Source organism: Stenella coeruleoalba, assembly GCF_951394435.1.
Source record: "Stenella coeruleoalba genome assembly, chromosome: 7".
Classification (NCBI taxonomy): domain Eukaryota; kingdom Metazoa; phylum Chordata; class Mammalia; order Artiodactyla; family Delphinidae; genus Stenella; species Stenella coeruleoalba.
In genome coordinates this window covers 108,822,216-109,065,405 of record NC_137153.1, presented here as the reverse complement: position 1 = coordinate 109,065,405, position 243,190 = coordinate 108,822,216, and the positions used below count along the sequence as shown (strand labels likewise).

Genomic DNA, 243,190 nt, shown 5'->3' with positions numbered 1-243,190 from the left:
GGGAGGGACAAATTAGGAGTATGGGATTAACAGATTCAAAGTAAAATACATAAAATAGAGAAGCAAAAAGGATTTACTGTATAGCAGAGGGAATTATACCCAATATCTTGTAATAACCTATAACGGAATATAATCTGCAAAAAAACAAAGCAAAAAACGAATTACTATGTTGTACACCTGAAACTAACCCAATATTGTAAATCAACTATACTTCAAAAAAAGATAAAAACTGGGACTTCCGTGGCAGTCCAGTGGTTAAGACTGTGTGCTTCCACCGCAGGGGGCGTGGATTCCATCCCTGGTCGGGGAACTAAGATCCCACATGCTACGAGGTGAGGCCCTCCCCCCGCCCCCAAAAAAGTTAAAAGACTTAAGTTCCTCATTCCCATAACCACAATTCCAGGGTTCAATAGCCACATGTGGCCAGTGGCTACCCTATTGGACAGTGCTAATTCAGAACACCTCCATCATCCCAGAAAGTTCTTTTGGAGAGCACTGTTCTATACCTTGGCTGTGGTGGTGGTTACATGGGTGTACACATTTGTCAAAACACATCAGAATGTATACTTAAATTGGGTGCATTTTACTGCATATAAATTATATCTCAATAAAACGGATTTAAAATAAAGTCCTGTTCTCAGGGACCCCAGTCTAATAGAGGAGACAGGCAAGTTAATGGACAGTTACAGAGCTGTGTGAGTGCCATAAATAAGACCAGGGTGTTCCGCAAGTTCAGAGGTGGGGCAGCTACGTAGATTGTGGCCCAGGACATTCTCTTAAACTATGGTTGGGGAAACTCTGGGAATTAGGCAGAGAAGAGGAAGGAAAGGTATTCTAGACCCTTAAGAACCACTAGCACAGGGACATCCCTGGTGGTCCAGTGGCTGGGATTCCATGCTCCCAATGCAGGGGGCCCAGGTTCAATCCCTAGTCACAGAACTAGATACCACATGCCACAACTAAAGAGCCCACACATGGCAGCAAAGATCCCGCATGCCGTAACTAAGACCTGGTACAGCCAAATAAATAAATATTAAAAAAAAAAAAAAAAAAGAACCACTAGCACAAAGAGTTCCTTTGGGAGAGTTAGGAAGAGATGCCCCTGCTTTGGTATGGACTCAGCTTGGGAAGCAGAGCCCACAGCCTGGCAAGCAGAGCATGGACTGGATTTCAAGCCTCCGCCCGTCCTTGGCTGGGTGTCCTCAACAGGGCACAACCTGTGCAGTGTACCTGCTGGCTTGCCACACAGAGGGGAAGGCATATGCAAAGGCAAAGAGCCTTTTACATTGATCCCTTTGAGGAAATAGGTGCTGTAGCCACCTCTTTGCGGTCCACCTTCGCTAGGTCCTGGTCTGTTCTTTTATTAGGAATTCACCACATTTAATCACTATTAAGACATCAAGATTCTTTTAACCTGCAAAATGTCCAGACAGTTGATTAGTTCAATTATCCTTCTTTGCCTACAGCTGTTGCTGTTTTACATATTCAAGTGTGCAGCTGGGAAGGGTGCTTGAAAGCTTTCCCTGGTAACTCAGGACAGTTTTCCCAGAAGTCTTTGACTCTCTTACAGCCAAGCCTCTGGGTTTAGCCGCATGGGGATCTGGCCATGGTACTCAGCAAGATCAATTCAGGCAGGGAGATCTCGATTTGGGACACCTTCTGGAAGTTTCCAAAAAAAAAAAAAAAAAATTCAGGAGCCCCACCTTTTGGGAATTAGAAAACTGAGGTCCAAGTTTCTTTCTCTGTCACTAGCTTATTGTGTGACTTTGGGAAAATCAGTTCATGTCTCTTGAGAATCAGTTTCCTTATTCATAAAGGATAACAAACGTCTGAATTATGAGACAGCATCAAAGAAAGTGACATGGGCTTTGTAAATGGCGTTGCATCAAATAGCAATTTTATTTTATTTCTGCTGGCGTTAAAAAGTGAGCAGCTGGGGCCCATATGGCATATACAGGTTTCAACCCTGCTTCTGCAGGGCATAGATCTTGCTTATAAAACACCTTCCCCCAACCTCTCAGTCAGAATGACTCATCTCTTTTCTTTGTGTCCCTAGAATCTTACACTTATTTTTCTTATACTAACAAAGTATTTCAAATGTTTTACTTTGATTTATAATTACTTATCTGCATTTTAACCAGCTGGTGACTGCAGGGATACTAGTAATTCAGTGAAAGGCAAATGGCATAATGATTAAGAGCCTGGGATTCAGAATAAAATTTGGGTTCAGCTCCCAGCTCCAACATTTAGCAGCTGGATGGTCAGGCAAATCCCTCTCCTCTCTAAGCCTCAGTTTTGTCGACTATAAAATTGGAGCATAATCAGTCCGTTTCAAATGGTTACTGTGAGGATTGAATGTAAGGTTTTAACATAGCGCCTGGCACACAGAAAGCACTCAGTACATGGTAACTGGTATCAGTTATTCATGGAATATCAGAGCTGAAGGGAGCCTCCATGTTTTTGTTTAATGTACTGAGTTTACAGGTAAGAAAAGAAGCTGAGAAAGTAGAATTGGCAGGTCTGAGATCATATGGTGTTGATGTGTATTACCCTCTTTAGCCTAATGATCTACATGCTCTTCCCTTGATATGGAGTATTTCTGTTTTCTTCCCATCTTGAGAAGTTAGGACTTGAGTTAATTTGGCAAACTGGCATTGAGCTATGTGCACAGCCTGGGGTTAGATGCTGGTCCTAGAAGGCATCACTGGCTTAGTGACCAAGCACACTATGGGGAAGACAGTGGGTAACAACTGGGAACTGGTCAGGGACTGCTGGTGGTGAGGGTTGGCTGGGAGGAGTTCCTGTGAGCAAGGGGGCAGGTGACAAGCCAGAAATACTGCTGACCTTGGGACCAGACAGACCTGGGTCTGAATCTTGGCACACCTGTGTATTCAAAGGATGACTTGGCCAAAACTAGGACAATTTGGGCAACGAGAGAAATAATGATAGTAATGTATTTTAACTCACAAAATAAAGCAAATATCCACGAGTTCATACTGGTTTAAATAAACAACTGAATAAATGAGGGAGAAGAGAAAGCTCTTCCTTACAGTGGCATTCCAATTAATAAAGATAGAAGGAATGATGAAAGCAGGACATTGTCAGCTGGCAAACAGCCCTGTGATAATTGTTTTGGGTGAGAATTATCAATGGGGGCTTCCCTTGTGGTGCAGTAGTTAAGGATCTGCCTGCCAATGCAAGGGACAGGGGTTTAAGCCCTGGTCTAGGAAGATCCCACGTGCTGGGGAACAACTAAGCCTGTGGGCTACGACTACTGAGCCTGCGCTCTAGAGCCTGCAAGCCACAACTACTGAGCCTGCGTGCCACAACTACTGAAGCCCGTGCGCCTAGAGCCCGTGCTCAGCAACAAGAGAAGCCAACGCAAAGAGAAGCTCGCACACCGCAAGGAAGAGTAGCCCCCGCTCACTGCAACTAGAGAAGGCCTGCACGCAGCAACGAAGACCCAATGCAGCCAAAAAAAAAAAAAAAAAAATCAGTGGATGCTAAAATAAGTAGGTGAAAATTTGATGAAAAACAGGATATTTACATAGTTTCAAATATCAACACAAGATTTTTATTAATTATAAAAATAGTAATTTTACCATGGAGAATCTTGGCAGATACTACCTTACGCAAGAAAACAGAGTTAACAGCACCAATTAATGAGACATATTAACATCACCTGCCTCCTGGTACCTGAGAAAGGCACAGCATCACTTTTGTGGTACTTTTGCCAAAAGTGCACAACCTCAGTTTTATCACGAGGAAACACCACATGAACCCCCAAATAGGAACATTCTGTCAAATAACTGGCAAGAACTTTTCTGAAGTGTCAACATCAAGAAAGGCATGGGCAGAGGAATTGCCACAGATTGGAGGGGGGTGAGGAGACATAACAGCTAAATGCAATGTCAAATCCTGGATTGGATCCTGAGCCAGAAAAATGGCATTAATGGGAAAATTGATTAAATTCTAAAATGTCTGTAGTGAATCGTATCCTTTCAATGTAATTTCTTATTTTTGACAATTGTGCTATGGTTATGTATTGGGTTGGCCAAAAAGTTCATTCGGGTTTTTCTGTAAGCTAGCAGGGAAAAATCCGAACGAACTTTTTGGCCAACCCTAAAATGTTAGTAATTTAGGAAGCTGGGTGAAGGCTATACAAGGAAATCTTTGCACACTTTTGCAACTTTTTTCTAAGCCTGAAATTATTTCTAAACAAAAAGCTAAGGAAGAAAGAGAGAAAGAGAGAGAGAGAGAAAGGAAGGAAGGAAGTGTGGCCTTGGGCAAATCTCTTCCCCTCCCTGAGTCTTGTTTCCTGACCTGAAGCGCAGGGCAGTCATCCCAATCTACTTCACAGTGTTCTAAGGATAAAATGAAATAGTGCAAAGTAGCAGTGTGTATGTATTGATTCTATAAAAAGCTATTCTTGCCGTTAGTAATGGCAGCTTCTGTGTCTTGAGGGTTCTACCCTAATGAGAAACATCTGGCTGCAAGGGACTTCCTCCCAGCCATTCAATATGACCTTGCCCAAGGAAATAATAATGCCAGCTTTGTGGCTGGGTGGCTGTCGTCAGGGAGATGGCGCCAGATAGCCCAAACAGCTGGTGGTAGTGACGTCACCTCCAGGCTTGGCAGAAAGAAAGGCCATGGTGAGACAGAGACAGGGCAAAGGGCTTCATCCCTGACCATGAAAACAGGAAAACAACTTCCCAAATAGCCCATCTTTTGTGCAATTGATTCTATTTTCAGTTTCCTGGTTCACTAAAATGTTTAGCACACAAACCAGGAATATGGCCATTCACCGAATGGGCAATGGATTAATCATAAGGAGAATTCCTCCCCGGCTCTTCCTTCTTTATAGATTCCAAAGTATCTAATGTAACCAAGTGAGCTCAGCGTTGTCTGTCCCATTTTACACAGGAAAAACCAAGGAGGAGCAAGGGGAAGAGACGCCAGGTCCCAGGATAAGTTGGAGGACTTTCCAAAGTCAGAATCCAGGCGCCCAGACTTCCAGTCCTGAAATTATATTGCCCACATTCAGATTCATCTCATGGCCACCTCGAAGCACATGCCCAAGGAGTGGAGTCTGGTGAACACATCCCTGAAATACCGTTGTCTGAGTGTAGACCTTACCTCTTAATCCTAAATTCTAAAGTGGAGAAAAACAAACAAATAGAGAAGACAGGCTTCCTGAAACAATTAGGGTTTTGGGGTTCAGAGGGACCTAGGCTCAAATTCCAGCTCTGCCACTTAGCAGCAGGGAGACCATAAATTATTTTTACCTCTTTCAGCCTCAGTCTTCTCATCTGTAAGAGAAATGGGGATAACAGTAACACCTATGCTGAGGGTGGTTGTGAGGGTTAGATGCGGTGGTGCCTGTGATATACCCGGTACGAGTGTCACGTAAGGAATGTCAAACTGTGCACATCCTCTTCCTTGTGTCCTTTCTCAAGAGCTTTCATCTGCTGGATGGAAAGTTAGTTCCTTCATCTGAGAAGTGATGATTTGTAACTCAGACTCCCTCACCAGAATAGAGCTGGTTGTGCGTTAGTAGCTTTGAAATCAACACAAAGAAATCTGCTCCAGAGCTGTGAGGTCCGGAGACATCCATCCAGTCCCACCCTCTTATTTTACAGCTGCGGAAACTGAGACCCAGAGAAAAGGAGCAGTCTGGCAAAGATCAGAGAGAGTCAGTGGCAGAACCAGGGCAGGAATCCTGACACGCCAGCTTCCCTGCTTTTGGACACACTCATCTCACTGGTTGAACTTAGCATTGGCAAGGACTGTTGGGTCCAGGGATTCAGGGACTGCCCCTTCCCTGTGTGCCAGCTGGTTCCTGCCCACTGTCTTTCAGGCTGTTATTTTATTGCTGATTCTGGGGGTGGTTGAAGATCTGGGAATGGAAGAGGGACAGGTGCAGGACCATGAGCCTTGTAGCCTTCACTAAAGGTAGGTGTGTGTGTGTGTGTGTGTGTGTGTGTGTGTGAGAGAGAGAGAGAGAGAGAGAGAGAGAGAGAGAGAGAGATGGGATTACCATTGACTGAGCTACTAAATGTATCTTAGGTCATCTCTACATTGTCATAAAAACCTTGCAGGATAATATGCAAACTATTATATATAGAATGGATAAACAACAAGGTCCTACTATATAGCACTGGGAACTATATTCAATATTCTGTAATAAACTTATGGAAAAGAATATGAAAAAAATATGTATATACATGTAACTGAATCACTTTGCTGTACAGCAGAAACTAACACAGCATTGTAAATCAATAATTCTTCAATAAAATGGATTAAAAAAAAACCTTGCAGGATAGGTATTAGCCCCATTTTCCAGATTGATTGAATCATTCACTCAACATATATATTTAAACACCTGCTGGGTGGCAGGCACGGTGCTAAGTATTGGGGATACAGCCGTGAACAATTCAGAACACAGTCTTTGCCCTCACCGAGCTTCCAGTCTACTGCAAAAGGGACACAGTTAAAATAATTATATACGGAAGTAAAGAACTGCAAAATGTGGTAAGCGCCACAGAGGAAAAATACAGATTGCTAAGAATACAAGAAAGGGCTTGATGTAGATTAGAGGATTAAAGAAGGCCTCGTTTGGAAAGAACGAGGAAACTGAGGCTGACGGAGGACAGGTACATCTACCCAGTCACTCATCTTTTCAAGTTATTTTCAGGCAGGACTGAGAACAGTCCTGACAGTCTGCAGAGAAAGGGTAGCAACACTGAGTTAAGAGAGGAAGGTCGATTTCACTGGCCAAGCTCTGCTAAATTATCTAGGTGTTTGGTGATTGCTATTTGCTTTAAGAAAGGCAGCCAGGGTTATGGAGAGAGCTCGGATATAGTTGGCAGGAACCACGGGTCTGGCTCCAGTTGACCGACTTATGGTACATGACCTTCGGTGAGGCTTTCGTCTCTCTTGGGCTCAGTTTACTGATCTCAGGTGCATTTGAGCCCTAACGGTAATAAAGGCTCACCAGGTGAGAGATTGGAGAGGGAGAGTCCCTGACCACTAGGCTCATAGGGATGAGCTGCTTCGTTTCAAACTAAGTGTGCAAATTACTGCTTGAGTCAGGATTCTGTAGGTAGGATTTTTCTAAAGCGAGGCAGCACCGGATTACCTGAGTTTCAACTCAAGGTGGAAGATTTTGGGGTGCCCAGACCCTAAGGTTCGGAGTCATTATTCTAGAAAAGTACAAACCTGGTTAGGTACTCTGCGGGTGCCAAGAGGTGCTGGATTCCCATCTCCCGCTTAAATTAACGGCCCAAGGCCGATTCAGCCCTCAACAAAGATGGCACCTGCCCTGGCCTCGGCCCGAGTGCCCTCACTAAAAATGGCATCCTGCCTCTCTTTCCTTAAGTCTTGCTGGCGCAAGTGCAGACCCCCCGCCCCCCTGCCATTAGTTAAGATGGCGCCCGCCCGCGCTGCCCGGCCCGGCCTCGGCTTCACAGCGCGCTCCTCGGTGACCCCGCCTCGTTTCCGTAGGAAGAAGCGCCGGGAAAGATGGCAGCGGCTGCGGTTTGAATTCCAGCGGCGCCGCCGGAGTCCCAACGAGACCTGGGTTGGAGGGGGCGGGGACCTCGGGAGCCGGGCGGGTCGCGACGGGGGGCAGGAGGGGGGGAGAGAAACCAGTGGCGACGCCGCCAGATACCAACGCCGCCACCTCCTCTGTGTCCATGATGGACTCGGTGTTGGAAGAGGACGTCACCCTCCCCGGGATACGCAGCGGCTGCAGGTGCGGCCTGGCCTTCGGGGGTTCGCGGTAACCAGGCCGGGGTTCCCGCTGATGGGAGTTTGCTCCATCCGAGACTTGGGGTTTGCTCTTTGGGTGTTTGAGGGTTCTGAACGTGGGCAGTATGTGGGATGGGTTTCTTGGGGGGGGGGAATCTCTTTGGGGACCCGCCCACTGATACTGAGTGTAGGTTGTTGGGCGGTCCCGACCTGCCCCACGCCCGCCTCTAGCATTTCGGGACATACTTTGAAGAGGCGGTGAGGGACAGGTAAAGGGTTCTCTGAAAGGGTGGGAGATGGGGACCTCTTGGAGTGTGCAGTTAGTGGGGGCTAGTTGAGGGCCGGGGACCTTGAGGGTACTTGATGGTTCATGCTGGTTTGGGGATTTGCTTTCATTATGGGGAGTGCACTTGGTCTGTCCAGGCTTTGCTTATGGGGTCACATAGTGGCCACCAAAACTCGGGCTATGGAGTGCGGCGGTTAGGAACCTTGGCTGGAGTTGAACAGAACTGGATTCAAATCCAGCCCTTTAAACTAACTAGCTGTATGACCTTGATAAAATGGTTTAATCTACTTTCCCATCTGTAAAAGGAGGCTGGCAGTAATATCCACCCAACAGAGTTGGGGCGAGGATCAAAAGAGAAGATGCCCACCCAGCAATTTGCTTGGCAGGAGTAGTGCCTGCCATATAATCAGTGCTTAAAAAATGATTCGGAGGACTTTCCTGGCGGCCCAGTGGTTAAGACTCGACGACACCAATGCAGGGGGTGCGGGTTTGATCCGTGGTGGGAGAGCTAAGATTCCACATGCCACGGGGCGGGGTCAAAAGATGAAAAAAGAGATTCGGTGTTGTCATTATCATCATTATCATCATCAACAGTAATACAAATTGGGGAATAATGTCTGAGAGTGGCCTCCCCACGCACCTGTCCCAAGAGGCAGTTGGAGTCCACATTGCTGGTGCGGCAGGGGTCTCTCCTGGTAGGAAGGCCTGACAGAGCCCTGCACTGCTGCAGGGTTGGGGCCCTTTGGTTGTCCTGGGCTCCTGGTTGGGGAGAGGGTAGAAGGTCTCAGAGGTGATCCCTAACTGAGAATCTGCAGTGTTTATCCAGCTCTGCTAGGGACAGGCTGCTGCTTTTAGTCAACAGATCCTAACTGAAACGGTGACATGTTATTTGTTGTGCAAATCTGGACGGTTTTAAGAGTAAAATGGGCACAGTTAATTTATGCCTGAGCAGCAGGCATAAACAGGTCCTGTCTTGGGCAAACCTTGGACAAATGGTTACTCTGTTTATTGAGGACCTACTAGTTATCAGGCACAGAGCAAGGCCCTTTGCAGCTCCTGCATCATGTCCCTTTCTCTTCATCTTTCTGCCACTGCCCCAGTATATCGCAGTATGACCTCTCATCTGGATTGTCGTGGTTTCCTTCACACCTCTGATAGCCTTTTTTTTTTTTTTTTTTTTTTTTTTTTTTTGCGGTACACGGGCCTCTCACTGCTGTGGCCTCTCCCGCCGCGGAGCACAGGCTCCGGACGCGCAGTCTCAGCGGCCATGGCTCACGGGCCCAGCCGCTCCGCGGCATGTGGGATCTTCCCGGACCGGGGCACGAGCCCGTGTCCCCTGCATCGGCAGGCGGACTCTCAACCACTGCGCCACCAGGGAAGCCCTCTGATAGCCTTTTATACTACAGCTTCAAAGCTCTTTTTAAAATATAAATCTGATTGTCTCAGTCTGCTGCTTTACATGTTTAATGCTTTTCATTGCCGTTAAGGTAAAGTCCATTATTATTCTCTCAGACAGCTTTTCACATCTCAGCACCAGTTGGCCAAGCACTTGGGTTTTGGGACCTAGACCTAACTGGGTTTCAATCCCATTTCTTCCACTTAAGAATCTTGTGACCTTGGGCAAGTCACCCTCTGTGAGCCTCAGTTTTCATTATCTGTAACATGGGTGCGTCTAAAAGGGTTTAGCCTAATGTCTGACCCAGAGTAGCAGCTCAACAGAGCATCAGATATTCTCCTTTCCCTCCTCTCCCTGCCTTTGCTGGTGATCCTGGTGCTGCATACATTCCTGGTAACTAATCTCTTACCCACCTGCTTCATACCCTCCCTGGCTCCTCTCTGCCCTCAAGATGAAGTTCTTTAACATGGCTTCTGAGCTCTTTATACTCTGGCGCATCTACCTCACTAACCTCCTGTGCTCCCTCTTCCTTCCCCGTCTCCTCCCCAAGCCCGTCACTCTTGCTGGCTGCCAGACTGTTATGAATGATCTGCCTTGTTCTTTCTTACAGCTGGGCCTGTGTACTCGCTGTCCCTGCGGCCTGGATTGCCCCCCACCCTTGCCTTATTATTTTTCAGGTCTCAGTTTAGATGGTACTGCCAGGAAGTCTTCACTGATATCCCCCTATCCCCACCTGGGCCCTCTGTTCTCCTCTAGTCCCCCCGTCACTGACCTGTTCACAGCCCTCATTGACCTCACTGAATTTTTTTGGTTTTTTTTGGCCCCACTACGCCGCATGCAGGATCTTAGTTCCCCGACCAGGTATCGAACCCACACCTCCTGCACTGGAAGCTCAGAGTCTTAACCACTGGGATGCCAGGGAAGTCCCATGACTTCACTGAATTTGATTAACTAGTGTGGTCCAGTCAGCATATAATTTGAGCCACGTATGCAATTTAAAACTTTCTAATAATCGCATTAAAAAAGTAAAAAGAGACTGGTGAAATTAATGTTAATAATGTTTTATTTAACCCAGTATTTCCATATATTATCATTCTAACTTGTGAAAAAAATTATTAATGAGATATTTTATCTTCTTTTTGATCTTACTAAGTCTTTGAAGTCCAGTATGTGTTTTACACTTACAGCCCTTCTCAACTTGAGTGAGCCACATTTCAGGTGCTCAGTAGGTCCAGGTGGCTGGTGGCTCCTGTACTGGCCACAGCAGGTATGACTGTTAACTTGTCTGTCTCCCAGATCAGACTCTGACCTATGTGAGAGCAGGGGCTGCATGTTGATCATCTTTGTAACCCGACTTCCTAATGTGGTATCTGGCTCATAGTAGGGGCTCAGTAACCATTTGTTAAATCACTGAATAAACAATGATCTAGTGGGGTGACAGTTTTATCCCCCTTTTACAGGTGAGGACACTGGGGTTCAGAGAGGTGAAATGAACGGTGTGGGGTCCCACAAAAAGTACATGATTGAGCCAGGATTTAAATCCAGGCCTACAGACTCCAAAGCCTGGCTATCAGTACCATGTCTTGCCTTCCAGCCAGTTCTCTGAACCAATTCTGAGGGGATTCTGGGAGGATTTTTTGGAGCTGCTGGTGCTTGAACTGGCCCTCAAAGAGTAGCGGAAACGTCCTGAGAGAGTCAGCTTCTCTGTCAGGTGGTCACAGTGGATGAGAAAAATCCCTGCAGTAAAATCTCTTTTTATGCTAACATGAGTACTCTTCTGCTTGCTAACATCCAAGCCCCAGTTTTAGAGACTAGACCAGAGTCCAGTTTGTCCTTGGACTTCCGTTGAATTAGGTCAGTGTGTGTTATTCTCTCCAAACCTGATCACCTGTGGGTGCCCCAAGAGCTCCGGCCCCTGGAGCCTCACCTGAGCTAAGGCCCTTCGTTAGGGCCTGCCTGATGGTGTCGAAAGAACCTGCACTTTGTACGCAGGATGTCTGCGTCTGCATCCTGCCTCAGCCAGTCACTAGCTGTGCTGCTTGAGTAATTCGCTTCACCCTCCTAATCCTCAGTTTCTCTTCAGTGATAATATCTGTTTTGTTGGGTGACTTTGTGGATGAAGCAAGATTGTATGTATTAAGTACCTAGCACCGACTAGGGAGTACATTAAATGTTGGCTGTTTTCACCGTTACCATGTTGTACTGTTTCCTGGACGAAGTCCTCTGTGCCCACACCCCTGGGTTTACCCGTTTGTTTTCATGCCCAGGATTCTGCCTCTCCCTGTGAGCTTCCTAAGGCCTGGCCCAGGCTTGTACATCTATGGGTTCCTCAAGTACATGGCCATTAAGTGCTTGCTGCCCCGTTAGGGGCAGACCAAAAAGACGTGTTTCTTATAGCTTTGTACACAGTTTGTACTTTCTCAGGCAAAGAGTGCCTTTATGGATTTTGTAGAAGGAGGTTGAGAAAGAGGATGGTGGAATGAAATTTCTGGTGAAGGCTTGAAAGCTTAATCCAAGGCCGACCTTGGACCAGAGGTACCCCTAGGCTGTGAGGTTTGAGGAGGTGTTCTCCGACGCCAGTGTTAGCTCAGTGAGCGCAGGCAGCACGTCTGGCTTCTTCCGCACTGTATCTGCCCTAGAACTGTGTCTGGCACATGGTAGAGGCTCAACAAATATTTGTTGAATGAATCAATTTTGTTCAGTCTCCGTTTAAAAAGATAAATACCATGAATATAGGCTCCATATTTAGTAGTAAAATGCTGCTTTGTAATCACTGTGTGAAAAAGTGCACAACAGAGTGTCAACTGATACAGTCTTCATGGAACACAGTTTGGCGTTAAAAATGTGCCTTGTGGTTTTTTTTTAACAGCTTTTTTAACAGATATAAATCTAATTTATATGCCGTAAATTTCACCCATTTGCAATATACTATTCAATGTGGTTTTTTTTAGTATATTTACAGAGTTGTGCAGTCGTCACCATAATCTTAATTTTAGAACATTTTCATCATCCAAAAAAGAAACCCTGTGCCCATTAACATTCGCTCCCTGTCTTAGCTTGGGCTGCTGTAACAAAAAAACTATAGACTGGGTGACTTATAGACAACAGAAGTTTATTTCTCACAGTTCCAGAGACTGGAAGTCCAGGATCAGGGTGCCAGCATGGTCAGGTTCTAGTGAGGACCCTCTTCCGGGTTGCAGACTACCTATTGGTACGTCTCATTGTATCCTCACATGGTGGAGAGCAGAGAGAGGAAGCAAGAGCTCTGGGAACCCTTAAGGGCACTAATCCCATTCCCAAGGATTCCACCCTCATTACCTCGTCTAGACTTAACTATCTCCCAAAGGCCCACCTCCTAATACCATCACTTGGGGGGGGGGGTGGGTAGGGTTTCATCATATGAATTCTGGGGGGCCACAAACATTTAGTCTATAACATTCCACATTTCTCCTCCTTCCCCTCCCCCCAGCCCTAGGCAAGCACTATCTACTTTTTGTCTATAGATTTGCCTATTCCGGACATTTCATATAAATGGGATTTTACTATATGTGGTCTTTAGTGAGGTTCATCCATGTTGTAGCATGTATTAGTATTTCATTCCTTTCTGTGCCTGAATAGTATTCCATTATATACAGGTATTGATGCCATATTTTGTTTATTCATTCATTGGTTGATGACATTTGGGTTGTTTCTGCTTTTTTGGCTGTTATGAATAATGTTGCTGTAAACACTTATTTGGGTACAAGTGTTTGTGTGGACATAAATTTTTGTTTCTCTGGCAGTAGGGTTGCTGGGTCATATGGTAACTCTGTATGTTTAACATTCTGAGGAACTGCCCAACTCTCTTCCAAGGTGGCTGCACCACCTGACACGCTCACCAGCAGTATATGAGGGTTCTTATTTCTCCATTGCCATGTCAACACTTGTTATTGTTTGTCTTTGCTTATAGCTGTCCTTGGGGATGTGACAGGGTATCTCATTGTGGTATTGATTTGCATTTCCCTACTAATGATGTTGAACATTTTTTCATGTGCTTATTAGCCTTTTGTATATTTTCAAATCCTTTGCCCATTAAAAAAATGTGAATGTGTTTAGATCCAGCAATTCCACTTCTTGCTATCTATCTGACTAGAGAAATCCTCACACATGTGCACAATGAGACCTGTGTAAGGAGATCCAGCATTGTTTGTAAAAGGAACAATTTAGAAACATTGAACTACCATCAGGAGACCTGGTAAATACACATCTTTTCTCAGGTGTCTTTCAGACTGTGACCCATTGGCAACTCATGAAACTGAATGTAGTAGGTTGCAACCAGAATTAAAAAAAAAAATTGAGTAGAACAGAATAGAAAGAATTTCAAGAATGAAGGGTAATATATTTCCTTCTATGGGTTGGGGTCAATAAAATTTGCAGACACTGCTGTACATTGATTGCTTTGTAGGAGTTAAAAACACTGAGGTAGATCTGTACTGTCATGAAAACATCTTTAGGACACATTAGTGAAGAAAAGATGCTGCATATACGATTACATACATAGGGAAAGGTTTGGAATGTCTTGCTGACAAGAGTGGTTAGGAGACCAAGATGGGAGTGAGTAGTCAAGGAGAACTTGAAACTTGTCTATTTTGTATTTATATATATTTTTCTCTCATTAAGAATACATGACATAGAATGAAAAACAAGTTGTTGAAAGACAGACAAGACTGTACTTGGTATAGTTGTTTTCTGAATGTGATGTCCAGTCCGTCCACGGCTCTCATAGCACTTTGTCCGTGAAACGTTCCATCCTTGTTGGACCTTGCGTGGATGGACAGTTGTTGGCTGCCATGTACAGGCTCAGGAGATCGCCCCTTTTGGGTGGCGGTGGAGCGAGCTAGGAGGATGAAGTGGTTGGTGAAGCGCAGGTGAGCGTTCGTTCATTTACCCGACACATAGTGGACAGGAAGCAGCCACACGGCCGTGCGCTGTGCAGACTCTGGAAGGCCCTGCCTCGATTCATGGGGACCTCGCCACAGCCCCTTGAGGAAGGTGCTGGCGGGGGCCAGGCTGGTGTAGAGGCCAAGAGCACGGGCTTCGAAGTCAGGCCAGCTTGGTCTTTCAGCTTATTAACTTTCCTGGGCCTCCCTTTTCCTCATTAAAAAAAATGGCAACATCTAAAAACTACCACCTACCACTGAAGGGCTGTGGTGAGTAGTAGGCGGGAGGCTGCTTGTCGCTGAGCGTGGGGTCTGTTCAGCGCGGTGCCCCTGCAGGGTAGTGGTTACGCTTAGGCTGTGTTTTGCATGCGAGGCAACTGGCCCTGACTATGTGCCCCATTGAGTAGGAGCTTTGGGCAGCCCGGACGCTGGTTAGCGAGTGTCAAGGACACAGAGACACCGGGATTTTGGTCTCAGCTTTACTACCAACCGCTTGTGATCCCCCCCCCCCCCCCCCCTGCCGGTGCGCGGGCCTCTCACTGTTGTGGCCTCTCCCGTTGCGGAGCACAGGCTCCGGATGCGCAGGCTCAGCGGCCATGGCTCACGGGCCCAGCCGCTCCGTGGCATGTGGGATCTTCCCGGACCGGGGCACGAACCTGTGTGCCCTGCATCGGCAGGCGGACTCTCAACCACTGCACCACCAGGGAAGCCCCCACTTGTGATTTTGAGCAAATATGTTCCTTCCCTTTCTGGGCCTTAGTCTCCCCCATCCATACCATGACAAAATCATGTCTAAGCACTTTTCCTTTGCTTGCCTAGTTTTGACTACAGGTGGGGCCCCATGAAGCCCCAACGTTAGTTCTCAGGCCTAGAGTGAATGATCAGAATGGGATACAAAAAGGTGAATTCTTAAAGGTGGAGGTGTGGCTGGAACTGACTGAGACTGCGCATGACAGAGGTTCATGGCATTTAAAAAGTGGGCAGGTAAAGTCCAAACGGAAATTTGGCAGGAACCAGGCCGGAATTGCTGCATTAAATAGTGGTTTCTTCTCAGTTGCGGTGTCAAATGTCATTTTTCAGACATCGCTGGTTGCCTGTTGGAAATTTGCCTAAGACCAAAGTCTCTGGCTTTGTCTGCCACGTGGTCTACAACGGTGATTGACCTTGGCTTGAGTAACTGATGGGCCGTTTCCTCCAATAGTAGTAAATTAATGGCCGTGGTGGAGAGAACCCCAAACTTGGGAATGTAGAGACCAGACTCTAGGCTAAGCTTGACCAGTAACCTGGTTTGTGATCTTGGGCCACTGGGCCACCATCTGCAAAGGGTGGTGATCGAACTTGATTTTAATTTTTACAATTCAGTTTAGAAAATGGAGTTTGTCCTTCATGTGATACTTATTGGAGGAAATTGAGAATTGTAAAATTAAAAAGGAGGAAAATATCTCTCATTTCCCTGCAAATTATGATTTTTAATATTTCGGTTGTCTTGTTATATATATTTAAAGCCCACCTAGTTTCCAAGAAGGATTTGAGGTGTCTTTAGTGTACATGTATTTTGTTTTTCAATAATTGAAGGTGTATTCTACTTAGGTTTTTTTTTTTCCCAGTTATCCTCATAGCAGACACTTTTAATGTAATCATTTTCTTGATGTTGGAATTTTACGACATCCAGTTTTTGGCTTGGTTCTGATCTTGAAGGTTCATTCCAACACCAGAGTTTGGTTATCAGGCAAAATTGTCCTAGGAACAGAATGGAAAGAGCAAACTGCCAAGAAGTCAACCTGCACGTCCATCACCTCTTAGTTTACAGCTTGGGACGGGGAAGCGTTATTGGGGGTTAGACATAAAGGGCTCGGATTCTGGCCTTGGTTCTCTACTTAACTGCCGTGAGACTGAGGAGGCTGCTGAAATTATCTGGGCTTTAGCACCTTCCTTTGAGAAATGCATAGACCCTCAGGGAACTGGGCAATTCTCATGATGGTAAATCTTTTGTAAGTTATAGAGCATTGTATGTTTCAAGGTGACGGGGTGTTTTGCTCCCATTTATGGAATACTCACAATACGCCAGGTACTTGCCGGACACTTGTTGTCTCATTTAATTGCCAGTTGCTCTATCAAGTAGCTGCTGTTCTCCTTTTACAGACGGAGGAAGCGAGGCTGGGAGAGGTATGTGGCAGAGCCTAGAACAGAATCCAGGGAGGTGTGTTTCGTGTTGAACCACACCTCCTGTTATGGTTTAGTTTTCTGTCAGTGTCTCCAGATCCTCACTGAACCTGTTTTTATAATTCAGCCAGTAAAACTTCTTGAATCAGTGAGTTTTGCATTTTTGTTTGATATTCTTAAAGCATCCGAATTGGTGCCTGATTCTTGGAAGCTTAGTTTTTGGTTGTGATAGGCATATTAATAATGATAATAATAGTAATGACAAAAACAACGCTAGATGCCATTTAGCGAGCACTTACTGTGTGCTGAGTGTGTATATATTGATACATTAACTCATTTAATCTTTACAGGTAGAGGGTGGTATCCCCATGTAACGAATTAACAAAGTAAGACTCAGGAACATCAGTAGCTTATATTTGGCATGGTGCCTCTGCACCTAGCCCATCTGTGGCCCACAGAACCCTTGACGTGTGAATGAATGACTGAACTTACTCAGTTGTTAAGTGTTAGAGCCAGACCTCTGCCCCAAAGCCTGAGTTCTTAACCTCTGCACTGCATGCCTCACAGGTAGCTGGCTGGCTGTGACCTGATGACGGACAGTCCGTCTGATAGTCTCTGCTGTTCAAACACTGACTCTTCTTTTATCACACGTGTTCTCTCCTAGTGGCCTTGTTCCCAATTTACCAGATGACCTGGATGGCATCAGCCCCATTGCTGGTTTGGGAAATGGTGGTAAGTACACAAAGTAAGAACAAGGGAAGTAGACGCGAGGCCACGAGGGCCTTCAGGCCTTGAGCCTGGGCCTGAGCTTTGATGGTTCCAGGGCCCAGAGCTAGCCTGGCATGGCTTGGTGCTCCCAGGAGGTACACAGTATTTTGTATACATATTGACCTGCTACTTAGTCCTTTCATAAACACTGGACTAGAGGAATTGATGTCCTTTGGGCCATATTTCATGAGTTTCATTTCTTGCTACCACGCTTATAGGGGTTCAGCCAGTGTTTGCTGAACTGAATGACCAGTGGAGGCTGGACGTTGAATCGGTGACTCGGTCAGGTTCGGAGGATCTGTTGGTCCCTGCTGCCGAGTGGCTGGAGGCCCCTGAGGGCTGCTGTCCAAACTTCAGTGTGCAGAGGCCTTCCTGGCAGGCTGCTGGATTCCAGTTGCCCGCTGAGGCCCAGCATTCCTACACGGGCCTGCCCTTTGGAGACAAATAGTTGGTTAGACCACAGGAGACAGCGCTGAGGAAATAGGCAGTCTGCTGTGTTGAAGCTGGACCATGAGGAGACTTTCTGTTTTGCAGTTTGGGTTTTGCTAAGCGTTCTTCATAATTTTTGTTTCCGAAAAAAGTGGATGCTATCCTAAGTATCTGTGGGAAGTGCTAATAATTTGCCACGTTGAAATATCTTAGAGATATTTTGACTTGTCCCCCTCCCCCCCAAGATGATGAGATTATGTGCAAAAGGAAGAAGGTTTTAGAGCAGACAATGATGTAAGTTTCACAAGGTTTATAACTTACAGGCCACCCTCAGGTTTTCCTTTAGAACCTATTAACTTTTACTTCAAACATACAGTCCCGCAGTTCCGGTTTCTCTTTTTCCTGCCCAGGCAGTTAGGAGCAGAAAATTCATAGGCCGCCTCCTCAATTCAGCCCACGTTATACATCTGCTTCACGCCAGGCTCTGGGCTCAGTGCTGGGATTCCGATCATGGTTCCCATCAAGCCTAGAGGGCAGACAGCTAAAGAATGATCAGGACAGATCACACAGTCAGTGTAAGGAGCGAAGAAGTGAAAGGAGCTGGGAGAGGGGATGAGAAGGAGATTTACCCTCAGATGAAGGAGGGGGGGTGGGCCGGAGTTTCCCAAGAAGCTGAACTGGAGCCAAGACTTGAAGAATGAGTGGGACCTAGGTGGAGACACAGACACAGGTGACAGAGCACAGCCCGTCTGAGAAACAGGAAGGCAACCCGCGTGCCCCCGGTCTGGTGCACGGGGCTCTGCACGGTCCCCCACTGCCCCGCTCCTGAGCCGCTTGTCAGCTGAATGCTGAGCGCCACGCCCGCTCCCTCCTCTGGGCCTTTGTCCTCATCTGCCTGCTGCCTGCCTGAGTCTTTATGACTCAGCTCAAGCCCACCGCCTCCTTGGCTCTCGCTAGGCTGCCTTAGGTGTGCTTTCCTCTCTGAACCGTATGTATTTCACTGCATTTCGTTTCATCTGTTGCCGTTGGCTACTTAACAAGTACCCAGAATCAGACCCCTTCTCACCCTCCCTCCCTGGTCTAAGCCATCAGGACCTCCGGCCTGGATTCTCCCAGTGTTCTCCTAACTGGTCTCCTTGTTTCTCTCAAAGCGCCTTTTAATCTGTTCTCAGCGAGGCAGGCAGAGGGAGCCTGTGGAAACCCAAGTCCCATAACGCTGCTCCTGAGCTCAGAATCCTCGGCATCCTGAGAGGAGCCAGTGAGGCCATACCCAGCCCGTCCGCCAGCACCTGGCTCACCCACCTGGCTCACCCACATATGCCCCTTTATTGCTTTCGCGTCCATCGGCCTCGTGGCTGGTCCTCGGATCCACTGGGCATCTCCCACCCCAGGCCTTTCCCCTGTGCCTTCTCCAAGTTTGCCCAGAGGTCACCTCCGCAGTGAGCCGTTCCTGAATTTAACCACCTTATTCGAAACTGCAAGTCCTCACCCCACCCTTGCTGTTGGTGTTTCCTATCCTTGCCCACTGTATTTTTCTCCGTAGCATTTATCACCTTTGAACATACTCTGTAACTACCTATTGTTTTGTTTATTGTCTGTCTCCTCTTTCTAGACTGTCAGCTCCTTCTGTTTGTTTTGTTTCTAGAATGGTGCCAAGCAGAGAGTAGGCCCTCAGTGCATTCTTGTGGGAAGAGCGAATTCATTCATTCACTCAGCACACATTTCCTCAACGCCTGAAAGGCGCCACGCACTTGTGCAGCGTGGAGCAGTTTGCTTACATCCCCGTCTTGCCCACGGGATCGGGATCCTCTCGGGTGCAGGATCAGTGTCTCTCTCACCGTTGCTTCCCCAGCACCTCGCGTGGTGCTTGGCGCCGAGGAGGGGTGTAATACATGTTTGTTGAATTAAAGAAGCTGCGGAAAGATTTGGGTACTGGCAAAGTCTTGAATCACTCTGAAGCAGGATTTGCCAGTTTCTGACCCACTGCCTGCTTTTGAAAATAAACTTTTATTGGATCACAGCTTCTTTGTTTTTGAACTGTCCATGGCTATTTTTGTGTTGAGTGGTTGGGACAGATTTGAGGCTTTGTGTATGGCCTGCAAAGCCTAAAATGTTTATTGTCTGGCATTGTAAGAAAAAGTTTGCCAACCCCTGCTGTCAAGTCAGTCAGACATGGTTTTAATTGCTGTTTTAATTGCTGACACGTGAAGATGATATCCTGTTCAGCAAAATAATTTTATGCCAAGCAGTAAGGAAGTACATAGCGGGGCAGTTCTCCTTTGTTTGCCCCATGTATTCTTCGGATTCATCTTCTGACATTTACATTGTTACATTGGGGCTAGTTCAAGTAGTTCGTAAATATTTGAAATACAGTGGCTTAGAGCTTTCTGTAGACTCAAATCACAAGACAGAATATATCGTGGAAGCTAGTCATTTTTATTTTTCTTCCCTAAGGGGGATGCTGGGCAGTCTGCATACCGTGACGTTTTCCTGTGTCTGTTTTACCTTTTTATAGCGCTCCCACATGTGTCGGAAGAAATGGTGTCTCCCACCAGAGCCCGGAACATGAAGGACTTTGAAAACGTAAGTGGAGATACCAAATTACCATCCCTCACAAATCACGTCTGCAGCCACTGTCCAGCCAGAGCCAGGAGGGAGCTGTATTTCTTAAGAAGCATCCAGACTGGATAAGGCCAGGGTTGGGAGGAATGCCAGAGCTCGTGGGTGCTCTCTGGGTGACCTTCACATTCCTACACAGACGGCCCTTTGTACACAGGCCAGTTACGGGTTCCAACAGGATCAGTGGTTTCCAGCCTTGGGGAGTTTGGTGTATTTCTGGTGTCCCAGATAAGAGGATGTCACCATGTAGCACAGCTGAGAGGCACTAACATGTATTAAGGGCTTTCCTGTGATGTAAGCCGTGTTATTTATGGTCCCCATTGAATCCTCACTGTGACGGAGGTATTTTATATCATCCGCATTTTACAGGTAAAGAATCTTAAGACTAGGGGAGGCTCGCTTACGGTCACATCATACTTGAGTGACAGAGCTGGGGTTTGAATCCAGGTTTTTAATGACTCCAAAGCCGTTATTCTTTTTGCTGCGCTGTGTGGCCTCCTTGCATTTTGCAGGCTGCATCTTTGTTGCTGTCGAATGAAACATGAGCGGCCTGTTCCCACTGCTGTGTGGTGATCATCTCAGAATGGGTTGCTCAGTGATGGATTTGGCTTCAGTGGTTACTGTCTTCCAGCATTGTGTGTTTCATTTGTTAGTGGACGGGGTTTGTTGTCAAGTAACAGGAAAAGAAGGTTATTTTCCCAATTCCAGTTCTCCTTAACAAGTTACCTGCTCAACGCTCTCATTTGTCATGGGAAGATCTAGACTCTTCTTCATTCGTAACCAAATGAAATCCATACCGTGCAGGACACGGGAGATATTTATCAGAGAGAAGATGGAGGACACAGAGGGAAGGACATACCACCATCATATTTCTCTCTCTCCAGTTGTCTCTCCTGAAAAGAGTGGTACTGTCTCTGGATTTAATTTAGAATACTCATTACTGCTATCAGTTATCTGCAAACCACCAGTGACCAACTGAAGAAATGACTTGTCAGATCTCTAATGGAAACAAGTAATTTCTGAGCTTTGAGTTGTTACAATTTCAACTCTACAACCCGATCTATGCTGTGGGGCCTGGGGCCTGAAACAGATGAGATTTGATTATTCCACATCGTGTATAATTAAAATGTGCTCTACTATTAAATGGTTTTTCCTGTTTTATCATAAGAGTAATAATAGCTACTATTTATTGAGCTCTTGCTCTGAGCTGGGAACTTGAAGCGTTAAGCTCTTCATATATATTACTTTAATATTGAAGCAGCTCTGCAAGATACAGAGTTATTTAAGTTTTGAAGGGCACAGTTTTTTTTTTTGTTTGTTTGTTTTTTGTTTTTTGTTTTTGTTTTTGTTTTGCGGTACGCGGACCTCTCACTGTTGTGGCCTCTCCCGCTGCGGAGCACAGGCTCCGGACGCGCAGGCTCAGCGGCCATGGCTCACGGGCCCAGCCGCTCCGCGGCATGTGGGATCCTCCCGGACCAGGGCACGAACCCGTGTCCCCTGCATCGGCAGGCGGACTCTCAACCACTGTGCCACCAGGGAAGCCCCAAAGGGCACAGTTTTGATTTTTATTTCTAGATGGAAAAATTTAACAGAATCTCAGAATTTTGGCTTCACCTTTTGTTGTCTGCCTTTTGAACTGGGAGAAATCTCTGAACTGAATCCAACCCTCTTTATTATATGTAGGAGAAACAGAGGCTGAGGGATGCAACATGGCAAAGCTGTTTTCAGAGGCAGTCTGTGCTGCCTGAGGACCACGGCCTCTGGAGCCAGACTGTCTGCTCATCCACTTCTGCTGGGTGACCTTGGGCCAGTCACTTAACCTCTCTGTACTTTCTTTGTCTTTAAAATGGACATGTTACAAGTTCCTACTTCATAGGGCTGTTGTGTGGATTCATGAGTAAATATATGTGAAACACATATGCCTAGCACAGAGTTCATTTTGTGTGTTACCTATTTCTCCTTCTTACTGTTCTATTTATCGTTGTTATTTTTGTCTACTCTGCCATGTGATTCACGTTTCCCTTGCTCAGATGTGTTCTTGATGACCCAAATACTGATTTTCTTAAAGGTGAGGGAGAGCCTTCTCTGCCAGTATGTTTTAGGATTTATGTTTTTTCTTCGTGACTGTGGTCCTTCGGCTGCTGTTAGGTTTTTTATGGCATTGATATTTTTTATTGTAGCATTTTCAAGAGCAAATTCTGCAGTTGAAATTGAAATGACCACACTGTTCTCAGTGTCTCGCTTTCAGGTCTTTATAAAACACTGAACGTTTTCCTCTGGCCTGCGCTACTAAATACGTGATCTCTGTTGGGTGCTCATGGGAGATGCTCCTGGTGTCCGCGTGCGTGTTAAAGAGGGGACTAGAATACTTTTGATTTAAAGGGGAAACTCGTGGTTTCTTTTATTCTAGTCTTAGATGACAGATATCTGAACATCAGAGTCTACTAGCAAGGGTCTAGCAAAATACGGGCCTCCTGGTTTTGCTTAGAGTTCATCCATTCATCAGTGAATATTTTCAAATATATGTCCTGTGCCAGGCTGTGCCAGGGGCTAGGGAATTGGCAGTAAATTAAGACCCTGTAAGTCTCCCTGTCAAGAGGCTCGCAGTCTAGTTAGGGAGATGGATAGGAAAATACTGCAGTGCTAGGGGTTAAGTACGGGGTGCTCTGGGGCACAGAGCAGGGGCCCCGAACCTGGCCTAGGGGACTTAGGGCAGCCTCCCTGGAGGAGGGTCATCAGGAAAAGTCGGGATTAGGGTTAGCCAAGGTGAGAGGACTGAGAGAGCACCCCAGGCACAAGGGCTCACGTGTGACGACGTAGAGAGAGGCATGACGGCGTGTGAGGAGGTTGGGAATCTAAGTTCCCTTTGGCTGGAAGGAGGCGGTAGGATGGAGGGCCTGGGAGAAGTGAGGCCACTGAAGCAGGCAGGGGTCAGATTCTGCAGGCTCCTGTATGCTACACTGCTTCTTTTTAGTTTTTTCCTGGAGATGAAGGGGAGCCAGTGGTGGATTTTAATCTGGGGAGGGAAGTGACCGGAATCCTGCTTCAAAAGATCGGCCAGGCTGGTGACTACATGGACGGAGGAGGGAGCGAGGCTGGTGGCGCTGTGATGGGTTGAAAGACTACAGTGAGTCGTGGTCGGGGGGAGGGATGATGCCTGAGCTAAGGGGAGGGGTCCGGAGGTGTTGGGAAGAAAGTCTGCCGGCATTGTCGACTCACCCAGGCCTTACATCTGACACACAGGGACTCAAGCCCAGAGAGGCAGAGGGACTTCTTTGGGTTCTGACCGCAGGCCTCTGGCACAGGAGGTCTTTCTGTTACACTCTGAGGCCTCTTCTGACATGTAAAAGCCACACGCCTTCTTGTGGGCCTTTAAACTGGTGACCCATTGTCTAGTGCCCTCGTCAGCTGAGGTGTAATCACCCGCACGGCAGGCCTTACAGCAGGAGGTTGGCAGATTAGTTAGCAGATTAGTTGGCAGATCAGTTATCAGTCTGGTCTTCAGTGGGAGCCTTTCTAGCTCCCCACTATAGTGGGGAGCTCCCCGGACCAGAGGAGGATTGGCTGAGATGTTTTTGTAAAGGAATGTGCTTACCTGGTGTGATCTGTTTCAGAGACTGCAGTTTCTCTCTCTCTGTCTCTCTCTCCCTTTGTTTCTTTCAAAATGTTTTGAGCAAGTGGGGAGACCCAGAATCTGGTTCATCGTGTCCAGTCCGGGTAGCTATCTTTTTTCTTTTTTTTGCGGTACGCGGGCCTCTCACTGTTGTGGCCTCTCCCGTTGGGGAGCACAGGCTCCGGACGCGCAGGCTCAGCGGCCGTGGCTCACGGGCCCAGCTGCTCCGCGGCATGTGGGATCCTCCCGGACTGGGGCACGAACCCGTGTCCCCTGCATCAGCAGGCGGACTCTCAACCACTGCGCCACCAGGGAAGCCCCGGGTAGCTATCTTTATCCGTATGTAGAAGCGTTTAATTCTGGCTTTTACTGTGACAGAGAGTGACACGTGTAGCTTTCCACGTCTGTTGATACAAGTGGCTAGTATTATTTAATGACTGTCCTAAGTTCATAAAGACTTGTTTTCAAAGGGATGGATTGAACCGTAATTTACGTAATCTCTTCCTGTGCGACGTTCAGATTGTTTCTAATTCTTCACTATTATAAACAAAGCTGTGGTGAATATCCTGGTGCATGTGTCTTTGTACAGTTATGTGGTTATTTCCTGAGGATAGACTCTGCTGCTCTTGTTTCACATCCACCTGCCCTGAGGTGCTGGTGTTCTCGTTTCAAGGCCCTTACTCCTTTTTGTTGAAAAGTCTTGGTCTGAGCCGAGGCAGTTGGTCAAGTTTAATGTTTTATCTGTGGTATGGCCAGGAGATTTGCATCTTCAGATTTGCTCTGTAACCTCCCTGTGGTGGGTTACTTCCTCACGGAGAATAGCCCCCTTCACTCTCCAGCCCCACCCGGTCTGCACGGCCCTTGAAGCTTCAGAAGCACGGTGGTACGGGGACATGACACGCACTTGGAGATGACCAGAATTGGGTTTTAGGTCTTGGCCCTGTCACTAACTGACCTGGGGGCTGTACGGTCTTTCATTCAGAATTGTCATGGGGGTTATATGAGTTCTGGTGTGGAAAGCACCTAGCGTGATGCCTGGCACACAGTGGGTGCCCAGTGCCTGCTGGTGTGCCCCCTGATCTGAGGATCCTATCACAGGCCCCTCGGTTCTGCCCCATCAGTTGTCAGTTTCGGCTGATCCTTCTGGGATGTTTCTTTGGCTTTGGAATGAAATTCCTAACTTCTTGCCACGGTCCCTGACACCCTGCGCTGTGTCATCGGCGGTACGCTTTGTGCTGCAGTACGCAGGCTGCTCTCAGCCCGCAGTTGGGCCTTCCCACGTCTCCTCCCTCTGCTGGGACCGCCCTTTCTCCTCCTCCCGAGGGGCAGGCCCCTTGACCTTCACGTCTCAGCCTTGATGTGACCTTGTTCGAGAGGCCGTCCCTCACCCCCTTCCCCAGCTCGCTCGGGACCCAGCCGGCCCTCGGGGCCCAGTCTTTCCCACCCTGAGTCCCATGACTGTCTGTAATGGTGTATTTTATTGGTGTGGGTGCTTAACACGTGTCTCCTCTGCTTCGTCCCTAGTGCTCAGCACCGAACTGAACAAGATGGTAGTCACTTAATAAATTCTTGTTGATGAGATGAATTTGTGACCTTGTATAAGATACTAAAGCTGTAAACTTTGGTTGCCTTATCTGTGAAATGGGAAAAGTAATGCTTAACTCCTAGGGCCGTGGTGAGGATGAAGTAACATATGCCAGGACAGTGCCTGGTATCCCGGGTCTTAAGCAGATGAGGGTGGCTGCCACGTTCTTGTGAATCAAGTGGCTGGAGCAGTGTAGCAGCAGGGAGGGAGCACGCAGACACCCCAGTCTTAGGAGAGCAGGCAGTGATGAGGGCGAGGGGAGGCTGAGAAGGAGAACAGGGACGCCTTTAGAACCAGGCAGGAGAGCAAGAATCGCATGGGGTGCAGGCCGGTGGACGTGGTTGAGGCCAAGTCTGGAGCTGACAGAGTGGGTGTCGCCGCCACCCTGGGGTGCTGGCTCTGCAGGAGATGGGGCCTGTCAGTGCCTGGGGCCTTGGGAATCAAGTTGGGCTTCTGGCTGTGGGATGTCTGTGCTCCGTGCAGTGGTTCACTTGTGTGGTAGGATGGCCTCCTGTGTGTTGGATCGAATGCTGTGAGTTCTCGGACCTCTGCACGTCCCAGCCATGCCTTCCAAAGACCTGGCCAGATGGCGGGCTGGGCGGTGTAAATTTTTACAAACTTTTTTTTTTTTTTTTTTTTATGAAGCAAAACTCAAATTTTATTTGTAACTTTTTACAAGTAACAAGTTAAAAGATTTGTGGAAATGATCCAAAGTGATGAATTTTGTCTATAAATGTGGTCCAAAAAAATGATGTTGCAATTTTATTGCTATTTCCTAAAATGACATAATGTTCAAAACCCACTATTGTAAAATTATTTTTGTGTGAACGCTTTTTTCTCTTTTGTAATTTTAAGCAAGCTACTATAGGTTTTAAAATTTTCAAACAGTGACATACAACTTAAGCATTACACAATAACAGGAAATCTTTACAATCTTTTTGAAGGCCATTTGAAAAGAGATTTTGATGGTCATACAAATAATATTACTCTTGAGCCCGATAATCCATTTTGGGAAAATTTGTCCTGAGGAGACAACTCAGTGGAAGGAAGAAAGCTCTGGACATGACGGTGTTTGTTGCCACATTGTACGTAATTGGGAAAAATTGGGAACAAGGGAATTATATTTTACGTTTGTTATCTCTTTGGCTTATTGCAACAAGCTTGTGATGAAGGTATTTCACAGGTGAGGAAGTGGAGGTTGGAGAGATTAATGACTTGCCCATGAGTTTAGCGTGATTGAGAAACAAAAAGAAGGCAAAATTGGGACTTCCTTGGTGGTCCAGTGGTTAAGACTCTGGGCTCCCAATGCCGGGGGCCCAGGTTCGATCCCTGATCAGGAAGCTAGATCCCACATGCCCCAACTAAGACCCGGTGCAGCTAAATAAATAAAATAAAACATTTAAAAAAAGAAGGCAAAGTTCAAACCCGGTCGTTCTGGTTGTAAAGCCTGTAGGCTTCTCCTAGAACACACTGGATCCATAAGTGGGCAAGAGAGAAAGGGTTAAGTGATGGACTGTGAATCAATTCAGTGGAAATTAGTGCAGTCATTTTAAGTGATAATTATGTGAATTATGCAGCAACATGAAAATATTTAAGATATGTTAGGGGAAAACAATGGATTATACAAATTCACTTATGTTATAATTTTACAAAAAGATGTGTATTCATGAGCAAAGGCTGAAAAGAACATAAATAGAGTTGCTTTCGTAAGATAGTTGTATTCCAAGTGTTATTTGGGTTTTAAAATTCTGTCATTGCTACAGTATTGTTTGTTAATAAATAGATGTTTGCCTAGTAACAGTTTTCTGGATGATTTGAGGACACCGGGAGAGTACTGGAATCAGAAACTAATTCCAAAGTGTCTTCCTCATTGTACTAACCTCACTTAGTTGCTGCTGGCAGAATTGCCTTACATGCAGTATTGTTTACCAGAGATGAACTCTGGGCAGCAAGATTTCATGGTTTTTTTGTTGTCTAGGTGAATGGTCTAACAGTTTTTGGACTTTCAAAGAGGATAAAAAATTGACAGTGGCCCGAAGATCTGCGTATTGAGGGCTTAGTGAGAACTGGATTCCTTTTGAAAGCTATCCTGTGTTTTCTGCTTGCTCCGTGCCAGGCTCTGCCAGGTACTTTAGCTCATTTAGTTGTCACAACACCCCTGTGAGGTAATTGATTTTTATCCTCATTTTATAGATGAGCCAACAGTGACTCAAAGGTGTTAGTTTTCCCAAGGTTACGCGGCTTACAAGTGACAGCATTGGGAGTTCATCCGTTTCCTATTCTGCTGACCCCAGGGCCCTTGCTCTTATTCCTTGTGCCTTGAATTGAAAGGTGATCTGGTGGGTGAGCTTCAGCTTTGGAGGCCCAGGCTCCTGCAAGCCGTTGAAACTGATTGCCAGAGTTAGGCACCTTGCTGAGAGTTCAGTTGGTTGGAGTCGTCCTGATTCTTTTTTATGTTGTTGGCTTTTGTTTTTCTTCCCTTTTTGATGTGCTGTAGGCTAGGAAGGCCTTTGATAGGGGGTGGGGTTGGAAGTGGGAATGGGAGGAAGCCATAATGACCAACTAGTAGCTCCTTCAGGGTCTGTCCCGCTGCTGAGCTGCGGCTGCTCCAGCTCCTGAAAGCTCCACCCCATGATCAAGTTGGGATGGTTCCCATTTCAGATGTTGCAGCTCCACAGTCACACTTGAGTTGCAGGAGCCGGAATGTGGCAGGTACAGTCTTGTGTTAGCTTACTTTTTTTTTTTTTAAAGTACTATTTTTATTTTTTTAATTTATTATTTTATTTATTTATTTATTTTTGGCTGTGTTGGGTCTTCGTTACTGCACACGGGCTTTCTCTAGTTGCAGGGAGCGGGGGCTACTCTTCGTTGTGGTGCACGGGCTTCTCCTTGTGGTGGCTTCTCTTGTTGTGGAGCATGGGCTCTAGGCATGCAGGCTTCAGTAGTTGTGGCATGCGGGCTCAGTAGTTGTGGCTCACGGGCTCTAGAGCGCAGGCTCAGTAGTTGTGGCGCACGGGCTGAGTTGCTCCGCGGCATGTGGGATCTTCCCGGACCAGGGTTCAAACCCCTGTCTCCTTCATTGGCAGGCGGATTCTTAACCACTGCGCCACCAGGGAAGTCCCTAGCTTACTTTTGAGCATTGAGTTTCTGTCATATTTGGTGGGTTTTATATTTTAAGGTATTTATAACTGCTGTATGGTAAGCTGTTTCCAGTGTTTCCAACTCAATTTTTTTTTTCATTTCTTGAACTTGTTTCAAGTACAGATGAAGAGTACAAATGAAAAGAATATTAATATTTTAAGTTCTTATGCTGTGCCAGGCACAATACTAAACATCCCAATTAATCTCCTTTAATCCTTATAATAGCTCTCTGAAACAGGCATTATTATAATCCCATTTTTATAGATAAAGGAACTGAGGCACACAGAAAAATGAACTTGACTAAGGTCATAAGGCTAGTAAGGTAGTCTGGACTGTATTCATTCATTCATTTGTTCATTCGTTCAACAAATGTTGAATGTCAACAAATTCAACAAATGTCTGCTGTTTTCCAGACGCCGTGCTAAAACCTCAGGGGAAATAGCCATGAGCAGATAGATGATAAGGTCCCTGCCCTCTAGAAGTGGATTATATTCACATGACAAGCATGATAGTAAATAAATAGTATGAATACAGATCGTGACAACCTCTAGCAAGAAGACAAGAGGTCTGTGTTAGAGAGTAACTTGGTGGAGGTGGTGGAGACAGGTCTGCTTTAGAGCAGGTGACTAGGAAGGGCGTCTCTGAGGTGCTGACATTTGAGCTGAGATGGAAAGGCTGAGACTGAGCCACCCCGGGAAGTGCTGCAGGAAGAGCTGTGCAGGCAGACAGGGTGGCTTATGTGAGGACCAGAAGGGAGGCCAGGGAGGCTGGAGCGTTGCGGTGAGGGTGAGGGCTCTACCCGAGGCCGATAGCGGAGCCAGATCACACAACCCTGGGGCCACGGCAGGAAGCTTTATTCCAAGAGTGATAGAAAAAAAGCAATGGAGTGATGTTAACCAGATTTGTCTGACTCTGAAGGCTGTGGGTCTCTCCTTGCCTCACTTTGCCTTCAAGAAATTCTTAAATGTGTCCATTCATCCGGCCATTGGGTATTTAGCGACCATCTCTTATGTTTTAGACTAGAATACACACAAAGATATGGTTCCCCATCTCTTAGAGATGGATTGGGTAGAAAGGCAAATAACCCAACTGGTACCATGCAGTGTGATAGTTGCCATGATAAAGAAATTAGAGGGTGTGTGGCAACATTTAGAAGGACCCCAGTACAGCCTGATGGGGTAGTCAGAGAAAACTTCATTGAGGGCAGTGGTATTAAGCAGAGAAATGAGGCTGACGTTGTTGCAGAAAAGATGTTGCCTGTATTTCATTGTATTCATTTGGGCTTGTCTGGCATTTGCAGTGACCTTCTGAAGGCTTATTTACCTTCCTCTCATTAAAAAAAAAAAAACAACTTCTTTACCTATAAATAGGACAAATATTCTTTCAAGTGTTGCTAAGAATTCTAGCAGTGCGCACAATGTGGGCATTCTAAGCCCACTCCATAAATAATTTATTGGTAGCCGAGTAATAGAATAAGGTTTCTCTTTATAGGAAGCATCTGGCGGGGTAGACTTTTTTGTTTGAATGAATGTTTTATGTGCTGTTTCCTTAAAACATTTAAAAGGAGGCTTTAATGAACCTACCAATTGTTTCTTGCTCTGTTCTTCTTAGCCACAAAATTGAAACCTTAAGTGTTAACAAGGGGCCAGGGGCAGAGAGTTTGAAATATACTTAATGTAGAATATGTTAATCTCTTTCTTTTATCAGTCATAAAAGTATTAAAAAGTTTTTTAGAAAGAGTATTATATACTATTACCAATTATTTTTAAAAATGCTGAAGAAAAATGCCAATGAACGTACGTTTATGGCGATGTATTGGCATTCAAGTATGGCTATTAATATTTTGCTATATTTTATTTTACTTATTTTAAAATCAACTTTATTGAGATATAATTTACATGAAATAAAACTCACCAGTTTAATTTTTTTTATTTTTTATTTATTTTATTATTTTTTTGTGGTACGCGGGCCTCTCACTGTTGTGGCCTCTCCCGTTGCGGAGCACAGGCTCTGGACGTGCAGGCTCAGTGGCCATGGCTCACGGGCCCAGCCGCGGTATGTGGGATCTTCCCGGACCGGGGCACGAACCCGCGTCCCCTGCATCGGCAGGCGGACTCTCAACCACTGCACCACCAGGGAAGCCCTAAGTGTTGGCTGAGTTTTGACATATGTATAGTCCCTTGTAACTTTCGTCATAATCGAAAAAATATATATTTATTTATTTTTGATTTTTTTGGTATAGGTGTATACGGCTTTAGGCTCATGTGACTGTCAACCACAATCAGAATGTTCCGTAATGCCAAAAAATGCCCATGTGTTGCCTCTTTGTGGTCAGACTGTTCACCCCAGACCTCTGGCAGCTAATCCTCTGTTCTTAGTCCCTATAATTTTGCTTTTTCCAGATATGATATAAATGGAAGCATACAGTATGTAATCTTTGAGGCTAGCTTCTTTTCCTCACCATGATATCTTTGAAGTTCATTCATGTTGTCGTTTATCGCTGTAGTTGAATATTTTTCCATCATATGGATGTACACTTTATTCATTCACCCTTTGAAGAACATTCAGGTTCTTTCCATGTTTTGGTGGTTATTAATAAAGCTGCAGTAAACATTCCTGTGTAAGTTTTTTTTGTGTGGACATAGGTTTTTGTTTCTCTAGGGAAAATACCTAGGACTGGGATTGCTGGGTCATATGGTAAGTGTAGTTTTTTTTTTTTTGGTAAGAAACCGCCAAACTGTCCTCCAGAGTGATTGTGCCATTTTGCATTCCCATCAGCAGAGTATGAGAATTCCATTTGTTCCACATCTTTATCAGCATTTGGTATTGTTAATTAAAAAAAATTTTTTAAGTCATTCTAATAGCTGTGTAGTGGTATCTCATTGTAGTTTTAATTTGCTTTTTCCTAATGGCTGAAGATGTTAAAGATCTTTTCTTGTGCTTATTTGTCATCTGTATATCTTCTCCTGTGAAGTTTCTTTTCAAATCTTTTGCCTGTTTTTTGTTTTTCTTTTAATTGAGTTGTTTTCTAACAGTTACATCTTGGGAGTTATTTATGTATTCTAGATGCAGTTCCTGTCTTGGATTTGTGATTTGCAAATATTTTCTCTCTGTGTAGCTTGTCTTTTCATTCTCTTAACACTGTGCTTTTCCAAAGCAAACGTTTTATTTAGATTTTGATGAAGCTCAGTTTATTGATTTTAAAAAAAGTTTTTTATGGATCATATTATAGCTAAGAACTCTGCCTCGCTGTAGGTCCCGAAGATTTTTCCCTGTGTGTTCTTCTGAAAGGTACTGTAAGGTCGAATCTTAACAAACGGCACCACGAAACAGAGGAAAGCTTCAAGTGAGCTTTATTAGGGAGCACTCCCGGGCGAGGTTCACTGGTCTGAGAGAAAGGGGGCCAGAGAAGTTGCACCCGGGCGAGGGTTGGGCAAGATTTTATAGGGGAAGAAGGGAAAGGGGTGTGGTGAATCTGGGAGGGTGCAGGGTATTCCTTATTTGGTGGTCTTTTCGGGTATCCTGGGGGACCGTTAGCCCCGCCCCTCGAAAGGCGGGAAGGCTGGGCTGGGTTCAAAGTCCCCAGGTCAGTTCCTGGAACTGGGTGGTCCGGAATGTCTCCAGGGCAGTTTCTGGAACTGGGTGGTCCGGAGAATTTCGGTCTGATGCAACCTGTGAATCTGATTGTGTTCCCCTGCCTCGGGCCAGTTGGCCTTACAGGTACAATTTTACGTTTTACATTTAGATCTGTGATCTAATTTGACTTAATGCTTGTTTAAAGTATGATAGATCAGGGTTCATTTTTTTGTAAATAGATGTTTGATTGTTCCGATGTCATGTGTTGAAAATGAAAACACTATCCTTTCTCTATTGAATTGTCTTTGCACCTTTGTCAAAAATCAATTGGCCATAGTTGTATGGGTCTATTTCTGTATTCTGTTTCACTGGATTCTTTTTCAAAATTGTTTTCACTCACCTAACTCTTTTACTGTTCCAAATAAATTTCATGATCAGCATGTCTTTATCTATAAGAACTCTTGGGATTTTGATTGGGATTGTGTTAAATCTATAGATCAATTTGGAGAGAATTGACAACTTTATTATATTGAGGTTTCCAATCCATGAATTTGGTAAGTAAGTCTCCTCACTTATTTAGGGTCTTGATTTCATCAGCATTTTGTGCTCTTAAGCATATATAATGTCTTATTAGGTTTATACTTAAAAATTTCACTTTTTGGAGATATTGTAAATGGTATTTAAAAAATTTTCAGTTTCTGATTGTTCATTGCTAGTATATTGAAATATGATTGATATCTGCAAGTTGACTTTGCTAAACTCAATGAATTCTGGGAGCTGTTTTTGTAGATTCCTTGGGATTTTTTAATATGTATGGTCATTATATACAAATAAAGATTGTTTTATTTCTTCCTTTCCAATCTGGATGCCTTTTGTTTTCTTCCCTTGCCTTACTGCGCTGTCTGGGACTTCAAATACAGTGTTGAATAGGAACTGTGAGAACCGATATCCTTTCCTTATTCTTGATGTTAGGGGAATAACATTCAATTCTTCATCTTTAAGTAAATATGTTTTTTGTAGATGTGTGTTTTTTTTGTAGACATCCTTTAGCAGATAAAGGAAGTTTCCTTTAATTCCTAGTTTGCTGAATTTTTATCCTGAGAGGCTGTTGAGTGTCAAATGCTTTTTCCTGCCTCTGTTGATGTGGTCGTATGTATTTTTTCTTCTTTAGTCTTTTAGTTCGGTGGATTACATGGATTGACTTTGGAATATTGAAGTAACCTTACATTCCTGGGATAAATCCCACTCATGATGTGTTAATATGTTTTTCCAACTCGTTAAAATTTAGTTGAGTATTTTGTGTCTATCATTCCTGAAGGATTTAGTCTGTAGTTTTCTTGTAATATTTTGGTCTGATTTTATGAGGGTAACGCTGCCCTGACAAAATGAAGTGGGAAAGTTCCCTCATCTTCTATTTTCTGGAAGAGATTGTGTAAAATTGGTAGAAATTTAGGTATTTGGTGGAAATTGCTACTGAAATCATCTTGATTTGGAATTTTCTTTTTTGGAAGGTTTTTTATTACAAATTTTAAGTTTTTAAGTAGCTATAGGACTATTCAGTTTCTCTTATTTCTTCTTTGGTGAATTTTGATAATTTGTACCTTTGAAGGAATTGTGTTATTTCATCTAAGTTCTCCAATTTCCATGCATAGCTTTGTATGCATTATTTTCATATTATCCTTTTAATTACTGTGGGATCTGTAATGATAACTCCTCTTTCATTCTTGATATTGGTAATTTATGTCTTTTTTTTTTTGCCAGTCTTGCTAGAGGTATGAGTTTCATTGATCATTTGAAAAGAGCTATCTTTTTTTTTTTAACATCTTTACTGGAGTATAATTGCTTTGCAGTGGTGTGTTAGTTTCTGCTTTATAACAAAATGAATCAGCTCTACATATACATATATCCCCATATCTCCTTTTTAAATTGATTTTTCCCTATTGTTTTTCTCTTTTCCATTTCATTGATTTCTGCTCTTATGTTTATTATATCCTTCATTCTTTTTGCTTTGGGTTTATTTTGCTCTCTTCATGGTTTCTTAAAATAGAAGCTTAGATTATTGATTTGAGATATTTCTTCCTTTTTAAAAAAATTTTTATTGGAGTATAGTTGATTTACAATGTTGGGTTAGTTTCCGCTGTACAGCAAAGTGAATCAGTTATACATATACATATATCCACTCTTTTAGATTCTTTTCCCATATAGGAATACAGAGTATTGAGTAGAGTTCCCTGTGCTATACAGTATGTCCTTATTAGTTATCTACTTTATATATAATAGGTATATATTTCTTCTTTTCCAAAGTATTTAATAATATAAATTTCCCTCTAAATATTACTCTAACTGCATCCTACAAATTTTGATTTATTTTCATTTTCATTTATTCAAAATATCTTTTGATTTTTCTCTTTTACCCATGGATTGTTTAGAAATGTGCTATTTAATTTCTAAGTACTTGGGAATTTTCCAGTTTTCTTTGTTATTGATTCCTAGTTTATGTCCATTATGGTAAGGGAATATAGTTTGATTTTAGTTCTTTTAAATTTGTTAAGGTTTGTTTTATGAGCCAGGATATCTTGGGAACTGTTCCACGTTCACTTGAGTTGCTGGGTAGAGTATTTTTATAAATTTATTTATTTTTGGCTGTGTTGGGTCTTTGTTGCTGCGCACGGGCTTTCTCTGGTTGCGGTGAGTGGGGAATACTCTTCGTTGTGGTGTGCGGGCTTCTCATTGTGGTGGCTTCTCGTTGCGGAGCACGGGCTCTAGGCGTGCGGGCTTCAGTAGTTGTGGCACATGGGCTCAGTAGCTGTGGCTCATGCGCTCTGGAGCACAGGCTCAGTAGTTGTGGCGCACGGGCTTAGTTGCTCCGCAGCATGTGGGATCTTCCTGGACCAGGGCTTGAACCTGTGTCCCCTGCATTGGCAGGTGGATTCTCAATCACTGAGCCACCAGGGGAATCCCTAGAGTATTTTATAAGTGTAAATCAGATCTAGTTGGTTGATGGTGTTGCTCAGCATTTTTATATTTTGTTTACTTTTTTGGTCTATTTTTTCTTTGAGAGATGAGTATTGATGTCTCAAACAATAATTGTGGATTTGTTCATTTCTCCTTTCAATTCTATCAGTTTTTGCTTCATGAATTTGAGGCTGTAATGTTAGGTACATACACAATTAGGATTGTTATTTTTCATTATTATGTAATGTCCCTTTTATGCCTGAATACTTTTCTCAGATATGAATAACCATTCCAGCTTTCTTTTAATTAGTGTTTGCATGGTACATCTTTTTCTAACTTTTATTTTTAATCTACCTCTATCATATTTGAAGTGGGTTTCTTGTATACAGCTTTGGGTTTTTTATCTATTCACATAACCTCTGTATTTTAATTGTTGTGTATATCATTTACATTTAACATATATCAATGTATTTTAATTTAGGCCCACCATTTTCTTACTTGTTTTCTGTTGTTTCTTCTGTTTTTTTTTTTTGCGGTACGCGGGCCTCTCCCTGTTGTGGCCTCTCCCGTTGCGGAGCACAGGCTCTGGACGCGCAGGCTCAGCGGCCATGGCTCACGGGGCCAGCCGCTCCGTGGCATGTGGGATCTTCCTGGACCGGGGCACGAACCTGTGTCCCCTGCATCGGCAGGCGGACTCGCAACCACCGCGCCACCAGGGAAGCCCTGTTTCTTCTGTTTTTGATTCTTCTGTTTCCCCTTTTAAATCTTCTTTTGGATTATTAGAATTATTTTACTGTTTCATCTAAATTTATCTATTGAGTTTTTGAACATATCTCTTTGTATAGTTTATTTTAAAACATTAAAGAATTTTTAGTGGTTGCTTTAGAGATTATAGGAACTTTTCATTTCACCATAAGTGAAATGTAAAAACGTTGCCACACCTATCCCCAGTATATTTTATATCCAAAAACATTGAAAATACCACCAGACTATGTTTTAACTTTTGCTTTACTGTCGTAAATGTTTTAAAGAACTTGAGGTGTTTTCATTTCTACTGTTCTTCTAGATAGTTATCTAGATAGTTATCATTTTTTAAAAATTGAAGTATAGTTGATTTACTACCATTTGCTTTTCTCTTCCTTCCTTCTCTCTTCCTCTTCCTTCATTTCTGAAGTTTCCATCTCTCTCTGTAGTATCACTTCCCTTTGGTCTGAAGAACTTCCTTTAGCATTTCTTTTAGAGCAGATCTTCTGGCAGTGGATTCACTTGGTTCTCCTTCATTTGAGAATGTCTTCATTTTACCTTCACTGCTTAAGAATTCTAGCACGACAGTTTCTTTCAGCATTTTAATAATATTGTTCCACTGCCCTCTGGCCTCTATGGTTTTGACTGAGAAATCTGCTGTTATTTGAATCTTTGTTCCTCATAAATGTGTCATTTTTCTCTGGCTGCTTTCAAGAGTTTTTGTTTGTTTTATGTTTTTTGTCTTTATTTTTCAGTGGTTGCTAGGTGTGAATTTCTTTGAACTTATCCTGTTTGGTGTTTGATAAGCCTCTTTAGTCTGTATGTTTTATGCCTTTTTCAAAAGTTGGAAAGTTCTAAGTTGTATTTCTTCAATTTTTTTTTTTATACTACACTCTCCTAATTTTCTCCTATTTTTCTGGGACTCTGATGAAAAAGACCTTTCGGTATTGGCTCAGAGGTCCCTGAGGCTCTCTTAATTTTTTTTTTTCTAAGTTTTTTCCCCCCTGTTTTCATATTGGATAATTTTTGTTGATCTGTCTTCAAGTTCACTGAGTATTCTGTCATCACCATTTGTTGAGCCCATCCAGTCCATTTTTATTTGGTTTTTGTATTTTCCATTTCTAAAATTTTTATTTGGTTCTTTTCTACGTTTTCTGTTTCTCTGCTGAGACTTTATTTTGCCATTCATTTCAAGACAGTGCACCCTATGTCTTGGCATTTTGCCAACACCTTAATCACTTGACTTTAAACCATGTTTATGAGTCTTTTTGTAGTTAGAAGTCTTACATTTTGATATAATCAAATCATATAATTTATTCTTCATTCTTTGTGCCTTTTGTTGACCCTGTCTTAGGCATCCTCTATACAGTATTTTATTTCATTTAGTACTGACAAAAGTGTATTATCTCTATATTATAAGTGAAGAAACTGAGGCTCTGAAAGGTAGCAAATCTAGGGTTACTCTATGAGAAGCGTTAGGATTGAACTTAGTGTTGTCTCCAAAGCCCCTGATCTTTCTGCTTTGCCTTTGAGAACTGAGCTGGAGTAGTGACTTGGAGAATGGAAGGGGAACAACAGATGCATGAGTTATGGCCTGGGCAGACACACTGGGTTTAATACAACATCATCAGCAGTCTCTTCACAGTTCAAATAGTCTTTAAAAAGGATGCCTTCATCTAATATTATTTTTAAGTTATTTTTTGTTAGGAAATTTATACTAAAAAAATTCAAAAGGTTATATAGCATATACTTCCAGATATATACCATTTATATCAAGCAAGTAAGCATATCTTCCCCTTACTTTTTACAATGGTAGCCTGCCACATATAATATTCTATACCATAGTGTTTTTGTTTAACAGTGTGTCTTGATAACTTCCTTTGAGTACACAGAGTGATCTCTTATTCTTTTTAGTGGCTCCATAAGATTCTGTTGAGTGGCCATATCATAATTTACTTATAACCATGGACTGTTGACTTTCAAAAATGTGAAAAATGAACTGTAACATACATGTAGGAGCACGTTTAAATCACGTGAGAACGGTTCAATAAATTATCAAAAAAGTGAACATAGGGCTTCCCTGGTGGCGCAGTGGTTGAGAGTCCACCTGCCGATGCAGGGGATGCAGGTTCGTGCCCCGGTCCAGGAAGGTCCCACATGCCGCGGAGCGGCTGGGCCCGTGAGCCATGGCCGCTGAGCCTGCGCGTCTGGAGCCTGTGCCTCGCAACGGGAGAGGCCACAACAGTGAGAGGCCCGCATGATGCAAAAAAAAAAAAAAGTGAATATATAAGTAGCTTTAGTGTGTATGCTAATTTCTGTTCTTGGAGTTAGGTTAACCTGCTTTAGAAAGCTTGCTGGATGTTACACACAAGTAAATCAGGTGTTTTCTGTAGGCAGTGAGGTTTACTTGACACATCATAGTCACTGGAGCCAGACAGGGCAGGATATGAATCTCAGCTTTTCCACTGGTTATGTGATTTTTGATCATGTGTATAGCGGGGGTAATCTGCTCTCAGAGTTGTTTTAGGGGTGCAGATATTGTATTTAAATTACCTAAGCTCAGTGTCTCTTACATAGCAGGGTCTTGGTAAATACTAGTTTTCTTAATCTGTTTTTTTTTTAATTTCCAACTTTTAATTTTAACAAATCTTAAACTTATGGAAAAGTTGCAAAATAGTACAACAAACAACCATATATTCTTCATCTAGATTTATCAATTAATATTTTGCTACATCTGCTTTATCTCTTTTTTTTCCCTCCCTCCCCACTTATTAGAGAGCTAGTTGCAGGCATGTGACAGCACCCTTAAGTACTTCAGCATGTATCTCTTACATAGGATATTCTCCTACAAAATCATAATACTCTTACCTTATATAAAATTGTTATTCAGATTCCCCCAGTTATCTCCATAGAGCTTAAAAAAATTTCAAGATTCACTATATGATTTCACTGTACGTAGTAGTCAGGCCTCTATTACTTCCACTTATTTAGAAGAGTCCCCCAGCCATTTTTGCCTTAAGATTGTCATTAAAATTTTTGAAGAGTCCAGGCCCGTTGTTTGTAGAATGTCTTTCAATTTGGATTTGTTTGATTGACAACTCTTGATTAGACGCAAGTTAAAGGTTGTAGGCATTTTGGGAGTTCCCTGGCGGTCCAGTGGTTAGGACTCGGTGCTTTCACTGCCGGGCCTGGGTTTGACCCCTGATCGGGGAACTAAGATCCTGCAAATGGTGAGGTGCGAGAAGAAAAAACAAAAAGACTGTAGGTGTTTTAACATTTTAAATGCAATTGCTTACTTTCAGTGATTTAGTTCAGGAGGCACGAGATGTCATTTTGTTCCACCAGGAGGTGGTATTAAATATATTCATTCTCTTGATTAGGGTGGTGTCTAGTAGGTTTCTAAATTGTGAAGATACTCTCCTTTTGTAAATAACAAGCCATCTGTGGGGTGGTATCTTGAGACAGTGGGAAAATCGTGGCTTCCAGTGTTCTTTCACCTGACCCTTTACGCATTGATGATTCCTGCCTGAGTCAGTTATTGCCACAGCAGTTGTATAAGGGTGATTTTCTCTTCCTGTTATTCTTCTACATTTATTAACTGGATTTCTTTTGTAAAGAAGAGCTTCCCCTTTTCCTTTCCTTTTCTTTCTTTACCTGTTTACTCACTGTCAGTGTGGAGTCATGAATCCTCTCTCCACTCAGTCATCATTCATTTCAGTGCTCAGATGGTCCTGAGTTTGGCTCTTACTTCTGGGTTAGTACAGTTATAGCAACGGTAAGCTTTTACTCCATTTGTAGCCTTGGAAGCTATGGGGATTCATGCAGGTATTGTCCCTTGGATCTTACTTCTGATGACCCATCTGTTCTTATTTTCTAGCAAATCACTGAATTGAAGAAAGAAAACTTTAACCTAAAGCTCCGCATCTATTTCCTCGAGGAAAGGATGCAACAGGAATTTGATGGCCCCACTGAACACGTCTACAAAACTGTGAGTGCCCCGCTTCTTGCCGCCATTCCCAGTGTCTTTTCTAACAGTCATTCCAAGCAGAAGTTTGATTAATATTTGTTCTCAGAGTTGGCATGAGTAGAGAGCACTGCTTTCACTTCATTTGAATTGATTACAGGGAGCATGAAGAGATAATAGGATGACCTTAATATTAAGCAAAAGGCGATACAAGATTAATTTTAAGGGAGTCCTTCTCTCTTCTTAAAGTGGGAATTCTGATTTACCATATCTCAATTGCCTTTTTCTCATTATTTATAATTTAGACAAAGACAGTGAAATGGTAGAATGTCTTTGGAATTGAATCCTATTGTTACTCACTAACTTGTGTAACTGTAGGCAAGTCACTTCAGCTCTCTGGGCTTGCTTCCAGAGTTAAGTGATAATCCCTCTGTCTTGGGGTTATTTGTGTGGATTAAAAAGAGTTGACAGATGAAAAGCCTCAGCACCCAGTCAGCGCTTGACAATGATCATCACTGTCTTCTTGGGGCTTCCGTGGGCGGCCCGAAGGTAGGCTTGTCATTTTTCCTGTGATCTGACTCTTCTGTATTCCTGGTGTGCTTGCTTATCACTGTCAGAAGAAAGAGTCTATTCCTATCTCAAGTCTTGACCTGGAGGTCTCTGCGTGAAAACAAACCTTGGTTCTGAAAGTTGAAAAAAGAACTTGGCTTTCTCGAAGAGACATGAGTACAAACAATATTTTAGTGCCCGTTTCTTGACTTTCTCTAGGAGATTAGCCCTTGGCCTGAGAATTCTTCCATTTTTTCTATTCGGAAGTTTGCACCAGTGGAAGCTTTTGAAGGAGGAAAAAGAACTCTCCTTGAGTTTTAGCGGATGGACTTAAATGGGCTTGTCTTGAAGAGGGATTGTACTGTACTTCTGGGCCTTTTCAACCATTGAAAAGCTCCCTTGTCCCTCAAGACGCGATTTCTCTTTCTTTATTGTGGGAGAGAAGGACAGTGAGGGTCTCCCCTATCTCTGGAAGGAAGTAGTGGTGCAATCAGAATTTTAAAGAAAACCCAGTAACCGAAAATATTTTGTATGCAAGTATGATTATCGTGTATCCCAGAACGAATATGGGTGTTAGGACATCAAAGTAAGTTAATTGCCTACTCCTGGTCGGGCACCTGTCCTGGGCATTTGTGCATTCAGCAGCTTGTTTTAATTCTCAAGACAGTCCTGTACAATGGAGGTGGTCCTCACCTTGCAGGAGAGGCAGCTGAAGCTCAGGGAAGATCAGCAGCTTGCTCCCTGTCGTATAGCTGCTGTGTGAGATGGGTTTTGGGCCCGGGTCTGCCTACCTCATTCTACTACACAGTTTCAGCTCTTCTTTTCCACTGTTTGGCTAGATGACTTGATTTAATTACACTTTTATTTAAATTTTAATTTTTTGGATAGGTGTACATGGTTCAAAATCAAAAAGCATAAAAGGTATACACTGGAAAGACTTTCTTCCACCCTTGTCTCCTAGATTCCGTGGATCTAACCAATATCATTCATTCCTCAGGCAGAGAAATTTTATGTGGACACAAGCAAGCACTGTGTGTGTACGTACATGTGTACAGACCCCCTTTTCACATAAATGCGAGCATGTTCGCTTTGCACCTCGCATTTTTCCTTAACAGTATCTTGAATATCTTTCCTTAATAGTGGTTTAAGAGCTTCTTCATTCTTTTTTATAGTGATATTCCATTTTATGCTTATAAGGTGTCTTGATTTTTGGTTTAGACACTATGGTCGCCATGTATATAAGTTTATAACTTGAAGTATTGAGCTTGCAAAAAAAAGTCTAGTGGACCTGTTAGCAGTCCATTCTTTTAAATTTGCTGGGCTGGGGTGCCAATTGGTTCATCAGAAAGCAAAGCACTTAGAACATGATATCAGCTGTTACATAGAAGCCCTCTGCCCTTCAGAGAGCTGGAACAGGAATCTTCTCTTTGAAGGGTGTTTCTGCAGTTTTCACAAAACCACAGTTGAAGACATTGTGCACTGTCACTCAGTGTCCTTTATGCCAAGATCAGTTTCTTCTAGAAAAAGTTCTGCTGCAGAGATGACTTCTTTAGTTCCTGTTGTTTGACAGTGAAAAAAATAACACAGTCTGAGCCTTGTCTCGTAGCCTCTTCTCATTTGTTAGTTCATTCAATCCTCAAATCCACCATGTCAGGTGGGCTTCATGTTTTTCGTGTGACACTTGAGGGATCCGAAAGGAGACACCTGCTCTCTGACCTCCTGGGCTTGTGTTTCTAAGGGCAGTTACAGGCTCGCACTCGCACTTTCATATTGGGTGTGAGCAGGAAGGCAGGGCCTGCGTCTGCCTCGTCTACCGTGGTGGCCTTGGTGCTTAGCCTGTGCTTGGCCTGTCACAGGGGTTGGTGTATGTCTGTGAAGTGAAGGAATGAGTAAATAAACGAGTATCCACTGACTTGCCACGGTTTCCTCCTGGGGAGGAGTGGAGGCAGAATTTGAAGCCAGGTCCTTCTAGTCTCAAGGCTGTGGTCTTTCCATTCTGGCTGACTTCTCAGTCAGGGGTGCTCTTCCCCCCAGGGCTCCTTGGCTAAAAGGAGGTAGACCTGTCCTCGGAGATTGTAAATTTTACCGGAAATGGTATTTTTATTTAAAATAATACACATGTAGTATGGAATAAAATGTAAAGTTGGCATAAATTATTAAAATAAAGCAGGAGCAAGATTAGAGAAATCTTGGATTTACAGCAGTCCCCTGCAGGCTGCGCACTCAGACCTTCCTCTTTACTGCATGAATTCACCTAATATTCCGTCTGGGGTACATCTGTGGACTGGTTTGTGAAGCTGATCTCTCCCCGCTGCCTCATGTTGTGACCCGTGTGCCAAAGAGTCTGTCTTTGGATTCTCACGTGAGTTACAAGCCCAGGACCATGTGTGTCTCCCTTTGTTCCAGTCGCTTACGAGGAAGACGGCTGGGGAACACTGTGGTGTCCCCTCTAGACAGCGGGCCCTCTGTGGTCACGGCTCTTTGGGAAGGGAGCACCCTGAGATCTTACACTGAAATGAGACAGGCAGTGATGTGGCTTCCTGCTCATCCATCCACAGGTTTTATGTTTTTGATGCTGTAACACATTCCCGCCGCTACACCACCACATGCATGATTGCGAACAACCAGAAGTAATTGCCTTGGAATGGTAAAAGCAAGCTGCAGAATTGATTGTAAACTTGCCTGGTGGAGGGCAAACAATTTTTAAATCAGCCTCACTTGTATGACATTTATGCCTGAACGTTTGAATGCTCTGGCTCTTAGAAGCTTGGAAAATTTACATAATTGTTCCAAGCCTTGAGAAATCCAGGGCCTTCTTTGGAGCCCACCAGTGTTCAGTAATTCCCTTTTCCCTGTGCCCAGAGGCTAATTAGGGTTTGAATCTAATATCCGTCTATTATGAGCATCACGGAGCCAGTCCGTGCTGAAAGCAGGTTTCCCACTATAGGCATTCGGATGTCCTGTGCTTCACACTGTTTCTTTTCTTTCCTAATCTTGTCTGGAAGAACATCGAGCTCAAGGTGGAAGTAGAGAGTCTGAAGCTGGAGCTCCAGGAGAGAGAGCGGCTGCTCCTCAAAGCCTCGTGAGTACCTGTCCCCCTGCCGCGAGCTCACAGGTCGCCCAGGGTTCTGGTGGTGGAGGCTGGGTGCGTCGGTACAAGAGAACCTTGTGTTTCTAAGCCAGTTCTTCTCCAGCGGGGCTCTGAGGACCGCGAGGAAATTTACATTTTTATTTAATTATTTTTCAACAAACTTTTAAAATGTAACATACTTACAGGAAGATGAACCGATCGTAAGTGTACATGCAGCATGATGATTTTCACAAAGCAGGCACAGCTGTGGGCCACCTTCCAGCTCAGAAACCGGAACATCACCAGCCCCCCGGGCACTTCCTTTGTGCTCCCAGAACTTACCTTCTCCCTCAAAGATAACCGCTGCTCACCGCTAGCATCCGCATTGCTTAGTTCTGCCTGGTTTTGAACTGTATAGAAAAGGAATCGTACACTGTGCACCCGCCCTTTTGTGTCTGGCCTCTTTGCTTAGCCATGTGTCTGTGAAATCCATCCCTGTTGTCAGTTACATCAGCAGCTCCTTCATCTTCATTGCTGTGAAAGGCTGGGGGGCCTCGGGGACCTGAAGGACTCCTGCGGTGGGTGAGGCAGGGGGGCAGAGGGTGGGGCTTCAGCCGGAGGAACTCGTTCTTGTATGTGTTTTATGTACTAGGGTCCCTTGTAATATTTAGTTTATAAGAGGGGTTCTACTGCTTTAAAAAATTTGAAAACTATTACCTTAGTCAATCAATCAGTTAATTAATTTAAATATTTATTGAACAACAAGCACAGTTCAGAGGATACAGTCTGTGACTCAGTTGGTCATTCATTCATTTGTAAACATTTCTCACGTAAGTGTGCCACACGCTGAGGACTTGAGAAGAGATGTCCCTTCCCTCAGGAGCTCATTGGAGACGGGTGAGCCTGTGAACGGGGTATGCTGGAGGTGCAGTGACAGAGGGCGTTTGTGGGCACGGGGTGAGGCACCAAAGTGTGCTGAGTTTCGCTTGGTGAGAGAGGAGTAAGACTTCCCAGGGTTGACCCACCAAGGACCTGGCTGGAAGCTTACATGGGAACGCTTCATCTGTCCTAGCAGCAGAGCTCCTGCTGGGTACGGCTGCCCAGGGGCATAGGGCCTTTGGCCTAGGGCACAGCTTTGCTGCTCTGGGCCAGGCCACACAATTCCTTTTATTGTCACACAGCCAGCAGCCGGCATGGACTGCTGTGGGCTCTCAGTAGACTAGAGGTTCCCTGGCCCAGGCTTCTCTGAGTTACGCTGACTGTGCACACGTGGTATTTTCTGAGTGAGTGAGTGATGAATGAATGAATGAACAAACTAGATTGACACTTTTTTTTTTTTTTTTTTTGGCCATGCTGCTGGGCTTGCGTGATCTTTGTTCCCCATCAAACCTGGGCTCAAGGCAGTGAAAGCGCCGAGTCCTAACCACTGGACTGCCAGGGAATTCCCTTAGCACGTTGTTTTTGTTGGTTGCCTTTGTTGTTGTTGTTTGGAAGCACATCGTTCTCTGGGCAGGAAGTCAAATTGACTTTACCAAGCCTAGAAGTCAGTAGCAGAATTCTATCTGTTTCCTACTCTGTTCACCCTGCCTGCTGCAGATCTCAGCGAGGACTTGTTTCTAGCTAGGCGTGTGCACATGGAAACCCGGACTCAAAAAGGCCACGTGCATGCCTCAGTACCAGCGCACCGAGCTGAGCGTTTGGGGGCTGGTGCCCGTGTTTGTATGCACAGATTTTCCAGCTGCCCAGACTGGTGTCCAAGGCCCTTTTTGGTCTGACCAGCTTTATTAATTTATTCAGAAAATATTTATCAAGCAGTTGTCGTGTGTGGCACTGGCCTAGGTTCCTGGAAATAGAGCCGTGATCCAAACAGACACATGGGGCTTACATTCTGGAAGGAGTGATCGGGATAGAATACTTGGAGTAATAGATATATAAATACAAGTTGGGAAAAGAGCTGTGAGCGAAAGGGAGGAAGCTAGGAGAGTTAGAGCAGCAGGAATAGGTCCGTAGCTGTAGGTGTGTGGCCGGGAAGGTGGCATTTGAGATGAGATTGGATCTGGCGGTAAGTAGGCCTTGACCAGGGGGAAAGGGTGGAGAAGGTGTTGAAGGAGGAGGGAATGTGCAGGTCTCAGGAGATACGACACGTCTAGGGGGCTCGGTCTTGTCTTGCAGGGTCTTGAGGCCTCACTAGAGATTTTGGTCTTTATCCTGAGATCAGATGGAAAACAGTCATGGGTTTTAAGCAGCTGACACAATCAGGGCTTTGTTTTTTCAAAGGTCACTCTGGTTGCTGAGTGGGGAATGTTTTGTGGAGGGAGCCAGGGTGGAAGCAGGGAGTCGAGTTAGGAGGCTGGGCCAGTAGTTTAGGCAAGAGATTCGTGATGAGCTGCCTGGGGGGACTGGGGAGATGGTTGGGAAGCAAAGTCCACAGGGCTTGGTAATGGTGGGAAGGGTGATGTCAGGATGCCTTCTAGGGCAGGGGTTCTGTTTAAGAAAGTCACTGCTCCAGCTTTCTCTCCACCAACACTTTATCCCAGTAGTGCACAGGTACTGAAAATGTCCTGCCCCTGCTGCTCTAGCTTTGCCTTGGCAGGTCTCTTCTGCTTCCTGTCCCCTCCTGGCCCAGATGCCTTTCCTGTCGCCTCCCCTCCATAAAGGCTTATGCTGAGTCCCGTGGCTGCCCGTGGTCCACACCTCAACCTCTGTACAGACTGCCCTGGCATATAATGGCAATCCCATGTGTATGTAACACTTTACAGTTTATAAAACGCTTTCACATCCATTTATTGATACATTCCATCATTATCCTGGGAGCTAGGCAACTTTCTAGGAAAACCTTTTGTAGCGGGGGGAACTTAGGCCTGGGGACGGGAAGGACCATGACAAAATCACTTAGAAAGATCAGAGCTGGGATTAGAACTCAAGTCCCTGACTTTTAGCCTAACACTAGGTTTCATGTTCTTTATTTTCCTGTATGTGATTCTCACTTCTCCAACATGACTGTACATCTTGTGAGGCCAAGAGCCTGCTCCCCTACTTGAGTGGAGATGGGGCCAGTGGAAGGGGCAGGGGCTCTGGGTTGGCTCTGCCAGTAGGTGGGTCTTTGGCTTCTGAGTCTTGGCTTCTCAGCTGTTCCTACTTCATGGGGCCTTTGTGAGAATTACCTGCCACGGGCTAGGTGCCCTGTCCACCACACGTCTGCTAAAGGTGCCTTTCTTTACCCCGAAATGCCCAGCACCTGTCACAGGAAAAGCCCCTGCTTTTTCTAAAAAACTATAATTAGAATGGAAAGAGTCAAGAGGAAATGTTGAGGGTTAGAAAGGGTAGTGAGGGTGGTGTTTATAGACAGTTCTGTCTTGTATTGGGTGGAAAGCTGGATTAGACCAGTTTCTGTAAACCTTTCCTCTCCTTAGGCCTTGCTGTCTATCTCATCTGTTGCCCCAGATTCTGTAAAGAGAGAAAGGGCAGAAGGAGAGAACGAATGTTTACTGAGATCCTGCTTTGCCCCAAACCCTGCGCCTGGCACTTGACACGCTTTATTGCAGTTGATTTTACAACAGCTGTTTGAGGCAGCCAGTGTTCCCATTTGAGTGGAAAGAAAACTGAGGCTCAGAGGAGTAGGAAGTCTTGCCCAGGTTGGTGACAGAACTGGGACTGGCCTGGTCTGAGCTCGCTCTGCCTTGCTCTGGAGTAAGTATATAGTTTGCCGGCTTTCTATTCTTGTATTTCTCACTTACAGTAAGGGGGCATTAAAAACGAAAGCAGACATATTGTCGGGAGTAAATTTTATCTCTGTGGCTTTAAAACACAAACAAAAACAATAATTCCATCAGTAGGGGAAAATTGCGCCATACTGCTGAGTATAAATTTTATTGCTACAGAGATACAAAGATGATAAATGAAAAGTTGGAACATTTGTTATTGGGAATATATTTTATTGGTGTAACTAAAGTGCAGCCAAACTGAATAATACCAGTACTTGTTAAAAATTGTAGTCAGCCCCTCGACGATGTATATGATTCAGACTGCAAAACAGAAATGTTTGATCTGGGCTGATAGGAGGGAGCCGGTGTATTTGCACGTGCTGGGTGGTGGAGGCGGGGGGAGGGGGAGGCAGTCGAGCGGGCCATTTTCTAGAGAAGTCTCTATGAAGCCCAAGGGCTAAAACATTTCCGGTGGTTAGTGGAAATTTGGGACTGGAAAAATCCTGTGTCCAAGGCTCAGGAGGGAAAAGCTTCTAGTACAGAAATCTTCCAGCCATGTATAATGCCCCTTGAGGAGTGGTGGAAGTGATTGTGAATCATTGTGAATTCCAGACAGTACTGATCAGGAAATGAGCTGAGGGAGTGGCGGCTCAGGACGTTTCATAGCAGTGATCAGGAGGTGACCGTGGTGGTCTTAGTTCTGGCCAGAGAGGATCCATTCTCAGCTCAGATGCCAGCAGAGGCGGTGGAACGAGGCCTCCTACAGCGGCGCAGCAGGGGCCAGTGCTGCGGTGGCCTCGGGGACAACAGGTCAGCAGGCAGCACTCAGATCAGAGAGGAAGGGCACCGCGCTACGGCCACCACATGTGTTAGCACATTAGTTCTAAGAGGTAATCATCTCATTTTTCAAATGAGGAAACTGAGGTGTAAGAGGTAATTTACCCAGAGTCACGCTGAGGACATAATAGAGTCAAAATTTGGAAGCAGATCTGTTCAGCCTCAGAGCCCCTGTTCTTTCTTTCCAATTGTTCACATTGAATTCCATTAAAATGATATCATGACACTGGGGCCTTCTGAAGGCTTATTGGTGAAAGGAAACAAGATATGAATAAAGTCTTTATTTGCAGGCGACTCATGTTCCAGGCAGCAAGGATGGCCCTCTTGACTTTGCATTGTTCTCAGTCAGAAATTCACATGGCCTGTGCATGTGAGTGTCTGATCACGTGGCCCCTGGTTGGAAAATGTTATATACCCTTAACGTAGGGCATGGGAGGCCGGTGGTGAATAGACTTACCCTTTTGCAGCTTTTCTGAAAAGCTAGCTTTAGGTGGAGCCGTCTCCTTCATCATTCTGCCTTCTGGAAACCCGCAGTCATTTTAGAAATCTGATGAGACCTGCCTCTGAGTCTGTGTCTCACAAATTCACATCCGGCGCTGTTTTTCGAGAACCAAAATGAAAGGCGTCTGTGGTCGTAGCGCTGTGTCTGGTGTTGGTGGGCCAGCCCCACCATGCTGGTCAAGCAGAGAGAATGTTCCACGATGCCCGGCGATGTGAAGTCTGCCTGTTATGTTGGAGGTGGTGGAGGGCGGGTAACCTCCTCTCCTCAGGCCCTCAGTTGCCGCTCGTGCTTGCCGAGTGGTCGTGCTGTGTTTGAGATGCTCCTCCCTCCAGTGGCAGAAGACCTTTACCTGCAGGTTTATTTTCGTTGTCTCCAGCTCCTTGCGCACTGGTTTGTCACACCAGCGCCCTGCCTTTCCTGCCGCCGGTGGAGGTGTGCTTTATCGGAAGTTTCGTGGTGGGGAATTCGGCAGTAGCTGTCGAGTGTCTTAAAAACGAGCTTATCCTTTAACCTAGTAATTCCCTTTCTAGGAGTTGACCCTAAGAAGATCACTGGATAGTATGCGAACTATATGTATATATCATATATATGTGTTTTATTTATTTATTTTAAAAAAAAATTTATTTATTTTTGGCTGCATTGGGTCTTCCTTGTGGTGTGCGGGCTTCTCATTGCGGTAGCTCCATCTTGTTGCAGGGCACGGGCTCTAGGCACACGGGCTTCAGTAGTTGTGGCACGCGGGCTCAGCAGTTGTGGCTCGTGGGCTCTAGAGCGCAGGTTCAGTAGTTGTGGCGCATGGGCTTAGCTGCTCTGCGGCACGTGGGATCTTCCCGGACCAGGGCTCGAACCCGTGTCCCTTGCGTTGGCAGGCGGATTCTTAACCACTGCGCCACCAGGGAAGCCCCTATATATGTGTTTTAATTGAGATGTAACTGGCATATAACATTGTGTAAGTTCAAGGTATACTGCACGGTTGACTTGATATATTTATATATTGCATTATCTGTGCTTTTGAATTACAAATCTTAATTTAAAAAAAAAAAAAGCTCAGCACAGGTCTGTGGGAGAAGTGACCAACAAATACTCTTTGTCTCTTTGGAGCGGTTGGAATCACCATCTGACTGTCACTCTTGTGCATTTTATGCCTTTGCCTCTTTTCGCAGCAAAGCAGTTGAGAGCCTCACCGCAGGGGGTGGCTCTGAAATTCAGCGGGTGAAGGAAGATGCTCAGAAGAAGGTGCGGCAGGTCGAAGAGCTCCTAACCAAGAGAATACTCCTTTTAGAAGAGGCAAGTCCGGACTTCCCTGGCCGTCCAGTGGTTAAGACTCTGTGCTTCCACTGCAGGGGGTGTGGGTTTGATCCCTGGTCGGGGAACCAGATCCCGCATGCTGCGTGGTGCAGCCAAAAAAAAAAGAGAGGCAAGTCTGAAAGCCCTGAGGAGAATGTGTTTCCTACAGCGGGTTCGTAACCGAGTGGGCAGAATTTTGTTCCTCTTGTCATAAACTGTCAGGGTTTCAGCAGGGAGAAGAGCCCCCCGTTGCTGAGCACCTCTTGCGCTCCAACCCTGGTCTAGGCACTTTGCGTATGGAATTTATACCCTTATACCCTGCGCGCTGGCCTTTATCGTCTCCATCCTCTAGATGAGGACACGGAAGTACAGAGAGAAATACTAACTAGTCCACGTTTAGTCCCGGATTTAAGTTACAACAGCTGATTTTACAGCCTGTGTCCTGACTGCAACACCACCCTTCTTTTTATCTAGTTTAGTTCCTTTACTTTACAGAAGAGGGAGCTGAGGCCTGAGGCCCAGAGAGGGGAGGCAACCCGCCTAACACAGCTAAGCCTGGAGCCAGGTTTCCTGACTCGTAGGCCATGCGTGGCCACGCAGCCCCTGTCCCCAGAGCCCAGCCTCCATCCCTCCATCCCTCCATCCCACCATCCCACCTGTGCCAACTGCCTGCTTCCTCTCGGGGAGCCGCTGTGTGTAGCTCTTCTTTCCCCCCATTCTCAGCCTGTGGTGGGAATCAGGACGCTCCTTGGCCAAACAACTTTATCTCCTAGATGTTGAAAAGCTTTCCTCCATATTAAGCTCGTCATCGAGTGATACCAGTTCCTTTTAATTCTTGATCTTTGAAGTCTGTTGTTTCTCTACCCAAAACCCTGATTCTTCTTAGCAGATAAGAGGAGAAATGACACCACAAAGCACTTCTAGATACAAAGAGCAGATTCATTTGTACTGTATTTTACAGCTTATAGTGGTCTTTTCCATTTGTCATGTTCACATCGGCCCCCTGGGGGTGTGTAGATCCTAGGTCCAAACTACAGACGAGACCGGCTCAGAGAGCTGCGAAACTTAGTGTTGGTCATAGCAGTAGAGCTGAAACCAAAAGGAGGGTCTGCTGAGCCTGAATTCTGAACTTTAGTTAAAATGTAATTCTGAGACTTCTAAGACACTTAATCTGTTGGTTCAGTCATCTTATTTTTCCCAGTAAGTGCTTCCCCAGGTTTTAGGGTAGCAGCGTGACTGACAGTACCGGGCTGAATCCCTGCTCTATCACTAGCTTGTCACCTTGGAGAAGACATTTGCCTTCTCTGAGCCTCTGCTGCTTCATCTGTGAAATGAGGCCAGTGGTGTCTGCCCTGCAAGGGTAATTGTAGTACCCGCAGTGAACTAACGATTTATGGGGGGCTTACCATGGCTGAGGCACCCTTCTCAGCCTTTTCATACACTGACTTAGTTTATCCCTTCAGTAAACGTATGAGGTAAATGCTTTTACTATCCCTTTTTAAGAACAAAAACAAAAACATGACACAGGCACAGAGTGGCCAAGTCACTTGGCGCAAGGTCACCCAGGTAGTAAATGCCAGGTGGTCTGACTGTAGAGCCTGCATTCTGGGCTGGTCTAGTCTCTCTGTCAGTATGTAACTTTCTAGGATTGAGTGAGGATCAAAGATAGTATAAGTAAAGCTCCTTGCTCAAAGCACCGTGGAGGGAAGGGCAGGGAAGAGGAAGCCAGCGTATTTTGAGCTTCCTGTGACGCAGCAGGCATTTGACAGTCTCCCAGCAACTCTTTGAGACGGTGGTTATCCCTGTTTTATAGGTTGGGAAACGGGCTCAGAGAGGTTAAGGGACTACTCAAGGTCACCCAGCAAGTAAGTGGTGGGAGAGCTGGCTTTTGAATCCAGCTCGATTTGCCTTTCATCTTTGTGATGCAGTCAGAGGCAGTGGCATGAGGGCTTGGAGACTCACATCTGCTATTCGGTCCCTTTCCTGAGCACCAGGACCTTTTTCCCCAACACAGACGCTGCCTGCGTGATTTAGGCAATTTCCTTTTTGGCTTCTCTGAGCTCTCAGGAAGAACATAAGAGTTTTTTACCACCTAAATCACCTTGGAGATACAGAAAATGCACTTTAGAGTTGTGTAGTCATTATCTTAAAAGTAGTGAGGGGGCAGTGGGGTGTGGGAAGAATTTGCGTGGAGATTATGGTGACTCCTAGGAATTTATGTATGTTTAGGTATCGAGAGGCACATTTCTCCTCGTTCTCATTGAAACTGTAAATATTGATCAGAGTTTTCAAAACCCCAAATACGGTTCTTGTAGAGTCTTTTCCATTGGAAATGCCTATTACTCTTCAGGATACAAGAGGGGAAAAGTGGCTGGTGAATGTATTTATTACTGATTCTCCCCATGTGTAGTACAATTCAGAGAGGGGAAATGTGCTGGAGAAGAAGTCATAAATATTTATATTTTAATCCAGTTTCCTTTCAAAGTGTTCCCAATTGTATTGAAAAATTGCATCAAATGCGTTTAATTTAACTCTAGGATGTGAAAGTCGCCCAAGCAGAGCTGGAAAAGGCCTTTGCTGGAACAGAAACAGAGAAGGCTCTTCGGTTAAGCTTGGAAAACAAGCTTTCAGAGATGAAGAAGATGCACGAGGGGGATCTGGAGACGGCTCTGGTCCTGGAAGAGAAGGACAGGTCTGGCTCTTACCCCTGTGATGCTCTGACATCCATTTATCTGGCAGCATGATCCAAAAAAAACGGAAAGAGTTGTTGCCTTCCTACCCTTTCCCCTTCTTTTTCTACTTGTTCCCCATAGTGAGAAAACTAGGGATAAAATCAGGGTGAAAGGGAAAGGAATAGGGTAGTGATATGAGGACAGAGATAGAATTAGTAGACAGAAGTTCATGCTGAAAAGTTCTACTCAGATACTAAATTTAGCATTCAGGTTTTGGCTATAAGCTTCCTGGTAGCCAAAGGAAAAAGGGAAAAACAATTTTGGTGGACATAAGATTCACATTGCTCACAAGACAAAGCAAGCTAGTACCTCAGGAGAAGCCCAGTTTTACTTGTCATTGTCAGAGAGACATTTCTCTTGTAGATTTTCCCAAAGGGAGTAGTAAGTGACTCCATCCCCACAGTAAAATAGTAGTGAATTTTTTGTGACCGTTTTCCATCATGTCTTTTAATGCAGGCTGAGGGCCCAGATTAGTACAGTGCGAGGGACCAAAACAATGTAGACCAAGTACAGAGCTCTTCAATGGTCCAGAAATAAAACATGTGCCGTTTGGTCCAGAGAAGTGCGTGGGCCATACGGCTTTTCAGCAATCTTAAATGCCCTTTATGTCTTGCAACCAAACTTTGAATCAAAACTGGTCAGGAGAGGGTGGAGGTTTTATTCTTTACCGTTTTTGCATTTTGATACTCTTGCCTTGCTTTGGTGGTTACTAAGTGGAAGGTTGAGTTAACTAAACAAAAGTGAGACTTCCGGCTAACCTCTGGCCCATCCATTGAAGAGCCAAACTAGTTTGGAAGTCGACAGAAATTGTTCTAAAGCGTGATCAAGGAACTGGAAGAATACAGCCTGGCCGAGTGTCCTGGTCTGGAACGGGGGCGGGGCGATAGGAGGAGCTGGGGAGAGGGAAGCTGGGGCAGGTCCTGTGGGCCTTTTGGTAGAGTTTGGGTTTTGTCCTCAGGGCATGTGAGGAGCCACTGAAAGGCTAAGGATGGGGGTGGGGGGAATGACAGGATCAGATATAAATTTCGAGCCCTCCCTCTGGCTGCCCCCTGGAGGATGGATTGGCAGGGGGGATGATGCTGAAGTTCAGATAAGAGGACCGAGGTGACAGAGCTCGGGTTGGGGAAGAGCAGGCAGAGACACTGGGAAGGTTGGACTGGCGTGATGGCTCGAAGGGCTTGATGGCTGCTGGACCTGTGGATGAGGGAAGAGGCCGCAGAGGTCCCCCCGACCCAGGTCCTGAGCGTGAGCAACCGTGGGATGGGAGGGCAGTTTGCCGAGTTTGTGGGAAAAGGGGAGAAAGAGGAGATGTTTTGGGGTGGAGGAGATGGGAAGATGAGCTTTCAGTTGGGACACATTGGGTTGAGGGATTGCAGGCACCAAGAGGAGAGTCCAGGAGATGCTGGGCCTGTGGAGTGAGGCCTGAATTAAAGGAGATGCAGGTTCATTCCTTCCCCAGCTGCTGAGCCTAGCCTCGGGCTGGGTGCCAGGAATGCAGAGGTGAACACTGTCTTCCTTATATGGAGCTCCCATGTGGGGGAGGAAACACGCGTTAAAAACAGAAAGTCACGATTGGTGCTGGAGGTAAGTTCCGAGTCTGGGCTGTGACAAAAGCCGGGGAGTGATCAGCTCTGCCTGGGTGTGGGGCAGGGAGAGCTTAGGAGAGGAGAGCTCTGGGCTTGGGGTGAGGCATCCTCAAAGGTGGGACGCGTGGCACCGTTTAGAGCAGCCTCGGTCCCTGTTAGCATACGCTGTAGAAGCTTGGTTGCCCATCGTTTTGGCAGACGGAGCCCTTTTGGGGAAGGGTTAATGCTTGCTGAGTACTGACTGTGGTCCGGGCAGTGGGGTCTCCATGGACGTGGGTGATCAGGTCGGGGCCTCCCTAAGGCTGCCTGCTCCTGGGGTCTCCTACTGGTCCGGCTGGGGAGGCACCGAAACGTGATGTGTCAGTCCTGCAAGTGCACCCGTCTCTCAGGGATAGAGGTGCCTCAGGCACGCTCCCGGCAGCCAGCTCTGGGTTTCTGCCCGCTCGCTTGGGTGTGGCCCTCTGTGGTGGAACTCTTCTGGGCCTAGGATCAGTGTGTTCCGTCCCTGAAGGCAGACGTGCCCCAGGAAGCTAAATTGAGGTCAGAGGTGTGAGTGAATTGGATGGAGCAGGGGCCCTTCGTCACGCCCTGGTGAGCTGGATCCAGGTCTGCCGCGTGACTGACCACCACTGCTGAGCAGGGCCCTCACCAGGACGGACGCTGCCCGTGTCCTGGCCTCCCGCTGCCCTTTTCAAAGGTACATGCTTTAGCTCCTTGATTTCCTTCAACTGGACCTTACAGCTAGTCCGTATCTCTAAGACAGTCAGCCTTGAGGAGCCCTGCAGGTCAGTATGGCCAACAGACATATTTTATTTGACCCAAACAGTACTTTGAAAAGATGGAATTTGTTGCCGATGTTAAAAAAAAACCAAACGCCTAATTTCACGTGAAAGTCTAGATTTCCAGCTTCTCTTGAAAACCTGGAAGGCGTGGCAGGACTGGGCCAGGGTCTTGCTGGACTGAGGCTTCTCTCTTAGGCGGGCTGGTGCACTAGGCTGGCGACAGTCCCCACAGGCCTTCCCTGCTCATTTCCATCCCTATCTAGAACTTGCTTTGAGGTAACTAAAGCAAATCAATTTTATCGAAGTATAAGTTGCACGCAGCACGACACATCCATTTTAAGTGTGTAGTTTGGTGACTTTTTACCTCTCCAGTTGACTGTGTGATGATTTCAAAGTTGAACCCCTAGAGGGCAGTCTTACTCCTCCGAGTTTTGCGGGGCACCGCGCTGGTGCTGCCCGGTTCCCTCTGTACCCAATTATTTTAGTCCTTTTGGGGCGCCATAACAAAATACCACAGATTGGGTAGCTTACAAACAACAGAAGCTTATTTCTTACAGTTCTGGAGGCCGAAAGTCCGAGATCAGGGCGCCAGCATGGTTGGGCGACCGCCCTCTTCCAGGTCGCAGACTTCTTATTGTGTCCCCACCTGGTGGAAGGGTGGGGGTCTTTCTGGAGTTCCATCTGTGCTGCCATTCATGCGAGTTCCACCCTCAAGATCTTATCTCCTCCCGAATGCCCCGCCTCCTAATCCTGTCACCTTTGGGGGTTAGGATTTCAGTACAGGAATTTTGGGTGGACACAAATTTTCAGATACTCAAATACGCATTGCTAGGCGCTTTAACTGCTTTTAGCTCACTCCTCACCTTCGCCCTGGGAGCTCGGGAAGCTCTCTCAGACTTCCAGGCCTTTGCTCTTTCTACCCTACTGAGTTGCTTTCTAGGCTTAGCTGCAGAGACTCTTCTGAGAGTCCTTTGACAAAATGCTAATTGCTCAGTGTTTTAAAAAAAATAATTATAGCCATATAGCCACTGTTATTTGTTGAGTTCTGCCACGTGCCTGGAGTTGTGCAGCGTTTTAAATAGCTTATCTCCATTCCACAGAAGCAAGCTACGGCCACTTTATAGCCGAGGCAGTGCAGGCTCAGAGAGGTTAAATGACTTGGCCGTGGTCAGGGGTAATTCGGTGGCCCGGAGAAGGGTGTGTTCAGCTCTTCCTGAGGAGGGCCTCTGGGGTCTTGAGGGGATGTAACGCCTCACTGGCGGTGGCGGGATGAATGGGTGTTTATCAGGTGGATGCAGGAGCAGAGGTGTGAAGGGCATTCTGGGTAGAGGGCGTGGTGTGCGCAGGGCAGCCCAGCTCCTGGACAGGCGTGGGAGGGAGGCTCTGAGAGCCAATGAAGAGGGTGTCCGTTTCCTGTGAGAGGCGCGACGGACGTCGTCAGCAGCACCTCTGATCTACTAGGCCCTAAAAGACAGGGCCGCGATCGCCTTGCTGAGGAGTTTGGCCTTTATTTTGGAAGCCAGTCTGTTTTAGACTTGGCCCTGGGAAGCCTTGGCAAGACGCTCTCTGGTTTTCACGCTCACTGGAACCATTCTGCTTTACTGGTCATGTTTGTTGAGTCTCACTGACAGATTCCTTAGGGAGAGATTTCTTGCCCCTCCCCACCCCCCGCCCCCCAAATTCATAATCCACTGCTGTCGATGGTGGGGGCCAATGAAAGTCTTTGAGCGGGAGTGTGACTTGATGAGACCGTAGTCTGGCAGCTCAGAGGATGGATTGACCAGGGCCGGGCTGGAGGCGAATTCTGGCCCCAAATCTCCCACCTGCAAAATGTGGTTCCGTTTATGTTCGATCGTTGGACGCGCCTACTTTGAAGATGTCTGGCCCTGTTACCTACCTCCTCCTGCTACACTGAGCTAAGAGAACAGCTTAGAATTAATATTTAAATTTTGTTCTCTTTCAGACTGATTGAGGAGTTGAAGCTGTCTTTGAAGAGCAAAGAAGCTTTAATTCAGTGCCTGAAAGAGGAGAAATCTCGGATGGCATCTGCAGATGAAAACGTGTCATCTGGAGAGCTCCGAGGACTTCCTGCTGCTCTGAGGGGAGATGAGGAGAGAGGGACCGAGGTGAGGTGACGGGACATGGCGGGGGACTTTAATTAGCAGACCTGATCCCCCTGTGGGAAGTGGATGCACATTCAGTCCCCAGGGTTCGCACACAGTGGCCTTCAAAATATTAGCTCCCTGTTGTCTGCTGAGGAATTACCAGAAAGCTCCTTTGTCAGGGGCCCTGGCATTTCTTTTATCCTTCCAGTCTCGTGTTCATGTAGAGTCGGTTGAAAAAAAACAGTCCAGGGACTTCCCTGGTGGTCCAGTGGTAAAGAATCCGCCTTCCAATGCAGGGGATACGGGTTTGATCCCTGGTCAGGGAACTAAGATCCCACGTGCCTTGGGGCAAATAACCCCGCAGCTACTGAGCTTGCGCACCTCAACTAGAGAGCCCACACGCCCTGGAGCCTGCGTGCCACAACTAAGACCCTATGCAGTCACGCAGCCAAAAAAAAAAAAAAAAAAACAAAACCTTTAAAACAAACAAAATAGTCCACACCTGCACGCCTCTGTTTTCCTATGGGTTAATTTGTCGATGCCCGGGGACTTTATTTGCACCCACTGGGTTTGGTTTGTCTCTGTGGTTAGAGGCAGACTTGAGGCCACCTTCGGTTGGAAACTTCAGAGGCAGCGGGGAAGGGAAATAACTTGTATCGGGCCTGGCAGCACTCGAAGGGTGTCAGCATGCACCTCAATTAATCCTGGCACCTTGCAAGGCAGAGATCACGGTCCCCTCGTCGGGTAGAGAAACACGCTCAGACGCGTCGTGATATTTTCCCAGGCTCCAAGCGGTGGGTCGCTGGTAGAGACCCCAGAGCCCTCCTGGACCCCTGCCCCCCCTCCCCCAGGCCACCTCCATGCCCAGCTGTTTTGAAGTGGGTGGGCAGGCCTGGAGGTGCAGGCCGGCCTGGTAGCGGCTTTCTGGTCCTGGTTGGACCCAGGGTGGCTGCCGTGTATGGTCCCTAAACACCAGGGGACGACTCAGCGCTCATGGACTGTCTCAGTCGCTTTGTGGAGCAGGGTCTCCTTTGTCCCGACCACAGCAGCGAACCCTCCGGCCCCCCCGGCTAGTTGTTGGCTGTGATTAGCCCACGTCTGCTCCTCCTTCCGGCCCTTCTCGCCCCGCGGGCGCTGTGCTTCAGTGGCTTTTGCGCCGTCCCGTAGCTCTTTGGTTCACGCTCCATGGGGCTGGTGGCCAGCCCGTGCGGGTTGCTTGTCTTTACCTTTTCTTAACTCGGGTGCATTTCCGGGGAGACAGAAGGAGTGGATGATTGTTTTCATGAGCTCCTCAGCAGTGGGGTGGGGAATAGAAAGTAAATGCAGTGCTCATTCTAACCGTTCTGGGGAGGCTGCTGGATTGCGGATCCCTTCCGAGCACCAATGAATGCCTTTTCTTAGGCTGCACAAGTGGAGGAGGAGAAGGAGAGAAATCGCTTTGAAGAGAGGATCCAGGTATGTTGACACAATTTTTACAGACGTATTGAGGATTTATCCCTGCCTCTTGCTTTCTTCTGAGTGCAACAGATAATCCTGTGTGACAGTAGCTGTCACTCGTTGAGTCAAGCTCTAGGTGTGTCAGAGGGGAGGGTTTCGTAGCCTTCACGATAACTCTGGAGTAGGCGTTCCCATTTTGCAGATGTAACACCTGGGGCTCAGAGAGGTGAGGCTCCATCCCCAGGGTCACAGAGTTGGAAGAGGTGTAGCAAGGATTTAGACCTGCCAGGCCAATCGCAGAGCCACTGCTGCAGGGTCCCCTAGTCACAGCGGCCGCCATTTGTGTAGCGCCTGCCAGCGTAGAAAGTGCTTTCACGTCCATTATCTCATTTGATTCTCACAACAGCCCGGGAGGGAGGCAGCGGTGAATATCTTTAGAAATGAACTCAGACTATAAATGTATATATTCGGTCTCCATCAAACCAAATTCTCTGCTGGCTTTTGTAGCATTAAGGAGTGAAATTAATGATCTGTCATTTCCCCCAAATAACCTGCTACGGTTTCAAAGGCTCTGCTGTGACTGTATTCAGATTCCAGAAGGCATTGGAGTCCTTTCCACGGGAGTAGCTGTCATCGTCTTAACTGATCTGATCCCCTTCCTACACCCAGCCCTGTTGCCGCGAGCGGTAAAGCAGTAACTTGGAGCTGATGCCACGATTCTCAGCTCTACTTGGAAACATTAATCACAGGTTGACAGGAATGATAGAATAACTGCGTTTGAGTGTGCTCTTAAAGTTATATTTACAGTGCATTTTGGTTAAAATGCATCAACTTAGTGAATCTTTTTCTAATCTAATTTAGGCACTTCAGAAGGACCTGAGAGAGAAGGAAAGAGAAATTGCTACGGAAAAGAAAAATAGTTTAAAGAGGGATAAAGCCATTCAGGGTCTAACCATGGCACTAAAGTCGAAGGAAAAAGAGGTATGTCTGATACACCTGAAGTGAGACTTTTCTCTATTAGCTTCTGTGACAGGCCTGTCTTACCCTGAATTTTTAGCTTTAGGTAAAAAGTTTATAAGAGAGGGAGGGAGGGAGACGCAAGAGGGAAGACATATGGGAACATATGTATAACTGATTGACTTTGTTATAAAGCAGAAACTAACACACCATTGTAAAGCAATTATACCCCAATAAAGATGTTAAAAAAATAAATAAATAAATGAAACTCAAAAAAAAAAAAGTTTATAAGAGAGCTGAGATGAATATAGAAAGTGGGGAAAGGGTCCTGTAGTCAATTAGAAGTTCTTTTGTAGAGTAATTCAGTGCTGTCCAGCATGACTATAATGCGAGTTATGTATGTAATTTAAAATTTTCTAGTAGCCACATTAAAAGAAGTAAAAAGAAACAAGTGAAATTAACTTTAAAATACATACATGCCAGATGTCAACATGTAATCAGTAAAAGAAAAATAGCAATGAGGTATTTAACATTTTTAAACTCTGACTTTTGTCACCATATTGGACAGCGTTGGTCTGATCTTTTGAAAGACAACAAAAAATTGAGATAAAGGCATTTTGGGAGGCAAGGCCATGACTGCGACATCTCACCTGGGTGGTCTGCAGGCTCCTCAGATCCGGCACTTTCTCAACAGACCCATCACCTCCATCGCCGCCCCCATCTCACCATCCTACTCCATTTTCTCTGCCCTTGCCTGCGTTGGTGGCACTACCGTATCCCTAGTCGTGCCAGCCAGAAGTCGCCCTTGCCTTCCGCTTGTTGCCTTTGGGATCCAAGGTGGTGGCTCATGGTTCTTTGCGGTTCTCCTGTCACGAGTATAGCCATCAGTTATGTCTCAGTAACTCCTCGGCACAGATACAGAGAAGAAAACACAGCTCTGCTTGCCAGTCTAGTGGGGAAAAAAGACAGCACGAAGGTGTTGTGATTGAGGGAAGTGCAGGGGGCTGTGGAAGCAGAGGGAAGGGGGCCTGGTCCAGGTTAGGGTGTGGATGCGGGGAGCGGGGAGCGCTTCTTCCTGGAGGAGGTGTCGGAGCTGAATCTTAAAGGAGGACCAGGAATTAGCTGGGAAGTGAGGCGGAGACGGGGAGGCCATTTCGCGCAGAGGGGAGAATGCTGGTCAGAGCCTTACGTTAGGAAAGAGCCCCTTGTGTGTTTGTGGAAACAGAACGGTTTGAGGTTCTCAGAGCATCAAGCGCAGAGCTGAAGTGAGGCGAGAGAAGAAGCTGGAGGCGTTGCAAGGGGCAGCGGAGGTGGTGGAACTCAGAGGGTAGCAAGGCCACTGAAGGCTCCGAGCGGAGGGGTGTGGTCACGTTTGCATCCCAGAGCAGCCTGTGGCTGTACTGGGAAAGGGGACGGCGGAAGGGCGAGAACGGAGGCAGGGAGGCCAGTAGCTGAGGTGAGAGCCCCCTAGTTCAGACAGGCTGAATTAGAGCAGCGGTCACAGTAAGTAGCAGTGGAGGGGTGGGGCGTATTCAAGAAATACAACTAGAAATAATTAAAAATTAGAAGTGAATTTGGGGAACTTTGATGATTAGACGTAGGACTCGGGAGAAGGAGCAGTCAAGGGTGACTTCTGGCTGCGTGACTGGGGATGTGGTGTGCCACCACCTCCCTTAAAAGCATAGACAATGGAGGATCATGGTGAGGTGGGGGCGGCGATGGAGGTGATGAGCCTGTTCAGAAGGTACCGACTTTGAGAAGCCCATGGACCGTTCAGGTGAGAAGTCCAGGAGGCAGATGGATCCGCGAGTCTAAAGCTTGGAGAAGGCCCAGGCCTGGAGGTGTAGGTCTGGGAGTCAGTCGTACACAGATACGAGTGAAAAATCTGAGAGTTGATCTACTCATCCAAGGATAGCGTGGGGTGGGAAAGGAGGCTGAGCATCGGGCCGCAGGGGACGGCAAATTTCGGGAACAGGGAGAGGAATGCACAAAGGGGGCAGGAGGAATGGCTGCAGGAGTGGGACGCCAACCAGGAAACTGGGGCTGAGGAAGCCGAGGAGGTGGGAGTTTGAGTAACCACCAGTGCCAGCCGCAGCGGAGATTTGGTTCATAATCACGGTCAGTGTGATTTGTCTCGGGTGTTGGGAGTTCAGGGCCCAGTGGTCATCGGAGACCCTCTGCTGTGCAGGGCACCGGTGGTAGGGCAGTTCTGGCTGCTGGCAGAGTTCAGGGTGTGGCCAGGGGAGTTCCTCGCTGACTCTGGGCCAGAGGAGAAGGTCACTGGAGGGTGAGGAGTTCTGGGAAGAGCCAGGCTCGGTGGTTGGGTGGGTCATCTCTGTGGACAATAATAGTAACTCTTAGCGTGAGCCGGGCATTACTTGAGCACCCGTACCTATTAACGTTCAAGCCTCACAGTGCTGTGGTTGGGTGAGTGGTCGTATCTTCGTTCTATAGTTGAGGGAATTAAGTCTCAAAGAGATGAAGCGCCTGGCCTGAAGTCATCCAGCTAGTAGACAGGCAAACTAGAAATCCCGCTTTTCTGACTACAGAGCCCTCGGTTACAAGCCCTTCCCAGTCCAGCAGGAAAAGCTTCTGGGCTGAGCACAGAGGGGAGCCCAGTGCATACTTGGCTGCTCTTCCTTGTTTTTACCCAGATTGAAGAACTTAACTCTGAAATTGAAGAGCTCAATGCCGCCTTTGCTAAAGCCCGAGAGGCCCCCCAGAAAGCACAGACCCAGACATTCCAGGTAAGTGTTGGCTTTGTTTGAAGTGGCTCTCTCCATGATCCTTCCTCCTGGTGATGTCAGGGCTTTGCAGCTGAAAGGAACCAAGGGAGCTCTGAGTGGTCTTTTTTAAAATTAATTAATTAATTTATTTTTGGCTGCGTTGGGTCTTTGTTGCTGTGCGCGGGCTCTCTCTAGTTGCGGCGAGCGGGGGCTACTCTTCGTTGCGGTGCGCGGGCTTCTCATGGCGGTGGCTTCTCTTGTTGCGGAGCACCGGCTCGAGGCGCGCGAACTTCAATAGTTGTGGCACGCAGCCTCAGTAGTTGTGGCGCACGGGTTTAGTTGCTCTGAGGCATGTGGGATCTTTCTGGACCAGGGCTCGAACCCATGTCCCCTGAATCGGCAGGCGGATTCTTAACCACTGCGCCACCAGGGAAGTCCTCTGAGTGGTCTTTAGTAGAAGAGTTCACTCAGTCTAATTAAAGGAGCGTCTTCTGCAGCTTTGGGTGCTTCTCCAGCCCCTTCCTCAATATGACAGTGAAGATGGTGACCACTACGCCCACAGTTAGGAGTGCTGAGCTTAGGCTGTGCCAGGAGTAGACCGTGCGAGATGTGTGGATTATCTCATTTAATCTTCACCACCCTGTGGGGAAGGTAATTTTCACCCCCCTTGTATTTGAGGGGTTTGTGAAGTTCAGTGAGGGTATACAGCTTATTCACGGTCACACAGCTTTGCAAGTGACAGGACCAGGGTCTAAATGTGGTAATTGCTGCTAATAGAAGCTGCCATTTATTGAACATGTACTATGTGTCAAGCCCTGTGCCAGGTGTTCTCCGTGGATTAGCTCAATAAATCTGTACAGCAGCGCCACGAAGTAGGCACTGTTCATATCCTTGTTTACTGCTGAGGAAATCCAGGTTCAGAGATTCAAGTAGCTTGCTCAGGGTCACAGAAGCGGTAAGTGAAAGAGCTAGGATTTGACCCCTGAATCAGTCTCGCTCCCAAGCCTGTGCTTTTCCCTTCACCCCCTACGTCTCCTCACCTGGCTTGCCTGCTCCCTGCCAGCTTTCTGTTCCAGGCTTTGGTTATTTGACCTGCCTTTTGTTTTCCCTCCAGCCTTGCACAGCAAGGGCTCCTGCGGGTCATCCCCTCAATCTTCCCTCTTTCTTGCTAATTTTAGTTCAGTGGTTTTTTTTGTTTTTGTTTTTTTTTTTTTTTTTTTTTGCAGTACGCGGACCTCTCACTGTTGTGGCCTCTCCCGTTGCGGAGCACAGGCTCCAGACGCGCAGGCTCAGCGTCCGTGGCTCACAGGCCCAGCCGCTCCGCGGCATGTGGGATCCTCCCGGACCGGGGCACGAACCTGCGTCCCCTGCATCGGCAGGCGGACTCTCAACCACTGCGCCACCAGGGAAGCCCAAGTTCAGTGTTTTGAATTAACATTTTCTTCCCATGTTTCTAGTTTCCCTCTACAGTGTATACCTGTTACTAATAACTAATGAATCAGTAATGCTCCGTCATGGGATTAAGCCCATACTGCCTTAAAGCTCCACCCTCCCACTTCTTCCTCCCATGTTGTTTTTGGTTATAAAGTAGAAGTTAGGAGTTAAATCTAATTTAAGACTGTTTGGTTCTTCAGATTCATATCCCATGCCTTATCTTTTCAGAGCTTTGGTTCACAGTAAGAGTAATTGAAGTAATTTGGTTTAAGTCCGGGTGCACTAGAAGCAGAGACAAATCTCTGTCTTTGGACTCGCAGACTTGCCTTCCCCACCATTTTGACAGTGGTTGATGAAATGGAGCTGAGATTACACTTTACACTGAGTTTTTTTCCCTTGCTTAGAAAATAACAAGCCTTAAAAGCTGAATTCTTAGCAAAACCAATTCCTTGAGAAGAAAAAGTGTATGTTGGCAATTGGTAAGCAGAGACCAGACATCCTTACGTCTTGTGATATTTTACTTGTTGGGCCTTGAAGGAAGGAAAAGAGTCTTACACGTTTACGTGTTACCCAGACTTATTACATCCATTGACTAATTTCATAACCCTCAGTCCTCGTCTAAAAGTGATCTTTGAGGTCTTGTAGTTTACAGTGTTGGCCGGGTTTCTCATCTTGCAAGGTATGGAGATCAGACACTGCTGAAATTCCTCAGGTTCTGCATGGCACGTTGGCTGTTCAGAGAGCACTCATTTAATCCTCACCCACGGAGGCAGAGTGCTCACCCGTTTGACAGGTTGCCAGTACTTGAACTCAAAGTCTGACTCCAAAGTCTCTGCTCCTTCCATTTTTCTGATTATGTGTGTGAGTCAGTACACACCAGACCCTTATATCGGCTAATTCACTGCGAGGTGTGTATAATTTGAATGTTGCACAGACATTTGAAAATGCATTGTCTTTCACATTTTGGGCCCTTTTTGGGATGTCAAATGATTTGAACTAATTGCAGCATGAGTATAGGAGCTAAAGCTCACAGGGGTGGCATCAAGCGTGACAGTGACAAGTGGTATTCAGACTCTTGGAGCAGTTGCCACAGTGCAGAGAGGTAGATTCTCATCACAGGTGTGACTCTGCGAAGGTTGCAGTGTGGCCTGGCTGTGCTACCTCTGAAGCCATTTAAACAATGTATTTTCAAATTGGAAGTAGCGGTTATGTCTCCTCCCCTCCCTGCTCGGCTTTATAAAAGTAAAATTGCACGTTGCAGGAAACTCATAGAATATTTAAAATGGTGGAAAGAGGTTGATAAATGTCACCAGTAAACTCACGTCTAAAGATGTTCACTGTTAGCACCTTGACTCTTCAAAGCGTATTTGTACATATATATATATATATCACCTTTGAAAAATTAAATAGCATTATGATATGTATTTTGTTATGTAATCTCTTCTGTTTTAACATTTTTTCCCTGGCAGTATATATAGATCTAACCAATCTTTAAAAAAATATATTTTGAGATAATTGTAGTTTCACATGCAGTAGACTTGTGTGTACTCTTTACCTCGTTCTCCCAAAGTTAGCATCTTATGTGACATAGGACAGTGTCACAACCAGGATATTGGTGCAATCTGTTGGCCTTACTCAGATTTCAGCAGTTTGACATGCAGTCATTTGTGTGTGTGTGTGTGTGTGTGTGTGTGTTGTGTGCTTTTTATACAGTCTTTTTAAACAGCTGCATATAGTCCATTATATGTATGTATCATATTATTTTTACCCTGAAGAACCTGGGGTGGGACACGAATTTGAATCCTAACTCTGCTTCACTAACTTGTATCATCTTGGGCAAGATATTTGCACTCTCCCAGCCTGCTTGCGCATTGTAAAATCTGGGTAGTCACATTTATGTCACATAATCCTTACAAGGATTAAATAAGAACATGTATCTGGGCACAGGTGGTAACTCAGTAAATGTTAACTCATCCTTAAGTTGGGTGATGTAGTTCTGGCATGACAATATAGTAGTTTTTACTTTGGTCTATTTTCAGCTTCTCAGTTAATGGTGTTATACACGTAGCTTTTAGTTTGAGGAAACTCTCCATATTATCTCTTGATTGGGAACGAAAGATAATGGAGTAAGTGATGGAAAAGGGAACCTAGATTTACTTATCCTGCACCTGCTGAAATGGGACTTTATGTGTCAAATTTTACCTTCACAACAACCCTGTGAAATAGAGATCATTCTCACGCATGCGGAAACAGAACTTCAGAGAAGTTAACTTCTCCCAAGTCACACAGCTAGAACTGGTCTTTGAACTCTGGGCCTTCTGACTCTTTCTTTATTGGACTCATCATGTTTCTGTACTGTGGGGAAGAACAATTTGTTTCATATTATTTGGGCTTTAGTTTCTTTTTTAGGGGGGTGGGTAGGGGGTGCTTTAGTTTCTGACCATGTCTAACTGGGTCAGGTATTTGCCACCTGATTTATAAGCACCTGACTGGTGTTATAGAATCTGAAAGTCAGGGTGTCTTGCAGGAAAAGGTAAAAAAAATTCTCCAAAGAAGTTTTCCAGAGGGCCATCTCAGGGAAAATTAACATGGAAAGTATTTTTATGAAGTGAATCGAATGTATGAATTTGAATTCTTCGAGCTCAGATTTTTCTAGAGGCTTTGTTATCGTTATTTACATGATAATCCCACAGAACTTTGATCGCTTGATAACATCTATTATTTTAGTATCAACCATTGCTATCCTTTGTTTAACAAGCTCCTAACTGGTGTTCTCCCCTTGAATTCAGTCTGCTTGTTTTAATTTTTTGTAGTTTATTGGTGTTAACTGGAATCTGCCCAGGAATGGGCAAGACAGAATAGTGCTCTGGGAAGAACACAGGCTCTGGAGTCGTTTGAATCCCGGATTTAATCACTTACGGCCTGATGACAGGCTAGTCATTTAACAGTTTTGAGCCTCAGTTACTTAAATAGGGATAATAATGTGTACTTTGTAGGATCCTGTGAGAGACTGAGATACAATACGTGTAAAAGTGCCTGGTTTAACCCCGCATACATAATCAGTGCTTAATAAAAGGTAACTACGAAAATTGTTCAAGGTGAGCGTTTTCCCAAATCATTGTTTATCTTCTTTTCTCTTTTTGAGTTTATTTAAATAAGCACTGCCCCAGATACATTTTTTGGGTGGGCCCGTGACCTAGGTTTCCCATTTCTTTATTTTAATTTTAAAGGAAACTAAAACAGAAGCTTCTAATAAAACCTACTTTGGAATTTGAATGGCTTTCTCCCTCAGCCTCTGTTGCTGTGTCCTAGACAATAGTTGGGGAAGCATGGGACCAGATGGCTGGGTTGTAGGGGCCCAGGAACAGCGGAACCCCTCTGCCTCCGGAGTGACCGTGGTTGTAGCCCACCTCTGCTGAACAGCTAGGACTTCACTGTCCACAGAAGCAGAGATGGATTTCTTGGGAGGGCCCGGAAGCTGGGGCCAGTCCCTTTACTCCACAGTCTGAGCTGCGACCTTGACAGCTCAAGTGTCCCTTGCTTTAAAATTTTTAATCTTGTCCTCAATCTAATTCAAAAGACAGATTTTGTAAAAAGTTAATTTTCTTCTGAGTATAAGTATTATATATGTTTCAAAAATTTTTTCAGAAGACTGGCAAGAAGGGAAAAAAGGGAAATCAGGAAGTCCCCCAACCACTATTAACGCCTTGTTGTTTTTCCTTCTAGGCTTTCTCCTATGCGTAGATTTTATTTTTTAGATCGTTTACAATTTGATTTTTTTTTAATTTATTTATTTTTGGCTGCGTTGGGTCTTCGTTGCTGTGCGCGGGCTTTCTCTAGTTGCGGTGAGGGGGCTACTCTTCGTTGCGGTGCATGGGCTTCTCAATGTGGTGGCTTCTCTTGTTGTGGAGTATGGGCTCTAGGTGGTCGGGCTTCAGTAGTTGTGGCTCGTGGGCTCTAGAGCGCAGGCTCAGTAGTTGTGGAGCACGGGCTTAGTTGCTCTGCGGCGTGTGGTATCTTCCCGGACCAGGGATTGAACCTGTGTCCCCTGCATTGGCAGGTGGATTCTTAACCACTGAGCCACCAGGGATTTTTTTTTTTTTTTTAATGTAACATAGTGACTTAGAAATATTCACATATTATCAACTTTTTGTAAATGTAATTTTAAGGTTTTATTGTGTGGCTTTGTCATACTTTATTCGCTTTCATATTCTTGCACATTTAGATTGTTTCTTATTTTTCACTGTTTTAAGTAGTTCTTTGATGAATGACTTTTTTTTTTAAAAAAGAATTTATTATTTATTTATTTATTGGCTGTTTTGGGGTCTTCATTGCTGCACGTGGGCTTTTCTCTAGTTGCGGCGAGCGGGGGCTACTCCCTGCCGCGGTGCGCAGGCTTCTCACTGCGGTGGTCTCTCCCGCTGTGGAGCATGGGCGCCGGGCACAGGGGCTTCAGCAATTGTGGCTCGCAGGCTCAGTAGTTGTGGCACACGGGCCTAGCCGTACCGCGGCATGTGGGATCCTCCCGGACCAGGGCTCGAACCCACGTCCCCTGCACTGGCAGGTGGACTCCCAACCACTGCGCCACCAGGGAAGCCCCAATGACTTTGTATATAAGGCTTTTCCCCCTTATATTTTGGATTCTTCTCCGAGATTGAATCCTAGGAATGGAATTATTGGGATGATTGTGAACATCTTTATATAATACACACATACTTGATGTACATAATCTGTCCACGGGGAGTTCTATCAATGTACATTCCTGCCAGCATATTTCTTGGCTTCTAGATGCTTGGTCAGTTCTTGAAACGTGAATGTTAATTGTGCCATTTCCCAATAAGCTTGCCAGCACTGGATATTCTCATTAAAACAATCTCACTTGTTAAGTGAAAGCTTGTTTTAATTCGCTCTTTTTGATTAGTGGTGAGTTACGACATTTTTTCATATGCACGATAATCACATATGTATTTTCTCTAATAAACTGTATTAATGAAATAAACATGTTCTTGACACGCGTAGACCTCCGACTCTGCTGAACTTGTAGCCTCTTGAGGTGGCTATCGATTACTAGGTTGACCTTCCTTTTTCTCTAGATGACTGTGGGTTTATCTCTAACAGAGATGAACATTGCCAGTGCTTGAATCCATCTCTGCTTTTCAAATAAAATTCTTTATTTTCTATCTTTTAAAAATAACTTAAATTGTTTTTTTAAACTATTACAGAAATAACATGCTCACTAACCTTACAACATTTGAAAATGCAGAGAAGTAAAGGAAAAAAATCATCTGTATTCCCACCCTACTAAATACAGTTACTACTAACATTTTGTGCTTTTCTTTCTCATCTTTAAAAAAAAAAGTTTTTACACAATAATTGTAGCCTTTTCCCCCTTAACATCAACGTTGTAACATAAACACTACCCTGTGTTATTTCAAAACTTTCATATTATTTGTGCTGTGGGTCCTGAATGTTATGTTCATCTCCACCTCCCTCCACCCCACCCCCCCCCACCCCCGACCAAAAAAAGAAAAACAAAACTGGTGAACAAGGAGCACCGATTTCTTGGTTTGTTTCCTGAGCTGTGAAAATCAGCCGAACTCCCCTTCCCCTCCTCTTCTTCTAGGGGTCTGAAGATTACGAGGCTGCTCTGTTAGAAAAGGCAGCCCTTTTGGCTGAGCTGCGCTCAGAAAACCTCACCAAGAGCACAGAGAACCACAGACTGCGTAGGAACATTAAGAGAGTCAGCCGGGAGCTGAGCGACCTGCAGCAGGAGAGGGAGAGACTGGAGAAGGAGCTGGAGGCAGCCCACCAAGAGAGGAGCAAGGGAGACCGCATCACCCACGTGAGTGCCGCTCGGCCCTCGAGGTAGTGGGCAGGGCGCTTGCGCTGGCCGGGGCTCTTTGGCTGTTTTAGGGAGACAGATACTCATCGCCGAAAGCTTAGAAAAACCGGAAGAATATAAAATATTTCACTCACCATCTCATCACCTAGAAATGACCAGTCTTAGCTATTTGATGTTCTAGTCCTTTTATTCTCTCTCTCTCTCTCTTTCTGTCACACACATGCACACACACACACACGCGTGCACATTATTGGTGCACATTATTGGTGTCAAGCTGAAAATGCATTTTTGTATTGTTTCTTTTTTTTTTTTTTATTCAATGTTCTCCCTTTGGTGTGGGGCCGTCATGAGTGTTCTTCAAAAACGTGTTTTTTTGTGTGTGAACATAATGGTTCATCACTTGAATGTGCTACAGTTTATTTAACTAGTCCTTACTGTAGGATGTTTAGTTCATTATATATATATTTGCCTTATAACAAATGCTGCAGCAAACATCCTTGTACATAAATATTTATCCACTGATTATTTCCTGATAGAGGTATAATTACTGGGTCAAAGAGTATGAATATTTTAAAGACTATTTTATAGATACACCCAAATTGTTCTCCAGAAAGATTATACCACGTTTCCCTAGGTGAGAGTGATCTTTTTTTAAGACTACTCTATTTAGCGTTGGATGTTAGTATTTAAGAAATTCTCTCTGAATTTGGTAGACAAAAAAGTTGATCTTTTACAGTTTCTGTTAGGTTTAAATGTAAGTATTCCGCATCCTGAGAGTCACGTCCAGATCCACAGCCTCGGTGCAGTCGGGTAGCACAGGGACTGAGTCTGAGTGATTGTTGACACTCAGGTTAAACGAATTCCCTGCACGGGCGCCTGGGGCAGGCAGAGTCATTGGAGTAGAGAGCTCGAAGGAGAGCCCGCAGGTACCAGAGGTTAGTTCTCTGGTGGCTGCTGTTGGCAGGGACGGGACGTCAGGACCATAGTTTGAAATCCTAAGGCTGGCACTGACAAGAGGATTGAAATATAAATGTTTGTCTATTTTAACAGAAATTTTAATGAACATCAAGAGAGAAATAATGGAAACTTAGGAAAATAAGAAAATGTAGCCTATAATTCCACCACCCTCATAAAGTAACTCTGTTTTTCAGTATCACCCTTTAGTCCTGGTGCATTTGGGGCCCCAGTCCAATCAGAGGCTAAATGCTGTTGTGTGTTCTTTGATCACTTTCTCTCTCACGGCCATCTCCGCGTGTTGTGTAGGCTCCGGAGCAGTCATGCTGAATGATGCATACGCGTCATTGAATAGATTTCACGTGATTTACTTAATAAAAATTTCCTGCTCTCTTGGACGTTTTGGCTGTTTAAGTAATGCCACAATGAACATCTTTGGGCATAAAGGCATTTTTTTTTTTTTTTTTTCTTGAAATCCCAAGGATAGATTCTGAGGATTATACTAGTTAATCATGCTGCCAAATTATTTGTCCAAAGGGCTCACCCAGTTTATGATGCAACCAGCAGTATTGGTGTATACCAGTTTATTGCATGTTATTAAAAGACCTGATATTTATTCAGTGTTACTGAAAACCAAATGTATCTAGTTGAGATGCTGATGGAAATACATGGCATGAGCCCTGAATGTTTTATTTTTTCCTTAAGGGAGGTGAAAATGTTATACATGACAAAATGCAAAGCAGTGTAAAACCCAGAGCTAATTCATGCAGCTTACGTAGTCAGTGCGAAAGATCCTCGTGGGACAGAGTAGTCAGGGAAGCCTTCTAGCGGAGATGACACTTAAGTTGAGTGAGCAGTGTGAGGTCTGAGTCGTGTGCCTCTGTGGATGAGGTAAAGAAAAGACTGGCCAGAGGGTCCTTCTCTAGAGGTCAGTTTTCATACCAATTCTTAGATCCTTCACTGTTGGATAACATTTTTTTTTTTCAGTTTAGTTTGTCCCCTCCATCCCCCTGTATCATATAAAAATGTTTATTCAATAGAAATTGGATTCGGGAGATACACACACACACACACACACACACACACCCCTAGGTGTATAAAATGTGTAATTGTTTCTTTACATTATAACTTACACTTGAAATGGCTATATAACATTACATCAAGTGGATACGCTGTAATGTATTTACCAATCCCTCTATTATCAGACAATGTTGGTTCCATAATTCACTTATTCATGAAAACTCTAGTGCTTCTAAAAGAATTTTGGACTGCTGTTGATAAGATTTATTCCTAAGTAACATGCATATGCCTTCATAAGGAAGCAAGGAATGCTTGGCAAGGAATGGAAGGGGCATGTGACAGTGAGAGGGAGAGACTAGAGTGAAGTATACTACGGGTGGGAGTTCTTTTTTGTTGTTGGGGATAGAAACCCAGCTTTAAGTAACTTAGGCAGAAAGGGGAATGCATTGCCTTGGGTAACTAAATGGCTGGAAGGACAGGGGTGACAGGAACTCTGCCGGGACCGAGTCCGTGTCTCTCTGAGAGCTGGCTTCTCTTTCTTTTTTTCTTTTTTTTTTTTTTTTGTGGTACGCGGGCCTCTCACTGTTGTGGCCTCTCCCGTTGCGGAGCACAGGCTCCGGACGCGCAGGCTCAGCGGCCATGGCTCACGGGCCCAGCCGCTCTGCGGCATGTGGGATCTTCCCGGACCGGGGCATGAACCCGCGTCCCCTGCATCAGCAGGCAGACTCTCAACCACTGCGCCACCAGGGAAGCCCTGGCTTCTCTTTCTTGCGTCCTCTTACTCCAGCTCCAAGTGGTTGGACCCAGCATTGCCAGCCCTGCTGGGATCACAGCTCCCCAGTTTAGTAAATGAGATGAAGGAGGACTCTCACACCCCACTACCCCTGTTGTCCCCTGGTCTGGAGGGCCAGACAGGTGAGGTATCGAGAGGCCCAACTTGGGTCACATGCTCATTCTTTGTCAGAAGTGAGTGTGTGTGTGGTTGTGCGTGCGTGCGTGCGTGCGTGTGTGTGTGTGTGTGAGCTCGTGTATCATCACTGGCAGCTTCCCCTAGAACCCCATGTTTGGAGGGAGTGAGCAGTTATCCAGAGAAGGCACGGCTTTGTTTCGGGGCCGTGGGCACCAAAAAGCAGCTGTGCCTCTGGATGCTCACATCAGGCGAGCCTGCCTGTGACTCAGGGCTTCCTAGTGTCTCGTCACGGCTGCTTTTCTACATTGAGTCATGCACGTTTCTGACAAGAGGATCTGGCCGTGCTTTCTTTCTTTTTGAGCATGTATCGCATCACAACAGTATCTCTGCTTAACTTCTGGTTTCATCCTGAGAATTTGACTGTGTCCATCTCGTGAGCATGCTTCGCACCCGATCTTGGGGGCACTGGCCTGTTCAGCGTCTGGGGAACCCTGCTGGGGATGACTTTGCCTTATGGTGCTAGGACGCATGCAGAGGTAGAGTGTAACCCACCAGCCTTGCATGGCTTATCAGCTGGTTCTGTTAACTAGGCTCTTTAATTAACTAGAGCCTCCCACTCACCAGCTGCTATTGCTGTTGCTTTTGGATTGAAACAAACAAAACCCCAGGCCTTTTGGTGGCCCCTGTGTCTGGCTTGGCAATGGAAAGGACTCCCTTTCATGCATTCAGCCATATTGAACGCTTTGTGCAGGCCCTCAGCTCTGCCTGGGGACAGTTCCGGGACGGAGATAGGAACAGAGTAACCACGGGAGCACAGAGCAGGATTGGAGAAGGCTCCCCGGGAAAGTAACTTTCGAACTGGTTCTGAAGTTTGAGTTGAAGGTTACCAGCTAGGCGAGGGAGACGAGGGTTTCGTATAGGAGGTGAAGGTACACAGATGTGAGAGAGTGTGGTGTTTGGGGAGAGAAGAGTTTGGGGCTGTAGTGAAGGGTGGCTTTAACCTAGAGAGAGGCTGAATTGTAGAGGGCCTTGGATACAGAGTTTGGGAGTGTGGACTTGACCTGCAGGCAGTGGGGCCGCTGTCGAGGGGGAGTTGAGCAGAGGATTGTTAGATTTGCAGTTTAGAGAGACTTGTCTGATGGAGGTCTGGAGAATGGGTTGCCCGCAGAGAGCCCGGAGACAAGAAGATGAGAAAAGGTACGTGACGTGTGTCAGGCTCCGGGAGGTGGGGGATAGAGGGGAAAAAGAACCTGCTCCTCTGTAACGGAGCCGCTCAGGTGTGGCTTCTGGGCTGTCTGGGTGCATAGTAAGCTCCCCTCCAGGACTCGTGAGTACTCAGCATTTACTCGAACCTCACTGCATCCCACAGGTAGAGCTGAAAAACACCGGGAAGAAAATGTGTTCCAAACACTGGTCTTTTTCTCAGTCCACATTCAGCTCAATCCTCAACACCCTCTGTTAATGAAAACTGCTGTTACAGAGTGATAGAAATGAAGCAGATACGATTTCTTAGGCGTATTCTTCTCCAGTGCACTTTACAGTTAATACAAGGACTGCCTGTCTTTCCCTTGGTGCTCACAGCCCTGTGATTGGGCATACAAAAGGTTTTTCCCATTTTATAGATTAATCAGAGCCTCAGAATTTTTGTTTTTCTTTAATAAATTTATTTATTTATTTTTCGCTGTGTTGGGTCTTTGTTGCTGTGCACAAGCTTTCTCTAGTTGCGGTGAGCCAGGGCTACTCTGCGTTGAGGTGAACAGGCTTCTCATCGCGGCGGCTTCTCTTGTGGAGCACGGGCTCTAGGCGCACAGGTTTCAGTAGTTGCAGCACGTGGGCTCAGTTGTGGCTCGCGGGCTCTCAAGTGCAGGCTTAGTAGTTGTGGCGCATGGGCTTAGTTGCTCTGCGACATGTGGGATCTTCCCTGACCAGGGCTCGAACCCAGGTCCCCGGCACTGGCAGGCGGATTCTTGAAATTTTTTTTTTTTTTTTTTTTTTTTTTGTGGTACGTGGGCCTCCACTCTTGTGGCCTCTCCTGTTGCGGAGCACAGACTCCAGACGCGCAGGCTCAGCGGCCATGGCTCATGGGCCCAGCCGCTCCGCGGCATGTGAGATCTTCCCGGACCGGGGCACGAGCCCGTGTTCCCTGCATCGTTAGGCGGACTCTCAACCACTGCGCCACCAGGGAAGCCCCGGAGCCTCAGAATTTAAATGGCTTGATCATGGTCACATAGAAAGTGATAAATATGTGACACGGATCCAAGTCTGTGGACTCTTAATTTCAGGACTTCACCTAAGATACCGTGCTGAGGCTATGCCAAACAATATTTATGTTAAGAATACTGTGCTTTTAGCAAAAAGGAAGATTGATACAATTTCAGCTTTTCAGCGGACTACAATAATCCGTTTTCAAGACCACCCAACTTGAAGTATTTTGGTTATTTGAAGCTTTCAGACTTGTAATTTCTTTCTTTCTGTGTTTCAAAAAAGCATTTTCAGAGGTTTATGTAAAGTTATAAAATTAAATGAGATTAAAGGCATTAGGGTCACGGAACAGTAAGGGTGACCAGTGAAATGGAGGCAGGTGAGTGAGGAGAAGTGCCGCTTGTGAGAGCCGCCACAGTGCTGAAGAGGGACTTAAAATCCAGCTGGGGCTCCTGGCAGCGAAAGTGAAAAGGGAAATTCAGTTACAAGGTCTCTGGTGTCTATAAGAACACGTTAAGGTAAGGGGACAGCTTTTGCTGGCACTGAGGCCTGAGGGAACTATTTCCTCCGGTGGGTTTTTGTAAAGAGTTCTCTGAGCAGTATACAGACTCTTCGACAATACCCCATTCAGTAGAAGCAGTTTTGAACAGGGCCAGATCAGTGTCACCCAAGTCTGTTAAGCTTGTAAGTATTAAGGTTTTCAGTCCCTAGGAATCTCTAGCTGTTTCCCATTATTTTCGTTTCTTGGACAAGAATTTCAAAATAAGTGGGAAATACTGCAGCCCTGTTGAGAGATGATCCCCAACTCAAAGCCTTTGCAGTGGTCCCCTGTCAAGCAGTATGGGCTTTTGTAGCATTGCCTGAATTCTTTCTGATGGCAAGCCAGCCTCTCTTGGATGTGATCAAACCATCCTTTGCTCATGCCAAAAACATGTATTGCCATCTCATTGTGCCTGCTCTTGAGCATTTTGGAGGGAGACAATGCCTGTCTGAAAATGCAGCTTGGATCCGAGGCATCTGGATTCGCTGTGTCTGATGGTGCGTGAACACTGAGACGTTTGGCTGTGAGAGTCAGCTCATTGTTTGTTTGTTTTAATTGCCTGTGATTGCAGTGACCTAGTAGTGCCAGGCAGCTCAGCACGTGTGGTAATTTGCAGTTTGCTCATTTGTTTATTCAGGGGACATTCATTGAGCACTTGCAGTGGTGCAGGCACTGTCGGTAGGCTCAAGTGAATCCAAGCTTTGGCCTCTACCTCGGAGTCTTTTACGAAAAGGAAGGTCAAAAAGTGAGGGTCTCACGGGTAGATTCCCTTCATTGTGTTATACCTCCTTGCCACCAGAGGGACCCACATCCCTTCAAAGAAATTCAGGAGGCCTTTGCAACAAACAAACAAAACCCCCCTGGTATTCCCAAGTCGGTGTCCTAACTGTGATGTTTGAAGTGTTCCAGCTTCTGTGGTCTAACAGGAATGCTGCTTGGATTCTCACATCCTTGCCCTCACATCCCTTGTTTGGCTCAAGGCACGTGTGTGTGTGTGTGTGTGTGTGTGTGTGTGTGTGTGTGTGTGTGTGTGTGTGTGTGTGTGTGTGTGTGTGTTCAGGCGTTCTGTGTGCTGCTCGGGGTGGGTGCAGGGAGGAGAGGAACAAGTCATAGTCTTTTTCTTCTCCTTTATAAGCACCGTTTATTAGACATTGGTTTAGCCTGTTCCCCAGACTGTCTCATAACGCTCTCATCTGTTACTACACCTGTCACCCACTACTCTGACAAGTGTGTGCTTCAGTACCTGGGCCCTTCGCTCTGTGGGGATGCATTTGCTGGCTACAGCCCAAAGATCTAATTAAAGTTGTACCCGTCACCCAGCTGGCTAATCCTGTGTGCTTTGACAGGAGCGGGTTTAATTTCAGGGTGGCTCAGCCTGAACCCCTCCGGTTCTCACGTGTGTTTATTGACGGATAGCTCCAGATGAGGTTGCGAGAGCATTCAGGACATCTTTTGGTGAACCGTCATCAAAACCTGGCATTTGGAGACAGTGTCTGTAGGCTGTAGGCTAGTTGGTTTAGGGCTAAGACCACAGACCTGAGGTAGTGTGATTTTTACCAAGGGTCAGAGCTCCCCCCGCCCTTTTTCTTAAGGTCAGGTGTAAAGATTTTGAGTCGGTATCCTTGTAGAATGGGCAGTTTATATGACCTGTGTGGGAGAAGTTTTGTCTTTGCAAATTCCAGTTTCTCATAAGAGAGGCACAATGCAGAGACTTGGGAGTCAGACCAGATTTGAATCCTGGTTCCATCGCTTGCTAGCTGTGGGGCTGGGAACCAGCTACTTTGCCTCTGCAGACTGTGGTGTCCATTTCTTGTCAGAAAAACAGATATCAGTTGTGAGGATTCTATGAGATAAGGTATAGCACTTAGCGTTATATCTGGTGCATCATAAATGATCAGTAAATATTAGCTGTTTTATTGATGGTGATGACGTCACTGCCTTGGGTGCTAGAAACTTAGCGATTTAGTGGGTATATTTGGGACAGGGGAAAACAGTGCCGGACTTAGGTTGGAATCTCAGCGTCAGCAGGTGCTTAACTCTGAGCTTCCAAGCCAGTTACTTAATTTTTCTAAACTAATGTTTACTCCCCTAAAATGGGGTTAATGATATCTAATTTAGGATTAAACAAATGGATAATAAAATTTAATGCAGGAGTAAATGGCTACTGTGGTTCCTGGCTCACAGAGGGCGATGCTTATTACATTAGATTTCTTCTTTTCCTTCCTCTTTTCCTGCTTTTAATGGTGTGGCAGGTGCTGTCTCAAGACTTGGGGTGACACAGCCCAGCCCACTAGACTCTCTGACAGGCGCTGCTGACTCATAACTGTGTTCTGCCTTTTCACCAGTCCAGGCAACAAAGCTGTAAATTTCTTCGTTGATCAGCACTCACCTCTCCTCTGAAGAAAGTGCTCGTCTGTTCCTTTTCAACTGATTAATCCCTCTAGGAAGGGCGTCAGAACCCTTTTTGAGTGACAGGCCCTGGGTGTGAGTGGCTCCTGCGTGGGCCTGCTGGGGAAGCTGGTTTAGAAGGCTGTTCCCATCACTTTTCACAGGGAATTGCTATCGTGTCTCTGGGGTGCAAACAGAGAGGCTTTCCCTTATCTCTGGTTCTTCCTTCATCATTTCTGTGCTAGGCTCTGTCCTGGGCACTGAGAGTACAGGACTGAATCAAGTTAGACACAGTCTCTGAAGGAATCTAGTAGAGAAATATAAAAGAAATGCAGACAAGAGCTGACTAAAGTATAGCATGATGAGGGCTGATAGAGGGATGGCCCAAGTGCTTTGGGAGCACAGAGAATGCAGCTGTGCTGAGAGAGGTGCCGGGGAGGGGGAGGGAGGCTTCACAGAAGGGGTGGGTTTGAGCTGAGACCTGAAGGCTAAGTAGCAGTTTGCCTGGGGGTGAGGGGGACAGGAGGTGGAAATGCATTCCTGGTAGAGGGAAGGCCTGTGCAAAGGCTGGGGCATGAATGAGCCTGGCACAGGGGGAGCGGGGAGGGGGCTGGAGGAGAGGGCAGGTGGGGTTTTAGAGACGTGTGGTGCCTCGCCTGGCGCCTGACAGCTGGGCCTCGCCCCCGCACAGCTTGCGCTTCAGCACCTTTGTCCGTTCGTTCTTCCCCAGCTTCCTGGTGGAGCCTACACGGAGCTCCCTGCTCAGAACTGCACTGCTCGCAGCCAGTACCACGCATGTTTGTTGGTCTCTTTGGCAAGGACTGTCTCATTTCAGTGGTTTCTGTTTATTTATTTTTTGAGCATATGAATTCTTTGTTCAAATGAACTCTTCTGGAGAGAAAACATAGAAAAGTGGAGCTGCTCAGGGTGGGGTGGGGTGAGGTAGCAGGCCTGGGAGCCCCTCTCTCCCCACCTCGTTCCGCTCCTGCCTCAGCCCCCAGCAGCCATGCAGCTCCATAGAGCGTGGCTGGAACGCCAGTATCTCCTGCTAATTCTGGAGATTCTTACATCACTGAGTCCCTGTAGCTCATTAAGATTTTGGAGAAGTTTCCTTTGTATATTTAAAGGTAACCACTGAGCACTTTGACAAGCTTTCTCACAGTGAAACCTGATAAGATGGAAATTTGATGGATGAGAACCTTCTCTTTCTCCATCTGGCTAGAGATAAAACAAACCAGCTGCCTGGAGAAGGAAGTGTGAGGGCCTGGCTTTTCATTTCTAACGTGATTCTAAGATTACAGGGATATTTTATTTTTCATACAGCCCACTTAAAAAGAAAAAAAAAACGGCCCTGAGAGAGCTCTGATATGCAAAGGCAACGCTCAGCTCAGTGTTGGCCCAGAGTGTGCCTGGGAATCTTCAAGGAATATGGCCCATTTGGGTGGAAACTGAGGCAGCTCAGTTCATGGCATCATGCAGACTCGCTGGGGCCATTCTCACTTTAAAGCAGGATGGTGGTCTGGTGTAGGATAAGGGTCTTCAAACTTTTTCCCCTTGTCTTTTTGTTCAGAAGCAAGTAAACAAATGTACGTAAGGGAGCTCTGCAGATTCCTGCATTAAAACCAAATATAAATTTCCATGCTTTTCCCCAGCCAACCGACTCAGTTTCTGGAGGAAGGCCCGGGAACATGTAGTTAGATGATGCTGAGAGCCGGCCAGGCTTGGGCATTGCTAATCCGAGGGCTTCGCAAGTTCGGTTTGAAAAACCACTAGTTTAGTAAAAAGAACACAGATAGACCTGGTTTTAAATCCTGATTCCACCACTTTTTACTTTGGTTAAGTTGCTTGAGCTCTCTGAACTGCAGTTTCCTGATTGGTACAATGGGTGTAATCAGAACCTCTACTCTGTAGGGCTGCTGTGAGAGGTGGATGAGGTGTGATGGAGGTAAAGTGCCCAGCACTCTCCGAAGTGCTGTAGAGGTTTATAGAATAAAGTGGTGGGTAACATTTTGGGAGGATGATTGCTGAGGGCCAGAGTAATCAGGGAGGGCTTTGTTCGAAGGGGTGGCCCTTGGATTGGCCCTTGTAGGATAAGCGTGCTGTCTCCAGGCAGAACTGGGGAGATTTTACTATTTTGTTTCCAGATGGAGGGGACGGGCTGGAGGCAGGTGGGGGCCTGGAGTGCTGGTGGAGCAGTTGGGTGAGATAAGGCTAGATGGAAGGTAAGCTGGAGCTGCTGGAGGGAGCCCACCGGAGGGAGCCCAGAGTGACTGCTTGTTAGGAGGCTTCGTCCTGCAGTTAACTCAGAGTCCCTGAAGGGTTCTGGGCAGAGAGGTAATGATCAAAGGAATGCATGTGGTTTGGTGGGTGAACGCAGTCAGGAGAGCACTTAGACAGCGGTTGCCGTTGACCAGATGGGAGCCACGTGCTGAAGAAGGCAGTGCGGTGGGCTGGAGGGAGGGAGGGGGTGCTTCTCTCTCTGCCCCCAGTGCTTCAGCTTCGCCCATCCTGCCTTCTGATGCCTCCTCCAGGGAGGAGGAGGGGCTGATCTGGTTAATCAGAGTCCAGGATATTCACTGGGCCGTCCTCGCTCCTGGGTTACTGTACCTTAAGAACACAGCGTCTGGATTCTTCCGCTTTCCTGCTGCAGACCTAGCCAGGCTTGGCCCTTGCTGGGCTGGCTGACGTCCTCATTTCCTCAGTCGTCTTCTTTTTCCACTTCTGCCTCTACTTGAGTAAGAGGACTCCGATGGCTCCCTTAAGCTGCATATCCCCTCCCTGTTCCCCCCACCCCTGCCTGCCCCCCCCGAAAAAAAAATAAACAGCCCTCAATTTTATTAGAAAGCTCTACTGTGGTTATGAGATTGTCCAGACTTGTACTTTGCTTCTCAGTCTGCGATTGTTTCCTATGTTCAGTGCCTCTGAGAACTCTGGGGGTGTGGGGAGGGCAGTAGGAGTGGATGGCAGGGCAGGACTTGGGCACTCGTGGCCATGTAGGAGCAGCAGAACCTCACTCTTCATCTCTCACGGGCTCTGTGTGGAGGATGTGCTGGACCTTCAGGCCTGGGTCTCCTGTTGGATGAGGAGGTGTGTGTGAGAGGCAGGGGGAAGAGCTGAACCTTGGATGGCGACGCTGTGCCCAGACGAGGAAGCGTGGGAAGAGAGGTCGTTCTGGAGCGGGGGTTGGGGGCTGTAGGGAGAGGCGGAGGTGACACAGTATTGTCTCCTGGGCACCTGCTTCTGTGCCGGGCACCCATCTCTCAATTAACCCTCCAAGGATGCTAGGAATCTATATTAGTATCTCCATTTACTGGAAAGGAAACAAAGATTTAAGTTATCTATCTCTGGCCGCACAGCTAGTTAGCAATAGAGCCAGGATTCAAGACTAGGTCTGCCTGTCTTCACAGCCCAGAAATATTGAAGGAGGTTTGGGGAAACCACCCAAGTTTATCAATTTTCATTTCTGATTGTTTTGCTCAGGCGAGACATGCCGTTTCCATACCTCCCCTAAACATTTATTATAACTCTGCTGGTGCCGAGCCCGTGAGCCCATCAGCTGTCTCTGTGTTGCCATGGCAGCCACTCCTCCTCAAGGCCACCTTGGCACACATTTCCCCCCTCCCTGCACTGGTCCTTTGACCTCAAGCCTTCTCCGACTGCTCTTCATGTGAGGTCCAAGATCCTTGGTCCTGCCTCGTTCATTAGCTGGTTTATTCCATCCATCCCGAGGCCTTGAGAAACTATAAAATTAGCTCCGGGGAGTGGACTGTTGACCAGTGGAAGCCCGTGTCGCAGGGTGGTTTTATACTTTCTTTGGTTTTACCAGTAGTGCAGCTGAGTGGGAAGAGTACAGAATGTGAGGTCAAACTGACTTGGGTTTGAATTTCAGCACCAGAACTTTCTTGTTATAAAGCTTTGTGAAAATCTTTCAGTCTCTACAAGCCCTAGGCTCTTCTCTGTAAACACAGGACTAATAATACTTACTGTGTAGGCAGTTTTAAGGGTTAGAGATGTTTTATGTGAAAATGCCTTGGCCTTGGTAAATAGTAGTTCTGTTACTAAGCTTATAAGAAGAGAAACAGTTTGTACCCTTTGGTGTCCTGACTTTCCTTGAACTCCTGATTTACGCTGAGAGCGCTCTACCCCCCAAAATGTACACATGAACAAATTTCCATGGACTCCCAGGGACCGACCTGTTCAGTGGCCCTCAGGTTAAGAACCCCCCAATCTGGAGGAATGACAAAACTATACGTCCTTGGTGGGATCCTGGAGCAGGTATGTTGTTTTCACGTTGTCAGCTCTATTAGGTTGAGGGATATATGGGGGAGAAAAGCAACAACATAGTGGCTTTTATCATGTAAAACATGTAAGAAGTTGTTAACCTAGGTTGCTGAATTAAAAAAAAAAAAAAAAGAACTGGAGAATGGAATAAATGATTGCCGAACACACGCACATAGACAAAAACTTGACCAGACATCAAAATACGGGTCTGATAGGTGTTTTATAAAGGAGGGAACTGAATCTGGGAAATGATGTTAAGTGGACCTGTAATTACTGTGCACATGAGCAGTGTATACTTTTTACTTAGCATAATACACACATATTTTAAAATTAAAAAGTAGACAGGATCTTTCTAGGATGGCAGGTGAATTTATTGTGAATTTAAAGATGTACCTAAGTGGCTTAACAAAAGATGTCATTGTCCCTTTCTCAGCAGTTTTCAGGGGGAGGTTTGTTTAAAAGCAAGTGTCAGATGACCACTGAGTGGATTGGGATCATTGCATTAGTGGCTGATAACGAAGAAATCCAAACCCTTGTCATTGTGTGGAAGCGAACTGAGAGGCTTGGAATCAGACAGGTGCTGTCCCTTAGCGACTGTGGTTTTGGGAGAATTACTTTACCTATCTGGACCTGTTTCCTCGTTCATAAAATGGGAGCAGTCCCATCTACTTCCTTCATTTATTCAGTCGTCCAACAGATATTTACTGAGTGCTGTTTTGGTTATCTGTTGCTACATAACAAATTACCCCTGAACTTGGTGTCTCAAAACATTACCATTTTATTATATCTCATGATTTTGTGGCTTAAGGGTTTGGGCAGGGCTCAGCTGGGTGATTTGCTGCTCTCCATGGCCCAGGTCACTCATGGCATTCAGCTGGTGGATGGGCTGGTCTGGAGGATCCATAACTCTTCACTCACATGTCTGCTACCTTTTGGGGGATGGCTGGAAAGCTGACACAGCTGGGATTGTCAACTGGAGACCTGTGTGTGGCCTCTCCAACATGGCAGCATTAGGGTAGTTGTGCTTTTTGGATGGTGACTCATAGTTCCAAGAGACACGAGTTGGAGGCTGCCAGTTTCTTAAAGCCTGGACCCAGAAACTGGCTTAGTGTCACTTCTGCCATATCCTGTTGGTCATGGTAGTCACCGCACTGCCCAGACTTAATAGGAGGGGACACAGACGCCACACCTTTCAATGGGAAGGTCAAAGAATTTATGGCTATCTTAAATCTGCCATGAGTGCCTACTATGTGCCAGGTACCATTCTAGGTGCTGGAGATAAAACAGTAAACAAAATACACAAAAATCCCTGCTTTCATGGTAGGGGAGACCACAACCAAAACATACACATAATTAAACACCGTATTAGCAGATGCTATGAGGAAGAATAATGAAGGGAAGGGATACGGGGAGTGAGGTTGCGGTGGGACTTGTGGTGGTGATTTTAGGTGGGCCGGGCTTGGGAAGACTGGACTGAGAAGGTGACATTTGAGCTCAGACTTGATGGAAGTGAGGGAGCAGCCTTGGGGAATTTTCCAGGCAGGGAGAGGAGCGAGTAGAAGAGCCTTGAGCTGGGAGTGTACGTGGTATGTAAGAGAGACGGCAAGAAAGCCGGGTTTGCCAGAGCGGAACAAGTGAGGGGAGAGCAGCAGAAGAGGTCAGCGAGGTAGTGGGGGTCCAGGTGGAGTAAAGCCTTGCAGGCCACGTGGGTTGTGAAGGTTACGTGGGTTAATGCGATTTGACATACCGCAGCTTTCCTACCAGTGGAACCCAGGCGTGGGCGGTCCCAGGCGTGGGCGGTCCCGGGGCGGCCCCAGGCTACTGCCCACCAGCCACGGCTGCTCCTCTGCGCTTGGGCCCCGTCCTCGTTTGGACTAGGACAGCTCGCTAAGCGGTCAGGAAGGCAAGACGATCACGAAACGTTCATCATCTGCCTGTTCTCTGGTAGCATTAGTAAGACAGATGGACTTTGTCCTGGTGGCCTTTCTGATGTCGGGGGACTGTGAGAGTGTGCGAGTGTGTGTGTGTGCTTGTGTACGCTCACCGTGGGCGGCGATTCTTGAGAGATCGGCTTTTCCTTAGAACCGTCCTCGAAACTACTTTCATGAATGGCTAAAGACAGTTTGCACAAGGGGAAATCTAGATAATCGGATATATCAAAGCTGATGGTGGGGGCCATTAGAGACAGGTGCATTCAAACCCTTTGAAGGACCATCTGATACCAATTAAATTAGCAAAGATTTAAGAAAATAGTGCTGGTGAGATTGCGGTGAAACAGGAAACGTAGGCTTTGTTGGTGGCATCTCAGCCACTGTCTTTTGGGAAGAAAGTGAATTCTTTTGTAGAGAGAATCCTCGAACCATGCTTATTATTATTACTCTTTGGTCTAGTAATTCCACTCTTGGAGATTTAGCCTAAGAAAACAAACCAGAAGTTAGAAAAAACCTGTTTTATGCACAGAGCTGTTCTTTGCTCTATTCCCCGTAAGAGCAGACAGAGACGGTGGGGAAGTAGGAGAGGTAGGATACTCTCATTAAAATGGGTAGATAGGAAGATTGTGCATCACCCGGTGGCCTCATCTAGCCTTTCTCCTGGACTCAGAGGAGGAGAGCCAAGTCGTCAGCTCAGGCGCAGCAGCTCCGGGGACCTCCGTCTTTTGTACTTTTTTTTTTTAATAATTATTTTCTGGACGTTATACTCTTAAACTTTTCTTTTTAACTTCTAAGATTTTTTCTTTCTGTGTCATCATTGTTTAATTGGCGTGTGCTCTTTGTAGCTCATGGTGTAATGGAATAAAGTAACATTTTTGGGAAAAAATCCAAACCAAAGTTAAAATTGTATAAAAATTATGGCTGCAGATGGACAGGGGCTGACAGGAACGTCTGCAGTGGGAAAATGTCTTAATTTGTTGGCCCAACTGTATTGTGGGAGAATGTTTTTATTCTTTAGCTTTAGAATTCTGTTACTGTTGCCTTATAATAAGATCTTCTTTCCTCCCTCTAGAATTGAATTTCTGTTTACATTTATAATTCACGATAGGTTCTTGGTCCCGTTGTTTTGGATTAAAGGCTTAGGACAATCTTATCATCATCTGTTTGCCCAAGAAAAAGAGTAACATTTAATCTTTGAAGTGGTTTCTCTCTTTTTAAAAAACGTTACTTTAAAAATGTTTACTTTATCCTCCATTATGAATGTGGTCTATACTTAGTATAAAATGTTTTAAAAATTGAGAAAAAATAATTGAAAAGATCATCCATGGACTTCCCTGGTGGTGCAGTGGTTGAGAGTCCGCCTGCTGATGCAGGGGACACGGGTTCGTGCCCCGGTCCGGGAGGATCCCACATGCCGCGGAGCGACTAGTCCCGTGAGCCATGGCCGCTGAGCCTGCGTGTCCGGAGCCTTGCTCTGCAACGGGAGAGGCCACAGCAGTGAGAGGCCCGCGTACCACAAAAAAAAAAAAGATCATCCATAATCATGTGTTTTGGTAATTTCTTTCGGGTTTTTAATCATTACTTTAAAAAAAGTACTTACTAAAGAAAAACGCAAATGCATTGAAAAGGAGAGAGGATAGTACATTGACCCTCTGGTAATTGTCACCCAGCTCAGCACTCATAAACTCATAGCCAACCTTGTTTCGTCTGTACCCTCCTCCCAACTCCCTCTCTTTCAACACTCAAGTATTTTAAGCAATTCCCAGGCATATTATTTTGTTGGTTTTTCGGTATGTTAAAAAAATTTTTTTTTCCACTTCAGAAAGATTAATAATTTCTTAATATTACCAACCAGCCAATTAATGTTTAGATTTCCCTGTCTTATTTAAAAATTGTTGTAAAACAGTTTGTTCAAATCATGATCTGGACGTTGTACTGATTGATAAGTCTCTTTTTTTAAAAGTTTTACTTTTGAAATAATTTTAGACATAAAGATTCGAAATAATAACAGAGTTCCCATGTATCCTTTGTCCCGCTTCCCTAATGTTCACGTTTCACATAACTATGGAACACTCAACAGAATCAGGAGATGAACACTGATACAATATTGTTATCTGCAGACTGTATTTGAATTTTGCCAGTTCTCCCATTAATGCCCCTTTTCTGGTCCAGGATCCACATTGCCTTTAATTGTCATGTCTCCTTAGTTTTGTCTAATCTGGGACAGTTGCTCAAGTCATTGTCTTTTGTGACCTTGACTCCTTTGAAGAGTACTGATCAGTTATCTTGTTACTGTCCCTCAGTTTGGGCTTGTCTGATGTTTCTCTCATGATTAGATTGAGGTTATACATTTTTGGCAAGAATAGCATAGACGAGATATGTCATATCTGGAGGTGCATAATGTCAGTCCATCTTATTTCTGGTGCAGTTAGTGTTGGTCACTTGGTTAAGGTGGGGGTCTCCTGGGTTTCTCCGCAGTAAAGTTACTATTTTCCATTTGTGATAAGTATTTTGGGGGAAATACTTTGACACTATGTAAATGTCTTGTTTCTCCTCATACTTTTAAGCATCTTATTGATGACCCTTACCTACAACAGTCATTACTGTGGTGTTTGCTTAGTGGTGATTTTCCATCATTCCTTCTACACTTATTAGTTGTAATTCTACTGTAAGGAAGGGCTGCCCCTTCTCCTGCAGTTGTTTATTGTATAGTTGTTTATATCAGTATGGACTCATGGATATTTGTTCTGTCTGTAGGTTGTTAAGCTGTTACTATCGTGTTTTATTTTCTTGTTCAGATTGGCCCAGATATGGCCATTGGGAACTCCTTCAAATTGATTCCTGTGTCTTTAACATTTCTTGAGCACTTCCATACTTGTTAGGGTCACAGGATGTCCTGGACTCTTCTTGTATTTTCCCTAACCCAATCCTGGAATCAACCATTTCTCTAAGGATCTCTGGTTTCTTTTATTGGAGAATGATATTTAGGAACCAAGATCTGAATGACAGGTATCCTCATTACTACTGGGGTGTCAGTACTTCTAGGCCTTGGCAGTAGACAGAGCTTGAAAATATGTTTGCATACATGCACATACACATCTGTATTTATTTCTATGTCCATCTCTGTGTGTGAGCAAGTGTGCGTGTGTTTGTGTGTGCGTATTAAGAAAAGGAAGCTAGAATGAACTCAGAATGAATCAGTAGAATCAGTATGAATTTGTGAGTTCACACTAGCCTTCCCTAACTTTCTTAATTATTATTTAATCTACAGGTTATCTCTCCTTTTTTTTCTTTGAAATTTATTTGTTGAATAAGTTGGGTCCTTTGTCCTTTATTGTTTTCCACATTCTGGATTTTGCTGATTGTATTTTTGTAACGTCATTCAACTTGTTTCTCTGCTGACTTTCATTTCTAGTAAATTGGTAGTTAGATAAGGTGCACGATCAAATTCAGGTTTAATTTTTTGGCAAGATCACACCATAGGTGGTCATTTGTACTTCCAGCAGGAGGTACACTGTATCTGCTAGTCCCTGTTTTTGTGATGTTACTAGCCGTGGATGATTGCTTGCAAAATGGTGATAATCTAATTTCATCATTCCTTCTTCTTTTATAGCTGTATACTTGTATGAAGAAAAATTTGTTTTTCATTGTCTATTTAGTTACTCTGGGGTGTAGTTCATACAAGAAAGACAACGGAAGAATTCCCTAAAACCTTCTAAAGGTGACTGTATTAGTTTCCTGTTGCTTCTGTAACAAATCACCACACCCTTGGCCGCTTACCAACACACACCTGCCCTGTGGTTCTGGAAGTCAGAAACCTGAAATGGGTCTTACCATGGCAGGGCTGTGTTCCTTCTAAAGGCTCCAGGAGAAGATCCATTGCCTTGCTTTTTCCAGCTTCTAGAGGCTGTCTGCACATCTAGACCCGTGACTCCCATCTATCTTCAGAGCCAGCAATGGCTGGTGGAGTCTTTTTCGTGCTTCCCTCTTCCACTTTTAAGGATCCTTGATTATATTGGGCCCACCTGGATAATCTCTCTATTTTAAGGTCAGCTGATTAGCCATCTCCATTCCATCTTCAACTTTTATTACCCTGTAATTCAGCATAGTCGGAGATTCTGGGGGTTAGGATGTGAACATCTTTGGGGGGCCGTAATTCTGCCTATCACAGTGACCAAAAGGTTTTTTATTTTTTAATTATTATGAACTCATAGCTTTTTAACATTTTTGATGTATTTTAATTCATTGTCATTATCCTTGATATTCTAATTGTCCTATCTTTCGACAGTGAAAAAGCTCATTCGAGTTGATTCCTGAGTTCTCTGGACGTGAATGTGTAGTCTTTGACAGCTTCCTTCCTTTCTGACATGATAAGATGTCTGAGCTCATACTATATATTCCTGCCCCAGGCCTGGAATCATCCCTTTCTATAAGGCAAACTCTGGTGTGATTTAGAATCCCCTGGAGGGCTTATTAAAACACAGCTTGTTGGGCCCTCCCTCCCTCCCTTCAGAGTTTCTGATTTAATAGGTGTGGGTTAGGGCCCAGTGATTTGCATTTGGGGTTCCCAGGTGCTGCTGCTAACTCCGTTCTAGGGACTACACTTTGGGAACCACTGTTTTAAAGAACCCTGTTGGTTTTTTGTGGTGAGCAATGATATTTAGAGACTACAGCCTGCATGCTAGGAAGGATACTGATTCTAGGCTTCTTCAGTGAAAGGAAAGAAATAAAATGTAAGTTCATATTCGTATTTCCAATTCAAATTGAGAATTACATGTTTTAACTTCTTTTATATTTGTATTTGTTTTCTCTGAGGCTTGGTTCTTATGATAGTGATAATTACTTATTTAATAAATATGTATACATCTGTGCACACAGTTTCAGAGTAACAATACGAATATTATTTCCTGCAACATGATTACTGAAAGCAGTTTACGATTTTTGCAGCAGTCCCTTTGACATTGGAGAAATATCCCACTAGGGGTGTACAAATTAGTCTGCTTTTACGTTACTGAGATCATTCCTCTCTGGTTGGTTAACCAGTCACCTTGATACACAGTTAAATTCTTTTTCTGTTTCTTTTGCTTTTAGTTTTAGGAGATTATTATTTTATTTTTAAAATAATTATCTAAACATTTAAACAACTTCACTGGCACATCTGTAAAATGAGTCTACTCTCTCCTGTACCTTGTTCTCTCCTTTTCTGTGTAGGCAGCCATTATTTATGGTTAAATAAATGGCAGTATGCTAGACATACTTTTTTTTTTCTCTTGGGGTCCACACCACTTTCCACCCCACATGCCCACCTGCGCAATATGTTTAGAAGATTACTTGAGGGTGGGATATTTGTAGAGTCCTCATTCCTTTTCCTTTATAGCTTCAGAGTGCTCCGCTGTGAGAATGCACCAGAGTTTGTTCCTCCGTGGGTGGACATCCGGGTTGCTTCCAGCCTTTTGCTGTTATGAATAGTGCTTCAATATTATAAATAGTACAGATTTTGAGGTAGTTAAAAATCACACTGTATACTGTTTGTTTTCTGTTTTTTTCCTTAACAATATAACATCAGCATTTTCCATGTTATTATAAATGTCATTTTTTAAGACAGTTTTTTTTCTGATTATGAAAGTAATACAGACTTAGAGATTTTAGAAACTCAGAAAAATGAAAATCAATGCAAAGTCACCCATAATCGCTCTACTTGGGGATACAGTCATTATTTTGTTGTGTTTCCCCATAGCCTTGACAATATTTTGTGTAAACGCTTAGAAAACAATCGCATCATATTACATAGTATCCTGCTTTGTTTTTACTCATAATTGTGATTTTTTTATACCATATGCTTTTTATAATTAATTCTCTGTTGCTAGATTTAGACATTTAGTTTCTTTCTGGTTTTTCAGTATTGTTAATAATTTTGTGATAAATGTCTGTGCATTGAAGCTTTCCCCAAATTTATTATTCTTAAAAGTTGGTTTTTATAAGACTTTAAATGAGAAGGAAGCTCACGTTTGTTAAATATATCTATTTAGCTTGCTCTCTTACAGCAGTAAGGTAAACAGGTGAAAGATTACCTTGAAACTTTTGTCAAGTAAATTCCATTTTTTCTTTTTTCTTCTGGTAGGACCTTAGAAATGAAGTTGAGAAATTACGCAGTGAAGTGAATGAAAGAGAGAAAGCAGTGGAGAATCGTTACAAGAGTCTTTTGAATGAAAGTAATAAAAAATTGCACAGTCAAGAGCAAGTGATCAGAAGTCTAACAGAAAGTGCCAGTCAGAAGGACTTGTTGCTTCAGGTACCACAACAGTTTTTCTTTTGTATTTAAATCTTTTGACTTCGGCATAGGTTTTTTTTTGTTTTGCTTTGTTTTTTAAACTTTTTTACAGGAATGCTTATAAAAAGGTAAGGCTGGGCAAAAAAAGACTGTGGTCTTCACTGTTATTTATCGGAGCGCTGTAGAGCTTTCTTTATGCCATTTGGACCTCAGCCACCAGGGAGGTAAGTTTGTAGAAATGAAAGCTTCGAGAAGAGAAGGGAGTTGTCCTGGGTCACGTGACTAGTAAACGGCAGGGCCTGATTCAGGCCCTGGCCTGCTTTGCTCTAGCGCCAGCCTTCTGCTGCGGTACTGGCTTTCTTTCCTTTGTGCCATGCTGTCTCACTCCTCTGTATTTTTCTTCTATCTGTTCCTTTTTTGTCTTGGACTACCCTTATCATTTGATGGTATATTGGATTTTTGATTCAGCTCAGAATTACGGGTAACCATGGTGCAGTGAACATGTGTGTTTAACACTGCTTCCTCCTGAAGCCTCATTAACGTGACGGTGAAGGCGTGAAAAGGTATAAACGCACAGGACCAGGAGAATGGGAATGGTGGAAGGGCAGGTTGCTGTTTGAATGATAAGTGGTAACTACATAGGATTCAGCTTTCTCCCATCTGCCTCATGTCTTGGGGATGAAAAGCCAACAAGAAGAAGCTGATTAATCCTACAGAACCCAGGAAGGCTCAGCGGGCAGTGGGGGTACCTGGTACCTTTGTCAGCAACAGAGGTTGCTGGAATGCTGGGCAGTTAGGTGGCCTTATTGTCACCAGCACTATATGGGAGGTTTACTCTGTGGGGACCTTAAACCAGAGAAGCTCTGGCCTGGGGCTCACCAGGTGCAGCTGAAAACAGGAGTGGATCCCTCAGTGAGAAGGAGTGGAAGTGTGCGTACCAGCACGGAGAGTCCTCTGTGGACCCAGAAGACTGAAAGATGCTGACTGACAGTAGGGGGTCCTTCAACCAAGCAGCCGAGTCCCCGCCTGATCACCTCACAGTGAGGCTGCCGTTGAGGTACCTTTTCCACACTCACAGAGCTTCTGGACACTTCTACCCTTAAAGATACGTGGGTGGCCCGAGTTCCTCAAACAGGAGAAAAGCGTCTAAGAGGAAAGACAAAGACAGAACAAAGCTACGTAGAGGAAACAGAAACAGTGGAGGCGGAGAAGAAAACTAGACAGCTTTTCAAAAAACTCAGTACTGTAACATCTTCAGATAAGAAATGAGTTCGGGATCTGATAAAAAAGATATTTGGGAAAAAGAGGGATGGCCTTATTGGAAATTGGAAGTATGATTACAGATATAAAGAGCCTAATAAAAGAGTTAGAAAAGTTGCACGAGTCAAGTACATCTTCCAGAAAATATAGTTAAACATAGAAACAAACAAAAAGGTGAGCAAATGAGAGAAGAAAGATAAGAAAATCAGAGGCTCGAGTCAAGGGCTCCAATATATGACGAACAAAAGTTCCAGAAAGATAGAAGAGGCAAAGCAGAGGGAAGGAAAAGTTCAAAGTAATAGGAGAAAACTTTTCAGAATGCAAGGGCAGATATCTCTACCTTGAAAGGGCCTGCTCTGTTTCTGGCATGGTGAATGAAGAAAGACATCTATCGCAATTTCACAATCCTGTGTCATTGTGAAATTTCAGAACACAGGGGCAGAGAGAGGATCTGAAAGGCTTCCAGAGAGAGGAAAATAATAGGTCCCATACAAAGGATCCAGACCCGAAATGACATCAGAATTCTCAGCAGCAACATTGAAAGCCAGGGGAGGGAGGGAGACGCAAGAGGGAAGAGATATGGGAACATATGCATATGTATAACTGATTCACTTTGTTATAAAGCAGAAACTAACACAGCATTGTAAAGCAATTACACCCCAATAAAGATGTTAAAAAAAAAAAAAGAACCTTGGAAGCCAGGAGACAGGAGAGCAGTGCTTTCAGGGTTTTGAGGAAAAGTGGTTTCCAGTCCAGCATTCTGTAGTCAGCCAAGCTGGCAGCAAGAATGAGGGCAGAATAAAGGCAATTTCAGGTATTTGATGCCTAAACTCATCTGCCTCCATGTGCTCCTTGCAGGAAACTGCTGGAGGACGAGTCCGTACAAACGAGGAAGTAACACAGAATGGGATCCAGAAAGTAGGGAATTCACCTGGCATGTGGGGAAGGGAGATCCCAGCCACTTACACAGAAGCCCAGATTTGCGCCGTTGAGGGAGGGCTTAGTTGGGATTTTTTCAAGAAACTGAAATAGAGCCCATCATTTACCTGATGTGTCTTGACTCCATGTAGAAGAATTTGTAAGTTTGGAGATAAATTAACACTAAGTGCATAATTCAGTTTTATGAACTAAGTAAACACAACAAAGCAGTTGTTGCTAATTCCAAGAAAAGCAAGGAATTAAACATGAACGGAAATGTCGCCATGGAACACCATTTGGCTGGGCTGTGGACAGTATGTGCGTGGCCATAATCACGTAAATGCAGAATGTTGATTTAACCAAAATCGTGATGTAACTATTAGGAAAAGCGTCGGGGGGTGGATGATGTGAGAGCTGCATCCTTAAACTTCTATGACAGGAGCCAGTTAATAAAATCTAACCTTAGGAAATCAAGCCATGTGAGCATAGGAGCGCAGTGTAGAAACATGGAAGTAAATAACAGAAATCAGTAGAGTCAAAAGCGGTTTTTTTCTGCGAGTGGGACTCAGAGGTGAGAAGTGGCGAGCTAGGGGTGGCTGTTCCCTTCTAAGCCTTGTGGGCCCGTTTGTTAATGTGTATGTATAGTTGGACTTTTAAGAAATAAAAATGAAAATTGTAACTCAAGCACAACTGTATGATGGTAATTCTAGAATTTCTGTTTTGGTTATTTGATTCCCAGTGCTTCCTGTTACAGTTCAATGGGTTTTTACAAAAAATTGCTTCTACTTTCTTGTTTGTGTTCAGCTATTTTAGAAATGTTTGACTTGATGAGTTAATTCTGATGGGTGATTAGGAATGAGATGAGGTTCTCACCCTTAATTTCCCACAGAGAGTGGACGGACACCTAGTGCAGGAGTTACCAGGTTTTAAATTGTTAGGAATAGATTTCTGTGCTTGAATTTGGCCAAAAGACCAGAGAAGTGGTTTCCAGGCCTGTAGTATCGTTGGATGTGACCTCGTCTGAAGGAGCTGGTGAACTGGGCTGTATGGTGTCTCATCGTGAAGGAGGAGCTTTCACCTGTGACCAGACCCCCAAAGTAGTTGCAGTCTTGCCTTTTTCTTCCTGGAAGTCAAATCTCCTCGTAGATATGGACGGTTCAAGTTTTGTCAAATTTGTAATGTTTCAGGAGTGCCTAGACTTTGTTGGGTTTTGATACACGGTCCCTCTAATCACTGCACTAACCCTGTAGCATGGGAAACAGAAATCACACCCTGGCCAAGGAGCACCCAGGATTGGAGCCTGGGTCGTGGGGCCAGAGCCTGGGCTTCGTCTTCTGTACCCGCTGGGAGGTGTCCCAGTGGTGGCGAGAGGGGAGGTTTGTAATGACTGCCACTGTCCTTGCCTGTGCCTTGCTGGCGTGCTGCGCTCCTGGTTGTAATAATGCACAAAGGGATTGCATTACCATTTGTAAGTGCCTAATATGTGGGGATGGTGGCAATTGTTTAAATTGTGAAAAACAGTAAATCTTCCCTTAAAGAGTTTGGGACCATCGCTTAGTATTTTTTTCTTGATGACAACTTCCTTATGATTTGTTTTCTTCCTTAGAAATTCAGTGAAAAAGACTTGGAAGCAATACAGCAGAACCGTTATTTAATGACTGCGGGGGATCTCGATTTCAGGAGTGAAGACTTAATAACAGAAAAGTGCTCTTCTCAGTCACCAGGCAGCAAAAGCATCTTCTCCGAGGTAAGCCCGCCTGAAATTGGACATTCACATGCAAATTCATATCCTTTCCTGACACATATTTGATGACTCCTCTGACCTGAAGATCCTCCAAGGCCCTTGTGCTGGTAAATGAGCTTACAGCAGGTAGGAGGAGGGGTTCTCAGTCTTTCCTCCTTACAGATTAGTATCCTTCAGCTGAGTGTTAGTATTTGCACTGCTCGGGAAACCGAGAAACTAGAGCTTGTTCAAAGATGAGCCTCATGTTTGCCCTCCTGGGGGCAACTCTCTCAAGAACTCTGTAATCTCGAGGTAAGAACATTTTCCAGTTGAACATTTCCATGCACACCTACAAGGGCACAGCAGGCCCTCCGTGATCTGGCCCCAAGCTAGCTCTCCATTCTCCTTTTCTTTCATTCCCCATCATCTCTAACAACACCTCACTTCCTGCAGATTCCCGAAAACTCCGTGTTTGTACCTCTCTGTGCCTTTGCACATGCTGTTCCATCTGCCTGGAATGCCTTCTTCTTCCTTGTTGACCTGGTGGCTCCTGCACACCCCTAGGGCTGCCGCTCTGGTGTCACCTTCTCTGGGCTCCTTGCCTGGCCTGCTGAATGCGACGTCTCCTTGTCCACCCCCTTGTGCGGCACTTTGCACATCCATCCACCGTAGCGCTTAGCCCTTGGGTTGACGTTACGGAGCCGCCTTGGTGCTTCCCCTCCCTGGAGCCCTGCGCACCCCAGGAGGCACCTCAGGGGAAGGGAACTGGTGTTCGTGTGTGAATCCCAGTGTCTGGCTCAGTGGACGTTTGTTGATTGAATGACTGATGATACTGGTTTGTGGAGATGCGTCCAGATTGTTCTGATGTGCAGCTTGCCTGTAATACAGCTAGGCAGCCAGAGATGGGAAAGAAAGGCGTTCACTGTCGGCCAAGGTTTGTTGGTTTTTTTTAAGCCTGGCTTTAATTAAGTACATACGTTCAGAAAACGGGGAATTGTTATGCAAATTTTTCTCTGATGAATGACTCTGATCATGACTTGTGGTTTTTGTGAAGGATGATTCTCAAAATAATTAACAACCAGTGGAGCACGGGCACAGCCATCAGAACAGACTCAGGCGCTAGGGCTGGAGTGGGGTCCCGGAGGCCTCCTCTTGTGCCAGGCACCAACCCTGTAGTTCCTGGGTCTTGGAGAGGGGCTGGGGTGGTTGGGGTGCATGGATCAGGGGTTAGTTTACAACTGGTGTAGACGTGTTTCAGTATTTTAGCACCAGTACCGGCTGTTGCACTGTGTATCCGCTCCGTATCAGCTCTGGTCCTGGAGCACACCGCTGCCTGAGCGGTGGGAGTTCCTTCTTAACTCTGACCATTTGTGGATTTGCGTTTTGCCATCCCTCTTGAATAAGAATGTCAGCGAGAACTTGGCCATTGGGCTGGGCCGGAAGTCTGGAGGCCTGGATTCCTCTCTTGGTTCTGTCACTTCACCTGAGTGACCTTGGGCAAGTCCAGTAACTAAATCTCAGAGGGCTAATGTTTTGTGACTTAGTTGCTTTATTTTGTGAATAGTTCCTTTATTTTGACCAAATTTAGTTGGATATTAAGATGCACGTTAACCCATAATCAGACACAGTCTTGTTTAACTGTTTTTTAAAAATTGAAGTATAGTTAATTTACAATGTTGTGTTAGCTTTAGGTATACAGTGAAGTGATTCAGTTATACACGTGTGTGTGTGTGTGTGTGTGTGTGTGTTTGTGTGTGTGTGTGTACATATATTCTTTTTCAGATTCTTTTCCATTATAGGTTATTACAAGATACTGAATATAGTTCCCTGTGCTATATTGTAGGTCCTTGTTGTTTATTTTATATATAGTAGGGCGTATCTGTTCATCCCAGATTCTCAATTTATCCCCTCCCCCCTTCCCCTTTGGTAACCATAAGTTTGTTTTCTATGCCTGTGAGTCTCTTTATGTTTTGTAAATAAGTTCATTTGTATCGTATTGTTTTAGAGTCCACATATAAGTGGTATCATATATTTGTCTTTCTCTTTCTGACTTGCTTCACTTAGTATGATCATCTCTAGGTCCATCCATGTTGCTGCAAGTGGCATTATTTCATTCTTTTTTTATGGCTGAGTAACATTCCATTACATCTTCATTATCCATTTAGCTGTCGATGGACATTTAGGTTGCTTCCATGTCTTGGCTATCGTGAATACTGCTGCTGTGAACATTGGGGTGCATGTGCCTTTTTGAATTAGAGTTTTCTCCAGCTATATGCCCAGGAGTGGGATTGCAGGATCATATGGTAGCCCTCTGTTTAACTTTTTAAGGAACCTCCATACTGTTTTCCATAGTGGCTGCACCCATTTACATTCCTACCAACAGTGCAGGAGGGTTCCTTTTCTCCACACCCCCTCCAGCCTTTATTATGTGTAGACTTTCTGGTGGTGGCCATTCTGCCCGCTGTGAGGTGGTACCTCATTGTGGTTTGGATTTGCATTTTCTCTAATGATTAGCGATGTTGAGCATCTTTTCACGAGGCACAGTCTGTTTTGAAACAAGATAGAAGCCCATCAGGTTTTTTAGATGGACAAATGATCACTAATTTGAATACATTTAGTTAAACTTTACTATTTTGAATCGTGTTTTAGATATGTAAAAAGTGTCTAAATGTTGAACAGAACGTTTCTAAATTTACTAACAGAGTATTTTAATGTTTCATGTCACTAGTTTGATCATCTGCACCGCATTGTGTTTTAGTTTTTTGTGCTGGCTGCTGTCTGTACTTCTTAGAAACACAAGTATAAAGTCATCCCGTGGGCATTTCAGTCATATTTTAGATCCTGGTGATGCTTAAATGACTGTGCAAAATACCTACATATTTTAGCAAAGGTTTTAATTCTGTTCTGCAAGAGTAATTGCAAATCGAGGATAAAAGGTTATAAATGATCATTTAGGAATTGAAAATTTCTAGGTGTCAGTTTAAGAAACCCCAGCTGTTGCAGCCTACGGTATTTTCCCCCCAAGAAAGGTATGCTTTTCAGGTTGTAGTTCTTTCTTTGTAGGAAACACGGATTTATTCTGCTCTGCCCTTGGCCATTTTGTGTTGATTTGGGGTTTATCCTCATTTCCTCATATCCCCATATGATATCCTCATATCCCCATTTCTATGAAGAACTTGAGGCGGTGATGATGTCTCCGTTGGCTCTGGCCAGTCTGTTTTCCTTCTAATCATGTGTGATCCTGAGAATTAATGCTAGATGACCAGGGAATTGAAGAACAGAGAGTAAAACACACTGACCATATTTAACTTGCTGCAGCCAGAGATTTATGGTTTGGCTATTGACATGGTTGGGATATTGCAGCTGAATTTCCTGAGTATTAAAATAAATGTCTTTGTTGCAGAGCTGTGATATAGCTACTGAAATAGACACCATCTGTCAGGCCACTAAATTGCCCTGATTACCAAGAAGTGAGCCATTAAGGTCTCTCTTTACATATCTGCTGCCTCTTCAGATTGTGGTCTGCCCATTACATACGTTTCCTTCAAGTCATTGAGGAAGCTATGGTGGAGTAGAAAATGCCTCGGCTTTGGTGTCAGAATGTCCGTTCTGCCGCTTATTAGCTCTGTGATCTTGGGCAAGTCACCTCCTCTCACTGAAGCTCACCTTCCTAATCTGTAAATGGGGAGTTACATGCCTACCTCCTGAGAGGATTAAAAATAATGTGAGTGTATTTGTTAAGGTTCTTTTGATTGCAAGCTGTAGGATCCAACGCTGAGGAGTTTGAGCAAAACAACAATGAAAGGGAGTATTTACCGGGAACATACCGGAGAGTCTCACAGATGCCAAGGGTCGTAGACTCTGGGGCTCTGTCTTGTTTGGAGAGGCAAGGTGGAGGGCGGGGGTGGAGAGTGGGGATGGCGGACAGAGGGTAGGGGACAGGGGGGTTGGTTGCTCCTGCTGAGCAGGGGCCCCCTCTGGGCCACTTGGCCCTCTGCCTCTGTGCCGAGGAGACCCACTGGTTTGCCAGCTCTGCCGAGGGAGCCAAGTGACGTCATTCTAATGGGGCATGATTCAGCGCAGGGGAGCAGGTGATTGATGCAATGGGACCCCAAATGGCTCTGAAGAGTTCATTTATTTAACATGGGTGAGCAATTTGCTTCTAGGAAGACGTTGACTCACTCTGACTTCCATTATGCAAAATAGCCACAGGAATCTCTGCTCTGAAGAGTCACATTGGTCCCTGTGTTCCCCTCTTACCTTTTTAATCATCATTTCAGCGAGCATCTGTGGCAAGCACTGTGCCTGGCTCGGGGTGCTGCTGCCCGCAAGGGGTCCCCAGGCCTGTGAACACGTGGTTGGTACACGAGCTCCGGGTGAAGGTGAACCAGGGTGCCGTGGGGCTGGAGGAGGGTCCCTGTAAGGGACCATGGAGGGTGTCAGTGGAGAGGGCTCGACTGATGGAGCGTGGTCTGTGAGGAGGAGGAGGGAGTTTCCTGGTTCCACGGAGATGGAAGGGCAGGAAAGCAAGCACTGGTGTGGCCGGCTGGCAGGTGGAGGGTGGGGGCTGAGGTGAGCAGTGACCTGGAAAACCTGGTGAAGGTTTGGAATGGCTGCCTGAAAGGAGGAGAGGGGAACCAAGCTGGGCACCCAGGCCCTGCACCGCAGTGGGCAGTCCTCTAGGGCTTCCAGCCAGGCCCACGGTGATCCAGTTAAGATACAGGGTCGCGGGCTTCCCTGGTGGCGCAGTGGTTGAGAGTCCATCTGCCGATGCAGGGGACACGGGTTCGTGCCCCGGTCTGGGAAGATCACACATGCCGCAGAGCGGCTGGGCCTGTGAGCCATGGCCGCTGAGCCTGCGTGTCCAGAGCCTGTGCTCCGCAACGGGAGAGGCCACAACAGTGAGAGGCCCAGCATACCACAAAAAAATTTAAAAAAAACCAAAAAAATATATATATACATATATATGTGTATGTGTGTATATATATATATGTATATGTATATATATACAGGGTTGGGATTCTTTCACTGGATATGTACATCCCACAGCTGAGTCTCCCACATCCACCTGAGGTCCACATTTATTCATGTTTTTTCCTAGTTCTCTTGGTTGGTTACTTATCTAAGCACAAATTCTGACTGCCACTTATTAGCTGAATGGACTAAAACACATGACCTGTCCTCTCAGAGAATCAGTTTATTCATCTGAAAAGTGGGAAGATTAATATACCTCCTTGGTCGTTACTGTGGTTAGAGGTGACCTATGTAAAGGACCTGGCCTAGCACTGGCGCGTAGGAATGGTAGTTACGGTTGACACTCCGTAAGTGTTTACTCCGTGCCAGGCATCCATGTGAGAATTTTGTATAGATTAGCTCAGTTAATCTGTTTCACAACCCTATGAGATATATAGAATTATTACCTCTACTTACAGATGAGGATATTGAAGCACAGAGAGATTGAGTAACTTGTTCAAGGTCACACAGCTAATAAGGTCACACGCTCTTAACAGTCCCTGCCCTTGGTGGTAGATGCTCAAGGAGCAGTAGGTTCTTCTTATTTTCGTCGTCACTGTTGCCTGGCCTTTATGTGGCTGACAGCGACTGTGTCACCTTTGTCAAACTCCCAGTGCTTTGCATCCATCATGGGTCATTCACGGGTGGACCAAAGAGCACAGGCCCTGGAGCCTGGCTGCCTGGGTCCACACCCTGCCTCACCACCCTGACTCCGTGCCTCGGTTCCCTCATCACCAAAATGGGGAGAGTGGTAATGCTTGAGCTCACTGGTTTGTGAGGATTAAATGAGAAAATGCTGGAGAGCACTTTGTACCACGGCTGACATCCTTAGGACATGGTAGCCTCTTCGTCTTGATCCCAGGGTGAGTTCCTCCCAGGCGCTCCCCTGGGGCCCTCTGTCTACGTGCGGTGTGTACGGGTGGGAGCTGACCCTGGTGACTGTGTACAGAAGGCAGGTGGGAGCTCCTTGTGCCAGCGTCATGTGGCACGATTTACAAAAGGGCCTGACATTTCTAGCAGTGTGGGTGGCCAGCTTCTCATGACCAAGCTGGTGGGTTAGCATTTGAAACCCTCAGTTGGCAGGTGGTGCCTTTGCCTTGTTTCGTTCAGGGCTAGAAGCACAGCAGCGTTCTCCTGGGTCAGGGGCTGCTAACCTTTTTGCCATCTGCATCCCTTGGGTAGTGTGCTGGAGCCAAGGACCTCTTCCCTGGAAAAGTATTTAAATGCACAAAATATGTGCACAGGATCATAAAGGAAACCACTTATTTTGAAATTTGGTTATCAAAATATAAAAAAATAATCAGCTGTAGAAATGGTGCTTCTTTATTCATGTGTTAAATAACAAGATCTAGTGGTGAACAGAGTGGCTGCTGCAGTTTTGAGGTAGTGATGGGAATAAATATTTTGAGATACTTGCAACATATACAAAGTAACTATTTCTTTTGATGACAAAATCTCAGGAAAACACCGAGTACTACTATGGTTTGTAGCAGTAACAGTGTTCCTTCAACCCCTAAATGAAGGAAACGCTCAATTTCAGTTAGAGGTTAGCGGCAATAAAGATGTACCTTTTTCCCCTCGTTCATGTTTGAGTTTTCATTAGGGTTGGAAGCCCTATCCTGGGTCATTATCTGAACTTCAGGCGACAGGCTGAGTCCACGAGACACAAGGGCTGCTTGCAGCCCCTCTCTCTCCACTGACCCCGTGTCTCCCTAGCATTAAGGAGCTTCTGGTCTGCGCCAGGCGCTGTGCCAGGTGTCCTGCACACTTTACTTCTTTATTTTAACATTTTCTTCTTATTTTGAGATAATATCAGATTTATAGGCAAGTTACAAGAGTAAAGGGTTTTGCTTGTCCTGAGCCATCGGAGAGTAAGTTGCCTGTGTGAAGCCCTGTCAGTTCTGAATACTTGAGTGTGTACTTCGTGTCAGCAGGGACCTTTTCCTGTATGACACAGCACAGCCGTCACAGCCAGGGACTGAGCAGAGACCCTCAGACTACCATCGAACCCTCAGGCTCATTCGTGTCTCACCAGCTGTCCCGTAAAGCCCTTTGTAGTGGAAGGAGCCAGTTCAGGATCTTGTGTTGCATTTAGTAGACTTTAGTCTGTTGACTTTCACGGCCCTGAGACTTTTGAAGCGTCCAGGCCAGTTCTGCCGTGGAGTGTCCTTTCGTTGGGTCTGTCTGATGTTTCTTGGTGCCTGGCTTCAGGTGAGGCATCCTTGGCAGGAGTGTCACAGGACCAGCGCTGTGTCCTCGGTGTGTCCTGTCCGACAGTACACGGCTTAGCTTTGTTACCTAAGCATTACCGGCCATGCTGACTTGGGTTAACTCTGTGAAGGTGGTGTCTGCGTGGTGTCTCGACTATGCAGTTACTCTTTTTTCCTTTGTAATTAGTAAGTATTTGAGGGGAGGTATTTTGAGTCTATGTAAATATGCTGATCTTCTTCAAACTTTCACCCGTTAGTTTTAGCCTCCTTTTATGTTTTGTGGCTGAATAATTTCTTACCATGATGGTTAGCAAATGGCGATTCTTCTAATTCCATTATTCCTTCTACATTTATTAGCTGTTCTGTAAAGAAAAGCCCGTTCTTCTTCCCATGTACTCATTTACTCATGTCCGTGTGGATGTGAGTTTCTGTTTCACTCAGTGGGTTATAATGTGTTACTATCATTGTTTTGATGCTCAATTGTCCCAGGCTTGGCCTTTTCAAACTGGCTCCTGTATCCTTTTGACAGTGCTCCATTATTTAAACACTTCCTTATTTTCTGGTGTGACAGAATGCTGTAGACGTGGATTGCTTTTGAATTTCATTGCATCAGTACTGGAATTGGCCATTTCCCCTGGGATCCTTGATTCCTTCCAGCACACAATTGAACTTGTATCTGCTCTGTAACTCCATAAGGTGGTGGCGGCTGTTGTCCAGCATTTTACAGGTGGCTCTAGTAAGTAACTTCCTGAGGTCCCAGAACCAGGAAGTGACGGAGCCGAAATTTGAACTCTAAAAAAATTTTCACATTTGTGAAATTCACAAAATTACATCCTCACTTCATCGATGAGGAGCCTGAACCTCACAGAGGTTTGTTAAGCTGGTTAGCTGAGGTCACATAGCTAGTAAGTGGCAGAGTCCCCCTCAGATCTCTTTATCATCAGTCTGTTTGTGGTGCCTTGAAAGCGTGGCTCACCTGACCCCTACTATTTTAATGTAAGTGCCTTGTCCCTAAAACTTGTCAGGTTTTGGTTGATGAATTTCTTTTCTTTGTAGCAAGAACAAGCGTGGAAGGGCATTCTTTGTAGTTTTGTGAAAACAATGACCAGCAGCTCTGAGCTGGGTTGGGGCTGGGGGGAGGGCAGAGGAAGTTTCACGAAGGGCAGTTGGGTATTGTCGGGAGCACAGCGCTCAGCTTTCTTCCTCCGTGAGTGATGTGCGGTCATTCCCCACTCCCCCTGCAGGTGGTGCCCTCTGACTGCAGCCTGATCCGGAGCCAGGCACAGGGGTTCACCTTTGTTTGGATTTATAAACCAGAACTATCCACATGTGTTTGCATAATGTAAGGATGTGTGCTTTCAAAATTCTTCTCTTAATGACAGATGCCCATTGTCGTTTTCAGGAAAAACAACAGTTAGGCTATGAAGAGCTGATTCAGGTCTTAAAGAAAGAGCAGGACATCTATACACATCTGGTGAAATCTCTGCAGGACTCAGACAGGTAAGGGTTTCTGTTTGGACATCACGTGCATGCGTAACACACATATTCTGAATAAATGCTGGTAGTTTCGGAGGCAGTGAAGCCTTCCCACTTTGCTTAGGAAGCTTAAAGTGCTTGGATGGTGATTGCCTTATTTAAATCAGATATACCTATTTCCTAGCAGGAATTGTCTGATTTTTTTGGCAGCAAATGTAGGATAAAAATATCATTAATACTAATTACTCAGGTTTTTATAATACTTTATTATGGATTTAGAAAGCGCCTCCACGTGTATTATCTCTTATAATCCTCACTGCTGTTCTGTGAGGTAAGTAATATCATTATCCCTACTTTCCATAAGTGACTCGGAGTGACTGGTGTCTTCACAGAATTGCCGAGGTGATTTGGTGCAATGAGACGTGGGGAGGAGAGCTGATTATAGGCTAGTGGTCTTGCCACTGCCCTGCCTGTGTCCACGGGCAAGTGACACATCTGGGCCTCTCGTGGCCCAGCACTGGGTTGGCCTTAGTGATTTCTCCCATGGAGGAGTCACCTCTCTGCGCACTGGGATGGTTACAGGTGGAAGGATATGATGTCTGGGGTTCATTTCCACACTGCACAGCAGCGCAGGGAGCAGGCGGGGACACCGATGGAACGAGATTGGCCACGGCTCCCTGGTTGTTGGGACAGGGGTGTGGGCAGGTGTGTGTGTGTGGGGCTCATTATACTGACTTGTCTTCATGTGCTAATGTCTAAAATTTTCCATGATAAAAAGTGAAGAAAACCCAGCCCTCACTGCTGCCTCTCTTCTGCCCTTCACTCCAGCGCTAATGGGGTCCTCACTGTTCCGGGGCCGGGTGTCTCCTGTCTCTGCTTTCAGCAGCTATCTGCGCCCTGCTCTGCGTCCCCCTCATCCTTGAGGATTTGCCTCAGGGGTTCCCCTTGTCAGGAGGCCCGCTCTGTTCCTCTGCCCTCACAGCTGCCCTCACCTCCCTTTGTTACTTGGCTGCTGTGGCCTGCGTCTCGGCCGAGGAGGTGAGCACCCCCAGGGCAGGGGTTCTGTCTTGCTGTCTGCATTTCCCAGTGCCTGTCACGGGGCTGGTGTGGAGTAAGCACTTGGGAAGTGTTCGCGGATGAACCCCCTCCCATTTCTTCTAAGTTATGAGTTTTCGGGATTTTTAATCTGAAGCGAGTTTAAGGAAAATGAAAACATGCTGATGAAATTCTCTGAAAGTGAGCTTTTTCGAGAAGCCTCAGCTGCTCGTCATTTTCACTTGGGGGAAGGGTTGAGTAGCGCCGGGAACCTCAGAGGGGGAATGGGCACAGCGGGTTTAATTGTGCGGCTACTCCGACGGGGGCCAGTTCTGACTCTGGGCACTGAGAGGCCCTGGGGTGGATGTGGCCGCTGTCAGGCTTCCTCAGCGTCACTGATGGCGGCTCTGATTTTCATAGGCTCTTCCTTAGTGAATAACAAGGTGCATGGGACCAAGGTGGGTCAGGGCTGTGACTAATAGAGATGCTTAAAAGGTTTCCTGTTCACCTTCAGAGTCAAAATGCATTCAGCAGCTCTGAGCTCTGGGGTAGGTCACTTTTCACCCTGAGCCTCAGGATATGTATTTGTGCAATTGAGATTGGCCTGCCTATAGACCTACCTGTTTACCTACCTCCCTACCTACCTTCCAGGGTTGTTTGAAACGAGATGATAATGTGTGAAGTCCTAATTCTGCCTGGCAGATAGTAAGCACTCAACAAATGGTAACGTTTATTAAGACTAACAGCAACGTGAAAAGCCTCCGTACGCCTCAGTGTGCCACTGTGCATAAACTCAGCTTGCAGGGGGTTTTGAGCCTTCAGACCTTGCCCTAGCGAGAGGGCAGAATTGTGGGCTAAGGCCGGTGGAGCCCCCTGGGGTAACTCCAGCACTGCTCACTCTCTGGAAACTGGCAGTGAAAGCTGGATGACTCTGGAGACGTATGACGTACTTGTAACTAAAGTTGGAAAGGGGGAGCGGGAGGGAGGAACTGACCAAGGGCAGCTGTGTGCCTGGTCCTTTCCCGACACTTCAACCCCATATCACAGAAGTGGAAATCTGCTCTTGGAGATGTTGAGGGTATTTCCCAAGCTCCTGCACTTAGGGATTCTCAGAGCTCAAGTCTCCGTGGCTCCTGAGCCCAGGCCCTTACTGAGACAGCTCTCATCTGGAGGACAAGGACAGTTTATACTTTGCCTCTAACTCAGGTTTTCTCGACCTCAGCACTGTTGGGATTCGGGGCTAGATAACTTTTTGTCCTTTTTTTGAGGGGCCGTCTTGTGCATTGTAGGATGTTTAGCGACATCTCTGGCTTTTGCCACTACATGGCAGGAGCACCCTCCCTGCCCCAGTTGTGACAACCAACAGTGTCTCCAGGATTGCCACATGTGCCCTGGGGGGTGTAAGTCATCTCCAGATGAAAATCACGCCTGTAACCCAGGAGTAGCAGAAAGCTTGGCGTATAAATGTCTGCTGTATGGGAGTCATTAGAATACGTGGAAGGAAGGAGGTGATGTTTGTCGAGCACCTCGTGTGTGTCAGGCACTGTGCTAAGTGCTTTCCATTATAACATCTCATTTAATCCTCAAAACACTCTTGAAGGAAAGGCACTGTCCCCACTTTACGGATGAGGCTAGCAGGACTCGGGCAGTTTAGCTGACCGCCAAGGTCATGGAGCTCGTGAATGGTGGCACTATGGGGGCGTGCGTCCTCCGGCTCCTCCCCCACTCCACTCCAGAAGGAGGAAGGCTCAGGGCTGTCCTTTCTTTCTGAGTGAAGCTCCTTTTGTTCCACCGACTCCTCACACCTTGCAGAGATCGTGGAGTTGGGGAAACAGAAATGACAGATGCAGGAGCAGCAGCTGTGTACTTTTCACCCTGTCAGAAGATGGAAGAGGGAGTGAAGCCGTCGCTTTCCCTAGCCCTCATTGCAGGAGCTTCGCTAAAACAATCTCCTTTCTTCCCCCACTGGTTAAACGCGTCTGCGGCCTGACCGCATCCAAGCGAGTGCTGTGCTGTGACACCTCTGTAAGGTTTCCATCAGCCTTACAAATTGATCATTATGATTGTCTTGAAATGGAGCTAGGTACAGGCTGCTGGGAGGGCCCCTTCCCTTGCAAGGAGGCTGCTTCACAGTGAACCATCTTCAAAGCAGCAAGCATAGAAGATTAGACATAATGGTTTATTTTCCTTCCAATAGATGTTGATTTATGTGTGCAGTTCGATGGACGGAGCTGGAAGGAATCGCTGGAGGATAAGTGGGGCTTGAGTCTGTGGCGCACATATTTCAGAGCGATGGCTCCTAACCATTTGGGGCTGTGGACCCCTCTCGAACAGTCTGATGAAAGCTCATGGACCCTCTCCCTAAAACAAATCCACATTTTCATACACTTCTTCCAGCAGTTTCAAAGTGTTGATGGACCCTTTCAGGGAAAAATAGGTCAGACGCTGGACAGAGTGACGTATTTCTTGATATTTAAAAAAGGCTTTCTGATATGTTAAGGCGTTTTCGTAGTCTCAAAAAATGTTCACATACTTTGACCCAGTAATTGCACTGCTGGGAATCCATCTTAAGAAGCTAACCCTGAGTGTGAAACAAGGCTTTAGGCGCAGAGATTTTCATTGAAACAATATTTACGTTACTCAGGTGTCTGCTGGAGCCTCTGTTCCTCTGAGAGAACCGGTTCAGACTCCTGCCACGTGCATGTCAGTAGGAGTCCGGAGCCCTGCCTGAGGAACTGCACTGCCTAGTTCAGTAGGCACTAGCCATGTGACTACATACATATAAATTAAAAAATTAAGCATTCAGTTCCTCAGCATGTAGCCACATTTCAAATGGTCAGTAGGCACGTTCAGCTAGTGGGTACCGTATTCAGCAGCGCCGATACAGAACATTTGCATCATTGGAGGCAGGTCTGTGGGACAGTCCTCCCCCCGTCAGTGCAGATTCTGGGAGGTGTGCTTCTTCATGGCCTCCTCTGAGTTCTGGGTTGCTGGTTTCTTGCAGGCTCTCTGTGCAGGTCAGTACCGTATTACACTGACCCAGACGTGATACTTGACATCACCACCCCTCCAATAAAAATCCATTCTACTCTGCATTTGTGAGTGGCCAACCCATTACTGTAGACTTCTTTTGACCCCTAAATTGGTCCGTCTCTTCCTCCTATTATTGACTCTCAGTCTTCTCCTTTTCTTTTTTCTTGTCCCTGCTGCCCCTCACCTTTACCTCCAATGCCACCTCTTTTAGGGGTGACATGGCCGACGTTCTCCTTGTCGCCTTCTCTTCTGTGGAGAGCCTTCCTTCCATACCCAAGCCCATGCAAAGCGTTATTCCAGAGAAACATTCTGGGGAATTAAATTACTTCCACCTAGCTACATCTGTAGCAAAAACTTGGAAATGACCCAAATGTCCACTAATAGGGGATGAGTTAAATGGTGGGACATTCACCCGATTTAATGTTATATAGTCATTAAAAATGACATTTGCAAATTATTTCTGAAAATGTAGGGAAATATTTAAATGAGAAATGCACAACTTAGTATATTATATGTCCAGAATGATTTCAACCTTATAGAAATACTCAGGGAAAAAGATTGGGAGGAAATAGTCTGCCATGTGTTTTTTGGTAGTCGGGTTATGGTAACTTTTGCTTTTTTTTTTTTAATACGTTTCTATTATAAATGTTCTATAAACACGTATTTACTTTTATAACCAGAAAAAACCCCACAAATGACATAAAAATCAAAGGAAGGCTTGCTGGGCTTTGCATTTTAAAGCACAAGTAGGTCTGTTTTAAAATTCCGGCGTCTTGTTTTACCAAGTGTCAGCAACCTGCAAGCTGAGTTGAACAGCATCTTTGCGCTGCGGAAGCGGCTGGAGCGCGATGTGCTCTCCTATCAGAACCTGCAGAAGGCCCTGGAGGAGCAGATCAGTGAAATCCGGCGGCGGGAAGGTACGTGCTCTCTTGTATGTATTTCCCTTTGGTTTTCCCACCCGGAGGGACTTGGCTGAACTTTAAGAGAGTCCTAAGACTGCGGTAGGAGGCGAGGCACCCCGGGGATTTCGTCTGGGAAGGCTTTTTTGCAGTGATGGTGTTACTGTTGCTCTCCTAGTCTGTACCTGTCTGGCTTTGGCTTGCGGAGTCAAAGGGCCCAGCAGGTAGTGTTAATTCCGCAGAGGGCCTGCTGCAGGACTGCTTCCTCGCTGCCCCTGCTGTGTTCTGCATTGTTTGACTCTTCTAACTCCAGATAACCTTGGGGCCTTGCCATTTCCTTTCTGTGGTCAGTGGCCCTCATCACCCTAAACATCTGGGCTCTGCCTACCACGGCGCCCACTGCAGAGAGCCCCACTGCACAGACACGTGCGGGTGAAACCTCTGTTTCCTGCTGAAGCATCGCTTTTCACACTGTCATGACCGCACGTGGATTCAGCTAGGGAGGGTCCTGTGGTACGGGCACTGCTGTGCTCATGACAGCTGTATCTGGCTCCCTCCTTTGCTAGAACCTGAGCCCCGTGGTGTCTGGGTTGGCGTTTTCCTTTCCTTATCTCTAGCCTTCCTTTCCTTTCTCTTCCTCATTACTGATTGTAATTCCTGCTTACAATCAGTAATAGCAGTGGTAGGTTTGACATTTCCTGAGCGCCCGCTGTGTACCAGGCACAGCGGCAGGCACTTAACTTCTCACCTCTGCTCCTGACCGTTGTCCCACTGGATCGAGTAGACATTGACGTCACATCACAGGTAAAGAAACTGAGGTGGCAGTGGGGGTTGATTTACCCAGATTGGAGGCAGGACATCTTCCTTCGAAGTCTAGCTCTTTCCTCTATACGAGGCGTATCAGCTCTTACCCACACGTGTTGAGTGAGATCATGCTTGTGGATATGCTCCACTCAGTGAACAGCGTGACCCTTCTCTGCACCGTTGCTCCCTGTGAGAGGGTGACCTTTGGTGCAGAGAAGGCCGACCCGTCCGTGGGTGACCCGAGAGTCTCTCATCATAGGTCTCGTAGGCGGTTTCTGTACTCGGTGTGCTCGCTCCCATGGCGGGCTCTGGGGCCGGTAAAAAACACATCAGGCGCTTTTGAGTTCTACCCTTGAGGCTCACATCTAATTTTCCTGTATTTTCACTTAAACAGAATCACTCCCTCATTTAAATTGAAAATCACTATTTGCTTGTGCCACTCAGAATGGACTCCAGGTACAGCACTGGATATGCAAATTATAATTCAGAGTTGGCCACAGTGAAAGCCTACAGCCCACGATGAAACCATACATTGAGATACCAGCCTGTAGAGAAAGAAGAAAATTACTTTTGCTCCAAAGGTGGTGCATTAAACTCCCTGTGTGTGCTTATCTCCCTTTCCCCCGCTACCCAATTCAAAGTGCCTTAGATGGATTGCACGGGGAATTGTCTGGGAAGGATCTACTTCTGATGTTCTTTTTCTCCTCCTCCCCGCTTTTTTTTTTCTTTTGGTGCAGAAGAACCATTTTCATTTTATAGTGATCAAACATCTTATCTGAGTATTTGCCTTGAAGAGCACAATCGGTTTCAAGTGGAACATTTTTCTCAAGAAGAGCTTAAGGAAAAGGTATTGACCTATTAACTTTCACTGCTTTGTTGGTTATTTGTTGTCTCTTGGGTTCCTGATCAGAGGTGTAAGATTCTGAAAGCCCTTCTCCCCGCCTCTCTTCCCTCTCTCCCTGCCTATCTTTTTTCCCCTTGATGTACGTTCCCTGGAGTCCCTACCCCGTGTCTGATGCACGCCTTCTGAGGCTTGAGGACCCCACCCAGGCTCCGTCTCCCCTGGGAAATGCTCTCTATCCCCCCTAGAATTAGCCACCTTTCCCTTGGGTCATTCTCCTCTCTTCTTGTACCTGACTGCACTGATGTCCTTCTCATACTGATCTATAATTAGCTGGGTATTCTTCTGTATCTCCACTAGGCTGTGAACATTTTAAAGCGAGTGAGTGTATCTTATTTATTTCTGATTTCCCAGTGCCTGGCACACATAGTGGGAGGTAATTGATGCTTTTTGAAAGAATAAAGGTTCAAGGTTGATCAGTAAATCTTTTCTAAAACTGGAAAGGTTTTCAATCTGTTGATCATTGGTGTGGTTAGAGTGGCTTTGTATTTCAAGGTTCTAAGAGCCATTGATAAGAATAGGAAGTGTGGGCTCAGAGGACACTGTGATTTATTATAAAATTACCATCTATGTATGACAGGTTGAGTTTCTGTCTGGGAATAACTCACATGCCGGTGGAGTAGAGAGTCATGTGAAGGAGCAGTGGCAATGTGGAGTGCAAGGGTGGCTGTAATAGGCAGAGGTGCGAGGTTTAGGGGTAGCCGAGAAGGAGAGGTTAGCTGTCGGGGGTTGGGAGGTACTCACTGGATCACAGGAAACTTCTCAATAGAAGTGAGACCTGAAGTGGTTTTGGAGGTTGAATAGGAGTTTATCTGGTTGGAAGGCTTTTTCAGCAGAGAGAGAGGAAAAACAGCAGATGTAAGATGCAGAAGAGATAAGAAGGAGAACTATAAAAATGTTGGTGTTTTGGGAGGAGTGGAACAAGAAGCATTGAGGCATCTGTTAGTGTTTCGAAGATGAAGAAAATAGACACGGTAATAGCCACTGCGCGTACCTACTGTGGTTGTGTTAAGGGCAGGAGCTAGTTCCCTTTGTTGGCACTTAGTGAATGTTTGTAGAATCAGAATGTTTTCTTCTTCCCTCTATGATATAACCTCCTTGAGGTTGGGTCCGAGTTGTGTTCATGTTTTGGTGCAGTGGACACCTGCTGTGTGTGGTTAGGGTGGGATTTCCCACTTTCTTTGAGGGGCTAATGATTATCCCCTTAAGAAGGGTTTGGAAAATCACTAGCCGTTGTGATTTGAAGCTTGCGGGGAATGAAGGTGGTGTCTGCTCAGATGCTTATGGACCTGGCCTCGCAAGGCCTGCGCCTTAAGGAGGAGCCCTGGACCGGGAGTCGAGGCCCGGCTCTGCCTCTGTGCGGGCAGCTGCCCCTGCCCACACGACCGGGCACTTTGGCTGTTGTTGTATGTCACTGAATTCTCCAGGCACCCCAACTCTGGGACCTCGGGCAGTGAACTTCTTTGTGTCTCGGGCTTCTTGTTGTAAAACGGGGACAGTCATACTGCTGTCCGCCTCCTCGGGATTTTTGTAAGGAGCGATTGACTAAAGCTTGTGGGAGTAGTTTAGCAGCCGTGAATTGCTTTATGACTGAGGACTGTTGTTATTATGGACGGTGCTAGAGAGGCATAGAAAGAGGAAGGTGGATGCTGTACAATAAGCCTCTGGCAAGCCTCGGAAGTTTCAGTCTCGGGGGGTTTTCCTCCAGAGGGTCTCAAGTACAAGGCAGAGGCCATATCTGCGTCACGGACAGAGTACTTAGACCGTGCCGAGGGCTGTAGTGTGCTGTGACCGTGATCGCGTTCAGTGCTCACGGGAACCCATTCCACACATGTAGAAATGGAGACTTAGACCAGGCAGCTTGCCCAGGATCTCTTTGCCTTGAAGTCTGGCGCTGGGGTTAGAATACAGAAATGCTGGTGTTTTTCTCACTGTACCCAGGGTAGCCTGAAGCCTGGAGTCAGGCCACCTGACTCTCCGTGACTGTGATGCAGGACGTCTCCTCCGTAGCCGTGGCCCCGGGAGGCAGCAGTGTACCCGTGGGTAGTCAGTCCTCTCCTGCTCTTATCTCCCAGGTCGGTGACCTTATCCAGCTGGTGAAGGAGCTGTACGCGGACAACCGGCACCTGAAGAAAACTATTTTTGATCTCTCCTGCATGGGCTTCCCGGGAGAGGACAGGCCTGAGTCGGCAGATCAGATGGAGGTAAGAAAGAATGTTCTCGTTCTCGCGTGCTAATCACACAGAGAGTGACACCCCCCCCACACACACGTCTCCAGGCTGCATCTCTCCTGGGAGGTCTCTGTTGAAACTCCCCCTGCCGTGGACGGGCTTTGAGGGCCCTCTTAGGTCAGCAGGTCTGTCGGAGCGTCCCGCAGGTTTGGGTCGTATCCGCGTGGACACACTCGATGTGCTGTGATGCTTTGGACTCCACGTCCGGCCCTGGGATCTGGGCGTAGATGGTACATCTGGATGACTGGTCTGGTCTCAGGGGCCTGGAGAGTTGCCACGTCACCCACGTAGCTTGGGTAGTGTAGCTGCAGCCTTAATGAACCCCTTACCATGGAGAAACACACGAGAAAACACACTTTTCATTTACTTTTTGTATTAATCCTCTAAATGCGTCTTGTCACTCCCACGGCATCTGGCTTCTGGATTTGACCAGATGTGTGCAGTTTATTCCCACGCGTACCCAGGAACCCCTGCACTCTGCTGTGTACTGACGACCCGACAGCGAGTACAGAGTCGGCGTCCCGTGAGCCCACAAATTCAGCTTCCTGACTATGGGAGTTTTCCACTGGTGACATTTGAAAGTCTGGAAGGGCCACGGAAGGTTAGATCTGGTGTCTGCACTAAAGCGCGTGTGGTTCCTGGGCTTTTGTACCCACTGAGGGTGTGGGCCCATTCCGTTAGCCCACCCCAGGGAAAGCGGGGGGAGCCCCTTCACCCCGTGACTCTGGCTCTCTGCTCACCTTTGTGGGGTGTTGGCTCCGATTTTCTCTGTTCTCAACCCGACCGCACAGTAGAGGGCCCTGATGTTGTGACAGCGAGGAGAAGCTTGCCACTTCCTCCCTCTAGTCCCTACCTGGCCTGACGCTCCCCCAGGAAGCGCCTTGCTCAATGCCTGTGTTATGCTACTTAGTTTCAGAAGACTGGAACTGTTCTCATCATGAAATGCACTAGGGCCTTTTGTACTTGGATCCCCCAGAACCTTCCTCGTTGGGGTTGTCTTGAGCTCAGCCTGGCGTGCCAGGGAAATGGAGGTCTCATTGCCACACCATTTCTGGGGAAAGATATGTCAGCCTTCATCTGTCTCCTCCCACGTTCAAGGTGGGAAACGCTCAAAGGTGTTTATGCGGAGCTCTGGCCATCTGCTCCCTTGGAGAGAGGGAATGTTATTGAGCTTAGTCTCCAGGGCTCCAGATAATTTTGAAAAGCAAGAATATCTGCAGCCCATTTAGGGAGAAACAAGTCTCTTGGTTTGTTTTTCCCAATGTGGCATTTTTTTTTTTGTGGCATTTTTAATAAGCAGCCCATTCGTCACCTGCTTCATTTGAGTGTCAGACGGCGAGTGTTTGTTCATTTGCCCTTTGAAAGAAATCTGTTAAATGTCCTATTATGTCCTTTGGAGAACAGAGGGATTTTCCTCTTGCCACTCTGAGATCTTAATAGCAGCCGATTCAGATTGGAGTCATTTGTCAGGTTGCACATCAACTTGATGTTCCCTATGAATAGTCGTGTCCTTCGCAGCACAGGCCCCGTCTTCCCCGGCAGGCGATGGGGAGATCCGCACGGGCAGGATGGCGCTCCCACGATAATCCTTGAGGAGAGGCTGTTAGGGGTGAGGGTGGGATGGCAGCAAGGAGAGGCTGCTGTTCCCTGGGAGTGTGTGTGGCTCTCCTTGGATGAGCAACGAGGCAGAGACAAACGGGAAATGCCTCCGTGGTCCACAGCCTTTTCTGGGCAGCAGGGCTTGTGGAGTAGGGGCTGGCACTGCTCCAGTGCTCTGGGAGCCTACAAATCAGAAAAGGAAAAAAACAGACAGCAGATATATTTTGTATTTTTAAAATTCAGTAGTTTTTGCTCCAATATTTAATTAACCCACAGCATTGCCTAAAACTTGGAAAATAAAGAAATGACCCCTAATCCTGTCACATTAAAACACAGTTAATTAACCTCCTGGAATCTTTCCTTCTCTATTTGTGTATTTGAACGTGTGCGTGCCCACCCACAGTACATACACAGTCCTGTGTCCTGTTTCTTTCCAGTGGCTGCTGTGTTATAACCTCTTACGCCATCTGAGAGACGCTAGCTGCGCCACTGTTGTCGGACATGTAGATATTTCCGGTGATGCACCTGATGAATGTCTTTGGACACAAATCATTTTCAGGGTGTAGGCCTTTTTTCCTTAGACTGTGTTCCCAGATGAGTAATGACTAGGTCAAAGGTCCAGACACGGATAGATATGTGTATAAAATAGGCACGTGATTTATTTTCGTGTTACACACCCCTGCCTCCGCAACTTTTAATTCGACCAAGGCTATAAAGAGTAGGAAGCCCTTGATTCATTTTGGCAGCTGTGTCTTCAAAACGGTGGCCCTGGGCTGGATTCCCTCCTGCTGGGCACACAGCGCTTATTCCCTGCATGCGGGCAGGTCACTGAAAAACCAGCCAAACCAACAAAAGGCCAAGAAGAGGCATCCTTTTATTTTAAAGTACATCAAGAAAAAAAAGAAAAAATCTGTAATGAGGTTGCCCCTATTTCCTTGTATTTATTTACTGGTTATAGTTTATGTATTACAGAACGGTGTGGTTGAGAATTGCCGTTCAGGAGTGATTTGAGCGGACTGCAGTGGCAGCGGGGGGGCGGTGAGCATCGTAAGCCATGAGCTGTGTGACGTGCCGTTGTCACCCCTGGGGGGGGGGATTCGTGGGCGAGCGCTCAGAAGCGGTTAGTCGCTGTCATTATTTACTTATGTTGTCATTTTTAGGGGATGGTTAGAAAACTGCTTTTTTTTTTTTTTTTTGGCATGGAGAGGAAACATGGATTAAGGGGCATAATTTAATTGAACTCAGATATATGTAGGGCTGTCCTTTTGAATAAGAAATAGACCTTGGGCTTCCCTGGTGGCACAGTGGTTGAGAGTCCGCCTGCCGATGCAGGGGACATGGGTTCGTGCACCGGTCCGGGAAGATCCCACATGCCACGGAGCGGCTGGGCCCGTGAGCCATGGCCACGGAGCCTGTGCTCCGCAACGGGAGAGGCCACAGCAGTGAGGCCCGCGTACTGCAAAAAAAAAAAAAAAAAAAAGAAATAGACCTCATGTGACTCAGAGGACAGAAGTGGTACTCAGAAGTAGAAGGTGCTTGTTAACATCTGTTATTACCAACAGAATGAAATTTGGTTTGTCAGAAGCAGATTGAATTTCATTGAAAGGAGGAAGTTTCTAACATTTTGACTTCATAAGTTATTATGAGTTGTACCCGATTTATAAAGCCCTTGGCACCGTGCCTGGCATGTAGTAGGCACTCAATATGTAAAACGCAGCTATTTTAATTTTACTTTTTTAGTAAATTAGTGGCAGAGTTGGAACTAAACCCTTTTCTGACTCTGTTCAGTGTTGTTTTAGCAACACCATAGGGCAGTGCTTCTAAAGTTTACCGTGCGTGTGAATTTCCTGGGGACCTTGTTAACGTGAAGATTCTGGCTCAGTGAGCCTGGCACGGGGCCCGGGAGTCTGCATTTCTCACAGGCTTCCGTTGCTCCAAAGACTACACTTGGAGTAGCAAGACCGGGGTAATCCCGAAAACCTGTTGGTTCCAGCTGTCGTTTTGAAAAAAGTCTTGATTCATTTGTTTGTCCTTTTAGCAGTGTTGTCTTGAGCACCAGGCCCTGGTGTTACAGCGGAACACAGACAGGGTCCCTGCCCCATGGAGTCCGTGATGCAGAGACGCGGAGGTTGGCGAGGGCCTGGAGGAGTGCACGCGGGCGTGGAGATGGGCCCGGCCTCCTCTTGGGAGGTCAAGGGAATTTCCTCCTGGAGGAAGCAGGGGGCCTGCAAAGGTCAAGAAAGAATAGCTCAAGAGGCAGGGGGAGAACCAGGCCAGTGAAGTTGTTAGGGAGCGATGCTTAGGGAGGGCGTGCTTACAGTGTCACGTACTCTGAGAAAACAAGAGAAAAACGGCTGGGAAATCATTCGTGACCTGGGCAGTTTCAGCAGAGTGAGGGGGACCGAGGCCACGCGGTGGTGGATGGAGGAGCAGTGAGGGTGGGGAAATGAAGGCGGCGCCGGTGGGCGCTTGGAGGTGTGGGGCACTCCTCCAGGTGGTGGTGGGCCCGAAACAGAGCCCACCTGCAGTGACGCATCAGTCTCTCTGGGATCTTGCCTTTGAAAACTGATAAGTCACATGTGGCATGCGGGACATGTCTCTGTGTCCACAGCATTGAATTTCTTGATCATTGCTGGAAACTGGCTTTTAATTTTAACCACGTCTGCAGAGGTAAAGAGAAATGGAAGAGAATGTTTATTTCAGTGTGTTGAGTCACGGTGTGGTTGTGGTTCTGGAAATGAAGGGTAACTCGGATGCTTTTGCTGCTTCAACTGGAATGACACGGGTTCACAGTACTCTGCTCGGCTAAACTTCAGGGAGACCCTTCTCTGATCCACAGGGTTGGGGAGGAGCGCCTTGCTGCCTCTTCCCTAATCCCAGGAGGGTTGGTTCCATCTCCCGCATTAGAAGGTCTTGGGGAGCTTTCACGAGCAGTTTCTGGAGGGCGTTGGCAGCAAAAGCCACGCTGCACAAGGTGAGGATGGAGAGTTCTTTCAAGAAGCTTGGAGAGAGGCGGGCAGCACTCAGTGACCAGAGCTGCTGATGAACCAGGAAGGAAAAACGTAGTGATTTTGCTCTTTTTCAAATGAGAGCGGCTTTTCCCCGGCATTTTATTATGAAGAAATTCTAGCAAAGTGAAAAGAACTTCATGGTGGACACCCATATACTCACCCCTTAGATTCTACTGTTAACCGTTCCCACCAGCCATCATATCTTTTTGATAAATTTTAGTATAAATCACAAACATCAATACGCTTCCCCCTAAATACTTCAACATGTATATCTTTTCCTTCAATATGTTTATAGTTATTTTTTGTTTTAAGTTTAAATTTACACACGATGAAATATAGAATTCGTAAGTCTTTGTTTGCTAAGTTTTACGAATGTATGTACCTGTGTAACCCAAACTTCTATCACGATCCCTCGTGTCCCTTCTAGTCGATTCCCACTCGCCCCTGCTCCAGCCGCTCTTCTCGTTTTCTTCCACCATTAGTTTTGCCTGTACTAGACTTTCATAGAAACGGAATCATAAAGCATCTTCTCTTCTGTGTGAAGCTGCCTTCACTCAGCGTGTTTTTGAGATTCATCCATGCTGTTACGTGAATGAATAATTTGTTCCTTTTTATTGCTAAGTAGTATTCCATTGTATACATATATTCTAATTTCTTTGTTCTATTGATGTACATTTGGATTGTTTTGGATTGTTTCAGGTTTTGGTTATTATGATAAAAGCTGATGTGAACATTCATATACAAATCTTTTTTTTTGCGGTACGCGGGCCTCTCACTGTTGTGGCCTCTCCCGTTGCGGAGCACAGGCTCCGGACGTGCAGGCTCAGCAGCCATGGCTCACGGGCCCAGCTGCTCTGCGGCATGTGGGATCTTCCTGGACCGGGGCACGAACCCATGTCCTCTGCATCGGCAGGCGGACTCTCAACCACTGCGCCACCAGGGGAGCCCTATATACAAATCTTTATGTGGACATATGTTTTCATTTCTCTTGATGAATACCTAGGAGGGGAATTCCTGGGTCATAGGGTTATTAGCTTTATAAGAAAGTGCCAGGACTTCTTCTAAAGTAGTTTAACATTTTATACTCCCACCGACAAATTTGATTGTCCTAGTTGGTAACTTGAGCATGTTTTAATAATGAGGGAAGAAACCAACAGAGGGAGAGAAGTTCCTCATCCGTATTCAGAAACTTTTATGCCTTAGGAAATACACTTACACATGTTTAGCGTATTGAATGCTTGATAGTGTAGTAAGATTTGTAGACTCATCAGTCCTCTTTGATCCTGATTAGGATGGTTGGGTTGAATGTATTCTGATCCTGGGAAGTTTTCTGTAAAAGACTTTGTGAAGTCAGTTTGCTTTGTTTTGTTTTTCTTCTTCCAAAAAAGGGTTTCTTTTAGAAGGAAGATCAGAAAAGTTTAACTTGGGCTGGGAAAATTGTGGGGTGATTGACTAAATGTGGGAATTCATGAAATCATGGTATGGAGATAGAACCTTAGATACGTCATATGTACAACGTGCCCAGCAGGCGGCTGGGACTCGGCTCCTGTTTTAACGCTGTGGTGCAGTGGTCACTACTTCATCGGTGAGATGCGGTTTGGTACAGTTTTTGAAACAGCGTTGGCTACCTTCCCTCTCACTTTTTAGTTGGTTAATCCGGGTGTCTCGTGCCTAGAATTTTCCCTCTTCCAGAGAGCTGAGATCTGGCCCCGTTGAGAACACTGAACTGTCTGTTCTGTAGAACGCAAACTGCAGAAGCTTTGGGGTTTACACTTCTTCAGAGCATTAGGGATTTACGCAGTCTTTAGAAATAACTCTCTTTCATTTTCAAAAGCATAAAGTTATTGTCAGGGAAGCTGGATACTCCACTCATTAGCGATGAGGACTTTTTTGTCAGCAAAATGGCAGTGTGGCTGAGACTGCCTGTCTCAGATGTGTGACGGTACAAAAAGAGGTTTATCCCCTGGGCTAAATGGAAGGGATGCATAAATTGGACACACCGTAAATTTCATTTACTGCTTTCTCGCTATTTGATAGTTTCAATTCCATCAATAGCTGTTTTCCAAAATCTTGTTACTTTTATATAATCTGAAAGTGAATTCAGCAATGGCAGGGATGGGAGCAGCACAGCGGACAGCACAGTCAATTTCCAGCAGCTCAGGAAGGCCATGCGAGGGCAGGGGGAAATGGCTTTCCTTATTTCTTGGGGAATTTGTCCTTAAATTATGCATGATCCCAGGCAGCTGTGTGTGATTTGCCAGAACTAGCAGCTCTGACTTCGGCTAATTTTTATTTCATGGCTTTGGCATTTGTCTCTGCCTCTTTTTTTGGTTTGTTTTTTGTTCTGCATCTTTTAAAAAAGACATCACCGACTTATTCATACATATTCATGCTGCACTCATTTTTGGGTTGCATTTTCACACCATTCCATGCTCCATGTAGCTTCTGGCTAGCAAGGAGGACGAGGACTCAAGCAGAATTGGAGAGGATGACAGGAATAATCTGCTGAGTGGCGAGCGTCTGGAGCAGAGGAACAAGGTAGGAACATCTGCCCCTCTCTGTGCCCAAGCCCGCCTCCAGTCTGGAACGAGTCCGACGGGTTTTCTGTTCCTTCCATCTGTGTGGAGTGCCTGCCGTGTGCCAGCGGGGAGCAGAGAGAGGAGGTCTCTTCCTTTCTGGAAGTTACAGACGGGGTGGTAGATCCAGTCATGAACCAGGAAAACAAACATATAGTTGCAAATAAAAACGAGGCTGTTGCAGGAGAGTCGCAGGCATTGGACACTGGGCCTGGGCAGCTCTTCAGAGCTCTGACCCAACGCGTTCATTTTACGCATTGGAAACTGAGGCCTAGGAGGGGAGATGGTTTATCTGGGGCTCAGAGTAAGGCAGTGACAGAGTTGGGACCAGAGCCCTTGTCTCTGGACTGCTGTGAACTCCCAGATCATCTGTGTGTAGTGTAAGGAGCCACTGATAGAACCAGACTTTCCTCCTCTGGGTCCGTCTGCAATCTCCTGATCTGAAACCCAGCTTAGTGTCATCTGGGCGGTGTTGAGAATTTCACTCCAGGCACACTGAGGCTGAACATTTGGAGCAGATATTCTCCAGGGTTGAAAGAACCGTAAACACTGGATGTGGTGGGAGACAGGAGGCTGCAGATCGGGCGTTTGTGGCCTTCAGGGTGTTCAGGTTCGTGGAGTCTTGAGTGAGAGATCATTCTCATGAGCGTTTTGGACAGCAAAGCAGTTAAAAGTGGGGGCTCCGGAATCAGGTCTGATTTTGAGTCTTGGTCACGATCTCTGTGACCTTGCGTTAACCCTTGCTTAACCCCCAAGTCCGAGTTTCCCCATCAATGAAGATAATAACACCGCTTCCTGGTTAGAATTGTGATATTTAAAGAGAAGGTACGTACTAAGTGCTCAGTAAGTGGTAGCAATTGCTCTTTTTATTATTATTATATTCTAGACTTTTCCTTCGGTGGAGGTTGCTTATTTAGGTGGATTTAATGACTAGATTGGTGGCAAACAAGACCCTATAAATGACAGCTCATCTGTGTGGGTCTTGTCTTCCGTTTAAAAATCTTAATCATTTTACACATGTGGAGAGAGGGGTGTAATGGCCAGTGTGTATATCACCAGCAGTAATGAAGTCAAGAGGAGTTATTTATAGACTGATAGAAGAAATTTACAGCTTTGGAAAGTGAGAGAAGGAATGCTAATTGCAGCACCTCAAGACATGCCCAGCACAGGCTTTAACTAGATGTTTCCTTGGTACCACTCCTCCGGGACCTTCAGCGACCCAAGAAGGTGGATCTGTGAAGAACACGTCTCCATGGGAATTAGGAACTCTCCACCGTCCTGATGAGACAAATCAAAGTCACAGTAATGAGGATGTGTCTGTAAAGAGGTTGCTTTCTGATATATAATGAGGAGGATACATTGCAAGAAGCATATAATAAATGTCCAAAGCATTGTTAATGGCAGTTAACAATGTTCCGGACCCTTCTTAGAAAGAATTTACAGGAAGTAGGCCGTGGGCTGAGGGAACACAGCTGTAGCGGGTAAGACACTGCGCCAGGAACTTAAGTGGGCCAGCCATCTCATTTTGTTCTCGTAGCCGCCATGGGAGGTGGCGTTACTGTGCCTAGTTACGGATAAGGAAACTGAGGGTGAGAGGAAGTGATGTAAACATCTCCGTGCCCTCAGATGAGCGTGTGTGGACCGCGTGCACCCTCCCTCTCCCCTTTCATTTTCTCTCGGGTCTGCTTGCCCTCACTCATCACTGTTTGTCTCCATCCTCTCTCTCTTTTCCACGTAACCCCCTTCCCCTCCTTCGTAGTCCATTATCTGACCACATACTTTGATTTGCAGATTATGGAGGTCCATTCCAAAGGGGGCTGCAAAAATGGATATTTAAGGCACACAGATTCCAATATTTTAGACTCCGACGGAGCCCACAAATCCGGCTGCCCTGGAGACCAGAGTTTGGAAGAAGGCGAGCTCCTGAGCCTGCTCGCCCCTCTCTTCAGCGAGAAGGCCATACGGTTACTGGAATCCAGGTAGACATGGGACCCAGGCACTGCAGTTGTCTCTGGTTTGAGGGGAGAACAAACTCATTTTGCTAAATGGATTTAGATGGCGGTGCTGTGTAATTTGCCTGGGAGAGCTCCCGAAATGGCTTGGAAGGAATCTTGCCAGTTGTGCAATTAAGTAATTAGGCTGCCTGCTCCTTGGCCGCGAGGGGACTGCGTTCAGCAAAGCCGCGTGCAAGGCCAGCGTAAAGAGGAGAGAGAAAGCTTCCTTCAGGATTGTTCCCGGGAGCCCGGAAAGGGCTGCCTGGCTGTCAGCGCGAGGAATCAGCCCTCCCGAGATCCCTTCCGCTTTCTACAACAGCCTAAAAAACTGCCCCTGTACTTGTGACTCTGCTGTTTCATGTTGAGCTTGAACTACAATTCCCTTCTCATTATATCTGCCGGGAGTCTTTCCTGTGTGAGGAGGCACTACAGGGTGTTTTCCTTAAAACGAAAAGGGAGAAATATTCAGTACATTTGTATTTTTACAATTAGTCCTTCAGGAGCAGATTTCCCTTCTTTCCCAGTCTTTCCAGGCCACTAGCAGCTGCTCTGGGCTTTGGAGCCAGAGGGAGCAGTGCTTGCCTTCCTCTCTCAGTGCCTCCGTTTCTCTGACCACTTCTTGGGGTTGCTGTGAGGAGTGGGAAAAATGCTGTTCAAGGAGAATGGCTGGCACGTGGCGTGTGTTCAGTGAAACCTTTCATTCTCCTCCAGCACAGACAGAGAAAGGGAGCCGGTACCACCACCCAGGACGGCTGGCAGGAGCCTAGCGGTTCTCATGTCCTTGGTGGGCTCAGCCTCGTACACATTTTTTCAGCTGAAAAAGGACGGTAGTGTTCTGTGAGCTCCGGGAGGCCACCCTCCCCAGCCCCTGACATCTGCTTAACATTTTTCTAGCATGAGTCCTCATGCTAGGGGGACACGCCCAGTGGCTGTTCTGGTATATTATCACAGGGAGTTGGGTGACCATAATGACACTTGAGAAATGGAGGATTTCCTCGGCATCAGGGGCTCCTGTGTTGAGTTAAAAGGTGCACCTCGCTCTCTCTGAGGACCGCCTAGGAATGCACTTGGGTGATGTGACCTGGGAAAGTAACAATGGACTGGTGGGAGTGCAGGGAATTGGGGCCCACATGCTCCCTCCCGGCAGGGAGGAGCTTTTCAGCCCCAAATCATTGTTGTCATGCCAGCCCGTGGCCTCAGAGCTTCCAGTCTTTCAGTAGAAGCCCCAAATTTGTATGCTCAGTCTCCTGATTTCTGAAAATTTAGACTTCATTACAGTTTTAAAGAAAGCGCTTTACGCGCCGACACTCCGCAGGCAAGCTTGGGACATCAGCCATTCAGTTACCTGTTCCCTTGTAGGCGTCTGTTCCATCAGCTTCCGGGCCATCGTGGGCCAGCTCTAGTGTTAGAAAAGGCTTTCTTAAATGCTGGCCGGCATCTGCTGCTCTGACCCTGCTTTCTGTGCAGCTGCCTTTCCTGGTGCACCGCTGAGCCCCAGGACGGCAGGTTTACGGCTCCGAGGGCCCTCCTGAAGGCCCAGCTGTGGTCTTTTAAAAAGACCGCTTGGGTAACTAGGATTCTCATTGGCCAGGGAAACACTAATTTTCTGCCCAGATAGTCTCTCCAGGAGTTCGGTGTTTTGATCCCCCCAAAAAGCAGGGTATTAGAGTCAGACAGACCTGTGCTCCGGTCCATCTGTACCGTTTGGACCTTGGGACTTATCTCCCCATCTTAGTTTCCTCACCTGTAAAGTGGGGGGTGATGATACTTAGCGACCCTGCAGGGATCTTGTGAGAATGAAATGAGATAATGTGTGTCCATAGGGATCCAGGTTGGTATTAAGTGGGGCTTTGGTGATATTACTGCTTAAAATGTGCCTGGCCAGTTACTCCTACCCTTTCCCCGTTACCCTCAGGTAAGATTCATACCATATGCAAGATACGTCGGCCAGCCCGTGATTCAGGCCTCCGTGTTCATCGCTGAGCCCATGTCTGATACCCTGGTGTGGAGCGCGATAGGCTTAGGCCCGAGACTTAGGCCTCTGAGCTCTGCCACCCTCTAGCCGTCCACGCTGGGGCCTAACGGGCTAGCAGAGTAGCTGGGCCCCAGGAGTAAATCTGATTCAACTTACCCATCCACTGGGATGGAATAAGGAAGCAGCTTAGCCTGATTAGCTGTCTTGCACTTGACCAAGCTGAGCACTCGTTCACCGGGGCTGGAGTGAAGGGTCAGCTCGTGGAGGACGGGCTGGCTGGCCCTGCTCTCCCATGGTCTTCACCGTGTGTGTGGTTCCTAACCCTCTCTTCACGTGCTTCTGGTTCGTTTGCCCCATTCCTTAGAGGACATGGTTTAGGATTTATTACCTAAGTGTTTCAGTCTTTGTAGCTAAACTTAGGTGTGACATTGGAAAAAGTCTAAAGGGGGACCCTTGGGGGATTTTTTTTTTCAAGGCTAGTATTGCATTCTTGAGCCATACCTAGTAGAAGCAGAGAAGCTAACTCTCCTGAAAAACCTGGGTCTGCTCTTCTGGGCATGGTGAAGGGACAGGTAAGGGACCACCAGAGCGTGGAGCTGGCGAGGGGTCTGAAGAAGTTAGCGGAGAAAGACCCAAGGAGACTCGGGTGTGCGGGCTGCGGGGAGAGGACACGGCGAGTGCTTGCAGGCAGATCCTGTGTTACGGAGGGACTGGGTCTGTGGGCTTCAGACAGAAACCCGGGTCCTCCTCGATCCTCCCCTTTCCTTCACCTCCCAAACCCAAGTCCTGACCCTTCACCTCCCAAATGCGCTCCTCCCATCCCTGTCTCCTCCTCTCCACTCCTCGCTTCCGTCACACTTCTCCGGCATCCCTGCAGTTGCCTTCTAACTAGTCCCCTGCAGTTGCCTTCTAACTAGTCCCCTGCAGTTGCCTTCTAACTAGTCCTCTGCAGCCATCCGTCCCCCTTCCAGGCTGTTTTCCATACTGTATCCAGAGCGGTTACTTAAAATGCAGTGAAGTCACTCCTCTGCTTAAGACGGCTCGGAGACGCTCCATTTCTCTTGGGACCATTTTTCTTGGGGCCAGGCCCCGTGTGATCTGGCGACCCCCTCCTTCGGCGCTGTTCACACCGTCCCCGGCTTGCTTTCTGGGCTTTGCCCTGGAGCACAGTCCTTCCAGTCCCTGGAACGAGACCCCTTTCATCTCGTTTCAGAGCCCGGGCACATGCTGGTCCCTCCGGATGGGCACTTGCGGTTGCTTCCTCCGCGCTCCCCTCCCCTGAGCAGGGCAAGGTCGTCAGCTGGGGAGGGGAGAAGAGAAGCTGCCGGGCGGTGCTGAGCGCCCATTTTGAAATGAGTGACGATCAATACAAAGCGTGACCCCTCCCGAGGACGCCTGTAGCATGAGTAGCTGACCAAGCCCAGGTCTGAAAGCAGGGTTGGATGGGACAGGTGAGGGGTTACCTAGGCCTCTTCATCTCAGCCCAAGTGCTTCCATACCCTTTGCTTCACTTATCAAGGTCAACTCCAGTTTGCAAGTTGTGAATCCAGTGGCCAGTGTCCGCTCTCCCGCAGCGGTGGCCACGCTCTCCAGCCTCTGTTCACAGCTCCCCTCTCTATTTTCCTTCTCCCTCACTGGCCTCTCCTCCTCAGTCTCCTGTGCTGGCTCCTCTTCCTCTGCCGGATGCTGGACGCTGGATGTTGGAGTGTCCTGGAGCTCCTTTCTAGCTCCCTTTCTCTGTCTGTACCTCCTTTCTCCACGGCTGCAGAGTATGCTGTGTGACCTCCAAATTCATACCCACGGCCCAGACTCCCTCCTTCAGATCACACGGTCAGCTGCCTGCTTGCTGTCTCCTCCTGTGTGTCTGACAGGCACTTTCAACTCTAATCGGTTTATTTTCTTTTATTTTTTTTAATTTTTAATTTAAACAAATGTATTGATTTCTTTATTTTTCGCTGCATTGGGTCTTCGTTGCTGCGCGAGGGCTTCCTCTAGTTGGGCTACTCTTCATCATGGTGCGCGGGCTTCTCATTGCGGTGGCTTCTCTTGTTGTGGAGCAGGGCTCTAGGCACGCGGGCTCAGTAGTTGTGGTTTGTGGGCTCTAGAGTGCAGGCTCAGTAGTTGTGGCGCACAGGCTTAGTTGCTCCGTGGCATGTGGGATCTTCCTGGACCGAGGATCAAACCTGTGTCCCCTGCGTTGACAGGCGGATTCTTAACCACTGCGCCACCAGGGAAGTCCCTCTAATTGGTTTAAAACCCAACCCCTGTTCTAATGTGCTTCTCTGCTGTTCTTCCACGAGTCACTTAATAGCACTGCTGTGGCTGGAAGTGTAGCTTCCACAATCCTCATAACTATCAGTAAGTCCTGTTGTTCCACCTGGAAAATGTATCCCTAATCCACCCACTCACGTCTCTACGGCTTCCCTGTTAGTCCAGCTTAGTCCAAGCTGTCACATCTCGTGCCTGGACTCCAAAAGCACAGCCTTCTAGATTGTCTCCCTGCTTCCGTTTCTGCCTCTCTGTAGCCATTCTCCACAGAGGAGCCAGAGCCAGCTTTCAAAAACTTAGATGAGATTATGTTTCTTCTGTGCTTAAAGCTTTCCACTGGCTTTCCGTTACCTTTAGAGTAAGATCAGAGCTCCCTGGCCTGGCCTCTGCCTGTTTCTGCGTCTTTATCAGCTACCTCTCTTGTTCACACTCACCCTTCTGTTCCTCCGTCATCCAAGCCTGTTCTCACCTCAGAGCCTTTGCAGTAGCAGTTCCCGCTACCTGGCACACTCTTTTCCCGGGATGTGGTGGTGTCTCAGCTCTGTGGAGAGGCCTTTCCTGACCACTTTGTCTAACAAGAATCCTTGCTTCTACACTTTGTCTCAGGACTGCCGCCCTCCTCCCCTCCTTCTCGTCCCTCCTTCCTTGTACTTCTCCTTGCCTTGCACTGTCTTATTCAGTTACCCGTGTCTGTATGGATGTCTGTCTCCTCAATGAAACGTCAGCGCCATGATTCTTTTCCACCATGCATTTCCACCGCCTTACGTGACAAATGGGAGAAGCTCGATGAATATTAGAATGAATGTGCAGACTGTTAGAAGCTCAGCATCATAGCAGAAGGTTTAAGTTTAGAAAACTAGAAAGAATGCAGTGCTTCTTTGGAGTCAGAAAGTCTGCGTCTGCAGTCTTCGCTCTGCCACTTTGCCGGAAGATCTTGAATCTTCACGAGCCTGTGTTCTTCATCTGTGAAATGGGGTCAGTAACAGCCCCCATCTCGGTCTTACTCTGAGGACTAAAGCTATTTAGTGTATTTAAGGGACCTGGCACACCGTTAAGTGCTTAGTAAATGTCAGTTCCTGCTTTTCTTTTATTTATTTTTTTTGTGTGTGGTACACGAGCCTCTCACTGTTGTGGCCTCTCCCGTTGTGGAGCACAGGCTCCAGACGCGCAGGCTCAGCGGCCATGGCTCATGGGCCCAGCCGCTCCGCGGCATGTGGGATCTTCCCAGACCGGGGCACGAACCTGTGTCCCCTGCATTGGCAGGCGGACTCTCAACCACTGCGCCACCGGGGAAGCCCTATAATGGCCTCTTTCACCACCTTTTACTACCCATTTGTAAGTCTTTTTTCCTGGATTTTATTGTGTGTTGTTCGGTAGTGAGTAATGGTCCTCCTTTACTCACCTCCACCCCCATCCTGACCACATCTTCTTTTTCCCAGAAGATAGCAACAGCTTTCCAGCTGGCCCTCCCTCAGTGCTTGCCCCCGCTCCAGTCTTCTTTTTTATAATTTTCTGTCTCAGTTTTATAACTTCCTCTCATTTTTATGAGTCTCTTTTTCTCCTTTATTTTTTAGATGATTGACACGTACTTATTTTAAGTCTTCTTCAGATTGCGTTATTGTTTTTATTTCCTCGAGTGTGGACTCTCTCCTCTGTCCGATTGCTGTCTTTCATAACAGTGGATTTTGTTTGCAGCAGTGGTTTGTGTCAGCAGCCCTGCTCCGCCCGCCATCCTTGCTCCTCCCTGTGCGGTGCTTTTGAAGTTGCCTTGACTTGTCTCTCTAGGTCTTACTTTAGGGGCATGAAATTTGCGTGGGTCTTCTTCCAACCATGGGAGTTAAATTTCCGCTTTCTGCGGATGCCCTCTTTATCATGGCAGTGGGTCTCCTCCTCTGTTTCTGACCTTTGGATACATCTTATTTGATTCTGAGTCCTGTAGTGCACCTTGACCATTTTTTTGTCTTGTCTGTTTTGCTGTCATTTACGTATGTTTAGAGCAGATGGTAGGGGCTCTTGAGTGTACTCTCACCACTGTCCTGACGGGAAATCTCTCCATTCATTCTCTACCCCCGGCACGTGTGTGGCCATGCACTCCGTCACACAGAGCCTCCCAGTGGCTCTCCTTTCCTTAACATGGCTGAGGTCTCCCTGCCCCACCTTCCAGCCTCACCTCCCTGCTCTCCACAGTGTGTCTTGACTCCGTTCATATTGTTTTCCATGCTTAGAAGGTTCCATTTCCCTTCCCCCAGCTAACCTCTCATCAACTCTAGAGGCCCTTTTTTGGCGTTCTTCCTGCCACCCCCAGTCTGGACACCCTGGGATGCTTGCCCGTAGCTTCCCAGACTTCCACGGTGCCTGTGTTTCTCTTTTTAGCCTGTGGAGTAGTGACTTGTTTACACAACTGCCTCTAACACCAGGCCCCGCAGGCTCTTCTGCAGCCCCAGCGCCCACTATAGTGTCTGGCCCAAGACACACACTCACGAGGGATTCTTCTGGAACCGCTCCAGAGTCTTCTACATGTTGGCTTAGTTTGAGTTCCTGGGAAAGCAGAGCCTGAGGTAACCACTTGGGTACAAGTGGTTTATTTGGGATGTGACTCCAGGCAGAAGGGAGGAGGGATGAGGGAGACTAAGGTAGGGATGGAGGCAAAGCCAGGAAGGCTGCCTTATGATCTGGTTGCGACTGTGGGCAGCTGGGCCTCCGCCCTGCCAGCCACCCTCTGAGGGACGGTGTAGACCCTGCGTCAGTGCTGGCCCTCTGAAGGTCGGGAGACTGGGACATTCACCCAACAGCTCTCTTCCTCCACTGGTTAGGGTTTCCCCTGGAGCTATAAATGGGTCCGCACTTGCCCGCTGCCCTGCTGGCCGGCTCAGAGAGCTCTGGGAAAGGGCCCAAGGCAGCAGAGAGATGCCGTGGGCGCTGGCGGAGGGACTGTCTACAAGAGCTGTCAACGCAGTTGCAGCTGAAATCCCAGGGAGGCCCAGGCCATGTGGCAAAGGGGCGTGAGAAGCATCTGCTACCCATACATGCTCTCGTTTAATCCTCACAGCGTCCTGTGGAGGAAAACTCACCTTGCTTTCCAAGAATCACAGAGTTAGAATCTGAAGCCATTTTGTCTGATTTCAAAGCCACTGCTCTTTTTATCCAGAGCAGTTCCCAGCATCCCTTCATTCGATACCTTTGCTGAGCACCGACTGTGCACCCTGATGGACCAGGTGGCTCATGGATCTGCCAGGTTGGCTAGATTCATCCAAAGCCATACTTGCCCCTGGATGTAGGGATGGGCCCAGGGGGGTGGGCGGACCTTGCAATCGTCATGCGTACCTTATGACTCTGTTTGCTCTTCCAAAGCCCAGCCTGCGTCCAGGTAGCTGTGTGCCCCCCTCACTTGCTGTGCACCTGCGCCAAATCAGTTCTCTCCTTCTCCTCCATGAAGGAGACATGTGGTACCTACCTGGTGTGGTTGTTCTGAGGTGACCTGAATAGCATAGTTGGCCTGGGTCCTGGCATGTGGCAAGTGCTCACTGTGTTTAAATTCAGCAGAATCTGGGCCAGAATCGATGGGGAAAACTTAGGAAAGTGGGTCGGTGACAAGGCCATAGCAGAAAGCTGAGTCCTCCCACTTCCTTCCCTTTTGGAAAAACAGGCCGGACCTTCTGAAAGTGCTCCGAGAACTGCTTCTGGAACAGATATGCTTGAGAGAGCAGGAAGCTTCGGGAGAACACCTTGACGGTAAAACGGAGAAGACACTTGGGCAGATGGCCGTTCAGCTAAGAGGTGAACTCGGGCATTTCATCCAAGCCAACTTGTCTTCCAAGCCACGTGATGAACTCGAGTGGCCTCCGGGAGCCCAGCTAGCAAAGGCGGCAGAGGCGTCCAGGGTGGAGCAGAAAGATGCCTCCGTGCAGACCATGGCTGTGGAGGGCGACACGGTCAGATTCAGACTCGAGGGCACGACAGAGCCTTGGGAAGAGAAGCCAACAGACGCCGTATTCGGCGCCGAGCCTCAGCCGGAGAGCTTGTGCGGGATGCCGGGGCGGCAGGCCGCTGCCCTCTCCTTCCCCAGCGGGACCGAAAAAGTAAGTTTCCCCACGTATTACTTACTTAGTTACTTACTAAATATAGACCGAAAACTTAAAAATCACCTCCGATCCCACTGCTTTTTAAAAATGTGTATAAAGTCTGGTGTCTCTCTCTGCCTGTACTTAATCTTGGCCTCTGCCTGGAGGTGTGTGTCCATCCTGAACTTCCCCAAAGTGTTACCAGCATTTCCTCCCTCCCTGTCTCCTCCGCCATCCCAGCCGTCTCTTCTTTATCTGTAACTCGTGATATCCGTGTGTTTTCATTATTAAAGCAGAGTCGTGTGTGTACATCTGTCTGTGGCTTACTGTTCCATGTTATGTATCAGGAACATCTTTCCTTGTAACGGCTGCTAAAATTCCACTGTGGGGAATGTACCAAAGTTTACATAATTTTCCCCTGTTGATGGACCTTTACTTTTGCCAGTTGCAGTAAAACTGGAATGACCTGACTTTAGGGGTAGGGACGAGAACCTAGGTTTTATTTTGTATGGACTTTGTGTCTTAGAGGTACCGTTCTGTGGGCTTTGTCTCCATTCTCTTATCCTTACAACACCCGGCAAAGGTAAGGAAGCCAGGTCCCGAGTGCCCATGGTCAGCCAGCTGTGAGAGGCCTGACTGCACAGCCGTGCCCTTTCCCTGGGTCAGGCTCCTGTCTAGCCTGTGCTGGCCCGAGTGGTAGGGTCTGGTTTTGGTGGGTGAATGCCTGCATTTTGCTTCAGTCAAGATCCTTTCTCTAGATGCTTCTCCTCAGATACCATCAAATATGCCAGATTGTGAAAAACCAGACTCTCCTGGCAATGTTTGATCGGACCTTTTACTAAAACCCTCCTGGGGAGGAGGGGTTGGGATTGAGGGGCCCCATAACAGAGAGATGGGAGCGGCTTGGGAGAGAAGGAGAGAGGTCGTGTTTGTGGTAGGGCTCCAGCGACTGGTCTCCTTGTTTCTGATGGGTGTTTTGTCTCTGAGAAATCAGCTGTGCACACTGCTTCATAGCATCAGAATGGAGAATTAAGTTTATTTTCTGACCAGTAAATTACCGCTTTTGTGCATACCAAAGAGAGTTAGATATATCATTAGCAAAATTGCTTTTGATTGTTTTAAATTATGCACCAAAACTGTAATTTCTAGAAAAGGGTTTTCTAAAGATATCAGTAGAGACCAAAAAAAAAGAAAAAAAGACACTGCCATTATATCAACAGTACTCGAGATGCAGATTTGTGCAATTTGGCTAGAATAGAGTTGCTCTCATCTGCCCCAGCTAGCTTAGTTTGTACCTGTGTATTAGGAAAACTAGATGTTGTGTGTGTGCATGTGTTTTTTTTCCCCCTGCTATCTATGAGGGAGATAGCATCCTATATTCAGGAAAATTGGATAATCAAATGAACTTAATTTCCCCAAATATATTGAAAAAAATTTTCCATTTGGAATTATCTTCCTGCTGGTATCTTCAAAAGGAAGGCTACTGTGTTTATTTTTTTTAGCATCTGCTATATATGCCAGGATTGTGCTAGATATTCTATTCATGTATCATCACAGTTAATCTTCTCACCAAGCATATTAGTTAGGTAGGTATTACCTACATTTTGCATGTGAAGAAATATAAGCTCTGAAAGGCTCAGAAAATTGTCCAGGGTGACTCAGCCGTTGAGAGGAGTAGCAGGGGCGTAAAGTGGAGTCTGGTTTTAGAGGCAGACAGGGATATTGTAACCCTACCTTTCTCAGGAAGGGAGGAGCTCTCTTACCACCAGTTTGGCCTCCGGTCTATGCAACGTAGAAGAAAATTTAATGGTCTTCTCTGTGGTCTTTGGTTGGTCAGGGAATCAGTAATCCTTGAGCTTAGGCTAGAACTGTGGCATCCTGTTAAAAAGAACATCTTTGCAGCCCAGGGGCGAAACAGGGAGACGGGACATACTTCTGGTTGAGTTACAGGGACGAGATGCTGGGCTGTACAGATACACCTGTGATTGCATTGGGCCTCGCCGCTCACCTGCTCTGAGTCCTTGGGTCAGTCACCTGACTTTCAGTGGCTCCAAGGGGATCATTGTGACCTGGCACCCGGGGCTGGCATGCTGGCTCCGTGAGGCCATGTGTGGCGAGTGCCTCGGGCCGTGTCCGTGGTAGGAGCTCAGGGTATGTGCATTCCTGTCCCCCGTCCGTCCCCAAGTGAGAAGTTCCAGGATGCCATCTTTAATAAGGTGGTAGGTGGGATTCTGTTCGGCATCCATAAGGTAGCATTTTGTGTGGTGTTATTTTGGAAGCGGCGTTAGGGTGACTGACGGCAGCCTTCCAGCCTGAAATTGGCTTTGGCATTTGTGCACTTGCAGCTATCTTCTCTGCTGCCATATGACACACAGATTTGGATCCAAGAATAGAGATTGGTGGAGTCTGAGGACCAAGCAAGTGACTTATTTTCCAGCCCTTTTTGATGAGGCGTCCACCTCCTCCCGAGTGGTCCCTGACACCACTGCAGACTGTTCTTGTCCTTGAACCTGTTCTCTCCTCTTGCGTGGAATTTCAGGGCAGAAAGGCTCTCACTTTTCTTAACTGGGCAGTAGAGGTTGAAGAGCTAGCCTGAGGCTCAGCTCTCCAGCCTTCTTATTGTATGACACTGGGCTGGTTGTTTGACGTCTCAGTTCTTCATCTGGAGAAAATAGGTATAATAACTTCTGTAATCCTCTGAGCTCTGGGAATGCATAGTTCACCCGAGGATTACGGGAGTACATGCTTGAAAGCATTTGACATCCTAGAACGTGCAACAAGGGCTCCTTCTTCTTCTTTGCTTCTTGAGAGGCTTTGCTGATTTCCTCCTTTCCAGGGTCCCAACCATTATCGACTACAATCAATTTTAGAACATAACCTTATCCCAGGCAGAAGCCCCGAGCCCATTAGCAGTCACTTACTATTTCCCCCAGCTGCGCACCCCTAGCTGAAGGCGGCCACTAAGCTTTTTTCTGTCTTTATAGATTTGCCTGCCCTGGATATTTCATATAAATGGAATCACGTAGTCTGTGATCTTTGGTGACTGGCTTCTTCTACTTAGCATAACGTTTTCAAGGTTCTTTCTTGCTGTAGCAGGTATCCGTCGTTCATTTCTTTTTATGGCCCAGTGATAGTCCGTTGTATGGATACCACATTTTATTTATCCATTCATTAGTTGATGGACATTTGGGCAGTTGCTACCTTTCGGATATTATGAATAATGTTGCTGTGAACATTCATGTACAAGTTTTTGTGTGTACCTGTGTTTTTAGTTCTCCGGGGTATAGATCTAGGAGTGGAATTGCTAGGTCATGTAGTAATTCTGTCTAACGGTTTGAGGAACTGCCAGACTCTTTTCTAAAGTGGCTGCAGCTAGTTTACAGAAGTTTCCACCAGCATGTGAGCGCTCCAGTTCCGCCGCATCCTCACCAGCAATTGTGATTATCTTTTCGATTATAGCCATCCTAATGGGTAGGGAGCGGTGATATTTCATTATGACTTGATTTGCATTTCCCTGATGATGAATGATTTGAACATCTTTTCATGTGCTTATTGACCATATGTATATCTCCTTTTGAGAAATGTCTTTCAGATCCTTTGCCCATCTTTTAACTGAGTTATTTGTGTTTGTTTATTTATTTATTTATGGCTGCGTTGGGTCTTTGTTGCTGCAGGCAAGCTTTCTCTAGTTGCAGCGAGGGGGTGCTACTCTTCATTGCGGTGGCTTCTCATTGCAGAGCACAGGCTCTAGGCACGCGGACTTCAGTAGTTGTGGCACGTGGGCTCAGTAGTTGTGGCTTGCAGGCTCTAGAGCTCAGGCTCAGTAGTTGTGGCGCACGGGCTGAGTTGCTCCACGGCATGTGGGATCTTCCCGGACCAGGGATCGAACCTGGGTCCCCTGCACTGGCAGGCGGATTCTTAACCACTGCGCCACCAGGGAAGTCCTAGGCCTCTTAAGTTATTATTTGTATGTTCATTCCACAAATAGATGTTGAGCACCTACTATATTACTAGTTCTTGTGCTCAAAGCTGTGGATAGAGTATGAATAAGAAATGCAGAATCCATGAATTCTAAAGCTTATAGGCTGGTGCAGAAGATAGACAAAGAACAAGTAATTGCATAGGCATTTAATTATTATGCTCCTAATCTTTTTCTGAGGAGAATTCTGAGCTGGCAGTGAGTATATAACAGGGAAATCAAGGCCCGTTCTCCTGAGGAAGGCACATTTGATCTGAGTCCTAATGAATGTGTTGGGATTAGTGGGAGAGGTGGGGGTGGGCAAGAAAAAGTATTCTAGGCAGAGGAGATAGCATATGCCAAGGTCCTGAGGAGGAAGGAACAAAGCATTCTGAGGAACTGATAGGAGGTCTCTGTGGCTGCAGGTTGGGGGGGTGGGGAGGGGCAGTAACTCAGGCTGTAATAGTGCACAACATGTGGGCTGTGGTAAAGACTGTGACCTTGGCCATACGAGAACTGGGGAACAATTAAAATAGTTTTAAGCAGGGGCGGGGGTGTGTTGCCTGTTTTGGTGCAGTATGGCAAGTGGGTTAGAAAGGGCAAGAATGAGTGTGGGGAGACACCCCAGGAGGCTGTTTCTGTGGCCTGGATGATAGCTTACAGCATCTTGGAGTTGGGGGGTGGCCGCGGAGGATGAGAAGTGACAGAAGAATTCATAGATACTTTGGGAGTTGGAGTTAGTGGAACCTGGTGAGTGATGCAATTGGGCAAGGTGCATAAAGGGAATTCTATTTTATTTTATTTTATTTCTTATCATCCCCCCACCCCCATCACCCCCGCTGCTTTCCCCCCTTGGTGTCCATACATTTGTTCTCTACGTCTGTGTCTCAATTTCTGCCCTGCAAGCCGGTTCATCTGTACCATTTTTCTAGGTTCCACATATATGTGCTGACATACGATACTTGTTTTTCTCTTGCTGACTTACTTCACTCTGTATGGCAGTCTCTAGATCCATCCATGTCTCTACAAATAACCCAATTTCGTTCATTTTTATGGCTGAGTAATATTCCATTGTGTATACGTACCACACCTTCTTTATCCATTCGTCTGTCGTTGGGTATTTAGGTTGCTTCCATGACCTCGCCATTGTAAATAGTGCTGCAATGAACATTGGGGTGCATGTGTCTTTTTGAATTATGGTTTTCTCTGTGTATATGCCCAGTAGTGGGATTGCTGGGTCATATGGTAATTCAATTTTTAGTTTTTTAAGGAACCTCCATACTGTTCTCCATAGTGGCTGTAACAATTTACATTCCCACCAACAGTGCAAGAGGGTTCCCTTTTCTCCACACCCTCTCCAGCATTTGTTGTTTGTAGATTTTCTGATGATGGCCATTCTGACTGGTGTGAGGTGATACCTCATTGTAGTTTTGATTTGCATTTCTCTAATAATTAGTGATGTTGAGCAGCTTTTCATGTGCTTCTTGGCCATCTGTATGTCTTCTTTGGAGAAATGGCTATTTAGGTGTTCTGCCCATTTTTGGATTGGGTTGTTTGTTTTTTTAATATTGAGCTGCATGAGCTGTTTATATATTTTGGAGATTAATCCTTTGTCCATTGATTTCGTTTGCAAATATTTTCTCCCATTCTGAGGGCTGTCTTTTCGTCTTGTTTATGGTTTCCTTTGCTGTGCAAAAGCTTTTAAGTTTCATTAGGTCCATTTGTTTATTTTTGTTTTTATTTCCATTGCTCTAGGAGGTGGATCAAAAAAGATCTTGCTGTGATTTATGTCAAAGAGTGTTCTTCCTATGTTTTCCTCTAAGAGTTTTATAGTATCCAGTCTTACATTTAGGTCTCTAATCCATTTCGAGTTTATTTTTGTGTATGGTGTTAGGGAGTGTTCTAATTTCATTCTTTTACATGTAGCTGTCCAGTTTTCCCAGCACCCACTTATTGAAGAGACTGTCTTTTCTCCGTTCCATATCCTTGCCTCCTTTGTCATAGATTAGTTGACCATAGGTGCGTGGGCTTATCTCTGGGCTTTCTATCTTGTTCCTTTGACCTATGTTTCTGTTTTTATGCCAGTACCGTATTGTCTTGAGTACTGTAGCTTTGTAGTATAGTCTGAAGTCAGGGAGTCTGATTCCTCCAGCTCTGTTTTTTTCCCTCAAGACTGTTTTGACTATTCGGGGTCTTTTGTGTCTCCAAACAAATTTTAAGATTTTTTGTTCTAGTTCCATAAAAAATGCCATTGGTAATTTGATAGGGATTGCATTGAATCTGTAGATTGCTTTGGGTAGTATAGTCATTTTCAAAATATTGATTCTTCCAATCCAAGAACATGGTATATCTCTCCATCAGTTGGTATCATCTTTAATTTCTTTCATCAGTGTCTCATAGTTTTCTGCATACAGGTCTTTTGTCTCCCTAGGTAGGTTTATTCCTAGGTATTTTATTCTTTTTGTTGCAGTGGTAAATGGGAGTGTTTCCTTAATTTCTCTTTCAGATTTTTCATCATTAGTGTATAGGAATGCAAGAGATTTCTGTGCATTAATTTTGTATCCTGCAACTTTACCAAATTCATTGATTAGTTCTAGTAGTTTTCTGGTGGCATCTTTAGGATTCTCTATGTGTAGTATCATGTCATCTGCAAACAGTGACAGTTTTACTTCTTCTTTTCCAACTTGTATTCCTTTTATTTCTTTTTCTTCTCTGATTGCCGTGGCTAGGATGTCCAAAACTATGTTGAATAATAGTGGTGAGGGTGGACATCCTTGTCTTGTTCCTGATCTTAGAGGAAATGCTTTCAGTTTTTCACCATTGAGAATGATGTTTGCTGTGGGTTTGTCATATATGGCCTTTATTTGGTTGAGGTAGGTTCCCTCTATGCCCACTTTCTGGAGAGTTTCTATCATAAATGGGTTTTGAATTTTGTCAAAAGCTTTTTCTTCATCTATGGAGATGATCATATGTTTTTTCTCCTTCAATTTGTTAATATGGTTTATCACATTGATTGATTTATGTATATTGAAGAATCCTTGCATCCCTGGGATAAATCCCACTTGATCATGGTGTATGATCCTTTTAATGTGTTGTTGGATTCTGTTTGCTAGTATTTTGTTGAGGATTTTTGCATCTGTATTCATCAGTGATATTGGTCTGTAATTTTCTTTTTTTGTAGTATCTTTGTCTGGTTTTGGTATCAGGGTGATGGTGGCCTCATAGAATGAGTTTGGGAGAGTTCCTTCCTCTGCAGTTTTTTGGAAGAGTTTGAGAAGGATGGGTGTTAGCTCTTCTCTAAATGTTTGATAGAATTCACCTGTGAAGCCATCTGATCCTGGACTTTTGTTTGTTGGAAGATTTTTAATTACAGTTTCAATTTCATTACTTGTGATTGGTCTGTTCATATTTTCTATTTCTTCCTGGTTCAGTCTTGGAAGGTTATACCTTTCTAAGAATTTGTCCATTTCTTCCAGGTTGTCCGTTTTATTGGCATAGAGTTGCTTGCAGTAGTCTCTTAGGATGCTTTGTATTTCTGCAGTGTCTGTTGTAACTTCTCCTTTTTCATTTCTAATTTTATTGATTTGAGTCCTCTCCCTCTTTTTCTTGATGAGTCTGGCTAATGGTTTATCAATTTTGTTTATCTTCTCAAAGAACCAGCTTTTAGTTTTCTTGATCCTTGCTATTGTTTTCTTTGTTTCTATTTCATTTATTTCTGCTCTGATCTTTATGATTTCTTTCCTTCTGCTAACTTTGGGTTTTGTTTGTTCTTTCTCTAGTTCCTTTAGGTGTAAGGTTAGATTGTTTATTTGAGATTTTTCTTGTTTCTTGAGGTAGGCTTGTATAGCTATAAACTTCCCTCTTAGAACTGCTTTTGCTGCATCCCATAGGTTTTGGATCATCGTGTTTTCATTGTCATTTGCCTCTAGGTATTTTTTGATTTCTTCTTTGATTTATTCAGTGATCTCTTGGTTATTTAGTAATGTACTGTTTAGCCTCCATGTGTTTGTGTGTTTTACGTTTTTTTCCCTGTAATTCATTTCTAATCTCATAGCGTTGTGATCAGAAAAGATGCTCAATATGACTTCAGTTTTCTTAAATTTGCTGTGGCTTGATTTGTGACCCAAGATGTGATCTATCCTGGAGAATGTTCCATGCGCACTTGAGAAGAAAGTGTAATCTGCTGTTTCTGGATGGAATGTCCTATAAATATCAATTAAATCTATCTGGTCTATTGTGTCATTTAAAGCTTGTGTTTCCTTATTTATTTTCATTTTGGATGATCTGTACATTGGTGTAAATGAGGTGTTAAAGTCCCCCACTATTACTGTGTTACTGTCGATTTCCTCTTTTATAGCTGTTAGCAGTTGCCTTATGTATTGAGGTGCTCCTATGTTGGTTGCATATATATTTATAATTGTTATATCTTCTTCTTGGATTGATCCTTTGATCATTATGTAGTGTCCTTCCTTGTCTCTTGTAACATTCTTTATTTTAAAGTCTATTTTATCTGATATGAGTATTGCTACTCCAGCTTTCTTTTGATTTCTGTTGGCATGGAATATCTTTTTCCATCCCCTCACTTTCAGTCTGTATGTGTCCCTAGGTCTGAAGTGGGTCTCTTGTAGACAGCATATAGATGGGTCTTGATTTTGTATCCATTCAGCAAGCCTGTGTCTTTTGGTTGGAACATTTAATCCATTCACGTTCAAGGTAATTATCAATATGTATGTTCCTGTGACCCTTTTCTTAATTGTTTGGAGTTTGTTTTTGTAGGTCCTTTTCTTCTCTTGTGTTTCCCACTTCGAGAAGTTTCTTTAGCATTTGTTGTAGAGCTGGTTTGGCGGTGCTGAATTCTCTTAGCTTTTGCTTGTCTGTAAAGCTTTTGATTTCTCCATCAAATCTGAATGAGATCCTTGCCGGGTAGAGTAATCGTGGTTGTAGATTCTTCCCTTTCATCACTTTAAGTATATCATGCCACTCCCTCTGGCTTGTAGAGTTTCTGCTGAGCAATCAGCTGTTAACCTTATGGGAGTTCCCTTGTATGTTATTTGTCGTTTTTCCCTTGCTGCTTTCAATAATTTTTCTTTGTCTTTAATTTTTGCCAGTTTCATTACTATGTGTCTCAGCGTGTTTCTCCTTGGGTTTATCCTGTATGGGACTTGCTGCGCTTCCTGGACTTGAGTGACTGTTTCCTTTTCCATGTTAGGGAAGTTTTTGATTATAATCTCTTCAAGTATTTTCCTGGGTCCTTTCTCTCTTCTCCTTCAGGGACCCCTATAATGTGAATGTTGTTGCGTTTAATGTTGTCCCAGAGGTCTCTTAGGCTGTCTTCATTTCTTACCATTCTTTTTTCTTTATTCTGTTCCGCAGCAGTGAATTCCACCATTCTGTCTTCCAGGTCACTTATTCATTCTTCTGTCTCAGTTATTCTGCTATTGATTTCTTCTAGTGTGGTTTTCATTTCAATTATTGTATTGTTCACCTCTGTTCATTTGTTCTTTAATTCTTCTAGGTCTTTGTTAAACATTTCTTGCCTCTTCTCCATCTTTGCCTCCATTCTTTTTCCAAGGTCCTGGACCATCTTCACTATCATTGTTCTGAATTCTTTTTCTGGAAGGTTGCCTATCTCCACTTCATTTAGTTGTTTTTCTGGGGTTTTATCTTGTTCCTTCATCTGGTACATAGCCCTCTGCCTTTTCCTCTTGTCGTTCTTCTTGCTTCTGCTGTCTGCCCTCTGGTGGATGAGGCTGTCTAAGAGGCTTGTGCAGGTTCCCTCAGGGGATTTTAAAAATGGCTCCAGTTTTTGTCTGTGCAGCAAGTGGAGGGTGGTCTGATTCCCCGAGACAGAGGTCGTCTGAGTGCTGGAGCTGTGCAATGCAGACCTGGGGTGATAGAATGAAGGAGCCCAGCTTTCAGTTGACTTGGGAGGGCTGGTGGGCCGTCAGAAATGTGTAGGTTGGGCAGGTTCGGAGCTCTGGGCCTGGGAAATAGCCATGGGACTAGGCACCTAGTGGCCCCCGAACAACTGAGTAAGGGGTGGTTCTGGTGGCCTGGCGGGGTGAGAGGCAGATTGACTTAGACTTAGGAGAGGGTGGGAAGTGAGGAAATCGATAAGGAGCTAGAAAACGTTTCCCAGAAGGTTGTGTGGGGAAAAGGACTGCCGTGTAGGGAGCATCTGGAACGTTCAGAGAGACACGGCCGGGCTTAAGAGGGTGTCAGGGAGGAACAGCTTGGCACTTGTCAGTCAGAGGGGGGACCTGCCAAGACACAGCTCTGCAGGCCGGGGGATAAACGGAGGTGCCGTTATCTGGACAGGCACTTTGAGTCCTGTTTTATAAGGTTGGCACGAGCGTGTTGACTGTGCGACCAGAGGAAGTGTATTCATTGTCTCCCTGGGTGTACTTTCAGGACATGAAGAAGTCCCGCTTGCCCATCCTGATAAAAGCATCGCGGCCACTAGGGAGTGTGTGCCAGCTCCCTGCCCCCCAGGAGGTGGTGGCCCAGCAGCAGGGGGAGCTGAAGGAGTGTAAAATTCACAACAAGCAACGTCACCAGAAGTTAATTCTGGCTGAAGCAGTGATGGAGGGGAGGCCAGCACCAGAAAAAGCGCTCCTGAAAGGTAAGCACCAAGGAAACCGTATCCTCTGCGAGAAGATGAACGGCGTGACAGGACGGCCAGAAACGTCAGCCGCGTTGTTTGGAATTGCAATACGTTTGAGTATAAATTTCATGAATTGCAGTGACTAATCTTGACTCTTGACAAATATACAATCGAGGGAACACGGTAAGGAAAGCTCATTTGTTGCTTTCATTTTATTCCAGAGGGGGCAGAGGGGGCCTGGTCGTGCTCCCAGGCCTGTGAGGTCACTGCCCCCTTCACTTGCAGTTGTCTGGGGGCTCCATCTGTGGAGGCCTCAGTCCTCTTTGCAGGGTTCTCTGGATGGCCAGGCCACAGTTGTTCGGGTTCTTCGGTGCTCATTCTAAACCCTACTGAACTTATGGCTTCTAGAAGTGACCTGCCTCCCTACTCACTTGGAATCTGCTGTCTTTGCTCTCCTGGGAGCTCCCCAAGTAGAGAGCCTTGGGGTTACAGAGTATCAGGGTGAGACTCCTAGACTTGGAGGGAGCACGTCAGTGGGATCCTCTAGCCCGAGACAGTGGTGCGTAAGAGATGTTGCCCCTTTGAGAGTCTGGGGGAGGCTGAGGGCCTTCTCATGCGTGGAGCACCGTCCATCATCTTTAGAGCGCTCGTGAATCCACAAGAGCACTTCTCTTGACTCCTGATTTTTTTTTTTTTTTTTTTTTTTGCGGTACACGGGCCTCTCACTGTTGTGGCCTCTCCCATTGCGGAGCACAGGCTCCGGACGCTCAGGCTCAGCGGCCATTGCTCACGGGCCCAGCTGCTCTGTGGCATGTGGGATCTTCCCAGACCAGGGGCACGAACTCGTGTCCCCTGCATCGGCAGGCGGACTCTCAACCACTGCGCCACCAGGGAAGCCCTTGACTCCTGATTTTGAACTTCTGCTCTAAGCGAATGACAACAGCATGCAATAACAAGAACGGCAACAGTGGTCTTTTATGTATTTATTCGGAAAGGATGTATCAGGTCCTCCTGGCACTGGGGAGATAGTGAACAAAAGAGACCGAGTCTGTGTCCAGCTTGTGTATCACAGGGGTAGGAAGGCAGTAAGCCGTGAGCAGATGTATCGTGTGTGAAATGGTCCGTGCTGTGGAGGGAGATAAAGCTGGTGAAGGACACGGGTAACGTGGAGCGGGGGTCGGGTTTGCTAAGGTACGTGGAGTCGTAGAGAGCGCCTCCCCGATGAGGCGATATTCGGGCGGAACCAGGAGGAGAAGGGGTCAGGGTGGTGGTAGACCCGCTAGGCCCTCATAGGCAGTCTAGGGCTTTGTCTTTTACTCCGGGTAAGGTTGGAAACGGCCAGAGGGTTTTGAGCAGCGGAGTCACGTGATCTGACTTATGCTTTAAAGCAGGGATTGGCAAACTGTGTCCTGTGGACCAGGCTCGCTGTGGGTTTTTGTAAAGTTTTATGGGAGCACGGCCCCCTGCATTCATTTGCGCATTGTCTGTGATGGCCTTTGCGCTGTGATGCAGGGTTGAGTAGTTGTGGTGGAGACCCCGGGGCTTGCAGTCTCAAATATTCGTTTTTTGACTTTTGAAGAAAAGTAGGCAGGCCTCTGCTTTAAAGGATCACTTTTTTAAAAAAGATAATTTTATTTATTTATTCAATTATTTATTTAATTTTGGCTGCGCTTTGGGTCTTCGTTGCTGCGTGTGGGCTTGCTCTAGTAGCAGCGAGCAGGGGCAGCTCTTCGTTGCAGTGCACGGGCTTCTCATTGCGGTGGCTTCTCTTGCTGCGGAGCACAGGCTCGAGGCGTGTGGGCTTCAGTAGCTGTGGCATGCGGACTCAGTAGTTGTAGCGCATGGGCTTTGTTGCTCCACGGCATGTGGGATCTTCCAGGACCAGGGCTCGAACCTGTGTCCCCTGCATTGGCAGGCGGATTCTTAACCACTGAGCCACCAGGGAAGTCCTAAAGGATCACTTTTAATGTGAACCATGGGAAGGATGTCATACCCTGAGGTGGAAGGATTGAGGAGAGCCAGGCTCGGAGGGCCTCAGGGGTCTGGTTTGGAACTCTTGAGATGCCTGTTGGAGGAGAGGTCTGGGCCCAGGTCAGCATGTTGCGGTATTTGAAGCTCTGAGGCTTGGAGACAAAGGAGGTAGGTCTGGGAACCGAGCCTGGGCCTGAGAAGGAACAGCCAGTGGGGTGGGCGGCCCAGGGAGCATGGCCTCCCGAAGCCGAGTGGGGAGCAGATTAGCTATGTCGGATATGCTAGTGAGACAAGTAGGTCAAGGACTGGGGCTTGGCCTTGGGATTGAGCGTTGGGGGAGTCCTTTGGGGACCTTGAAGGGCACTGTTTCCATGGAGCGGGCAGGGCTACTGGCGTGGGTTCCGGAGAGAATGGAGGAGAGAAATTGGATACAAGAATAGGCAACTCGGCGGGGTGGGGGGGGGGGGTTGCCATAGAGGGGTGGAGAGGAGCAGGGCAGTCGGCGGCCACGGTGGCCATGAATCTCGAGGGATTCCGTGAATCGGGATGGTGGGTGTCTGCAGGAAGGCGGGTGTTGTCAGTGGTGTAGTCTCACAGCATGAGCTGTGAAGCCGGAGTTTTTAGGGAAGAGAGAGAATGGTCTGGAAGTGTCCTTGAAGAGCAGAGGTGCTCACACATTTCCAGGCCCATAGTACAAGGGAGAGGAGCATCCACTCCTGGGGAGGTTGCAGGAGAAGCAGTGTCTGCTGAGGAAGGGTTGGAGACAGGGGTGGACGGTTGCGTCCGAGCGGGGGGTTTTCAGAGCGGTTCAGGCCTGGGAGGTGACCGGGGGCCTCGGCCTGCCCGTGGTGGTAAAATAAAATGAGTGCCCGTTACTGACTGAGCCCCGCTGTCCGCTTTACGTACGTGATCTTGTCGAATCTCCTGACAGTCCCCTGAGGCAGGGACGCTAATTATTCCCGTTTGATCGTTGAGGCAGCAGTTTCAGAGATAAAGGGACTTGGCTACGGTCACACTGTTGCCGACATCCCAACCCGGATCGGAACCAGCCTGCCTGATTTCAGAGCCTTTACTTTTCCTCTGCTGTTTCTGGGAGCCTAGTATATGATACCGTGCGTATGGCTTTTACGATGAGCTGCGTAGCCAGAGGTACTTTCTGTTTAATCTTAGGTTCTCTTTTGGGTTTACCACAGTTGAGGTTTTAAGATAAGTTGGGCTTTGGTAGGATTGCTCTTCCCTCCCTCCTTCCTTTCCCAGCGTCCTTCATCCATCCATCTACCCATCCAGGCACCCATTCACTCACGCAGTGAATGTTCCCCGAGCGCCTGCTGTGTTCCTGGCCTCACGCACAGGGTGTAGGGGGGAGAGAGGAAGAAGATGCAGTCTCCGCCTTCTGAGGGCTCCCTGTCTCCTGGGGCGGCGACCGCGGCGAAGGTGGCTGAGCCGCACAGGGGCCCTGGCACCTTGCCCAGGGCTTGCCATTTGTGCTTAACAATGTTTTGATTTCTTGCTGAGACCCTGGGGTGCCTCAGCCAGGGGCTACTTCTGCAGCTGCCTGGAAGGCCCCGGAGGCCCCTCTTCTTGGGAAAAGCGGGCATGAGTCTATAGAATTCATTTTCTCACTCATGGTTTTAGAAGAGCCTGGACTTAAACCGTTTCAGACAAGCTGCAGTATATTTATGCTTTTTATGTCCTGTTATGGCAGCTCGATAGATTAATTTTATCTTATGAATTGCATTTTGCCTCCCCAGTGTTTTTATTTTCCCTGTTGTATCTTTGTGTTCTTCTTAGTTGCTTGGCTAAGTTTCAGGCCTGTGGTTTTATCTGGTTTTCTTTCTCTTCGTGGATGCCTGTAGCCCAGCCCCTCGTGGGAGCAGCCTACCAGGACCAGGACAGCCTGGGAGAGCAAGAAGGACTCAAAGCCACGCTGTGTGTCTGGAGAGACAAGGAAAGGGACAGGGATCAGCAGGCCAGCTGCGAGACCGGTCAGCATTCCCCCCCGGCCTCTTGAACAGCTACTTTGTGTCGGGCACCATTTGGGGTGTTTTATACAAAAATTATTACTAAGCCCTGCAACAGCCATCCTAGGGCGTGGTCACTGTTCCCATGTAACACTTGAGGAGGCTGAGGGTTTTGAGAGTCAAGGTATAGTAGGGTGTCGGAGCTTATAGTCCGTTTGTCTGACACTTTTCTGCCAGGCAGCGGGCTGGGCTCTGGTGGTTCAGCCTCAGAGGACTCAGGGCCTGCCCTCAGGGGCCTCGCCCTCAGCCAGCCGTCCTCAGCATCCCTGCAGTGCTGGCTGTTGTTAGGTGTGCACGGTTGGCCTCCCGCTGCCCGGGGGTGGGGTGGACGAGGGGCAAGCCTGAGCTGACACCTGGTTTGGGGGTTTGTCACGTGGGTCAGAGACATGGGCAAGGCCCCAGGCAAGCTGTATCCTTCTTAGAATTATGAAGTATCACAGGCATACAAATAAGCACAAAGAATAATAACAATATTCATGATCCCAGTCAACCACGAACAGATGCTTAACATTTTTTCTTTTACCTTAGATTCTTTTTTCCCCTCTTAATTTAAAAAAAAAAAAAATCACCATTAAGGTGGCCCTGATTCACTCTGTAAGACATCATTGTCTTCAGGATCCTAAATTTGTCATGGGGTGGCTGTGGGGAAAGACAGTCTCTGGGGGAATACTGAGCTGTGGGCCCTGTTCCCAATGGCGTAAGCTTCCCAAGGCCTGCAGTCAGTACACCGAATGCGTGGTCACAGGCCTCCGCGTGTGCTGGGCTTTGAGGAGGAAGCCGCTCCCCCAGACAATCAAGTGCCCTTAGCTGAATTGTGGGAAGGTCCCCAGCGGCCCTGTTTCCTGTAATGTAAATGAATGGCCCTGGGGACAGCTTCTGATTCCTCGTTCGTGGTTAGTCGGTTACTAGAGGCTTCTCCACTGACTGGCAGCTTCCCCTTTCCTCTCAAATCCCCATCATCAGTGACCTTTTTTCCTTCTTCTTACTGTGCTTTTGCCTCCTCCTGAATTTCCTCCCTTTATTTTTTTTTATTTATTTTTTAATTTTTTGCGGTACGCGGGCCTCTCACTGTTGTGGCCTCTCCCATTGCGGAGCACAGGCTCCGGACGCGCAGGCCCAGCGGCCATGGCTCACGGGCCCAGCCACTCCGCAGCATGTGGAATCTTCCAGGACCGGGGCACGAGCCTGCGTCCCCTGCGTCGGCAGGCGGACTCTCAACCACTGCGCCACCAGGGAAGCCCGATTTCCTCCCTTTAACTGTTGCCCAGCTGATGCCTCATCCTTGTGGTCTCTGCTTAAGCGTCACTTTCCAGGGAAGGCCTTCCTGAACATTCCCATCAGCCCGCCACGTCTTGGTCTCGTAGCGACTTTGCTCAGCGACTGCCCTCCACGAGGCTGGTACTGCCTGTGCTGGCTTCACTGCTGGCTCTTCCTCAGTAGCTCCTGGACAGAAACTGGAGAAATGGATGAAGGGGGCGCCACAGTCATTACTGGCCTTCACATCAAGGGTTGAGGACTGTCTTTCCTTGTTATGCCCCCCTGAGATGGGGACCCCAGTTGCAGGAGGGATATATCAGGAGGCAGTATTCAGATGGTTGGACCACCAGGCTTGGACAGCTGCTTACTTGCCCTGAACCTTGGGCAGGTTCTTATCTCTAAACCTCAATTTCCTCTTTTGTAAAATGGGGTTATGAGTGATGCCTCACAGGGTCGTTGTGACGATCAAGTGGACAGCATAGGTGAGGAGCTGGGTGCCTGGGCCAGGTCCCAGCACATAGCTATGTGTCCTGACGCCTTGATACCCCTGCAGGTTCACACTGTACACTACGGCTTATAATCCTCCATCTCTCACACTCTCTATGCAGTGATTTTTTTAATGAAAAAGTCCTCCTTTGGACCTTTATTGAGGGCTGTGGAGTGGAGAATGCAAAGCCGCATCGCCATGCTGATGTGAGCTGTGAGACTTGCCATGTACCGGCCTGGGAGCCTAGGAGTCAGATCCTTGCCTCTGCAAAGTCACAAATTGCTGTTGGTTAGGGACACTTCTCAAGTCAAAATTACGAGTGTCAAGTGTCTGAGTGTGTTTAAGGAGCAGAGTTTAAAGTGGAGGTCTAAGTGTGGACGTGAGGATGAACCTCCCATTCACGATGAGGGTGTGTGTGTGTGTGTGTGTGTGCGCATGCATGTGTGTGTGTGTCTAAACAGTCTGTATCACAAAAGGACACGTGTACAGGGCTTACATTTGTCTTTGCCTCATGATTACTTAACGAAAGTCATCAAAACTGATCTTTATTCCCATGCGTGAACATCACTTCTTGCCATGAAATTCCATTATCGTGAGGTTGTTATAGCAAAGATATTTCCTTATCTTGGAGTGTGATTCACTGGAAAAAAGCCTTGTTGAGATTTCTCCCTCTGTGTCTCTTACACTCGTTCGGCCAGCAGGACTTACTGGGTACCTTCTCTGCTCCAGGTCCCATGCCAGACACTGGAGAAGCAGGTGAATGATGTGGTCTCCACCCTAAAGGACCTCAAGAGATGAGTTTTTCTAACAAATTTTGTGCACTAAAAATGCTCTATCAGGAGTGCTTCCTTGAGGTCCCGTGGCAGCAGCTTTCTAAAATGAAAAAGTGTATTTTATGGTATTTGCATCATGAGCAGAGAGACAAGAATGGGCTTAAAGCCACGAGGAGCAGCCGCAGAACCCAGAAATTGGAATGTACAGCCTGACAAGGGTTTGTACGTGCCTTTCCTTCTGAGAGGTCTCCTAGGTCAACTCATCCAACCCACCTTGCTGCCCTGGCAGTGTTTCCCCAAGTCCACAAGCCTTTGTTCGCGAGCCTCCTGTGATAGGCATCCTCTTCCATCTTTGAACACCTTCAGGGAAGCAAAGGATATGCGTATTAGTTGGTCTCCTTGGCTGCTGTGTGCCAGACACTGCTAGCCTTTTTGCGGGTATTGTCCCATTTGATCCTGAAAACAAAACAGAAGCCTTAGGCTTCGCGGTAATTGATGTTCTCTCCATTTTGCAAATGAAGCTCCTGAGGCTCAGGGAGGCTAAGTCACTTGCCTAAGGTCACGCAGCTAGTAAGCGGCAGAGCCAGAGCTTGAAACCAGATCCATTGGATTTCAGAGATGGGTTTTTCTACTATATTCTGCTGCTTCTTAAGTATTCAAACCACTCCTTGTATCGAGCTGAGCTTTCCCTGGACAGCAGGCATTGTGGTATGTGGTTAAGGATAGAAGCGCTAGACTCAGGCCCGACCTTGAAACCTCACAACAAGCACATAAGACATCTCTTTGGGGAAACTGAGGCTCTGGGCAGTGAGTTACTTGCCTAACGCTGTGCAGCCAGCAAGTAGCAAAGCTGGGTATGCGCCCTCTTCTCTTTGGCTTCAAAGCTGCGTATTCTTTCTGCAGTACCATTCTGCCTCCCACAGGAGTTCGGCCACACACCTGGGGATTTAAACTAGCTGTAAGGAGATGTTTCCTGGTAGGATTGTGAGTCAGTGGAACAGCCTGCTACAGGGGACATCATGGCATCCCCGGAAACACGTCGATGTGGAAATGAGAGGACGACTCTCATCTGCTGTGGATTTTAGAATTACTGGGTTTTGATGTTCCTTCACTCATTCCCCAGTATTTTTTCAGCCCTTCATTTACACCAGGTCTGGGCTGGGTACTGAACAAGGCACTGAGAATGTGAAGATGTAAGGCCAGTCCCTGCTGGGAAGGAACTTGCAGTCCAGGGAGGGAGAGAGGAACCCAAGTAACTAAGTGCTGTGTAAATAAATGAATAAGCCAATTGCCAGTCATATGCTAGCACCGAGCACATGGTACGTCTGTCTCGGGTGTTGTGTATGAGGCACTGTGGAAGCACAGAGGGGAGTGACTGTTTTGCATAGCTTGAAGATGGGCTTGCAGAGGGGAGAAAATCAGATCTAGGTGTTGAGGGATGAAGAGTTCACTGAGGAGGAGTTAAGGAGGGAGCCAGGTGTATTACAGGCAGGGGGAACAGCACATGCAAAAGCATGGAGGCATGAGCAGCCTGGTGTGTGCAGGGAATTATGGTTAATTTAGTAGAGACTCTCCGTCGGTGGTGCCAGGGGTTGCCTGGAAGTAGATCAAGCAGGGTCTCAGATGCTGTGAGAAGAAGTTTCGATTTAGTGGGGTGTTGGTGGTTATCGTCGTTGAATTCACTTTTTAGAACAGTCGCTCTGAGGAAGAGGACGGATTGAGAGGGAAGGCCAAGAGCCAGAGGGGTTGGTGGGAGGCTCCCGCAGTGGTTTCTGCTTGGCGGTGGCTGTGAGGAAGGACCAAGGGGATGGATTTCAGCAGTGGAGATGGAGACACCGACATAAATGTGTTTTGATTTTCAGACTCCGAAATTTACCAGCCTGATGACCTTGCCATCTTTCCACCATGCGAAGAGAATCCTTCTGAAGACTTTCCAGATTCCACTTCCGTAGCTACATACTTGAGTCCTAAGAGTCAGTTTTCCGCTAAAGTCAGTGTGGTTGAGACCGATCAGCTGGAGAACAGCGATACCTCAAATGATAAAGAAACCTTAAAACGGAAAATCTGTGACTTGGAAACCGAGCTCGAGGTCTACCGGAACTTCATAATGCAGCTTCAAAAGCACTCCCAGTTCAGTGAGGCCATCATCACAGTTTTGTGTGGGAGAGAAGGGGCCCAGGACGGCTTGAACAAGTCCAAGGGCAGTACCGACGAAGAAGAAATGACCTTTTCACGTTTGCACCAAGTACGTTATGTGAAACACATGAAAATCCTCCACCCGCTGGCCCCAGAGATGATTGACAGCAGGGCGCTGGAGAGTCTCAGACTGCAGCTGGTGGACCAGGAATATGAGCTGCAGAAGGAGCAGAATTTGAACATGGAACTTTCCGGTGAAATCCATAACCTGCAGAATAAGTTCAGAGATCTCTCACCCTCAAGGTACGTCCCACCTGTCTTCTCCCACGTTTAAGCCTGCAGTTCCCCAACTTGCCACTAGATGGGCGCCCCCGAGCTAAAAGGGAACGCTGCCCTGTGATGGGGGTCCGGCGTGTGCTGGGGAAGGCTTGAAGGCACCGTTAAGGCAGCTACGCCTGCGGGGAAGTGACATGTGAGGCCACAAGGCACAGTGACTGTGCACATACTAGTCTGTGTCTTCTGAAACTGGCCAAGCAGCTTTTGCCCTCCTCAGGTTGGGGACTCGGGGTTAAAGGTTTTATACCAGTCACCTGGTGAGTTATAGTAAGTTTGCCGAATGGCAGTGTTTACCCCTGACCCTGTTAATGGCTTTTACTGTGCTGACAGGGGGGTGGTGAGGTGGAGGGGTTCGGCGTGGAGAGGGCGGTGCTGAAACTGATGTCCTAGGCAGGGTGGGAGGAAAGTAAATACTGGCCACATCTTTACCCTTCAAGGTCATCTTAGAGAAATAAGCCTTTGTTGAAAGAGAAGAATCCTCAGGCCACGAAGATTCGTTTTACGGGCATAGATATATACAGTTTTGCTTCACGAAATTCGACAAACATGGGATCATTTGTAAAGCTGACCTTCACTGGACACTAATTTGAGACAAACACATTGTTTTGAATTGTCAGGAGCCAGAGTGCATGTTTCAAGACCTCCCAGACCGTGTGGTTGAAGGCAGCTGGTATTTAGTGAGAGGCAGTTGGGTCAGACCCCTGGTTAGGCATTTTTCTTACTTAACCCTCACAGTCACCTGAGAACAAGGTGTTCTTTTTTTTTTTTTTTTTTGCGGTACGCGGGCCTCTCACTGCTGTGGCCTCTCCCGTTGTGGAGCACAGGCTCCAGACGCGCAGGCTCAGCGGCCATGGCTCACGGGCCCAGCCGCTCCGCAGCACGTGGGATCTTCCCGGACCAGGGCACGAACCCGTGTCCCCTGCATCGGCAGGCGGACTCTCAACCACTGTGCCACCAGGGAAGCCCAGAATGAGGTGTTCTTAAACTGTGTGTTTGTAGGTGAGGAAACGGGGCCCCAGAGAGGCTGCCGTGACTGAGAAGGTGGCCTGGGAGGGTTCGCAGAGCCAGCTGGTCCGGTCCACGGTACCCTGTGCTGATGCTTGGGCTCTTTCTCGTCCATTAAACCGGCCCCACCTGCAGTGCTGCTGTCACGTGATCTCTCTGTGCTTACGTGGGGTTGAAGGTGGTCGCCAATCATTGTTTCAGGGAACAGGGAACACGGCGAACGGAAGGGTCAGGGTCTCTGGCAAGCCACTCTGTGGCCAGCTTCCTGCGCCCACAGTTGGTAAGGAAGACAGAGCCACGCTTTCCTGAACTTGCGTTTTTCTCACTGCCGACTAATACTTGTGGGCTCACATAGGGAAGGACGGATGTGGCATCAGGAGGCGGTGTTGTATGGACAGAGTTGGGCTTTTTTTTTTTTTAACACCTTTATTGGAGTATAATTGCTTTACAGTGTTGTGTTAGTCGCTGCTGTATAACAAAGTGAATCAGCTGTATGTATACATATATCCCCATATCCCCACCCTCTTGCGTCTCCCTCCCACCCTCCCTATCCCACCCCTCTAGGTGGTCACAAAGCACCGAGCTGATCTCCCTGTGCTATGCGGCTGCTTCCCACTAGCTATCTGTTTTACATTTGGTAGTGTATATATGTCCATGCCACTCTCTCACTTCGTCCCAGCTTACCCTTGCCCCTCCCCGTGTCCTCAGGTCCATCCTCTACGTCTGCGTCTTTATTCCTGTCCTGCCCCTAGGTTCGTGAGAACCATTTTTTTTTTTTAGATTCCATATATATGTGTTAGCATACGGTATTTGATTTTCTCTTTCTGACTTACTTCACTCTGTATGACAGACTCTAGGTCCATCCCCCTCACTGCAGATAACAGAGTTGGGCTTTGAAGGCAGAGCTGTGTTTGAGTGAGATGTCTTCACTGTTTAGCCAACCTGCCATGTCCAAGAGTCCGTTTCCTCTCCTGTAAACGGGGTGTTCATACAGTTGTTGCGAGATTGAGAGGAACAGATAACTTATAAGAAAAACACTTGATTCAGTGGCTGACAGGTCGTAGACCCTCCGTAAATGGGAGTTAGGATTATGATTATCCTCTGACCTTTCACGTGAGAGGAGAGGGTCCTGTTTTTGTTTTCCTGCCTTACAGTTTCTTTTCTGTCCTTTGTGAGAATTTGTGCTGGGTCCCCTGACCCTTGGAGCACTCGTTTCTACAATTCGGACTAGTATTTTTGAAGAGTGAGTGGAAACTAATTGTTCTCCTGAGTCCTTGCCAATCTGTACTTTAATTGGGGGCTTCGTAAGGTTAAAAATATTGCAGAGCAACCTTTGTTCCAGCATTTGTTGGCTGTTTTGAAATCGAAGGAGGAGTGACCTTGTACAGTTGCAATTTTTCTAAAAGTATAGATACTTGCATAGCTGCAGGCTTTTCAAAATTGTGCTCTGTCATTTCTCCAATTAGTGTTAAAGTCGTGGAAATTCAATTCTAAAACGGTCCAAGCATTTTCTTTTCCCTCCTTTTATCAGATATGATTCGTTAGTTCAGGCCCAAGCCAGGGAGCTCTCCCTTCAACGACAGCAGATTAAGGACAGCCACGGCATCTGTGTCGTTTATCGTCGGCACATGAACGCCATGATCAAGGCCTTTGAGGAGCTGCTGCAGGCCAGCGACGTGGGTTGCCGTGTGGCCGAGGGTTTCCAGGAGCAGCTGAGTCAGTGCGCGGAGCTGCTGAGGCAGTTGGAAAATCTGTTTCTCAAGGGTAAGTGGGGCGAGGGACTGCGGGTCTTAAGACCCATCGGGAATTGATCCAGGACTTCTTGGAGGGGCCCAGGAGGAACGGACTCCTTGGCCTCTCCTTCCGCCCCTCTGCCCTGATGAGATGATGGCAGAGCCCCAGTGGCCGCTGCTTCCTCCTGGTGGCCACTTCCGCGTGGTTGGCAGTCTGCAGTGTTCCAAACCTGGGGTCCAGTGGAGGGGCCTCGGGGGCCAGGCTGGTGAGGCGTGGCCACGTGGTTGCCAGTTCCTCCAAATTTTCAAGAGAAGATGGAACCCGGGGTTTGGCAGGTAAAGCCTTGTGCATTTTAAATGTTGGCAGCAACAAACAAAACAAACAAACAAGAAAACCCGAACTTTCATTGGTTAACAGCATATTCAAGGGTCAGAGGTGGTCAGAGAAAGGATGAAAGAAAACCTTTGCTGCATGCTAGGTACTTGAATAGATGTTATCGCATTACAATTAAAAAATAATAATTTGCATTTTTTTGAGATCTCAACAGAGATCTCCCTTATACCTTCATCCAGCTTCATCCGTTTTGCCATGTTTGCTCTCTCATTCTCTTTTTCTCTCTAGATAGACACACACATACATATGCGCGCGCACGCACGCGCACACACACACACACGCGCACACACACACACACACACACATTACTGATAATCTTTCCCAACCCTCTGAGAGTGGTTGCGGTTGCTCCTTCTCCCTTGGGGAATCTCGTCCTCCCTTGGCTCCTAAGAGGACACTGTTCGGAGTCAGTACTCCCGCCCACCCCACTGGCTGCCCCTTTGAAGCCCTGCCATCGGCGCCGGTTCCAGATCTGAGCGGGTTTCCCCCTCCCTGCCGCCACGGCTCCAGCTGGCTGCCGTCACCTCGCCTGGGTGGTTGCAGTCCTCTCCTCTGGCCTCTGTGCTTCCACCCTTGTCCCACAGCGGTCCGTTTTCACTGTAGCCAGAGTGGCCTTTACAAAGTGTAAGTCAGGTCATGACCGCTCTCTGCTCAGCATCAAAGCCTTTCCTTTGTGAGTCATGAGGGTCAAGTTAAATCATGGACGTGAGACCTTGGCAGAGTGCGTGGCTCGGTGCATGGCCCTGGAGTCCTGAGTGCTTACTGTACTTGTGAGCCTGGGGGCTTCATCCTCAGAACAACTTGATTTATGTGAGGAACTTGGCCTTAACAGAGGGAGGTCAGTTGCTCAAAGTCACAACTGACATGGCAGAACCTGGATTTGACCTCAGTCTTCGTGCCTTCATACATCCACACAGATGGGTCACGAGGGTCCACGTGTGTTCAGTGTGATGCCAAGATAGAACGTGGGGGTAGTTTGGCCTTCTGGGCTCAGGGAACGTTTTTCCTCCATTTTTAAGAAGGGCCCAGCCGCTTAGGTGCGTCGCAGGCTGATTTTCTAGTACCAGCTCCCGGGACCTCTGACACAGGAGCACTTGACTTTTTCCAGCTTTACGAAATCTACTTTTATTCTGGCTAAGGTTTCCCAAATAAGCTAGTTTCCATTTTATTATTGGAGGGATAAGTGGGTCCTCAAGAGAGAGCTGTGTCTTCCCGGCCCGAGGCATTTTCCATCTGTCTCTTTTCTTCCTACAGGCCCTCCACCTGGGAGTGGGAGGCTGAGAGAGACTGCCTCTGGCACCAGATGCCCTCCCTCCCTCATCCACCCGCCTCTCCTTGATTTATTTTTTAGTTATTTACCTTGACAGACCCAAGGAGATCTCACTTCTTGTTTCCTATGGGTCTGGAAGCAGAAGCATTTCGGGCTTAGCAGACAACACAAACACAGAACTTAATTCTCTTCTACAAAAGGCATAAAAGTCTCAGGAGCCTCACTACAGCAGCTCTTTTTCTTAGAGAATAAAATGTAACAGAGGTGGGTCTTTCTGGGATGCCATCTGAAGAGTCTGGCTCCTGAATTATGAAATGAGCTTACCATAAAGTAATTTTATATTTGAGGTAGTTGCATAGCATGAGTTCTTAAAAAATTGAAATGTAGCCCCTTTTTTTTTTTTATTAATACAAAACGGTACATGTTTATTGTGGGATAGCAGATGAGCGAATACTCCCATAATTTTATCATTTATATGGCAAAACATGAACACCCTGGAGTGTATACTCTCCAGACCTTTTTTATACATATGTGTATTTTTGGTGGAAGTAGGACGCTTTGCAACCTCTCCCTTTGTTCAATTATAGATAATAAATGTTAATCTACGTTGTAGGTTTTAGTGGCTGCAGCGCATTCTTTTGTATGAATGTACCATAGTTAACCATTCCCCATTAGATGGATATTTAGTTCGTTTCCAGTTTGGGGCTATGATAAAGGACAGTGGATTGGAATCTTTGTGCACATCCTTGCTATTTCTTTAATGATTTTTTTTTTTTTTTTTTTTGCGGTACGCGGGCCTCTCACCGCTGTGGCCCCTCCCACTGCGGAGCACAGGCTCCGGACGCGCAGGCTCAGCGGCCACGGCTCACGGGCCCAGCCGCTCCGCGGCATGTGGGATCTTCCCGGACCGGGGCACGAACCCGTGTCCCCTGCATTGGCAGGCGGACTCTCAACCACTGCGCCACCAGGGAAGCCCTCTTTAATGATATTTAATTGGTAGAACCCAAGAAGTAGGATGGTAGTGTGCTTTCTTAATGCTGGTAAGGATTAGAGCTGGGATTCTTGCCTCTCTCCATAGGCTGGGGAGTTCACTAGGGGTCTGGAGCCCTGCTCCAGATTTTGTGAGTGTTGGTGTTTTTCTGGGGTGATAGTCTATAAATTTTAGATTCTCAAAGTGGGTTGAGACCCCAAATAGATCAAGAACTGGTGTTGCAGTCCCAGGTTTTCCACCATATCCTTGACCGTGGTACCTCCTGAGAGCAGTAGCATGAATCAGAATCAGGAAGGCTGTGTTTTTGTCTTCAGGTTTTTTTTTTTGTGGTATGCGGGCCTCTCACTGTTGTGGCCTCTCCCGTTGCGGAGCACAGGCTCCGGACGCGCAGGCTCAGTGGCCGTGGCTCACGGGCCCAGCCGCTCCGCAGCACATGGGATCCTCCCGGACCGGGGCACGAACCCATGTCCCCTGCATCGTCAGGCGGACTCTCAACCACTGCGCCACCAGGGAAGCCCTGTCTTCAGGTATTTTTGAGTGAGTGCTGAGAAAGAAGATGGTGAGATAGTCCCTGTCCTCAGCAAGCTCACCGTGTGTGTCAGGGTTTAGCCGCATGAGTAGAAGACAGTTGCTGGGATCCCTTCCCTTGGTGCTCCTTTACCACAGGGATGAACCCGAAACATCCATTTCTTCTTTTAAAATTAATTTTTATTGGAGTATAGTTGCTTTACAATGCTGTATTAGTTTCAGGTGTACAGCAGAGTGAATCAGTTATACGTATACATATATCCACTCTCTTCTGGACTGAAGCATCCATTTCTTTCAAGGGCTTCCACGGTCTGCCTTTTCCAGCCCTCTAACCTCGGAATGATAATGATGAATATGAAGGAGAACCAATGGGGAGGGCTGGTCTTACTGTATGCCAGGCATTGTTCTCAGCCTACTATTTAGTATCCTCATTTAATAATGAGGAACAGAGAGGTTAATTTACTTGCTCAAGGTCACACAGGAAGTGGCCGAGTCTGGATTTGAACCCAGGCAGCTTGTTTTCACAGCCTAACCTGACCCCCATGAGGTCATGCCCCTCACACTCCTGTCAAATTGGGTGTCCTTGTCAACAATTTCCATGGGCCTGGCTTTGCATTTCCCCACTTCTGGGACTTTGATCAAATCAGTCCTTTTCTAAAAGGCTTTTACTCCCTCTCCACTTCTAGAAATTCTGCCCGTCCTCCAGGAAGCTTCATTTGTTCACTTCAAGTGAAAGCAAACCTATTCATTTTCTTTGTTGCCGGGTTGGTTGTAGCTCTCACGTGGCATCACTTCTGGCCTTGTGATGGGGGCCACGTGATGGGGTGGAGAGAACAGAATCTTTGGAACCAGACAGGCCTGAGTTCAAATCCCAGCTTTGTGGTTAAGGGTCAGATTTCCTCTGTGAGGTAATAGCACCTGTCTGGCAGAGTTATTGGTGAGGATTGAGATTATTAAAGCATCTGGTGTCCTCCTGGCCAGTAGTGGGAGCTCAGGAGGTGACAGCAACGATTTCTTGTAGGCATATTTTATTTCTTCGGAGCGTAAGCTCCTGGAAGGTGGGGGCCTGGTCTTGTCCTGGCCTCCCAGCCTGGGAAGGAACCAGACAGGTAGTGCCCGGTCAGGATTTGATGCTGCTGCTGGGAGTTTTATGTGGTGTGGACCTGGCTCTGGGGTGCCCTTGGATGAAATGTGCTCGGCCTCTGTCTGGCCCACATAGTTGAGCTTGGAGGGGGGGCACCGTGGACTCTGAAGGGAGGCTTCCAGGAGGAAAGGATATTGGAGCTCAGTCTTCCACAGTGGGAGGATTCACAGCTGGTGGGAAAGGGTGTCTTGGGGGTGGTGATGGGGCGTGCAAGCTCTGGTTAGCTATGTGCGCCAGGCTGTCCGATGGAATGGAGGACTTTCTCTCCTGAGTGTCTGTGGAATCTGCCCTCCACACAGCACCTTAGCTGCTTCTTACCTTTATAAAGCAGTTCTTTCCTGCCTGAAAGATCTAGATCAGTTGTCACCTCCTGTAAGTTCTCTGATGGTCCAGGCTGGATCGTGCTTGTCTCCTCTGTGGGTCCTCCCCCAGCATCCGATGCTGCCTCTGTCACAGCGCTGTCGTGTAGTTGTCTTTTGGGTCCACCGTCCCCACTCAGCTGTGAACTCACTGGGGCAGGGCCCTCACTCATCTCTGTATCCTCAGTGTCGGGCACAGGCACCCGGGAGGAGGACTGTAAATATTTAATCTGAATTACCAGTGAGATGGAAAGGAAGAAACATTTGGGTCATGTAGGAGATGCCAGGCTCTGATATTTGAACTTAATTTTGTACAATTGATGGGTTTTGACCTAGGGAGTACCATTTCACAAGAGGCTTCTTACGTGGTGGCCGAGTGCAGAGGGGTCAGTGAGGGGAGGGGACTGAAGGCGGGTCCATCAGTTACAAGCCTGTCCTGCATCGTGATTCTCGTGCTTGTTCAGCTATGTGTCGGATAACTAGATGTCTCTTTATTTGGAAAGATGAAGCCCCCCCGCACTGCCACATACTCCACAGCTTTTTAGGTGTAGCAATAAGATTTGCCTGAGAGATGGGAGAGTGTTTCCATGACGTGCTTCCTAAGCTTCTGGAATAGCCTGACAGATGGTACCCTCTCACCTGTGTGAAGGCAAATTCCACCAAGAAATTCAATGCATCAGTTGTACCGACGATCTCCCTATGAGTCCCACAGTAACAATTTGTCACTTGGTTTTAAAGAACTCTGTGGTGGAAGCGAAACGAGTGGAGTACAGTTGTTGAGTCATTACAAGCTCCCCAAAGCATCTCTGGTTTGAAGAAGGGGAGCCAAGGGTTGCTGGTGGCATCCGGGTCACGGACTCCATCTGTGGTCGTGGACTTTGTCAGGAATCGAGGAGAGTTTTTTTGCTGGTTTTAAGATGAGTTTACGGTTAGGTGAGCCAGAATGCTTGAAGCCTGTGCTGGGCCAGTTGTAGTCCCTGAGGCACGTGCCTCTGAAGAACGACGGTAAATGTGAAGCAGATGTTGCGTTATTGCTTGCCTGCCTAGCAGGTGTAGAGCCCCGAGCTCTTTGGAAGGCTAGGCTGGGGCAGACGGCCCATCCTTAGGGTCTAAGGGCCAAAGTCGTATCATTAACTGAACATTAGTAAGCAGCCCTGTGCAGGTGTGAGAGGAAAACGCCAAGTGAGTTCTTCTTCTAAGGTACACTCATCCATGCCCGTTCATGTGGGACTTGGAATGTCAGGGTCTTGGAATCTGACCAGTCAGGGGTATCAGATGTAGATTGCCCCCTTGAGGCGGGATGCAGAGGACAGAGACGGGGAGCCCTTGAGAGCATCCCCTGGGGTGGAGGCCTGTCAACCTCTCCCTACCTCTTGGGGGGTCCAGATATCATACCAGTTTCGGTCGCGATGGAACCAGAGGATGGAGATGTAGATTTGTGGTGGGGCAGCTGTGAGAATGTCTCCATTGCCCTTGCTTCACCGAAGCAGTAACGTAGGTGAGAGTGGGAAGTGGGGAGAGTGGGAGAGTGGGAACATTAGACCTCCTGGATTTCACGTCTTTACCGTCAAACGGAGATCCGGACACTGTGCCCGTAGGGTTGTTGTGAGGCCTGAAGAAGACGGTGGCTACCGAGGAACCGCCCTCAGCACCCATTCCCGGAGCCCGTGCGCCCTGCGTGGTGCCGGTGCCCAGGGCCCGGCCCGGTGGGTGGAGAGGGAGCCCTGGCAGCCACCCAGCTGGCCTGGGGAGCTTGTGGGTGGGAACCACAAGATACAGAGCAGATGTGCGTGTCTCCCGTGATCTTTTCCTCCACACGGTGGTGTTTGAGAACTTTTCCTTTTATGAGTAGTTTTGAAAATGGTACGTGTGGGTGCAGTTTAATTATAGCCTCATCTTTCCACTGCTGCCGTAGGAGGCTTGTTTTTCCTTTAGCCACGCGTTCGTTTCTTCAACGGGCTCCTCCCCGTCTGCAGTTTCCAGCGTTCTGAAGTATCTTTAAACTAAAGTTGTTCATCTCTGAAATCTGGGCTCACATGTTCCTTTGAAGCAGCGCATGATGACACGCAGGGGGCGCAGAGCATTGTCCCCGGCTGCGTTCTGAGCCGCTTACTTTGTTTTCTTCTGTCTTTTCTTCTAGCCATTCCCCCTGCTGCAGGCACCACCTTTTTTAGCCGCACTCACAGCCTCCTTGTCCTAGGAATCCCGCTTCTGAGAGCCTTTCCGGAGGAGAGAGTTTCAGTGTAGATAGAGCTGTATGCACAAAGAAGTTTATTTTATTTATTTTTTAAAAGTGAAAAATTGGAGAGGGCCTAGACATCAGCTAGGGAACTGGCAGAAACTGGACCATGTCCACCTCCAAGGGAATATTCACGTACTCATTAAACATGCCGTTACTAAGGCAAATTTGGTAAGTGAAATGCTCATAATAAAGGCCAAAGTGAAAAATTAAGTCGTGATACAGTGTCACCCATGTCAAAATGCGTGGAAGAAAAGAATGGAAGGAAAGCCAGTAACACGTCTGTGGTGGGTACCTGGAGGGTAGCGATCTTCTTTCTCTTAATTCTGTTACCCGTTTCCTGTAACAAGCCTGTATTCTGTTAGTATCAGAGTTTTAGAGAAGGAAGAAGAGCCTCTGCACCCAGCAGCGCCTTTGTGATTGCTTTTTAGATTCAGTGCCATCACCTTCCTCCTGGAACTAGCGCCAGAGCAGTGATAAAGGAGGAGTCTAGAGTCTGAGTGGTATTCTTGGTAATCCTACTTTAAATATCCGGGACTGTTATGAAGAGTGTTTAAACAAATGGATGAGGAAGAAATTGTTAGGGAGCACTTTTTTGTTGTTTTTTTTAATGTTTTCCTTCTTGATGTTATCTCTGCTTCCAGGAAATTCAGTTGAAGCGGAAACGCGCACCCAGAAGGAACTGAGAGAGAGGTGAGTGTGTGGCCTTTTGGTAAGAAGACGTCATGGGCTAGGTTTGTCTGCCAGCGTTTTGAGTGTTCTGCTCCCTCCTGTTCTATTAGTTTCCTGCGTCTTGTAAATAAAGCAAAAATACCTGTGAAGCTGACAGTGGTCATACAAAACCAGAAGTTCACGCCGTATGTCCCGCAGCCTTCATTCATTTGCATTAGGTTGCTCCTGGCGTTTCTGTCGGGTGATTTGACCCAGATGACACATTCCTTCTGTTGGCTCCTGGATACTTGCAGGATGAATTCCAGACTCCTGAGCCTGACCCATCTTTCCTTTTCATCGTGTACCCCGTGCTTCAGTCTTAATCTTCGTTTTGATTGTTCTCCAGACCACGCCTGTACACAAGCGGTACACTGCCTTCTTCTGCTTATAATTTAAAAATCCTTCTTCAGAGTCAGTTCACATGGAAACGGACCTTGCTCTCCCCGACACCCCCGTCTCTCCACTGCATCCCAGCATCAGTGATCCCGGAGCCCGTGCGCCCTGCGTGGTGCCGGTGCCTTCCTATAGCAGTTGGCACATAATTACACTCTAGCACTTACCACATGGTATTATAATATTTTCTGCATTTATCTTTCCGTGCCCAGGATTCCTTGAAAGAGGTAAGGAGACAGCATTAACTAGGTATGGTATGTGCCAGCTGCTGCCCTAGGCGTTCACATCCGTTATTTCTGACCCTACAAGGTGAGCATTATTGTTCCCAGTTTAGGATGAGGACCTTCAGGGTCAGAGTTGCATACTTGCCATTAAGAGGCAGAACTGGGATTTGAACTTGAACCTGTTATGCTCCAACACCTGGGCTGTTATTGTTATTGCACATTGCCTTTTGAGGGCAAAGACTTCTTTAATATCTGCACACCTGCTCTAGCCCCAGCTATCTGGCATGTGGTTGGAATTTTTTAAAAATGTTCATGGAATAAATGGATTGCAAGCACTCTTAGCTTGCCTCTGTGGCCAACTGGAAACGTCAGGGTCTCGCCCTCCTCTGTTGACTTGTTCAAGGTTCTGACTGTCGTCAGTGCCATTGCTGTTTCCCTCATCTTTGGAGCTGCGACCCTTTGGACTCCTGGGGGCAAAATAAAGAAATAAAGACCAGTCTGGGGTGCAGAGTTTCAGATTTTACTGGCATCGTGAAGGCCTCCAGCATCGTTAGGGTGGGCAGGCAGGGAGGTATCACAGCTCTTCACTGGAGGGCATTTTACTCAGGGCTTCTGTAAGTTTAGAAGAAACTTTCCTCTCCCACTGCGGTATTCGCAAGACCCTTCCCAGTTCAACCCTCCACTTCTGTCCTGATAATAACGGTGGGTCATGTCCCACCGGCAGGCTGCGGAGAGGGCAGTAAGGGCCTCCCCGAGTGGAGATGGTCTTCGCTGAGATCTGAAGCACGAGGCTCCGGGGCGTGGCTTGTTGGAAGAGTGTCCCCCCTCGAGGTGACGGAGACACGACCCCTTTGAGCTGCGTGGCTGGTGCATGGAACATGAGGCTAGAGAGGCAGGCAGGGCTGCCTTGGGCTGGTCCTCAGATACTGCCTTAAGAGCCCAAATCCTGTTCTACAGGAAGAGGGGAGTCTTTGAAGGAGAGTAAGCTGGGACTAGACATGATCAGATTGGCTATCTTGAAAGCCGACCGTGGTTGCTTGGAGAATGGCAGGGAGCCTCTTCTGGCCTTCCTCAGCCACGTGTCACCCTTCCCTTTCTGGCAGGTTTGTTTCTGTTCCTTCTGTTCTGCTGTTTTCAGCTGTAGGCTTAGTGCTCACGCTAATTAAATGTGTGCCCTCGGCCCCTTCTGCACTCTGCAAGGCAGCAGCAAGCCATCGCATCCATCACGCTGTCTGAGCACAACTGCATCTGCTGTTTACCTGTTAGTGGATGCGCTGCAGCTTTAAGTCCTCTGCTCTTGTCTGAGTTCATGAATAATGAGACAAGAAGGAATAGGAAAAAGTGGGAGAAAAAAGAGCTTAAATTAAGGAGCTTATCTGTAATGGGGATTCACGTGGGCTCTTCACAGAGTTCAGGGTGGTTTTCCTCCCGGCTTAGGTGGCCCTTGGGTAATACAGGTCACTAACCAGATGATTGCCTCAATGGTGATACCGGAATCTGCTTGCGGACCGTGAGGGTTTTGAGGTTTTTAAACCCGCAAGTCCACCTCGTGGGTTTGGGTTGGCCCCCCACGTTCTCCTGGGGCCTTGGAGCCAGACAGACGTGGATTCAGATGTGTGCGCTGCCACGTACAAGCTGTGAGACTGTGGGCAAGGTTCTGATGCGCCTCCGTCCCCGCAGCTCTAAATGAGGATGGTCCTCCCTACCTCAGAGGGATTCTGTGAGGACCAAGGAGGACCGTCTGCGTAAAATGCCTGGTACAGAGCGGCCAGTTGATACGCAGCTGCCGCTGACTCATGCCCTCTCTCAGGGTCCCTCCACTACCAGCCAGACGGTGGCTCCCCCTCCTTCACTGGCTCCACGTCAAGCCCACTGAGCCCTCTTTGTGTTTGTTTTTAGAGTATCCTTGCTAAAAAATGCTCTAGGGAAACAAAAAGCCTCCAGAACACCATTGCAAATGTGGGTAGATTACAAAGAGCCAGTCATCTTAAGTGTTCTTAAGTCATGGTCCTGGTTTGGGATCTTAGTGTGGAAAATGATTTCTCTTTCAATCCCGATGGTCAAGGACTGAGGAAGACAACTTAAGCTACCAACACATTCTCCCTGAGTCTCCTGCGCCCTCAGCCTCACGCGCGCTGTCCGACGGTCACATGCTGTCCAACTGTCACGTGCTGTCCGACTGTGAAATGTCCGCAAAGTCCTCCTCACGAGACCAGAAGCAAGACAGCGAGACCGAGAAGACTTCGGTCCTGGCAAACAACGTTTCTCAAGGTAAGCCAAGCTTCACTGAGCGTCGTAAACCTAGCCAGAGTTTCCTGCTTTGAACGATAGTTTGCTGTCTTGCCTTCGTACTAAAGCAGAGTATAATGACATTGGAATAGTTACCAGGTGAGAGGAGATCCTGCGAGGGCCCAGGCCCATTGTTAAGAGTTATCCTTCATCACCGGGGAAAGCTACGGTTGTTGAAAGTGTTGGAGATTGGGAAAAAGTCCTTTTTATTTTTTAATGATGACGTGTTACATGCCTTGCCATTCCTTATCTGGCAGACTGGAAAGCACTGGGGTTATGGATCAGGTCTAGGTCTGGCCCATTTCTTGCTGTCTCTTTTGAGCTCTTCCTAAGGTGGTGTCGCTTTGAGGACCGTTGCTTTGAACTGTACAGGGCCCCTGTTTGGAGATTTTGAATTCAGTAAATCTGCTGTGTTTCTCTTTAGTGTGACCCTCGGCCCTTTCCATCAGCCCCTTGTCCTGCCTCTGGGCACGGAGCCGTGGGCTCAGTTGGCAGAATCAGCCTCCCGTGACCCCACCTGCCTCTGAGCTCCCTGTTACCCCTTCTGTGTTTGCAGTCTTGATTGCCTCCTGTTGGGCATTAGGTAGGGCTTACTGTCCATAAGTTCAAGGACTGGTATAGACCAGAACAGACAGACCTTTTCCAGTAAAAGGCTGGATACTGTGTGCCTCAGGCTTTGCAGAGCATATGGTCTCCGTTGCAGTTACTCAGTCGTGCTGTCGCAGCATAATGCAGCTGTAGAAAATACGTAAATGCGTGAGTGCGGGTATGTTTCAATAAAACTTTATTTACCAAAACAGGTGGTGGGTGGATTTGACACAGGGGCCATAGTTTTCTGAGCCCTGGTATAGCCTCTGGACCTCAGCTGACATCCTCTGGTCTCTCCTTTTTCCAGTGGGTTGTTTGCAAGGTGCCCAGAATGGACCCAGGGAACAAATCAGACACCTCCCTGCTAAAAACTCTTCGTTGACACCAGATCACATTAGAACCAGGGTTTCAAAATTTTTAAATCTATTTTTTTAGCAGCAGCAATCCCCCCTCCCTTTTCTTTTTTTCAGATGAAACTGAATATATGTAAAAGATATATAAAAGATACACCTTTTTCCCAAAGGAGTGGAGCCTTTATCCCCAGTGGCGCCTCCGAGGCTCCTTTAGGACACGCAGGGACCAGGGGAGCATGGTTTGGAATCAGACCTCGAGCATGAAGTGTACACGTTTGATGTAACGCAGGTATCAGCTGGGGTCCTCCAGTAACCAGTTACCTAGATGTGCTTTCTTTGGGTTCGTGGCCGTATCCCTCTGCAGTTTCTGTGAGTTTCTGTGTACTTGGTTCCTCTCAGTTATTTCTGGCTCTACTCTCTGCCTTCTCCTGCTTTGGGTTAGACCATGGATTGTTTCCCTGTCCCTTGTGCTGCCTCCTGCTGCCCGAGACCACTCTCACAGGGCCTTTGTGGGAGGAGCAGACTGAGGTGTCAGGGACTAGAGGGGCGGGGTTTACAATGCGGCAAGCCTGATCGTTGACGGGCTATTTGTGATCCCTGTTCTTTAAGACCCTCCTGCTACGGTGGTACCAGGCACTTCCTCTTTCTCCCCCAGCCTGCCCTCCTTTTTCTCACTCTAGGCCCCATCCGCCACCCCAGCCTTGGTTTATTTCCAGTGTAGAACCATCTTTTACTTCTCAGTCCTCTGAGGACCTATGACCTTGGGCTTCTCAAGTGGATTATCCGGCACTTTCCCGAATGGGGACAGTGCTCTCTGGAGCTGTCCTAATTAACCCACTGTTAGCTTTTTTGGGTTTGTTTCTCTTCAGACTTTTGGTCTCTGCATCTGTTTTTCCTTTTGTCACGCTTATAATCTGAGCAGAAAGATAATTTAGTACTTGTCCTTTTTTCACTTAGCATTATATCATAAGTTTTCTGACGTGTTACATAACATCATTTTCAGTGGCTTTGAAATAGTCCGTTGAATGGCTGAACTGCAGTTTTCCTTATGTTCCCCTGTTGCTGAACATTTAAGTCATTTTCTAAAATTTCACAATTGTGAACAGTGCTGCAGGGAGTAGCTTTGAACATAAAGCTTTCCCCTTATTCTGGGGCATTTTCCTAACCTAGATTCTATAAATTGGAACTACTCGGCAAAGATATTTATACCGTCGCTTGTGGTGGCTGCTGCTCGCAGGATTTATGGGTTTAGAGAGGCGGCGTTTGTCAGAAGGGTATTATTGTAAGAGGGACAGATATTTTTCTCCTGTGTTAAGATGAGTATAGTATTTCTTTCTGCCCAGTTAGGGCTGCATAATTAACAAGCGGTGTCCAATTCGACCGGGAATGTTTCCTTAAGGCCAAGGGATGATTCCAGCTTCCAGCCAGTCTCAGTAGAAGATGTGTTGTACCGATCGCTGCTGAGGGTTTTTGCCCCAGAAGCCGGCAGTATGTGACGTGGATAAACCAGGAAGGAAGGCTGCAGTCAGAACAGATAAGTTCCTGACTCACTGAGACCTGACTGGCCGCTGGAAGATTTGCGGGGCAGCAAGGCAGGAACGGGAGGTGTGTTGCCGTGCTGCTTCAGTTTACTGCAGGCGGGGTCCACAGACAGTCCGCCAAATGACTTGCTGCACTCCTGGCATTCATAGGAGATAGCTGAAGATCTGGGAATTAAGTCATCCCATAAACATTCAAATTCATGGCAGAATTACTATTTAATTAGGAAAAGATCTGTAACATTGTGATACTTTTAAATGAAAGTCATTTTGGAGGAATTAAAACTGGGTCATAACATTAGTATAATGTTTTAAAACAAACATGACCAAGACAAAACCGAGTATCCCCTAATTGATGAATTAAAGACATTAGTTTTGCCTTTGGATACTTAATGTGATTATGCTGTAAACACTGATACTAGAAACCTACCTCTGGACTGGAACTGCACTTCCTCCTTTCTTTGTTAAAGTGAGCTGTGGCAGAGGCTGAGAAATTAAAAGCATGCTCATTTTAGAAAATTCAGAAATTTTAAATTTCTATATATTGTTAAATATTATGTTAAGATATAGTATTAAAGTTTTGAGAAGCCTAAGATCTACCACGTAAAGGCGACCTCTGTTAATATTTAGGTGTATTTCCTTCTTTTCCATATATGTGTCTTTCCTGTCTGCAGATTTTTAAACAGAGTTGTGATTATGCTGAATAACCCATTTTGTATCTGTATTTTTTCATGATATTATATGGTCTTCATAATATAATTTTAATAGCTGTGTAACATTGCATCATAAGGGATGTAAAGCAGTTAATGTAATCATTTGCGTTATTTTCAGTTCTGACTGTTATAAATAGTGCTGAGATGAACCTTTCCAAACATTCTGACAAATGATTGTCAGTATCTCCGGTGATCTCTTTAAATAGATTCCTAGAAGTAGAATTATTTGGTAAAAATAAATTGGAAAGAACCTTTCTAAGGCTAATGACAAAAATAGTCCCCAGAGTCATACACGTTTATACTCGTGCTAACAGGATGTATTCCTGGAGAGCACCCTTCTTACCATTCTCACCAGTGTTGGGATTATTGTTTTGCCTTGTTTTTAAGTCTTGAATTAGTAAGTGATAAATGGTTAACATATTCCTCTCAAAGGATTAGTCTCAAAAATATCTGAGTTCGTTATGAAGGTGGCTTAATCAACTCTCAGGCAATTCAGGCGAACTTGAAAGTGATCTTTTAGTTTCCCTGAAAGGAAGATTTTAAATTAATATTTGATATTTAGAAGAATAAAAGGCTGTATTAGAGTTAGCATTAAAATTGTATGGTGTGTAATTTTTCCATGTGATATAAAGTATCTTCTTTGTAGAGGGCTGCAGAGAATCATCACAGACTGGCTGTGGGCTGTGGGCAGTAGCTCTGCCTCCCCAGGCCTCAGGAAGACTCTCTTAACATATCCAGTACTATTTAGAATTTCAAGATCACTGCGTAGTCTATAAATTATTCAGTTTGTTGGGGGCTTCAGACTTTAAATTAAAAATGTCCTCCTTCCTGTAGACTTACTAATGGAACATATACAAGAAATTCGAAGTTTGAGAAAACGTTTAGAAGACTCTATTAAAACAAATGAGAAGCTACGGAGACAGCTGGAGCGACAAGGCTCTGAAATTGACCAAGGTAAGGTGGACCTTCCCAAAGGGCGGTGAGGGCTTCCTTTGTGGCGCATTTGCCTGGATAAGTGCGCTGTGTATTGGGAAGATCTTTGGACTTGTGGCCAGAGAGATTTCAGTTCAAATCCTGACTTTGCTGTTTACTTCACCTTGCTGACTCTCAGTTACAGTAATTTATCTGTTAAATGAGGATAATAATTCCCATTTTATTCTGGTGGCGATGAGAATTAAGTGCGCTAACTTAAGCGGAGTGTCCCATAGTCCCTGGTGCAGAACAAGTACTTGATAAATGTTCGTTTCCCGGTCATTGGAGGAGTCTGCCAGGCTCTGGCATTGTGAATTGTGGTTGCCTCCTCATTTGACTCTAGAAGCTGAAGCAAAATAGATAGGTATGTTAAAATAAAACAAAGCAGTAGGGCTTCCCTGGTCGCGCAGTGGTTGAGAGTCCGCCTGACGATGCAGGGGACACGGGTTCGTGCCCCAGTCCGGGAGGATCCCACATGCCGCGGAGCGGCTGGGCCAGTGAGCCATGGCCGCTGAGCCTGCGCGTCTGGAGCCTGTGCTCCGCAACGGGAGAGGCCACAACAGTGAGAGGCCCGTGTACCGCAAAAAAAAAAAAAAAAAAAGTATTTTGTCTTTTTGTTAATAATGCATTTTGGCAATCTGGTAACTCCCACGTGCCAATCACGAGGTCCCCAGTGTTCTTACATAACCACAGTTAGCTCAGAATGGACTATTCTTCCATGAGAAGCTTAAAAATACATATTTTTTTCCCATAGGCAAGACATTCATGTGGTTCAAAAATTAATATCACCATTCTGTACCCATTAGTCCTGTTCTCCCTTCTCTCCTCCCACTTTTGTTAGTTTTCTTCTCTATCCTTACAGTCTTAATGCAGATACAGATGTATATTCTTATTGTCTCCTTCACCTGCCGGAAAGGTAGAATGCTTTATATCACTGCTCTGTTCCTTCTTTCATTGAATAATCTATTTTGGTCATCTTTCCTTGCTGCTCCAAAGAGAGTGTCCTCCCTCTGGTCAGAATATATCTTGAGAGCAGCTCTGTGCACCAGGAAAAGCCTGAGTTTGTTTGGGAGCCGGACTGGCCTGGGTAGGGACCCAGCTCTTCTGCTGATGAGCTCCGTGACTTTGGGCAAGTCACCTCTCCCTTCCAGGCTTCATTATCTTACAAAACGGGGTCATTGTGAGATTAAATGAGACAGTGTTATACATAGGGCCTTGCTCAGTGCCTCACCCAAGAGATGGTGGTTTTCTTCATCATCATCAGTTTTATTTTGTATAACATTATTCGTTTAACATTGCAAAGCTCTAAGCTCTGCTCCGGGTGGGGACACTAATGTCGTTGCCATTTCTAGGGATGAGATAACCGAGTTCTAGAAAGATGTAGTCAGTGGCAGCACTTGCTTCTTTGCACCCCTAGTCACTGCATTCTAGCCCATCATAGCCTTCAGCCTAGAAGGACATCTTTTCAAAGTACCATATATGCTGTAGCTTGCAAGGTAAACAGAAAGGTTCCATCTCTCTCTCTCTCCCCCCGCCCCCTCCCCTCCTCCCCCCAACCCCAGCGGCATCCTGCCCCTCCTCCCCCTCACACTCCCAGGGAAATTGATTAATCTGAGTTATTAGTCACATCAAACACAGGAAAGAAATACACGCCTGGGCCCATCACAGTCACTCTTGGTAATGCCTGAATTAGATTCATTCTGTTTTACATTTTCCCTGACAAATCCAATTATAGAATTATTTGGGGACTCAAATGGCCACCAGCTACAGTGGAGCAGGCAGTTGCTCTGGAGAGCAATTCACTCTGATGGGAAGGTTTACAAAAAGGCATTCATAAAGTATTTATGCTGGTGGGAAGACGTGCTGTTCTCACCATGTTGTCACAATCCCTGAGAAGACAAAGAAATAACAGTGGTTCTGCCTCCCTCCTGCTGTGAAATGTTCATCTTGGGAGCAGGTTTGAGAAAGGCATGGCTCCTTGTAATGTTGAGGTGGAACGTTGTTAAAAACTGTCATCTCATGTGTTACATCTTCCGGCTTGTCACCGGTTCTACAAGCTTATAGTGATGATGTTCAGAGGAAAGATGGGCCTCGTAGCATCCGAAGCGGATCCTGCTAGCTCAGGCTTTGTCAGAAACTGTTCCTTGGCCTGATTATTCCTTTGAAAAGTCAGCACCTTAGCTGTGGTTGCAGGAGACTTCTTCTGTAGAATTGTTCCTGTTCATCCAGGTTGCTCTTTGGTCTTCTTTTGGCTCCAGCCTGTCATCAGTGGTGGATTGACGAATGGTAATAGCAGTAACAGTAACATCCATCCGTCATTTTTATTGAGTTAATAGAGGCTTTAGGGACGTTATGTGACCTGCCTGAGATCATGCAGCTGCTAAGAAGCCGGAGCCGTGGTTCAAGCCCAGGTGTCTCTGGAAAGACACCAGAGTTCATAGGGAGAGTGGAGGAGGATAGTGGGGAGAGATACATGTGAATAAAAAAAACATATGACATTGTAATCAGTGAACCGTTAGCATGAGAAAAAGGTAGTGCCTGTAGCGTGGAAAGAGAATGAACTCTGGCTTCCGGGAGACACAATACCATACCTTCCTTAGAGGGAGTTTGGATATTACAGGTCCTCAGTTGTGTATCAGGATGTTTTCAGCTGCAGATAACAGAATATGAGTAGAAACTGGTGTCACCAATGGGGATTTATGTCTTTGTACATAACAAGAAATCCAGAGGCAGGCGTTTCTAAGGCAGGTCTGAAGTCTGACTGACTGGTAGCTGGGCACGGGGTTAGTACCTGTGACGGCTGCAGCATCCCTTCCTCTCAGGACAGGGTCCAGAGCGGGGAAGGAGGAGGGTGGCACGTGCTCCTGCCTGTCCTCCTTTCATCCGGGTGGAAAAGCTTTCCCAGAAGCTCCCAGCAGGCTTCCTGTCAAGTTTCATCGACCAGAAGTGGCACATGACCGTGTTCTAGCCGGACTGGAAGAGCAGGTGTCTGGCATTTGGGCTCTGCGGTGTGGTAGACTCCACCAGTAAGGAAGACCGGGAAGCATCCGCCTGCCAAGTGTAGAAAGTGCCTTGCACCCAGCAAGTGCTCTCCAGGGGTCGCTGTGAACATGAACATCATACATGGTGCAGCCGTAGAAAGTTCCGAGCACGGGCAGTGCTGAGGTGGTGTGTCAAGGGAGCTGCCCGGACGGAGGGAGGGCTAGGATTTCAGGAGATAGACAGTACCCGGGCAGGTATTTACAGATAAGGAGACCGATCAGAGTTTGTAAGTTTCCTCACACCCAGGCTGTCCAGCTTTAGAGCCTGGTCTTTTTAGTCTACACTTCGGGGCAGTGAGTATGAGCCACGAGTTGAAAGGTGAGTGTGATTTTGACAGGTGAAGAAGGTGATAGGCATTCTAGGCAAAGGGAGTACCTCATCCTGTAAAGCCAGGGAGGTGTGTGACCATGTGTGTGGTGTGTGTTTGGAGCACGCATGGCTCAGGCTGGCTGCATTTGAGGACACCAGGGTCTAGTGTGAGAGGGAGTGGGGTGTAGGCCTTGAGATTCGAGCTAAATAATAGAGATCTGAAGTTTGGACCTTGTGTTTGGTTGTGTGATTGTCTTTTGCCAATCACACAACCAAACACAAATACGTGATGGTGGGGCCATCACATATTTTTGAGCAGAAAAAAACCTGAATGGCCCGTGTTTAGGATGATAAGCTCATTGGCAGAGGCAACGGGGCAAGGTGTAAGGCTGAACTACAGGGGCAGAAAAGAGGGGGCCAGCGTCTGAGGCATTTTGGAGGAAGAGTCAGCAGTCATGGTTGCCTGACTGGGCAGTGGAAGAGAGAGGCCTTTAGTCTGGCTCCCAGGTTTCCGGCTCCGGTTAGGGTTAGAGGCGAGACCGTCTACACCGGCAGGAAACAGGAGGGAGGGCGGGATTGGAAGGGTTGGGGGGAAAGGTGAAGAGTGGACCGGAGCCTCAGTGGAGAGGTCCCCTGAGGGTTTGGACCTCAGGAGAGAAATCGTGGAGGTTAAGACTGTCACCCGCCCCACCAGCCCGGTTCTCCTTTGTTCACCCCGAGGCCGGGTAGGATGTGGGGAGTCTCCTCCGTCTCCTCTTTCAGGCTCACTCTCATCTCCCTTTGGGCTCTGGTAGTACCTTAGATAGTTCACAGGAGTAATTTTCATTGTGTGTTGTGTTTCCTCATTATTTAAAACTGTTTTCCAAAAAGTTCCATCCATACGGGCCTGGAGACTATCTATAAATTACTATTTATGTGTGTTTTTATAGGTTCTTCAAACATTTTTGCTTATGGTTCAGAGCTACATAATTCTCTGACATCAGAAATATGTTTCCTGAGGAAGCAGAACGAGGCCCTCAATACAATGCTCGCTAAAGGATCCAGAGGTAAAAACGAGAGGAGCTGTCCGCAGCCTGGAGCTCCACAGCCCTCTGTGGCGTGGAGAGAATGCAGGCGCTGGAGTGAGACCAAGTCCTGTGGCCCTGTGACTTTGGGCAGGTCGCTTAACCTCCCTGAACCTCAGTATGTTTTAGCTGTAAAATAGGAACGCCTCAGAGGGCTGTTGTGACACCTGAGCAGTGTCCAGCCCGCAGCCTGGCGCCTCTGACAGGGGCTTAGTAGGTGCTCCTTTCCTTACTTGTCACCCTCCCCTCTGTGCAGCCACCTCTCAGCTTGGCTTAGTTCACAGTGGGAGAGAAGGGCTGGGAATACATTGCTCCCCAAATTTCAGAGATTTCCTGCTGTCAGGCAAGTTTCTCCAGTATTTTAAAGATCGCTTCTTTTAATTCCATCTGTTTGGAGCTTAACCCACAAAGAGCTTTCACTTAAAATGTTTCTGGGACGACGTTATTGTTAGTCCTATTTTACAGGTGAGAAACTGAGGCTTGGGGAATTGACTGGCCTGCGGCCACAGATACAGAAGGTGGTGCAGCTGGGACTTGGGCCCGTTTATCCCACTTTCACTAGAGGATACTGATGCCGATTCTGGCTTAAGAGATGAAACGGGGGCTTCTGCAGATATCCATTCATTCATTCATTCAGCAAACACTTCCTGGTTCCTCTTCTGTATCACAGCCTGTGTAGATTCTGATACAGAATTGAGCGAGACCCGGTTCCTTCCCTCAGGGGTTCATGGTCTGATGGGAGAGAGAGCCAGGCAACCCATGGCAGACCAGGGTGAGGATTAGCCATGATAAAGGTTCAGGGGGCGCAGGACCCCGGAGAAAGCATCCTGACCCAGGGGAGGCTGGTCTTTAAGAGCTGAGTCTGGAGCATTAGTAGGGGTTAGCTGAGGGACCTAAGGTTAGAAGAGCCAGGGCATTTTAAATAGAAGAGAGAGGACAGAGGCCCGAGGGTTAGAGGCTGGCGGGGGTGGGGGTGGGGAGTCTGGACCAGTCAGGAGTTATAGGAGGCTTAGCATGGCTGCAGTCTGAGGGAAGAGGAGAAAGCTTGCTCGGAGATGATCATGCCGGGGTTAAGAGTAGAATCAGAAAACCTGGGTCTGAATCCTGGTTCTGCCACTTACTGGCTATGTGACTTCGGTGAAGTCTTACGCTCTTTGATCCTTAGTTTCCTGTGTGGAAAATGGGGAGTACAAAAGTACCTACATGGAGGTGTGCCCTGAAGAGCAAGTAGGGTGACACATGGGGAGGTGCTAAGGTAATGACTGCAGTGAGCACGGCGGCGACGTCAGCTGTTACCGCCACCAGCACGGCTAACAGCCTGCCGGAGTGCTGGCAGCCTTCAGCGTGCTGTGAGGCCCTGTGCGAAGCCCTTACATGTAGTGACTCAGTTACTACTCCTGGCCACACATATGAGGAAACTGAGGCACAGAGGAGTGAAGAGCCTGGCTCAAGGTTGTGGGGTCAGCGACCCCACAAGAGTATGGGGCACTCTTGAGTAAACGGAAGAGCCTCACTCCAATGTGCCCCTCTGCCTCCAGGCTGTGCCCTTGACCATTGGTCCCCGTGCCCCCGTGTTCCTCATCCCTCAGCAGGAGTGCTGGCCTCATGGCCTGAGAGTGACGGCTGGGTTGCTGTCCGCACAGCCCTGCTGGCCTCCTTGGGAGGCTTCCGGACTTTCCCAACACCCATCGCCAGAGTTCGGGGCCCTGTTTCTTGCCTCTGTCTTTAATTTCTACCCACTGTTTGCTCTGTGAAGGCAAAGTAGCTAGGTTTGCACGGCCCATTATTTAGTAGAAGACTAAACGGGCCCATTTCATCCCAGTGATGTTTAATCTGCACCCTAGATGTTGACAGATTTATCTGCCCAAAATGCAGGAGATAATTGGAATGTCACAATCATAAATGCCAGATGAAATCTCGTTCTCTTTTGTATTCTCTGAGTGCTCCAGCCGAAGCGCCGTATTTGCATAATAAGGGTGGAAAAAACAAATGGTGTCTCCTCTCATTGGTGCTTTTTTGTGCACGCAGATAAACAGAAGGAGAATGAGAAATTGCGCGAGTCCCTCTCCAGGAAGACCGCCGGCCTGGAGCACCTTCAGCGGGAGTTCGCCTGTGTGAGGGCGGAGAACGACAGACTGCAGAGGGAGGTGGACGAGAAGGAGAGTCAGAACCAGCGGCTGCTCCGGGAGGTCTGCCACAGCCGCAGTGAGCTGAGCAGGTAGGGGTCAGGGTGCCCCGGCCCTGCCGGCCCTGCCCGGTGCCCGGGGACAGACACGAAGCACACAACACGTGGCACGTCAGGTGGGAATAAAATACGAGGAGCGACGTCATCTAAGGAAGGGGGACGGGGCCTGGGGCGGATTGCTTGTTTTATCCAGGGTGGTTCAGGGCCGGCCTCTCTGAAAGGATGCCATCTGAGTGGCCACCTGGAGGCCGTGAGGGTGTGAGCTCTGCAGGTCCTGGGGGAAGATCCTTTTCCTTGGAAAGGGTCAGGGCCCCGAGGCAGGGTGTCCTTGGCCTGTGCAGGGCAGAGCCAGGGCTCAGTGCAGCTAGAGGAGGACACGGAGGTGACTGGAGGCCGAGCCCCGCAGGACCCCGAGGCCTGGTGAGGACCTCGGTTTTCACGCCGAGTGACTCAGGAAGCCACGGGAGTTTCTGCACAGAGGCGTGCGGGAGTCTGCCTTAGGCTGTGAGCGCATCACGCTGACTGCCCTCTGCAGTCCCCTAGAGACTCCCATCTCGTCCCACGTGTTTCGGCGGTTCCGCCAGCACTCCGGACGCCCCACACCTTTAGTTCATGACCTCGCCCTCACTTCCCCAGGGTGGTGCAGTGATTTGCAAGGTCACTGTCTTCACCATCACACAGTGCTGGCTTCTCTCCTGCGCTGTGCACCCCTGGGTGAGACATAACCTTATGAGCTTCACTTCCTCATATCCGTGAATTGGGGATTAGAGAGCGCATACCTTTTAGGGTGTCTGTGAAGATGACGTGAGATCACGTCTGTAAAGGGCTGGGCCTGGAGGAGCCCTCGGGAAGCAGAGCTGTGAGGGGTACTCCTCCCCATGCTGTCACTCTTGTCCACACTCTCTGGCTGACGGTGGAATTGCCTGCCCTGTGGGTCAAGTAAGCCCCTGCGTGAGAATAACCTCTGCTCCCATGGCACTGGGGCCTTTCCAGGGTGCAGGAGGAGGTGAAGGTGAGGCAGCAGCTGCTCACGCAGAACGACAAGCTACTGCAGTCCCTCCGGGTGGAGCTGAAGGTGTACGAGAAGCTGGATGCAGAGCACAGGAGGCTGCAAGGTACTGGGTGCTGGCCTGTGAGCTCCCCCGGACGGCGGGCTGCCCTCTTTCCTGAAACGCTGTTCTGAAACCCCAAGCTCACCTCCAGGGTAGAGTAGATCGATGCTGAGGCAGGCTCTCTGGGCCACCCTTCTTCTCAGGTGGCAGCGGGAGTCCGGTGAACAGCGGTCTGGGTTCTCACGGCCTCGCGTCCCAGGGTATGCCTTCCACAGGTCACCTCACCCCTTTGGGCCTGCTCCTTCCTCTGTAAAACATGTCTACTAATCTCTGTTGTGTACAGTTGTGAAAATTAAATGAAATCATTTATTAAGAGCGTCCTAGCACGGTACCTGGCACGTAGTAGACACTCACGAAATCACTTTATGATCATTTTCCTGCTGGTGTGTGTTTGTTTTTGTTTTGCCCATTCATCCAGCGGACAATTACGGAGCACCTACTACGTGCTGATAGAGACGGTTGCTGGCCCTGGGCCTCGCTGTATCCTAGAGAGATACCAGATCAGAGCGACTTGACTGTAAACTCTAGTGTTTTAGAATCTGTTTTGAGGTGTGGTGGGTTTTTATCTTTTTTTTTTTTTTTCGCAACTAATTTTCCAGATGGTTTCTCCCTATTGAAAGTTTATCTAGAAAAGGGTCACCTCTCAGCTCTCATTTTCTCCTCAGGTTGCTTTTCTTATTCTTGCTGTTGTGTCTTTTAAATATACCGTGGCTCTTAAAATCAGCCCTTTCATTATATAATTCCAGCCCAAATAGATTTTATTACTACTAGACATAATTTCAGGGTTTGGTGTGCAATTTGTCAGGCCTTTATGGCCAGAAGCGAAAATTAATTTCCAGCTCTTATTTAGCCTGTGGAATAGCAGCAATTAAGTCTGCGAGGACTTTTGTTTTTCAGGTCGAGTTGTTATGTTCCATGGCACCTAGGTCTTGGGCGGGGGAGGGTGGTGATGGCAGCGGTGGAAAGCGCCGTCACTTGTCTTCGGTGGCTGACCCTCTGGCGGTTGACAGTGTCGAGGCTTCCCTTTGCTTGTGTTTGCAGAGACCAGGGCAGAGGCATCGGGAGAAGGCTGGAGGGGGCAGGACCCTTTCGGCCACCTGCATGGCCTCCTGACAGAGATCCAGGCTCTGCGGGCGCAGCTGGAAAGGAGCATCGAAACCAACAGCACGCTGCAGAGCAGGCTGGAGGAGCAGCTGGCACAGGGCGGGGAGAAGGCCCAGGAGGCAGATCTCACTCTGGCTCTCCAGACCCTGTCTGTCCCCGAGCGGCCCCAGCAGCTGGACAAGCCCGGTACTGCCCTGCCTCGCCTCACTGTTTGAAATGCAGCCCTGCGCGTCTGTGCGGCACGTGTGAGCTTCTGAATCCCGCCCTTGCCCCATGGAGGTGTCTTCTCACTGACAGCAGACGCGCCGTGTACCCTGGGAGCTTGGGACCTGACCGCTGAGTAGCTGTCACCTTTGGCAAAACGGTGTCATCTGTGGGGCCTGCTGATTCTCAGGGCAGTGGGGTTTGGGCTTCCAGCGCCCTTATCGCCTCCAGTCCTGCTGTCTGCCACCCCCTTAGTCCTGTCCACATGATCTACTGCTGAAAATCCTTTTCAGTCCCTCTTAACTGCCTTTAAAAGAGCATCTTCACCTCTTCCTCCGGTTGTCAGCATCTCAGGATCTCAAAAGCTTCCCGGCAGGTTTGAAAACTGGTTCAGTTTGGCGTTTACCTCTGGCTTTATTGTCTAGCCCTGCAGAGGCTGTGTAGGGAGGAGAAGGAGGACAGACTGGGCCTCGTCTGCCCGACTCCTGCCTAGGGCCGGGCGTAAACCGGCAGGTGGCCAGGCTCAAATCAATCAGCCAGGCCATCGTCTTTGCTCTTTGGATGAAGGAACTAAAACCCAGAGAGGGCACTGGACTTGCCCAAAGTGACACAGCAAGTAGGTGGCAGAGCTGGAGCTAGAAATCATTTCCAGCTCCGGGTCCAGTGCTGTGTCTGAAGTACCACCTGGCCTTCAGGAGCCCTGGTGTCTGGGGGTCATCATCCCGATGCCCAGGTGGATGGGTGTGCGCATCCAGGGGACGAGGAATGCCAGCAGACTTTATAAACAAGTAGTGTAGAGAAGTTTGGACTTACCTTTACTTAGATTGGGAATTACATCTGTCGCCTTTAATTAAAAAAATTACAATCTCTCAAAGAGCACCTAGTCACCCAGCTCTGGAACTTACAGTGACTTGCTCATGGGTTTCTCCTTGGTAAGGATTTTAAAATTTGAACCAAAAAGATGATGTGATGATATGGAAAAAAAAAATCCTTCTTGGTTACAAAATAATAATTTTTTGCTTTGTACGTGTCTCTTCATTTGGTAATCAAATGTAGGGGTGAATTTATAATGTTCAAATTGGTTTTGGGCCATTCTGTGTCCTTTCTTTGTTTTTGCCCAACATTACATCATAAATGTTTCCCCTTGTTTCACACGGGCTTCCTAATTATTGTTTTCAGATGATTGTCAGTCACCAAACCATTACCCTGATGATCATTAAAGTGGTCTCTGATTTGGAGCTTTAATAGACATCGGCGTTAACACGCTTTTTCTGTTGAACAGTATTCTTAGGATAAAATCCTGCAAGGGGAACCTCACGGGGCTGGGAAGGGGCCCTACTGCCGCCTTCTGCACAGGGGATACATCGGCAGTGGGCCTTGCTGTATTTAAATAGGGGTCTGCTCTGCTCCTGGCCCTTCTTAGGGCTTTGAGGAGATGGGACCGAGGAGGTTGTCGATGTGAGCTAGGGAGATTGAAGCAGGGAGAAGAGTTCAGTGATAGGGGCGCCCAGGAAGGAGCTTTGGGGCAGTTGAAGTGAGGCCGTTGAACAGCCTTTGCCTGTTTTTGAAATTCGTCCAGGGTCAGCCCTGGGGCGGGGGTGGGGGGGGGTGGTCTCCGAAGAGGCATCTAGGAGGATGTGCTCAAAATTCACAGCGCCGTCTCCGTGGAGAAGTTTTCCAGTTTCCTCAGGTGAAGCCTAGAATTATACAGTAGGCAGCAGCATTTCTTCCTTTGCACAGGACTTTTCAGGACGGTATTTAAATGCAGCTGTCTGAAAGTTCTGGCCTAAAGACTGCTGTTTCTGCAGGAAGTGATCGCTCTCGGGCCAGCTCCACAGAGCTGAGCCCTGGGCGCCTTGGCCCCAAAGTTGAAGTGCACTCTTTGGAGGGGCCTGGGTGGGGAGCAAGCTGGGCAGGACACCTTGAGGCCTAGACACAGTCCTCTCTCTGCCACGGACACTCTGGGTGATGCTAGGCAGATCACTTCCTGTCTCTGCCCATTGGTCTCCTTTTCCAGTGCCATCCTGCCCCCGAGCTACAGTGCCATCCTGCCCCCGAGCTACTGAGAGTTCAGATGTGAAAGTGCTTTCCCGAATTATAGGGTGTGGCCATCATCTCGTGCCGCATGTGCCTGGTTTTGCCTCCTTGCATTGTCTCGAACGCATCACCTCCCAAATCCTACTTCGGGTCACTCTTCTGTCTTATGTGGGTTACTGCAGCCGCCTCCAGCCCAAAGCAGCTCTCAGCCTGACATTGTCCCGCCTGACGTCCCCCACTTCATGCGCCCTGAATGCGTCACGAGGGCTCCCTCCTCTGTGCCTTGGCATCTGCTCCTTCCTCTGCCTACATTTCTGTCTCTCCGCGGGTTACCCCCTCACTTGAGCTCCCACAGGCCCCGTGCCTCCCTCCCTTAGCCCTGACCCCTGAGGGGAAACAGCTTGTTTACTTGTCTGGACAAGAGGGTCCTTCCGGGGAGGCAGCCGGGCCTGCTCCCTCTGTGTCCCCCGTGTCCCACGCAGGGCCTGGCGGGAGAGATGCCCAGTGAGGATCTGAATGAATGCTTGTGTGTGTCTGGTGCCTCGCTGTGTTTTCATTCAGTTCTCTCTCAAATGCTGATGAGAGCGAAACTAAAACGTTTGCTGGTTTATTTCCCTTATTTTGCATTTTGTAGATGGTGACAAGTGTCCCGTGGCAGCTGACAATTCGTATGATCTGTTTGATTCCACCCCAGCAGTGCCACCAGGATCAGGTACAAAGCTAGAGGCTGGGTAGCTGTGGCACAGCTGGGTTTGGCAGTGGGACTTTTTAAATTGGAGGAAAGGGGGGTCCCTGGTCCCAACTCAGCAGGGTATTTGGCAGGATTTGGGGGGTTGTGTTCTCAGCATTTCCAGCTGGCAGTCTCGTTCTCCAAGCCCAGGTGTTACCAACCTTAGCGACATCATTGGTTTTGCTCCCTGTTGTCCTGGGTTAAAGTGTGACTGCCTTATCGTGGCTTTCAAGGCCCTGCAGCATCCAGCCCGAGTGGGCCCGTCCAGCCACACCCCTCTGGCCTCCTGGTGCCACACGGATGGGTCAAACCATCCTGCGGTTGGGCCTGCACTTCCCTGTCACTGTGCAGCATGGCCCCCGCCTTTGCCAGACCGACTTTGCCCACTTCTGTGCCAGTGAAAATCCTGCTGCTTCCCGGAGACTCATCCTGAATGCAGACTGCCCAGGGAAGTGTCTTTCCTGATGGCCCCGGTCCCAATTATCCATCCGTGCTTCTGTTGATCCAAAGGTGGAAAGCGGCAGGCTTTTACCTCTGTGTAGCATAATTCTTGCTACCCATTCAGCCTGGCGCAATTGTCGCTTCTTCTAGGAAGCCGTCCCTTCCCGCACAGAGGCTTGATTATTCTGTCCACTGAGCTCCGGCTCTTTGTCGTCACGCTGTTACACCTCCCACACGGCATCTGTGTTCCGATTAGACCACGGGCCCCTGAAGCGCAGGCCCAGGCTTGATCCGTCTGTGTGAATCAGGGCTCTTCTGCGGAGCCGGCGCCTGATGAGTGTCGGTTGGATTGAAATGAGCTTCTCCCACAGGATGAATAAGCCTACGGCGGGTAATACACAGACTGAGGTCCTGGCTCCAGGCCTCTTTCCCCTCGGGGCTGTGTCAGGTGGCATTTGGGCCTGAGGGCTCTCAGCCCTCCTGGCTGGCTAGACATCGTTGAACGCAGCTCATCGAATGCAGGGTGCCGCCCCGATAGGTCTGACATCTTCCTTCTCGTTCTGTAGCTTCAGAGACTCCTCCACTCTCTGGAAATGACCTGGACGCCCTCTCCTGCGACAGTGGCAGCTCGATCACCAGCGCCTCAAACATGTGCCGCCTGGTCCCTGGCCACCGCCTGTGGGCCAGCAAGAGTGGCTGCCACGTCCTGGGCCTGATTGAGGACTACGGTGCCTTGTGCGAGCAGATTGGCCGGGGCCAGAAGCTCCTCGCCGAGATGGACGTTCAGATCCAAGAGTCTCCCAGCCCCACGAGTCAAGAGCTGGCAGCAAAGGTAACCTGAGCGACAGAGCTGGAGGGAGAGGGATGCACAGCGGGGCAGGAGGTGGAAGGTGTTGGCCGAGGGCACTGGGGGCGAGGGGCTCACGGGTCCTCAGTAAGGCCCTGGGAAGAGGGGCCAGGGAGCATCGCGCACGAAACCCACGAGGTCGGGTCCAGGCTGCGCTTGTTGTTCTGCGGGAGGGACACCGCTAAGGTTTGTGCCTGTGTTACCGCGGTCGCTTCGCTGGGCTCCGCTGCACTGCCCCTCCACGGCCTGTCCAGTGTCTCGTCCATCCCTCTGTCCTTCAGTCCTGCAGTGTGTCCATCCCTTCTCCCACCCAGTCACCTGTCCGTCGCCCTCCCGGCCTCCGTGCTCAGGCTCTGGGGCTGCTGTGGTGAACGGGGTGCCTGAGGTCCTGGTCCTCACGCAGCGTGTGGTCTGGTCCACCACGCTGCCATCTGTGATGCGCTTGCCGCCGCGAGCCATCCTGCAGCCGCCTCAAGATGGTTGGCGGCCGCCGTTCTTGCACAGGACCTTTTAGGATCGTATTTTCTTTCATCCCAGAGCAGCCTTTACAGTGGGTGATGTCATTCCCACTGTGCAGGTGCTGAGGGAGAGTAGCTCAGAGCGGTCGGATTTGAACCCAGGTCTCTGTCCGCCAAGGCGCTCTCTTTCTCCGTCATCCTGCTCCCTGAAGAGCGTTGCAGGTCACCCCCCTCACCTGTGCGGGCACCCCCGCATCCCGCCGGCGCCATGCAGACTCCAGGGGAAACATTCATGTCACGTCGCTTGCCATTGGCGTCGTTCACCTTCCGGAGAGGCTCCGTGGCTGCGGGGACCCTCTTCTTGGCCCAGTAAATGGAGTGAACTCAGGCGGCCATTAATCATGCTTACTGACCGGGCTAACGTCACCACCGAAGTTCTCTCATAATCTATAAGTCACCGTCTTTAAGAACAATGAATTGGTGTCGCCCGGCAGCAGGCTCTTGCCTGGCGTGCGGAGCACAGGCCCTGCGGTCTGGGGATTTATGCTGCCCATTGAAGCTGGCTCGTCCATAATCTTTTTCAAGACCGCACGTAACAGCCTTCTTGTCCCCCCCCGCAGCGTCCACACTCGGCGCCCCTGAGCAGCTTCGTCACCGGTGTCGGCGCAGCCAGGCTGACCCTGGATGAGGCCTCGAGGTTACTGACGCTGCTCTGGAGGGTCTCACTGCCCACCAGTGGCCAGTGCACGCTCCACTGTGAACAGGTGGGTGGTGGCACGTGCGGGCAGAGGCTCGAGGGTGCCGCTGGGGCCTGTGTCTCAGGCTTCCCCATGTCCAGCCCGGGACCTGGCCTCCAGCAGGTGTGCCCTCAGTTTGGGGAAGGTGGCGGGGGGCAGGCAGGGCGCCGCGTTGGTCGAGTGACATGTCCGACACCGCGCTGGCTGCTCCAGGCCGGTTCTGACCTGATCCCCTGGGGCCCTGCAAGCTTGGCCTGCCGCCTGGACCTGACCGTGTCCCCACCGCCAGCACATCTTTGTTGAGGGAAACCCTGTCCATGTTCTACACGTCAGGAAACTGAGGTTCGGGGAGTGGGGCACGTACTCAAGGGTGCAGAGCTGGCTTTGAAGGCACAGGTGTTGAATCCCAAGGACAGGCTTTGATTCATAGGCTGTAAGTCCCAGGTTTTCCTCGTGGACTAGGTCATTCCATTCTGCTCAGAATGTCTTTCATTTCTGATGCCTTTCTCTGGACTGTCTGATCCCTTTCGATAGCTTTCAGCATCCTATTTTAGTGGGGTTTGTAAATCTATTTTAACTACTTAGAAACTACTTTTTTTTTTTTTAACCAAACAAAATCATTTATTACAAAACCATTGAAATTTCCCTTAAAAGCTAGACGTTGCAGTAACTTGAACATGACTGAATTAAGAACGGTTGCTCCCATCTCCATCTGCATCCCCATCTGACATGGCGCAGAGCAGAGCCTGTCCCCCGGGTCTGTGTGTGGGAAACATGTCGTATTATGACAAGGTGAGCACCTGCTCTGATAATCAGGGAAACCTCCCTGGAAGAAGGAGCCTACTTGTTAAGGAAGAGTTAGAGCTCTTTGCTTGGTGGCCTGATAGATATTTCCCCCTTTATCTAACCTATAAATTTTTACCAAAGGCCATCAGGAAGGCAGAAGGGAAATGTGCATTCCACGTCATCACTCATCTAGCTCACCCCTCTGACAGCTCTCAGATCTCCCAACCATGGCAAAGGAGTAGCAGTGAAGCAGCTCTCTCACCTCAGAAGGTTCTGCTGAGCCTGTGCTTAGGTTTCTGTCTTGGGATCCTGGGGAGGAAGTTTGGTGCCGTAAACTCGGGGAAGTACACGAGCAGTCATTGTGCAGGGAAATCTGTACACGGAGTGGAAGACGGCGTGTTGGAGAGGAAGGGCGGCCCACTGGGTTCCAGCCCCACACTGGCCTTGCCTTTCCTCCTTACCCACCAAGCTCTCTTCCGTCTTGAGCCCAGAAGGCACAGGTGCTCTCTCCTGGCCGACTGGCTCCTTCTCACCTCTCAGGTCTCAGCTCAAATGTTACTTCAAGGTCAGAGAGGGTTCCCGGTCACTTTATCATAGCATCCTCTTCTGCTTCATCCTAGCCGTTATCACAAGTTATAATTACACACTTGTCGGTTTAATGTCTGTGCCCCTCTGTTTTCCACGAGGGGCCATGTCTATTTTGTTCATATTTTTGAATGAATGAATGAGTAATTTCCTTTCATCCTCCCAAACTGGTACTTGCCCATATGATTTTTTTTTTCCCATATGATTTTTAAAGCATGTGTCTGAACTAAACATTTCACCCTTGATGCAGTGTTTTTGACCTCAGTACATAGTAATGTCTGTTAAATAGATGGAATGCAGTTCTTATTTCTATTATGTGAGTGTGTATAAATGCAAATTAGAGTCACATTGATCTCCCCCGCTAGCAAATTAGTCTAGGGACTGGTCAGTGCCTGTGATGATTTGCCCCTTATTTCCGAGGGTTTCTCGGGTAATTGATTATGCTCACTTTAGCATCACAGAATTTTAGAGCCAGAAAAAGGACCTTGGAGTTGCTCTGATACGGCTGCTGGCGTACACAGACCCCTGTGTGGTGTTAAATTGCCTCTAGCCACGTTTCTGTCCCTGTCTGTGTTTCATACAGTGCCTTTTTCTTGGTGTGAAATCTGTGCAAAGCAGATTTCCAAGTTTCCACCAGCAGCTCCAGTGGTTTTTTACTACCTGGTGTTTTCTCTGAGTGTCATTAAATTGCCTTTTGCATCTCCTACAGTCAGTCCCTGGGACTACTCTGGAAAGTGTATATCATATATATCAGTTTATCTAAGAAAGTTGTGGGGAGAGACACAAATATGTACACATATTCATTTATAAAAATGTTTTTAAGTGGAAGGATGAACAGTCACAGAACAGTCTACATGTAGGGGTGGGAAGGAAGAGGATGGAAGGACAGGGATAGAGGGTAGACTTCTCTGAATTGACCTTGTTTCATAAATTTGACTTTGAAACTGTATAAATGCTTTACATAATTATAAATAAAAATAAACCCCAAAATAAATCCACTTGACAGATGGTCTCACAGCACCTACTCCATGGCAGATGCTGCGGGTCAGAGGGAAGAATTGAGTTCTGCCCTCAGGGAGCTTGTAGTCTAGGAGGGGAAGCAAACAAGTAAATGACCAGTTATAATCCACCATGAAACGGGCAACGTTAGAGGAAGCACTGGGCACGATGGGTGCCCAAAGGAGCAGTAACCAACCTAGGCTCCTGGTAGAGAAGGGTCTGAAGGAGACCTGGAGGGGGTCATGCCTGAGCTGACTTTAGAAAGAGCAATAGAGAGGTTAGCCAGGCGAGGTGAGCAATCATCATTCTCCCTGTCTTCAGGCATCCTCTCATCTGAGTCTCACTGTACTGCAGTGTGACGAGAGGGTCAGGCATCATCCCTGTTTTACAGATGTGGACCTAAGGCTCTGAATGTAGAGTGACTTTGTCCCAGAATGTGTGGCCTACAGCCACCACCAGCACACAAGTCTCTGGGCTCAGCTTGAGGAAGAATCAAAGAAAACCTTATGTTTAAATTAGGGTCTGTTTTGGAAGCACAGTTGAAGTCCTTGTAGCCGACACAATTGGTTAATCTTAAAAGTAGGTTAAAGTAGGGAATCAAAAAATGATACATACCTTAAACATTTCAGTTTAACTTAAAACAGTTAAATGTACATTCATTTGCCACTCTTTTGATGTAGGGCCAGGGCCTTTTCTTTGAATATGGGTCTGCTGATTGAAGTTCCACATCTTCTTTCTTTCATAAACTATATCCATAATGTATGTCTGTCACTTCCAATTTCCGTTTCTTTAAGATGAAGAAAAAACTTAGGCACTTGCAAAGCAATTTGAATATAGAATCCTCCTAGACTGTGTTCCTCCCACATCTTTTATTCACCCACACCTAATTCGCCAGAAATGTGGTTTTTTTAGTGACTCGTCTTTATCAAGTGTTTCCCGAAACATATGTTAGTTTTCATTCAACCGGTTCTCTCTTTTCATACACATAATTCATAGGTTTACTTAATACTTAATTAAATCATATAACTGATTACAACAGCCATAAACAAGTTTGGGGACAAACTAAAGTGGCTCTTCGTAAGCTGACAGCCCAACATCTCCCCTCTTGGGAGCAGAGGTATTTCAGTGTAGCACAGGGTGGCCTGTGCCGGGGCATCTCACAGTCCAGGTATTTTATGAGAAAGGGAGTGTCCTTAACCCCGAGAACTAGTTCAGTGGAGATTGGTTAAGACAGCCACGATGGTGGTCACATTTTCACTTCAGGGGTCTGGGGACTCTAGTTCTGCCACCCATCCACTCTCCTCACCTCTGGAAAATCAAAACAGGTTCTCCTAGTAGATCATACTCCCCTAATAATACCTTTATATTCTCTTTGTGTAAAGTAGACAGCTAGCGGGAACCCTGCTGTAAAGCACGAGAAGCTCGGCTCAGGGCTCTGTGATGACATAGGTGGGTGGGAGGGAAGGAGGCCCAAGAGGGAGGGGATATAGGTATACGTACAGCTGATTCACTTCATTGTACAGCAGACACTAATACAACGTTGTAAAGCAGTTATACTCCAATTAAAAAAAAAAGATTTAAGCATTAAAAAAATACCAGCATTATAGTTTTTGGAAAAAAAACCCTCAATGCTGATAAATTAAGAAAATGATTATTCCAGATCCCATCTCTCAGAACTGAAACACTATAAACATTTTCGTGATGTCTCTCTCATCACATAGCTTAGACATCTTGATATACACACCTATGGGTAGAAATATATGTGTTCAATTTTACGGAACAGGAGTGCGTGGCGCTCAATAGCTGTTCTGGGCACTTTTGTCACTAATTATGATCATCTTTCAATGTCAATAACTGAAGTTCTACGGCATCATTTTTAATAGCTGCAGAATCATTCCATATTATGTAAGTACCGTAGTTGAGTTATCTAAATCCCCATTGAAACAAATCAGGTGTTTTTTTTTTGTCCTGCTGTGAGCAGTGCTGAGGTGAACACCCTGGTGCGCAGGCGTCTTCTCGTGCCTGCGTTACCATTCCTTGGGGTAGATGCCCAAGTGCAGAATTGCTGGGTCAGAGGGTTGAGCACGTTTTACATTCTGCTGCGTCTCGCCGGGCGTGGTTCCACCTGGGCTGTGCCAGTGCACAGCTCCACCAGCAGTCGTGAGAGGGCTTTGCCCACACCCTCCCCGCCATCTGACCAGCAGAGCAAGCCTAGAAAACTAGGCTTCTAGTTTTTATTCAGATACCTTTGTTTGTAAGGCTGAGCACTTTTTACGTGGTTTTGTAATTCTTCCTCTTGATCTGACGTTTATATTCTGTGTTCATGTTTCTAATTCCCTTTCTCTTTAGACTGGAGAGTTGAAGGCAGAGATCAGCAAACTACACAAAAAATTGTTTGAACAAGAAAAGAAGTTGCAAAACACCATGCAGCTGTTGCAGCTGAGCAAGAGCCAGGAGAAAGTCATCTTTGACCAGCGTGAGTAGCTGGGCGGCGGCCACCACGGCTGACCACTGCCTGCCTCTGAGGACCAAAACCCCAGCCCTGGGTTGTCCTCACACCTCCTGCTTATGGGTTTCCTTTCATACTTCACCCATCCTGACCCGCCCAGACAGATGAATTCCCTTAACAGACCTCTGTGGAGGGACCGCTCCATGCCAGGGACTGTCACCTCCCTGGGGAGACAGGTGTGTGGCGTGCAGTGACGGGAACATGTGTAGGGGCTCGGGGAGCAGTGAGGTGGGATGGGGAGGGGGTCACTCTGTCCTGGGAGGTGCCTTCTTGGACGAAGAGACACCTGACCTGAGTCTTCAAGGAGGAGTCGGTGTTGGTCAGGTGGACAGGGGACAGTGTGGGCAAGGGCAGAGGGACAAGGAGTGAGACTGCCTGTGAGGAAAGCCGACAGCAGCTCATGTTGCTGGAGTTGGAGCTGCCCGTGGCAGGTGGAGGTGGGAGGGGCCTGGGGCACCGGGGCCGCCGCGTGAGAGGCCTCGGGTGGGAGCCGCTCCAAGCGGACTGTCCATCTGCGTCGAGAAGGGCTTGCTGGCGGCCGGTGCAGGCAGGTGAGGAGGGCCCGCGGCCGGGCGGTGGGATCCAGAGGAGGGCACCGATTTGAGAAAGACAGTCCTAGACAGACACGGAAATGCAAGGCCGGAGACATCCAATGACGCTTGTAAGGTGGCCCCAGCCCTGGCCCGGGGGCTTCAGAGGCGCAAACCCCCTGCCCGCTTTCAGCCCCCGGTACCCGTGCCCTCGTGCGCGCGGCGGAGCCTCCTAGCAGCACAGGCCCCGCCAGGCCTTGGGTGGCCAGGCCCTCGACATCCCTGAGTCACGAGGGGCTTTGTGGACCAGACCCGAGAAGGAGCCGCGGGGCTCACGGCGTCCGTCGTGTGTCAGGTCCCCTTGGCTGAGCACGGAGGGGCCGGGGGGCGGGGCGGGGCTGAAAGGGGGTGAGGAGGCGGCCCTGGCAGACCGGTGGGTGTCCGTGGGGCTCCGCCTGGGGGTTCAAGCCACTGGCAGAGAAGAGGAGCGCTGGAGGCAGCAGGGTGTGGGGAGAGCCATCGAGGCCGTGCCTGAGGTAGCTGTGGGCCAGGTGGGTCTGGCCCCGGGAGCGGCTCTTGAGGAGGTGGGAAGCGGGCTTCTGTACAGCCCCCAGGTCCAGGGAACACTGGCGCGCTCAGCGTTGGCGTTGCCCTGTAGCCGGTGTCCCAGGCAGTCACAGGGAACATGAAGTTACCCGTTTGCAGGTGAGCGTATTTCGGAAGTAGGTTCAGATGGGTGAGTTACCACGGCAGGTCCAGAGGACAGAACCCAGCCCTGAGTCCCGGGTCGCTGAGCCTGCCATCGTCAGTGAGCGCGGCTCAGATCTCCGCTCTCCTGCGTGACCTGGAATAAATGACTTGAACTCCCCAAACCCCGCCAGCCTCCCAGGGTCTGCTCTGGCTCTAAGGGACTGAGTGGAAGCTGGGGTAGTGTCCCCTCCTCTCCCTTCCCCGCCTGGTGACGAGGAAGAGTAAGGGCCTGGGGCTGCTCCCTGCCTGGGCCAAGGCGAACACTCCAGCTCCTCCCAGAGTCCGTAGGGAGAGGAGGGAAAGGATGACCGTGAGACCCTCTCCACGTGACCTGGAACCGCCACTTCACTTCCCGCCTGTAGGTGGGAATCCCTGGGGGGTGTGCACTGAGGTCACATCTGGCAAACCACCTGTCACCGCTGGACACCACTGAGGCTGGTGTCTTCCTTGCCAGTGCCCTGCTGAGGTGGGAAGAGCAGGTGCTGAGTCAGACAGACCTGGGCTCTAGTCACGCCTCTGCCTGGGGCCAGCCTTGATTTGGGACAAGCTCTTCCCCGCTCTGTCCCTCGGGCTTCTCATCTCAGTGGGCGTTTCTTGCTCTGAACGTGGGCAGTGCTGTTCAGACGTGCGGCCCCTTCACACTTGCGCCAGGTGAGACTTAGCTCGTTCCGTACTTTTAGTACTGTTTTAACATTATTTTTAACCTCCACAGCCATGGTACCGAATCTTTTCCGGGTCACAGGCTCCTTGGCGAACCTCAGGAGAGGGGATCTCTCTCCCCAGAAGGTGCACGCATCCTTGTACACACAGAGATTTGCACGTGGTTTCTGAGGATTTAGGGCGCTCCAACACATAGCCTTGGCCCAGCTTAAGAATGTGCCCTGCGGCGTGGGGCTGGGGAAGGGCACAGAGAGGCAGTGGACACCTCTGAAATTCACTTTGCCCAGTTAAAAACAAAGCCCACACCATCTGTCCCCTCCCGCGGTGTCACAGATTGCAAACAGACTTCGTTGCCTCCAGATGGAAATTTTCGTGAGGCAAGAAATATTTTCTCAAGGCCACCACACGGCACCTATTCCGAATAAGCCGTTGGGCAGCTGGGCCGTGTGTGCCGACAGGGAGACTGTCTCAGCCTTGGGCCCCACTGGCCAAAGGCCCAGTTCCAGAAGCCTGTGTGTCCTCCCCGGGGGTAGCCGGAGTCCCTGGCCATCACCAAAGCCTGTTTAAGGTGGATCCCTTATCGGGCCGATCTCCCCTCAGTGGCGGCATTCCTGCTGCTGCTGGTGTTTGTTGGACAAGACACGGACTGAGGGAAGAAGCCACCTTACTTTACCGTTGCTGCCCTGAAAGCGGGCACTCCCCCCCACCCCGTGGGTTCTGATGCGCTGGGGATCTGCCTCACGCAGCTCAGAGGGCATCAGTCAGATCACAGGGACCTGTGAGATCATCCCGCCCCGCCCGCTGCTGTCCAGGTAGAGTGTGCCTGGCCCAGGGGGCCACCGGAGGGCAGCTCAGGAGAGAGACGCCCACGGTTCGGTCCTCCTCCCCGCCATCAGGCCCCCGCTCCCAGGACTGCTGTGCCCTCGACCCCCGACTTGGCCTTCACGTGTGGGTTTGCTTGGAGCGAGCGCACCCCCTTCCCAGCGCTGCTTCTCCGGGGGGCTGAGGGGCCCTAGTCAGGTGCAGGCCTCTCCCCTGCCCGGCACCACGAGCCCAGCCCGCAGAGGCGGGCCCTGGGGGTCCCACTGGCCCTGCAGAGCCTCAGTTTCCATCTATGACGTGGTGTCGCTCTCTCTGCCTTCTAGTATCGCCGAGGTTGTGGCTTTGCCTGGACTTGAGGAGGGGTCTCTGGTCCACCCTCTCTGATGGGTTATTTGATGCTGGGATGTGTGATGGGGCAGGTGGGGCCTTACACGTCTGGGTCTGGATGCTACAGGGCTGACCACACGCCTGAACCATGTGGGGCTTGGGGCTCCTCCCTGCGTTTGGCTTTTACACTGTCTTCCTGGGCATCTATGTCTAATCATCCCATTCTTTGCTCTTTCCTTAGTGGTTGTTACACACAAAATCCTTCGGAAGGCCAGAGGAAACCTGGAGGTGATGCCCCTTTGAGAAAGCCATTTGGGGGATGGGAATGGGTGTGGGGCTGGCAATGACTTCTTTTGAAAAACGAAGTTGAAGGTGAAACCCGGTCATGTGTTCTCTGTCAGTTGTATTTTTCTGCCAGCAGCGCATGAAAAGTTTCGTTTCATCATGCCGTGTTGTTGACGGTTGTTCTAATTATTGGTGTGCTGTTTCTTACCAGTGAGAAATACAGCAGACGATGCCTGGCCCATAGTAGGCGTTTGATAAATATTTCATTATCATCTGGTTCTATAAATGTTTACTGATCAAACAGTATGTCTTTGAAAGTAGTTTCAGAATAGCATTCTCACCATTAATTCTGTCAGTAATCTTACTCCAGAGACCCTCCGTGGGACCTAAAATTCTCCTTTTTTCCCCTCCCTTCTCCTAGCTTAGGCCCGGGAGTGCCCATCCTGGAACGTCCAGTCCCAGCAGGCCAGGCTCCTGAGGAGAACTTCCAGCCAATAAAGCTCGTGGTTCCCCACTTAGCTCGTCCTGTCTCTTTGTTACAAGCGTGGTTCCCGCTTACTGAGGGGAGAAGGGCTGTCTGGCCAAAGGAGACCTATCTTTCGCCTTAAGATTGGCGTGGAGTTGTTGTCAGATAGGGTGGGAGCTTCCAGGCGCCGGGCCTCTCACGTCCGGGGCCGGCGCGGAGCTGAGGCATTACTCTCAGGCCCGGGGGTGGGCTCGCGTTCCCCCCCGCCGCCTCCCCTGGATTTGCTTGGTGCTCAGCCAGCCCCGCAGCTGGAAGATGCTCATTTAACGACTCATTCAACCTGGTGATGCCGTTATTTTGTGCAGAGCCTGGGGGTCTTGGGACTGGCGTGGCCCTCAGAGGTCGCCTGAGCTGTGTGCTGAGCCACCCAGTGTCCAGAGAGGAACGATGCCACGTGGTGTGGCCAGGGTGCCCGGGGCGCCCTCGGCACTGCACAGTGACGGCACGGTGACGTCCGGAGCAGCGCCCTGCGGGGGTGCCGTGCCCAGCGTGGGAAAGACCCAGCGAGGCCGGGGGCGGGGACTTGGCATCGCAGTGTCCTGACGGTGGTGGTGGTCTTTCCTCCCCACTGTCCTGCCTGGTGCATTGGCCACACCTGAGCTGCATTTGTCCTGCCCGAGCTTCACAGTGTCCCCGAGAAGTGAACAGGGTAGGGCTTGGCCCCGGGTTTAGATGAGCCTGCAGACTGGCCCAGGGCACCCCAAGAGGCACTGACCGAGGGGGGCTCCCCGGCCATGCCCTGACGCGACGCTGCACGCCCAGCTCTGCTCTCTCTGCCTCACGGCCCCGTGCCCACCACCTCGGAGCCACTGAGCAGCCGGGCAGCTGGGCCTCGTTTGTCAGCCCACAGCTGGGAGCATTTGGAACCCTGACTGGGTCTCTGTCCCTCTTCCTGCCCTCGTCCTGGGCCTTTCTGCATCCACCCTGGTTTGCTCTCCCTGTGCATCACTCGTGCTGACATTCTGCCCTCTGTCCACCGCCTCCTGTCTGTCATCCTGCTCACTCCCTTGTCCCCCCTCTGCTTGGACCGCTTGGAGATCCTCGTCTCTGCTCCCTTTACCTCTGTCTCCGGCCACAGGCTCCTTTCTGTGGTTCCTTTTCCTTTCCCAGCTGGTCCCTCCTTGGTCCTGCAGCAGACCAGGTGTAGAGAGGAAGCGGGTCTGACCACTGTGCCGTCCCGCCCTCACCCCTAACAAGCCCCTGGGGCCCCGGTCTGCTCCTCGCCTCGCCCCCTTGGCTCCGCGCTCCAGGCAGACGGCGTTGCCTCCAGCTCCGGGGAGCTTCCCAGCCTCGGCCCGGGATGCTCCCTCTCTGGAATGATCTCCCACCATTTGCTCGCCGAGGCAGCTCCGAGTGGTCCTTCAAGAATCCGCCCCCACCGTGGGGTTGCGGAGTGACGCGGCTCCATCGCGCAGTCCGGCGCCGTCTGTGGGCGCCCCACCCCACCCCCATGACCTCCCCGGAGGTGGGGACTTTGGGGAGGTCAGGACCACTCCCGTGTTCACAGGACAGCCGAGTGACCCGTCCAAGGTCCTTAGCTTATGAGTGGTTGGTAGGGCCGGGCCTTGACCCCTCCTGTCCTTCCAAACCCCGACCCGCTCTGCGCTGCTGCCCCTGCAGCTCCCGAGGCACGACGGTGACCTGAGGTGATGTGATTGCATCAGCTGGAGGCAGGGGGTGTAGGGGAGCAGAGGCCGGGCTGGGAGTCGGCCTGGGCCTCTCATCCCAGGGCCGCACCTCTTCTCCTCTTACCCATCAAGTGATGGGTGGGTACGTGGTCAGTAAGGACCTTCTCCGCTTGGGTTCCTGTCATGGCGCTGCGGAGGGAGCGGGAGGCCGGGATCTAGACGCGAGTGGGTCTAGACGCTTCTGTTACAGGTCTCTACACCTATGAAATGGGGATTACCTTTCAGCCCAGACCTGCTCACACGGGGTGAACCTGTGTAATTTGGAAATAGCTGAACAAGAGCCTTTCCAAAAATCAGTGACTCCTCTTCAGTGGCTAGTCTCAAGCGAGTTTCGGAAGCACTGTTTTAAGTTCCCATGGCTGATGTGCACAAACGCAGGAGTGTAAGTGGGGGGTAGGGGTGGAGTTGGGGGTTAGGTGGTGTAGTGCAGTGGTCAGAGCTCAGGCTAGCCTTGGAAGCCAGACCCCGATTCAGATGCACCCACAGTTAGTGCCTGCTTCACTGCTAGTTCTGAGTATATTGCCTGGCACGTGGTTGGCCTGTGGGAGCTGGAAAGGCTGTGAGGGGAGACCTTGGTTCATCCCGGCCCACTGGGTGGTAAACCCAGGATGCCTGAGAGCAGGGGCTTCTGGGAATCCAGCCGGCCATTTGCTTTAGTCACCCACAGCTTTTCAGGAACACAGTAATCCAAAGCAAAGTGTATTTTTATCCCCCAGTTTGGAATCGAGTAAAAATATTCCCAGCCTTGGGCTAGTGAAGGCCCGCCCTCCTCTGGGAGGTAGACGAGCGAGCAGCCCGACGTGCCTGGGCTGGATTAGGGCCAGGAACAAACTCCACAAATAAAGACAATTTGGACCCTCCGGGAAAGTTCCATTGTCCCTGGTGAGTTAATTTTACCAGCAGCTGAATTCTGGAGGCCCTGAAGCCCTAATCAGAACCGTGTCAGTTTCCCCCTTAGTGAAATTAACCACCACGTGTGCCTGAGGAGCCGCCTGAGAGAAGCAGCTGCAGGGGCTAAATACCCAGCGGGAAGGAGGGGGAGAGAGGCACCAGCCCTCCGCCCGTGGGCCCGCTCACCCCACAGGCTGGCACCCACCTGATTAGCGGTAGCCACACTGGGCATCCGCTCGTTTATCTGTACCACCTGCCCATTTTACAAGTGAGAAAACTGAGGGGTGGAGCGTCACCTGAGCACATGCTGGAGCCAGAATTTGAACCCGAGTCTGTTGAAACCTGTTCTCGAAATGATCCTGTCCTCTGAATTATACAGGGTCTCCCTGAAACGCTGTCTCTTCCCAAACCTGCAGCCCTTCCCTGCGTTTCAACCCAAGTATTCTCTCTCTGCCCTTTCCACCAACACGTCTTTGGGTGACCAGAGCTGGAGCCCAGAGACACACAATTGAATTCTTTGCCACAGCAGCCCTGAGAACTGCTTGTAAATGGGGCCCTGGACAGGAGGAAGAGTGATCTTGTTAATAAGTCCTCCACGGTGTGGAGCAGAGAAACCTGCCTGGGGGCTCCCGACCCTGCCAAATTGCCTCTTCACTCTTGGCCATATTTTAAGTCTAACTCCAAAATTCAATTATCGAAATTACTCATCGGGTCTCCAGAGAAGCCCAGGACGCTGCCTTGGGGCCAGTCGTGTTTACCTCTTGCCGCAGATGGGGCCTTCCCAGCTCACTCTGCTGGGCGCCAGGTGGGGTGGGCGTGGGCAGGTCCAGAGGCCCAGGGTCTTGCTGTGGCCCTTGGGGCTCCTAATAGAACCTGCTTCCATTTCCTCATCTGCAAGATGATGATGGAGAAGGATAAAGATTTATAACGTCCAGGAAGCCCGGACATTGGCCAAATCACTGGGGTTTGCTTGTTCGTTCGTCTCTGTGAAGGTCCTGCCTCTGGCCAGCAGCATGTGCTGGAGGCGTCTTCGACACCTTCTCCCTCACCCGCTGTGTCTCATCCCCAACCATGGCCTCACTATCCACTCTACCTCTCAAGGCCATTCCTCACTCATCTCCAGATGGTCCACCTTGGACCATCGTCTCTCACCTGGACCACTCGCTGCAATGGCTTCCCAGCTGGCCTCCCCACATCCACCCCTACCCTCTGCAAATGTCCCCACCGACAGCTAGAGCTCAAAATGTAAAGCAGATCCTATTATCTTCTTGGTTTAAAATGTTGAATGCTTCCCATTGCACTTAGCATCGCCTGCAGGCCCTGGCTGTGCTGAGCCCTGCCCATTCCTCCTTCCCCACCAGCCACCTGCCCTCTCAGCTCCCCACGCTCCAGTTTCATAGGGCGTTCCTCTCTCCAGCCACAGGGCCTTTGCACGTGCTGCTCTCTGCCTAGCACGCCCCCGTCCACTTCCCTGGCTTCTCTTGTTTCTCTTGCTAGTTGCCTCAGAGCCTAGTCAGAGGATTCTTTCCTATCAGGAGCCCCTGTCTTTCACTCTCACATATGATGATTCCCCCTCTCTGGCACGTGGCCACAGTTGTGGCTTTGGATTGAGTGTGATTTGGGGGGACTTATGCCCCCCTCCTCCCCATCACTAGCTGGGAGGGCATGAAGGCACAGACCCCGTGTGATTTGCTCACCACTCTGGCCCCAGTGCCAGCCACAGGCCAGCAAATATATTCATTCACCAGACATTCCCAAAACTTCTCCCACCGCCTTCTGGAAGGACTTAGATTGATGGGGAGAACAGACAAGTAATGAGGCCAATAGGGAAGGCTTGTTCAGGGGCTCCTATGAGCTGGGCAGGCATTGTAACGTTATCATAGGTCATCATGTGAAACCCTATGGGGGAGATGCTGCTTTTCTCAGATAAAGGACTGACTGGGTCACAGAGTGACCTGCCCAAGATCACACGGCCAGTCGGCCATGGAGCTGGATTCAGACGGAGGCCAGCAGGCTGCAGAGCCCAGGTCCCCACCACTGTGCTACGTGCAAGCACAGTTCAGTATGGTAAGTGCAAGGTGGCTCAGGTGGGCCGGGGTGTGATCCTCACTGGCAAGATGTCCAGAAGGTTCCTGCTTCCAGTTCCAAAGCCCGCCCTGTCCCAGGCTTGGCCTCAGCCTCTCCATCCTGAACAGGAGACGCGGAACTGGAGCCGCCTCTAGCGAGCTCACCCCTCTAGCCTCTGTCCAGGTTTCCCAGGGCCCTTTCAGCTCATTCATTTTGACCCCATCCTTGGAGAAGCGGTTACCCCCACCTGACCCCAGAGGGCAGCACTGGGCCTGGTGAGCCCATCTCCTACTGGATCACGATGCGAATAAAACCACACAGCGTTTTCACCGGCCACCTTCCCACACGCTCTCTCAAACGCTGGCATCACGTCGTTTTTAACAGGCATTCACATGAGAGCATAATTACAGGTTTTCAGTTTTTAAAAGATCCTCTGTTTGTATTAATGCTGTTTTCTTCTTCCAAACAGAACTATGTGTGGCCCCAGCTCATTTGTGGCGCTGGATGCCGGTGACGGCAGACGGCAGGGAAGAAAGAGAAATGGCCGTCCTGGCTCCAAAAGGATGGTGGGGTCGGGGGTCACGACACGGGAAACCAGATCCTGAGGCTCTTTGGCTGCAGAAGCCAATGGTTGGAAGCCTGAGTGTGTCTGTTTTCTTTTCTTCTTTTTCTTCCCCTTTTGAAGCCTCAGTTTTCTTCTCTGCAAAATGGGCAAACTGATTTTGGCTTCCATTTCACCACGGTTCTCTTGGCAAAGGTCACTTTATTTTGATGACACTGGTGTTTCTGGTAATTCAGGGTCCCCTCACATTCTCCCCCTAGAGTATTCAGAGAACCTCACTGATGCTGTGGCCTCTGCCTGCAGCCAAGGCCATTTCTCGTGGGGTCGGGGCTGGACTCTCAGCATAGGAAGGGCTTCAGAGACATTTGGTTTTTGGTTTTTTGGGGTGTTTTTTGCAGTACGTGGGCCTCTCACTGTTGTGGCCTCTCCTGCTGTGGAGCACAGGCTCCGGATGCGCAGGCTCAGCGGCCATGGCTCACGGGCCCAGCCGCTCCGCGGCATGTGGGATCCTCCCGGACCGGGGCACGAACCCGTGTCCCCTGCATCGGCAGGCGGACTCTCAACCACTGCGCCACCAGGGAAGCCCAGAGACATTTGTTTTTAATAAAATTCACCATCTTCCGTCACTCACCTTCGCCCAGAGCTGGCGGGTGAGAGGCCAGCACCCCATTATGTTACGTCGTGTAAATGATAACAACAGGGACACCTGGAAAAGGGCCTTGCAGGTGGGCAGGGAAGATGCCCTGCGTGCTGTGGGCGAGTGGCGAAGGCCGGCTGGGAACTCGTGGGGATAGACGGCTTGGAGAGGTTGACGAGGCCTCAGGTGCCAGCAGCCCCAGGCAGGCAGGCATCCTGGGAGCAGCAGGGCTCCCGGGAGGGTGTCAGGGCAAAGGCCAGAATGGCAGGGAGGGAAAGCGCGGGGGAGCAGTCAGGGGATCCAGGCCAGGGCCAGGCACAGGACGGCGAGGTGGATTCGAGACTCTTAGGAGGACTTGGGGAGCCGTGCGTGTGCGCGGGTGTCGGGGGCTGTGCATACATGTGTGTGTGCTGTCGGTGAGGGTGAGGGAGAGAAGTCTGGGTCTGGCTCCGCAGTGGGGAGGGTGCTCACACCGCCTGTGTCTTTCAAAGTAGGCAGAGGGTTATGGGGGCGAGGTGTAGGGGAGGGGCGCTCCAGGCAGAGGGAACAGCCTGTGCAAAGGCACAGAGGCCACCAGGAGACCCGTGATGGTGACTCGAGGCCAGGGAGTCAAGCGAGAAGTTGTACACAGGATGCCCAGAGTTGGGGCCTTTTATTTTGTGGCCTTGGGGAACCAGTGGTGATGGTTGCAGTGAGAGGAGAGAGAAAGCCCAGGGAAAGGGGGACAGGCAGGAAGAGAAAAGCTGGAAATAAGGCTGGTGGGAGACTCAGACCATCTTCAGGCAAGGGAGCCACGGCTCTGGGGACACGGGATCCCGCTCTCTTCTTGCTGCTGCTGCAGGAAGCCTGGTGCGGGGGCAGTGGGGAGGAGACCCTCCTGGAGGTGGCCTCCCGGGGACCAGCTGGGACTCTTGTTTCATCTGCTGACTCTGCATCTCGCCCTAGAGTGACCCGGTGACCCGAGGGCGGCAGGACCACGCAGTTGTGTAGGAAGGACCCGGGATTCAGCCCCACAACTACCAGCTGACCTCGGGGAGGGGTCTGAACGCTCCCGGCCTCAGTTTCTTATCTTTAAGGTGGGAGTAATATACATCCCTTTTCCCCCAAATCGCTTCCTCCCTTGGGGGCTCCCTGTCTTTGAGATCAGCTCCCTTGACCCCCTAGATACTTCAGTCTCCCCAGAAGGATGTCCTCTCACTGCCTCTCACCAGCCCACCCAGCCTCCATCCTCTCCTCTCCATCCGCCTCCTCCTTACTGGCCTGGGTCCTCACGGGTCTCCCTGTCTCCTGCCCCTGCCTGTCCCGTCCGGTCTCTGTGCACAGCCCAGGTGAGCCTGTCAATCACAAGCCCCATCATTTCACTCCCTGCTTGCACACACCCTCCCAAGACCGCGTGCCCCTTCCTCCTCGGCATGCGAGCTCTCCCCGGTCGGACCCTGGCCTTCATCTCCAGTATCTTTGGATGTTAACCCCACTCCCACCCATGAGGGCCAGACTTGCCACACTCCTCATAGGCCCTGAAGGTACCTCCTGTTCTCTGCAGCTCTGGACTTTGCACATGTATCTCCCACATCCTCAGCCTGACTCACTCCACTCATCCTTAAAGACTCATCTCAGCCGTCATCTCTGGGTCTCCATCTTTAAGCCTCAGTTTATCCCCCTATAAAATGGGCATGATCTTATTTGCCCCTTGGAACCGGAGACAGATTTTGGGTTTTTTTTTTTTGTTTGCGGTACGCGGGCCCCTCACTGCTGTGGCCTCTCCCGTTGCAGAGCACAGGCTCCACATGCGCAGGCTCAGCGGCCATGGCTCACGGGCCCAGCCGCTCCACGGCATGTGGGATCTTCCCGGGCCGGGACTCGAACCCGTGTCCCCTGCATCGGCAGGCGGACTTTCAACCACTGCACCACCAGGGAAGCCCAGATTCAGGGTTTTAATTGACTATAATCAGCTAAGTTAACTGAGACCAAAGAAGAAGGGACCTCAAATGCTAGTGGTACCTTGGCTGCATTAATAGAGGTATAGAGTCCAGACAAGGTTGGTGAATAGCCTTGCTTCGTCCATGATTGCCATACTGCACTGAGAGCCTTGAGATCATTTCCCATGACTTGCTTTTGGAGGGATATTGACAAAGCAGATTATCTCATTGATATTTTCACCCTGGTTCATTGAATGTGTTTTCCATTCATCAAGCATGTATATGCCACGCTCTACACATATATTTTCACACTTAATCCTACAAACTGTCATGTCCTTTTACAGACGAGGAGGAACTCACAGTCTGTTTGGTATTGTAATAATGAAATAACGCCCATGGCAGGCAGAACAGTGTCCCCCAGAGATGTCCAATCTCTAATCCCCAGAACTTGTGAATACTTACATTACATGGCAAAAGGGAATCTACAGATGTGCTTAATGTTAAAAACTTTGAGCTGGGGAGGTTATCCTGGATTATCCAGGTGGGACACGCTAATTACATGAGTCCTTAAAAGAGGAGAACCGGGGCTTCCCTGGTGGCGCAGTGGTTGGGAGTCCGCCTGCCGATGCAGGGGACGCGTGTTCGTGCCCCGGTCTGGGAGGATCCCGCATGCCGCGGAGCGGCTGGGCCCGTGGGCCATGGCCGCTGGGCCTGCGCGTCCGGGGCCTGTGCGCTCCGCAACGGGAGAGGCCGCAGCAGTGAGAGGCCCGTGTATCGCAAAAAAATAAAAAAAAAAATTAAAAAAAAAAATAATAAAAAAAAAAAAAAGAGGAGAACCGTTCCCAGCCACGGTCAGAGAGACATGACAACAGAAAAGGGGTCAGAGAGTGGCTGGCTTTGAAGGTGGAGGGAAGCGGCCACGAGTCAAGGAGTGCAGGCGACGTGGAGGAGCTGGAAAAGGCAAGGAAGCAGATGCGCTCCTAGAAACTCCAGAAAGGGGCACAGTCCTGCCAACTCCTTGATTTTAGCCCAGTTGGACCCAGGTCAGACTCCTGATCTATAGAACCAGAGGGGAATAAATTTGTCTGAAGCCACCAAGTTTGTTGTGCTTTGTTATAGCAGCAATAGGAATCGACTATAATGCTTTAAATAGAATAGATATGATCATATGAATTTAGAGCTCGCGTGCCATATGCATGCAGCAGTGTAAGTTCCTAATGACAGGGCCCTTCCAATAGGTAGCCTGGGGGGTGGGCTCCCCGTGGTCCCTAGAGGTGTGGCTGCAGAAGTACCATTGGGGGTGTCAGAGAGGGGATTCCTGCCTCCATGGGCAGGTGCTTGGACAAAGGGCCTCCCCTGAAGAGCCTCCGGAGAGCAGAGTCACAGCCAAGCGGCCCTGGGCTGAGACGATGGCTCTCCCGGCCGGCTAGGAGGCCTCTTTGCCACCCTGTTACCGCCCACAGCGTCCTCCCCTTAGGTGATTTATTCTATATGCTTCCAGGACTCCATTACTTCAGAACGCTTCTATGTAACGCATTGAAGGAATTATTGAAATGTGTGATTGCAGTGTGCATTGTAATATAAAACAAGTCTATTATGTTCATTTGATGGAACTGTGCTCCATAATCTCTATTCTAATATAAAAGATTCTGCCATCAGAGTGTTATATTGGGTGGTGATAATTGTCCGTCTTCACCCGGTTCCCACGCTTTCTTCATGATTGTTCTGCCGGCGTGAAATCAGGATACCCGAGCTTCCGAGTTGGGAGGGCAATTTGGGGTCCTTTGGTCCAACCCTCCTTTAGACAGATGGGGAGGGTGGATCCTTGACAGATGAGGCGATCCACGCAAGGTCCAGACCTGGCAACGCCAGCATCTCCCGTCCCAGCCATCGTCCTGCCCGTGGTCCCCAAATACCTTCTGGGGGAATTGGAACCCCTTCTGAAAGAATCTCATATACAAGCAGACCGAGGGGTCAGCTCTGCGGGAAGCCGGGACGGGCTACCCTGGGTCCTGACCACTTCGGAAGCCTGCTACACCTCCAAGCCCCTCTCTGAGGCCTCTCCACAAAATACTGGGGCTCCAGGGGACCCCCTTTTGCAAACCAGTGCCCCACGCCTTCTTTGTCCAGATGGGGAAGTGCTTGCCAGAGATCATATCCCAAACTGGGCAAAGCTGGGATCAGCGCTCACGTCCTCTCACTGGTGCTCAGACCCCTTCTCAACACTCAATCATGGGCACTTGCTAATTATCCAGATGGGGGGCCCAGCCCTAGGGGCTGAGCTGTGGTGGGTCTGTGGGGAGATGCAGGAATCCCTAAAGGGCACGGCTTCCTCCCGTCAGCCCTGACGGAGGCCTGTTGTCTGCGCCGTTGTCACCCTTCCATAGACACTCAGAGCTCCTTCTGTTCAGCAGCAGCTCTTCTGGGCCCTGGGGACACACAGTGGACAAAACAAAGACCTCTGCTTAGATTCTAGCTGTGAGAGAGCAGGACAGATGAGCAAAGCACCCTGTCTGTCCCAGGGTGAACATGCTACATCCCAGAGGGAGGGGCGCAGGCGGCTGGATTTCACCCGCAGATGCAGACGCAGGGAGAGGTCCTGTAAGCAGGGCTGGAGGAAGATGAGGGAGGAGGGAGGGAGCGGTTATTGGGGTAAGGCTCTCCCAGGCCGAGGTGACAGCTGCTGGAGCAATGCCTGGAGATGCTCGAGGAGCAGTGAGGGGGCACTCGGATGGGGGGTGGCGAATGGCATGAGATGAGCTCAGAGGACAGCAGGGCCCGGGAGGGGTTGGCCGTGACTCTGTGAGGTGGGCACACGGTGCAGGGTCTGCGGGGGAGGAGGGCGTGCTCCGACTTAGGTTTTTACAGCATCACTCTGGCCACTGGGCCTGGAGGCTTGACCCGCCTCTGGTCCAACGCTGTGGTTTTCCCACACAGCCAGGGTGTGGCCGCCCAGGGAGAATATTGGAGAAAGGAGGAGACCACTTGGTGTCCTGCCTGCTGCGTGTTGGATAACAGAACTTGCCCTTTCTCCTTCAGAATGTTGCCATCATGACAACAGGGTGTTCCCATCATCATCATCCTTGTCGCCTGAGCCTCCATTTTTGAAATGTTTTAAGTATATTCTCTCCCCATTAAGTCTCCCAGCAACAGTCCTGTGAATTAAGCTTCATCTCCTTTTATTTTGTACTCGAAGAAGCTGTTCAGGGAGGAGAGGAGAACAGCCCGAGGTCACAGAGCAGGTCAGTGTGACCAGGATGGCCCAGAGGCAAGCTTACTTCTTGCCCTTGCTTCTCACTAAAGGGGGATCCCTGGGAGGGTCACCCTCAGGCCACTTGGATTCTAGCAGTGAGAGGACATCCATCCCAGGCATGTTATAGTGTGATCCGGGCAGAGCCACACACAGTCACCTTTGTCCCCTGGGGACTCTTGTCTTCCCACTGGAGCTGCCAAGGGATCTCTCCCACTCCCAGGAGTCCGAGGGCATGGAAATGTGCCTTTCAAAGGGGCAGGGGTTGGTAGCAGGTATTTGCCGAGCTCACAGTGAAGGTGCAAAAGTTGTCCCAATCCCTGCGTCTCCTGGACCTGTGCAGTAGCATGTTGGGAACAGAGAAAGGGAAAATGCTGCCTCCCAGTTCCCTGGTCATCTGCCTTGTCACTGGGCTCTCAAGCCACCTGACTTAGGCTTTGGTCCCTCCACCTCTGCTTGTGGCATTGAGGTGCACAGTGGTCAGACCCCAGCCTGTCTCTGCCCAGGGAGGCTCCCTTCACAAAAGCCCTCCTGGCCACGTGATTAACCCGTGCCGGTAAACTCCTCAGATTCACTGGAAGAAACAGATGCTGAAGCCTTCTCTGCAAAGCTCCACGCGTATAATCTCAGTTCTTACAACATCTGTATGGAGTTGGTTTTAATCCCCCCATTTTGCAGAGGAGGAAATAAATCTGTGAGGTTAATTCACTCGCCCAGGGTCACATACCCAGTGAATCAAGGAGCTGGTCACGCTGCCACGTCAGGAATGTTGGCCGAACTGTGGACCAGAGGCGTGGCACGTTGGGCTGGCTGATTTAGAACCCTTAACAGGCCATCGGAGCCCGTTATTCAAATCCAGCGACTTCTTCTTTACACTAACCGTCATCAAAGGCCACTGTTAACAGGAACCTGCATCTTCCTTTGTGCATCTGAAAAAGTTCCATCTCAAAGCCATCACCGTGCACTGACCATGGAGCAGTCAATTGGAATTAAATCAGGAGCCAGGAGCGGGGAGAAGGAGAAGGTCATCTTTTGAAATGACAAAGAGGTGCTGTTCTCTCAGTTGGGTAGGCGTGGCTTTGGTAGCACCAACTGGGCTGCAAATTTTAATTCTAATCTCTGCAGCTGCTAATGTGCTTGTCACTTGGAGAATAGACACTAATTGACAAGCAACTAAATAAATAATGCGTAACATGAAAGCAAACACAAGCTGTAAGGGAGAAGAAAAAATAGCAAAAAGGATGCAATTAAAAGTGCAAAGGTGGGGTGGGGGGGTTGAAGGGGGTTTTCTGCACTCCATCAGGGTGACATCAAAAGGCTTTCATGATATTTGTTTTATGGTGAAGGTACAGTTTGGAGTCACCTGAGCTCTTTTCCCCCTGCCGCCTTGCCGGAGATCAGAGGCGGTGCAGTGAGGGGAGGGGAACAGATTCTTCAGAAGGACTTGGAGAAACACAGGCAGCGCCAGAGGGGTGATGGGCCAGCCCCTGTCTTACAGGAGGACAGGCTGAGGCCCAGAGATGGAATGGGCACAACCAAGGTCACACAGCGCATCCCTGGGAGGTGTGGCCTCTGGTATGGGTGGAGCTGTGTCCCCCCAGAAAGATACTTTGATGTCCTAACCCCCAGTATCTCAGAATGTGACCTTAGTGGAAACAGAGTCGTTGCATCTTATGTAACTAAGATGAGGTCATACTGGAGGGGGGTAGGCCCTTAACTCAAGGAAACTGGTGTCCTTATGAGCAGAGGTGAGAGAGACATGGGGGGAAACACCAAGTGAAGACACAGTGACACACAGAGGAAGCCATGTGACAACAGAGGCAGAGGCTGGAGTGAGGCAGCTGCGAGTTAAGGAAGGCCGAGGATTGCCGGCCACACCAGAAACTGGGAACGGACGGCAGGGAAGGATTCTACCCAGAGTCTCGTAGGGAGCCTGGCCCGGATGATGCCTTGATTTTGGACATCTAACCTCCAGAACTGTGAGAGGAGAAATTTCTGCTGTTCTAAGCCACCCGTTGGTGGTATCTTGTTACAGTGGCCCTCTGGGGCCTGTGCCCACGCTACGCACTCGGCCAGAGTGACACGTGTAGACACGTGGCCCCAGTCCCGGCTCAATCACAGCCTCCGAGATTCCCCTGGCTTATTCCACCCAGTTATCCCCTGATCACCGTATAGCCATGTCAGGTCATCTGTGTTCCCCAACTGTAATTTTTTATATAGTTCTTGCTACCTAGACTATAAGAGCCTTCTCAAATCACAATTCAGTTTGTTTGAGCACATCCTGAGCTTTTTAACGAGATAGGCCTGAATCTTCCAGCCTCCCAGGTGGTCACCCTCTGGCCTCACCCCCATCGTCTTTCCTATCACTCCCTCCAGCCCAGCCCCCCTGCCCCTTGGCTTTTCCCCCCAAACATGCCTGGCGTGCTCCCGCCTCAAAGTTTGGGTGCTCCATCTGCCTGGAATGCCCTTCCCCAGACTCTGTGTGGATTATTCCCTCACCTCCTTAGAGACTTTGCTCAGATGTCCCCTATCAGTGGGGCCTACGCTGACCCCTATACGATCACAGCCTGCACCCTGCACTCCAGCTCCCACCAGCCGGCCTGAAGAAATCACCTTAATGCACAGAAATAGCGATCTGGCTAAATCAATTCTGGTAATCCATGTGTCATGTGGATTTACAGTCATTGACATGAAAAGCTATCCATGACGTGTGTGCTGTACTCGTTGCTTGTTGTCTGTATCCCCTTCATAGCCTGTAGACTCCTTGAGAGCAGGGACCTTGTCTGTTTTGCTCATTTGAAGGGCACCTAGTGTGCACTCAGAAAACACGTGTTGGGTGAATGACGCTCCCCTGGGGAGACTGATACATGGAGCTTAAAGGGCTCACAATATCGTAGGGGACAACGTAAGCGAACAGCTCCAACTCCGGTGCCATGTGCACCAATAGATTGAATGGCATGGCCGAGGGAGTGGGTGAGTCCCTCTTTCTGGGGTGGCCAGAGGCCTTCGGTGGAGGTGTGGTCTGAGATGAGCAGGTAGGTGGTGGTAGGAGGGCCTGGCTGAGGGAACCAGTGTGCAGAAGTGTGGCAAGGTCTGGTCCCCACGCTGCTGTGGATACGTGGTGAGGTGAGGCTGTGTGTGACAGACACTGTTGCGGGAGGTGAGCTGGAGGAAGTGTGGGCTGGAGTCTGGAGGGCCTGGTATACCAGCCTCCTACTCGTGGCTCCCTCCTCCGGAAGGGGGAAGGGACAAGCCGGCAGGGACATTCCTGGGTTTCGGAACATGCACTTTTAGCCCCTTAGCCCGTGGTGTTTGGCATCACTGACTAGAGGCAGTTCCTGGACACATGAGGCTGGGCTCCTGTTTTCTTCCAGCTCTACAAGCTAATCTATGCCCGTCAGACCCCCTAGGGCAGCAAGTGACAGAAACTCCATTCAGACCAATTGGGACCACAAAGGAGGTTTATTGTCTGTGTGCCCAGCTGGGAGGCCACATGTGGAGCCGGCCTGGGGAAGAGCTGGAACCAGGGACTCACACAACTTAGCTTCACCTTATCTCTGTGTCTGACCCCCTCCCTGCTGGGGGGGCTGGAAGTGGGGGACTCGGCCACAGCCGCTTTCTGGCTCACGCCTTCTCAGCTTCATAACCAGAGAGGAAAACGCTCTCTCCCAGCAGCTGTGGTGAGAAAAATCCCAGGGAAGCCCCTGATTGGCTTGAATTGAGTCATGGGGTCACCCTGTGAGCAGTCCCCGTGGCTGAGAGGAGGGTCCCAGATGAAACGAGCTCCTCTCATTTGGGTTCCTGGCTAGCATGTGGGGTGGGGAGGTCGGATGGGGGAGCAGACCCCCAAACAAGCGGATGAGTTTACCAGGAGAAGGGAGAAGGGGTAAGGGGCAGACTAAAACTGGAATCCGGCAGGACCTGTCCTGTCAGCATCTGGGTCTCAATCACAGGTCTTCAAGTGGAAATTTATAACCATCACCATTTCAGTTTCAGGATGGAGTGGAAGAGTTGTCAGATTTGGAGTCAGAGCCTGGATTGAAATCCTTTATTCCAACATGTCCGAGTAATGCCTCCTTTTTGGGTGTCAGTTTCCTCACCTGTAAAATGGGATGGCAGGCCCTGCTTCAGAGGGTTTTTGTAGGGTCAGTGAGACATGCACGGGGAAGCACATCATAAACTCTTGAGGGCTGTGCGTTTACAAGGCCAGCGCCTCAGTATCACCCCTTCCATTGATCCTGGGACGAGGGAGGGATGAGCTCATGGAACCACAGACAGCGGGGCAGGTAGGGGCCCTCAGGAGTGGATTAGTGGAATGTGTTCATCTCTCAGCAGGGAAACTGAGGCCCAGGAAGGGAGCAACTCATCTGAGGCCCCTGGTTCTTGGGCTTTCGGGTCTGACACAGCCCCAGGAAGGGAGAGCCGATGCGACAAACGTGCCGAGGTGAGTGCCTGGCATAAAACGAAATTGCTTATGAGAGAAATAATGCTAAAGGTAAAGTAAATTAGACCGCACTGACTTCGTAATTTTAAAAATTAATTAAGAATAAAAAGAAGATGCATCTCGAAGGAAGGGAGAAGTCTAATTTTGACAGACAGTAATTAATTCCTCTGTTCAGGGATTCACGAACGGCCTGAAGTACAAATTGCTCCTTCACAGGACCTGAAACTCCCTGGGGCCCGTCTCAAGGCAATGCTGGGGGCTGAGGGCCCATCACAGGGAGGCCACTTCTAGGGACCATTGTCTGGGACCCCAAGACTGACTCCTGACTGTACTGCTCCGACCATTGGAGTGGTGGCCCCGGGGGGAGTGACGGCGGGGCTCCCTCCCCCATCATGCCTCAGGCAGGCATGTGGGCCCTTGGCACTGAGTACCCTCTGTGTGCTGGGGCCGGGCCTGGGGTCGAGTGCTGAGTGCCCACTTGGAATTGGACAGAGCCTTTGCCCTCGCTGAACTCACAGTCAGATGGTACCATCCTTATAACACGGGCTACATGGGGGCTAGGATTGGGGAGGGAGGGGGGCTGGGAGGACACGGAGGCGGGAGGAGGCGCTTTCTGAATGAGTCCGCGATGATTAGGAGGAGAAACAGCATGGCCTCTGGGAGCTGCTAGAAAGTGACCTTCTGGAGGTCATGCCACTAACACAGGATGCTTGTGGTAGAGCTGCAGCGAGACCCCAGGCCTGCCCTTCCCTAGCCCAGACCCTGGCGTAATGAGAGGTAGTGCATAAGTCCAGCTGGACGGGGGTGCCCGATGAGAAGTCGTGAACGTGGAGCAATGCCATCCCTTCTCCGACGTGAGCTCCACTTCCTGGCTTGGAGGATGGGCACTGGCTCCAGGATCTCTCTGGTGGGTCCTCTCTGGCCTCTAATCTCCTCTCGTGCCCCCTCCCCTTGCAGATGGGACAGATGGGAGACCTTAATTATGCAGATGCAAGGTCAGTAGGCACCTGATTCTCGGGGGTTAGGGTGGAAGGCAGCCGTTTATTTTGGGGGTTAGAAAACTGCACATTCACCTTCTGGGGCTGGGGGGCTGAGAGGGAGGGGCTTATGCACATAGGAGCGCAGAGCCTTCTAGAAGGACATGGCTGAGAACTTCTGTTTCCGGAGATACGAACATGGGAGCTCGGTCAGGGAGCTCTGGCGTGGCCCTGGGTGAGGATCGGAAGCAAGGGGGGGCCTGTGAAGTAACGCTGCCCTTTGGGGAAGGGGGACTGTCCCTGTGCATAGGTGGTGGTGGCATCCCTCAGGACCCACCGCCTAGCATCACGGATGTGGTACCGGAAACCAAGGGAGCTGCAAGGCTAAACCCATCCATTACGGCAACACATACACATGAACAGATAAAAAAATGTCAGGCGGAGAGATCAGTAGTGAACAACTAGGAGATCGAAAATATTCAACACTAGGAGCTTGATTAAACAGATTTTGGTACCTGGAGTATTACGCTGGTAAAAAAATTTTTAATGGAGTGAGGATACACTCACAATATAGTGTTGAATGGAAAAAGCAGGGTGCAGTATATGACATGATTTCAGAGGTGTGAGTAGAACAGCACGGAAGCCGCCAAAATGTGAACAGGGTTTGTATCTGGATTGTGGGATTGTGGGGGACTTCTATTTCCTTTATCTTTCAACGTTTTCTGAAATAAGCAATATTACTTATATTACAATAAAAAATTACCGTAAACAATACTATTTTTAGAATAAGAAAAAAAAAGCGTAAAAGTTTACAAAAGGAACCTAACCCTACATAACTTGTAAATGATACTATCTCAGTATAAAGCCATTACAGTGGATTTTCTTACTGTCTCTCCAGAGGCACAAGTCACCTGAATTTATATCCTGCTACCTTAAAAATTCCCCTTTGCCACTTCATGAGGATGGCATTTATTTTTATTCTCTTCTTTTTTAAAAATTTATTTATTTAATTTATTTATTTTTGGCTGCGTTGGGTCTTCGTTGCTGCTCACGGGCTTTCTCTAGTTGCGGCGAGCAGGGGCTACTCTTTGTTCTGGTGCACAGACTTCTCGTTGTGGTGGCTTCTCTTGTTGCGGCGCGTGGGCTCTAGGCGTGCGGGCTTCAGTAGTTGCGGCATGTGGGCTCAGTAGTTGTGGCTCGCGGGCTCTAGCGCACAGGCTCAGTAGTTGTGGCGCACGGGTTTAGTTGCTCTGCGTCATGTGGGATCTTCCCGGACCAGGGCTCGAACCCGTGTCCCCTGCATTGGCAGGCGGATTCCTAACCACTGTACTACCAGGGAAGTCCGAGGATGGCATTTATAAAACCAAAAAAAAAAAAAAATTGTTTTTATAAGACAGTAGAGCTAAAAGAAGAACTAGCTAGAAGGGTGCCAAACCTCGTAGAAAGAGTGAGGAGTGGCAGGAGGAGAAAATGACGGCAATTTCGGCCGAGTGACAATGATTGCTGGGATAGGTGTTTCTCCCCAGTAGTTAGAAGGGGCTGCAGTGAATCCTTCAGGCTCTCTCACCCTCACCACCTGGGACTATAGCTTGCATTTGTGGGGTGGTTGGGGTAGAATTAGGGGTTCAGTCTGTGGTCAGAGAACAGAACCAGTTTAACTGACCAACCCAGGGACCAAACCAATCATCATAAAAAAGAAAACCCGGTGTGGCTTATAAAGTGTATTTTCATCTGTTATTTCAACCCTCTTCACAACCCCATGGGATGGTCCCCACTCTCTTTGGGTACCAGAAGCTGAGGTCAGGGTGGTTAAGAATCGCATCTAAGTTGCACTGCTCCTGGATGGCAGAATGGAGCACAGATGGGTAACACCTTAGGGTCATCACGTGGGTTGTTGTTCTACCTCTTTTTCAATGCCAGTGAATCCCAGTTCCTCCTAGAAGATTCCTTGGATCAGTACCACCCATCAGCACAGCACATGAGCCAGATGGCTGCCCAGGGCATTTTATTTATTTATTTTAAGCAAAAGGGGAATTTGCCGAGTAGGATAACAGAAACCGGAACATGATATAAACTTCAGCACATCTAGGGACACACTAACGTCATTTGCCCTGATTTGCTTCAGCCTGTACTCAGACTCATGCCCAGTAGTAAGAAGATGGACACAGACAAGCCCAGGTTCACATTCCCCAAACTTGACAACCCTGGCTAAGAGTTGGTATCTTCCCCAAGAGTGCTGACCAAAAGGTCCCAGGGGAGGCTCTGATTGGCCAGGCTGAGTCATGTGACCACCCCCCTAGCCAAAAGGATAGGTCAGCCCCACCTTAACCACACAAGTGGATAATCGCCAAAGAAAGAAGGTATCTGAAACCAGACAAAAACAGATATGTACCAATAACTGAAGTCTTTAAGTATTATAATTCTATTTCTTGACTTATGTCCTTCAGTCAGTATCTATTTCCTCTCTGCTAAGAAAAATGAGAAATTGAGCACAGTTTACTATCTTTCACCTCTTCTTTCCTTTACTGAATTTTGTAGTTATGGTATTATTCTGAATTCTTCTACAGATCGCCTATGTAACTTTTAATACCATACTAAGTCTCTATTTCTTGATTTATTCATTTTGAACTATAAGTATTGATCTCTGCTATGAAAAATAAAGAAATCTTTCATTTGTGTTGTCAGTGGTCTTATACGTTCTTCTTCTCCTGCACACCCCCCCAATTCTTGTTAAATAATTCTTCTTACCTGGTCAAACTTCATAACATTTCCATTCTCTCTGTTACCATAACGGTCGTTCATGATTTCTCTATAGGTTGGTTCTAAAATCTTAAACCCAATAAAATGCCATTTATACACTTTAGGCTACGGAAGTATTCACCGCAGAACTGAGTGATGTGATTAGATCTATAGGGAAGAGAATGTAATCCTGTGTCTTGAAAGCTTTGCTGCTTCGTTAGGAATGTTCTAAACACCAGGGCCAGTGGATTCTCCTGTAATTTTGTTTGCACTTTCCCTGATCCTAACTTATCCTTAACTGCCACTGTTTCCCATGTTTACTCTTTTTCTCTTTCCTAAGTTTGTTTAACATAAACTTTACTATTTTAATTGTTTTAAAGTGTACAGCTAAGTACATTCACCATGTTATGCATCCATCACCACTATCTAGCTCCAGAAGAACTGTTTCATTGCTTCAGAAGGAAACCCTGTACCCATTAAACAATTATTCCTCATGCCTCTCTCCCACCAGCCCCCAGCAACTACTAATATCCTTTCTCTCTCTGTGGGTTTGTCTATTGCGTGTGTTTAATGTAAATGGACTCGTGTGATATGTGGCTCTTTGCATCCGACTTCTTTCACGTGACATAATGTTTTCAAGGTTCATCTATGTTGTAGCGTGTAACACTGCTTCCTTCCTTGTTTGTGACTGAATGGTATTCCAGTGTATGGATAGACCACATTTTGTTTATTTACTCAAAAATTGATGGACGTCTTGGTTGTTTCCACCTTTTGGCTATTGTGAATAGTGCTGCTATGATCATTTGTGTACAGTATCTGTTCGAGTCCCTGCTTTTAGTTCTTTTGGGTATATACTTAGGAGTGGAATTACTGGGTCCTATGATAATTCTATGTTTAACTTATTGATGAACTGCCAAACTGTTTTCCACAGTGGCCGCACCCGTTTACATTCCCACCAGCAATGTACGAAGGTTCTAATTTCTCCACATCCTCTATCCATCCTCTTGCCACCACTTGTTATTTTCCGGGTTTTGCTGCTAGCTGCCCTTCTTGGTGTAAGCAGTAGCTCTGGTTTCGATTTGCACCTCCCTAACGACTAATGATGCTGAGCACCTTTCCATGTGCTCATTGGTCATTGTGTATCTTCTTGGCGGTAGTATCAAGTCCTTTGCGCAATTTTAGATTGGGTTGTTTGTCTCTCTGTTGTTGAAATATTTTAAAAAATATTGTTATTTGGCTGTAGAAGCATCTTAATATACATGTTTTTAATTTGGGGGCAGAGTGGTAAAATCCTGAGTTCCTGGGAATCATAAAATATCTTTCTTTTGCCCTCCCCCTATTTAATAGTTTGTATAGAATCCTTGGATAAAAACACTTTTCCTTAGAACCTGAAAGCTGTGACAGGCTGAATAATGCCCCCCCTCCCCCCAATACCCAGAACATCCCGGAAGCCATGAATATTACATTTTAGGATAAATGGGACTTTGCAGATGTGATCAAGGATATTGAGATGGGGAGATTGCCCTGGATTATCCAGGGGGGCCCTAAATGTAACCACAAGTGTCCTTATAAGAGGGAGGCAGGGGGAGATCTGTTTACAGAGGAAGAAAGCAAGATGCTACCTGCAGGCTTTGAAGATGGAGGAAGGGGCCCTGAGCCAAGGAATGTGAGGAGAGAAGCTCTAGACGCTGGAAAAGGAAAGCAAGGAAATATGTTCTTCCCTAGGGTCTCTGGAGGGAGCACAGCCGGACACCTCGCTTTCCACCCTGTGAGACTGGTTTCAGACTGCTGGCCTCCGGACTGTAAGAGAGCACACTTGTGTGGTCTTAAGCCTCCGAGCTTGGGGTGGCTTGTCACAGCGGCCATAGGAGGCTCACTCAGAGGCACAGCTCCACAGCATCCAGGCCTGCAGTATCCAGTGGGCAGCTAGCATCACTGGGTTCTGTGTTTTTGCTCTCTGAAGCTTTTGAAATGTTCTCTGTATCTGAGGAGTGCTGAAACCTCACCAGGAGGCGTCCCGTGTCTGTCTTTTTCATTTATGCTGCGTGGCCTTGTGCTCTCTGTTCTTTGAGGTCACAGCTACCCCCCGACATCCAAATGCAGCCCTTTGACATATAATCTAATGATGTTCTTGTGCCCAGGGCTGGCATGGCTACTTGCATTTGTGACACGGCCCCAGGAGCGTCTCTCCTGAGGCAATCGCTGCTGTCTCTGACCATGGTTTCCTCTGTCAATCCGTCAGGGCATTGCTTTTTTACTTCAGACATTTTCAGATAAATGCAAAAGCCGTGAATAGTACAATGAGCTCTCGTCTATCCATATCTGGATTCAACAGTTAGCGATATTTGTCTCTATTTGCTTCGCTCGCCCTTTTCTCTCTTCTCTCTCTCTTTGTTAAATCAGTGCTATTTTCCTTTTAAATCGGTGCTTTTCAATATTTAATGTGCTAAGAAATCACCTGGGAACCTTGTTAAATTCCAGATTCTGATTTAGTAGGTCTGTGATGGGGCCTGAGAATTTGCATTTCTAACAAGTTCCCAAATAAAGCAGCTGGTCCTCCAGGGTTGCACCTGAGTGGCAAGTCTCAGACATCATGAATTTCAGCCCTATATACCTTACTTAGTAGATGCCGCTAAGACGCACAGAACTGGGGCACCTCTGAAATAAACAAACGTGCACACGTGTATTTGCTTGGTTCACATGTTGTTCTGTCCTTTTTTTCTACTAAATTATCTCTGCTCCTTAAAGGAGCAGATAGGAGATATAGCACCCTCTCTTTCCTGTGAATGTTGTAAGGAGTTTCTTCCCCTGTCATTTCTCCCACAGGACCTTCCCTTTGACCTGGGAAGATTAAGGAAATTCTCTCTTTATCTGCACTCCCATGTACATGGCAGCATTGCTCACCATAGCCAACATGTGGAAATAACCCAAACGTCCACCGACAGATGAATGGAAAAAGAAAATGTGATGTATACATAAGGTGGAATATTATCCAGCCTTAAAAAAAAGAAGGAAATCCTGCCACTTGCGACGTGGATGAACCTCGAGGACATTATGCTAAGTGAAATAAGCCGGTCACAGAGGAACAAATATTGCATGATTCCACTTCTAAGAGGTATTTAAAATAGTCAAGCTATGGCTTGACTATTTTAAATTCCTCTTAGAAGTGGAAGAGTGGCAGTTACCAAGGGCTGGGGGAGGGCGAAATGGGGAATCTGTTATTCCATTGATACGCAGTTTCAGTCACACAAGATGAATAAATTCTAGAAATCTCCTGTATGACAGGAGTTAACAATACCTGTGATCAATAACCAATAACAGTGCCTGTAGTTAACAATACCGAATCGTGCACTTAAACATTTAAGAGGTTAGATATCATGTTAAGTGTTCTTACCACAAAAAACCAAAAACAGGCAAAGAAAGAAAGGGACACAAGGAGCCTTTGGAGGTGATGGATCTCTTTATATCTTCCTTGTGGTGGTGTCACAGGTGCATGCATACTGCCAAACTCATCAAATTGTATACATCAAATATATGCAGTTTTTTAACCTCAGTTCAGCTGTTAAAAAAAAAACCACTTCTCTTGTGGAAAACAAAACCTTTCTCTTTCCTCATGATTGCCTTGCCCAAGCCACTGCTGTTCTGTTCTGAAATGGCAAACACCAAGTCCCAGGGTGGTGGAGGGGGCGTAGTTTAGAATGTGTGGTGGAGGGGGCGTGGTTTAGAATGTGTGGTGGAGGGGGAGTGGTTTGGGCGGTGAGGATCTGAGCAGGGCTGTTAGGAGTCATCCTTTTAGCCATTATTGCTTTGGTCACTCCTGTGCTCGACTCTGGAACCGGCTGTTCTCAGTTTCCCTTCCGCACTGCAGGATCCGGGCTCCCCCCTCCGTGGTTGGTCTCTGTTTCAACAGGCAAAGGAAGGGCTCAGAAAGAAAGTTGGCTCCATCACAAAAGAGATGAGATAATCTCTTGGGAACTTCTTGTCTAAATCCAGACTTAATCCAGACTTCAGAAAGGACATCAAGGGTCACCCTTTCCCTCTCCTGAATGATTAGTACTTTCAGATCCAGTGACCCATCCGTGGGCGCGCTGCCAGGCTTGTGGCAGCAGCGGAAGACAGTCCTGTCCCCTGCCCTTGTTGAGTTTCCCCCTGGGCTAAGGAGAAACACATTTCACGTTTCTCTGGACCACTGGGTAGCAGGGAGCTCTCCAGCATTCTTTGCAGTATTTGGGACATAAAGATGCTTAGGAAATATTTGATGAATAAATGAGTGTGTTTTATATTCTTCTTCAAGAAATGGTTTGGGACCTCTGGAAAACAATTGCTGGAGAAATGAAGAAGAATATTGTTCAAAATTCAGAGGATGACGAGGTCTCTGAAAAGTGTTTTCTCTTGATCCAGAGGAAAATTTTAGAATCTTGTGAGGAACCTCACGTAAATGCAAGGAGAGGGTGGTTTTTATGAAATTAGAGCAAAATCATAAGGAGAGGAAGCTGAGATGAACAGATACCTCGATGAAATATAAAGAGAGATGGATGAGATAAGGAAGATTTACCAGGGACCCACAAGGCGATAGAATCGTTACCATGTCCCGGGAAGCATCACAACAGCCGAATCGACTGGATGGAAAATCAAGTCGGGGGTGTGGAGGACAATCTTAAAGGTCTCCCTTAGACGAGTCAGAAGAAAAGGATAAAAACAGAAAAGACGGGGCGATATCGATATGACGGTACTTCTTGAGGAAAGAGCAAGACAATTGGCACCAAGGCAGAATTTAAAGACAGACGGTGCAGGTCAGAAACGTCCCCTCCTTCCTGACCAAGCCAGTGGGCAGGCCCCGGGTAATGTGTTGAATGACAAGGAGAAAGATCAAAGCCATTAACATGCAAGGATTCTGACAGGAGAAAGTGACACACCTAAGAGGTGACCCAGCAATGAACAAGTCGGGCTGGCTTCAGACCTCCTCTGAGAAAACAAACTAGCATCTACAGAGTCACGGCCCAGTGATTTTCTGTTCTTCCGAAGAATCTTACGTATAGAAAGGCAAACTGTTTCTGCAACCGTCAGACAGGGCTAGTAAGAGTTCTTCCCTATAGGATTGTTAGAGCGCCTAGTGAAATATGCATGGATTTAGACACTTAGAACGGTGCCCAGCCTGGGGTTTCATTCATTCTGATTGGCCTGGTGCTCTCCATAAATGAAGATGCTGGCTCCACTGGGGCCATGTGGAGTGGGAGGCATCTTGGACATCCCCAGATGTCCAGAGGGTTACTGGATCCCTGGGTTTGGAGCTCAAGAGGGAGGTCTGGGGAGGAGATGGTAACTAAAGCTGGAGGGGCAGATTAAATCACCAAGAAAGTGTGTCTGGTGCAAGAAGAGGTTGCAGGAGGACCACCATTGTGATGAGCAAAGGGGGACCTGAGAAGGCCTGAGCCCAGCCTGCGGTTTAACGTGGGTTCTGTTCTTGGCTGTGGAGCCCGCCAGAGAATCGAGGTCAAGAAGTTACTTGACCCACAACAAATATCTCCTGTGGAAGTACCTCTGCCATATGGAAAGGCCCAGGAAATGCCCTAAATCCTGGCCCACTGCAGGTGGACCTCACCAAGGCCCCTCCCCTACCCGGAGGGGAGGTAACCTGCTGGTATCCGGGGAGGCCCTGACTTTTATTTGGGATCAATCACCAGTAACTCTCCTTTTGTCGATAAGGATGTCTCCCTGCTCCTTCCAGATTAGGGCAGACTAATTGGGACTAGAACGTTCAGTGTTTGAAGATTGTATGATTAGGGAAATGTACAAATTCAATTTTGCCCGGCCAGATTCAATTCTGCTCTAATCAGAGAGATAGAAAACTCCAGTGTGATAATGACAGGGAAAATGTCTTTGCTTAACACTTCCTGGGAGCTGAGGCCTCTGGACCGGCCTTGCCAGGGCTGCGGGAAGGGCAAGGGTTTGGTGGTGCTTGTTTACCTGATCTTGATACGTTGTCAATATCCTCTTTTCCTGGACAGCCTTTGAATGATGCCTCTGGCAGAGCTTGGAACGTGATGGCGAATAGTGTCATAGGAAGAACTCATCCCTCTGCTCGGCTCTGAGCTGGCCCAGCTTTGCATCCTGCCAGCGCCTGTGGGTCCAAAGATGAGTCCGAGCACCTGGTGGCAACCCTCTGGGCTGAGGGGAACAATGCACAAGGAGTGATGACCAAGGCTGGCAGAGAGTGCCTTGACCCCCCAGCCTGTGCTCCATGTACCTCCCTCTCTTTGTCTTGCTGTTTTCTCCATTAGTAATGCCCTTTCTCCCCTGCTCCACCTGGTGACCTCTTATGCATCCTTCAAAGCCCACTCAAAATGTCCCCTCTGAAGGCCCAGTCATCAATTCCCCCAGACAAATCAGGTCACGCTGCTCTGTCCCATCATAGCTCAACATCAGTACCTCTTGTCACACATCTGCTTTTCTCAAGGAAAAAACTAGTTAGATTGAACTCAGGCCATTTCTGTCCCATCTAGCTGGGGCCAAGCTCAGTCTTAGAAGGAAACTGAGGCAGACACCATTCTACAATGTTGGCCATGCTGGGGACCAGGGAGACCCTCAGGCCAGGGTCATATGATCATGTGTCATATGATCTTTGTGTCATATGATCCTTTGTGTCATATGATCATGGTCCCCTCCAGCTGCAGGCCTGACCAGCCAGGACCCTGGGTATCTGCTAGAGTGGGTTAATGGACATAAAGGCCTTGGCTTTTGGTGAGGGATAGGCTCCTATCTTTGTGTTCAGGCCACTGAGAAAGGATAGGGAATCTGGGCCCAGGGTGGCCATGGCATGTGGCTGGGTTGGGTGGCAGTACCGATGGGGTAAAAACTGTGAGCCCTGGAGCCAGACCGTGGGTATGAGCCCTAGTGCTACCACTTCGGGGACTTCCTTAAGCTCTCCAGGTCACGGTTTCCTCATCTGTAAGATGGGTATGTCCACAGGCTTTCCTTGTAGAAACGCTAGAGGATTAAATGAAATCGCAACGTGAAACTCTTAGGACGGCTCACAGGTCAACACTCAGTAGGGCTGGCCTCAGCAGCAGGGGATGTTTGGACTTCTCTGTGGAGAGGGATCAGTGTCAGAAGTGGCAGGAACAGTCTTCAGGAGGGATGTTTGAGATTCTGGGTTCCAGCAATGTCGTTTTGGGCCCAGAGACGCAGTGTGTTCTGGAATTGCGGAAGGGGCCGAGGCACATGGCTACTTTCTGGGAGCGTGGGAAGTGACTTAGCATTCTGACATAGGGTCAACCCTCAAGGAGCGCTTACTCTCTGAAAAACGCCTTGTAAGCCCGTTTGTAACAATCTTCACAAGAACCTCGGGATATCTCAGTAGTGCTGGAGACCCATTTTGCAGATTGGGAAACTCAGGAGATCTGATCACCAGTGGGGATGGGGGTTGACACCAGGATGCCAATGCAGGTCTGACCAACTCCAAGTGTCTCAGGTGTTAACACTCCAAATCTTTGATCGCCTTTCGTATTCCCAGGGGTCCTGACCATTGGTGCGATGCTGCTCATTTACCGTTGAGAAGACTGAGGCTAGAGATGATCCAGTGCCATTCAGTCCATGAGCTGCAGGACCAGGATTTGGTCCTAGGCCTCCGATCTTCATCTTTGAGGCCACCAGGCAGCTTAAGGGGAAGGGCCGTGGTGCTGATGGGGATCCCCTCTTCCCACCTTGCTTGGGGACCCAGGAACCTGACTCACGGGTGACAGGAGCACATTTCCTATGGCGAGTCATGTACCCAGATAAGCATTAGCGTCATTTAATGCCGGCCCCAGGATCATCACTGTGGCACCATTGCTTCATGTCTTCTGAAATTTAATGACCTATGAATGATACCAGATAATTTGCAAATTTGACATAATCAGCACCGGCCAATTCCATTCAATTATTTGTTAGTAAACACCAAGACCCCCAGCTGGAGTTTTACGCTTCCAAATTTGAAATAAAAAGCTGAGGGGCTGAATAGAATGCAGTATCTGAATATTTATAACGAACTTCATTTCGGCAGGCTTGGTGACACCCAAGGTTTACTTGCAGTTCATTTGCATTGTGAATTTTTTAAAAAATAGTAATTATCTGCAAAAGGTCAAATATTTGATTTATCTATATAATTCAATTTCTCAAAGGCCTTTGGGATTCAAATGAACGCCCTTGTAACATCTTCATTGAAAAAGAAGATTAATTATGCTTACATGGAACTTAATTTGGCTTATCAGACCTTTAATATGGCTGTGATCGTGAATGCATTTAAATTTAGGATTACGCGGGTGATCCGGTCCCTTATTTGGGAGACTTTTAATATTTGTCATTATTTTTATGCATATCATTTTTCCCGCCTGTTCAGGAAAATTAAAATGTCAGTTCTGAAAGAAATAAACATTATGTATTGACATTGGTAATTATGTTTTGGTATTTAAGGATGCATAAAAAACAGCACACAGAGCCTCAAATATAAATTTGCAGTTAATACCCTCAGAAGGAAACTGGAGCGCTTTGACTTGACTCACTAAATTGGAAACAGGCTCTCTCTGGGGTTGCTGGGATCTAGGCACGTAGCTTGTACTGGCATTCAAGGATGTTCAAAGGTTTGAGGGGCCACAGGAACTCTGGCTTTAGGGTCAGGAGGCCTGGAGTTTCTCTTTGTCACTAAAGTATTGTGTGACGATGATCAAATCAAAAGCCCCTTCTGAGCCCCAGGTTCCTATCTGTGAAGGGTAATCATTTGCTCAGTTGTTCCTGCTCACTGGACTGTCAGTTCCTCGGTGGCAGGGCAATATCTCATTTAGTCTTGAACCTCCAGATCTGTCTGCACAGTGTCTGTGGCATGTGGGCGATGTGAAGGGCTTTGACCCTGAATGAAGGAAGTGGAGTTGGAGATAGTAGCGATTGTGAACTAGAGTTTGACTCTGTATCAGTAAGCTATTGCTGCATAACAAATCATACCAAAACGTAGTGGCTTAAAATGAGAACTAGTTATTATTTTTCAAGACTCTGCAGGTCACTTGTGCTATTCTGCTGATCTGGGCTGGATCGGCTCATCTTGGCTGGGCTTGTTCACATATCTTGGGTCAACTGGCAGGTGGGCTGGGGGCTGGCTGGCCTAGGATGACTTTGGATGTGATGCTTCGTGTATTCTGTAATGTAGAAAACGTTACGGAAAAACCTGAACGAGCTTTTCGGCCAACCCAATATCTGCTCGTTCTCCGGCCAGCTAGTCTGGGCTTGTTCTCGTGGCAGAACAGGGGTTTGCGGGAGGAAGCGGAAGCATTCAGGTTTCAGCTTGCATCTGGTGTGCTACTGTCTCATGGGCTAAAGTAAGTGATATGGCCGCGCCCAGAGTCAGCGTGGGAGGGACTTACAAAGGGGGAGGGATCCAGGGAGGCAGCAAAACTTGGGGCCAGCAAAGCAGTCAACCTACCACAGGCTCCATCTTCCTCCATCTTCACCCTGCCACTGCTAGTTATGTGAGCAGAGGCATGGGCCTTGAAGCTCTGTCACAATCTCTTCATCTGTCCAATCTGGCAGAGATGTGATGAGGTTTAAGTGAAGCAAATGTATCTTAAGTCTTTGGCACCAGGTACCTGGTGGCTGTCCAGGATAGCTTACCTGACAGATAACTGTCGAAAGATGGGCACTGCAGGTTTGTTTATAAACCTTGGTAATCAGAAACTACCTAAACGCCCATCAGAGGGGGCCTAGTAAAATAAATCAGGGTGCGCCCATGTAATGGAACCCTTTTTGTCCCTTAATTCAATAGATCAATATACCAGTGTGGAAGGCTGTCCACGATAGATGGTTGAGTGGAGAAGAAAGCAAGTTTCAGGACAACTTGCGATGTATGATGCCATTTCTGTCAGCGTGTGAGATGCCAGCTATATGTTTATCCTGGTTTATAGAGAAATGTCTGGAAAACTATGCTCTAAACTATAAATAGTGGGATTTAATACTTCTAGATGTCTTAAGTTTTCATAATGAATGTGCATTATTGAGAATGCCTGCACTTTCTGAATGGAAAAAGAAAAAAATTAGAGAAAAATTGTAGGTAAAGAACATTAAAAAATGCTGGCTTTTAGGTTCTAAGTTATCTGAATGATTGATAATAATATCTAGTAATAATAAAAATGATAAACTAATATAAAAATGATAACAGCTACCATCTATCGAGGACTCATTGTATGCTGAGTACTTCACATCCTGAAAGGTAGGTGGCTTCCCATTTTCCAGGTGAGGAAACTGAGTCTCAGAGCAGAAAAGTAACTGGCCCAGATGAGAGCCGCTTCCCCAGGGCTGACTGTCGGACCCCTGCCCCTCATGGAGAGGCCACGCCACACTGGCTTGTAAAGCAGAGGTTCTCCATGCCTGGCCGCCCATCAGAAGTGCTGAGTGGCTTTTCCAGATACAGATTCCTGGGCCCCACCCTATATTCAATGAGCCGTTCCTCTTTTGAAAGGGGACTCAGGAAACTGTATTTTAACATGTGCCCACAGGGATTTTGGGGTAGTCAGCCCGGCATTAAGGAACTGCTGCCCTAATTCCCTTTGTCTTGTCTGGTGGCTCAGTTGATCTTCACAACACAACACCCAAGGAAATGAGCAAAAGGTAGATTGGCCATCACTGTCCATTTTACAGATGAGGAGACTGAGGCTCAGAGACAGGAAGTCACTAGCTCAGAGTCCCGGAGCTGGGAAATGGGATGTAAGCCCCGGCCTGACTCTAAGCATATGTTCCACACAATGGATGGGGCTGGTATGTGGGGAAGGCCTTTCTGAGGGTGACAGGGAAGGAGGGACATTTCTGGATATTGGGGGCCACCTGGTAGCCTGTGGTGGCCAACTGCCCTCCTCCCTGGGCCCTGGCTGTTGGAGTACAGATGGCAGAGTCTCTGTGGCCCATTTCTCTGCCAGGCATTTGGAGGCTGAAGCTGGTGTGGAGCTGTGGTGGGATTATTGGTTTTACCTGCCATCCACTGGGGGGACCCCCCCCTCAGATGATCCCAAAGATCCAGCCCAATAAAATGGGGGTGAGAAACGGGCCCTAACTGGGCCACTTCTTCCTCTCTCCCTCCCCGGCTACTGGAACGCTGACGGCGCTTTCTCTCTTCCTCTTTTCAGTTTCTTGCTTCTTGGCTTTTATTAGCAAATTTCAGGGGAATAGGTTTGCTGGGGAGATGATAAAAGTGATTGTAATCAGAGAACTTCGAGCCATCATTGAAGATATGGGTGCCCGAGGAGTCTCCACCTGCCTTCCCGGCCGTCATAGCTGGAAGGAGACAGCTGCTTGGGGACGTGGGACTGGGGACACAGGCTGGACTGGCAGGAGGCCCTGCAGGCCTGGGAATGTCTCCTGTGTCCCCCCAAACCTCAGAGGGAGTCATCCGCCACCACTTCCTCTGTCTCAGGTCTGGGGGCCAAGACATGTCTCCTGGTTTCTTCCCCAGGACGAGGAGCCCCATGATGGGAGCTCCTTTGTCCCCTGTCTTCCAACAGAGCTCTTGTCTCCCCTCAGCTCCTAAGGATCTGTTCACAGTTATTTTGTTTTATTTTAGTTTAGTTTAGTTTAGTATAGTTTAGTTTTTGTAACAGGTTTTTTGAGATATATGCCATACAATTTACCCATTTAAAGGGTATCATTCAATGGTACAACTGAATGGTATTCACCAAGTTGTGCAAACATCACCTTGTCAATTTTCAAATATTTTCATCTTCTTTAAAGAAAGCCCGTTATCCTTTAGCTGTCACCCTCCAACCCACCATCCCTCCCAGCCCTAGGTAACCATTAACCTACGTTCTGTCTTTATAGATTTTCCGGTTGTGGGCATTTCATATAAATGGAATGATACAATACATGGTCTTTGGTGACAGGATTTGTTACTCAGCATAATGTTTGCAAGTCGTGGCATGTGTCAATACTTCATTCCTTTCTATGGCTGAATAATATTCCATTGTTTTGATAAATGGTTAAATATGCCATCATTTATTTTATCTTATAAGTATCTTTTTCTTCTTGTTCCTCCAAAGATTTACCAATCACAAAATGCAAAGAATACTGTCAGATTAAAAAAAAAAGAAAGAGTATATCTGAGAATTTTTCATCAGAAGAATATTGCAGAAATGGGAAAAATAATTGCACCAGGAATTCCATGGCAGCTTGCTTTGTAATTGTCAAAATGAGAAATCACCTAAATGCACAGAAATAGGGATCTGGCTAAATAAATTACGATAATCCACATGTCATGTGGATTTATAGTCATTGACATGAAAAGCTATCCATGACATGTAGTTGAGTCGATTATACAATCCCATTTTTATAAAATTATATTTTCATTTCCTGACCATCTGGAAGAATGTTCACCGAAATGTTCACATGAACATCTCTGAAGGGTGGAATTTCAAGTGGTATGTATGTATTTTTGTTTGGGGGGAAAAAGAGTAAGGAAATTGGAACTAGGAGTAAATAAATGTAGTGACATAAGATATACCCAAGGGAATGTTTGTTCCCCCAAATGTATACTGGGGAGTCCTCTGCATTTGTGGAAAGGCCCTCTACGTTGTCCCCTCTCAGTGAGCCCTAGAAAACTGATAGGGCTGGATGATTAAATTTATACATGGCTCTGAGCTCCCCGGCAGCCAAAGCAAAGAGGGCAATGAGAACCTACAACTTATTTATAGAGGAAGATCCTATTCCTGAGAGAGGCTGAGAGAGCCGTTCCTCCTGGGTCTTAGGGAGAGGCTCCTTCCTGCTGTGATGAACAGCATCCTCCATGCATCTTCTTGGTACACACGAGAGTGAGACTCCTAAACGTGGGCCATGAGGGCAGTGATGTGAGCTTATAGGGGAGAAACAAGGCAGGGCAGGGGACTTGCTCTCCACTGTCAGCGCCTGGTGTTTGGGTGTGTGCCTGTGGGGGCTCGGCAGGCTGCCCTGCAGGGGAGGCGATGGGGGGCCCCTCATGGGTGCCTACCCCTTCTTACACTTTCATTTCATGACCATCTGGAAGAATGTTCACCGAAATGTTCACATGAACATTATCTCTGAAGGGTAGAATTTCTGCTCGTCCTCATGGGTCTCATCACGTGCACTCTGTAGCCGAGGGGGCCGAGAGGAGACATCAGTTGTCTGAGCTCGTGGAGCTGAATGAGCAGAGCAGGAAAGCCTTCCTGGAGCTTGCTGTCCCAGAGCCAGGGCTCTTGGGACCCTACACCCAGCCTCACAAGGTGGAGCCCTGGTCCCAAGCAGCCCTGTCCCTGAGGCCCTGGCATGCTCTCCGTTCTTTGAGGCCAGCCAGTCTTCTCCACTCACTGCATCCTTACTGCTGTGTGACCTTGGACAAGTTACGTAAATTCTCTGGGCCTCAGCTTTCTCATCTGGAAAGTGGGGATAACAGTAGTTCCTCCACCATCGCTTCTGGTGAGAAGGAAATGAGTTAATAAACAGGTGGTATAGTGCTGAGGGCCATGCCTGGGCCACAGGAAACACTCCCTGTCTTCCTGAGTCTGGTTTAGTCCCCTCCCACTTATCCTCTTCTTTGCATTGATCAGATTTTTCTAAAATGCACCTCTGAGGGCGCCATTTCCCTTTTCCTTCAAGGAAGTCCACTCTTATCAGCAGGATGTCTGTGCCCCGGGGTCCAGCTGGCATTCCCAATGTCCTCTCTCCCCAGTCCTCCCCTCACCTTCTCTGCTCCATCCTCCATCAGTTTCCACAGCTAAGCTCCTCCCTTTCTCACCTGTGCCCTCTGCTTGGCTCTCTCTCCTTCCTCCCTTCACTCAGACAATGCCTCCTTACGTTTTGAGTTATGGCTGAGATAACTCCTCCTCCAGGAAGGCTTCCCTGATCCTCCGGCCCTCCACTGCCCCCTCCCCACCCTCCCCCTTCCTGGCACGGGCGTTGTCTGCTTCCTTCAGCATCTCCCTTCACCTGGAGTTCGGAGGGCGGTTACCCTCAGCTTGCTCATGACTCGCAGAGTGTTTGTCTTACGGGCCAGTTGAATATTTGATGGATGGCTGGAGAAAAAGTAGGACTTGGCAGGAGGAGACCAAGCCAGGCTGATGGACTCACATGAATGAACAAAGGCCTGGCATGTTCGGGCTCAGAGTAAGAGCTGACTGCTGTGCACACGTGTGGACGAATCTGTGTCACGGGCTTGACCATCAACCCCATTTGACGGTTGAGTAAACTGAGGTACAGAGTAGTTATCTCATCTCCCCAAGGTCATCAGCTAGTGAGAGGTGAGCTGGGACTCACACCCCTGGTGTCTGACTCTAGATCATGGACACCAACCACTGTGCGCTGTCTGCTCCCAGGCTTCTCGTGGAGAGACGGATGGGCCGTCCTAGAAATCAAGATGAGAGGAGGACATTGGGGTCAGATTAGCATTTTAGTAAGTTTACTTGGGTGCCTGTGGTGTAGATAATGGACCCACAACTGAACTCCCAACTGTACACCTCCTGCTGCGTGCATGGATTCCAACACAGACGCCCTCAGGTGGGCAAATGTAACCCACACATTTGAATGTCCAGCAGAGTGTACCATAAAGAGATGTACAAAATCACCCCAAAATATTGAAAGGCAAACAGACAATATACCCCAACACAGACATGCACAGAGTCATGAACACGGGCAGAAAAACGTGTACACACACACACACACACACACGCACACACACTTCCCAGAAATTTGCAAATGGAAGGAAAACCCTCAGGAGTGAAGTCTAAAGGGGCTAGGAGGTGGATGAAACAGGGAATCTGTGTCTGGGATGTTCCACTACTGTCCCCCAAGTTGCCTGTCAAATCAGGGGTTGCTCCCTGGTGGCATGGCTACCGACCCTGAGTCAGAGGACTGTTTCTCAGATGATAATCTGACCACTTGACTTCCTGTTTGGAACTTGGTAGAGGCTCCTACTGTGCTCACACTTGCAGTCTTTGTATGATTTGGCCCCTCCTGCCATTCTGCCTCTCCCCTCAAGTCTCGGCCTGGCCACACTGAACTCTTAAGATTCCTCCACTAGCACTTCCCTGCCCACACTCATGATCCTTCTGGCCAATTCACACTGGTCTTCCAGGTCTCAATTCAGATGCCACCTCTTCCAGGAAGCCTTCCCTGACTTCCAAGCCTGGGTCAAGGACACTACTCTGTACCTACCTCTATCCTAGTCCTCATCAAGCTGAACTGTCATCCTCATGGCTCTGTCTCCTTTACTAGCCAAAGGCTCTTTGAGGGCATCTGGGTGTCTCTGGCATCTGACACAGAGTTGGGCCTCAGAGTTGGGCCTCAGAGTTGGGCCTCAGGGTTCCAGGCTCGACTCTGCCACTCACTGGCTCTGATGGTCGCTTTCCATCATTCGGAGCTAGCATGTGAGACAAAACCTCTGTGTGGTGCAGGACAAAGCATGGCACCAACCTCCGTAACCTAAAGTAAACCTGGTACTTTCTTAACACTTTCCAAAGCTCTCCCGTTACCTCATTACATCTCAGTGCCTATCCTAGGAGCTACACAAGACTGGGGTCATCGCCTCCACTTTACACCTGAGACAACTGAGGCCCAGAGAGGGGAAGTGTCTTCCGTGCGTGCAGACCCAGGTCTCTGGCCACCTTCTGCTGCAGGAGCTGGCGTGATCAGGGAAGCCTTGGCGACGAGGAAGCACTTTCGCTGGCCTCCCAAGTCTGGGTGAGGCGTGGACACAGGGAGGCTAGGGGGAGGCCTTTGGGAGGAGGGACAGCCCGGGCAGAGGCATGGTGTGGGAAACTGCAGGATGTGGGGATACGCCTACACTCCTGGCCTTGCTGAGCCTGGGTGAGGAAGCTGGAGAGGTAGGTCAGGGCTAGATCCTGGGAAGCCTTGCCAGCCTGACTGAGGACTGAACTTCATCCCGTGGGTTACAAGGAGCTGGTGAAGACTTTTGAGCAGGAAAGAGACTTCGCTCCAGAGCAGGATGAATCCAGGGTTTGGGAGGCTACTGAGAAGTCTGTCGCCGCATCCCAGCTCGGCCGGTGGTGACAACAGCTGGAGTGGAGGGCACGCCCCCTCCCTTTGTCTTCTGTCCGACCTTGGCGGGGGTTCCCCGGGATACAATCCCGTTTGCCCTGTTGTCTCTGCCTCAGAGGTGGCAGCTGGTGAATGGCCCTCCTTGAGAACATCCTGGGCTGCTGCAGGAGGGCCTGGTTGGGACGGTGGGGGTGGGGATGGGAGGGAGGGGGGAGAGGGGATGCTCGAGGTGGGAGGAGTCGCTGACGCCTCTGACTTCCACAGGGGGTCAGTGTAGCATTAAAGTTCCTCCGGACAGCTCTGCCCGGCACACATACCCTGATGGGGGCCCTTGGGTTCAGGAATCTGGGTCAGCTAGTTATATTTGGAACCCCTGGTGGGCAGGCACAAGGCAAGGTGGGCTGGGGGATGCAGAGCCACTTGAGAATCAGTTTTGTTTGCTTGTTTTCTTTTTTGTGTTGATCTGAAGAGTTTCAGAAGGAACTTCCTGAGAAAGCCGCATTTCTGGAACATGGAGAGGACCATGCCCTTCCCTACCCGATGTCCCTGGTGGGTTGGTGGAGACCCCTTCTGTCTCTGCTTTCACCTGGTAAGGTGGGGTCCACCTAAAGGGCAGTTCTATGCAAATGACAGATTCCAGAGCCCTAGGGAATCTCAGAGATGACCTAGATCTCCAATGATCCTGCACATTTGACAACTTCCTGCTTGGTTGTTCAGAAAGTTGAGAAACTGAGACCAGAGAGGTGGCCAGATTTGCCCAAAGTCTTGCAGGGAGTTGGTGGCAGGGCCAGGATAGAATCTCGGTCTCCTAACCTCCACCTGGCTCGGATTTCCGCGGAACCAGCCCGGGATGTGATGTCACCAGCAAAGAAGGCTCGTGTTTACATCACCAGCTGTCAGTTATATAAAGCTTCCCGGCCACTCTCTCAGCTGGTGCTCAGTGAACTTGCGAGTGGGGGGGCACTGCCCCCTCCATCGCACAGATGAAGAGTCTGAGAAAGAAAGAAAGGTTGAGAGGCTCCCTCCCCGATCTCGAGCTTGGATTCTTCCGTGTGCCAGTGTGCCACAAACTCTTGGGGGACTTCTTTGAAATATCCGTCCCTAAGCCCCACCTCCAAGGATTCTGATTCACTAGGTTTGGGGTAGGGCCTGGGGATCCATTCTCTAGACAGACTCCTCAAAGAATTCTGAAGCAGGTCATTGGCAGATCATACCTGGGTTTATCCAGACAAGCTCTAGTGCTTATCAGAATTTAACATGTACACAAATCAACCAGGCGCTGTGTTCAAATGCCTGTTCAGATTCAGTAGATCTGAGGCGGGGGCCCAAGAATCTGTATTATGTCTAACGAGCTCCCTGGTGATGCCGACCACACTCTGAGAACCAAGGTGGTTGAGACCACACTCTCATCCCCTGGGCACATGCTAGGGCAGATAAGTTGCAAAGCTAATAAGCGTCCACTCTGCTGTCCCCTGATGTTTTATGGTATCCCATCGCTTTTTGAATTTCTTCTGACTCTCAAATCTAATCACTCACCCCCTCCTCTCTATTCCCTACATCAGAGATGAGGGAGTCCCAAAAGTAGAAGAAAGAAAAGGCAGAACTCTCACCAGACTCCACGGCTTAGAGGAATCCACAGAGCTACTGGTGTTGGCAAAATCTCCCCTTGATGTCCCGAGAGCTTGAGAGGGACAGGAACCTTTGAATGTTTGGGGAAACTTAGGTGGCCCTAAGTCCCCAAGGATACCTTTCCTCTGTCTCTTTTCCACACCTTCCCAATATTATTTCTACCCCGCTTCCTGAATCTTGTCATGTTAATAGTTCCCTAAGTATTTTTAATTGGATTTTCCAAGCAAAAGAAAGTTTCCAAAGTTAATTAAAAGTTGCCTCGCTGTAATTGTATAAAAGCAGCTTTTGCTTCTGAAAATTAAATTCTTATAATTAAGCTCCTCTATCTGTTTAAAGAGTTCGGTGGAATGTTTTTGTTCATTTATTATGAAGAAATCTTGGGAGGGATGCTGCTCCCACAGCCAGGCATTGGTCCATCTGACACTGTGTCATGGACGTAAGTTTTTCCTCCCTCTGATGATTTCGTGCCTCTGGGAAAGAAAGATCAAATCCTGTGTGAGTTAGGTTGTTGTGATAAATGCAGGATTGAGCTGGTCCCCAAATCCTGGCGCACTTTGCAAGACAGGCCACATCCTGAATCGCTTGTATGTGTGGCTCCTCCCTGTTTGTCCTTCATTGGCATCAGGATTGGCCATGTGACTCTCTCTGTCCAATAAGTGGAGGAGAAGTGATGTGTGTGACTTCAAGGAAGAAGCTTCAGGAGCCGCACGTGGTTTGCCATGATCATCTCCTGTGTCTCTGCCATTATGACTGACAATGTCCCAGACACACAGAGGCTGCCCTGCCTCTGCCCACCAGGGAGCAGGGACGCAGCTGACTGTGATGCCTCCCAAGTTGTGTGTGTTACTGACCCCTTCACCAGGGCAATGCCTATCTAATTCTGATGACTCGGCTTAGCTGTCCCTTTTTATAAACTTAAAACTAACAAGGCAGGATTAGTTGTCCTTCCTATGAGCTCCCACAGCTTCCTGGGCTTTCTGATCTACAGACACCTATGCAGCTGTGTCTAACTGAATAAATGCCAGAGTCCCCTTAAAACTGAATCCATTGAAAGTAGACACTGCGTCTTATATCTGTGTACCTATAATCCAATATAACGGCACCCCCATACTTATTGAGTGAATAGCTAAGCTTTGGGGGGTCAGACAGGTCTGGATCCACATCCCAGTTCCACGGCTTACTCTTCAAGGGATGACGGACAGCTCATTGAACCTCTAGGCTTTCTTTTTTTCATCTTTAGGATGAGTCTGATCATAAAGCCTACTGTTGACTCCTGGTCCACACCCCACCTCTGGATGGGCCGTAACTTCCAGGAAGATGGTAACGACAAGGAAATAACGTAAGCTGTGGGCTTCCCCACTTCCTCCTCACGTGGAGCCCCAGGTCGGTGAACATCTGCTTTTCTCCATACTTGACTGAGGAAATCTGCGCTTTGCTCTGGGCAGCGATGCTGATGAGTCAGCCTGGTTACGCAGCATGGATATACGGCTACGTGATTTACTGCTCAACACAGAATCTGGCTCGATCGAGGAGGAGAAACAACAGGTCGACAAGACTTGGATGGTAAAACTCTTCTTAGGCTGGAGGCTCACACTGGCCATACGTCAAGAGTCTTTCCTCATGTATCTTTTATGGTCTGGGGCACAGCCCCTTCCAAACTTCTCTTCAGATCTTTCCTTAGGGTTGTGCTAAGTATAACATGTGTGGTTCCCCCTGTGGGAAGCAGAATAAAGGCTTCCCTCAAAGGTACCTGTCTTAATTCCAGAACCTGAATATGTTGTGTTACATGGCACAGAGGAATTAAGATCGCACGTGGAATTAACATCGTTACTCACGTGACCTTAAAAGAGGAAGATTATCCAGATGGCCCGAATAGAATCACAGGGTCCTAAAAAGTGGAAGAGGGAGGCACGAGAGAAGTCAGAGTTAGAAAGAGAGAGAGATAAAGATGCGGTTCTATTGGCTTTGATGATGGAGGGAGGGGCCATGAGCCGAGGATGGAGGTTGGCCTCTAGGAGCTGGAAAAGGCAAGGAAACCAAACAGATTCTCACCTTCAGCCTCTGGAAGGAACGCTTCCCGGCAAACACGTTGGTTTTAGCCTAGTGAAACCCATGTCAGACAGCTGACCTCCAAAACAGCAAGATAATAAATACATCTGTATGGTTTTAAGCCACTAAATTCACGGTAATTTGTTAAAGAGGCGAAAGGAAACAAATACCCCCCCACATTTACTGTTTCTTCATTTCTAAATGTCCTTCTCCTTATTGTAATATCATTAGTATAAAGTGGTTTTCTATTTCCAGGGCATCAGGGAGTGAAATATTAGCGGGTGGCTTTGATGGAGACTTTTGTCTTTCCCAAGTGGGCTTCCCTCTTGAGATTAAAAAAAAAAAAGAGTAACCATTCCGCAGTCCTGCCTGTTTTTTCTCTTGTTTTCTCAACAAGGTCTGAGTGGTCTGCAGAGTTTCTCCTGAATTTACCAACCACTGTTTTGGTGTTTTTCTAGCTACCCTGATACTTTCCCATCCTCCTAGACCAGAGACTCCCTCTGATCAATAATTTACATTTAATATTATCCCACTTTCCCCAAGTGACTTTTACATTTTTTATCTCCCTGTTGAAAGGAAGCCATTTGTGATTGTCCTCATTTCCTTCCTTCTTTCCTTCCTCCCTCCCTCCCTCCCTTCCTATTGCTTTGCTACTATTATGGATGAATAACGATACTCTGAAATATTATAATTCTCTGTTTTAAGCAACAGAAAATACCAACTACCCCAATATCCAACACCGGCTCACTCTTTGCCAGACCCGGAAGCAGCATCCTCTGGCCACTGTGAACAGCCCTGACCTACCTTATCTCACTGTTCCGGGCGTTGCTATCCCTCAGTGTCTTTTAAACCATTGGGTCATGTCCTCTTAATTTAAACTTTCTCACCACTGTGTTACCCAAAGTCTGACAAACTTTTTTTGTTTCTGTTTGATTTCACTGCTCTCTGGAGGACCGAGAGTAAAGCTGTGACTGAAACGATCCAAAAAAGTCTGTATTCTGGAGGGGAGGAGAGACCACCTGCGCTGGCTCCTTTAATTTTAATTTCAACTCTTCTTGTACCAAACACCCCCTATACTGCATAGTTTCACAAATATTACATTCCAGTGGTGGGGAGCAGAGGATGGGGGCCATTGGCCCTCAGGTTGAGGTTCAGATGTGAGACACACGCTTTCAGTATCACAGATAGACTCTCTGAATACATAATAAAGATGAAAGTCAAAGGCTGAAGATAGACAAATACAGATGTTGAAGGTTTTGTTTAAAATCCTCTCCTAGTTTTCTCTACTGGAACTCCAAACCTTAATTTTTTTTTTTTTGGAGAGTTGGAGAAGAAAGTCTTCAACGCTTTAACGAGACAGAAATTGACACTCTCTAATAACTAATGTTATTTGTATATCATGAACGTATTGCAAATGTACGGGCAGTTGAACAATGAAATCAATCAAGAACCCCCAAACATTTTCCAGTCAGTTCAGCTCCACAGATATCTATAAGGATTTCTTTGGTTTTCTTCCTCTCTATTCCCAACTTAAAAAAAATTGTGGTAAAATATGTGCAACAATAAAAGTTACCCTTTAAATCATTTTTTAGTGTACAATTCAATGGCATTAATTACGTTCACAGTGTTATGCCGCCAACACCCTGAACAAAACTCTGTACCATTAAAAGCAATAACTCCCCATTCCCCCTCCCCTTGCCTACCTCTAATTTACTTTCTGTCTCTATGAAGTTGCCTATTCCAGAGATTTCACATAAGTAGAATCATACAATATTTGTACTTTTTATGGCTGAATAATATTCCCTTATGTGTACACCACGTTTTGCTTATCCATTCATCTGTTGACGGACGCTGGTGTTGTTTCCACCTTTTGGTTATTATGATAATGCTGCAATCAACATTGTGTATAAGTGTCTGAGTCTCTATTTTCAATTCTTCTGGTTACATACCTAGGAGTGGAACTACTGGGTGACATGGTAATTCTACGATTAACTTTTTGAGGAACCACCAAACTGTTTTCCACAGTGGCTGCATCATTTACATTCCTACCAGCCATGTACAAGGTGGAAGAAGCCACAGCTGTCCATCTAGTTCTTTTCCCACTATCTTTCCTTTTACTAGAGCCATTGTTAAACTCTATTCACCCTCACCTTCCCATTTCTTAGAGGCCCTCAGGTATGTACTTTTAAAATCAGTGTTCTATGTTCTTATTTTTACCCAAATTATTCATCAAGATTGGCCCAAAACATGAAAACATACGAACTCTCACCTGAAAAGGGCAACATCCCTGATGTCATGAACCTCCCACACTATTGACTGAACTGGTTTCCCCACGAACCAGCCATAACATATCCAAAAACAACTGGATTACGGCACATTTCAGTCCAATTCCATTCCAGATATCCCCAAAGACCAAATAATTCCTAGATATTTTTGGCCTATTCCCAGGTTTTAAAAATTCCAACATAAAAGTACAAAGGTTCAACAAGTAATAGTTATAGACGATTTTAGTGCAAACACTCCAAACTTTAGCATGAATTAACACATGGCGGGTCTGTCCCCATGATTTTATACTCTAAGGTCCTTGTGAAACCACCACAGAGATAAAACACAGAGTCACCTTTGAAAGGAATTCAGACTCACACGAAACAAATAAAAAAAAACAATCGACCTCAAAGAGATTTCTCTTTTTTCCACTTAGAAGGATTCCTTCAATCTTGTGTGGGATTCAGTGCATCAGTGTGTGGAAAGCACATGGTACAGGCAGGCACACAGTATATGTTAGTTAATAAAGATTATCTGTATGTGTCATTTAAGACTTAGCCCAAACACAGATGGGGAAACTATGGAGCAGAAAGGATGTGTTTAGCTAAAACTCAAAGCTGGTCAGTGGCTGGGACTGGATGTGACTTAGGTCCCCCAGCCTCCAGTCCTGGGCTCTCTCTATTTTACTGGTTCCCTACCTCCACCATCAAGCGCTTATCCAGCGCTTGCCGTATGCAAGACACTTCGGTGAGTACGGATGTCTAGATGTAATCCCAGACCAGCCAGGGATATAGATCATGTAGTCAAGCAAGGATTGACCATGTGCTGAGTTAGAAACACAGGATTTAGTGTCAGAGAGTTAAATTTGGGGGAGGTCATGGTGGGGGTGATAAGTGGAACTTGTCAGATAGAACTAGGTTCTAATTCTGGCTCTTTCACCCTGGCTCTATGATTCTAGCTGTTTAACTTCCCTGATTCTCAATTTCCTCACAAGATGGTTGAGGTGTCTTCTGTCAGGAGTAGGTATTTTGTGACTGTCGGTTCTCCTTCTACCTCAAGTGATGGATGTTTTCCAGAAGCCCAGGGGGAAGTAACACCATAGTCATGCCCATGGCTTAAGGGATGGTGTTTACGTTACCAAGATGGCGGGCGATGCTGTTTGTGCTGTGAATGCCTCTGGTGTGGTCCTGACAGTGAGTAAGGACAGAGTCTTGTGTGAGGCATAGTTTTCAAAACCTGTGCTTGTTTGAGTCATTTCCAGAACATTTTTTCTTTGGTCTTCTGGAGACAGAGACCTGAGATAATTGGATCTCAAGGTCAAATGAATTGTTTCTAACCATGCCATCACCTTCCTATCAAATGCCTTCTTTCTTTTCTTCATCCCTCCGTCTCTTCCTTTCACTGACGTTAGTTGAGCATCTCTTTTGTTTCAGACCCTAGGCTGGTTAATGGGGTTCCATGATAGAATGAGACCTTGTCCTTGCTCTCCCAGTCCTGAGTGGGACACAGCTAAAGAGGCAGACACTTACGATGCACCCTGGGAAGTATTGCGGTTGAGGAAATCCACAACTATGGAGACAGTTGAGGCTTGAGGGAACTGGGATGGAGGTGTCACAGAAGCTCCCGAGAAGAGGTGGGGTCCAGGCTGCAGCCGCCAGGAGGCCTAACACAACCTCTCAGTGTCGCTCAATTTAGCTGCCCCGTTTTTCTGACTCCCCATTCTCAGGCCAAGTCTGGGAAGCAGCTCTCCGCCAGCGGCACTTACAGACCCCCCAGCAAGCACCGGCAGAGGAACAAAGGAATAAACCTCACACCTGGCCTGTCTCAGACGTTTGGCAGCTGGTTCGTTGGACGGATCTTCTGCTTGGAGCACTGGTTTCACTTACATTCTCCTGAAGCGGGGGCCATTTTCACTTTTCTCTCTTTGGCAAACTTGACTTAATCTTATGTCATACTTAGGAAAACTCAGGGTCCCATCAGCCCCCAGAGCCCCATCTTCTTCTGGGTAAAGAGACGAAGAGACCTCAAAGCTTGGCTGGGAGGGAGAGGGGGGAATGGCAATCTTATGAGTTGCCTATGTTCATAGTCTTTTTTTTTTAGCTTTAAAATAATAATTTAGGTGAAATTCACACAGCATATAATTATTTGAACTGTATGATTCAGTGACATTTAGTGCAGTCACAATGCTGTGCAGACACCAGCTCTCTCTAGTTTCAAAACATTTCATCACCTCAAAGGAAAACCCTGTACCCATTAAGTATTCACTCCCCATTTCCCCCTTCCCCTGGCCCCTGGCAACCACTAATCCGCTGTCTGTCTCCATGGATTTGTCTATTCTAGACAGGCCATATAAAAGGAATCATATAATGCGTGGCTTACGGCTAAATTGTGTCCCTCAAAATTTGTATGTTGAAGTCCTAACACCCAGTATGTTAGAATGTGACTGTATTTGGAGATAGGGTTTTTAAAGAGGAAATTCAATTAAATTGAGGTTATTAGGGTAGGCCCTACTCCAATATGATTGGTGCCCTTATAAGAAGAGGAGACTAGGACCCAGGCACATACAGATAGAAGACTATGTGAAGACACAGGAGAGCATGACCATCTACAGGCCAAGGAGAGAGGCCTTGGAAGGAACAAACCCTGTCACACCTTGATCCCGAACTTCTATCCTCCAGAACTGGGAGAAACTAAATTTCTCTTGTTTAAGCCACCCTGGTTGTGCTGTTTTGTTACAGTGAACTAATACAGTGACCTTTTTTAAAAAAATAGACTTTATTTTTTAGTGCAGTCTTAGGATCACAGGAAAATTAAGCAGAAGGTCCAGAGATTTCCATGTATCCCTGATCCCCCCATATGTGCATATGCAGAGCTTCCCTTGCTATCACCATCTTGCAGTGGGCTTTTGTGGCTGGCTTCTTCCACTTAGCACAATGTTTTCAAGATTCATCCACGTTGTAGCAGGTATCATTACTTCATTCCTTTTTATGACTGCATACTATTCCATTGTATGGATATACCACAACTTATTTATCCATTCATCTGTTAATGGACATTTGTGTTATTTCCATCTTTTGGCTACTGTGAATGAGCTTGCTGTGAGCATTCATGTACGTGCTTCTGTGTGCCTGTATGTTTCCATTTCTCTTGGATATATATCTATGAGTGGAATTGCTAGGTCATATGGTAACTCTATGTTTAACTTTTTGAGGTGTTTATAGGCTTTTTCTGTGATGACAATTATTTGTGGTGTACCTATTGCCTGCCCAGACCTGGTATAGTGTCGTAGTGAAGAGTATGACTCTGGTAATGAGCTGCCGGCTTCATATCCTGCCCTCACGCTTTACCGGCTGGGAGACCTTGGGAAACTTATTTAACTCTGTTGCTCATTTTCCTGAGGTGGGTGTTGTAGGATATTGTGCAGATTAAATGAAAATGGGTGCAAAGAACTTTATACGAGCCATTATGCTCACTACTTCAAAATCCCTGCAGGAATCCTCATGCACATAGTAATGGCTCACCTTATTGGCTATTCTTTATTCTTGCAGTTCACTTTGAGGAGTTGGACACATGAGTAGCATTTTAAAGGAGAGAATGGAGTGAGTAAAGGTATAGTGTAGGAACGCATAGGGAAGGGGTACTTGGCTGGAGTGAGGTGTGTGATGGAACGTAGCAAGAGTTAATTTTCAAAAGTAGGTGGGGCCAGACTTCATAGGCCTTGAGGACACCCTACTCTCAGCAGGGCCTTGAATGCCAACCCCAGTCTCAATCTTGAAGTTCCAGAGCACAGGGGCAGAGGTTACTGAGACTGGAATGAGAGTAGGTAAGTGTGCATGCTCCTGCCTGATTGCACAGGAAGCCATTAGCGATTGCAGCTTTGCTCGTGGTATTTCGTGGGATGGGAGCTTGACAGTTATACTCCAACTTTTAAAATTTGTGGGACAGAAGAGATCTATTTAATGCAGAGTTCCTTAAAACCGATGCAGAAAAATGTGCCTTTAACATCATGATAATCTATGGAAAGGCCACTACACAAGCCCTTTGCCAAGTCTTGCAAAAAAAATAAAATGGGAGAATGCAAGCAAAAAAAAAAAAAAAAAGAACAAAAAAAGACATCACGTTGTAAACCAGGGTTGGCATGAAAAAAAGGGATATAGTTGGCATAAGAGAAAATGTTTTTCTGAATTCTAAAGAAGATAATTGAGGAATAAAGTTACTTCCTGGCAGATACTTTTTAAAAGTCAGTTTTTCATAAAGTTAAGTTTATTCAACTTACGTGATTACCCTTTGTCATGAAATTAAGACTCTCCAAGTGTACACAATATATATATTTAACAATATATAATATATATTATACATCAAAATATATATTTAATGTATTAGAAATATAAAATCATTGGCATATATATTATTTACTATTTTAATAATTAAATGTTGTTGAATAAAAATAATACATGCATGTGCTTTAAAAACGAAACGATCTGATTGAAAAAGAAAGAAAAGCAATAGGGCTCCCAGAATTGCACTCACCAGAGGCAATCACTTTCCATCCTCACTGAGATGGTTTTTAATATTGACCGACCTGGTTCATGTTGGGGGCAAGTGTCTCCTAGAATTTGTATTTATTGTATTTAAACGGTATGTCAAACTTTTACTGTTTTTTTCTACCAATGCCCTGTTTTAGGTCCAGCCAGCGCTTCCCAGGCAGGTGATGTGGAGGCTGGCAGGGGATTTCTGGGAGGAGGAAACGGCGTCAGGCCTAACATCTTCCTTGTAGCACAAAGTGTCACTGTACATAACTTCTTCTAAATTAAGAAAAGATACCTCCAGACCAACATAGTCCTTCTCTGAATTAAGCCCTGGTCCTGGCTACAACATTCCCGAGTGTCTACCGTCTCTCTGTCACTGGAGTCAGGTGGAAAGAGCACAGGGTTTCAGTAAGAAGGCCTGAGACACATGTAATACTTTACAGTAAGACCCTTCGTGATTTTGCAGCTGAAACCCCAGCCAATACAAACATCTCCCCAATTCCCGTATTCCAACATGGTAAACTGAGACCCAGAGAAGGCCAGGGACTGAGCCAAGTTCCCTGAGGTGGCGACCGATTTCCGTTTGCACAATGTTGACACCTGGGCTCTCAGCTTCCCTCTTCCTGGTGTCCAGGACTTACACAGGCTGGCAGGGATGGGGTGGGCAGGCGGGGAGGGGCTGGCAGCATCCGGTTAAACGTCATGTGTGGCTCCTGAATGCTTTTAGCCACTTCACATGGGCACATGGACCTGAGACTGTGGCCATAGGGTTTGAGGTGGGATGCTGGGTAGAACTCTCTGGATTTTGGGATGTGCGATGTGAGAATGGATACCCAGAGAAGACTTGGCGTGTGGATGGTTAAGCATTAGATTCTAAGGGTCAGCAGGGGCCTCAAGAGTTACCTCGTTCGAGCCCTTCTTCAAGATTTGACTCTTCTCCATAGCACCATCTCCGCAGGGATGTTCCGACTTCACTCCCAGTGACAGGGAGCATACCACTGTCACCCCCAGGTCATATCTGCTGCCTGGCCCAGTACGGCGTCCCGGGATTTGTACTTTCTCTCTTCTCCAGGTTGAGGCCTCCAGTTCTTGTCCCTCACGAAACATAGATTCTGACTTTTGCTAGTGAATATTCCACGGGTCCCTGTCCCTCTGAAAGGCCAACATCTGGGGTGAAAATCCAGATGTGGCCCTGAAGGCACATGGGGCTCCCACCTGCCAGGTTTCAGGGGGATGGAACCAGTGGCTCTGGCAGCCCGGCCCAGCCTCGCGAGCCCCCGATTACAGGCTGCTGGGCTGCAGGTGTGCCATTTCATTAGTGCCAGCAATCAGATGCCAGCCTGAGTGTGGCCTGATGCCAGGAGATGGAGGATAATAAGCCCTTTCTATCTCTCCCACTCCCTCTGGCTCTCACATCTGGACCTGAGAGCACGAAATTCGCTCTTCCCTTTCCCCTCGCAGATAGAGTTTCCAGCTCTTGTGAAATCACCGCTGTCAGGACTGGAAGGTGCTCGGGAGCTCGTATGCCTCCAGCATTCTTCCTGTGCCCTCGGCTTCAGATGTCACCTTCAAGTTGGCCTCCCAGACTGTCACCTCTGGCCTAGGTGCCTTCCTTAGGTTCTCCTGATCACAGATCATGGACATCCCCATTGGGGTGACTGTAGGCACCTCCCACTCATTATGTCCCAAACCCGATCAATTGTCTCCACCCACAAGCCCATCCTCCTGAGTGAACCCTCACTTCAGTGCACACATCTGTGTCACCGAACCACCCGCAGCCCCGGTCACCACAACAGCCCTCTGATCGCTCTTCCCTCCCCGACCCTCCCTGGTCTCTTCCCTCCTCATGGGCACCAGCTTCCTGATGCTGAAGTCAGCTCTGCCCACGTCACTCTTGCTCACAGTCCTTCACTGGCTCCCCATTGCTTTGTTATTAAGCTCTCCCTTCCTCTCCTGCCCGTCTTTTCAGCCTCATCCCAAACCGCCTTTTCTCTTGCATTTAACTCCCCAGTCAGATGAAACCATATGAAATACCCGTTCTCTTCCATACCCTGTAGCTGTTCTCTCCAAAGAATGTCGGCCCCTGCTCTCTGACCTGAGCACCCTTCTTAGGTGTTGCTAACCTTCTGAAGCCTCCCTCAACATGACAGATATTTACCATACCTCTTAGCCTACTTCCGTACCCTATACACATCATTCATTCATTAATTCAACTGAAATTTGTTTTATTCAACAAACATTTGTTGACCATCCGCTAGACATTTTTTTTTAAACATCTTTATTGGGGTATAATTGCTTTACAATGGTGTGTTAGTTTATGCTTTATAACAAAGTGAATCAGTTATACATATACATATGTTCCCATATCTCTTCTCCCTCCCTCCCACCCTCCCTATCCCACCCCTCCAGGCTGTCACAAAGCACCGAGCCGATATCCCTGTGCCGTGCGGCTGCTTCCCACTAGCTATCTACCTTACTACGTTTGTTAGTGTGTATATGTCCATGACTCTCTCTCGCCCTGTCACAGCTCACCCTTCCCCCTCCCCATAACCTCAAGTCCATTCTCTAGGAGGTCTGCGTCTTTATTCCTGCCTTACCCCTAGGTTCTTCATGACATTTTTTCCCCTTAAATTCCATATATATGTGTTAGCATACGGTATTTGTCTCTCTCTTTCTGACTTACTTCACTCTGTATGACAGACTCTAGGTCTATCCACCGCATTACAAATAGCTCAATTTCGTTTCTTTTTATGGCTGAGTAATATTCCATTGTATATATGTGCCACATCTTCTTTATCCATTCATCCGATGATGGGCACTTAGGTTGTTTCCATCTCTGGGCTATTGTAAATAGAGCTGCAATGAACATTTTGGTACATGACTCTTTTTGAATTTCGGTTTTCTCAGGGTATATGCCCAGTAGTGGGATTGCTGGGTCATATGGTAGTTCTATTTGTAGTTTTTTAAGGAACCTCCATACTGTTCTCCATAGTGGCTGAACCAATTCACATTCCCACCAGCAGTGCAGGAGTGTTCCTGTTTCTCCACACCCTCTCCAGCATTTATTGTTTTTAGATTTTTTGATGATGGACATTCTGACTGGTGTGAGATGATATCTCATTGTAGTTTTGATTTGCATTTCTCTAATGATTAATGATGTTGAGCCTTCTTTCATGTGTTTGTTGCCAGTCTGTATATCTTCTTTGGAGAAATGTCTATTTAGGTCTTCTGCCTATTTTTGGATTGGGTTGTTTGTTTTTTTGTTATTGAGCTGCATGAGCTGCTTGTAAATTTTGGAAATTAATCCTTTGTCAGTTGCTTCATTTGCAAATATTTTCTCCCATTCTGAGGGTTGTCTTTTGGTCTTATTTATGGTTTCCTTTGCTGTGCAAAAGCTTTGAAGTTTCATTAGGTCCCATTTGTTTATTTTTGTTTTTATTTCCGTTTCTCTAGGAGGTGGGTCAAAAAGAATCTGGCTGTGATTTATGTTATAGAGTGTTCTACCTATGTTTTCCTCTAAGAGTTTGATAGTTTCTGGCCTTACATTTAGGTCTTTAATCCATTTTGAGCTTAGTTTTGTGTATGGTGTTAGGGAGTGATCAAATCTCATACTTTTACATGTACCTGTCCAGTTTTCCCAGCACCATTTATTGAAGAGGCTGTCCGTTCTCCACTGTACATTCCTGCCTCCTTTATCAAACATAAGGTGACCATATGTGCGTGGGTTTATCTCTGGGCTTTCTATCCTGTTCCATTGATCTATCTTTCTGTTTTTGTGCCAGTACCATACTGTCTTGATTACTGTAGTTTTGTAATATGGTCTGAAGTCCGGGAGCCTGATTCCTCCAGCTCCGTTTTTCGTTCTCAAGATTGCTTTGGCTATTCGGGGTCTTTTGTGTTTCCATACAAATTGTGAAATGTTTTGTTCTAGTTCTGTGAAAAATGCCATTGGTAGTTTGATAGGGATTGCATTGAATCTGTAGATTGCTTTGGATGGTAGAGTCATTTTCACAATGTTGATTCTTCCAATCCAAGGACATGGTATATCTCTCCATCTATTTGTATCATCTTTAATTTCTCTCATCAGTGTCTTATATTTTCTGCATACAGGTCTTTTGTCTCCTTAGGTAGGTTTATTCCTAGATATTTTATTCTTTTTGTTGCAATGGTAAATGGGAGTGTTTTCTTGATTTCACTTTCAGATTTTTCATCATTAGTGTATAGGAATGCCAGAGATTTCTGTGCATTAATTTTGTATCCTGCAACTTTACCAAATTCATTGGTTAGCTCTAGTAGTTTTCTGGTAGCATCTTTAGGATTCTCTATGTATAGTATCATGTCATTTGCAAAGAGTGACAGCATTACTTCTTCTTTTCCGATTTGGATTCCTTTTATTTCCTTTTCTTCTCTGATTGCTGTGGCTAAAACTTCCAAAACTATATTGAATAAGAGTGGTGAGAGTGGGCAACCTTGTCTTGTTCCTGATCTTAGTGGAAATGCTTTCAGTTTTTCACCATTGAGGATGATGTTGGCTGTGGGTTTGTCATATATGGCCTTTATTATGTTGAGGAAAGTTCCCTCTATGCCTACTTTCTGCAGGGTTTTTATCATAAATGGGTGTTGAATTTTGTCAAAATTTTCTCTGCATCTATTGAGATGATCATATGGTTTTTCTTCAATTTGTTAATATGGTTTATCACATTGATTGATTGGCGTATATTGAAGAATCCTTGCATTCCTGGAATAAACCCCACTTGATCATGGTGTATGATCCTTTTAAAATGCTGTTGGATTCTGTTTGCTAGTATTTTGTTGAGGATTTTTGCATCTATGTTCATCAGTGATATGGCCTGTAGTTTTCTTTCTTTGTGACATCTTTGTCTGGTTTTGGTATCAAGGTGATGGTGGCCTTGTAGAATGAATTTGGGAGTGTTCCTCCCTCTGCTATATTTTGGAAGAGTTTGAGAAGTATAGGTGTTAGCTCTTCTCTAAATGTTTGATAGAATTCGCCTGTGAAGCCATCTAGTCCTGGACTTTTGTTTGTTGGAAGATTTTTGATCATAGTTTCAATTTCACTGCTTGTGATTGGTCTGTTCATATTTTCTATTTCTTCCTGATTCACTCTTGGCAGGTTGTGCATTTCTAAGAATTTGTCCATTTCTTCCAGGTTGTCCATTTTATTGGCATAGAGTTGCTTGTAGTAATCTCTCATGATCTTTTGTATTTCTGCAGTGCCAGTTGTTACTTCTCCTTTTTCATTTCTAATTCTATTGATTTGAGACTTCTCCCTTTTTTTCTTGATGAGTCTGGCTAATGGTTTATCTATTTTGTTTATCTTCTCAAAGAACCAGCTTTTAGTTTTATTGATCTTTGCTATTGTTTCCTTCATTTCTTTTTCATTTATTTCTGATCTGATTTTTATGATTTCTTTCCTTCTGCTAACTTTGCGGGTTTTTTGTTCTTCGTTTTCTAATTGCTTTAGGTGCAAGGTTAGGTTGTTTATTTGAGATGTTTCCTGTTTCTTAAGGTGGGCTTGTATTGCTACAAACTTCCCTCTTAGAACTGCTTTTGCTGCATCCCATAGGTTTTGGGTCGTCGTGTCTCCATTGTCATTTGTTTCTAGGTATTTTTTTATTTCCTCTTTGATTTCTTCAGTGATCACTTTGTTATTAAGTAGTGTATTGTTTAGCCTCCATGTGTTTGTATTTTTTACAGATCTTTTCCTGGAATTGATATCTAGTCTCATGGCATTGTGGTCAGAAAAGATACTTGATACAATTTCAATTTTCTTAAGTTTACCAAGGCTTGATTTGTGACCCAAGATATGATCTATCCTGGAGAATGTTCCATGAGCACTTGAGAAAAATGTGTATTCTGTTGTTTTTGGATGGAGTGTCCTATAAATATCAATTAAGTCCATCTTGTTTAATGTATCATTTAAAGCTTGTGTTTCCTTATTTATTTTCATTTTGGATGATCTGTCCATTGGTGAAAGTGGGGTGTTAAAGTCCCCTACTATGAATGTGTTACTGTCGATTTCCCCTTTTAAGGCTGTTAGTACTTTCCTTATGTATTGAGGTGCTCCTATGTTGGGTGCATAAATATTTACAATTGTTATATCTTCTTCTTGGATCGATCCCTTGATCATTATGTAGTGTCCTTCTTTGTCTCTTCTAATAGTCTTTATTTTAAAGTCTATTTTGTCTGATATGAGAATTGCTACTCCAGCTTTCTTTTGGTTTCCATTTGCATGGAATATGTTTTTCCATCCCCTTACTTTCAGTCTGTATGTGTCTCTAGGTCTGAAGTGGGTCTCTTGTAGACAGCATATATATGGGTCTTGTTTTTGTATCCATTCAGCCAATCTGTGTCTTTTGGTGGGAGCATTTAGTCCATTTACATTTAAGGTAATTATCAATATGTATGTTTCTATTCCCATTTTCTAAATTGTTTTGGGCTTGTTATTGTAGGTCTTTTCCTTCTCTTGTCTTTCTTGCCTAGAGAAGTTCCTTTAGCATTTGTTGTAAAGCTGGTTTCGTGGTGCTGAACTCTCTCAGCATTTGCTTGTCTGTAAAGGTTTTGATTTCTCCATCAAATCTGAATGAGATCCTTGCTGGGTAGAGTAATCTTGGTTGCAGGTTTTTCTCCTTCATCACTTTCAGTATGTCCTGCCACTCCCTTCTGGCTTGCAGAGTTTCTGCTGAGAGATCAGCTGTTAACCTTATGGGGATTCCCTTGTGTGTTATTTGTTGTTTTTCCCTTGCTGCTTTTAATATGCTTTCTTTGTATTTCATTTTTGACAGTTTGATTAATATGTGTCTTGGCATATTTCTCCTTGGATTTATCCTGTATGGGACTCTCTGTGCTTCCTGGACTTGATTAACTATTTCCTTTCCCATATTAGGGAAGTTTTCAACTATAATCTCTTCAAATATTTTCTCAGTCCCTTTCTTTTTCTCTTCTTCTTCTGGAACCCCTATAATTTGAATGTTGGTGCATTTAATGTTGTCCCAGAGGTCTCTGAGACTGTCCTCGGTTCTTTTCATTCATTTTTCTTTATTCTGCTCTGCAGTAGTTATTTCCACTATTTTATCTTCCAGGTCACTTATCCGTTCTTCTGCCTCAGTTATTCTGCTATTGATCCCATCTAGAGTATTTTTCATTTCATTTATTGTGTTGTTCATCATTGTTTGTTTCATCTTTAGTTCTTCTAGGTCCTTGTTAAACGTTTCTTGTATTTTCTCCATTCTCTTTCCAAGATTTTGGATCATCTTTACTATCAGTATTCTGAATTCTTTTTCAGGTAGACTGCCTATTTCCTCTTCATTTGTTAGGTCTGGTGCATTTTTATCTTGCTCCTTCATCTGCTGTGTGTTTTTCTGTCTTCTCATTTTGCTTATCTTACTGTGTTTGGGGTCTCCTTTTTGCAGGCTGCAGGTTCGTAGTTCCCGTTGTTTTTGATGTCTGTCCCCAGTGGCTAAGTTTGGTTCACTGGGTTGTGTAGGCTTCCTGGTGGAGGGGACTAGTGTCTGTGTTCTGGTGGATGAGGCTGGATCTTGTCTTTCCGGTGGGCAAGTCCACCTCTGGTGGTGTGTTTTGGGGTGTCTGTGGAATTATTATGATTTTAGGCAGCCTCTCTGCTAATGGGTGGGGTTGTGTTCCTGTTTTGCTAGTTGTTTGGCATAGGGTGTCCAGCACTGTAGCTTGCTGGTCGTTGAGTGAAGCTGGGTGCTGGTGTTGAGATGGAGATCTCTGGGAGATTTTCGCTGTTTGATATTATGTGGAGCTGGGAGGTCTCTTGTTGATCAGTGTCCTGAAGTTGGCTCTCCCACCTCAGAGGCACAGCACTGACTCCTGGCTGCAGCACCAAGATCCTTTCATCCACACGGCTCAGAATAAAAGGGAGAAAAAGTAGAGAGAAAGAATTAGTAGAGGAAGAAAGAAAGAAAGCAAGGAGGGAAGGAAGGAAGGAAGGAAGAAAGAAAGAAAGAAAGAAGAAAAGAAGGAAAGAAGGAAAGAAAGAAAGAAAGGAGGGAGGGAGGGACGTGGGAGGAAGGAAGGAAGGAAGGAAGGAAGGAAGGAAAAAAGAAAGAACATAAAGTAAAATAAAATAAAGTAATTAAATTAAAAAATAATTATTAAGAAAAAAAATTTTTTAAAAAAGGATGGATAGAACCCTAGGACAAATGGTGGAAGCAAAGCTGTACAGACAAAATCTCACACAGAAGCATACACATACACACTCACAAAAAGAGGAAAAGGGAAAAAGTAATAAATCTTGCTCTCAAAGTCCACCTCCTCAATTTGGGATGATTCGTTGTCTATTCAGGTATTCCACAGATGCAGGGTACATCAAGTTGATTGTGGAGATTTAATCCGCTGCTCCTGAAGCTGCTGGGAGAGATTTCCCTTTCTCTTCTTTGTTCGCACAGCTCCCGGGTTTCAGCTTTGGATTTGGCCCCGCCTCTGCGTGTAGGTCGCAGGAGGGCGTCTGTTCTTCGCTCAGACAGGACGGGGTTAAAGGAGCAGCTGATTCGCGGGTTCTGGCT

General features: G+C 47.5%; 1 protein-coding gene and 1 long non-coding RNA gene across 8 annotated transcripts in view; both read left to right on the top strand.

The window, feature by feature from the left end:
* Positions 1–7,646: 7,646 nt before the first annotated feature.
* CDK5RAP2 (CDK5 regulatory subunit associated protein 2) lies at positions 7,647–188,966 on the top strand. 5 transcript variants are annotated; one of them, XM_079927831.1, is made up of 38 exons: positions 7,647–7,753; positions 17,178–17,245; positions 20,226–20,293; positions 39,821–39,931; positions 43,462–43,538; positions 49,733–49,856; positions 52,394–52,548; positions 56,920–57,082; positions 58,463–58,516; positions 59,360–59,479; positions 62,110–62,202; positions 69,239–69,457; positions 89,806–89,976; positions 93,740–93,880; positions 102,482–102,579; positions 107,410–107,540; positions 109,067–109,173; positions 111,303–111,431; positions 118,511–118,606; positions 120,436–120,623; positions 128,528–128,960; positions 139,312–139,522; positions 143,332–143,460; positions 147,876–148,452; positions 151,022–151,254; positions 158,793–158,841; positions 161,542–161,747; positions 165,792–165,911; positions 170,210–170,326; positions 172,373–172,562; positions 173,523–173,644; positions 174,683–174,931; positions 177,621–177,698; positions 178,724–178,989; positions 180,083–180,226; positions 184,919–185,045; positions 188,409–188,455; positions 188,874–188,966. In XM_079927831.1, exons 1-38 carry the CDS (start codon positions 7,695–7,697, stop codon positions 188,928–188,930), a joined length of 5,727 nt encoding a protein of 1,908 aa, XP_079783957.1. In that variant the 5' UTR covers positions 7,647–7,694; the 3' UTR covers positions 188,931–188,966. The 5 variants fall into 5 exon arrangements, with proteins under 5 accessions (XP_079783957.1, XP_079783956.1, XP_079783959.1 ...); XM_079927830.1 differs by having other exon boundaries at positions 109,064–109,173; XM_079927833.1 differs by lacking the exon at positions 69,239–69,457 and having other exon boundaries at positions 109,064–109,173.
* A 54,190-nt stretch (positions 188,967–243,156) lies between these two features.
* LOC307189385 overlaps positions 243,157–243,190 on the top strand; it is a 217,503-nt gene continuing 217,469 nt past the window's right edge. For all 3 annotated transcript variants that reach the window (XR_013829173.1, XR_013829174.1, XR_013829175.1), the window contains exon 1: positions 243,157–243,190. This exon is cut by the window's right edge and continues 582 nt beyond it. This is a non-coding gene — a long non-coding RNA (uncharacterized lncRNA).

Coding starts and splice junctions, on each gene's coding strand:
- CDK5RAP2 (XM_079927830.1), top strand. CDS start 7,695: ATGATGGACTCGGTGTTGGAAGAGGACGTCACCCTCCCCGGGATACGC. Junction 170,327..172,372: donor GCTCGCTAAAGGATCCAGAG/GTAAAAACGAGA, acceptor TTGTGCACGCAG/ATAAACAGAAGGAGAATGAG. Junction 172,563..173,522: donor AGCCGCAGTGAGCTGAGCAG/GTAGGGGTCAGG, acceptor GGGCCTTTCCAG/GGTGCAGGAGGAGGTGAAGG.